A 235,697-nucleotide genomic window follows, 5' to 3' on the forward strand; every position below is an offset into this window, starting at 1 on the left:
ACGGAACATGGAAACCCTAACATCACCTGCCAGGAGATTCCACTGCTGTAGTCTGGAGCCCAACAGCTCTGCCTTACTCTTGGGTAGTTCCAATCCCTGACAAGGTAATTCAGTTCACCTTGTGTTATGAGGTGTGGTTCAGAGGAAGAGGATGGGAGAAAATGTGGGTCCTGTGACATTGATGGTTCAGGACCAGAAGTTTCATCCTCTTCCTCTTCCTCATCTGACTCAAGTGAGAGTGATTCTGGTGCATCAGGAACCGGTAGTTCTTCTCCGTGGGGTACTGGGCGTATAGCTGATGGAATGTTTGGATACTGCACAGTCCACTTTTTCTTCTTTGACACACCTTTCCCAACTGTAGGCACCATGCAAAAGTAACAATTGCTGGTATGATCTGTTGGCTCTCTCCAAATCATTGGCACTGCAAAAGGCATAGATTTCCTTTTCCTGTTCAACCACTGGCGAAGATTTGTTGCACAAGTGTTGCAGCATATGTGTGCCCCACCTCTTGTCCTGATCTCCAATTTTGCAGCCAAAATAAAGGTGATAGGCTTTCTTAACCATAGTGGTTATACTGCGCTTTTGTGATGCAAAAGTCACTTCACCACAAACATAGCAGAAGTTATCTGCACTGTTCACACAAGTACGAGGCATCTCTGCTCACTTTGGCTAAACAGAAATGTGTCCCTTTGCAAAATCAAACACTGACAAATAAGAGAGCACGACACTGTATGATTTCTAGAGCTGATATAGGGCAATTTGTTCAGCAGAGTGATGTAAGCTTTGTTATGATTGCATCATCCATGACTTCTAGGAATAACATGATGCAATTCATATCATGTATGATGCAATCCCAGCTTCAGATTGCATTATTCATTGTTTTGCCTAAAAAGCAAGTACTGTCCAAACCCAGTCATAGATTTATTCATAGATCCAGTCAAAGATGTATTTTAGTCATTTCTGGTTTAAATTGAGATCCCTTCCCTTTATAACTCACTTATCCTCCACCATTCCCAAGTCAAGGGTCGTATATACTGACCCAATAGCATATCTTGAAAACTAGAGCCAATCAACAATTTTAAGCATCATTTTCGTTCTCAGTGACCCAGAATTAGTAAAGTTTGACTACATTTATTTCAGAAGCATTTTGGCTGTAGAGCAGTGTTATCAGAGCCAGCTGAGACTGGAATTAAAAGGACACTTAATTGAGATGTATAGAATACTGAAGGTATAGTGAAAACTTTGGTTGAAAGTGAAAGGCTGTACGTTTAAAGCTGCTAAATGGCAATACTTTTTTATGTAATATACAGTAAACCTGTGAATTCATTGCCTCAGAAAATCTTTAAAACAAATAATTTAGCAAGGTATTTTAATGCATTTGACAATTGTATGATCATAAATAACATTTGTAAGCTAAGATAATGGTAGAAGAAATTAATATTCATGCTTCCAGGCATAAACTAATCATGTCTGGGGCTTGAAAAGAAGCCCATCCCTCACAGTTAGTGAGCTGGGGCATTCTACGGTTATACACTTTCCTCGGACACAGCAAGAGTTGATTACAGCTAGAGGCACAATACTGGAGTAGATAGACTAACAGTATGATCTGATTTGGCACAATAACTACTGTAACTGTGGGACCTAAACTTACTCCAGGGGCAACTAATGATGAAAATACCATGACAGTGATTTAAATGTATACATAGTACCTTTCATCCAGGAGAATCCAGAAGTGCTTTATAAATGTTACAAACTATGGGCTAGATTGTGGATTTTAAAGCCAAAGGGTGCTTAAGAGGCAATACAGGGGCAGAGAGATTGTCAGTAGGGAAGCCACTTCTATAAGTGGGATTCTCCCCCTCCCTCCCTCCAGTTTAGGTCCATCAGCTGATGTGGCGGGGCGAGCACCACCCTTTTCAAGTTGTAGGGCATCATGGACTTGCGCACAAGGAACTGGTAAAGTATTTATTATTCTCTTCCTGCGCTCTTTCACAGCCGTGAAGAATGGCCAGAATCTGTCCTTACATGTGGGAATAATTTCACCCAAAACAGAGATGCAATCGCAACAGAAATGTGGCCAAAAAAAGTGCATAACACTACACACGAGTTTAGGACAGGTGGCTAAGAATACTGTATCCAACTGAAAGGATGGGGGAATTTTAGGTTAGTAGAATGTACAGTGATCCCTGAGTTAAAATTAGACTATGACACAAGGCTAACACTCCTATTCTTGCAAAATGTGCCATAGGATTTTAATGTCTATTTTAAATGGTCAAGACTTCAGTTTTACATCCCATTTAAAAAAACACCACCTCTAGCATAGATACTCTGTTCAGATACCACTGTGATGCATTTGGATAAATGGATAGCAGAACCATGATACAGTGGTTGGGCATTGGTTCAGAACTCAGAATGAAGAGCACCATCTATTGAATCACCAACACAGCATTACTCCCTTCAGCGCTTACTTTCACCTTAGAGCTCTCTCATCCAACAGCTGACCATAGCTCATGTCATGAGTTGAGATCACAGTCTGAGGCTGTGTGGCTGCAAATAATGTCCATTCATTATAGTTCTGCTATTGTTCAATTTTTTGTTCCATAAAAAACAATTTTTGTACTTGTAATGTGGAAAACATAAAACAAATTACAGCTATAATAACATCAAACTATTATCATTCTTATCTTGAATCCAACAATCACACATAAAATTGGATTCCTTATGAACTACTGGATTTTATTTAATATTCTCACAGTTGGTTTGTCAACAATCAAGTCATCTCATCATCAGAACTGGATACTGAGTTTCCTGTGTTTGTTTCTTAGTTTTGCCTAGCCAATTCTCTGTATTTGTATTTCTTTCCTTTGTACCTTACCTAGAGTTTTGAAGAACAGAAGAATCTCTTCTGTGTTCCCATCAGTAAATGTCCTTGTTTATGCAGAGCAGTTTTCTGCATTTGGCTTACCCTATAGATCTTAAGTTTGGAAGCTTGTTTCGCCATGTGTTATATAGCTCTCTTATTTCAAGCTACCAACACGATTTTTCCTTTTTCCTTCGAAGTAATTCTTTTAATATGGCATTGTGGAATTTCATGTTATTATTTTTCAATGAGTAGCCATTATCTTCAAATTAGGCTTTCAATTTGAAACAGGTGTAAATGATAGGCCATGGAATTAAAATTTAGTAAACAATTCTGTTGGCGATGTACAAGAGGGTATAGAATGCAGCTTGCTGTCTCTTCTGCAGGGCTAACCAAGTTTGTGGAGTTTTTTCCAAACCTGAAAAACATACTCTTTTTTTCTGGAACAACATGAAAATCTGTGAAGGTTTCATGAAATGAAGTACAAAACACATGCTATATATGAGTCACTTCATGAGCACATTTACTTCTCAAGCACACATTGCAAATCTGTAAGCAACACAATCATCAAATCCTCAGGCTACTGACTAGTTAGGCCTTCCATACTTTTGTAGCTGTCCTTAGATACTGAGATGCTTTTACCACTTCTTTGTTGCTTAGGACATTTAAGTGAATGAAAGTCAGACACTGAAATGGTTTTTAAGGGGGCAAGCTGCAACTTTATTGACTTAACACCAGGGCCGGCTCTAACTTTTTTGCCGCCCCAAGGAAAAGAAAAAAAAAGCGTTGGCCTGCCGTAACAACCCCCCCAGCGCCGCGCTGCCCAGCCCCACTGAACCCCCCCAGCGCTGCGCCACTGAAACACCTCCCCGAGCGCTGCACCGCAGAAACACACACTCCCAGCGCCGCCGAAACACCCCCCCCCCGAGTGCTGCACTGCCCCTCCGAAACACCACCCCCAGCGCTGCACCGCCAAAACACTCCCCCCCCCCCAACGCCGCGCCACGCCGCCAAAACAAAACAACCCCCCCACCCCACCCCGAACGCCACCCGGCCGAAATAAAAACAACAACAAAAAAAACCCTCAAGCGCCGTCCCGCCAAACCAAAAAAAAAACCCCGAGCGCCCCCAGCCACCCCAAGATTGGCTGCCCTTTACAAGGTGCAGCCCCAAGCACTTGCTTGGTCGGCTGGTGCCTGGAGCCGGCTCTGCTTAACATTACGGCCACCCATCTCACATACAGGCATTTAACTGGGTCTGGTGCAGGGTTACATGGCTGCCATCATATAACTAATAACTCAGGGTAGACCCTTAATCCCTACGGCACAGCTCACTTCTGAATCCTTTAGCCTTCCCTTGCTGGGAGGAGTTGAGAGTACCAAAGGGGACCTCGGTATTTGAAGACTTCAGGCCCCCATACAGGCACAACATCCACCAGCTAAAATCTTAGGTCCCATTTATCTCTAGGAGGAACTGGCCCTTTTAGCCTTTGTCCACACTGGACACCAGCTGCAAGTTTTGACAACTGCACATTCCTATATTTTCTTTTAAAATTATGTTTCTAAATCCTAGTATTGGTTACCCCAGCTTAGTTCTGATTTTTGGAAGGCGTTTTGAAGAACTCCAGGGAGATTCTTTGCTCGGTGATCCGAAATCAAAGAGTTTGAAAGTCATTCGTTATTTTTTTTAGCATTTAAACTGTTTTTTTCCTCCCACATCCAGGTTAGACTCTAGGAAGCTCCACCCTTTTAAAATGTATTTATCAGTTCTTGGAAGTAAAGGATGAGGAGCTAATTTTCTCTCTCATTTATTATATTCTTCTCTATTAACATTACAGATGGAATATTTAAGAATCTGGATTTAATCTTATTTTTTTTCTTTTGAAAGCAAATTGTTTCTGCCTCTCAACAGAAAGTATGATTTGAGATGAAAAATTGCAGCTAGAAAGTGGTAATAGCATTGAATCAAATTGTACTAGAGTAAAATCAGCAATTTCAGTAGAATTTTATATATGTCTAATTAGTTTTTTAAATGTTCTTTTCTAGATTGTGTTCTTAACTGGTTTTGGATATGTTTATGTGGACATTGCTCATTGCTGTGGTACAATAATAATAACTTTGGCACCAGAAGGAAGACCAGGACCTGTCCAGATCAACCTGAACAGGTATATAAAGCACATGGAAGATCATAAAAAACGTTGGTAAATTTAAAAACTTATCCAGGAAAGTCATTAAGCCCTCTAAGTGTGAAGTGACTTATGAAATCTGGCATAACTGTTTGTTTTGTCTAATCCCACTGCATACTCAGTGGCATAAGTTTAGACCACATATTATGTTTTGTATATCACAGTAAAACATGACAATCTAACATCTGAGGTCATGTCACTCTAGGGTAAACACTCAATGTCTGGTATAATAAACAGTGCTGAGCTGTTCATTTTAAAGAATTAAAAATAGTTTCCATTGTAATTTTGAGTGTATTCACAAGTTTAAAGTTTATGTGGCCAGTTTCTGCGGTCCTTACTCGTGCAAAATTCCCACTGAAATTGGTGGGAGTTTTCTTCAGTAAGGGCTGCAGGAATGGCCCTATACACAGTAGTTAACTATGCACTCCATCATCTTTATAACACTCTTCCTTAGAAGACTCTCTCCCACTGTTAGAGCATTGCTAAAACTTGGCTCTCAAATCCATTCAACTCTAATTTATAACATCACCTATTTATAACACTCAGAATTCTCGGCTTCCAGAGATGATGTTACAACGAGAGAGGAATGTGTGTTTGCAGAGGTTTTTATTTGAGCTATAATTAAGGATTAATCCCTGAGAAATTGATCATCCAGCAGCACTAGTTTTTTTGGAAAAACAAGATGCCAGGTCAAATCAAGTAAAATTACAAACTCATGTTTTCCTTTCCTCCTATCTAGAACTCAGGAGCAGACCGTTATATTTAAAATGTTCATCAGCCAGGCAAGCCTTGCAGTGTTTGATGAAATCACAAATCATAAAATGTCATCTGAACTTCTGCGGCTTACAGTGGACAACATTTTCCTTAACATGGCACCAGTAGCCAGCTACTTGAGATCCCTATCTCATGAATTCCAGGGAGAGACCTCTGAAGGTCTTCTTCAGTTTTATAGTCTCCAAATATATTGTGGAGACTTGCAACTGGACAACCAGCTGTATAATAAATCCAGTTTCCATTTTGCAGTCCTGCTGTGCCAGGGAGAGAAAAATGAAACCATGCAGTGGTCCAAAGTGAACAACCTCATTTTATCCAACAAAGATTTGGAAGAATATAAGGAAAACTGTTTCATAAAACTCTGCATCACTTTATCAGAGGAACAGAATTTCTTGTTTTGCGTTAATGACCTCAACTTCGAACTGAAACCAGCGAGGCTGTATGTGGAAGACACATTTGTTTATTACATTAAGACCTTATTTGATACATATCTTCCAGACAGCAAAGTGATTGGTCATTGCATGAAAACCTCAACTATTACCCAGATACTGCCTGAACAAGTGAGACAGCATGCTAAAGCTTTAGTTGACCCAGTGAAGTTGAGGAAGTTAGCAATACAACCAGTTAACCTCTTGGTCAGTATCCATGCTTCACTAAAGCTGTATATAGCTTCAGATCACACCCCTCTCTCCTTCTCTGTGTTTGAAAGAGGACCCATCTACACCACTGCCAGACAGCTGATCCATGCCTTGGCCATGCATTATGCTGCAGGGGCACTGTTCAGAGCAGGTCAGTGTTTTTTCCTTACGCTTAGAATTGTAACATTTTCATTATGTACCAGTATCCAGTAATTCTCTCACAAGCTACTTACTACAGTCAGATCTGTTGTTTTGTGCTTTAGATGGTCTTGCAAAATGACTATAATAATCTAAGAAACATTTGATATTCTGCAATATGATGGGGGGGTCAAATAAAATGGTGGGGCTGAAATTGATGTACGTTTAAAGCTGTGGTGAATGTTAGTTGGCTACCTGAAGACTTTTCCAAAGCCCTGTAAAAACTATTGTAATGTATTCTATCCGTTTTGGTTTTTGTCATCTCATATTATAAATACAATCAGAATCAAAACACGAATTCCTAACATGAACTCACAAAAAATAATTTATTTAATCAAATTATTCAATAAGTTGCTATGCATTCAAAGCAAATTATACCACTGTATGTTGTTTTCTTGTTAAACCTTTTGGCTGCACTTTATGATTAGGAATCTGTCTTTCTTCATAGAGCCTTCATGCTAAATTGGCACACAGATGTTTATTGTCCTTTGATCCATGAAGTATGTAGTTTGCTGTACTGTCTTTTTCCCATACAGAATCAATAGTGAGCAATTAGCCTCTTAGATTAATGGATGCATTCTTAAAATTCTGTCGCCCATAAATTCATAATAGTGTCTCAGTCTCTTCTACGCCTTAATAGGCATGGGAATTTGTATATGATCACACACAGTTAATGTAGAACTTATTGCAACATGTATTTATTTTCCTAAAAAAAGAACAGGAGTACTTGTGGCACCTTAGAGACTAACAAATTTATTAGAGCATAAGCTTTCGTGGACTACAGCCCACATCTGAAGAAGTGGGCTGTAGTCCACGAAAGCTTATGCTCTAATAAATTTGTTAGTCTCTAAGGTGCCACAAGTACTCCTGTTCTTTTTGCGGATACAGACTAACACGGCTGCTACTCTGAAACCTGTCATTTATTTTCCTAAGTATCTTAGAGTCAGATTTTCTAAAATCTTATTTTTTCCACTTTTGCTACATGCACAAAATGTGTACACAATTATGTACCACATTTTCATGCACAATTACCATGATTGTGCATGTGTATCAGGTATTTATAGATGAATATAGTCAATGAGATGCCTAACTGGCCTTTCCCATGTGCAAATATCTGATTTGCAGAGCTGATCATGCCATAATGGTGCACTTGCGTGCAAACATTTTTTAAAATCAGGCCCCTATAGTACTAAAGGAGAGATTTAACTTCCTGCTAATTAAGAGCCAAATTGCAGTCCAACTAATGCAGTGGAACAAGATGCCCATTACCTCCATGCACCAGCTATCCATATCACAGGTAGCAGTGTGGTAGGGGAAGCTTATGGATTGGAATGGTCACCTTTTGGATTTGGAGTTAGCCATCTCACATCCTCCAAATAATTAACAGGAAATGACAACTTTTGTGGCTTGGGCAGTGTTTGAAGGGGAACGCTGTTTAAAAATGTTGTTTAACACTGTCACATTACATTAGCAAAAGTCATGTGGAAATTTTGAATTTTATTAGGCAAAATTAATCCCAATAGGTTGCCTATTAAGAGAACATGGTGGATCTTTGCTAAGACATTGTAGTAATAGTTATTTCTTGTTAGTAGATATAAATTCTAAGTGCCTTCTGACGTGTAGTGGAATAAGGCTTATGAAACATTGTGCAATTTTAATATAGAATTTGTGAATTTGGTGGATCCTGCTCAGTTCCTCGTTTCTCTCCATATACACACACTGCCTCCCACACTTGAGTTCCATTGAGAGCCCATCAGCTTCACTCCAGTGTATGGGCCAGAAAGGGTCGCTCATGATGCAAAATACCTCTATTTCCCTCTCTCCCTCTCTCACTCCAAGGTGAGCTTGCTGCCTTCCAGCCTTGCCAGAACCAACAGCTCATTATTCAAAGCCAAACTGTAGTGCACAGTCACTGGAATGCCAGGTTGTCCCAGAACTTTGTATTTAAACAGTTTCAGCCCTGCCTATCCGTAATAGTTGAAAAAGCTGATTGGCAGTGTGTGAGCAGAGTTCAGGCAAGTTCAGTACCCCACACCTCGGACTGGCAGGGTCTGTCAATTTGGTGGAGAGGCTACAGGTTCTACCCTCTGTGGGATGGACCATCTTAGGTCATTCACAAGCAATCTGTGGTCAGTGATCAGATCAGCACTGATCATTTCTCGGGGATCTGCATCCATTCTTCCTCACCAGGAGAACCATTGTTTTGATGATGGGGTCTTTGAGGGAGAAGCAGCTCCTGGAAGGACTCCATTTCCTAAAACATCTGCAAAAACCTGAAATGTACAAATATGGTAGATGTAAATGGTCAATGCAACATTATTGATCAGAAAGGATCCTGAGCAGATGGAGCATTCATTCCATCTGTACACCACTGCCAGCCTCATCCTGTTTTCCATCACTTTATACAGCGGCAAATACTTTTTAATAGAAAGATTACATTGAAGCGAGATAGCAAGCCCATGCTGGAGCACAGGGTTCCCCTGGGCTCCCAACAAGAGAGGGCTGCCAATGGGACACACCTCTGTAGGGCAGCAATTGCAGGACTTTTGCCAACGTCCGAAGGTTTTCATTGCAGATCTTCTCCTGGAGTTGCCAGTTGACAGTACTTGGGGTTTTTTTTTGGTTTTTCTATCCATCCCAGCCTCTCCCTCAGGTCCACTATGATCCCTGCTTTTTGTCTTTAGTGTACTGTACCTCTCAACTGACAAAGCTGAAGTGGGGGACAGATTCTACAAGAATAATAGATTTTCCAGGAGCTTAAAATGATAGCACGAGATTAATTTCTTTCACATGAGTAACATTTTCTCTCTGCTCAGTTTCATGATTCAGCTTTACTTAGGAGTGGCTGTGAGAAGTAACAAAGAAAGAATCTGGAAAACAGAAACCCACAATGATGGGTTGGGAATAAGGAGAGCAAAGCAGTTTCACGGCCCTTAGTAGGAAGACAAGAGGCAGTTCAGTCCCTCTTTTACTATTCTGTTACTATTATGTATCATGTAACTCTGGCAGCCCTAACTGAAATCTGTGATTGTAAGACTGGGAGAGCAGGCAAGTTCCAATGACTCTTTAGTGTTGTTTCTGAAATAGTCTCGATAGGCTGCTGAAATCAACAGTTATGGCAGCACCATCTCTTTAATAACCTCCTGCCAATCCACCAACCTGAAAAAGAAAAGACCTGCAAACCAGATTTACAGTAAGACTCACAACAGAGCACTATACAGTGGCCATCAGGCTGGCCTCTGACAACCCTGTATTTATATAGGAAACCAGATCTCCAGATACCTCTCCTGGGATATTCATAAGGAATACTCCCTTATGAGTAATCTAATCAGCATGTATATGTCATTGCTGTTTACACAACTGTACTGAGAAAAAGACATTTATCTGGCTAGAACTAGGCTCAAAGAAGAAAGTGATCAGCTCAGAAGAGTTGGGGTGGATGAAAAATAACTTCTCATGCACTTGTCAAAAATCTGCATCCCCTTTTCCAACACCCCATCAAGCAATTGACCTCCATGCTCCCATAAGTCTGTACATTGAATCGCTGTAAACTGGCTGTCATGATTCTCTCACATAAGGATGAGAAATCACTATGTTGCCTACAAAACAAGCTAAGCCTCCAGTACTGTTGCTTCTAGTTGTTAGAATCTAGCCTCCATCTCTCCACGCACACATTTAGCAGAAATACGGGAGGCTCGTGGAAGGAAGTCATTCCAAAGCTATTTGTGAGTTTGCCAAACGGATTTCTTTGATTTACAAAGTATGAAAGATTGCCATTTCTGAATTCATAGTGGATGAGTTATTTCCCGTGTTTTGCTCAGAGGAAGTTCATAATGTGGTGAATTCTAGTGTAAAAAAAAAGGGGGGGGGAGAATTAAGGAATAACTTTTTTCACAACTGCTGCTTCCACAATTTTAGTGAATGTAACATTTGTCTTGTTTCTCCACATAGGCTGGGTTGTCGGATCCTTGGAAATTCTCGGAAGCCCAGCTAGCTTGGTGCGAAGTATAGGGAATGGCATAGCTGACTTCTTTAGGCTCCCATATGAGGGGCTGACCAGAGGCCCAGGAGCATTTGTCAGTGGAGTTTCCAGAGGAACAACATCGTTTGTTAAGCACATTTCCAAAGGTAGATCTTTCACTTCATTGGTCCTATTTCTGCCGTGTTGTCATGCATTGTTAAAGAATGTGTTAAAGTTTAAAATGAAATTGCCTGCAGCTTTGTTTGCCTTGTTAGATTGCAAAGAAATGCAGGGAGGATAACAAAGCTCATATATAATGTCTTATGTATTAAACAGATCACTTCTTGACTACAGTATGCTAGAATGTTTCAGAAACTTCAGAATTTTAAACCTCCCATTGGGGAAACCAAGATTGGCTTGGCCATTATTCCGTGTGATAACTACAGAAATATTAAAGGTGTTCAGTACTTCTGCTAAACATAAGAAATTCTACACTATGTTGCCTCATCATATTTATTATTTCTAAAAAAAATGTAGATGCAGTTGTCATAACTTTTGTAAGTACATTTTGATGTGAAGGCAGATCTGAATTTAAAACACAGCCAGCTTTTCTTTTACAAGGATACATAAACAGTGCCATCTTGTGGCTTAACAAGGTCAGCAACAGAAAATGGAGCATTAGCTGTTTGCTAGCAATTCAGATTCATACAAGAGAAGCTCTTGTAGGATCATTTTATGAATCTTGGTTTACCTTTCCATCCATCCCCACTATGCTCATGTCAGACTTGTAATAGTTTGGGAACCAGGGAAGGATATGTGGATGAGCTGTGCTTGTCACTAGTAAGGCAGGCCTGGTGAAGGGCAATGTAAAAGGCATGATGTGCACTAATGAAGCACATTGATGTTGCTTAACAAATAATAATAAATGTATGTTACACATGGGCAACTTATTCAGTTGAATTGCTGTTCTGTTGGTAAGCATATTTCAGTGAGACTTAGAATAAAACAGTCTGATCCAGATTAAAACATATAACTACATGTTTTTAGGTACGCTGACATCAATTACCAATCTTGCAACAAGTCTTGCTCGGAATATGGATCGTCTGTCACTGGATGAGGAGCATTATAACAGACAAGAAGAATGGAGAAGGCAGCTTCCAGAGAATTTGGGAGAAGGACTGAGGCAGGGGCTTTCCCGCTTAGGCATCAGCCTTTTAGGTAATGTATTGTTACCAATTTACTATAGTTATACTGGATATTTATGAACTACTCATCAGTCTTTTGTACAGTTGTATGCAGGTTAAAAAGGCCAAAACTTTCTTAAATGGCCATAGAGTTACTTATACGAGATATTGTTTCTGTTCATCCAGGATTAGGGTGAGTTTAAATATTGTTTTTCCTGTTAATAATAATTGCAGATATAGAATAACTTCATATTCTCATGCTGTTCTTGGGAAACGCTTTTATTGGTACATGATGTATAGCTCAAAATGAAAGAATAATTCTGTGTTGGGCATGCTGGTTTGTAGGGAAGTCAGCACAAAGACGTCATCATTCTGATGATTACTTTCCAGTGAGTTATAGGAAAACTTTCTAAAACTGATTGTGTTTTCTAATGCACAATAGATATCAGAGATGCTTGTTTTTGTTTGAAAACCACTTGAGCGTAGTGCAAATGTCAAGTAAACTTTGATGAAGAATTCTACTTTTGCAAAGAAAGCCAGATTGGCCTGGCTCAGTATAATTATATTAGTCAAGCAGCCAAATGGTTTGGTCAGAGGTGAAGATCACTATGGATATTTCAAAATATTACATAAAAGTTTGAAAACTAAACCACTCTGGAAAATCTCTAAAAGGAAGTTTTCTAGTTAAAGCATTCAGGAACTGGATTTTCTAGGGTACTTCTATTTGTCACACTAGCAAAGGAATGCCAAATTGTATTCTTTGGCAAGGTGCCTTAGTGCATATGAAGGAGTATGAATCCCTTAGAGATCAAAGTGACCAAAAAACAGTCCAGAGCTAAAGGTTAGAAGAGACGAGCTTGACAGGATTTGTCCTCGTTCCTAATCTTCAGTACTATACACAACTCCTAAATTTACAACCGCAACCCTGAAAGCCCCAAAGAGGAAGTGGTAAAATGTTACAAGTTCAGGTTAAGTTACTGAAAATTATTTTAAGCGAAAACATTAGATGATATGAAGCCCTGTCATTTGATAATGCCTGTAACCTGGCAAGCTAGTGTCCTGAGAGAAAATGTGCATGAAGCAGCAATTTCATATATTAGTAGCCACTAACCCAATAGTAAACTGGTACAGATATTGCAAATCATAGGCAGTTTAGAGAAGGTTTTTTTATTGGGCTGGGGGCAGTCAAGTTGAGTAGCTGGATGAAAGATTTCAGTTTGGGAAGCATTGCGTCAGTCCAGTATTGGATGCTGGTGAGAAATAGTTTGGTGATCTTAGCTCAGTCACAAATAAGACCATAGGCCAATGTGATGGCCACCCTTTTGGCCAACACAGAGGCGATTGAACTGGGGAACTGCAGAGCTAAAAGCATGAGCTGCTACAACTTGAGCTAAAGAGACAACACTCTGTCCTGGGGGGCTGTAACAACTAATATCCTCTGTGGATTGGCTCATACAGGCCACCTGTAACACACACATACCAGTGGATTACACCACACTTGTCACATACATCCAGGCACAGTGCACTAAGTAGTCTAATATCTTTTTGAAAGGCTACCGTGGTTATGTGGATACTTCTGGGTTTATGAAAATAGCAGGAATTAGAATGCTGGAGCCTCCTTGATTACCCAAGAACTCAAACATTATGTTGGAAATATGAGGTTATTAATTTGGCACTTAAACAGTACTCCTCTAAATACCAAATAACGTCTTGCTTTTAATTGCTGCTGTTCCTCAAAATACGGAAGAAGAGCAGCAGTTTACATTTTGGCTTAGGCTGCAGTTGCAGCACTGTTTTATTTTAAAATTTCAACAGTCCCAGGAATAAGGAACTTGTACTCTCTGTCTCCATGGTTCTGTTTACAAATTCTTCACTGCTAAAGTAATACCTACTATTCTTAGCAATAGAAATAATTAACCTCCCAAATAAATACCTGTGGTTACTCTAGGGGAATTGACAAGTATAGAGCCTGTCAGTATCAGTGAGGAATCAGCAGACATCACAATTGTATCAGACACAAATCTTGATTTCTTCTTGATAACATCAAAAAGACTGATTCTCTTATTAAGTATACAAACAATAGGCATCTAAGTTATGTACATAATACACATAAATCCCAGCTGTTACAGATACATCATAATGACATTTCTCCCCTGACCATTCAGTTTTAGGGATTTTAGAAATCCATCCAAAACAGATTTGGTTGGAGTAAAGTGCTGCAGTACTGGTTTGCTTTACCAGCACATTTATAGAACGCTTAAAATAAATACCTCCAGTGTCTTTTTTGTACAGTGAAGTGAAATGAAGTGGTGCTGCTGTGTTCTTTTCTCTCACAAACAGGAAGCATTCAGAATGAATCTAAAGATAGGGATTGCTAGGTCCTTCGTAGAAATAATTTCTATGATTGCATAGATTAATAGAAACATGGAAAAGACCTATAGGATCAGATGATCAAAGCAGCATAATGTGTGTTCCAGTCAACCCAAATGTGCAGACAGTTTGGGTAATTGCATATGCAAATGGCCAGTTTTAGTCATATGTGTGCACAATTATCTGATTTACATATGTATTTGTGGTAATTGCACAGAAAAAAATGAGTGCACATTTGCACACCTAACTTGCTTGACAATCTAGCCCATTATGGCCCCAATTCAGCAAAGCACTTAAGCACGTGCTTAAGTGCTTTGCTGAATCAGGGCCAAAGTCATGTACTCTGTCTCCTTCCCAGTGCAAGTTGTTCCCCACAGTGCATTCTTAAGTGCTTCGTTCTGTCTAGTTTTAAATGACTCAAGCACTGTCAGGGTGTTGTTTGATTTGATTGTTATCTCTGGCTCGCTATTTTCTTATTTTCTAGTTACAAGGAGACTGCTGGATGTTTTCTGTCATATTTTTGATATCAAAAGAGTCTAGGCATTTTTTCTGTTACAGATCTCAATATAGAAGTATATAAAATATAAAAGTGTAGATTGTGGTATTTAGATTATAAACTCCTCAGTGCAGGGGGCCATGTCATCTTTTGCATTTTGTATAGCATTAATCACACTATCATGTCTTAAATAAAAACTAATAATTATGTGAGAGAGAATATTGATGCTATGGGATCAGTTTCAAAAATGTTGGCTCTGGTGAAAGACACCACATTGAATCAGCTCCTTTTTATGAAATGGAACATTTTTGAGTAATTGAACAGCTGTCTAACCCTAGCGAAACAGACGTTTCAGAAAAACTGAAGGAGGACTGTACACTCCACTCACACTATACTTCATGCTAGCGAGCAATCTTATTTAGTAGTATTAGTAGAATGTAGCATGAACAAACTAATAATTCTGTAGTTAGACAATGTAAAGCCTGGCTTTTGGAAGCTGTGATTTCCATTACAGGCAACCCAGATCTGAAGAAGAGCTCTGTGTAAGCTCGAAAGCTCGTTTCTTTCACAAAAAGTAGTTCATCCAATAAAGGATATTACCTCACCCATCTTGTCTCTCTAAACTTTATTATTCACTATAATAGTGGTAGTATTACAGTTGCATCCATTGGGATCAGGGCTCCATTATGCTTGGCTTTGTACATACAAGAAAGTAAGAGACCGTCCCTGTCCCGAAGATCCTGCAGTCTAAAATCCTAATCCAGCAAATATTTATGCACATGCTTAACTGTATTCACAAGTGGGCCTGTTCATTTCAGTAGTACTACCCAGTGCTTAAGAGTGAAAAGCACGTGTTGTTTGCAGCAAGGCAACCACTTTCTGATCATATTTTCAGAAACTAGAACACTTGTGTCACACAACTGACAAAAGTACTCTCTGTGCTTATGACTCTACTGCCAGCTTTTGACTCAACAGCGACACATGCATTGTTTTCATAGTGGAGGATTTTCTTCCTGTAACATATTGATCTAAATGAATGAAACACAGAACAAGTGGCATTAACATTCACTGTGAGCAAAAGAACAGCTTACATAGATTCTATGCCGTTTGACTTTTCTCTTCACTCCAAACACTGTTCATCACTCTGAGCATTCGTTCCATTGGAGTGTTCTATTTGTTCCTGGCAAGGAACTTCGACTTGCCCTGAACACACATTTTGTAGTTATAAAAAGACCACTTTTTTTTTTTCAGTCAGCAGGGATACAGTATAAAATCAGAGTAATCAGGTTGATGGTTGGCAGATGTCATAGCGGTTGTACAATTTTTTTGGTGTGGTAAAGAAGGGAAATGGGTTTTGCTTTTATTGTATTGGGAGGACAGGAGAGTGAGCCTGGCAATGAAGGGCCTGTGAAAGAGAAGAATAGGAGGCAGTTGGAATGAACAGACAATAAATGGGGGGCAGGGATGTCCAAGGTACAAACTACAGAGGTCATAGTTCTGGTGACCTCACCATTGTCCAGGAGCTGTAAAGGTGACCCTAACTGAGCCTCTGCTTCCCCCATGCTCCTGCTGGTAAAAAATCTGTGCTCCTGGGCTGGTTCCACCCTGGGAGCTGCTTCTTCTGCCAACCACATATGAGTGGGGAGGGATAGAGCCACATAGGGCCAGCTGCCCTCAAAGGATAGTCTTCTCTGCACAGTTCCAGGTACTAGGAGATTTGGAGAGACCTAGACAGGCTTCAGGGGTGCATCTCTAGCCGTGTTGCTGATTCTGGCTTCAGCTTGGGGCAAGTCTCTGCTCCTGGGCTTGCTCTGCCCTGGGAACTTCTTCCTCTCCTGAGCCCACATGATTGAGGGAGGATGGGAGCTGCATGGGTCCAGCTGCCCCATGGAAGTGGGAGTACCCTCAAAAGGAAGTCTCCCCTGCATTTCTCTGGGGAAGCTTGATGAGACCCAACCACAGGTACCAAAAGGTTAGTTAGATGCGAGTACTGTTGTTTATTATATGGATTGTGGTAGTATTGTCTTGGGCACGATATAAATAATAATTTTATGTATCATAGTCACAGCAGTTTCCATTCTGCTGTCTTGTCCTCTGGGCCTGATTCCATCAGAGAAGTGTGTGCAGCACACCACAAGTTCTTTGGAGTAAGCTCTTATTCATTATTACCTTATAACATTGCTCAAGTAAGTAATTTACTAGTGCGAGGATTTAGGTGGATTACATTTAATAAGGCAATAACTTCTGTTCTGAGAGTGCAGTTGCAGTGCATGACCTCTGTAGGTTGGGTGAAAGAGGTCAAGAAGTCACATAATATTGGAACTTAGTACTACACAAAGAATTATTTTGTTTCTTCAGATGTGTTAACAGTTGTACAAGAGCAAAGAATGGATGAACAGCTCCCGTTTATGCAATGGGGTGTTGGTGTATTTTGAAATCAACAAGCATGAGCAGCTGTTAACAATTAATGAAATGGAACTGAATTGAAAAGTACATCTCTTCCACAGCATATAGTTAAGGAAGCTTCATAGCCTGGCATTATAATACAAAGAGTTAAAAATGTGACTGAAATGAAAGATATAATGAGTATTCACAATAGCGGGCAGGTCTCTTACAAACAAGGAGGCAGCAATACAAACATGCTTTTCTGGGAAATGATATACACATAAAAAGTGGAAGAAGTGTGTGTAACTGGAGGAAGGTTTACAGTGCTTTCATATTACATGCATTTTGGGGATGCAATGTTTTAGAGAACAAGAATAGGGGGAAATGTGAACGTTCTTCTCCCCCAATCTCATTTGTTATTTGGAAAATACACCAGTTCTCATCATTCAAAATCAGCAGCTCCTTCATTAATCCAGTGCCCATTTCTTAAGATCATTTTAAAACCAGTTAGGGGCTAGCTAGCATATGTCAGTCTGGTAAACGTATTGGGTCAGATGCACCCCTGGTGTAACTCCATTGAAATCAGTGGAATTATTCCTGGGTGCATTTGCCCCCATGTGCACACTTAGTGCCAGATAGAAAGTCAGCTCTTCAGAGTTTTCCATGCTCTAGGAGAAATGCATGGCTATAAAGGTAACACTTCCAGGCAATTTCTTAGTCCTTAAGTGGCTGCTTTATCTTGATATTTGCAGCAGGAACTGCAAACTGAGAGCTATCTGAGGGGTCTGCAAACTTGCACCCGGTGAATTGCTTTGCAGTGAGCAAAGGACTTTAGCTCAGGCAGCCCATTCTCTAATTGATGTTATCTAACTAGCACCCTGTCACTTTGTCCAATCATTGTACTCTTAGTGATTTCCAAATAGTTTATCTATCAAAATTACAATAACTAGAGACATGTCTGTGGTAAGTGGTTTGAGTAAACTCAAGATCAAAGAAATGTACCACCTCACATACCTGTTTACATTTAGGAAGATTTAAGTTGGAGTCCTCTGTTGATACTAAAAGCTGGAGAGGTCATTGTGTCACTTGTAAAAGTTTGAACCATACACATTAAAGTAAAATATGGTCGTTTTAACAAAAGAGTAACAAAAAGTCCAAAAGTCTAATTCTACTAATCTTAGTAGTATATCAAAAGTTGCATTAGCTTATGAACATTTCTGGCAGTGGAAGAGAATATAAACATGATCTATTGAATGCAAGCAGTTTTTATTCTCGTGAAGTCAATCTTAGGCTTACATGAAAATCTCATTTCCATAACTGCTAGAAGTCTTTCAAAACTAGTGGATATTTATTCCACTCCCAACATTTCCAGAAGCCACATATAGAGTGAACTACATTATATCAAGTCAGCAAAGGCATTTAATAAAAAGTAGTTGAAAGACAAAAACATATTATGAAGTTAAGTGATTTGAAGGTTTAAAGAGTGAGACATGTGAAAGGGAAGTGGAGGTTTAGTCTAAACGAAGCGAAAATACTGTTTAGATAACTGGTAAATGTATGCTAAATAGCTGTATAAGAGGGTGGAGTTCAATGTTCAGTCCAAACAAAGCTCTCTTCCAATGTTCAGATTTGATCTTGTTTTGGGATTTTAATCTTCATTAATTATTGGCGACTCTTGTTTTTTCAGGAGCAATTGCTGGTATTGTAGATCAGCCAATGCAGAATTTTCAGAAAATATCTGAGGCCCAAGCTTCGGCAGGGCACAAGGCCAAAGGTGTTATCTCTGGTGTAGGGAAAGGAATTATGGGAGTGTTTACTAAGCCAATTGGAGGAGCAGCCGAACTTGTCTCCCAGACCGGCTACGGTGAGTTTCAATGATTTTGAGATCTCAGTATTAACTTTAAAGAATATTCTTAAGATTTGGTCATGAAATACAGCCTGCCGTGTCTGTTTATATGAATCAGTAGCTATTTTCCTTGCAAAAAGATTAAAAATACTACAGTTAAATTACTATAAATGTTGTCTTTCTCCCTTAAAAGTCATCCCGTCGTGCTCTCTTGCATTGAGATCACAGTCGTGTGTAGCACCAGGAACATAGAATGTACTATGAAGTAATTTTTGGAAGCCAGGGGAATTAGTTACAGAAACATATGTGCTGCAAGAGAGTTTTCAACAGTAAATGTAATGCAGCAATAATATATCGAATTAGAGCATTATTTTGTGGGTGCTTGATCTGTTACAGAAAAGAAAGAGTTGTGTTTTCTTTAAATAAAGAATCTGAGAGGAAAAAAAAAGAATTATGTGGTGGGAATATCCCATTTAAATTGTAGTGCTTCCGGGTAGGGAATTGAATTCTGGTTTTGGATATACTGGTAACCCCAACTTTATGATAGAGGAATGGGCATGCCAAGTAGATTAAGCACTAACAGTAGTTATGGAAAATCCTTTCAGATCTAGGTAAATGCACTTTGGGCCAGTAAAATATGTGAAAGAGTACCATGAAAATGATCTAAACTTGCTAATAGCATTTGCTTCTGGTGTCATGAATCCTCAGCTCCAAAACTAAAGGGTTAAAAAAGGGAACAAGATACACATTGACGACAAATCAGTCATTAAGTTAACGTCAACCAATTTTTAAATGATTTTTTTGACTTTTGGAGTGGTGCTTTTAATCTGAGAGCGTTCTCCTCTTTTTCTTGATATACTGATTCATTAAGCCAGCAGTTCTCAAACTGTGGGTTGAGACCCCAAAGTGTGTCACGAATCCTTTTTAATGCGGTCACCAGGGCTGGCGTTAGACTTGCTGGGTCTGGGGCGGAAGCTGAAGTCTGAACCTCACCACCCAGGGCCCAAGCCCAAACCCAAGTCCCACCACTCAGGGCCAAAGCCTAAGGACTTGAGCCCTGGGTGGCGGGGCTCAGGTTACAGGCATCCTGTCTGGGGCTGAAGTCCTTGGGCTTCGGTCTCCCCACCAGGGGTGGTGGGATGTGGGCTTTGGCTTTGCCGTCACACCCCTTCCTCCCCCTCCCCGCACATACCCCAGCCAGGGCAGTGGGGCTCAGGCTAAGGTCCCCCCTCCTGGGGTCGTGTAGTAATTTTTGCTGTCAGAAGAGGGTCGCGGTGCAATGAAGTCTGAGAACCCCTGCATTAAGCCAAAGTTATTTGTGAGTGGAATATGAGGAGCTGCCTTAGAGTCGAAATTTTGAAAAATTATCTCCACACTTCTCTTTACACACAGAACACGTCCCTAACCTAATCTGGGAGATAGTAAATAATTAAATAACAAGCAAACATGCTTGGTAATCTTTTTTATATCCTGTTGGTAAAAAGGCTTGTGTACAGCTCAGTCTCTTCTTCAATGGTTTTACAATATTGTGAGCCTGATTTTATCTCTTACACTAGTTTGGCTCTGGAGTAATTCCTCTGAAATCTGCATTCCACAAGTGTAAAGCTGATGTCAGTGAAATCAGAATCTGGCCCTAAGTTGTGGGAACAATGTTCTTTTTGTTAACTGAAGAATCATTGTTTCTAGGTTTAAGCCCAGAGTACAATCATTATCAAACTACAAGAAATCCATAACCACAGAGGGACAGTTTTCACTGCAGATATTGTATACAACACATCATGTTTTCCATGAACATATGACAGAAAGAGTTAGCCAGGGAAAGACATAAAAACTATATCAATAATAAATGGCAGTGCGTGAGAGAGAAACACACAACAGTTAGAATAACTCTCAGCCACAACTGGATTGGAAGTTGGGTCTGTGCCTCTTGGGAGGGACCCTGGGGTGGGGGACCACACAGAAATAAACACATGTTCTCTCTCCATCTGTAAATGACATTTTCACTTGCATAATGCTGAGAACTTGGGTAAGCCAATTGTTACAAGTGGGAAGCTTCTTTTAAGTATTAGCATCAACATGTGTGTTAAAAATTAAAGTATTTTTTCAAATACTGATGTTTTGTTTAAATTATTATCCATTTTATGTTTAAATTATTATCCATTTTATGTTTAAATTATTATCCATTTTAGAAAAAGGAATATAAATTACTGACACCCCTATGTAAAGATGCCTATTGCTTCATTGGAGTGCTTAATTTAACAAAATCATTTTCCTCTGTTGTTTACTTATGAAGGGCTCAGCACTATACCTTGTTACACTGCTCCGCAACTCTTAACCTAGTTTCTGTCACTCTTGTTAAAGAATTTATTATATCAATGAAGTTTTTACAAACAAGTAATTCTTGGTCTAATGACCATACCTCATTTATAAAAATTTACAAGCCACCAGAAAGCACACATGCTGTATCATCTTCTACTCTGGATATTCTACTTAGAGACCTGTTTAACTGCTTCTTGTAGTCTTCGTTCTGTGCTGGCACTAAGAAGAACTTATAATAAACCAGATGCCCCAGGAGATCTCATAAATGTATATAGATCCATGTTTAACAGCTGGATTAAGTAACTTAACATTTAAATGCTGTACCTAGGCAAACTTTTCTTCTAATTTTTACCAATCACGGCACATATGTGGAAGTATTTTAATTCTGAACAAGGAAGTTAACGGTGGTCTTGGCTTTTTATACATAAATTGTAAATGATGTGTCTTATCCCATTTTGGAATGATGGCTCTCAAGGGCATTATGTTTCTCCTATTTGCTAGTGTGTGACTGACTTTTAGTACATTCTTTTTTGTTGTTGTTTGTTTCTTGCTAAGGGTTAAATGCACAGCTATTGCATTGTAATGTTCAATGAATTATCTTTATTACAGCTTCCAAAGATGTGACATCAGTTTGTATCTGCACTGTTTTATGAACCGCTCTAAACAGATGACATCACTGCAACATGTAACTGTTTTCCAGAAAACAACTAGTAAAAATCTTAAATTCTCTTACCACAGGTATTTTGCATGGAGCTGGACTTTCTCAGCTTCCCAAACAGCGCTATCATCCAAGTGATCAAAATGTTGAGCAGGCTCCAAACAGCCACGTCAAATATGTCTGGTAAAATTATTTAGACACTTGCTCATTTTTACATCCACATTGTTTATTAATAGGTTCTGGCTCTTGGTCAAGTTAATCGGCTTCTTCCCTAGGAAAGGCTGAGTTATAGCAGTTTATTTAGGAATGTTAAACACAAAGGTACTGCGTAGAAACCCAATCTGCAAATGATGGACTGCTGATCTGCTTCCAGCTTTTGAACTGCAGAGCTAATCTTTATTTAATGACATTCAGTAAGTTTTTACTTATTTATCATTGCACTGAGCCCAAGAAAAATACTGCACATCTCCAGAAATAGCTGTCACTGAAGATAGGTTTACTTTCTGCACTGGATTTGGATCCAGCTTCTCAGGGTGATTTCTCTATTGGGATGAGAAATTGGTTGACCTAGGTGAACGTAATTATGAATAGCCATGAAGTTATTACGTCAGTTTTGCAGCAAATCGTTAAGGAGTTATGATAAACTTTACAGAATAAATGTGAAACCTTGTTATTTAAATCTTACACATGAGTATTGCAGGAAATGTGGTATTAGTTATTTTAACAAAAACAAACTCCAGCTTATCTTGTATTTTTAGGTGGCAGGCAGCTACAATCTTAAGTGAAAACCTGGAAGAAAAAAAGTGAGTTACTACTTTACACATCCAAATTTCTAATACTGACTTATTTTTAAACAGGAAAATGCTTCAGTCTCTAGGAAGGCCAGAGGTCCATATGGCACTGGACGTGGTTATTGTGAGTGGATCAGGCCAGGAGCATGAAGGATGCTTGCTGCTTACGTCAGAGGTGCTATTTGTGGTCAGTGTCAGTGAAGACACACAGCAGCAGGCATTCCCTGTGACTGAAATTGAGTGTGTAGAAGACCATCAACAAAAAAATCTGCTGAAGGTGCAACTCAAACAACAAAGAGTGCCTTGTGATTTGGAGGTAAAGACATATAGTAGTATCCTCATTTAAAGATAAAGTTGCATTGGTGAGTTTGTCAAGAGTATCAGTAGGAATCAGTTGGTGGCATGCTCATCTCTGGGTCAGGAGGTCAAAGATTAAGGTCCCACACCAGCCACTGGTATTTTTAATCTTCTTAGTAGTAAAGGTGCTGTCATTCCCTTCTGCCTTTTTCAGTCATTGTCCAGATTAAACTTCAACATCCACCACAGTGCTTTTCTGGAATAAACTTGGTAACGTAGCCAACATTCAGAGGGGTAGCCGTGTTAGTCTGAATCTGTAAAAAGCAACAGAGGGTCCTGTGGCACCTTTAAGACTAACAGAAGTATTGGGAGCATAAGCTTTCGTGGGTAAAAACCTCACTTCTTCAGATGTCTTGCATCTGAAGAAGTGAGGTTCTTACCCACGAAAGCTTATGCTCCCAATACTTCTGTTAGTCTTAAAGGTGCCACAGGACCCTCTGTTGCTTTTAGCCATCATTAGCTCTCTGAATAAGAGGTTCTGAAGCTGTGTATGTGTATTTATTGCTCAGAACATTAGGGATGCTCCATTTGCCTGCAAATTTACACTGAAAAAAATTAAACCAAATTCTATTAGATGCTTAACCTAGCAGTTCAGCAATTAAATGCACATTGTTAGGCATGATTCATCTATTAACCCTAACAAGCCACTTTCACTTAAGAATATTTGAGCAGCGTGGTTTTATTAGGTTGCTTTTATCCTCTAGTACTCAATTTTGCAACTCCCTTCTCTTTTTCCTGCAAATCATCACTTAAACTGAGCAAGTTCTGCCTGACCATCAAGTCTCATCATCCAATTCTTGAATGAGAGGCATTGTCAGAATCAAACATGGATATCAGTATTGTTATTTATATTGCGCCAACAAGTAACCCATAGACCCATATAAAGACAAGCGCCCTGCCCCAAAGAGCTCACAATCCCAACAGAGAGTGTATATACAAAGGAAGGGGAAACTGAATACACTGAAAAAGCAGAGAATAGTGAAGTTAAGCACCATGGGTGACAACCTGACCCAAATGAAGTCAATGGGAGTCTGGGGAGTGATTCCAGTTGCGCTGGGATTTCATTCTTGTTAGTTCCATGGTTTTTGTAAAATACTTTTTTTACCTGATGAAGTGACAGTGGACTTGGTGAAAGTCTTGGGTAAGAGAGGCATAAAATGGATGAGCAGAGTGATTAAAGCTGTATGGCAGGCAAGAGACTCCCCAAAGATTGATGCAAGTCTATCTTGGTCCCAATACATAAGAAGGGCAGCATCCATGACTGTGGAAACTATCAAGGGATAAAGTTACTGTTGCATGGAGTGAAAATACTGGAACACATCTTGGACGCTAGGATTAGACGAATGGTGGAATAACTCCTCAAACAAGAACAGTTTTGCTTTAAGAAAGGATGAGGAACCACAGATGCTGTGTTCGTAATTCGGCAAACAACAGAGAAGCAGCTAGAGTACCAATAGGATAGCTTCTTGGGTTTTATAGACACAAAAAAGGTGTATGATAATGTGGACAGAAGGATGCTTACAACCGTGCTGAGGAAATATGGAGTGTCTGAGGATATAAAAACTATGGTGAATGCACTACGTAGAGTGTACTATGTACTCCACTTGAAACAGAGATCTGAACATATTTTGGAACAAGCCCCTCTGAACAGGGCCGGCTCCAGCTTTTTTGCCACCCCAAGCGGCAAAAAAACAAAACAAAACGGTTGAGCTCCTGCCGAAGTGCCGCCGAAGAAGAAGAGACGGAGTGAAGGACCCACGGCGGAAGTGCCACCGAAGACCCAGACGTGCCGCCCCAATACCGGACGGAGTGCCACCCCTTTCTATTGGCCACCCCAGGCATCTGCTTCCTTCGCCTGGAGCCGGTCCTGCCTCTGAAATGAAAGTTGGACTGCATCAGGGATTGGCCCTCAGTCTGCTGCTGTTTAGTACTGATTGACTACATCTGCTGGAAGAAGATCCCAATGGGAAAAGGTGAGAAGCTGCTATATGCAGATGATATAGCAATAAGAACAACGAGGAGTCCGGTGGCACCTTAAAGACTAACAGATTTCTTTGGGCCTAAGCTTTCCTGGGTAAAAAACCCCACTTCTTCAGGTGCATCTGAAGAAGTGGGGTTTTTTACCCACGAAAGCTTAGGCCCAAAGAAATCTGTTAGTCTTTAAGGTGCCACCAGACTCCTCGTTGTTTTTGTGGCTACAGACTAACACAGCTATCACTCCGATACTTGGTACCATAGCAATAAGGGCATCCTCAAAAGAAGACCTAAAGGAAATAGTGAAATCAGTAGTATGATCAGCTGAACAGGCATGAGCTGTAAATCACTATGACTGAACTCATATGGGTCAGTAGAGGTGCCGCAGGGAAACTGGATATAGAAATTAATGGAGTAGAATTCAACCAGATTGACCAGTTCAAGTACCCGGGCAGGTGGGTTACAGAAGACGGCAAGCTTGAATGTGAGGTACAGTCCAGACTGGGGAGTGCTGGAAGAGTGTGGAATAATGTCTCAGGCATTGTGTATGACAAACGTATGCCACTGGGACTGACAGCGCAACTGTATAGAACAGTGGTACAACCTGCAGTGCTATATGGGGCAGAAGTATCCAGTATTGTCTCAAATGTGCCAGCTGAGTTTTTGGTCATATGAAAAGAGGGTGTTTTGAAGATTGTGACATTAGAATTAAAACCAGACTTCTGGTTTATAAAGTTGTGATCCCCACCTTATTCTATGGGGCTGAAATGTGGACTACATATAGGAGATATCTTATGGCACTGGAGAAGTATCATCAGTGGCGTATGCGTAAGATTCTTCAAATTAAATGAGCTGATAGACGCACTAACATCAATGTCCTCTCGTAAGCGAATATCACAAGCATCGAGGTGATGATTATCATCAACTTTGCTGGGCAGGTCATGTAGTTCGGATGCCCAATTCTAGACTGCCAAAACAAGTTTTCTCTTCTCAAGGCAAACATGCTAGAGGAGGGCAGAAAACACACTATAGAGCTGTCTTGAAGACTAATATGAGAAAATGCAACATTGACATTAACTTGTAGGAATGTATAGCCCAGGTCCAACAACAATGGAGGAATTGCTTGAAGCAGGGAACTCGGCACTTTGAGAACCAGATTCGACTACATGTAACAGAAAAACGGGAGCAACAGAAAGAGCGCACTATGCTTCGAACCAATATCTCAGATTCACCCACCCTTCTCGGAAACACATGTCTGCAATGTGGCAGAGGCTGTGGCCCATCTGTGGACCCATAGATAACTTTAAATGGATAATCCATGAAAGATATCATCCTTGACTTTGAGGGATCGCCTATGATGAGATCTTTAGTGTTCTATGTATATCCTCACTATGTCAGAGCTTTTCAGTAGGCTGCTGTGGCTTTGAACAGAATGGGGGGAGGATCACTTCCTGTGAAGCATGCAAAGAGGAATTCACCTTTGGTAAGAAAGATTCCAGAGTCCTTAGAACCACGTTGTCATCATGGCACACACAATGTGATTTCTGTATGGATGGAGCTGCTAACTATGAGACTCATCTAGCATGTATCATAGCAAATAAGAAGCAGGTGTAGACAGATAGGTAGGTAGAAAGAAAGGCATGACCATTGTAAATGGTTCAAAGGGGTGAGTGGTTAGGGGTCCTAGTACAAGTAGTTAGATCCCCCTTAGGAACATTGGTCTACTGCAGGTTTAGACAATTTGCTCTGAGAACTCTTGAGACTTGAAGATTTTTGGCTAAAGAGCCCAAGGATCTTGCATGTAAGACATTACTTATGGGTTATGACGTATGTGCTATGTTGCTGTGCTATAGTCCCTTTCCATAATGTCCTGAAGAAAATCTAGAATAGCTGGAATTCCAGGGTGCTTGGGGTATATGTTTTTTTCTTGACACCATGAGGTAAACCATGACTAGCTGGAGAAGTAGGCCATTAGTGTTGAAGTCCATCTGGAGGCCAGTGTAGTCGTAATCACTTTGAACGATAATCCAAGTGCAATTAATGCTTCCCCTTCTGAGCTGCCAACTGTGTATCTGTGGAGCCAATCTGCCTTCTGGTTTAGTTCTCCCTTTGCGTATTGCTCTTATGGAAGCCAGATTTTTCCCAAGTTCATTCCATTATTTCCATCCCTTCTTAGTGTAGGATCAAGTTTGTTGTCCAATTGGACTGGGATGTGATCAGGGCTCTGGAACATTCATCGGGCTAGCTTCACTGCTCTGACCTCCAAGAGGTTGATGCTCTCATTCCTATCTATGGAGCGCCACATTCCCTGCACTGTTCTTTGTCCGATGTGTGCTCCCCACCCCAATATGCTGGCATCTGTCTTGAGTACTTGAGGCTCTGCAGAGCAGCTAGGAAGACCCATGTGGACATTTCTTGGAACTGTCCACCATCTGAAGGACTCAGTACCTACTTTAGGACCAGCACTTGAGCTTGCATGTGTTCCAGTGACTATGAGACTCAGCTAGCAGCTATCATAGCCACCCCTGAGTACTCTGCACTCAAACTCTCACCCTACTGAGCCCCCCCCTTGAATCTGGACCATCCCCATGAGCCTCCCGGACCTGGACCCCCCACCCCACTGAGCCCCAACCACCTACACCCAGATCCCCATCCCACCAAGCCTCACGCACTCAGACTCCCCTGCTGAGCCCCCCACACCCAGACCCCCCAGCCACCTCCACCCTCCCACACCCAGACCCCCCTCGCAGAGTCCCATTCCCCCTGCACCTGGAAACCCCCAACGAGCCCCTGTGCATCCAGATTCCCCCCTATCTGGACCCCCGCACCAAGCTGCCCACACCAAACCCTCTCACTCCACACTAAGTCCCTCAGGGGCCAGGGCTGGGTGTGCATGTGAGACTGTACCTCTTGCTCACTATCTTGGTGCACCTGGCATGGAGGGGCAGGGCCCTGGGGTGTTTCTGGGGCAGGCCCGGCCCTTGCGCTATGTCAGGGTCAGGTGCAGCCTCACCGCTGAGTGCATGTCCTAGGGAGGGGCTGCGGGATGATCTCCCACATCTGTGCAGCCAGTGGTCTGTGCTCCCCTTTGCCATGCTGGAGCTTCCACATTTATTTATTTACAAATAAAATACACAGAATTGTGCAGAATTTTAAAATATTATGTGCAGAATTTTTATTTTTTTGGTGCAGAATTTTTTGCCACTGAGTTCCCTCAGGAGTATTGCTTGTATTGCTCCCATATCCTGGGGTGAGAGCCCGTTCAGTATCAACTCGTGTTTGATGGGACTGCTTGAGATGGGTGGTTGGATGAAGAAGGTATGAGGTGATGCCCTTAATATGAGGGGGCAACTGAAACTCACTACTACTTTCACCAACTAGTCCACTTTCATCCATTTCACCTTCTCTTGCTGATGTTTCACCCATTCTGCAGCTCAGTGTCTCCCACAATTCTGTGATGTATAGGCTGTGCCCCTCCTCTGCAGTTCAGGGTCCATCCTCTCCAGCTTCCTACCAGAACTTCTGAGAAGGGGGATAGTTTGCTTCCTGCATTCAAATCAAGTTGGAGGCACAGTCTTTGTGGTCATAGTGAGTTTGTAGAGGTATTGCTGCCACCTCTGATTTTGCTACCGGATCTGCAGTTCTAAGGTTTTGCCTGAAATATGTGCCATCTTACTTCTGTGGTGAAGATGGGCAAAAGGAGCATTTTGCCTGTTGTTGGGCTTGTAGTCCCTTCTCAATGCACTCTGTGGAGAAGGAAGGGATTGCTTTGGCATGGCTGTGCTCTCTACTACTATTTTACCCAGTTTTCTCCAAACAGGAGACAGTCTATGAATTTAGATGAGCACAAGATTTGTTTAGAATGGGCATCTGCATTGCAGGGATGCAATCAGATGGGATCATGGGACGTATCTGTTTTGATGAAAATTTCATCAAAAAGGTTTCTTACGTCCAGGATGGAATTTCTTGTCATGACCAGAGACCGAGGGAGACACTCCAGTGGTTGGGGGCGCTCTCTTAGGATGTAGAAGACCCAGATTCAAGTCCCTGCTTCAGAACCAGGCAGACTTGAACCTGGGTCTTCTGCATCCCAGGCAAGTGCCCAAACCACAGTGCTACAGAGTAAATCAATACATAAATGAGTTATATGAAGAGGAGATGCTCCAACTGGGTGGGGGGAGTCAGCGAGAGAGGTGGTTAGGGCATTCACCCGGGATGCTCTGAATCAGGCAAAGTAGGGACTTGAACCATCCCGTACACCCCAGGTACATACATAACCACTGCGTTATTCACTGTCTGTCTCTCTCATTTTTCAAAAGTTCTCATTTTCATTCTGCATTGGAACAAAAACCAATTTTGAAACCTTGAAATTTTTTGCAAAACGGAATTGTTTACTGGCCAGCATGGGAGCTGAGAACCCAGTTCAGTATTTTTATGTAGGGGATGAATTTGGATCTTTTAATGGGTTTTTCCTTCTGGCTGTGGGACTTTACCCCTTGAGCTGGCCAGATAGCTTCCTCTGCATCCTTCCCCCTTGAAATGCTCAGAAGCTCCTGATTGGAGTCACAGCTCTTTGGAGAGGGCATGTCCTGAGTCCCATGCCCTGCCTGTGTGATGGTCGGCAGGCTGGGAATAGGCAAGACATAATTCACCCTCTGAAAAGTCTGTGAATGCTGCCTCATATATAGAACCCCACTTGGATTTAGTCTGGTGTTTACTGGACAGCTCTGCCGCAGCCTGAGGGGGACATGGGAGTCCCACAGTAGGTACACTACAACAACTGATCTGGGTGGCTAAGACTACCGTGCTGCTAGATACCTGATCCGTGTGGGGCAGCAGAGGAGGAAAGATTATAAATTGTTCATTACTGCCCAGAAAATGAATTAAAAGTCAAATTGGCAACGGAAATAGTTGGGAGCAAACCTAACTGCTGCCACAGAGGCAGAAGTTCTGGTGGGAAGCTGGAGAAAGGGGACATTGAACTGCCAGCAGAACTGTAGAAGAGGGAAGCAGCTCACGCATCACAGAAGTGTGGGAGACACTGAGCTGCAGAAAGGATGAAACGTCACCAACATTACAGATCTATGATAGGAAGCCTTTGCTTGATAACAAACTAATGCAGAAGTATGTTTGCTGGGTATGACCAGTAAGTGAAGATACTTTACATTCCAATAATAAAGCTGATTTATCTGATTTTAGGTGGACGGAGTTAGAGAGAGACTCTCTGAACAGCAATACAACCGGCTCGTGGATTTCGTCACAAAAACATCCTACCACCTTGCTCCAAGCCACTCTTCTGTACAAACAGCATCACAAGTTGTAGCTGCAGAGCCCCTTCCAAGCACAATTAAGACATATCAGTACCTAGTTGATCCAAATTTTGCTCAGGTATTCATTAGTAAATTCACTATGGTAAAAAATAAAGCCTTGCGGAAGGGATTTAATTAAGAACAAATTATGGCAAGCATGATTATGCATTACCATTTTTAAAGTCACGCTTTCTATGCAGTCACCTAATGTGAACTTTTCTAATGTCAGTTTTGTGGGGTGGTGGGTGATAGAAAAATTAAAAGCTAGCTTTTCTGACCTGACTACAAGGACAGCTTTGGGATTCCTGGTCTCTACGCAAGATGTTAGCACTAGAAGGAAAGCAAAGTTGGTGCGTAAAATAATCATCCTAATAAACAAATATTCAACCAAAGGGAAAGGTGGTAATTGAATGAAAATCCTTTGTTCTTTCTCTTAGCAGAAATAAGAGGAAAGGAGACAAGGAAAATCTTATTCATTGAGACATTTTTTGCACACACCAAAAATAGATATCCATGCCCACTATATCATATTTTAGGGTCTGCCAGTCTCTGGTATAAGCAAGGCTTATAAACTCAGCTGTAAAAACTTCCTCAAGGCTGAAACTTTTTCCACCCCAATGTCTACATACTGAAGCAAAACATATTCCCCTACTAAATCTGATAGACCTGGTGTGGCCGTTTTAAGTTACTAGCGACAGCTGGGTTTTAGCACCACTCTAACCTTAAAATAGCTTCCTTTATTTGACTGAAATTTTGCAGGACATTAGTCCTTAATGTAAACTAGTGCCTTTGTGTGGTTTGAAGAACAAAATGGAAACGATAACATTAATTTACTTTTGAAACTGTCTGTATACAGAAACCTTATTTTATCCACCAGTCAAAATGTCATAAGAATTTTTGATATATATACCATTGTGGATTAGTTGGTAATATGCAATTATGTCAGGGAGACAGGAGCAGTTATAATTTTGGGGCCAGTAATGTGCATTTTAACAAGCTTTGTTTATTCTCATTAATATGTACCAAAAATTCATAAACACTTTGCTCCTTTTAAACCCAAGTGCTAAACTTCATCCTTAGCTCACCTTGTTAGGCTCTACTATTTCTGGACTCTCCAAACCGTACACACAGCGTTTCCTTACTTAGGCCAGCTGTAATTCATTTCATGCTTATCACCCTATAAATGTCTGAAACCAGGAAAGGGGTTCAGAATCAGGACCGAGAAGTCATGTATTACATCAGACCATACAGAAATACGTGTACCTAGAAATTATAACCTATTTTGCACAGCAGAGCACTTGGAAAATTCTTGGAGTTAGACTCATTTCTCACTACATATAACAATTGTGAAATATGTCGGAAGACAGAGTTGTATGAAAACTGCAATATTGGAGCCCAGTGAAAACCACTATCTGGCAGCAAGATGGCTACTACCAGCAGTAGGCTTACAAATGGCAATTGCAATAACAATTACATCAATGTTAGATGGCACTTGTAACAATATTAGGTAAAAAGCTTTTAGACAGAGATGTGCTTTTCAAGTTGTTCTTTACCCTTTATTTTCAAATCTGTGTTATAGTTTGTACTGCTGTCATCACAAGAGCAGTTGGATTGCTTTGCAGAGCAAACACACATACAGCGATTTTCATTTTAAATGGTAAAAGCTGACTTGACTCAGTTTCTTGGTTTTTGTGAGCTTCTACTTTAAACTCTGCCCATGACTTTTCTCCTTCTGACCATGAATTTCAGCACATGAACTAACTTCTTGTGTGGGATTCCTGATGTACCTGAATACAACCAGCAACTAAGTTAGGAATAGGAGTCAAGTCAGATCATTGCCCTTAGTGTTCAGTAAATGCCATTTACTTATGTTAGCATCTCTCCTATACATAGCTGATATGACCAAATGGACATACAATAAGAATGTATTAATTGCTACGTGTTTCTCATGAGTTCTGCTTTGTTGAAGCTACTCCTGGAATTCATGTCTCTTGTGTACTAATAAGGAAGAAGCACGGGATTTGAATAGCCCTTTGCTGAATGTGAAATGAACCCATCCATTATTAACATTTCATACGGTTGTCTAGCTACTTGGTCATTGTTTGCCTTTAAGTGACACTATTTAAAAATGTAAATATATAGATTGTTCATTCCTAAGTCTTTTATGGTAAATAGTTTACTATTGCTAATTTTACATACTGATGCATAAATTGTAATATAACAAGATTGTTTACAGTTAATAAAGCTATTCCTAAAATACTTGGTTTCTATGTGCTACACAAGGCATGTGGTTACAATCTAATGAACAGAACATTGACTATAATAGTGACTGAATCTTTGAGAGATCAACCCCCAGCAAGGTAATGGGCTTTGCTGTACCCCAGAAAATGCAGCCAACCATGAAACATAGTTTGAAATTCACATTAATATTTTTTTGAAGTAAAGACTGATGACTAGAGCTGGCAAAAACAGGTGCTAAAGAGTTTTACGACTCTATGTACTGAGTCAAAACTGCGTCATAGTCACAACCCAAACTAGAATAAGCTGTTCACCTACTAGACTATTGGCTGAATGTCAAAAACATGCAAAACACACCTGTAAAACATATGGGAGGAGACAGTGGTTTTTCTGAAGTGTCAAACTAATATTGGTGGGATTATGCTGACATTTTCTTCCTGAATTATGCTCCTCCTCTGGCAAAAATATTTATATTGCACACTCATCTACAATAAAACACGCTAGTGTATGTATTGCATTTGGCAGAAGGTTGTTTCTCCCCCTTCTGTGAAGGCAGGTACGGAAACACATGTGGTAACTTCACATAAATCAGCCTCTCCTACATATGATGTATGAATGGTGAAAACAAAACTGTCCACGGAGCAGATGCCTAACAACTGTGCTTGGCTGGCTGAAGCTCTCCAACTTGTGCTTTTAAAAATATACCTGGTCTCATTCTTTGAGGCTGGAGGGCCCAAAATCTCAAATCCATCTCTTTTTTAGTTTGTGCCTTGTTCAAGATTTTGGCTTGCTATCTTTATTCTGCAGTGTTTAAGGAACGCTTGTTTGCTCTGGGAGCACATTGTGGTGGAATCTTCTCAGGAAAGAACTTGTATGGTTCCCTTCTACATCTTATTTCACCTGGCCATCACAGACAAGCATGATCAACCACTGGGGACAGTCTCATAAAATCACCTTAACCGGAACACCCGGTTGAAAAAGGACCCTCATGGCTCCGGTCAGCACTGCTAACCAGGCTGTTACGAGTCCGGTCGGCAGCACAGCGGGGCTAAGGCAGGCTCCCTGCCTATTCTGGCGCCACACAGCTCCCGCAAGCAACTGGCATGTCCCTGCAGCCACTAGGAGCAGGTGAGATCAGGGAAGCTCCACACACTGCCCCTATCCCCGAGTGCCGCCTTTAATTCTTTAGGAATGGGAGCTGCAGGGACAAACAGGGCCGGCTCTAGGTTTTTTGCTGCCCCAAGCAAAAAAATTTTTGGCTGCCCCCCACCCCAGCCCTGGTCTCTCTCTTCCCCCCTCCCACCTGCACCTCCTGCCACCCCAGTCCTGGGCTCTCTCTCCCCCCCCGCCGCCCCAGCCCTGGGCTCCCCCCCACCAGTGATGACTCTGCCCACTCTCACCTCCAGCCAGTCCGGCACTGGCAGGGTCGGGGTAAGCAGCGGGGCTCCCAGGCCACGCCTCAGCCCAGGGTCCCTCCATCCAGGGCTCCCGCCTCCGGGACCGGCCGGGACCCGGGAGGGCAGAGCCGGGGACCACCCCCGCAGAGGGCTGAGGAGCCGGGGCAGGGTAGCCCTGGAGAGTGGGACACAGGCCCCGCATGACAGCGCCCCGCCCTCTATGGCCCCACTGCTGCTGCTACTTCCGGCCGCCCTGCCATAGTCCCTGGGCGGCTTGGGCCTCTTCGCCCAGCCCTGGCTGCAGCGCTGGGGGGCGGCCGCCCTGCAGCACCTGCAGGCGGCTCCGTGTGCCCTGTGGGGTGTCCCCCAGCATGAGTGTCCCCCGCTCGAAGCCTGCCCGGCCCAGGGCACCCCCCCCCCCGCGCACGACGCGCTGCTGCTGCCAGGGCTGGCTCTAGGCTTTTGCCACCGGAAGCAAAAAAAAAAAAGGCCAGAATGCTGACCTTGAAAATGTGCTGCCCCAAGCAAAGACGGTTACTCACCGTTGTAACTGTTGTTCTTTGAGATGTGTTGCTCATATCCATTCCAATTAGGTGTGCGCGCGCCGCGTGCACGATCGTCGGAGAATTTTCTACCCTAGCAACACCGGCGGGTCGGCTGTGGAGCCCCCTAGAGTGGCGCCTTCATGGCGCTGGATATATACCCCAGCCGACCCGGCGCCCCCTCAGTTCCTTCTTGCCGGCTACTCCGACAGTGGGGACGGGGGGCGGGTTTGGAATGGATATGAGCAACACATCTCGAAGAACAACAGTTACAACGGTGAGTAACCGTCTTTTCTTCTTCGAGTGCTTGCTCATATCGATTCCAATTAGGTGACTCCCAAGCCAAACTTAGGTGGAGGGGTCGGAGTGAGACATTGCTGTGTGCAAAACCGCTGATCCGAATGCAGCATCGTCCCTGGACTGCTGCACTAGTGCATAGTGAGCTGTAAATGTGTGGACTGATGACCAAACTGCAGCTCTACAAATGTCCTGGATCGGAACTTGAGCCAGGAAAGCAGTCGAGGAAGCTTGGGCCCTTGTGGAGTGAGCGGTGAGGTGCGGTGTTGAGACACCTGCCAGGTCATAGCAAGTCTGGATGCAAGACGTGATCCAGGAGGATAGGCGTTGTGAGGAGACCGGTAAGCCTTTCATTCGGTCGGCCACTGCAACAAAGAGTTGCGTCGTCTTTCTAAAGTGCCTTGTGCGGTCAATATAGAAAGCCAGGGCCCTGCGTACGTCCAGAGAATGCAAACGCTGGTCATGGCGAGTAGCATGTGGTTTAGGATGGAAGACTGGGAGAAATATATCCTGATTCATGTGAAATGGAGAAACCACCTTAGGAAGAAAGGCAGGAAGTGGACGAAGCTGCACTTTATCCTTATGGAAAACTGTGTAAGGGGGCTCGGATGTAAGCGCCCTGAGTTCAGAAACGTGCCTTGCTGAGGTGATGGCTACGAGGAAGGCTGTCTTCCAGGATAGGTACAGAAGTGAACAGGTGGCCAGTGGCTCGAATGGAGGACCTGTGAGCTTGGAAAGAACCAGGTTGAGATCCCATGTCGGAACGGGTTGACGCTGTTGTGGGTACATCCGGTCCAAGCCCTTGAGGAACCTAACAACCATCGGGTTAGAGAATACCGAGGATGCGAGTTCCCCTGGGTGAAAAGCCGATATAGCGGCCAGGTGAACTCTAATTGAAGATATCGCCAAACCCTGCTGTTTTAGGGAGAGGAGATATTCCAATATGAGAGGAATAGGTGCCTGTAACGGAGACGTGGCACGTTGTTCGCACCAACAGGAGAACCGCTTCCACTTGGCCAAGTATGTGGTCCGCGTTGAAGGCTTCCTACTGCTCAGCAGAATCTGTTGGACAGAGTGTGAGCATTGTTGCTCTGCCTGGGTGAACCATGGAGCAACCACGCCGTGAGATGGAGTGATTGCAGATCGGGGTGACGCAGTCGGCCGTGGTCCTGAGAGATGAGATCTGGACACAATGGGAGCGGGATCGGTGTCTGAACCGAGAGCTCTAACAGTGTGGTGTACCAGTGTTGTCTCGGCCACGCTGGAGCGACCAGAATTACTTGTGCCTGGTCTCTGCGTAATTTGAGCAGCACCTTGTGGACCAGAGGAAATGGAGGGAAGGCATAAAACAGGTGGTCTTTCCAGGGGAGGAGAAACGCATCCGAGAGAGAGCCCGGAGCTCGCCCTTGTAGGGAGCAGAACACGTGGCACTTCCTGTTGGCTCGAGATGCAAACAGGTCTACCTGGGGAAACCCCCACCTCTGGAAAATGGAATAGATGATGTCCGGACGGATAGACCACTCGTGCGTCTGAAAGGACCTGCTGAGTCGGTCCACTAAAGTGTTCTGGACTCCAGGAAGGAACGATGCCGTGAGATGGATTGAGTGGGCGATGCAGAAGTCCCATAGGCAAATCGCCTCTTGGCATAGAGTCGACGAACGTGCTCCTCCTTGCCTGTTGATGTAAAACATGGCCGTGGGGTTGTCGATGAGAACTAACACACAGCGGTCACGTAGGAGGTTGAGAAATGCTTGGCACGCCAAACGCACCGCCATCAGTTCCCGAACATTGATGTGCAGGGATAGCTGGGGTGCAGTCCACAGGCCCTGGGTATGGTGTTCGTTGAGATGGGCACCCCAACCCAGAGATGAAGCGTCTGTGACTAGGTGCAGAGAGGGTTGTGGGGCGTGAAACGGCATCCCCTCGCAAACCACACTGTGATCTAGCCACCAGGTGAGGGAGGTCAGGACCGAGTTCGGGACCGTGACCACCATGTTCAGGCTGTCCCGATATGGGCGGTATACCGATGACACCCAGGTCTGGAGTGGGCGAAGCCGAAGTCTGGCATGCCTGGTTACATACGTGCAAGAAGCCATGTGACCCAGCAGGGTAAGGCACGACCTCACCGTGGTAGTTGGGAAGGCCCTGAACCCTTGAATGAGGCTCGTGATGGTATGAAAGCAATTGTCTGGTAGGATAGCTTGTGCATGTCCGGAGTCTAGGACTGCGCCAATAAATTCTATTCTCTGGGTAGGTTCTAGAGTGGATTTCTCCTTGTTGAGTAGGATGCCCAACTCGTTGAATGTGTGCACTATTATGTGGACGTGAGCTCGAACTTGCTCTTTGGTGCGACCGCGTACCAGCCAGTCGTCTAGGTACGGGAACACCTGTATCCCTTGCCGACGAAGGTATGCTGCCACGACAGCCATACATTTCGTGAACACTCTTGGGGCCGAGGATAGGCCGAAGGGAAGGACTGCAAATTGATAGTGCACCTTGCTTACCACGAATCGCAGGAAGCGTCTGTGAGGCGGGTAAATTGCAATATGAAAGTATGCGTCTTTCATGTCGAGGGCGGCGAACCAGTCCCCAGGATCGAGGGAAGGGATAATGGCCCCCAAAGAGAACATGCAGAACTTCAACTTTACTACGAATTTGTTGAGTCCGCGCAAGTCTAAGATGGGTCGCAGACCCCCTTTGGACTTGGGGATCAGGAAGTAACGGGAATAAAATCCCCTGCCCCTTAACTCTAATGGAACCTCCTCTATGGCCCCCATAGATAGGAGCGTAGAAACCTCCTGTATAAGAAGTTGCTCGTGAGAAGGGTCCCTGAAGAGGGACGGGGAGGGGGGGGGATGAAGAAAACTGGATAGCGTATCCCCTCTCCACCGTGCGAAGGACCCAACGGTCCGAGGTTATAAGGGACCAAGCACGGTGGAAATGGGAGAGGCGATCCCGAAAGGAGGGGGCTGGATCCTGGGGGATGACTGGGGCGCCGTCCTCGACCGCACCTTCAAAAGTTCTGCCTGGGGCCTGAAGGTGGCCTTGGTGGCCCCTGGTTCTGACCGGGTTGAGGGCCGGTCCACCTTCTCCTACCACCTCGCCCCCGCCTTCTGGCAGAGTCCTGTCTCTGACGAGGTGGAGGGGGGTAGAAACGCTGAGGCTGGGGCCTAAATGGTCTGCGCTGGGGACCCGCAACATGCATCCCCAGGGAGCGCATGATTGTTCTCGAGTCCTTGAGGCTCTGCAGACGAGAGTCCGTCTTGTCCGAGAACAATCCGTGTCCCTCAAAGGGCAAATCCTGCAGGGTTTGCTGCAGTTCCGGAGGCAAACCCGAAACCTGGAGCCAGGGTTCTCGCAGCCGAGTCTGCTATGTCCAAGGAGGCCTGTAAGGAGGTCCGAGCCACCTTCTTACCCTCCTCCACCAAGGCCCCGAACTCTTCCCTGGAGTCTTGGGGAACCAATTCCTTGAACTTCCCCATAGAGTTCCAGGAATTAAAGTTATAGCGGCTCAGGAGCGCCTGCTGGTTAGCCGCTCTGAGTTGTAACCCTCCGGCTGAGTAAACCTTACGGCCAAACAAATCGAGGCGCTTAGCTTCCTTCAATTTGGGCGCTGCGGCCTGTTGACCGTGGCGCTCCCTTGCATTCACTGATGACACCACCAATGAACACGGCTGGGGATGAGTATACAAGTACTCATAGTCCTTAGAGGGGACAAAGTACTTTCTTTCCACCCCTCTGGCTGTGGGTGGAATAGAGGCAGGAGTTTGCCATATCGTAGTGGCGTTAGCCTGGATCGTGCGGATCAGGGGCAACGCCACTCTGGATGGGGCATCCGCAGAGAGGATGTTCACAATGGGGTCCTGCACCTCCACTATCTCCTCTGCCTGAAGGTCCATATTATGTGCCACCCTTCGTAATAGGTCCTGGTGTGCCCGGAGATCTATCAGGGGTGGACCTGTGCTCGTTGTGCCCGCCACTGCCTCATCTGGGGAAGATGAGGAAGATGCCTCAGGTGGCAAGGGATCCAAGGGCGGGTCCTGGTCCAATGAGCCCTGGAGCGGAGCATCACCTGCCCCTGGGTCCAGGACGTCAGGTGGTGCGGGCACGGAAGCCTCCATGCCCCCTGGAGGAGGGCGAGAGATGGTGGACTCAGGGGCCCTTCGCTCAGAGTGTACCGAGCGAGAGGCTGATGGTGGTGGAGCCCCTTGTGCTTGGTGGTACGCCCATGGGGTCCAGAACGACCAGTGCGAAGGTCCCTGAGCGGGATCCTCCGCTACCTCCTGCCAGTGGCCCATGTCCGGTTCATCGGCCTGCCCCTGAGGGGGGTATGCCGATCTCGATGCCCCATCGGAGGAGCGAGACCCTGATCTCGATGGCCATGGCGGTGCCGACCGCGCCGAGACGAGCTCCGGAAGGTACGGTGCCGGTCTGGAGATGAACGGTTCCTATGCGGTGCCGGTGAGCGGTGCCGAGATCGGGATCAGTGCCGATGACCGCGTCGGTGCCGAGAGTCCGACCTGGACCTGGAAGGCGATCTCGAGTAGGCCCGGTGCCGGGAGCGGCCCCTCAACGTCGAGCGTCGCTCGTATCGGTGCCGGGAACTACGTCTCGAGGTCGAACGGTACCGACGATCATAACGGTGCCGGGACGTAGAACGGTGCCGCGACGATGATCTTAGCCGCGAGTACGACCGGTGCTGAGGTGATATTCGGTGCCGGGACTGCGAGCGGCGTGGGGACCTGCTTCGGGACCTGGATCGGTGCCGTGGTTCCAGCCCTTGGGATGGTGGGCGCATCAAGGCAGGTTTCCCCTGGATTGCACCTGACGAGGGCCCAACGGTGCCGGTGGTTGAGGCGGTGCCGGCTCCGTGAGAGCAATCAAGTCTCTCGCCGTCGCAAAGGTCTCTGGGGTCGACGGGAGGCACGGTACCACCGCTGGTCGTGGTGGTGATGAACCCACCTGCACCGGACTCAACGGCCTCGGAGCCGGAGTCGACGGTGCCGGAGGCACCTGCTTCTGGTGCTCCGCCGGTGGACGCGGCTCTACCCCCGGCGCCGGGGGGGCCAGCGTCTTCAGGACGACAATCTCCTGCGCCTTACGGGACTTCTTATGTCCCGGCGATAACGAACGGCGCCGAGGCACTTGCGGTGGGTGCGGTGCCGAAGGGGTCCGGTGCCGCGGAGGCTTGTCCGACGCCACTCGCGGTGCCGGAGCAGTCGGTGCCGCCGGGGCGCTGCGCACCGAGGTGCTTGGTGCTGGGGCTTGACGCGCCGACGGAGCGTCTGGGCTAAGTGCCGCCTCCATGAGGAGTTGACGAAGCCAAAAGTCCCGCTCCTTTTTGGTTCTCGGTCTGAAGGCCTTACAGATCTTGCACTTATCTGTCTGATGGGACTCTCCCAGGCACCTCAGACACGAGTCGTGCGGGTCGCTTGTGGGCATAGGCTTAGCACAGGACGCGCACTGCTTAAAGCCGGGAGCCTTGGGCATGAGCCCGGCTACGCGCCGGGGGAAAAAGGGGGAAGAACAACCCCCTTAATCCCCTTTAACTATATAACAACTATCTAACTATATACAACTACAACTATAACTACAACTATCTACGACGGAATAAGCTAGGGAGAGTGGAGAATAGCTATGCCGCGCTCCACAGTTCCAACGACCGTCAGGGGCGGTAAGAAGGAACTGAGGGGGCGCCGGGTCGGCTGGGGTATATATCCAGCGCCATGAAGGCGCCACTCTAGGGGGCTCCACAGCCAACCCGCCGGTGTTGCTAGGGTAGAAAATTCTCCGACGATCGTGCACGCGGCGCGCGCACACCTAATTGGAATCGATATGAGCAAGCACTCGAAGAAGAACATGCTTGGTTTGCTGGTGCCTAGAGCCGGCCCTGGGGACAAAGCCTGCGGGTGCGGGCAGCGCACACTGTGCAAAGCTGTCTTGCCATGGCGCCGCCTAGGGGCCCAACATGGTGATTGCTTCCAGGAGTAGCGCAAAGTCAGGGCAAGTAGGGAGCCTGCCGTACCCCCATTGTGCCGCCGACCAGGAGCCCTGAACTCCCTTCCGCACCCAAACTCCAACCTCCTGCCCCAGCCCAGAGCCCCCTCCCACACCCTGAACCCCTCATTTCTGGACTCACCCCCTTCCACATCCTAACCCCCTGTCCCAGCACAGTGAAAGTGAGTGGGGGGGGGAAGCGAGTGATGGAGGGAGTAGGGCTGGAGTGAGGGGGAAGGCAGGGCAGTTTTGTGCAATTTGAACATTGGCAACCCTACAAGTATGTGCTCTACTGCCCTCTAGAAGAGCAGCTCTGCTCCTTCTGAAAGTAGACTAAACACTTGCATGGGCCCAACTGGCCCGCCAACAAGAGCCTATGACGAGTACTCCAACTCAGCAGGATGCATTGTGGAGTGGTAATGGTCAGACTTTGCAGGAGTGAAGCCCACTTAAACTAAGATGGTTGCATTTCTTATATTTGGGTGGGTGGTGAGGAGAGTCCATGGTGCCTGCCCACTCCCTGGAAAAACCAGTAACACCACTCTTCACATCTGATTCGACTGGTGCCTCCCCATACTGGGGGGGGCACCAGCTAAAGTGGAGGACATATGACCGCCCCACCCCCAGCCCGGGGCCCTTGAGCTCTCTCCTACCCCACATTACTCATTGCGCCGATTCCCTCTGGCACGTCCAGCTGCTCTACCTAGCAGCCAGGCCACAGAGCCACTCCCAGATGCTGCCTGGGAGAGTGCCAGGCTGCCTCCCACCCAGGCTCGGCTTCCAGGACAGCAGTTGAGCAAGTCAGAGCCCCTTTCCCTCCCCCTCAAGCATACTCAGTGTCAGCTCCTGTCCCCAGAAGCTGAGCCTGGGCAGGGGCAGCCTGCTGCAGCCAGGTGCTCTCCCAGTCAGCCACTGTGTTGCACCAGGCAGCATCCCAGACAGCATGGCTGGAAGAGGCTCTGGCCCCGCCCTTTCCTCTCCCTGCCCAGGCAGGCTGCTGGAGGGGCACTTGACCCTTCTTGCCTCTCCCACGAGGCGCCGCTGCTTCACATACATAGCGCTAACACATGCACAAGGTACCAGGAAAGCATCAATTAACAACTAGCAGCCAGTTTCAAAGGAGCTTTTTTGGAAACTTTCATTACCCTAATTTTGGTTGCTCCTGGTTGCTTTGACACACTCAGTCTAGTTTGGCTTTTCTTTTGGTGTCACACTCAAGGGTTGTTAGGATGAGCTTCTTTGAGACAATACTATGCCTTGTGTTAGAAGACATTCTCCACTCATGAGGTGACAAAAGCCCATCATCAAGCATTAGAAAAGGCAACCTTAACTAAGGTTTAATCTTGAGCTTGGGCAGGGGGCTGGCTAAACTGGAAGCTTTAGTACATAAGCTAAATTATGACTTAGTTGGCATCATGAAGACTTGCTGGGATAAATGTCATGACTGGCCTAGTAGTATAGAGGGGTAATGAATATTCAGGCAAGGTAAAAAAGAAGAGAAGGTACTGCATTATACATCAAGACTATAGACATGGGTTCTGAGATCTAGAAGGCGGTGAGAGGCAGCCCAGCTGCAAGTCTCTAGGTAAAGATAAATGGGGGACAACTAGAAGTATTGGGGACTTTATAATAAACCAGCACAGCAGGAGGTGGCTGAAGCACTGCTGAAACAAACACCCCCCCTCTCTCTGGAAAGCTACTGGAACAATTTATTAAACAATCAATTTGTAAGCACTTGGAGATTAGGAATAGGGTTATAAGTAATAGCCAGCATGGCTTTGTCAAGGACAGAGCATGCCAAACCAACCTGCTTTTCCCCCTTTGACAGACTTATTAGCCTACTGGATGGTAGTAATGGGGGCATCTAGTGGCAAAGTAATATAGCAAAACAAAAAATAGGGTATAGGCATGTATTGGAGACAACTTTTTGTTTCAGAAGGTGGAGGAAATAAACAGGCAGACAGCCATTTTTTTTTAGATTTGCTTCTGCCCAAGAGCGAGGCATTGGTTGCGACGCTGAAGGGGAAAAGGAATGTGAGCGAAAGTGCTAATTTAAACTATAGCTTTCCTGACTCTAAGGCTAGAAAGGCATGAGGGTGGCAGCATATGGATGCTGGCTTTCAAAAAACAAGGCAGATTTTTAACTGGTAGGTATGGCCCAAAACTCTAAGAGAGAAAGGCATTCAGCAGAGCTGCAGGAGCTAATATTAAAGGCACAACTGCAACTGATCACAAGGCAGCATAGTAAGAGGCTACTATGGTGCCAAGTGTGTTACTGAGCTGACAAAGCAAACGGTGGCAACATCAACAAATTGCTAAGGAGCCATACAGAAGAATAGCACAAATATGTAGTCATAAAATCAAAATGGGTTACACCAAGTAAAGAACTAGGTTATGTCCCTTAACTCCATTAGGAACAAGCGAAGGAAAGGGCAGGTTGTCTACTTAGCGGGAACGCTGAACTAATAACTGGGGCTATCGAGATGGTTAATGCTTATTTGGCTTTGGGCTTAATGGTGGCCAGCTACTTGAGATGGACTGCAAGCCCCAATAAGGTGAGACCAGGCTAAAGAATATTTAGTTAAGTGAGTTGTCTTCAAGTTGCCAGGGCCGAATGAACAGCACAGGGCAGTGGCTCTCAAACTTTTTTTTTTTCAGAGGACCACTTGAAAATTGCTGAGGGTCTTAGGGGACCACTTAATGATCTTTCCAAATGTTGTTTGTACTGTTAGCTAACTATTGTAAAGCGCTTTGGATAAAAGCACTATATTAAAAAAAGACCCTAATAACTGGGGGTTTTTTTGTTCTACAAATAAAAGCACACAACTCATATTTTAATATCAGTAGTCTTACCTTGCTAATGGAATGGATGTGTCCTCTCTCCCCCATCACGGCAGTCCCTGAGCTGGGGCTGGGAAAGGGGAGGAGGGTGTCTCTCCCCCACCAAAGCAGCCACAGAGCTGAGGCTGGGAAGGAGTGGGGTCTCTCCCCGGCAGCTGCAGCCTTGGAGCTGGGGAAAGTTGCCTCTTTCTCTGGCCAGCAGCCCTGCATGTCACAAATTCCCCTCACCCACTCTTCTCACCCCCCCTGCCCCCTCCCACCCATTCTCCCCAAGGCCACCACCTCACTTTACATGTGTGTCTTCTCCAGGGTCCAGGCACCTAATTAGTGGAGCCATGCATGCTGGGTGAGAGCTGTGAGGACTAGGAAAGGGCAACCATCGTCCTTAGCTTGAAAAAAGGGAGACAAAGGGCCTAATAGACCAGTCAGCCCCTCCCTATCTAGAAAGATACTGGAACAGCTTATTAAACAATCAATTTGTAAACACCTGAAGGAGACTAGGAATAGGGTTATAAGGCTAAGATTTTTGTCATGGATATTTTTAGTAAAAGTCAGGGACAAGTCACATGCAATAATGAAAAATTCACAGATGCCCGTGACCTGTCCCTGACTTTTACTAAAAATGGGAAGCCTGGGCAGCTGGGGGTGAGGGGGGATGGATGGCAGGGGAAGCTGGGAGCTCCCACTACCCCAGGGGGCTCAGAGCTCCAGGGTCCACCTCCGCTGGCAGTTCTGTGTGGCAAGGGTCCTCCTGTGGCAGCAGGCGCTATGGGAGGGGGTCTCCCCCACCTGCTGCCTGCAGAGGTGGAAAGCTCTGGGGGGGGGGGGGTGTCCCCCTGGCCACCTTGGTGGCAGGGAGCTGTGGGGGGGCTCGCACTGCCTGGGGTGTAGTGGGGGTACCCTGCAGCTCCCAGCAACGTCAACTGGATAAAGTTACAGAGGACTTTGGAGGTCACAGATTCCATGACTTCTGAGACTAAATCGCAGCCTTAGTTATATGTGATAGCCAGCATGGCTTTGTCAAAGACAAATCATGCCAAACCAACCTGTTTTTCCTTCTTTAACAGGCTTATTGGCCTACTGGATGGTTGGGAGTTAGGGGCATAGATATGGCTGTCTGGCATGGGAGCAAGTATCAGTTTCATATGCAAACTAGGAACCTGTGGTCTAGGTGAAATTACTGTCTGGTGGATGCCCAGCTGGTCAAAAGCCCATAGAGTAGTTCTCAATGGTTTGCTGGCAAACTGGGAGGGTGTGTGTGTGTGTTCTGGGTTCAGTACAATTCACTATTAATGACTTAGATAAAGGGATAGCACCTATGCTGATCAAATTTGCAGATGACAACACACTTGGAAGGGGTAACAAGCACTTTGGAGGCTAGGCTTAGAATTCAAAATGCACTTGGCATTGGAGAATTGGTCTGAAATCAAGATGAAATTCAAATGCAAAGTACTTTGGAAGGAAAATAAAGTCAAATGCACAACTACAAAACAGGGAATAGCTGGCTAAGCAGTAATACTGCTGAAAAGGCTCTGCGGATTCTAGTGGATCACAAATTGACTATTAGTCAACATATTTCAGTTATGAAAAGGCTAATCTTCTAGGGTGCAATGACAGGAGTTTTATATGTAAGGCATGAGGGGGGAGGGGCACATGTCCCACTCTACTCAGCCTTGGTGAGGCCTCAGGTGGAGTACTGGTTCCAGTTTAGGTGCCCTTCTTTAGGAATGATGAGGACAAATTGTAGCACGCCCAGAAGAGAGCAACAAAAATGGTAAAAGGTTTAGAAAACCAGACATAGGGGCATGCTTAGTCTTATAAAAAGATGACCAAGGCAGAGAAACTGATAACATTTGAAGCTTAAGGGCTGACGAGGTCGATCTATTGTTCTCCACGTCCACTGGAGGTTGAACAAGAAGTAATCTGCTTCATCTGCAGCAAGGCTAGGTATTAGGAAAAATTTCCCAACTTTAAAGATGGAAACCTATTTGAGAATTTAACTAAGGAAGGTTGTGGAATCCTCCCTGGAGGTTAGTAAGTACAGGTTGGACAAATACCTGTCACACATGCTTTAGATTTACTTAATCTTGCCTCAGCACCGAGGGCTGGACAAGTTGATGTCTCCAGCTCCCTCCCAGCCCAATATTTCTTTAAGAAAGGCACATTTCTTCTCCAGCTGCTGCAAGAGGAGACAGGATAGACAGGTTTTTTTTTTTTTTGTCGCTGTGTATAGTCTGCCTTGTGGAAGCACTCTTCACTGCAACAATGGAACTTGGTAAAACAAAAGTCAGACTTCAAAGGCAAAATGATTTAAAAAGCTAAATTTGCAGAAAGGAATGACAAAAATATAAGTTTGTGTATATAGTAGCCTGCACAAGAAATTGACTCCACTAGCCTGCATCTGCCATTAAAGTACAGTGCCACCAAAGTTCTGTGGATAAAAAACTTGCACTATTAGAACCTATAGATGTGCTTGAGACAGCACTAGTCAGAAGAAATGGTTGCTGCACATGCTTAACAGGCTGGGATAGTTACAGCTTTGAGAGATTAAGTATCATCTTTTTCTATCATGCTATAATATTCAGTTTACATTTGTAGGAGAAAGCGTTTCCCTAACACCACTAATACTATCTATATGAAGTGCAAATAGAAGTGTATTCCCTACTTCACAGCAAAACCTATATGGATGGGATTTTCTTCAAACCTTCTGTGTTACTGCATATTAGTGTTTTGAATCAACTAAAAGTTACACAAGGAGTTTCATTAATGTTTCTGCATGGTCTATACTGAATGTTGAAAAGTTAATGGTCTATTTGAAATAATAAAAGCTATGCCAACTGGATTTGAACTTAAGACCTTTCCAAATATAATACGGATGGTTTAATTTGCTGTGCTTCTTCATGGGAAGACTACTGTCTGCTTATGGGAGAGATGGAGTCTATGTTCTCTGAACAGTAGGTATTACAAGGAAAATTATTTTAAAGACACTATTATTGACCAACTCTAGAATCTTATGTGTCAAGCCAAAAAACACACTGAAGCAGTTTCCTACATTCTAGCTATAAATGTGACACTGATTCACATTATTTGAAGCTATTGTGTTCTGTTTAATGTAAGAACAAGAGTGTTTTAATTACTTGTTGTAACAGGCCATCTTGTCCAAGTTTGAGACTGTACAGGATAGCTTGACCTAAATTCAGTATGGAGGGTAGGTTGAAACACCAGGGTGACTGAAGCTAATTCTATATTCCTAGACCTTATCTATGAGAAAATGGAATTACAGTTAAGGGCATGCATCATTACCCCACATTGCACAGCTGCGTTAGTTATCCCAGAACCAAACAAACCCAGGAAATTCAAAGCTAGGACTACACTTTAAAAAGAATCCAAACATGTTAAGGTAAGAAATGCAAGTAAGGTATCCAACTCACCTTTAATGGCTCTGTATTGATGTCATGCAGTAACCATTAATCACAATGGACATTTTAGTGTTTGCAGTCCCAGAGCAAATTAAACTGACTCTTACAGAACATTTTCCTCTCATGTCATCACCACAGCACAAATGAAAGTTTGTTTAGGTACCTTAATCATGCATTTTTTTACTTCAATATGTTTGCATCTAAGTGCCTTTGCCACTAGATGCACTTGCCCTCATCTTCTCTAGCCCCCCTCCTTGCCCCCAGTGTCTGAGATACAGGCATATACCTAGGATTTGGGGCCTTAAGTAGTTAAACAATCTTCCAATTGTTATGCACTGCTGCCTATACCCGAAGGTAGGGGGCTGGTGTCAGCCCCAGAAGTCACATTCCAGCACTATTGGGGAAGAGAGTTAAGGGGGGCACACAGGAAGAAAAAAAGTAAGAAGGGCGGCCCCGCGAGCAGGGAGATGTCGTACTGTTTTCTCACATTTCCCCTTCCCTGTGTCTGTTTCTTCCCCTTTACCCCCAATGAATAGGAATGTGATAGGGAAGGAAGTGCTAGTGACTAAAAACTCTCCCATGCACACCTCCCTGTCAACCCACAACCCCTTAAAGGTCATTTTATTTAAGAGTTCTAACAGTCAAAAGTTTGGAACTGCCAGATTAAGGTTGCATGGGCAATATTAATTTGCAACCCCTTTTGTGTATGCATTAGGATGCTGTCTTTAATTACATAATCACATTTTCAGGAGGATCGTTGCTTCATTCAGTAGTACAGGTTTAATTTCGAGGGGGGGAAATTATGTGGCCCTGGAAACCTTAACTCTAGTACATTTTAACTTTGTAACCTAAGCCAAAAAAGCTTTCAATTTTTTGTAAATACTATATATATAGGAATCCTCTGCAAGTGCTGTCCAAGCAGCTGTTGCCTATTGAACACTTTAGGCCAGGAAGCAAACAATACTGTCCTTATTTTAGTAACCACAAGGGTTCAGGATCTCTATTTTATCTCTCAACTTGTCTTTAGCATTATATGAAGAGTACCACCTGAATTTCCACCCCTTCCCTCAGCATCTAAACAGTCAAGGTCATCAGTTAAGATAAATAAAGCTTCATTAAGTATTTAGTTTATTGAATTACACTACAGCATGCCCACCACTGAAGTGTATTACACATTTTACAGTTGACTGAAGAAACAAGTTTAAGCTGTCAAGTCTCCTTGAAGATGATCTGCAAAATAAGAAAAACATGAGTTAATATATTTGGAGAATACTAGCTCTCAGAAGTAAATACATTAGTATGTATGAATTCAAACAGAGAAGGAAAGTGTTTATGCCAGTAGTTTAGTCTAGAGGAATTTCCCACTACTATTTCCTCATGGCTTATTAAGACACTGTATGTGGTAAATAAAATTGAAACATGGAACAAATCAAGAGCTACACAATAAGATCACAATAAGATCTGGAACAGCCTGAAAAAGAAAGGAATGCAACAGAGGAAATAAATGAACGCAGGTGGATTACCTGGAAAGGAAGAAATCCAAGTTTGTTAAATTACTTCTCTGTATTAAACTGAACACCCTCAATCTCATTCCTTCACAGCTGTGCTCCATGACAAGAGTCATGAAAGACCGTAGCACCAGAACATCTATACTTTATGTCCCCATTACCACAGTATCTAAGCACCTCACAGCCTGTGTGTTTATCCTCAACACACCTGTGAGGAAGGGCTATTATCCCCATTTTACAGATGGAGAACTAAAGGGCTAAGGGCTAGATCCACAAGAGAACCTGGTGGTGCCTAAATGTTGGACTGAGGCGTTTAAATTCCTCAATATCCCCCCTCAGTTGCCACCTCTCTCTGTAGGTCCCCATAGCACCTAAAAATCTGCCAGTGAGCATTCACACAGCTGCCTAAGTCTAGATGCCTAGCTTATGCCTAAACCCCAGCAGAATCCTCCAACTAGCTCTCTCATGTGCAGGGCCTTATCCAATAGGCACTCAGAGCACAACTAAACCCACCCAAAATAGTGGAGGAGCCACCGTTCCCCCTTATAACTTTTAGTCCTTTGATTAGGGCTCTCACACAAGCTGTAGGACACCCAGGCTCATTTGCCACCCCAGCCCTGGGGGGAGAAGGGATTTGAACTCTGGTGTCCCCAGGAGAGTGCCCTACCCACTGGGGTATTCGGCGGCAGGCCTCAATCTCTCTTGTAGAAACTGTTCCACTGAGTATAAATACTTAAATATGAACTGAGCAGAAGCAGAGATTCAGAGAACAGCCCCAGAATACCCCACTGCACAGTGGGTAGGGCACTCTCCAGAGAGAACAAAGACCAGTACTCAAACCTCGCTTCTCCAAATCAGGCAGACAGGGGAATTGAACCCAGAGCTGCAACAGCCTGGGTAAGAGTGGCTCCACTGCTGACACTGACACTTTTTTTTTTTTTTGAGGGGGGGGGGAGGGGAGAAGGACACACGGGAGGAGGCAAGAAAGATAACACGTAACTTCTGGGGAGGGTTCATTCGTGGCTGTCAATGCAAGTGGAGAGAAGAGCCTCTCTCCAAACCAGACTTAGTCACCTGTCTTTGAGGAATGGGTCTCCTCAGCATTTCCTTTTGGATACCTTTGGCAGCTCCCTACACAGCATGCTGGTTTTTCTAGGTCTCATTCTTTGGCATCTAACTCTTCTCGTGCATTATAAAAGACCCTGGGTGCCTACCTTGGGGCTGTGGATTCCACCTGGTAGCAACACACCCAAAAGTCAAGCATTGCAAGACTCAGCACTGCAGTGCCTAAAGCCCTTTGAAATGCTAGTTCTACCTACTTGCCCTATGTCACACACAAGTTTATAGCGGAGCAGGGAATTGAATCTCAATCTCTCAAGTCCCATGCTAATCACTGACCTACCTCCTCTTCCGTAACTGCAAGAAACATTCCAAAACAGCAAGTTAAAAGAAGTAGTGTTAACCCTAAATTTAGGGAGAAGGGATGGATGGGGGGGGGGGGTGTGGAAGGATTTTCAGAGCCTATTTTTGAGTAAGTTAGTCCAAACCACTGACTTGCTGCAGTATTAGATATAGTCTAACAGATCTTCAGCATGCATCAGGAAAGCCTATGACAAATTTTCTATTTACTTATCCAGGCCTTCAACAGGTTGGTATAAGTTCAGTTTCTACAAGACAGGTGTCCATAGCAAAAATAGCATCAAAACTGAACCTCCTTCCAGTTTCATATATATTTGGAGGGGACAGGAGATCTCCCCATTCACTTTATAGGCAGAAAGTACAGGTGCAATCTTCCACAGATGGCAGAAGCAGCAATGATAAATTGCATCTCCTCTTTTCCCCCTCCTTCTGATTTACCTAGACCAGTAGTTCTCAAACTTTTGTACTGGTGACCCCTTTCAAATAGCAAGCCTCTGAATTTGACACACACACCCCCCCCGGCAAACTTTGTGGTGGAGGCTGACAGTTTGTAACCCCCCCATGTAATAACCTCGTGACCCCCTGAGGGGTTCCAACCACCATTTTGAGAACCGCTGACCTAGGCAGTCATATTAGGGTGACCAGATCGCAAGAGTGAAATAACAGGACACATTGGGCGGGGGGGTGGGGGGGGAGAGAGATGACGATAGACAGGTGCACAGAGCCATGAGAGGGGGCCCTAGGAAGCTGCAAGAGGGGTTGTACAGCCCCTGCTGCAGCCCGCACCACAAGCCACAGGGCAAGGACTCATGGCCCCAGCTCCAGCCCCCAGTAGAAGCCACAGGGCTCCGGCTGAAGCTGCAGGACAGGGGCACAGGATTCTGGTTGCAAAGTCAGATCCAGTTGCAGGGCAGGGAAGTAAAGGGTCCCAGTTCTAGCTCTGGCTCCAGCCGCAGAGGGGAGGCTCCCAGTCCGGCCTTCAGCCCCCGCTTCAGCCACTGACAGCTGAAGCAAACTACATCACAGAGGTCTGGAATCAGAGAGTCCTGCTGCAGCACCATAGGGCTCGTTCACCTGCACATCCGCTGATGTGATATATGCCATCATGTGCCAGCAATGCCCCTCTGCCATGTACATTGGCCAAACTGGACAGTCTCTACGCAAAAGAATAAATGGACACAAATCTGACATCAGGAATCATAACATTCAAAAACTAGTGGGAGAACACTTCAACCTCTCTAATCACTCAGTGACAGACTTGATTGTATCAGTTTTGCAACAAAAAAAACTTCAAAAACAGACTCCAAAGAGAGACTGCTGAACTCGAATATGCAAATTAGACACAATTAACTTAGGCCTAAACAGAGACTGGGAATGGTTGGGTCATTACACTAACTGCATTTTTTTTCCCCCATGTTAATTTCTCCTCACACCTTCTATGGGTCATCTCGATTATCACTTCAAAGTTTTTTCTTCTGCTGCTACTGATAGCTCATTGCAATTGATTGGCCTCTTACAATTGGTATGCGTACTTCCACCTTTTCATGTTCTCTGTATGTATAAATATCTTCTGTGTGTGTGTTCCACTCTATGCATCTGAAGAAGTGAGTTGTAGCCCACGAAAGCTTATGCTGAAATAAATTTGTTAGTCTCTAAGGTGCCACAAGTGACTCCTGTGCTTTTTGCGGCTACAGACTAACACGGCTACTTTGTAACCCAAATTTTAAATGTAGACCAGGGCTATGCCAGAGAAAAGAATATAAGAATGACCATACAGGGTCAGACCAAAGGTCCATCTAGCCCAGTATCCTGTCTTCCAACAGTGGCCAATGCCAGGTGCTTCAGAGGGAATGAACAGAATAGGTAATCAAGTGATCCATCCCCTGTTGCCCATTCCCAGCTTCTGGCAAACAGAGTCTAGAGACACCATCCCTGCCCATCCTGGCTTATAGCTATTGATGGACCTATTCTCCATGAATTTATCTAGTTCTTTTTTGAACCCTGTTATAGTCTTGGCCTTCACAACATCCTCTGGCAAAGAGTTCTACAGATTGATTGTGTGAAGAAATACTTCCTTTTGTTTGTTTTAAACCTGCTGCCTATTAATTTAATTTGGTGACTTCTAGTTCTAAAAACAGACAGAATAGCTAGTCCTTTCGCCACTAAAGCCTAGAGTGATTTTCTGGAAGGCTCAGGCTTATGGCCCACTTAGGACATTATAGTGACTAAAGCCTAGGGGCAGAGTGCTTAGTACCGTGAGTGGGTCCACTGACTTTCAGTGGGACTACTCACAGGAGTAAAGTTACTCACATGTGCATTTGCAGGATCAGGCCTTCAACTATTACCAGTAACTGAACACAAGTTTGTCCAATTAACAGCTTTGCTTAAGACCAGATTGCAACTTGCCCTTGTGCTGGTGGAGGCACAAACCCTTTCCTCAATGAAGCCCTGCCAAATGGCCAGCCATAGTCACTGCATTTGAGGGACCACAGAGATTGATCCCTCTGTGCACACCCCAGGAAGATAAATCTCCTCAAAGGAAGAGAAGAAGGACTAGAGCAGGATAAGCACAGGACTAGGGGTAGCAGGCTTATCTGGAAGTTCATGGATGGATTGTGTCTTCCCATGGTGAAATCCCTTGCTGAGCTCCCATAGGGGTGTTTCAGCTCTATGTATCTACTCAGGACTGAAGTATAAAAGCACAATCTAGCCCTTCATAGCCAAGTATTGTAAATTAATAGATTACATATCTGTTGCCCTTTTATCAATCTGAGCAACATTTCATTCGATGAGAAGAATGACATGGCGCCTGTAGAAATCATTAGCAGAGAGTGTGTTGTTAAAAAAGAGGTGACAGTTACTTCAGTGCACTGCGCTACTACAATCTTGTTTAGAAGAATATTACATTAATGACAGACAATGAAAGTATGGAGAGTCACAGATTAGGATGAAACATAAAAGAGAGACGAGGGTGCAGTGGTTAAGGTGCTAGCATAGGACTTGGGAGACCCAGCTTCCCTGCTCCATCACAGACCTTGGGTAAGCCACTTAAGGCTCAGATCCTCAAAAGTAAATAAGCACCTAACTACCATTGATTTTAATGGGAGTTAAGTGCCTAAATACCTTTGAGGATCTGGGCCTTAGGGAACTGATGCACAGAGAGGCTATCTGTAAAATGGGGATATTAGCACTTCCCTGCCTCAGAGGGGAGTTGTGAGGATAAATATGTTAAAGATTGTGGAGGAAGTCCAGAGAAGAGCAAAAAAATTATTAAAGGTCTAGAAAACATGACCTATGAGGGAAGATTGAAAAAAAATGGGTTTGTTTAGTCTGGAGAAGAGAAGACTGAGAGGGGACATGGTAACAGTTTTCAAGTACATAAAACGTTGTTACAAGGAGGAGGGAGAAGAATTGTTCTTCTTAACCTCTGAGGAGAGGACAAGAAGCAATGGGCTTAAATTGCAGCCAGGGCGGTTTAGGTTGGACATTAGGAAAAACTTCCTAACTGTCAGAGCGGTTAAGCACTGGAATAAATTGCCTACGGCTGTTGTGGAATCTCCATCATTGGATTTTTAAGAGCAGGTTGGACAAACACCTGTCAGGGATGGTCTAGATAATACTTAGCCCTGCCTTGAATTCAGGCGACTGGACTAGATGACCTCTCGAGGTCCCTTCCAGTTCTATGATTGTGAGGTGCACAGATACCACAGTAATGAAGGTCATAAAAATACCCATGACAGTTTACCAAAGTCCAACGGAGAGCATTAATAAGGCTGTAAATCAAATTTACAATTTTTTTCCATGTGTGAGCACAATAAAGTGTTATAGTTGAAATAAACTGAAAGAAAAAGGAGCAGAGATTACAACTTATCTAGATTGTCATCTATTGCAACAGACATGGGCACACATTCAAGTGTCTGAGATATGCACAAATATTAGATAAACTTTCTTCTTCAGCAGTGTAATAAAGTCCCATGTCTGCCTCTGTCAGTGTATAAATTACAGGCCATCTCCAGGCGTCGTTATATGCATGGAACATCTATTGAATTCAATGAGAATTTTGCATGTGAATTTTCCCCTTAATATAAAGATAAACCCAAATCTGTTGCAGACGGGGAAAAAGGCAAGTGGCTTGGTGCTGGTCTCCTCGCCGCCTCTGTGTGCCTGAGGCTGTGGAGCAGGCCTGCACTCTGTCTGCAAGCTTGTTCCGGCCAGCAGGCTGGTGCCACCACGCCGGGAGCTGAGTCATGGGTCGGGACGGGTTGTAGGGGGGCTCTCTCTGCCCAGTGCCCGCTGCCCAGTTCTACAAGCCCCACCCCGCTGCAGCAGACCTCCTCGCCGCCTCTGTGTGCCTGGGGCAGGGCTGAACTCTGCAGGCTCCTGCCAGCCGGCGGGCTGGTGCTGCCGCGCCGGGAGCTTAGCTGCGCTGCCCCAGGAGGAAGAGGTAAGTGGCGCCAGCTTGCCACGGTCCCCCCGTTATCGGGACAAAGTGCGTCCCGACCAATATAAGGTCGGGATGCGGGACTGTCCCGATAAAATCGGGATGTCTGGCCACCCTAAGTCATATGCACCCTACAATCACTGTAGGTCCCAACCAGCTTCTCTCCTACTGCAGAAGTTGAGGATATTTTTGCACTGCACCTCCACATCTGTTGATAATTCTTCTAATGCACTACCTAAGCAGAGTTACAGATTAAGATTATGCTATCTGTGCCACTTTCTCTCAACTAATGCCACTGGGTAAATGATGAAGAAAGAATAATCCCAAAATCCCTTTAAAGCCTTGAGCTAGTTAATGTTTCACAGTTCTAACAAACAGGTGCACTCAACCTGGTCAGAGAAAGACTTTTGTACATTGGTTGCAAACTGGAAAGCTTACAACGTCTTGGTGTAATCAAGTGTTTCTTTTAGCTCTGTTTGCACAGCAAAGCTAGATTCTTAGTTTCAATTCAAGAGTTTTAAACTTCCATCTTTGTTGGCAGTATTGCTTCAAATGATTTTCCTCCCATACTTAGATCTGATATTCTTGCCAAACACCCTGAAGAAGGCCACCTGACCAAAGCATTGGTGATGTAAGTGCCTGAGAAAGTTAGTTTACATAAACATACATTAGCAGTATTCTTTTATCATGATCTTAAACTGGGTAGAAGTATGATGGTAGAAAGGTAAAGTGATCCCTTTGTTATTTACCATGCTCTTACATGTTGCTAAAAAAAAAAAAAAAAAAAGTAGAATTTCTAATGGGGGGGGGGGAAGAATAAAAGGATAGTCGATAATCCCATTATTAGTTTATGCTACTTTGTTTTTCATTTTTACTTTACAACTATATGAGCATCCATCATCCATATTATTTTGTTATACTGGAACCAGCTGTTATCTGATGTTATGTTTGTGTGTGGAAGCAAGACAAACATTAACATCATTAAGTCCAGTACTGAAGCATTCACTTAACAAGTAACAAAACTGAATGAGACTGAAAGTCAAACCCTAGTTGGCCAGGATAATTAGGCAAAACAAATCATCATGCGATGATCACAGTAAAGTGACCACATTTACTGTGCACTGGAAGAATGGAGAAGCCATTGCCCTTGATCAGTCTTTGAATTAGTAGTTTGAAGAGAAGTGGAAGAAAGTGATCAATGAAGAAATCAATCTCAGTTTCATATGTAGTTTCCCCCCCACTATCAGGACTAGGTTTGGAGAAGCTTTTTTAAAAAAAAAGCTCTTATGCCAAGTTACAGCTTACTTTAACACTGATGTTTCTAATCACAGCATCTGGAAGAGAGGAGGCAGAGTTCTGGGGACATTTAAGAGCAAAGTTATTAGCTGTTTGGTATTTTCGTTTGGAAAACCCTTTGTAGTTATATCGAGGAAACAGTTAAGTCCATTAAGGGGAAAAATCAAATGCTACTATTTACAAAGTATGTGAGAAGGCATGTTCCCTTGTACCACTTTTTTTTTTAAATAGGGAAATTCAGCTTGTGGCCAATTATCTTCCCTTTCCCTCAAGCTCTGGAGAAAGCAGGATGTGTTGGAAGCTGCTTCCATGACCCATGAACATGCACTGCTTCTCTCCATCCCCAAAAGAAGTGATCTTTTGGTTTTCTCCCTCTCCTTTATGAAGACAGGAAACACAGGAATTGCCATAATCAATCAGACCCATGGCCCATCTAGTCCACATTTTTTCCCCATCCGCCAGAACCAAACGTTGCAGAGTAAGGTGCAAGAAACTCTGCAGCAGGTATAAGTGAAACAACCTGCCCCCAGCTTGATTAAGCCAATCTTTACTTAAACCATGGAACATGAGGGTTTATATATCCCTACCACGTCTTAATTTTTTCGACTAACTCTCACGACTGGATATACTTGTAGTATGTGCCCCATCCTTCTTTCAAACTTGAGAAGGTTTTGGCCTCAATATCCTATGGCAAAGAGTTCCACAGACTAAACAGTTGTATGAAGAAGCATTTCCTTTTCAGTTCTGAATTTGCCATTTTCACTGGATGTCTCCTTGTTCTTGTATTACAAGACAGAGAGAACAATCTCCCAGCCTACCTTCTCTATACCATTCGTTATTCCATATACTTTTATCATTTTTTAGAAAGGTAAAAATCTCCCATATCCCAATTCTTCACATGAAAGTGTCTTCCTTTTTGAGATAGGGTTATCATAACTGCACAGTATTGCAAATTAGGGTGAACCATCGATTTATATAATGGCAATATTTTCTGTATTTTCTACTCCTTATCCATCTTAACACATTGCTTTTTTGACAACTGTGCATCATGCAGAGATAAGGAAAGGATTTGGCATCATTGTTAAATTAACACTGTTAATTTATTACCCCCAAAGGGTGTATAAGTAGTTCAATTTTTTTCCTTTCAACATGCAATACTTTGCATTTATCATTGGCCCTACTGGTCTAGTAACAAAAGGAATGTTATCTGTAGCTCCCACTGAGATCCTTTTTCCTTTTCTAAACTTCAGGAACTCTCACCTCCATTTAACTGGATGTGACTTTAACGGTAGAATTTGATCAAAAACATCAAAATGGGAAATTTCCAGTGTATCAATATATAAACAGTAGTCAGTGAGATCAGCTTGATGTAAGGCATCTTGCTATTACCTATAGATGCTGTTCATGAGTTTTTGGGTTGTACACTTTCAAACACACCAGCTTCCCTCATGGCCTCAAAGTCCTTCATGGAATCATAGTCTTTATAGAAGTCTGCATACGCTCGTTTCCTGGGCTCAGCCACGCCATACTGAAATGCAAAAAAGGTAGAGAATTAAGTTTTAAGGTAGAAAAACTTGTATAACAGATGCAGAAAGCTTGTAATTCACTTGGTGGTGCCATATCACCTGATATAAGATTACTGCAGTCTCAAAAAGCTGTTTTTAGTTCAACACAGAACAGTTGGCTATTAGAGGGTTACAGCAATATTTTTACTCAGTTAGAGCCTGAACTATTTAACGGATGGGAAAACAAATGTTCTTCTTCGAGTGCTTGCTCATATCCATTCCATTAGGTGTGTGCGCGCCGCGTGCACGATCGTCGGAAGATTTTTCCCTAGCAACACCGGCGGGTCGGCTGTGGAGCCCCCTAGAGTGGCGCCTTCATGGCGCTGAATATATACCCCAGCCGACCCGGCGCCCCCTCAGTTCCTTCTTACCGCCCCTGACGGTCGTTGGAACTGTGGAGCGCTGCTTAGCTGTTCTCCACTCTCCCTAGCTTAGTTCGTTATTCGCAGTTATAGTTATAGTCCTAGTGTTTATAGTTAAATAGTTCAATAGTTTTAAAAGTTGTCTAGTTGTTATAATAGTTCAGGGGATTAAGGGGGTCGTCTCCCCCTTTCTCCCCCGGCCGCGGGGCCGGGCTCATGCCCAACGCTCCCGGCTTCAAGCTGTGCGCCTCCTGCGCTAAGCCTATGCCCACGAGCGACCCGCACGACTCCTGTCTGAAGTGCCTGGGAGAGTCCCATCAAACAGATAAGTGCAAGATCTGTAAGGCCTTCAGACCAAGGACCAAGAAGGAGCGGGACTTTCGGCTCCGGCAACTCCTGATGGAGGCGGCACTTAGTCCGGACGCTCCATCTACAAGTCAGGCCCCGGCACCTAGCGCCTCAGTGCGCAGTGCCCCGGCGGCACCGGCCATGACGACCACGCGAGTGGCGTCAGATGAGCCTTTCCGGCACCGGACCTCGTCGGCACCGCAAGCACAGCAAGTGCCTCGGCGCCGGTCATTATCCCCAGGGCATAAGAAAGCCCATAAGACGGGGACCTCCGTGCCGAAGACGCTGGCTCCCCCAGTGCCGGGGGTAGAGCCGCGTACGCCGGTGGAGCACCGGAAACAGGTGCCTCCAGCACCGTCGACTCCGGCGCCGAGGCCGTTGAGTCCGGTGCAGACGGCGTCTCCACCGAGGCCGGCGGTGATACAGTGCCTCCCGTCGACGCCAGAGACCTTCGCGGCGGCGAGAGACTTAATAGCTCTCACGGAGCCGGCACCGCCTCAACCACCGGCACCGACGGCACCGTTGCCTCGCCCGGTCCAGTCGAGGGGGAAACCTGCCTTGATGCGCCCTCCATCGCAAGGGCTGGAACCTCGGCACCGATCCAGGTCCCGAAGCAGGTCCCCACGCCGCTCGCAGTCCCGGCACCGAATATCACCTCGGCACCGGTCGTACTCGCGGCCAAGATCTTCTTCGCGGCACCGCTCTACGTCTCGGCACCGCTATGATCGTCGGCACCGATCAACGTCGAGACGTAGTTCTCGGCACCGCTACGGTCGCCGCTCGACGTCGAGAGGCCGCTCCCGGTACCGGGCATACTCCAGGTCCTCGTCGAGGTCCAGATCCGACTCCCGGCACCGACGAGGTCATCGGCACCGGTCGCGGTCCCGGCACCGATCGCCGGCACCGCGTGGAGATAGATCATCTCCAGACCGGCACCGTGCGGCACCGCAGCCCACGGGAATCGTCTCGACGCTCTCGGCACCGCCATGGCCATCGAGATCGGGGTCTCGCTCCTCGGAGGACCTCTCGAGATCGGCATTCCCCCCTCAGGGGCAAGCCGAGGAACAGGACTTGGGCCATTGGCAGAACATAACAGAGGACCATTCTCATGGCCCATCTCACTGGTCGTTTTGGACCCCGTGGGCATACCATCAGGCGCAAGGGGCTCCAGTTGCTTCGACCTCTCGCTCCGGTCACTCTGTTAGAAGGGCCCCGGAGTCCACCATCTCTCGGCCTCCGCCAGGGGGCATGGAGGCTTCCGTGTCCGCACCACCTGACGCCCTGGACTCAAGCGCAGGTGATGCTCCGGCCCAGGAGCAGGGAGACCAGGACCCTCCCTTGGATCCTGTTCCACCGGAGGCATCTTCCTCTTCCTCTCCGGATGAGGCAGTGGCGGGCACATCGTGCACAGGTCCACCTCCAATAGATCTTCGGGCTCACCAAGATCTTCTGCGTAGGATGGCCCGTAATATGGACCTGCAGGCGGAGGAGATAGTGGAGGTGCACGACCCCATCGTGAATATCCTCGGAGCGGATGCCCCATCGAGGGTGGCGTTACCCCTTATCCGCACGATACAAGCCAATGTATCTACGATATGGCAGACTCCTGCCTCTATCCCACCCACAGCGAGAGGGGTGGAAAGGAAATACTTTGTCCCGTCTAAAGACTACGGGTACTTGTATACCCACCCCCAGCCGTGTTCACTGGTGGTGGCATCAGTGAACGCAAGGGAGCGCCACGGTCAGCAGGCCGCAGCGCCCAAATCAAAGGAGGCTAAGCGCCTCGATTTATTCGGCCGTAAAGTTTACTCAGCCGGAGGGCTGCAACTTAGAGCGGCTAACCAACAGGCGCTCTTGAGCCGCTATAGCTTTAACTCCTGGAACTCTATGGGGAAGTTCAAGGAGTTGGTTCCCCAAGAGTCCAGGGAGGAGTTTGGAGTCCTGGTAGAGGAGGGTAAGAAGGTGGCTCGGACCTCCTTACAGGCCTCCTTAGACATAGCGGACTCTGCTGCGAGAACCCTGGCCTCAGGTATCGCTATGCGGAGGATCTCCTGGCTCCAGGTTTCGGGTCTGCCTCAGGAACTGCAGCAAACCCTGCAGGATCTGCCCTTTGAAGGACAAGGGTTGTTTTCAGAAAAGACGGACTCTCGCCTGCAGAGCCTCAAGGACTCCAGGACGATCATGCGTTCCTTGGGGATGCATGTTGTGGGCCCTCAGCGCAGGCCATTTAGACCGCAGCCTCAGCGCTTCTACCCCCCCCCGCCTCGTCAGAGACAGGACTCGACCCGGAGGCGAGGACGAGGTGGTAGAAGAAGGTGGACCGGCCCTCAACCTGGTCAGAACCAGGGGCCACCTAGACCACCTTCGGGCCCCAGGCAGAACTTTTGAAGGTGCGGTCGAGGACGGCGCCCCGGTCATCCCACAGGATCCAGCCCCATCCTTTCGGGATCGCCTTTCCCATTTCCACCATGCCTGGTCCCTTATAACCTCGGACCGTTGGGTCCTTCGCACGGTGGACAGGGGATATGCTATCCAGTTTTCCTCAATTCCCCCCTCCTCCCCCCCTTCCCCGTCCCTCTTCAGGGACCCTTCTCACGAGCAACTTCTTATACAGGAAGTTTCCACGCTCCTTGCTATGGGGGCCATAGAGGAGGTTCCAGTGGAGTTAAGGGGCAGGGGATTCTATTCCCGTTACTTCCTCATTCCCAAGTCCAAAGGAGGTCTGCGACCCATCTTGGACTTGCGCGGACTCAACAAATTCGTAGTAAAGTTGAAGTTCCGCATGGTCTCTTTGGGGGCCATTATCCCTTCCCTCGATCCTGGAGACTGGTTCGCCGCCCTCGACATGAAAGATGCATACTTTCACATAGCAATTTACCCGCCTCACAGACGCTTCCTGCGGTTCGTGGTAAGCAAGGTGCACTACCAATTCGCAGTCCTTCCCTTCGGCCTATCCTCGGCCCCAAGGGTGTTCACGAAATGTATGGCTGTCGTGGCAGCGTACCTTCGTCGGCAAGGGATACAGGTGTTCCCGTACCTAGACGACTGGCTGGTACGCGGTCGCACCAAAGAACAAGTTCGAGATCACGTCCACATAATAGTGCACACATTCAACAAGTTGGGCATCCTACTCAACAAGGACAAATCCACTCTAGAACCTACCCAGAGAATAGAATTCATCGGCGCAGTTCTAGACTCCAGGCGTGCACAAGCCATCCTGCCAGACAACCGCTTTTGCACCATCACGAGCCTCATTCAAGGGCTCAAGGCCTTCCCAACTACCACGGTGAGGTCGTGCCTTACCCTGCTGGGTCACATGGCTTCCTGCACGTACGTAACCAGGCATGCCAGACTTCGGCTTCGCCCACTCCAGACCTGGGTGTCATCAATATACCGCTCACATCGGGACAGCCTGAACATGGTGGTCACGGTCCCGAACTCGGTCCTGACCTCCCTCACCTGGTGGCTAGATCGCAATGTGGTTTGCGAGGGGATGCCGTTTCACGCCCCACAACCCTCTCTGCACCTGGTCACAGACGCTTCATCTCTGGGTTGGGGCGCCCATCTCAACGAGCACCATACCCAGGGCCTGTGGACTGCACCTCAGCTAGCCCTACACATCAATGTTCGGGAACTGATGGCGGTGCGCCTGGCGTGCCAGGCATTTCTCAATCTCCTACGGGGCCGCTGTGTGTTAGTTCTCACCGACAACACCACGGCCATGTTTTACATTAACAAGCAAGGAGGAGCACGTTCGTCAATGCTATGCCAAGAGGCCATTCGCCTGTGGGACTTCTGCATCGCCCACTCAATCCATCTCACGGCATCGTTCCTCCCTGGAGTCCAGAACACTCTGGCGGACCGACTCAGCAGGTCCTTTCAAACACACGAGTGGTCTATCCGTCCGGACATCATACATTCCGTTTTCCAGAAGTGGGGGTTTCCCCGGATAGACCTGTTTGCATCTCGAGACAACAGGAAGTGCCATGTGTTCTGCTCCCTGCAAGGTCGAGCCCCAGGCTCCCTCTCGGATGCGTTTCTCCTTCCTTGGAAAGACCACCTGTTTTATGCCTTCCCTCCGTTTCCTCTGGTCCACAAGGTACTGCTCAAATTGCGCAGAGACCAGGCACAGGTAATTCTGGTCGCTCCAGCGTGGCCGAGACAACATTGGTACACCACGCTGTTGGAACTCTCGGTTCAGACACCGATCCCGCTTCCGTTGTATCCGGATCTCATCACGCAGAACCACGGCCGGCTGCGTCACCCCGACCTGCAATCACTCCACCTCACGGCGTGGCTGCTCCATGGTTCACCCAGGCAGAGCAACAGTGTTCACACTCTGTCCAACAGATTCTGCTGAGCAGTAGGAAGCCCTCAACACGGACCACATACTTGGCCAAGTGGAAGCGGTTCTCCTGTTGGTGCGAACAACGAGCCACGTCCCCATTGCACGCACCTATTCCTCTTATTTTGGAATATCTCCTCTCCCTAAAACAGCAAGGGTTGGCGATATCTTCAATTAGAGTTCACCTGGCCGCTATATCGGCCTTCCATCCAGGGGAACTCGCGTCCTCGGTATTCTCTAACCCGATGGTCGTTAGATTCCTCAAGGGCTTAGACCGGATGTACCCACAACAACGTCAGCCCGTTCCGACGTGGGACCTCAACCTGGTTTTCTCCAAGCTCACAGGTCCTCCATTCGAGCCACTGGCCACCTGTTCACTTCTGTACCTATCCTGGAAGACAGCCTTCCTCGTAGCCATCACCTCAGCAAGGCGCGTTTCTGAACTCAGGGCGCTTACATCCGAGCCCCCTTACACAGTTTTCCATAAGGATAAAGTGCAGCTCCGCCCACATCCTGCCTTTCTCCCTAAGGTGGTTTCTCCATTTCATATCAACCAGGATATATTTCTCCCGGTCTTTCACCCTAAACCACATGCTTCTCGCCAGGATCAACGTTTGCATTCCCTGGACGTACGCAGGGCCCTGGCCTTCTACATTGACCGCACAAGGCCCTTTAGAAAGACGACGCAACTCTTCGTTGCAGTGGCCGACCGAATGAAAGGCTCACCGGTCTCCTCACAACGCCTATCCTCCTGGATTACGTCTTGCATCCGGACTTGCTATGACCTGGCAGGTGTCTCAGCACCGCACCTCACCGCTCACTCCACGAGGGCCCAAGCGTCCTCGACGGCTTTCCTGGCGCAAGTTCCGATCCAGGACATTTGTAGAGCTGCGGTTTGGTCGTCAGTCCACACGTTTACAGAACACTATGCACTAGTGCAGCAGTCCAGGGACGATGCTGCCTTTGGATCAGCGGTTTTGCACACAGCAATGTCTCACTCCGACCCCACCACCTAAGTTGGGCTTGGGAGTCACCTAATGGAATGGATATGAGCAAGCACTCGAAGAAGAAAAGACGGTTACTCACCGTTGTAACTGTTGTTCTTCGAGATGTGTTGCTCATATCCATTCCAAACCCGCCCCCCGTCCCCACTGTCGGAGTAGCCGGCAAGAAGGAACTGAGGGGGCGCCGGGTCGGCTGGGGTATATATTCAGCGCCATGAAGGCGCCACTCTAGGGGGCTCCACAGCCGACCCGCCGGTGTTGCTAGGGAAAAATCTTCCGACGATCGTGCACGCGGCGCGCACACACCTAATGGAATGGATATGAGCAACACATCTCGAAGAACAACAGTTACAACGGTGAGTAACCGTCTTTTTTGTGTTGTTTCATCTAAAAATTGGAACCAGATTTACAAACAGCATTACTAAATTTTCAGGACACCAATAAGTTCATTCTTCCTTGTCAGATAACGTGCACGAGTCCAAGTGATCATCTTTTGCCAAAAAACTGTCACCACCTGGTAATGGTTCTATACTTAAAGAATTTACAAATAAATGTTTAATATGCCCATGGACAATCACAGGGTTAAGTGACTTAGGGATGTCCTTTTATCTATCGTTCTTACTAAAACTGAGTTACAGTTAGAGCAATTCTGTAAGGTTACAAAAGGAGGAAAGGATGCTGCCAAAGCAAATAGCCAAAATGACGCACCCACTTTGGCCACATCTACACTAAGAAAAAGGTGGGTTCACACTCATTAATTAACACACGATTAAATCCTAGGGAAGACAAGGCAGTTTAATATTAACATGGTACTTAACCTAACACATGTGAATACTACAAACTGCTTTGTCTTCACTAAGATTTGTGCTAGTTACCATGTGTTCACACAAGGCAAGAACATCCCCCACCTTTTTCCTAGTATGAACACACCGTTGGGCTCCATGCTGTGGTTCATTTGTTTCGATAGAATCTTTTAGTCAACTGAATAGCCATATAAATCTGGAAGCCCTTCAGGAATCATCTGATTGGGCACTGCAGTGGCAAAGAGCAAGATACCACGTATGAACTTCTTTACTCATCCCCACCTTTCTCAAATTTCAGACCAGCTGCAGCGTAGCTGGCTAGGAAAGAAGAGAAGACAATTGACAATATTCCCAGACCAGGGGCATATTCTGAATGTATTTTAAACGGATGTAAATCTAGACGAATGCCAGAGGTCAATGGAGTGATACACCTGTACATTTGCAGGATCTGGCCATGTGTGCGCATAATTAAGGGAATAGTGGATGAAGACCAGTCTTCCCACACATACCCCTTCAGTTCAACAAAGTGTGCCCAAGCAAGGTACAACAGTGTAGAAAACTAACTGCTCTTATGTGAGGAGCTTGGCTCTTCACACAGAAGCTCCAGGTGGAAAAAGCACATAACTGAGATTTATGCCACATCTGCATTCCCAGTTTTTGTGGTGTGTTCTTTGTACATACCCAAGAATCTGACCCTATATTTTTTAAAGAGTTGCCCCACCACAGATGCTCCAGGTTTGTTTAAAAAAAAAAAAAAAATAGAAGCATTGCAGTGATTAAAGATATATCATCACGTGTCAGTTTAGCTATGTCCTGGTAAGTTGCTCCTTTACTTTAATGGACTCTCTTTCAAATCTCCAAGAGGAGATTAAGCCTCTGACGGTGCTGGTAACAGAGCTAGGCTTTACTGATGAATAATAGTAATTAAACCTTAATATTTATAGCTGTCTTCAGCTAGAGCTTTCTGAAAATTTAAATGTTGCAAGTGACAAGAATGAAGTTTAGTAAGGGACTGGAGGTTCAGTTTTTCCATGTACTTAGAAATGAGTTGCTGAATGCATGTGTTTTGATCGCCTAGGATATCAATTTTGAGTGAAACTTTTTGGCAAGATATCACCCCTCAGAAATCTAGCAAACATTTAGTAATAAAGGCAATCTAGCCATCCTAAGACATAGGAAGAGATGGTTGTGTATTCAGTGTATTAAAGGTATTTAAGTGTTTAACTACTGCTATTCTGTCTGCACATCTCTTTAGGGTCTCAGAAAGCAAAGCTTCACTCATGTGGCGTTGCCCCAATCCTTAAAGAAAAAGGTCTTCAACCTCACACTTAAGCCACAGTTCTATTTTTTCACCATGTTGTCCTTACTCCTCCAGAGATATCTTGTGTCCACCTTGCCCACTGTAATTTATCAGATAGATTGCCAACAATAATGATAGACGCTCCACTGAGCACATAGGTAGTCTTCTGACCAAAGCCTGCTATCAAGGCTGATTAACAATTCTCTAGCTTTCAATGGTGACTAAAGATAGTTGAAAAGGTGGCTCTCAGCCTTTATGAACATCTAGCAGATAGTATTTTTATTGTATTCATTACTACATCTATTGCAGCAGCATCCAAAGTGCGTTAAGCACTTTGCAAACACAGAGGAAGACCTCATCTTAAAGAGACCAGTCGCTAGATATTTATTTTACACTCTACAACATACTCAGATGCCAATGCACATGCCAAGAAGGGTTAACCCACTCTAAGAAACCAGAAATGGCTGAGAGATGTTTGACTCTCCTAAATCAAATTAAGTTACACAGGGCAGAGAGTTTGCCCATCTTGCTTAGCTAAGAGTTTCAAAGACCATCATTCTGTGGATAACTTCATAAGTGGGACCCCCCCTCTTCCCCCTCAATAAATATCCTATATTAAACATACGCAAGTCCATGGAACACTTTGAGCACCACCAATTTTAATTTTTTTAGGTTAAGCCAGCATGAGCTGTACACAGCACTAGGGCTATGTCTGAACTGCACAAGTAACCTGGGTGACTGGCATCCATGTTAGCCTACCCTGGGTGTGGGCATCCCCACAGCAAACCCCTACCTGTATTACTGTGTCCTCATTCACTCATGTGTGTCTGCAGGCATATCTCATTGTTCTTAGTGGTGAGATGCCCTAGGATTCTTTCCCACTCAACTGCAGGAAAACTTGACTGTCCTTCAGGAAAAACTGTGGGAAGGCATTGGAGGACTATCTGAATTAAAGTGGAGCCTGTATTCTAACCCCCACCTCCATCAGATAATATAACCCAGGCTTAAAGCACTTACACACCTGGGTCAGATTTTTTCCCCCTGTATGAACAAGGTGGGCTAAAAGCTGGGTAAGAGTTCATGTTAACTGGGCAGCGTAGACATGAACTGTGCAACGCTTGGCTCCTAGGGTTAGTCCAAGGCTTGCCAACAACTACGTGGCCTCAGTCAGATCACTCAGAAACTATTGGTGATTATCTGTAAAATAGGAACAACTCCTCTCAAAGAAGCACCAAAAGGTTTTATACAGCACTCTGGAGACATGCTCATGAGAAATCCACCACAGCAATTTTCTGATAAACAGATAAACCAAGTCCAAGTCCTGAACCAGAAGGCTATATAGATTGGTCGAGATCAACTGGGCTCACAAATATTATAAGACCTCACCTTGTACAAAACTGCACATCCCAGGGATGTAATCATTGCCCCTACAATATGGAATCTCAGACGTTTGGCCAGGAGGCCCCTCATCTGTGGTTTGGGCAACAGAGACATGGTGATGATTTCTCCTAGGAAAGTAATACATTAGAAATTTATTAAGAGATGTACACAGGAAGTTCCTGTCGTAATTAATGCATTTTGTTTTCTATGTATATAACAGACTTGTTAGACTAAACATTTCACAAGAGGATACTAGAGTAGCTTCAGAACATATGCAAAATCATTCCCTCCATTAAGATACCTCCTTACAACATCTGAGATACCTTTTGAAGGAAATCTATTTGTGAGGGTAAAACTATCAAAACACAGACTTTAAATACTTTACATATAATAGACTAGTTCAAGGAGCGTTTCTTTTCTACTGTTTAGTGTGTCTTAGCCACACAATACCCTTCCCTCTCCTATGATGTCTATTGTCTTTTTATATTCCTGAAACAAGTCATACTCAGATTTTTTAGGCCAGGAACCATATTTTATTAACCTAGAAGGCATCATGTATAACTAATACGCTATATTAAAAAAATTAAGATGGCAGATAACCTTACAGTAAAATAATACATCTCTTCAATGGGGTTTTATTGTGCCATGTACACAGTCGTGCAGCAGACTGTGCAGACAGTTGTATGAGAGACACAGGACTGAATGTCAGGCATTGTCTATACAAGAGTTTTGCCAGAGTAGCTGTGCCAGCAAAGCCCTGCAAGTGCCGATGCTCAGGTAAAAGTGCTTCTGCTGAAAACGCTCAGTTGTACCTCGCGGTCTGTCGGCTCCTGGCAGGGAATGCCAGGCAGTGGCAGGCTGTGGTCTGTGGGCCAGACCCCTCTGGTCACAGAGACCCAACCCTGCTCTCCAACTTTATACACATCCTCGGGGACCGGATGCAGAGAACTAGGCCGGGTCCCGCCCTGGCCTGCGGCAGGTGCCTAGTCGACAAACACCAACCGAGTGACAAAATGGAGACGAGTCACACGGCCCAGGCACGCCCGGGTCAGCACCGGACCCAGAGCGACCGCGCCTCCGAGACACTGTTCCGCACGCGCCCCCCTCCCAGCCTCGCCCTGCTGCCCAGCTCCGCCGCCGGCAGCGGGCACTCGGCCCCAACCCCCCGACGCCGCCGCGCCGCGCCCGGCCCCTCACTCGCACGATGCGCGGCGGCGGGTAACGGCCGCAGCCGGGCCCCTCCCGCTGCGCGGCGCCGCAGGCCTCAGGGACACGGAGGTCAGAGGCGGCCGCGGGGCCCCCGCAGCGCCGGGGCGGGGGCGTGGAAGGAGGGGACGCCGGGCTAGCGCACTAGCTCCAGGAGAGTGGGGCGGGGGGAGGCCTCCACTCACCTCCGCAAAGTACCAAGGTCCTTCCGCACTGACTAGAGCCGGTCACCGACTGCGGAGCTGCAGCCGCGCATGCGCAACACATTGACTAGGCTACGGCAAGCCGCCCGGCTCAAACCGCGAGCCACAAAACTCAGATTCGTATGGGGGTGAGGCTAAGCAACACAGCAGGGGACCACCATGGCAGAGGGGGAGGAAGGAGGGAGTGAGGGCAAAGGAGAAACAGAGGACAAGCGCCTCTGCTGTGGCTCTGGCTACCCCACCATCATCGCTCTCTAGGCAGGTTTCAGAGTAGCAGCCGTGTTAGTCTGTATCTGCAAAAAGAACAGGAGTACTTGTGGCACCTTAGAGGCTAACAAATTTATTAGAGTATAAGCTTTCGTGGGCTACAGCCCACTGCATCCGAAGAAGTGGGCAGTAGCCCACAAAAGCTTATGCTCTAATAAATTTGTTAGTCTCTAAGGTGCCACAAGTACTCCTGTTCTCTCTAGGCAAGGACCTGACAGGAGCACCCCACCCCCAACCCGTACTGCTCCTTCTGTAGCAGCCTTCAGTGTGACAGCCTCATCCAGGGCTGGATTAACTGTGGGCCTGGCACCAAACATATTTGTGGGCCCCCATGGGGCACGGTGCAGGGGGAGCGGGATGGTCAGTTTCCAGAGGGAAGGGCAGGTTGGGGGCAATGAGGGACAGCGCGGCGGGAGCAGCTCCGCTCTGTGCAGCCCAGCAGGCGGACTCTGTTTACAAACCTGCAGCTGCCAGACGCACACTGGCCTGCCCAGCCCTGTGCTGCCAGCACACCCCTTCCCCTTGAGGGTGGGCCCCCACCACACTGCCCCCCTGCCCAGTGCCCCACCCTTATGCCCAGTGCCTCCTCTCCCAGAGACCTTCACCACAGAGCTCTATGCCCAGCCCCCACCCCTCCCAGGGACCTCCCCTGCTGGCCTCCCACCACAGCTGCACAGCACCCTGCACACCACACCACTCACCCAGCGCCTGCCACCCATAGACCTCCCCACTGCCCACCACCTTCCTCACAGTTCCACCATCACAGCTGCACAGCACCCCATATTCCTGAGGGGATTCTGCACCAAAAAATTAAAAATTTTGCGCACAATATTTTAAAATTCTGCAAATTTTATTTGTCAATAAATAAATGTGGAGGCTCCAACATGGCAGTGGGGAGCACAGGCCACTGGTTGCATGGAGGTGGGAAATTACCCTGCAGCCTCACCCCACCCCACCCTGTGACAGGGACTTGGCAGTGAGGCTGCACCCAACTCTGACACAGTGCAAGGGCCAGGCCTGTCCCAGAAAAACGGTGCATCAGGTGTGGGTGAGCAGGCTCAACCCGGCAGCAGCATCCAAGTGCAGAGGGACTTAGTGTGGGGGGATCCAGGTGGGGGTAAGAGAGTTCTCTGTGGGGCAATCTGGGTGCGGGCGGCTCAGTGGGAGATCTGGATGCACAGAAGTTCATTGGGGGGTTCCAGGTGCAGGGGCAATAGGACTCTGCAGGGGATCCAGGTGAAGGTGTTTGGGGCTCCCAGCAGAGGGGGTCTAGGTGCAGGGGAGGTGGAGTTCATTTGGGTGGGGGTCCAGGTGCAGGTGGTTGGGGCTCAGTGGGGGGTGGTACAGATGCAGGGGAGGTGGGGCTTGTCAGGGTGAGGGTTTGATGGACCTGCTTAACAGGGGAGCCCCAGCTTCTGGCAAGGGGATGCTGCATGCTGGGCTCCAGCTTCCCCCCTGCCCCCACTTCCCCCATCCCATGCCCATTCCCCACCACTCCATCTCCTCCTCATCCCATCCCTTTCCTTCCTCACTGCCTCTTCCCCCACCTCGGCTTCCCCTGCCCCTTTTCTTCCCCATCCCATGTCCCTTCCCCACTGCTCCATCTCCTTCCCACCCCACCCCCTCCTTCCCCACTGCCTCTTTCCCCCTAGCCCCAGTCTGGCCCTGCCCTTCCCCACCATAGGCACTCGCTAAAACAGGAGGCTCCCAGCACACAGATGGGGAGCTCAACCAGCACTAGGACCCAGAATGTGGCATCTTCTGAGCAGCATCCACTTGCAGAAAGTGGGGGAGGCAGTGGCATGTGACTCTGTGTGCCCCCACACCTCGCCTCTGTTTGGGGGCACTGCCCTCCAAACTAAGCCCATGGGTGTTCTCACCTGCCACCCCCCTCCCTTTGCTTCTCGGTCACTTTTGAAAGGGAAGCAAAGAAACCTTCAGGGGATCTGTTTTCATTCCCCCAGGAATTCTCCACATAGAACCCCCACTGCCCAGTGCCCCCCCACAGACCCTCCAGAGACCCACTCCCCCACACTCTTCCTGCCCCCAGCCACACTCACCGGTCTGCTGGAAATGACTATGTCCATGCATGGGCTGAGCCTGCAGCACTGCTGGGGCTGGTCAGGGATCCCTCTGACCCCTCGGAAGCGGCACAACCAGCCAAACAGAGCGGGAGCCACTGGCGCCATGGTAAACCCGGTACTGGCCTCATTGCTGCATGCCCACTGCAGTGAGCAACAGTGTCCTGTCCCACCCGGAATCATAGAATCATAGAATATCAGGGTTGGAAGGGACCTCAGGAGGTCATCTAGTCCAACCCTCTGCTCAAAGCAGGACCAATCCCCAACTAAATCATCCCAGTCACGGCTTTGTCAAGCCTGACTTTAAAAACCTCTGAAGAAGGAGATTCCACCACCTCCCTAAGTAACCAGTGGTGAGCTGGAGCCGGTTCGCACTGGTTCGCGGGAACCGGTTGTTAAATTTAGAAGCCCCTTTAGAACTGTGTGGGACAACTGGTTCTAAAAGGGCTTTTAAATTTAACAACCGGTAAAGCTCTGGCAGCTCTCCGCCCCGCCCCCGGCCCCAGCTCACCTCCGCCTCCTCCCCTGAATGCTCCATCCCTCTTCTCTCCCCCTCCGACGCTTCCCACGTATCAGCTGTTCACGTCGGAAGCCTGGGAGGGCTGAGAAGCAAGTGGCGGCTTCGCGCAGATGAGCTGGGGCGCATAGGGGGGGCACGAGGAGGGTTCCAGGGAGGCGCTGCGTGGCGGCGCGGCCCAGCTGACCTGCTCCACCCTGGCCCTGGCCGACCTGCTCCGGCCCGGCCCTGGGCCCGGCCCCGCGGCGCAGCTGTTGCGCCGCAAGCCACCTCCAGGCAGCGCGGTAAGGGAGCAGGGAGGGGGTGTTGGATAGGGGGCAGGGGAGTTCGGTGTGGTCAGAGGGCAGGGAACAGGGGGATTGAATGGGGGCAAGGGTCCCGGGGGGCAGTCAGGAAGGAGCAGGGGTTGGATGGGGCGGTGGGAGGCAGTCAGGGGTGGGAGTTCCAGGGGCAGTCAGGGGACAGAGAAAAGGGGTGGTTGGATGGGGAAGGGGTTCCGGGGGGGCATCAGGAATGAGAGGAGGGCAGGCATCAGGAATGGGGCAGGGGTCCCGGGGGGGCATCAGGAATGAGAGGAGGGGTTGGGTGGGGCGGTGGGGGACAGTCAGGGGACAGGGAAGGGGGGTGGATGGGGCAGGTGTCCAGGGTGTGTGTGTCAAGGAATGCGGGGGGTTGGATGGGGCAGGAGTCCCGGGGGGCGGGGGCGGACCACGACCACCTCGTTGGGTGAGGAGGAGGGAACTGGTTGTTAAGATTTTGGCAGCTCATCACTGTAAGTAACCCATTCCAGTGCTTCACCACCCTCCTAGTGAAAAAGTGAAAAATCCAACCTAAACCTTCCCCACTGCAACTTGAGACCATTACTCCTTGTTCTGTCATCTGGTACCACTGAGAACAGTCTAGATCCATCCTCTTTGGAACCCCCTTTCAGGTAGTTGAAAGCACCTATCAAATCCCCACTCATTCTTCTCTTCTGCAGACTAAACAATCCCAATTCCTCCAGCCTCTCCTCATAAGTCATGTGCTCCAGCCCCCAATCATTTTTGTTGCCCTCCACATCCTTCTTCTAGTGTGGGGCCCCAAACTGGACACAGTACTCCAGATGAGGCCACACCAATGCCGAATAGAGGGGAATGATCACGTCCCTAGATCTGCTGGTAATGCCCCTACTTATACAGCCCAAAATGCCGTTAGCCTTCTTGGCAACAAGGGCACACTGTTGACTCATATCCAGCTTCTCGTCCACTGTAATCCCTAGGTCCTTTTCTGCAGAACTGCTGCCTAGCCACTCAGTCCCTACGCTGTAGTAGTGCATGGGATTCTTCCATCCTAAGTGCAGGACTCTGCACTTGTCCTTGTTGAATCTCATCAGATTTCTTTTGGCCCAATCCTCTAATTTGTCTAGGTCCTGCTTTATCCTATCCCTACCCTCCAGCGTATCTACCACTCCTCCCAGTTTAGTGTCATCTGCAAACTTGCTGAGGGTGCAGTCCACGCCATCCTCCAGATCATTAATGAAGATATTGAACAAAACTAGCCCCAGGTCCGACCCTTGGGGCACTCCGCTTGATACTGGCTGCCAACTAGACATGGAGCCATTGATCACTACCCGTTGAGCCCGACGATCTAGCCAGCTTTCTATCCACCTTATAGTCCATTCATCCAGCCCATACTTCTTTAACTTGCTGGCAAGAATATTGTGGGAGACGGTATCAAAAGCTTTGCTAAAGTCAAGGAATAACACGTCCACTGCTTTCCCCTCATCCACAGACCCAGTTATCTCGTCATAGAAGGCAATTAGGTTAGTCAGGCATGACTTCTCCTTGGTGAATCCATGCTGACTGTTTCTGATCACTTTCCTCTCCTCTAAGTGCTTCAGAATTGATTCCTTGAGGACCTGCTCCATGATTTTTCCAGGGACTGAGGTCAGGCTGACTGTCCTGTAGTTTCCCGGATCCTCCTTCTTCCCTTTTTAAAAGATGGGCACTACATTAGCCTTTTTCCAGTCATCCGGGACCTCCCCCGATCGCCATGAGTTTTCAAAGATAATGGCCAATGGCTCTGTAATCACATCCGCCAACTCCTTTAGCACCCTCTGATGCAGCGCATCCGGCCCCATGGACTTGTGCTCATCCAGCTTTTCTAAATAGTCCTGAACCACTTCTTTCTCCACAGAGGGCTGGTCACCTCCTCCCCATGCTGTGCTGCCCAGTGCAGCAGTCTGGGAGCTGACCTTGTTCGTGAAGACAGAGGCAAAAAAAGCATTGAGTACATTAGCTTTTTCCACATCCTCTGTCACTATGTTGCCTCCCTCATTCAGTAAGAGGCCCACACTTTCCTTGATTTTCTTCTTGTTGCTAACATACCTGAAGAAACTCTTCTTGTTACTCTTAACATCTCTTGCTAGCTGCAACTCCAAGTATGATTTGGCCTTCCTGATTTCATTCCTGCATGACTGAGCAATATTTTTATACCCCTCCCTGGTCATTTGTCCAATCTTCCACTTCTTGTAAGCTTCTTTTTTGTGTTTAAGATCAGCAAGGATTTCACTGTTAAGCCAAACTGGTCGCCTGCCGTATTTACTATTCTTTCTACACATCGGGATGATTTGTTCCTGCAACCTCAATAAGGATTCTTTAAAATACAGCCAGCTCTCCTGGACCCCTTTCCCCCTCATGTTATTCTCCCAGGGGATCCTGCCCATCAGTTCCCTGAGGGAGTCAAAGTCTGCTTTTCTGAAGTCCAGGGTCTGTATTCTGCTGCTCTCCTTTCTTCCTTGTGTCAGGATCCTGAACTCGACCATCTCATGGTCACTGCCTCCCAGGTTCCCATCCACTTTTGCTTCCCCTACTAATTCTTCCCTGTTTGTGAGCAGCAGGTCAAGAAGAGCTCTGCCCCTAGTTGGTTCCTCCAGCACTTGCACCAGGAATTTGTCTCCTACACTTTCCAAAAACTTCCTGGATTGTCTGTGCACCGCTGTATTGCTCTCCCAGCAGATATCGGGGTGATTGAAGTCCCCCATGAGAACCAGGGCCTGTGATCTAGTAACTTCTGTTAGTTGCCAGAAGAAAGCTTTGTCCACCTCATCCCCCTGGTCTGGTGGTCTATAGCAGACTCCCACCATGACATCACCCTTGTTGCTCACACTTCTAAACTTAATCCAGAGACTCTCAGGTTTTTCTGCAGTTTCATACTGGAGCTCTGAGCAGTCATACTGCTCTCTTACATACAATGCAACTCCCCGACCTTTTCTGCCCTGCCTGTCTTTCCTGAACAGTTTATATCCATCCATGACAGTACTCCAGTCTTGTGAGTTATCCCACCAAATCTCTGTTATTCCAATCACATCATAATTCCTTGACTGTGCCAGGACTTCCAGTTATCCCTGGTTGTTTCCCAGGCTTCTTGCATTTGTGTATAGGCACTTAAGATAACTCGCTGATTGTCCTGCTTTCTCAGTAGGAGGCAGGAGTCCTCCCATCTTGTGCTGCTCGTGCTTCCTCCTGGTATCCCATTTCCCCACTTACCTCAGGGCTTTGGTCTCCTTCCCCCAGTGAACCTAGTTTAAAGCCGTCCTCACTAGGTTAGCCAGCCTGCTTGAGAAGATGCTCTTCCCTCTCTTTGTTAGGTGGAGCCCGTCTCTGCCTAGCACTCCTTCTTGGAACACCGTCCCATGGTCAAAGAATCCAAAGCCTTGTCTCTGACACCACCTGCGTAGCCATTCATTGACTTCCACAATTCGGCCGACAACAGCCCTGCCCTGACTGACCAAGGGCTCCCCCACCCCAACCTGCTCAGACCCACCAACAACAGCGTCACCCTGACCAAGCAAGGACAGCGTCACCCTGACCAGTTCCGACTGACTGACAACAGGCCCGCCCTACTCCAACTAACCGACAACAGCCCTGCCCCAAGTTGCTCCATCAACCGACAACAGCCCTGCCACAACCAACCAAGGACAGCCCTTCCCCAACCTGCTCCAACTGAAAGACGACAGGCCAGCTCCAATCAACTGATGACAGCCCCACCCCGACCAACAACAGCCCCACCCCTTCCAACTGATGGCATCCCCGCCCGGACTGACAACAGCCCCATCCCTTCTGACTGATGACATCCCCTCCCTGACTGAAACAGCCCCGTTCAGACCGACAACAATCCCATTGAAAATGATCCATGATAGCCTCACCCCACCCTGACCAACAATAGCCTTTCTCCGACCCACGACACCCCATCCCAACTGACTGACGACAGCCCCATCCCGAGTGACCGATGACAGCCCTGTCCCAACCCACGACAGCCCCACCCCAACCAACCGAACAATAACAGCCCTGCTCCAACTGACTGATGACAGCCCCTGTTGCTACCAACCAATGATGGCCTTGCCTTGTCCCAACCGATGACAGCCCTGTCCCATCTGACTGACGACAGCCCTGGCCTCCCCCCTTAGGCTGAGGGAGGGGCCTTCGGGTGTGGGTGGGCTTGCACCCATTTTAGGGCCTTAATAATTGTTTGTGCTGTCCCTTCACCTATTGTTGGTGGCGGCTGCTGCTGCAGAGTCTAACGTATCAGATGTTAGGCATATTCAGATCATGCATAAGGACTGGGCCCCTCTAGCGAGATACAAGTTTCCCTACTTAGTTTAAAAATCCCACTTCAGGGCCTTGGCTTGAGCTAAAGCTCCGAGCAGCTTGTTATCTGTGGGGCAGCGTCAGAGCTAAGGCAGCTTTGACAATGTTGAATGGTGGAAACTTAGGTGCCCAGGGGACTTAGGCACCTAGAAGGGTTAAGTAGTGCCTGAGTTGTGGCTGTGAAAATGGCAGTGGCACCTCCTGATGGTCTTAGGTGCCTATCTGCCTGTTTAGGTGTCTAAATCCCTTTAAAATCTGGCCTTAAATATCTAGTTTGTTTGCTTGAGTTTTTAATTTTTTATTTGTAAAGAAAAGTTGCCAGATTTACAACCCTGGAGACAAGTCTCTGTTTAACCCCAGGATGGTGTAGAACTGTCAGGAACTGAAGCACTCTAATGCCCTTTGGCATAAAGAGATCACTTCTACAGGCAGGAAGGAGGTAGTTAAGGCTCATTTATTGCCTGCTCCTGCTCCTACAGAAGTTTTCCACCGACTTCCATGGGAACAGAATAGGGCCCTGAATCCTTGGCTTTGCTACTGAGACTGCCAGAAAAGGTACCCATTATCATAGTGGTTTTTGTGATGTGGACGATGGTCCACTAGGAACAACACTGTAATAAGCTATTATTTTCACACAGGCTATGAAACAGTCATTTGATGGCAATGATTGTCAGCCAACCTGGTTCAAATTAGAATGAATACTCTAGTGGAAAAAGGCTGTGTGTCACAAGAGCAATCCTCCAAGCCTGCCACATTCCTAATTTGTTAGTTATAAAATCTACTACTCTATCACCAAGAAAGCTTTTTTTTTAAATAAAAACAACACTAGCTGCTAGCTTTGTGCCACAAACAAAAACACTTGTGCTCCTCATGCTGTCTCTGAGCCACAAATTAACTAATGAAAGACTTATTTTCTCAGAAATGTGTTGGCATCAATCAGAGGTGCTGGGGCACAAACACAGATGCTATGGTCTGATAAGGCATTTTATAAAATTGAAGTGGCAGTTAAACAAAACAGCTGTATTAATCTCAGCTGTATTCAGAGCATCAGGGATGGGGCAAATCAATGATTCCTAAATGGAAAGAATACAAAATTGGTAGGGGAAAATAATCATTTTCAAACGTCTAAAAGGGTATCCCAAACAATGGAGGGGAAAAAAGCAAACATTAAAATCCAAATAAACTCAGTGGATGGGGATTTCATGAGCCTTTTGTTGATTTCATAAACTGTTTTTATCATTTTAAAATCTCACATTACAATTTTTTTAACTTTGTTGAACTTTTTAAAGGGCCAGATTCTGATACCTGTGCTCATGTGGAACAGTATCTTATTCCATGAATGACCCCCACTGATTGTCCAGCACATGGTGCCATGATGAATCATATTATCAAACAGAAGACTCAACTATGTCTCAAAATAGATATGTCATAACTACAGGGTTAACTGCACCTGGGGCCCCTTTCTGGTACCTCTGAGGGCACATCTTCAGGTGTTAGGCCTTATGCCTTTACTTGTCTAAGGCTGGAATTTTGCAATTCTCCCACTCCTCGACTGAGCCCTGTATATCAATCGTTCTCACCCTGCTAGTCCAACTGAGTTCAGGCTCCTCCAGTTCTTCCCTTCGAGAGTCTGTGACCATGGAATACAGTGATCAGACTGCCTTCTTAAAACAAAAGTATCGTTTACTTTAGCCATAAGAACAAAGCTTTTAGATAAATAGGATTTTAAATCAACATCATACATACATCTATCTTACCTAAAGATTTACCATCCCCTGATGCTAACTTAGGCAGGGCTAGCTTCTTCAGACACCCCCATTGGGGTCCTGTTTCTCAGACTATCTCCCCTGAATGATCACTGCCTCTCTCTTGAGAGAAGGTCTTTTTAACCCTGTCAAAGTTCTTTTGTCCTTCTGTGTTAGGTGCCTTTTCCTGTTATGGTCCAAACCAGTTTTGTAGGTTTGCTGGAGAATAGGCAAAATCATAAAAGCTAATAGTTCTGGCCTCAACTCTTAAATGTTTGCTTATCTAGAGCTATTTTTTCCTTGCTACCTGTTTTTCTAGACAGACTCCTGTTGAGTTAAATCAATATAGTCATACAGGAAACACCCCAATAACTAGGCCAACATAAAGTATTCATAAATCCTAATTTCACCTGAAAATCAGGACATGTCTAACTGCCAACATTTCTTCAAGGAATTAATTCTGCCTGCAAAATTGCATCTGCAATTAATTGCAGGCACAAAATTCTGAGTGCAAATTTGGAAGCTGGCTTTAAATATCAGCTTCCTGGTGTCAGGTAACACCTATTTTCCACGCAGGAAAGCCTCACTTTTTCCTTCGGTGGTGTATATTTGACATGGACAGTAAGACAGTTGCCGGCTTACAGTATATTCTTGAGGCTCCCCTGCACTTCTTTTTAATAAAGAAGTCTTAGTATGCATAGCTTGTTCAAGTATGAAAACTTTGCATATGCGTAAGCTGCCAGGCATCAAAATTATTCTGAAGTTACTTGCAACTGCAACCTTTTACACAAAACTTTCTTAGCCCTCCTGTTTTAGTGGATTTTAATTCCTGTTGAGATGCTGATATGACAAGTCTTATACGATCATTGCAAGTAACTTCAGAATAATTTTGATGCCTGGCAGCTTACACATATGCAAAGTTTATTTTTAATGGAGAAGGTGCAGTTTTGATGGAGCTAAATGTCCCACATTACTTTATTGTAGTGACATGTCAGATAAATGATGTCCACCATTTGTGAAATAAGAGTTCCTGAACAGTCATGACTACTGCTTTCCAGTACAATGTAGAACGACACCCAGAATGGATATAACACACTGGGTCTCCAAGAGCAAATTGACCGGCAGCAGGTGAGTCATTTTCTTTTTTGATGGCTATCCAGCAACAGCCAACTTTGGAAGAGGAGGTGAACAGGACCACCGCAGACTTGACAAACAAGTCCACTGGAACAAATTCTCCCTCAGCTAGCACCATGTTTGAGCCAGAACCACTCCTCCCTGATTTCGAGATACTGTCAAAATATGTATCATCCTCTGTAATTTTTTGGATGGGTTATGACAGGCATTGGTCATAATGTATCCACCTCTACAATCTCAGCTCTGACACTGACTCCCTCATGGCTATGGGAAAGATGCTTAATCTCTCTGTGTCTGTTTCTCTATCGATAAAACGGGGATAATAACAAATTAACTACCTCATAGCTCTGTGGTGAGGCTTAATTAGCTAATGTCAGTAAAGCTGTTTGAAGATGAAAAATGATAGGTGTTTATTATGATCTATGTATGTATTAGGCAGGCCAGACAGATGATATGAAAGAGACACATTTAGGAAAACATGTTGCCATTCAGCAAACAAATTACCTGCATTCTAAACCAATCATTCTCTCACGATCAGACAGCACTGTGGATACCCCCATGTTTTAAGCAGTCTGATTTTGCTGTTAGTATCGTCTCATGCATCTGAAAGAACACTGGGAAAACTTTATAGTTTAAGACTTTGTTTTTTCTCCTGCAACAGGCATGTTCTCTCATCAAACCAAACAAATAATAATAATAATTTAAAAAACCTTAGGCAAAAACAAAACACTACAGATTACTAACTGTAAAAATAATATCAAATAATACTTAACATTTCCATCGCCTTTTCCCAGTGAGGCTCTCAAAGGGAAGGATAAGTATTATCCCCATTTTAAAGGTGGGGAAACTGAGGCACCAGAAATGGAATTGATTTATCCAAAGTCTGTCACACACACACAGCAAGATTGTGAACCTCTTTGTCAATAGATATGTCTTCACTGCAGAGTTAATGCAGATGATCAGCATCCAGGTCTGAGCACCCAGGTTAACCTAGGTATGAGCAACCACACTGCAAAGCCACACTCGAGTTACTCTGTCCTCACTGGTGCTGTGCTCATCCGTGTGTATGTGTCACTAGGATTTCTGGAGGCCTATTCCATGGTTCTTTGTGAAGCATTAAGCTGAACTGCAAATTGTGGGCAAACTTGTCTCTCCTTCTGGGCACACAGGCAGAAGAAGTGTAGGAAGGCACTGGAGGGCTATCAGCATGCAGGTGGTTCAGCCTGCCTCTTTACTACAAAATAGGCAGGTTACCAGCCTAAGAGGTTTTTCTGTGTGGACAGGAGGGGGCTTAGGGGAAACACCCAAGTAAAAGCCTGGGTTAACTCAGCAGTGCAGACATACCCAGTGGGACTACTCCTGGGAGAAGCTGCTCACAACGGGAATAAGGAGGTCACAATCTGGCCATAGACAGCCAGTGGCAGTCTGAAACAGAATCCAACTTTCCTGTCTCACAGCCTCTGCTCTCTCCATTAGAGTACACCACACAGCACATTTCAGACTAATTAAAATATTCTGTCTGGGATATTGTTTGTAGTATAAGAATGACAGCACAGTTAAAGTATTATTATCTCATTTGAACCACTTTGCATTTCTTCATGGGTCTGTAACCCTTGCCGCTTGCATAGAATCATAGAATCATAGAATATCAGGGTTGGAAGGGCCCTCGGGAGGTCATCTAGTCCAACCCCCCGCTCAAAGCAGGACCAATTCCCAACTAAATCATCCCAGCCAGGGCTTTGTCAAGCCGGGCCTTAAAAACCTCCAAGGAAGGAGATTCCACCACCTCCCTAGGTAACGCATTCCAGTGTTTCACCACCCTCCTAGTGAAATAGTTTTCCCTAATATCCAACCTGGACCTCCCCCACTGCAACTTGAGACCATTGCTCCTTGTTCTGTCATCTGCCACCACAGAGAACAGCCGAGCTCCATCCTCTTTGGAGCCCCCCCTCAGGTAGTTGAAAGCAGCTATCAAATCCCCCCTCATTCTTGTCTTCTGGAGACTAAACAATCCCAGTTCCCTCAGCCTCTCCTCATACGTCATGTGCTCCAGACCCCTAATCATTTTTGTTGCCCTCCGCTGGACTCTTTCCAATTTTTCCACATCCTTCTTGTAGTGTGGGGCCCAAAACTGGACACAGTACTCCAGATGAGGCCTCACCAATGTCGAATAAAGGGGAACAATCACATTCCTCGATCTGCTGGCAATGCCCCTACTTATACAGCCCAAAATGCCGTTAGCCTTCTTGGCAACAAGAGCACACTGTTGACTCATATCCAGCTTCTCGTCCACTGTGACCCCTAGGTCCTTTTCTGCAGAACTGCTACCTAGCCATTCGGTCCCTAGTCTGTAGCAGTGCATGGGATTTTTCCGTCCTAAGTGCAGGACTCTGCACTTGTCCTTGTTGAATCTCATCAGGTTTTTTTTGGCCCAATCCTCTAATTTGTCTAGGTCCCTCTGTATCCGATCCCTACTCTCCAGTGTATCTACCACGCCTCCCAGTTTAGTGTCATCTGCAAACTTGCTGAGAGTGCAGTCCACACCATCCTCCAGATCATTAATAGAGATATTAAGCAAAACCGGCCCCAGGACCGACCGTTGGGGCACTCCGCTTGAAACCGGCTGCCAACTAGACATGGAGTCATTGATCACTACCCATTGAGCCCGACGATCTAGCCAGCTTTCTATCCACCTTACAGTCCATTCATCCAGCCCATACTTCTTTAACTTGGCGGCAAGGGCAACTCTTTTCTAACGAAAGCATTCTTCCATGGTCCTGGTCTCAAACTGAGCTGGAAGGCCATTTCTCTCGCCCCAAGACCTGCTTTTTCCATGATACCTACAAAAAGGTATAGGTTGAGGAACAGATGGGTATAGCTGAGGTGTTCATGTTCATTATTTAAAAAATGTTAAAGTACATAATTTGCATATAAATGTTGCATAATTTGATTGTATTCCTCTTCCTTACACTGTGTACACTGCTTGTCATCTTAGAATGTCAGTTCTTTGAGACAGGGACCATTTCTGCCTCTTCCTGCTACAGCACCTCACAATCAGGTGCCCAATGCAGGGACCTCTGGCACTACTGCAGTACAAATAATAACAAAAATAAGGACTCTTTTATTCATTTGGATTCATTTATAATGTGTGAGAGACCATCAACTTAAAAGAGCACCGTGCTCGACTGCTAAGCTGTATACCTATGCCAGTAATGTCATTTGATGTTCAGGATTTTATAAATAAAACTGATTTTATTTATGATCATGACATTAACAAGGTTTGTCATCCTACTAGTTAGTGAGTCAAGTTATTTGCTGCCATCATTCTGCACACAAGATTCTTAATGAAGCTAAAATCAATGTCAGGATATGGTCCCAAGTTTGAAAGATTAGACAAGATAATAAGATGGGGCTTTCAGAAAATCACAGAATTATCAATTTTTATTTTTTAGCTATACTATTGATGGCATTCAACCTTTTTTTTAAAATCATAAAATGGCCTGGTTTTACTTTATTGTTGTGTTTGAAAAGAATCTAATTAGGAAATTGTAGATCTCATGTTTCGACCGCATTGAAATGTTTGAGCTTTGTGATTAACAGAACTGGCAATAGATAACAGTGTAAACAATCCTGGCTAAATGTATTTTGATTAAATAAGTTTAAAGTACATTTTCTTAAGACACATTTGGCCATGTTCTGTCTGGTACTAGATGTATATGGGTGGAAAAATTGCAGCATTTTTCCAAGCAGGAGGCATGAGATTGCTACAAGCCATAGCCTCCACCATGGTATTAATTAGCGTGTCTCACCAACCAGAGCTGTAATATTTGTAAATGAAATTCTAGAAAGGCATCAGCAAAGAACAGGGTGATGAAGCCAAATGGAAAACATAAACCAGTAAAAGGCTTAGCTAGCTAGAAGTGCAAGCTCAGCCTTTGAAGTCAGTTCAAGTACTGCATGCTTTAATTTTGGTGTAATCTTGTGATGAAGGGTACAAACAAGAACTCAGAAACAGCTTTTGTAACTTTTGGCCCACTTGTAGATGAATCAGTTTGTTGATGGTTACCAGTGATTGCGCAGCCAACAAAGCTGTGGTCTTCATTAAGTTAGATTTGAATAATTGGCTTCAGTGGAAGTTTTGGGCGCAGAGGGAGTGCAGTGTCATGCCCCAAATCATACTTTAATAGAGGATGAGCATTTGAATTCAGAGGAAGCTGTATATCTCAGTAACGTGGAAACCCAGATACTTCTTTATATCTCTGTATTGGTGGTTTTCCTTTGCTTTTTTTCTGTTGGCCTCAGCTGTAGAGCTGAGGTGGCACAGGATCTAGTGCTGTCTTGGCATTTCAATACCTGGATGGTGGGTAAAGAATGGAAGGACCAGCTGGGTTATATTGCTCTGGCCCTATGGATAGCTTTCTTAGGGCCTACTACTGCCAGATGCTGAGCATCAACAAAGATATCAATGAAGTCAGTGGGAACTGAGGTTGCTCAGAACTTGCCAGATCAGGCAGCCAGACATTAAGAGGGCCCAGGAATGGCCTAAACACAAATACCATTACTGGGAGATACACACACACACTTATTTTTTATGTCAAACATTAGTTATTATTTCTCCAGCTCGAAACAGTAACTCATTAGTCTGAAAGTCTGTGGCCAGCAGTTAGCCATCTGCTGTTAATTGCTACTCAGTAAAACCTATGTACCTATTTTGGGAGGAAAGAATAAAGAGAGAGTTACTCTTCTCTTGTAGCTGTTTCACTTAAAGCAGGGGTGCATTTTCTTTCCCCAGATGGTGATACATGAGTACAGAGCAGTTAAGGAGGAATAACTCCGGACCAAGGTAGTATTATATCTGCATCCTCTGAGATGCAAATGGGTCAAGAACCAAACACTTTAACCCAGTGGTCTCCAAACTTTTCACGGTCATGCCCCCCCTTATGCCTGTCCATGCCCACCCGCTGGGAGCTGGGGCCAGGAGTGGGGCCCCGGCTGGGAGGGAAGCGTGGACAGGAGTAAGAGGGCCAAGGCTGAGGCTGCAGTATGGGGTGGGTCTGGGGCCAGGTCGGGGAATAGAACTGCGGCTGGGAGCCGTGGCTGGGGGCGGGAGTGGAGCTGCAGCTGGGGGCCGAGGCTGGGGGTGGGGCTGTGGCTGGGAGTGAGCAAGGTTGGGAGCCATGGCCCTGGCTGAGGGCGGGGCCGGAACAGGGCTGGGTGGCACTCCCTCCCTGCCCTCTATAGGGGCTGGCCCAGATCCCACCATGCCCCCCTCAACGTTCCTCCACGCCCCCCCGAAGAGGGGCACATTCCACAGTTTGGGGACCTCTGCTTTAACCAGATACCATAGTTTAAACAATGATATGGAAGAAAATGGCTGGAAATTATTAGGGAAGGTGATGTATACTGAACTTAAACCCCTATTGACTGCAACACTGAAATAGTTCACAGAACAAGACAATTTAATGTTTCATAGATTTTTACATTTTAATATATTCCCAAGCAGCAAAGTTCTAAATTCTCATAGAAATGTGCCAGGTTTGTTTCACAATCTACTTGGTTCATGCATGAATGGTATTCAAGCCCACCAGGATCTTTTGTTTACAAGACTGATGCCTTAATACTTGACCACCATATCGGGAGGGGTGGGGGGAATGCATACGGGTAAAGAGTACTAATGAAGACTGAACAATGGTTAGAAAGCTAATTGTTTAATAGATTCATTTACTTAGCGTTGTGTATTTCAGACTAGATTTGTTTGTATAGCTAAAATTAAATCTCTTTATTTGCTTGCCTTGACAGCTACTGTGTTATGTATAAGCCATTGTATGCTGGTGCATTCCTGATGACTGACAAAGGTGGTTTTTTTTTTAACTTGTTTGTGCTATTGTTTGTTTCATTGAACTTCCTTGCTGAGGACAAGAAGCACTTTTCTTTGTTCAAGAATCCTTTTCTGAGAAGTGATAATTCCTTTAAAAAAATCTTGTTAACAAAAGATCTTCAAACAGATATTGCACAAAATAGTTTTAAGAGAGAAAGAAAAATCCCAAATTTAAAAAGTGACACTGTTAGGGCATTCCTGTTTTATTTTGACGTTTCAGAAATGAAAAGTTAAAATGAGTACATACAGTTCAGCAGAATACTAGATAACTACATGTTCTAAACAAATATTTAATTAACACGCGGAACAAGCAACAGCATCAACATTTTTAGTTTCTTTAAAAAAATAAACATTTTTTATTCAATAGTAGAAAAATAGTAGCAAATCCAACATAAAAGCGTGTGCATTAGAGAGGTTAAAAACCTTGGCTAACTGATTATTTAAAATAGAAACAAGACCTCATATTTATACCTAGAATATCCATATCATGTTTTGGCAAGTCCAATAAACCTCTGCATATCCCTATCCTTCTCTAGTATCTGGGCAGTGTGGAAAATTATTATTTGGCACTAAAGCAATTCAGTGTATTGTGTATTCATTTTCTAGTTACATTATTATATTGCTAGTGCAAATTGCAGAGTATGAGTACATTTGTTTGAAGGTGGAAAATTTATATTTTTATGTTTCATATCAGTCCAATTCAGTGATGGAATTTTGTTGCAAAATTTGTTTTCATATTAAAGGAAATATCAATTCTGTCTGGTTTCTAGTTTGGGGACTACAAACTTAAAATATTAGATATGGGTCTGTTCCAATACTGCACATTCAGACAACCTTGTAAATAGGGGTTCAAAATACAGATCTGAATAGTGAATTTCCCTGATCCTGGGAGTGTTCTGAATCAGGTCATTAGAGATAGGTGTGGATGGTGAGCTCAGATCCAAACCCAGACACAGATCTGGAATTTTGGTGCAGACCCATCTCTAAATATATTTACAGAACCTACCAGAACCACTAATAGTCAGCAGACACTTTGATCACAAAGTTTAAAAGTTCTAACTAACCTTTCTTAGCTGTAGTCTGAAATGATTTAGAGTTGTTAACTGAGCGCACTGTAATCAAAAGGTGAAAAAAAATTGACCAATGAACTATATAACAGAGCAATTTTAAACCCCTTGGTCAAGTTCATCTTCGTGTAACTCCACTGGCTTCCATATATTTACAGCAGGGCTGAATTATGTCACATTATTTAAAATTGGATACAAAAATTATTTCAGGAGTTTTATTAATTATGGGGTGAAATCTTGAAGCACTGACTCTGGTTTCAAACAATTTTTACCCAAGCAAAACATCCATTGCAATCAATAGTTTGAATAAAAACAAAGGGCTCGATTGTGTCTGTCCTTCTAAAGGTTGCAAGTGAGGAGGGCACCAAGAGCCTTTCTCTTGCCTTGCACCCCTGTGTGCGCTAGCTGTTATGGTTGTATAAGGATGAGGGTTTGTAGCTGATATCCTCCATTTTGGCAGGCAGGGTTCTGGACTGCAGGAAGCTGAGGGCTGCAGTCAACACTAGCTTCTGGTTTCAAAATTTGATAGTTAAATACAAGTTCTCCATGCCTTAATAAGAACAACACAACCCCCAGCACAGGGACTATAAGACTACTCCCAGCTAGTAGCCTCTCAAGCATGGCTACTAGAGGTGATGCGAGGGGAGGGGGCATGTGGGGTCACATGCCCCCCCCCAGATTGCTTGGTCCCATGGTGCAGATGGGCCCCCCTCCCTGTGGAGCTGCTGAGCTGGCAGGGCAGGGAGAGGAATAGCTGGGAGCTGCTCAGAGGTGCTGCTGCTTTAACTATGCTGGGCGAGACAGAGGAACAGCTGGGAGCCGCACAAAGGGGTAGCTGCTTTCCTGGCCCGGGGAGGGGGGGGGGAAGGGCTGCTGGGAGGGTGGGGTATATGACTCTAGTTCAGGGGTGGGCAAACCTTTTGGCCTGAGGGCCACATCTGGGTATGGAAATTGTATGGCGAACCATGAATGCTCACAAAATTGGGGGTTGGGGTGCAGGAGGGGGTGAGGACTATGGCTGGGGGTGCAGGCTCTGAGTTGGGGCCAGAAATGAGGATTTCAGGGTGTGGGAGGGGGCTCTGGGCTGGGGCAGGAGAGTAGGGTGTGGGGGGGAGGGGAGAAGGCTCTGGGGCTGGGGCTGGGGCTGGGGTTGGGGGTGCAGGAGGGTGCTCCGGGCTGGGACAGAGGGGTTTGGAGGGCGGGAGGTGGATCAGGGCTGGGGAAAGGGGTTGGGGTGCAGGAGGGGGCCGGGGTACAGGCTCCGGGCGGTGCTTACCTCAAGCAGCTCCCAGAAGCAGCGGCATGTCTCTTCTCCAGCTCCTATGCAGAGCCGCAGCCAGGCGACTGCGCTCTGCCCTGTCCGCAGGCGCTGCCCCTGCAGCTCCCATTGGCCGCAGTTCCCTGCCAATGGGAGCTGCGGGGGCAGCGCTTGGGGCGGGGGCAGTGTGTGGAGCCCCCTGGCTGCCCCTACATGTAGGAGCCGGAAGGGGGACATGCCGCTGCTTCCGGGAGCTGCACAGAGTGGGGCAAGCCCCCAACCCCGCTCCCTGGCTGGAGTGCCGGAGTGGGGCATGCCCTGGATCCCGCTGCCCGGCGGGAGCTCGAGGGCCGGATTAAAATGACTGGAGGGTCGGATGCGGCCCCCGGGCCATACTTTGCCCACCCCTGGGGTTGTGCCCCCCCATTGTCAGTAGGCATGTATCATCTATGAATGACAGCCACCCCCAAAGGGATCAGAATGTAGAAAAGGCAATGGCCAGCAGCATTGGCTGGATACACTAGGAAGATCATTCTGCTCCCCTTTAAAGGGTAGTGCAGCGGCCAATCCTGCCTGCATATCAGGGAGCTAATATGGATCTATGCCTTACCATCACAATCGAGGCCTATGTATTTCAGCTGTAGCAACTTGCATGTAACTTGTTGTGAGGAGCATGGGTTGCAGGAGGGAAGAGTTTAGGTGAAGCAACAGGAAGTCAGTCTGGGTGCACATGGCTGGAATGCTAGCTGCAGTTATGACATCTCTGTAAATTCTGTAAATAATCCTTTTAATAAAGAGTCAGTTTAGCTTTAGAAACACAGAGTTGTCTCCTGTTATTAATCAGCATATGGTATATGAAACATCAGCCATTCATCACACAGTTTTATAGCTTGTGTCATACATTGGCAGGTTTGCAGGCTGAGAGATATGTATAGGGCCTGATCCTGAAGCAGGGGCAGCGGATTCTTCCTAAAAGTGTGGGGGAGGATGAGGCCCCACCCCCTCTGTGGCCCTGCCCCCATGTCCTCTTCCCCCCGACCCTCCGCCCCCTGGCCAAGCCAGAAGTCGGAGTTAGGCCTGGGACCCTGGGCAGGTGAAGAGTCTGCAGCTACCCATAGCTGCCTGCGCGGCTGTTACTCTGACCCAGCTCCAGCTCCAGCTTCCTGCCTGGCCTGTTGGTGGGGCCTCGGGGGCCAAAGAGACACAGCCAGGCCATGTTAAGAGCCGCCCGGGCAGCTGTGGGCCCTCTATCTGCACTGGGTGGGAGGCCCAGGAAACGTGGATGCGGGCCAGGGGCTGCTCTTGGGCTCACCCCACCCCGGACAGGTGGAGGGTCCACAGCTCCCCACAACAGCCCAGGTTCCCCAGGCTGGGCTTCAGCTTCTGGCCTGGCCAGGAAGCAGGGTTTCAAGGGGAAGAAGAGGGTCTCAAGGGGAGAAGGAGGGGCTGGCGAAAAGTGGACAGGCCAGGCACATCCACTTTCAAAAGTGGGAGGGCCTTGCCCCCACTCCATTCTGATGCCGCTCTCCTGAAGTCCTTGTTCAGTCAAAACTTCTTTTGAACTCAAGGGGAGTTTTGAATGAATAATTTCATGGCTGGGCTTTTAAAAATAAACTGTCCACTCTAGGCAAAGAATACAAATGATTTTCATAAAAAATGCCAGATTTGATGAGAGAAATGTGAAGTAATATGGTAAAGGTACTTAGTATAAATACCTATATATTCAAAACGTCAATTAAGAAAATTCCAAACAGTTTCAATATATTTAGGCTTGGAAGGATTAATTTTTTATTGGTAAATGTCAGTGAACATCGATTACACCCACAAATGTATGAAAACATATTTCCATCAATAATAATTGAAATTTACAGAGAGACACAGAAAAATGCTGCTTGAGAACTTATTAGAGTTTGATTTAAGGATATTTACTTTGAATATTTTGACATGTGATGTTTCCAATTTGTGTTTTAACAGCTCTGAAGCTTAAAGTTTTTGACTCTGTGTCTACTGACATTAAATAATAATTGCCTGACCCACCCACCCCAAAATTTCCCACAGCTGTGAAAATTTCAGTTGATAAACATTGGAAAAAATGCTTATTGATATTGTCCTTCAAAATGATAAAAAAATAAAAATCAAATTCTGCTAAGCCTAAATATATTGTATCCCATGGCACTAAACAAGAAAAGTATATGTTCAAATAAGTGTAATTAGACTCTGTGTTTTGACCACCGCTAGAGCAGAATAATCACCAATCAGGTTGGAATGGTTTCTGATATTGCGTCTTGCCAAATAACAGGAGTTTTCCCCTCAAGCTGTAGCAACAAACTCCATACAAAACTCTTGTTCTGATAGAACCCTACGGTTTTCTAAGGGCTGGTCTACACTAGGAGGGGGATCAATCTAAGATATGCAACTTCAGCTACGCGAATAGCGTAGCTGAAGTCGAAGTATCTTAGATCGAATTACCTGGGGTCCACACGGCGCGGGATCGACGGCCGCGGCTCCCCCGTCGACTGCGCTACTGCCGCTCGCTCTGGTGGAGTTCCGGAGTCGACGGTGAGCGTGTTCGGGGATTGATATATCGTGTCTTAACGAGACGCGATATATCAATCCCAGATAAATCGATTGCGGGTAGTGAAGACGTACCCTAAAAGGCACATTTGATCAAAGCCAAGGTACCTATGGTTGAAGCTAATGGAAATGAAGTGTGTTTTGACAAAAAGGAGAGCTCTTAGACATACATAATGCAACTTTTTTACTTCTTTTAAAAAATATTGACTGCATTTAGTGCGGAAGAAAAGTGCTGGATCGGCAGCCCTAGCCCTGATTTATGCATAGAACAGGGAAAGCCAAAGGCAGTGCTGACATTCCTATTTGTAGAGTGACCTAGAGCAGTGGTTCTCAAACTAGGGCCGCCTCTTGTTCAGGGAAAGCCCCTGGCGGGCCGGGCCGGTTTGTTTACCTGCTGCGTCCACAGGTTCGGCCGATCGCGGCTCCCACTGGCCGCAGTTTGCCGCTCCAGGCCAATGGGGGCTGCAGGAAGGGCGGCCAGCACGTCCCTCAGCCCGCACTGCTTCCTGCGGGCGTGGCAGGTAAACAAACCAGACCGGCCGCCAGGGGCTTTCCCTGAACAAGCAGCGGCCCTAATTTGAGAACCACTGATCTAGAGTAATCCCATCTCTTGGGTAAGAAGATAATTTAATCTCCATACCTATTTAATCCTCAGGCTCTCTGCTGAGACTGGTAATTGCCATTACCTGACACCGAATGATGGACTAAAGCTACCAATGCTTTTCAGATACATCACCAAACAGCCATTAGGTGGTAAATTTCAGTCACTATTGGATAAGATTAGTGCCAGTAACCTGGAGCTGAAAGGAGCTCTATCCCCTCAGGCACCCATTCCCCCAAATTTACACCCAACCCAGCCTCCTTCTGTCTAAAACAAATGTATAAAAATGATGATATATTCCTTATATTTGGTGGTTTTAATAACACATGAGCCTCATCAGATGTGTACTCAACAGGAAACTGGCTACATGTGATTTTTTTTATATAACATAGAAATTCAAATGTGAAATGGACTGAGGAACATCAGAGAGACAAGGTGGGTGAGGTAACACCTTTTATAGGACCAACTTCTGTTGGTGAGAGAGACATGCTTTTGAGCCACACAGAACTCTTCTTCAGGTCTGGGAAAGGTACTCCAAGGGCAGGTCTTCACTACAGGGGGGTGGGGGTCGATTTAAGATACTCAAATTCAGCTACGCGAATAGCGTAGCTGAATTCGACCTATCGGCGCCGACTTACCCCGCTGTGATGACAGCGGCAAAATCGACCTCCGCGGCTCCCCGTCGACGGCGCTTACTCCCAGCTCCGCTGGTGGAGTAAGAGCATCGATTTGGGGATCGATTGTCGCGTCCCGACAAGACGCGATAATTCGATCCCCGAGAGATCAATTTCTACCCGCCCATTCAGGCGGGTAGTGTAGACCTAGCCTAAGTGTCCCAGCTAAATGCAAGGTGGAATAGATTGTTTAGCATAAGTATTTAGTACATATTGTAAGTGAGCATTCAAGGTAGAGTGACCCATTAACTCCTCTGAGTCATAGGACAAAAAGGGGGGGTTAGTGGTTACAGTTTGTTGTAATAAGCCATAAATTCAGTGTCTCTGTTCTGGCAATGATTTTAGTGTCTAGCAGAATTATGAATTTAAGCTCCCAGGCTCATCATTTGAAAGTGTCATGCATGTTTCTTTTGAGGATGACTGATAGGTCAGATATAGAGTGATTGCTGTGTGACGCTCTCTGGGGGAACTTTGAGTTCATAAAGCAATGAATGGATTGTACCAGCCTTGCAAAATTCTAATCACTCATTGAGAGAAGTATTTTTTTTTTAAATAGCAAGTAAAGTAATTTTTTCATCATCATCATTGTCATGGTAATGGGTGGGAGGGTAGTTTTTGTGCTTGGGCTGGTAAATGTTCGTGACAATATTGCAAGGCTGGAAAACATTCATGTGGAGTTTTATCATCTGTGACATATGTCTGGATAATAGGCTTCATTTAATAAGTAATCCAAGTATGACTCAAGTAAAAAGCTACTAATGAAAGATAAACATTGTCTTCATGCTATTTAACTGTTTCAAAATACCATGTAGGCGAGAATACAACAAATGAGAAACAGACCATCAGTCTGCAACATTTCATAGCATGCCACACACTTCCCAGAATACAGGTAGCGTCACTCACTGACTTTTAGACTAAGACATGCCACTGCCTTGGCGGCATGGCACAACTCTCCTTTACCTTTCACTTTAATGAGAGGTAGGCCACATGGCCCTGCATGTGCTCTGCTAGCTGCAAACTGTTGCAAGGTGTGCTGCTCAGGCATACAAATGCAGAAATAATAGAACCAAAAGTCTATCTGAACTTTAGGAAGTGTATATGTGATGGCTGGGCCTGAACCCACGAAAGTGAAGTTATTCTCTCTTTGCCCTCAACCCTGCAGAAGCCCTTCCATAGGAGCTCCATATGGTTCCAGCTCTCTGAGCTTAAGAAAGAAAAAGGGGCTCCAGATTCCCCCCCGCAGCCCACATGCTGCATTAATTTCCCAGATCCTATCACTCTGTGCTGTGGAATGAATCCTTTATAGGGAGGGGCTCTAGGAACAGCAGAGGGCAAGGATGTTCTTGGTAGGCTAGTACATGGGAGAACAGTGGATAGTCCGGGCTCTGGCAGATCCCTGAGATTCACATGGATCCTTGCCTTCTTCCACTGGGCGTGGGGAGAGAAAAACCCCATCCTATAATTGGAATAATTCCTAGGAATCGCCACAAATTGGAGCTCAGTGAATTTCTTTTCCCAGACCTGGGTTATGCCCATGTACAGCAGAAGCCACTAACTTTGTGGCTTGGAATCATATTGACTGAACAACAGGGCTAGGGTTTGGTTTTGACAGCTCTGAAATCTCATGAATCATTGTCAGTCACTGGAAGTTGCATGCTAGTATATAAAGGCAGAATCGGGGTCATAGTACACAAAGCCACGCTGCTTGACAATTATCGAATCAAAGAAAGGGGGATCCTTTAGCACAGGGGTGGGCAAACTTTTTGGCCCGAGGGCCACATTGGGGTTGCAAAACTGTATGGAGGGCCAGGCCAGGCCAGGCCGTGCCTCCCCAAACAGTCTGGCCCCCGTCCCCTTATCCACCCCCTCCCACTTTCCGCCCCCTGACTGCCCCCCTCAGAACCCCCGACCCATCCAAACCCCCCTGCTCCTTGTCCCCTAACCGCCCCCTCCTGGGACCCCCTCCTCTAACCGCCCCTCGGACCTCACCCCCTATCCAACCTCCCCTGCTCCCAGTCCCCTGATTGCTCTGACCCCTATCCACACCCCCGCCCCTTGACAGGCCCCCCGGGACCCCACGCCTATCCAACCCCCCTCTGTTCCCCATCCCCTGACCCCTATCCACACCCACACCCCGACAGGCCCCCCGGGACTCCCATGTTTATCCAACCACCCATCTCCTGACCGCCCCCCAGAACCTCTGCCCCATCCAATCCCCTGGCCCAGGCCCCCTTACCATGCCGCTCAGAGCAGCATGTTTGGCAGCCGCGCTGCCCAGCTGGAGCCAGACACGCTGCCGCGCTGCTCGGCAGGAGCGTGCAGCCCCACCGCCCAGAGCGCTTCCCGTGTGGCGGTGTGGCTGCGGGGGAGCTCAAGGGCTGGGCAGGACAGTCCCGTGGGCTGGATGTGGCCCGCGGGCCATAGTTTGCCCATCTCTGCTTTAGCAAATGCATTGTGCTGTATTTAAGATGGTGTAGCACTTATGCACTAGCTCAGGCACTGAAGAAGCTGAATCCAATTGTAAGATCTTTGGGGCAGAAACCACATCTACCTGTGTGTTTATATGTGTGATTGTACCTAATCCTGATAGCAGCCTCTAGGCACCACCCAGCGTAAATAAGAACAACATTATATTGCCATTGAGTATGATTCTAGCATCTGTTGGCTCTTAAATATCCCAACTGATTATCTGTGCTCTGAAAACATGAGTGGAAAACAAACCACACATTATTTATTTTGACTGCTAGCTCGTCCCAAGGCCGCCATAATTCATTATCTCTGCGTTCTGTTCTTCATTTAGGTTTTAAATCCTCCTGCAAAGGATAACAGAATACCATTAGCAAGGCAGCAGCCATGGGGAAGGGATGGAACTTGCAATCACCAAGTTATCAAGAGGCTTTAGTTCATATCTAGGCAGTAATGAGGTGTGCTGCTCTTTGGTAATACAAGAAGGAGAGGAGCAGTGCTAAGCGTGAGCTGCGTTCCTGTGTCACGGGCAGAGTCACAAGAGCAGGCAATCACATCACAATCAGAGTCTCACGGCCATCCTAAGGCAGCCAAAACCCTGGGTTGCTTGTGGGGAAAAGGAAGGGACGGAAAAGGAGATGGAGTACTAAGGAAGTTGGTGGGGCAACGGAAGTTAGCAAGGAAATGGGATGGGATGAGAGGAAGACAGGAAAGGGGACTGATAATGAGGGACCGAAGGTGGTGGGAGTCATTTAGAGAGCATAAAGGAGGACAGAGTCGTGAAAGGAGGGGTTGAACAGGCCGAAAAACCATGGGAAAGAAAGAAAGAATTTGAAACAGAGATGAAGAAAATCTAGCCTGTTGCATATTGCTCCTTCTGCTGGTCACAGACAAAAGGTATTGCCTCAAGAAGGGCCCATCCAGGCACTGCGAAGTGCAGTAGCAATAGGGAAGGGTTGAGTCCACCTTGCCTAAAGTAGGAAAATTAAAATAAAGCAATAAAAGATTAAGGGAAAACTGAGGGCTTGTTTACACTTACCGGGGGATTGACGCATGGTGATCGATGCATTGGCAGTCGATTTAGCAGGTCTAGTGAAGACCCGCTAAATCGACTGCAGCTCACTCTCCTGTCAACTCCTGTACTTCACCTAAATGGGAAGCGCAAGGGGAGTCAACGGGAGAGCGTTTCCCGTCAACATAGCGTAGTGTGGACCCTGCGATAAGTAGATCTAAGTACGTCGACTTCAGCTACATTAATCATGTAGCTGAAGTTGCGTAACTTAGATCAATCTCCCCCTGTAGTGTAGACAAGGCTGAGAGGGAATGGAGGCATGTTTCCATAGACATTATAGTAATTCTCAACTGCATCAATTTAAAAAAAATTCAAGAGAGGCACTGTAGATTCAGCCTAGCATGAAGGAACCCAGGGGACTCTTTACCTGGGGATTCAAATTGTAGCAAAATCTGTTTTTTTCCTTTGACATCTCTTTCATTCTCTCTCCTCTACCCTTTTTTATTCTGTTTCAGCTGCTGTGGCAGAGGCATGGTCTACACTGGGGGCGAGAGAGGGTCGATCTAAGTTATGCAACTTCAGCTACGTGAATAACGTAGCTGAAGTCGACGTACTTAGATTGACTTACGGTGGTGTCTTCACTGCTGCCGCTCCCCTGCGCCTCTTGCGGCGGAGTACAGGAGTTGACGGGAGAGCACTCGGGGATCGCGATAAATCGACCCCCACTAGCTCGACTGCTGCCTGCCGATCCGGCAGGTAGTGCAGACATACCCAGAGTTAGTCTCTAGCTAGCTCTGAGTCATAATCTCAGAATTTCAGAATCCAAGGATGTAATTCAACTATGAATACCAAACAGAAGCAAATTATTAACTCTTTGGGACTCACTTCCCACATCTTTGGGAAGATTGGACTGTTTATCCCAAATCAGACTAGTATTTGATGAAGTGATGGATTTCTCTGGATTTGCAGTGAAGTCAGGCTTCAAACAGGTCGTGGATGAGACACCTGTATAAAGAAAGCAATTTGAAATTAAGGGAAACTGTGCTTTTGCTTAGGATAAGTGCCTATTTTATGGTCAGATACAATCTCCAAAAAATTAATGGAACACCACAGTTGATTGTATAGTTTTGGGGCATGGACTATGAGGACATTAAATTAAATGCAGACATGAGCTGCTGCAACTCCCAGTACCTTCATGGAGAGAACACTGATAGTGTAATAGAATGTTTATACTTATTTTGTCCACATAAAGTTCAAGTGGCTGTAGTGCAAGGAACTGGGGAGGTAAAATGCAGCCTATAGCACAGAGCTGAAATGCACGGCTGCAGAGTACTCCCCCTTGTCTGCTGTGTCAGTGTACGGGCTGAATCAGTGTGCATTCTCCTCTGTGCTACATGTGCATAGGGTGACCAGATGTCCTGATTTTATAGGGACAGTCCTGATATTTGGGGCTTTTTTTTTTTAATATGGCTCCACCCAGCCCATCATGATTTTTCACATTTGCTATCTGGTCACACTACATGTGCGCTGCAGTGGTAACACTGGATCCCATGGCCGCTCCCAACACCACCCTCGTCACTGAGCTATATGGGTGTGAACAGCCACTCCACAGCAGACAGGGTGATGGAGGCGAGGACCACCCACACAGCCCTAAAGCAGAGCAAATGAGGAGGGCCTCATGCTGTGTGACTTTCACCACATAACGTCTAGTAGTCAGAACACTGTCCTTCTAAGCCATGATTAATAACCTGTAGAAAATAATGATGTCCTTTTCTCCAGATCTTCTTGTATTTTAAGGAGTACTCTCTCCTGCTCGAGGGCTTCTATGTACTTGGAGTAAGACCAGGAAACCTGCAAGAACCATTTTCAAACATCAGCCTCTGTACCATGTGACTGGTAGTTGATGATCTATTTCAGCAGCAGGACAGCTTGTTTATGTTAATACAATACCAGCTTTCTCGAAGCTGAAGAAGTTAGCGAAAGGGGAGTTGTGCCATTAAATACTGAAAATGTGAAACAATTCACTAGCAAGAAGTGAATCACAAAGCATTGGGAGGTGCAATACAGAAAAGTCTGACAGATTGGATGCTTATCCTAATTTATTCAGCTCTCCATTTTCTTTTACTCTTCTCTTCTCCATGTCACATTTTTCTTTCTTTCCTCTTCCTAAAACATTACAGAATCTTACCCCTGCCAAAATTTCATTCTTTTTGTTCTTTTGAGCACCCAAAAGTGCCCACTCCCTCTGACCCACCGTGAGCCTCTCTACCTGCTAGCTACCCGACCCAGATCCCAGCAGGTCATATGAAATCTCCCAATTCTTTCTGCCCACACTTGGCAGCACCTTTCTACGACATGGAACCTTCTCTCCTGCAATAAGGAAAAAATGCTGCTCTTTAAATTTTAATGTACCCAGTCAGGTTCAAAGTAAGATTTAGGCTGCTCACCCAAACATTATGAGACTGTACCTCTGTTTGGTTTAAGGCATAGCCCTAGTCAGGAATGTTCTGTATCAGCCTTTTTTCCTGAAATGTTGAAAGTCTGAGGTCAATTTTAGATTTGGTGGTTCAGTCTGAGGAACTTTAATTTACTTCCTACAGTAGCACAGGATTTGAAGTCAGAAGCTGGTTCAGCAGAGATTACCAGACTCCTACAAATTCTGAAGCCGCTCCACCCTGGCCTGTCTGTGTAGGATAGCATCCTGGCTTCAGAATCAGCCAATCGAGCCTTTTCCAGAAGTAAAGCAAAAGTAAAAGGCCTGTTTGAATGAGAGGACTGTGGGGGGGAGAGTGTGCTTATCCAAACTTCACTGAACCTAAAAAGATGGTTTGGATTTTGGTTGGTTTGAGATTTTGGATGACATTCAAGCTGGTCTATATTCCGGTCTATATTCCAAACTATATTCCACCCATCCATTTTACACTATAAACCATCGCTTAGTGTTCAGAAGTTGCTGTGCTCATTCCTTCTGTTATTTTAAAGAAAAAAAATTACTATTCCCCTGGCATTATAGACTGCCAATCTTCAGGAAAGTTCTGATATGAATCTGAAACTTCATTGCCTTGGGCTTATCTCAAGTGTAAATCAGTGCTACCCTCACTTATAAATTCAAAAGGCCTCAAGTTATTAGAAATACTCCCCAGCATCTAAAAATGAAAGAACCTCAGAAGAGGCAGAGCAGGCTTTTAACCTGAAAAGTTACTGTGTCAAGAATGAGCAGTTCTTTAAGAACCCTGCAACAGCAGCATTAGTAGCCAATCCTCCACCTTCACTTTACATCAGCACCTTGCCTTATTTCTCTTCATTGATGTAGGTGGGGGTGTGGATATCTGTAGCAAGATATTTTATTACTCACCTGTCGTCCATATCCAGTTACAGATGAAGGTGTTCCTCTACCCATACTGGTCTCATCTACAGAAATACTGTCTGATAAGCTGACAACTTTTTTCACTTGCTGTTACCAATAGAAACAATTCTTTGATTAGTTGCAAATAATTGAGCTGGGGTGAAGAATAAGGTCAGAGAAGATGGTATTGTTGCATTTCAGCTGACCCACATGCAATATCACATAGCACTCCAAGCATATTTTGTACTGAGCTTTCTAATGCCCAGTTTTGTAGTTTATCATTCTTGCATACTAATAAGATTTGGGGTTTTATAGGTGTTTCTTTGCCCAACTCAACGTTTCCACCGCTCTAAATTTCTGCCAACCATTTTCATTGTGAACAGTTCCCATCCACTCTCTTGGACCTAAATGGCACAATGAACCAGCAATGGAACACATTTCCATCAGGCTTGTCTACACAATCATTTAATTTGCAGCCCGCTGGGATGTGAAACTACCCTGCTGTGGACTAACTGTCTGTGTGGACCCTGCTAATGCACATTAACAGTTTGTTAATGCACTTTGATCTAGTCCTCTTTGAAATAGGAGTAGATCAAAGCTCATTAACAAATGGCTAATGTATGTCAGCAGAGTTCAGTGGACAGTTAGTTCACAGCAGGATAGAGCAGAGTAGATTTTCACCCCAACTTGCCACAAACTAAATGTTTGTGTAGACAAACTCATATAATCTAGATTTTTAAGGCCAGACGGGACTGTTGTGATGATCTAGTCTGACCATGCACATAAACAGGTCACAGGACTTCCCTGAATAATTCCTGCTTTAAGTCCAATAGCTCTGGGTGAACTAGAGCAGATTCTTTAGAAAAACATCCAATCTCAATTTAAACATTTTCAGTGATGGAGAATCTACCACAATCCTTGGTAAATTCTTCTAGTGGTTAATTGCTCTCACTGTGAATGTTATTTAGATGTCATAATAATCCTTTGTGTTTGAACCTTCCATCTGAGGAACTCAAAGTCCTTTACAAACATTGATTAATTAACTCTCACAACAACCCTGTGAGGCAGGTGTTACCCCCATTTTGCAGATGGCACAACTGAGCAAGAGAGGTTAAATGGCTTGCCCATGGTCACACAACGGAGATGATAGAGCTGGCAAAAGAACCAAGATCTTCCAATTCCCTGCCACAGAAAAGCATCTTTCTTCTATACTTCCCTCATTCTCCTTACCCTCCGACTGACCAGAACTCCTGAAACACTGTCCAACAGGGTCCTGAGCTGCTCCTCCAGCTTGAATTTAATCTTCCATCCCAAAGCAGGCCCTCTGACCCCTCAAACTCTCCATTGATTGGACAGAGACACAGTACAATCTTGAGTACAAATTTTATACTTGCTATTCTTTAAACTGGGAATGGGGGATTTGTGTGAGTTTTTGGATGATGTCATCTTATGCTATACTAGATCATGACACAATATCATGTATTATAGCATCACATCGCCCCCAACAAATATGCTTGGTTATGTCAACTGAATAAAAGCTTGAAGAAAATTTGAAAAGTACTTTTGCTTTCATAGTTTATCTTTAATGCAGGAAAATGTAAGTCAATAGAGAAGCCTGATCAGGCAGGAGAGACAAGAGCTTGGGAGAAAAATCATAAGCCTCGCAGCTGAAGCAGGAGTTTGGCAAATACACACATTACTTAGCCAGCAGAGGACACTGGTTCAATAGCAGAAGCCCCTCAAGGCCCTACTAATTGTTGGCAGTGTTGGAGGAAATTCAGGACTCATTTTCAGACTCTGCACCATGCTAGTCTAACCCACTAATGACTGTATGTTGCCCTGGGACAAAGCAGTACCACTTCGTCAACAAGTCAACCCACTGTAGGATTTTAAAGCAGAAATTGGTTAAACATCAGCAATTCATTCATGTAATAGATCTTCTCTGCCTCTAACCTTGGAGTTTCTGTTTCCTAAATTTCTTGGAATTTTCATATTTTATTTATCTTCCTCCCCTAATTGTCCTAATATACCGTAAAATCCTGGAAATTAAAGTTAAGTAATTTTCCTACCCACCAAAGAACTGCAAGGTTTTATAAAATGGTGGCTGACTAACATACATCTTCTAAGAAACTGCTTTTAAAAAATAGTTAAAGCTTTATGGTCTAAAATTTAAAGATCCTGTTTCTGCTAGACACTGAGCACCCTCAACTTCCATGGATAAGAGAAGCTTAGCACTTAGCAGGATCTAGCCCAAATTGTTTAGTAACCTACATTTGTGCCATGAGGCTAAAGAGAAGAAGGAAAAGTCAAACCCAGGCATGGGGGATTGTCCTCTCTTGGTGGAGGGGGAGGGAAGGATGAGCACAGATTTAAAACTAAAACTAATTGCAACTTTTCAATCAGGCTTTGGGTGTTTTTCCAGTTAAGATTTCAAAAACTCTTTTTGTAAGTGAAGTGCAATTGCTTATGCAGAAATATTGGCATAAGAGCAATTTATAGAGTGACTAATGCAAATAGGAATAAGAAATGTAGCATGTACAGCCTAATGCCTTTCCCAGGAGCAAATGCATAGCTCAAAGCCCAGGATGAATTGCTGGCTTTGGCCATGGGCAGATGTGCAGAAAGGGAGGAGGTAAAGCATACTCCCTCAAGCTTGCAACCTTCACAACAACTACTTCAGTCCAATAGCTGAAATATTGGCATGTGAGTGACCCTGCTATGGCCTGCCTTCACCCCACGCCCACACAACCCTGCACATCGGCACCCAGGGACTGTGCATAGAGCTGGACTCTGCACTGGACACAGATAATGCAGCCCAAGTATAGCTCCCCTGTGTCCAGCCCCTCTCCACTGGATTCACTGCCACAGGGCCATCAACAGCCACAGATGAAAGAGCTGGATTTGGCCCTAATGCTGAGTGGCACATACACAGAATATTAAAATATTCAAATAATGTAAAGAAAAGATTTTGCACAGGCATCAACTTTTCCTTGCTCCATAACAATCTCCTCTTCTACATGGGACTTTCTTTGTGCTATATAAGGGCTAGGGAAAAAGGAAGAAACTAGAGAGAAGGAAAAGTCTGTTTTTACGGAGGTGAAGACACAAACATGCACTACCCATAAATGTTGCACTCTTTATCCATGCCCATGCTCAGGCATTTCAGTAGGGAGGCAATGTTCTCTGGAGGAATGAGCCTGAGTTGGGGGTTTCAGTCTTGGCTTGACACTGATAGCTGTGTGGCCTTGGGAAAGTCACAGCATCTTTCTTTGTCTCTGTTTCCCCCTCTATAAAGGGGATAATAATAGTTACATGATCTCCCAGGTTGTTGTGAGGATTTATTAGTTAATGTCTCTACCTATCTAGATACCCATAGTTCACATCACTACAGTATCTGAGCATCTGTTGGTACAGTACTTTGAATATGTACAGTGCTATAGAAATGCTAATTAGAAGGCTTGCAGGTGTAATAGCTTATTTGCTCTTAAAGGGACACACACACATCACATTTGGCCCAACAGTTAGATTTTGTAAATGCAACCTTTCATCAAACAAAATATCAACAGAAACTTTTCCATATTTTAAAAACAAAATTTCAAGAGAAACAGCTTCACAAACATTCCGCTGTAGTAGCTGCATCCCAAACACAGCCTACTTCCACTAGTGCATTAGAAACTAACAACTCACACAGATTAGAAATTGCTCACTAACAAAAGTGAAAGTGAGTAGTCTAATAAGTTCATTGTCAGTGCTGAGGGAAATGCAAAAAATAAACAAAGAGGATAAAGAGTGAATCCTGCACCGGCATTTCAAAATCTTTGTTTGAATAATCTAAAGTGCTTTTTATTACATATGCAAGGAAACATGTTGATTTTAAATATAATTTGTGGCCTGATAGTAAACAGCTAAGCATGGTCTACTGACAATGACAGAGTGTTCTAGTGCAATTCCATGTGCAATTGTCAGTTTTACACATGCAGATCTGTTTGAAAATTTAAGCCCTTCATGTTTTACTTTCTCCCTCACCACAAGAGATGAACAGAAATATATTTCCACCCTATTTAAAATGAGAGGGAGGACAAATGCCCCAATCCTGCAAACACTTACCCATGGGGCTTATCTTTAAGTTACCCATGGGCTTATCTTTAAGCACACAATTTAAGCATATGCGTGAGTGTTTGCAGGATTGGAGCCTAATTCTCCAAGGACGGAATTGTACCTGAAGCCTGTATTCTAACAAAAGACATTTAGGGCCTGATCCAAAGCCAACTGAAGTCAATGGGAGTCTTCTCATGGCCCATAGGGGGAATATGTGAATGTTTTACTCTTGTTTGCTGAAAAATGTGTTTATGGTATTTCAGCTTCTCACCTTTACGAGTGTGAGTCTTTCCTCTGTTGTTTTTCTTTTAACTTTTTGTCTCTTCTTTTCCTTTTTTCTCTCCAAAGTAGGCAAAATTTTCTCATCTGCCAAATTGCTTCGAAATTCACAAAATTTTGGCCAAAATTTAAACAGAAGAGCAAAAATAGTCATCTGAGCAGAAAGAAAAGGAAGTGTAACATGACTATGTTAAGAAAACAGACTGTACTGTAAAAAGTAAATGTAGTTTACCATAACAATGCAATAACTATTCCTTTTTAGTACACAGCACGTTTCCTCCCACGTATTGTCTCCTGACATTTCAGTCCAGCTTTGCTCTGCACATGCTTCTCATCAGTATGTTTGTTACTGGTGAGAAATATTCCTAAAACACAGTTAAAAGGCACTCTTTTTTATATTTCCCTAAACAATTGTTTGCATTAATGAAAACATCCATCATTTTTTACAAGTATTCTTTATAAAGTATTCACCACTTGGATTGCTTTTTATACCACTCTTCTGCTTAAGTATTCCAAATATTCTGTTCATCAGGGAGACAGCTTTGTTTTTTTCCCCTCCTTAAGAGAAAGGACTTTTTTTTCTTTCTTTCTTTCTTTTTTTTTTTTTTTTTTTTGCCTCTGGAAAAGCTCTTAAACCACATTAGAGATCTATGAGCAAATCTTGGATAATTTTTAAATGATATAATCTCTCATGGGGTCTTTTTTGAACTGGAATAAGAAAAACAATAAAAAAAAGCAATCAGAAAGCAATGCATTCTACTAACACATTGTACTAAGGCATGATATTGTTGAAAGTCCTGTATTGTCACTTGACTTCAGTGGGAGTTGAGGGCGCTTACCGCTTCACAAAATTGGGGCCAATGTGCTTAATAGTGATATTTGATAAGAATGTCAGCCTTAACATTGTGCCAAATTCTTCCATTAGTCCCATGCTGTATTTCTGGAGTATTTAAAGTTGGGCCTTTAAATCAGCATCTTCCCTTATCTTATGATCTGTATGAATCCTCCTGTCTTCCAAATCATTCACCTCATGATCTGAATGTTTTGTGGATTTGCATTAATAGATCTTCAAAAAAGGGGTGGGACAATTTGGTGGGAAAAGGGGGAAGACACAGCTACATGTTTCTGAGGAACAGAAGTATAAAAGGTAATGACCGTAGAAGGTAAAAAGTGTGGGTTTACAAATGACCTTATTTGGTCTGTGCAGCAGAACGAGCAGAGAGAGAAAAAACCTGTTCACAGCCTGATCCTATTACACAGACCTTCTGAAGAAAAGGAAAAAGAAAAGGCAGCATTTTCAGTAAGTTATAAGTTGCTTTTGTGTTTTGCTAATGTCTACAATATTTTTATATCTACTTAAGTGGTTCCTCAACCCACAAAATTTGGTCACTACAGTTTAACTATTTACATCAAAAACAACAAGGAGTCTGGTGGCACCTTAAAGACTAACAGATTTATGTGGGCATAATCTTTCGTGGGTAAAAACCTCACTTCTTCAGATGCATAGAGTGCAGTGAGGTTTTTATCCGCGAAAGCTTATGCCCAAATAAATCAGTTAGTCTTTAAGGTGCCACCAGACTCCTTGTTGTTTTTGTAGATACAGACTAACACGACTACCCCCTGATATTTACATCAAGCAATTCAGGAAAATGGAGTAGTAGGTTTAAACCAAGAACTCCTAATGCTGGGCTGATCACCCCTACACATGGTAAAACCAGCTGAAAAAGATCATACAATGTATTGGTGATTAACAATATTCAGCGGTCTCTCCCACATCTTGACCCCTTAATTTTCAGGATAATAATTAGTATAATAGGTGCAACTTTGTGCCCACAATGATTTATGGGACCAAAATTGTGCCCATAATAACAGAGACCATCTCTAAAAATCAGGCACAATACCTTTAACCAAATCTGATACTTTTCTCCCCACCCATCCCCATCATCTTACCTGTGCCTCTCTAAATACATATGGCCCTAGTTCTCTCCTGTGCTCTATAATCTTCTGAGCTTGCTCTGGTGGGATGTCAATTTGCAGAGCTGGTGGGATGGTGGAATTAATAAAGCAGTTGATGATAGCTGTGATCTTATTCTGGACAGTAGCATCATCACAGTGAGAATGGCACAAATCCTGAACAATGGAAAATGCAGCATACAGTGAATATATTACTCATCAATAACTAGCCATTCAGTCCTTTACAAAGGCTAAGCAATCTGAATAACATCCGTTATATGCAAATAATTATGACACACAGTGCTGCAAGTAGATTTTAACTCTTACCAGTATGGCGACTCATGGGAGGGACACAAAGTGGGGCACCAGCTAAAGGGGGGCACGCAACCTCCCCACGTGACCCCCCCCCACGACCCTCCATGTGACCCCTCCCCGCCCTGCTCCCAGCCCCCGCACTGTCCCCATCCCCTCCCCATCCCACATTACCTGGGAGGAGGGCTCTGTCCTCCCACTGCACCAGCTCCCCCTGCCATTTGGCTGCTCTTCCTGGCAGCCAGGCCCCGGAGCCACTCCCGGATGCTATGCCTGGCTCTCCCAGGCAGCTGTTGCGCTGCACTGGGCAGTGTCCCAGGCAGCGTGGCTGGAAGAGGAGAGGCGCTGGCCTTCTGGCTCTGGCCCTGCCCCTTCCTCTCTCCCTCCCCGGGCCAGCGGGGGTACTTGAGCCTGGGGAGGGTCACTTGACCCTTTGTGCCCCTCCCACCAGTCACCTTCACCTCACAAAAAAATGTTCTATGACTAGAGCCCTGCATGGATACAAATTCATACTCGTGGATGTGGATATCTGTGGATAGAAATCGGTATCTGCTGAACTGCGCGACTCTCCCGGGAACCGCAGTGGCAAAAGGAGCAGAACGTGGGGCCACCGGGTGGCCGCATGCCGGCAGCTCCTACAGCGCAGCTGTATCGCCCCCGTCCCTGTCCTCCAGCAGCGCTGTACAGACCCCAGAAAGGAGATGCAGCTGTGTGCAAGACCTGGGAGTGGGGCTGGGGACGGTTCTGCTCCTTTCGCCACTGTGGTTCCTGGGAGAGCCCTGCAGTGTTCAGCAGATACCAAATGTGTCTTTCCGGTATGGTGTATCGGCAATAAATGCCTTAATGGTACAGTGTACCTGACCATACCGGCTTACTTGCACCACTGATCTCACACACACACACACACACAACTTCTTAACTAAGATGCAACAGAATTCTTGCATTGACTTTCTTAACAACAAATGGCACCAAAAAAGGCCAATGACATACTGGGTTGCATTCATAGTCATGGAGCAGACGTGATAGTCCCTGTATGTGCTTCTGGTGAGGCTGTGCACTTGATATTCTAGGTTCACTGTGAGCATGTTATTGACAAAAGTAAGGTCGTTCCAAACTCAAATGAAGGACTGATTTCCAAAAAAGACTGAGCTAACTATGGATAGCATGGTGAGTCATAACTAAAGGGGACAAGGAGACTCCCTACAAACAGTGAGATAAGAATGATTCAGGATGGTATAAGGAGCTATAACCAGGAGTAATGGCATGAAATTAAGAAAGGGAACAATTTAGGCTACCAGTGAAACCTTCCTGATATTGAGATCTACTGGATTGTGTTATAGTTTCCCAAAGCTCTATGGCTTGGGATTATTAAAAGTAGAGTGGACACAGCACTAAAACATGGACAACAGGAATTCACTTGCAAGGGTCTCATTCCTATGATCCTATAATTCTGATAAAACCCGTGACTGAAAGCAAGTGCTGTGTAGTCAAGCTCTGATGAAGTGCAGTGGCAGCATTAACTTATGAGAAAATGTTGTGAAGAACTGTCTTCAAATCCTTTGATATGCAGTTTCCTTCTAGGCAGAAATCCTAACTTTCCATCATATTATAAGTTTATCACAATTCCTTAAATATCTCTATTAAGATACAGTGAGAACTCTAGAGAACCTGTGGGAGCAGATCTGATGGGGCTCAAGAATTTGGGTTAACTTGTGATACAAGAAATTGTGTTGCAACTTGATCTTTAATCTGAAAGGAAATTAAATCTCATGGATTTTAAAAGATATTTCATAATTTAGAGAACTGTTTTGTTTTTATTATTAATACTTTTTTAATGGTGTGAAGGGGAAAAAATGATAAAAATTACAATGAGAAAAGATAAACACTTGTTTGAAAGGACAATAGAAAACCATATTCAGCATATCATAAAATAATATTATGCCTTTTCTTATTAATTTAGGATGTAAAATTCAAATAAATCATAGAGGAAAGAGGAACAAGCCATAGGATATAAGAGGAAAGATGAGAGGCAGAACATAGTATAGCAGACAGAAAAAAAATCCTACAATCTAATATTTATCCATATTTGTTTTAAAAGTAATTTCTTCTTATTTATTATCTTTCAGTTGCCCAAAAATGTCCTACCAATCTGCCAGGTGGTAAGGAGCACTGCAGACGTCAACTCCCACAGGGAGGTCTGTTTGAAAACCAATGGCACAATATGATTCAGACACAGCAGGCAGGCACTATGCAAAGTTCTGCACACAGCTTTTTGGCAATGGTCCTATGGTACATCCTGACCTGCAACACGCCTGCTCGTCTAGTCCTTGGCATCTATGAAGAGCAGCAGCTGCCAACCCTGCCAAATTGTGTGCATGTATAATTATGGTCAGATTGTACTTTTCTTTGTTAGATAGGAAAACAAATAAAATTAACATAAATGGAGGGTAAAACAATGGCTTTCGTCATAGAATATGTCCACAAAGAAAACACTTCAAATTGGAGCCCACTTTTCTCCATAATGTAGCTTGGGAGAACCACAAACCAACAGAAACCTCAGACATTTGTGTGTGGGTTTTGGCCTCCCAGCTACTCCCAATTCTGGAGTAACAAGTGAATCACCATCTCATAGCCTTAGCTAACGTCCCAGGTCTGCTGTGCCTTCTGAACCGGCTGGCCTTGGGAAGCATTTAGGGTTCAGTAATTTCAAAGCCTGATGAGCCAGCTCTGCTTTTCTGTGGTGGCAGCATTATTCATGTGCTAACTTCTATTTATGATGGCTAAGCAGGTGGCCAGCAGTGATTACTGGTATCATTAATATTTCATTTATTTATAGCTATTATTTATTTTTTAAATAAAAACTTGAAACATGCAAATTAAGCCCATAGCTTTCCCAAGCAACCACATATTCTTATACTATTATCCTCATCCTCCCTCCTGCCAGCCCTTCTGTTTGTTACTCCTACTTGGGACTGTCTTTAGTGTGTGTGTTCATACAGTGCCTGGCACAATTGGGCCCCAATCCTGACTGAGGTCTCCAGTGGTTACTGCAATATGGTATGAATGATAAATAATAATAATCATTGATCATATTAACTGATCACAGCAGCCTTCCCCCCTCTGCAGTCTGTACGTAGGGGCCAGGCATTGTCATTATCATAAGAACGGCCATATTGGGTCAGACCAAAGGTCCATCTAGCCCAGCATCCTGTCTTCTGACCAGTGGCTAATGCCAGATGCCCCAGAGGGAATGAACAGAACAGTAATCACCAAGTGATCCATCCCCTGTTGCCCATTCCCAGCTTCTGGCAAACAGAGGCTAGGGACACCATCCCTGCCATCCTGGCTAATAGCCATTCATGGACCTATCCTCCATGAATTTATCTAGTTCTTTTTTGAACCCTGTTATAGTCTTGGCCTTCACAACATCCTCTAGCAAACAGTTCCACAGATTGACTGTACTTTGTGTGAAGAAATACTTTCTTTTGTTTGTTTTAAACCTGCTGCCTATTAATTTTATTTGGTGACCTCTAGTTCTTGTGTTATGAGGAGTAAATAACACTTCCCTATTTTCTCTTTCCACACCGTTCATGATTTTCATAGATTCATAGATTCTAGGACTGGAAGGGACCTTGAGAGGTCATCGAGTCCAGTCCCCTGCCCTCATGGCAGGACCAAATACTATCTAGACCATCCCTGATAGACATTTATCTAACCTACTCTTAAATATCTCCAGAGATGGAGATTTCACAACCTCCCTAGGCAATTTATTCCAGTGTTTAACCACCCTGACAGTTAGGAACTTTTTCCTAATGTCCAACCTAGACCTCCCTTGCTGCAGTTTAAACCCATTGCTTCTTGTTCTATCCTTAGAGGCTAAGGTGAACAAGTTTTCTCCCTCCTCCTTATGACACCCTTTTAAATACCTGAAAACTGCTATCATGTCCCCTCTCAGTCTTCTTTTTTCCAAACTAAACAAACCCAATTCTTTCAGCCTTCCTTCATAGGTCATGTTCTCAAGACCTTTAATCATTCTTGTTGCTCTTCTCTGGACCCTTTCCAATTTCTCCACATCTTTTTTAAAATGCGGTGCCCAGAACTGGACACAATACTCCAGCTGAGGCCTAACCAGAGCAGAGTAGAGCGGAAGAATGACTTCTTGTGTCTTGCTCACAACACACCTGTTAATACATCCCAGAATCGTGTTTGCTTTTTTTGCAACAGCATCACACTGTTGACTCATATTTAGCTTGTGCTCCACTATAACCCCTAGATCCCTTTTTGCCGTACTCCTTCCTAGACAGTCTCTTCCCATTCTGTATGTGTGAAACTGATTTTTTCTTCCTAAGTGGAGCACTTTGCATTTGTCTTTGTTAAACTTCATCCTGTTTACCTCAGCCCATTTCTCCAATTTGTCCAGATCATTTTGAATTATGACCCTGTCCTCCAAAGCAGTTGCAATCCCTCCCAGTTTGGTATCATCCACAAACTTAATAAGCGTACTTTCTATGCCAATATCTAAGTCATTGATGAAGATATTGAACAGAGCCAGTCCCAAAACAGACCCCTGCGGTACCCCACTCGTTACGCCTTTCCAGCAGGATTGGGAACCATTAATAACAACTCTCTGAGTACGGTTATCCAGCCAGTTATGCACCCACCTTATAGTAGCCCCATCTAAATTGTATTTGCCTAGTTTATCGATAAGAATATCATGCGAGACCGTATCAAATGCCTTACTAAAGTCTAGGTATACCACATCCACAGCTTCACCCTTATCCACAAGGCTCGTTATCCTATCAAAGAAAGCTATCAGATTGGTTTGACATGATTTGTTCTTCACAAATCCATGCTGGCTGTTCACTATCACCTTACCACCTTCCAAGTGTTTGCAGATGATTTCCTTAATTACTTGCTCCATTATCTTCCCTGGCACAGAAGTTAAACTAACTGGTCTGTAGTTTCCTGGGTTGTTTGCCCTCTATATTTGCCCTCTATTTTATAGACCTCTATCATATCCCCCCTTAGTCGTCTCTTTTCCAAGCTGAAAAGTCCTGGTCTTATTAATCTTTCCTCATACAGAAGTTGTTCTATACCCCTAATCATTTTTGTTGCCCTTTTCTGAACCTTTTCCAATTCCAATATATCTTTTTTGAGATGAGGTGACCACATCTGCATGCAAGATGTGAGTGAACCATGGATTTATATAGAGGCAACATGATATTTTCTGCCTTATTATCTATCCCTTTCTTTATGATTCCCAATATTCTGTTCATTTTTTTGACTGCAGTTGCACACTGAGTGGATGTTTTCAGAGAACTATCCACAATGACTCCAAGATCTCTTTCTTGAGTGGGAACAGCTAATTTAGCCCCCATCATTTTATATGTATAGTTGGAATTATGTTTTCCAGTGTGCATTACTTTGCATTTATCAACATTGAATTTCATCTGCCATTTTGTTGCCCAGTCACCCAGTTTTGTGAGATCCCTTTGTAGCTCTCCACAGTCTGCTTTGGACTTCACTATCTTGAGTAGTTTTGTACCATCTGCAAATTTTGCTGCCTCACTGTTTACCCCTTTTTCCAGATCACTTCTGAATATGTTGAATACGACTGGTCCCGTTACAGACCTCTGGGGGACACCACTATTTACCTCTCTCCATTCTGAAAACTGACCATTTATTCCTACCCTTTGTTTCCTATGTTTTAACCAGTTACCAGTCCATGAGAGGACCTTCCCTCTTATCCCATGACAACTCACTTTACCTAAGAGCCTTTGGTGAGGGTCAAAGGCTTGTCAAAGGCTTTCTGAAAATCTAAGTACACTATATCCACTGTGTCCCCCTTGTCCACATGCTTGTTGACCCCCTCAAAGAATTCTAGTAGATTGGTGAGGCATGATTTTCCTTTACAAAAACCATGTTGACTCTTTCCTAACAAATTAGTCCTTGTGCTCTCCTGAACGCAGGCATGACTTACTTACTTCTAGTACTTTGGTGTAGCTCCATTAAAGTCAATAGAGCTATGCTGATCTACTGCAGCAGAGGATCTGGCCTAAAGGAGACATGACTAGTTTGGGAGAACCAGAGGATGATGACAACTCAGATTGCATCTTTTCTGAACACTTACCCTTTGTAAAATTGTGTACATATTGTATATAAAATAGTATTTTCTTTATTTACAATGGGTAATACTACTGGAATGCCTCTATAACCTGAATAAACATTTTAAGAATGCCCACTGTGTTTTGTAAAGCACAGTGCACATCAGTGCTCAACATAATAAATAAAATTTTGGACATGAGTTAATTGACAATATCCCTGTAAAGGTCAATATCATTCTATAGAGTATATAAGCACAAAGGAATGTGGGTATGAAATTCTCAATTAATTTAAAATATTTTCTCTAAGGAATGGAGGAGGATCTGCATGGAGGAAAGAACAATAAAGCAGTGAAGCGGGTGGCATTGATCTTGACAGTAAATTGCATCAAGGCACTATAGCTAAAAGTCTCATGAAGTATGTTAATTGATATACACTTTTAAATCTGCATGATACTCCCCTGCTCACATTATAGCACCATACCTTATATTTCTGAACCTCTTGCCAGAAGAGCACTCCGTTCTCCAGTAAATCTCCTTTCAAAGACACAAAGCGCTGAAACTGTAATGCTGTTACTGGATTCAGCAGCCCTTTACGGAACATGATTATTTCTCTAGATGAAGAAACCCACTTATTGTCCACATGCTGTCAAAAGAAAAAAAATGCACTGAATAAACTGTTTCAAAAAGCAATAACAAAAGCATTAGTTAGGGTAAACTGTCTGATTCTTATCTTTGCACTGACCCTAACTTTCAGTAGTTTATGACAGGGATACAATAGAACTTGGCAATCTTTCTTTCTTTCTTTGTGAGGTTGGTTGGTACAACATTTTTTGGAAAGGATGGAAGAGAGGAAATGGAAACAACCATTGCTATTAATTATGGCAACAAGCTATGTTTTAGGAAACAGTTTGAGTTTTGTACAAACAAACAACAGCAACAAAGAGAAAGGAACAGACAAACCACATTGCTAAAAACTCCAAAATGCTTTTGACATGGACTTCACTAACAAAACCGGTTTTGAAAAGTGTTGCCATGATCACCAACAGAAGCTGGAGAGTTTGCTGTTTCTGGAATGAATTCTACAAATAGTAAAATGTGATTTAAAGTCATCAAGACATTTTGGGAATCTTCATGCTTCAAAATAGACAGTGAAACAGAACGCATGAAAGAGTGAGTGAAAAGTAAAGCCAGAGGGAATAGAGAAAGAAAGACAATTTATACAGAAGTTCATTTGACATGAAGTTTAGAATGAAAATCAACCCTCAGTCCTTCTTTACTGAGCTCACAATCCTCATGCTTTGCTATTATTCCTTGAACAGTAAGCCAAGCAATTCCTCGCTGTTATCAGATGAATGACTGAAAACTACCCTATAACATCAGTATACAATCCATGAGGACCTAAAGAGAGGGAGTCATGTCCAATGGCTAGCAAGCAAGGGGTAGAGAAATATTTGTTGTTGCAGATAGCCTTGGAAATGTAACATGAGAGCTAGAGCTGAAAGTCTGTCAATGGTTTCTCCTAACAGTAAAATAAAATCACAGGTTATACATAGTCCCATGCTACAGTCACCCAGCCTAACTTTTGGGCACTGTGGGAACTATGACAAGCCCCTCAATGTTTCGGAAAGTCACAGACAGAATCAGGGCTGGGAATGCTGCCTAGGCTGCTACTGGTGATGTTAGTGCAATTGCAAGCTCCCTCCTGGCTGCCAGCCATCTGGGTGTCGTTGAGTTGGTTCCTCTGCTGAGCAGCCAGCGTGTCTTCTGGCCACCAAGAGGGCAGTTCAATAGAATCAGAGGCAGCACAGTTTAGTGAACTAAGGACAGCACTGAGAGCAAGGGACTTTCACTTGCTAATATTGTATCTGATACAGACTCTGCCTAAGTTTTCCCATCTGTAGACTGTTGATGTTACTATTATGGGCTGTGCTTGATTTTCTAGTTAAATAACTGTATAAAAACCCCAGAGCAAACAGGAGAAAAAAAAATAACCCCAACTCATCAGGATGATGAGTAGCTTCAACTCTTTTGACACCTCTGCTCATGAGGTTTTGTTAGCTTAACTGCAGCCATAACAAGGATGGTTGGGGCTGCTCCTGGGACTGGCTTCATTGTAACACTGATGAGCACTCAGAGTTGGTGGGGCAATTGCTCCTTCACCCTGAAGTTCTGCAAGATTCCAGCTTGTCACCCCTCTTGTTTAACCTGTGTATGAGGTTCTAGGAGGGTTAGTAAGGAAGCAAGGACTGTGGTGCTTTACGTGCACTGATGATACCCCGCTGTATTTCTCCATGCCTTCTGACCTGTCCAAAACTGCTACATGCATTACTTAGAGTTTGTCTACACTACCAGGGTAAGTCGACCTAAGTTACGTTACTCCAGCTACATCAATAATGTAGCTGGAGTCAACGTAACTTAGGTCAACTTACTGCAGTGTCTTCACTGTGCTGAGTCGATGGGAGACGCTTTCCGGTCGATTTATCTTACTCTTCTCGGGGAGCTGGAGTACCGGAGTCAACTGGAGAGTGCTCTGCTGTCTATTTATCAGGTTTTCACCAGACCTGCTAAATCAACACCCACTGTGAAAACAAGCCCTCAGTGTCTGGGGAGACAGGCCATGGCTGAGGGCAATCTGGGTGAGTCTTAATCCAGATAAGACTGAGAGGATTCATAGATTTTAAGGCCAGAGAGGACTATTATGATCATTTAGCCTGATCTCCTATATAACACAGACCAAATGATGTTGGTTGGGGGAAGGAACTGGAAAATATGGTAGGAGTAATATCAACCCTTCAGACTGAGATGATGTGCTCATCTCTGGCTGACTGGATTCACAGTCTGGACTTCTGGTTTGCCCCTCAACTGCTACTAGAATATTTAGGACAGCAGCAGCTAAACTGGCTTTTTCTCATCCTCAGCTCAGAAGGAGGTTGCAACCATCTCTTCTGGATGCCGACTTTGTGACCACCCTCCATGCTGTTGTCACCTAAGGGCTGAGATACCATATTGCATTCCTCATGCAGTAGCTATACACAATCCACAGCACAAGCAGCTGGGCTATACTTCTCTTGCAGTGGAGATGGGTAGTGGCAACCCAAAAATCAACTTGCTTCAAGAGAAAATGAGTTAAATTTGACTCAAAAGAATCATCTTACTATAGTCCTCCCTCAAATGCTAAAGCTGCTTCCATTCAGAGTGGTGTGATCACTGTGATCAGGAATTGGTTAAGTGTCGGGAGATGGGAGTGAAAAAATAATCAAATGCATCCTGCTTATATGATGAAATGTGACAAAAGCACAGCCCTAAGCGAGATGCTGCAAATAATTATTTCCCTAAACACAGGTACCAGTGAAAACCCAGTTAACAGAACCCACCTGCACTTTGGATTTCTTTCTATCTAATGGTTTGCAGCAGTAATGGTGACCTGGTCTCTAGTTTGAATTCAACAGACAATAAAATTTAGACTGAATAAATGTATACAACTTGCATGTTGGCAACCACAAAGAGTTCACTGCTCTTCAAGGGGGAAAAAACTGGCAAATGTCTCCTGAAATGTCATATGACTGAGGTTTAAGATGTTTAAAATCGATATTATCTTAGCGCTGTAAGGTTAAAATACAATTCTAAATGAAACAGATACTGTGTGATATGATTAAACTTGCCCATTCTGCTGCATATTTCACATTCTCTTTTGTGTCTGCATGTAATCCACTCTCAATAATAAATAAACTACCAGATGCTGGAATGAACAGCTTGTCCCAATAAGTCCACTGCATGGGAAATACAGATGAATGTGCATTAAAGATCCAGTACCAATTATGAGTCTCAGAGGAGTTCAGACTGCTGCACAATCCCTGGGGAGAGACTTGAATTGCTCCAGAGTGACCCCTCTGGCCAGTGCAAGTATTGTTGGAAGTCCCATCCAGTTGGCGGCCAAATTAACCACTAATGTCAGCAAGTACAACTCCATTGAAGTCAATGTAATTACACCCACTGATGCCAGCAGTGAACTTGGGCCTAGATATGTAAAGCAAGGAAACAATGAAGAAATCTCCAGGCTTCAATGGGGAAAAGAGATATAACATACTTTACTTGCCTTCCAGGACCCAATCTTCTTCTCATTTCTCTGGATTAGGAGATCTTCAGCTATGTCCCTTATCTGTGGCTGAACACAAGATTATCAGTATGTTCATATGTCAAGTACTAAACTCTTCTTGTTTAATGTGCAGGCTATAATGGGTTTGGATATAAAATGCTCCCAGTTTTTAAGTCATCTGCTTCGGAAAAGGTAGACTTGATCAGGCAGCCCCTTTGCAGCCAAAACACACACCTAAATCAAGGGAAGATTGTCTGAATAAGAGCTGCATGGTCAAACCCAGCATGCTTGGTCACCCTGAATTATGAAGATGGATGGAGAATGTCATCTGGTTTCACTTCCACTAAATAAACTCTAAAGCAGCTGTTCTCAACCAGATTCTAAAGCCCCGAGCCCAGCATCTCTTGTGGGGCCGAAGCTGGGAGTGGAGCCTAGGGCTAAAGCCCTAACCCTGGCGCCCTCCATGGGGCTGAAGTCAGGAACAGAATTGCGGGACTGAAAGCAAGCCCTGGCGCCCCCACAGGGCTGAAACCAGGAGTGGAGCCACAGGTAATCCTGAGCCCCAGCACCCCCTGTGGGTCTGAAGCCAGGAGCAGAGCCACGGGGCTGAAGCCCAGAGCCTCAGCACCTGAAACCGGGTGCAGAGCCACGAGGCAAAAGCCGCAAGCTGTCCCCCCCTCCCACGGCTGAAACCCCAGCCCCCCCCCAACCCGAGGCTGAAGTCCCAAGACCAGAGCCCGCTCCCCGCCATGGCTGAAGCCCTGAGCCTCTCAGGGCTAAAGCTCTGAGGCTCCCCACACCTGGTGGCTGAAGCCAGGAGACCTGAAACCCCCGCTCCCCATTGGGCCCTGGAGTTCTTATAGTATGTTGGGGGCAGGGGGCTCAGAAAGAAAAAGGTTGAGAATCCCTGCTTTAAAGGGCCTTTTCATCCCCTCACTTTGTGGTAAGATAGGGAACATAGTAAGGAAACATAAATGGAGATAAAAAAAAGACCAAAAGCCCCTATGATTGTTACAAATCATAGTCTTGCAAATAAAATAATTTGGCTTACTTAAAAACCTACAAAATACAGATTCGTGAAAAGTGTCCAGTGCTCTAAATCAACAAATAGAGAGATGGACGATCCAATCTGCCCACATTTTTGTAAGCCCTTTGAACCCTCTTTATGTTAAAAAATAATTAAAACTAAGTTACATGTCTGATTTGAATGAATTCAGTGCCTGGTTGGAAATGGCAGGTTTTTCCTCAATCAGTACAATACAAACTCTCCGTTCAGTCTGTGTGTGTGTTTGCTAAAAACAGGATTTTTTGCTAGTCTCAGCAGCAGTGTAATTCCTCCTACCCCCACATAGATCCCATCCTAGCTACACTGCCATAAAAGTCAGTGAGGTGGAAGCTATGCCCATAGCAAAAAAGCTAATGTATGATGTGCCAGCAGAAGCAAAGCTCTCCCTACTCTGAACACTCATGTGTAATTTAACTGATCATTCTTTAATGTAACCAGTCAGAAGCCAGGCCTGTAGCCAGCCAGTCTTCCCACTTGGCAGCTCTGCAGGAGGCCTGGAGTAACTCCTGTAGGCGATACAGCTTCAGGTGGGAGGACATGGGCAGTGTGAGAAACAGGAGTATCAGAGTGTGGGAAGCCAGCTCATTTGCTTGTGCTCTTGTCTCCCTGAACATCTCTGCAACTCTTTTCTGTGGAGCTGGATTTCTTCTGGGTGTGATTATGTGGGGGGTATAGAGGGTGAACTCTGCTGCAAAGATCCAACTTTTCCCCACATTGACTGTCTGTGAAGGCAGCATCAACTGCCTTCTTCAGCTTCAGTGGCTAACGAGGCCATCAGCAGGATTGGGCTATTAGAGGAAAAAACCTCATCCACAGGCATCAGCTTAACACTGCAAGCTGTATGCACAAGTCACTTCCCTTCTGTTTAAATTCAATATGAGCTATGATTGACTGTCATTTTTCTGCATCATCTTACTCTAACAGTAAGCTACATCTCAGCATGAAAACAGTACTGGGATGGGCCATATTTGAAACATTACCTTTGTTTTTCTACGTGCCCCAGATTGTTCTTTTGCCAGGAACAATGGCAGCCACTTTTTTTCTAGCCTCATCTGGACGTATTTTTGAATTTCTAGCAGAACTGCTGAGGAAAGTCGATCATGAAGTATGTGTCCCCAGCCTCCACCTGACTGCATTAGCTAAACAATCCAAATACAACAACAGGTTAGAGAAGCTCTTTTGTGTATGGACAAAAGTCACTTATTCCTTGTGACAGATGCAATGCTATGGAACCATGGAATATTCAAAGACTATTGTGTTAGCTTCATAAATATTAAGTGTATCTTTATGGGCTGGCGTGTGACTGCATTCCTGGCTAAATGGGTCAGATAAGGAATGGTTCCTGCAGGAACTAATGTTAATGGGAGAAATTAATGCAAATTCCCAATAATGAAACAATGCAGGTAGCAAGTCTTTTTCAAGTTTCAACCCCTGAGGAATAGCCTAGACTGGCCTGACCTGGTTCAAAGGCCTTGGCACACAAATGATTTGAAACTGTATAAAATACCTTCCCTGAGTTGAGGAGGGTCTCACACACATCCCCCAAAAACTGACAGGCAGGATGCCGTGTCCAGCAGAATCAGGCCCTGCAAGAATGTGTTAGACCTATCTGAGTCTGCAAGTGGGAGATGGAAGACTCACCTGGTAAGGTAGGCATACGTATAAGCTGTTTAATATTTTTTAAGATGTGTTTTCTCTGAAATTCTTTTGTCACTGAATAACACTGTCATTGCCCCAGAGAAAACATAAACTGCAGGTGCTGATGTGAAGTCAGATCTGCTGAGGCAATCAGAGTGAATTGCGGGAGCAATGCACTTAAACACAAGCATATCTTTAACCAAAGCATGTTTAACCAAGGATCACATGTAATTTTCATAAAATGGAGCAGATTGCAGTTGGTCCTATCACAGAGAGGTATGGTCCACAGAGACTACAGGTTGCAGCATAAAGTCCTCCATCCTGATCTAAGCAAATGTCACAAGCATCAAGCTAGAACACAACACTACATGCTTTAGACATGCTGTTACCTAGAGTTGGCTTTACCTCCATACTAAAGATGAGAGCCGGAACAGACCACTTTCGCTTAAAGCCACTTTTTGAATGCTTCTTTCTGAGCTATACTGTGCATTACTGGGCTGAAGCCTAGTGAGATCTGAGCCAAGCGGTGTAAATTAATTAAGCACTGGGGAACTTTTGAGGATGAGAGAGCCTATACCAAAGGGAGGGAGTACACCTTATCCAAAATGGAACCAGACTGCTGGAGTGGGAATTGACAAGGTTTTAGGAGGTTTGTTTAAATGCAGAACTGAGGAAAAGCTGATGAGTGCTGAGGAGCACTTAGGTTAGACACAGGTATCCGCTAGGGATACCAAAAATGCAAAAGTAAATTGAAATTAAATAATCTGTTAGAAAAATAAACTGGGTATGTATCAAGTGGGAACTAATTAAAATGGACGCCTCTCAGTCAACACAAAGTTCTGCTGAAATACATACATGTATTTGCATAATTGTTATTGTGGCGATTTTGGGAATCTGCCAACAGCTGATGAATTCTATTTGAAGCAGGAGTCTCTATGTGTATCTGGGTCAGACTGCAAACTCCATTTTGAATGTGGGACTTATTTGCCTTATCTTCTGTCTTTTGCCTCATATTGAATTAACACCCACAAGAGGTGGCAGGAGACATTCTTGCACCTGGCACTGGGCTAGCAATAGAGGGTTGTTGAACTCTGGTGATCATCCATTTAAATGGCATACCTGTGGACAAAGATGGCTACTGTCCAGGGCAAACCAGTTTTTCCACGTCTGAGCTCCTGGTGGGGGGAGGGAGTAAACAGTCAACAGCTCACCTGGTGAGGGACTTTGATTACCTGACAAAGAGGACTGAAATTATAAGATAAAGGGTCTTTCAACCGCCACTGTAGAGAGCAAAAGGGCTTTGTCTGAAGGGGTCAGAGAGAGACTCAGTTTTCAGAGGAGAAGCCATATGCAGAAGAAGAATCCTGGATACCCAAGATGACTCTGACCTAAGCCCAAAGAACATTCAAGATTGGTGAGTAAACTGAGGCAGGGAAATGTGTAAAGGCATTTTATTGATTTGTCTAGAACTGTATAATTCTTTAGCTATCTACAGTAAAGAGTGATTACTTTTGGAACCTTTCAAGGTCTGTTTCAGAGTGGTAGCCGTGTTAGTCTGTAAAAACAACAAGGAGTCCTTGTGTCACCTTAGAGACTAACAAATTTATTTGGGCATAAGCTTTCATGGGCTAGAACCCACTTCATCAGATGCATGGAGTGGAAAATACATGCATCTGATGAAGTGGGTTCTAGCCCATGAAAGCTTATGCCCAAATAAATGTGTTAATCTCTAAGGTGTCACAAGGACACCTCGTTGTTTTTTCAAGGTCTGTGTGTCTGTCTGCTTCCGCCATCACGAGTCCCTAAGGAGGTGAACTGTAAACTTGAGGGCCTACAAAGTGGATCTCTGGGCAAGGTTGTGTGTAAGCAACTGGGGTGTCTATGGGGGCTCAGCACTGGTCCTGGGGACCTCAGGCAGCTGGACCCTGAAGTCCTATTTATGCAAAGGGGTAACAGACAGAGAGCTTGCCCAGAAAATGTGCCAGAGAGGCTCAAAGAGATGGTGGAGGAGCCTATTCAGACTCAGGAAGCTTAAAGCCTTTATGTCCAGTATGTGGGACCCAACCACAGCAGCCTGGAGCATGTCCAGCAGGGGAGCTCTGCCAGAACTGTGACAGCTATGTTTAAACATTGTTTTATATACTGATACCTGGTCTTGTTGTTCTTTCGTAGCTGGACTATTGGGTCCAAAGAAGTATTTTTTATTTAGGTACTTGTTTTTAATATCTTTAGATTTTTCCTCTCTTTTTTCTTTTTCCTTGTGGAGCATCCTTCTGAATTGTTCAATGTCTATCCAGCACATGAGATCCATGCTACAAACAAATAAACGAGAATATTCTTCATTATTCCATGTTGATGTCATTTTCCTCAGAATTCTAACAAGTTATTATTTTAATTACAATTAACAGAAGTGGAATCAAGTCTCCAGAACTTGCATGCTATATCAGGGGATATACTTTTTGCCTCAGTTGTTCCCTATTAGATGAGAAATAAGCTAACATGAGAATGAGTATGCCACTTGTTCAACACTCAGATGTAGAAGGGGAATGCCTTTAAATCTCAGTCTACAGTAGACCAGACCAAATAATTTATTTGATGAATTTGTCTCTTGTGCTCTTTTTGAATCATCTGTTAATAAATTCCTATTTCCTCAAATATTTTATTATCCACATTAAAAGATGAATAATTTCTACATAAAATTCCTGGTCTGTAAATTGCTCATAATCAGTTCAATATGAGTATTTGATATTAAAAATTCCAGCTTTTTAATGGGATAATCTTGATTGGACACACAGGTTACGATGATACTGGTTTTGTTCCTTAATTGGAGAAGAGAAATATTTAGAATACTCACATTTCCAAGTTCACTTTCTATGATTATTCTCTATTAAAATTTGGTGTTTCTGTGAACATTCCTGACAGTAACTTGTTTGCTAGAATATTTGCGGAAAGTGAAACATGCAGAGGCAGATCCAGCCAAACCACTTCAATTTCTTGTTCTAATAAATATTTGCAGACTTTTATTTCATTTTTTGAGGTATTAGCTCATGGGTAAAATTTACAAAAGTATCTAATTGATTTAAAAACTGAAGTCCCATTTTCAAAAGTCTCTTGGGTACTTTGGATTTTAAGTCCTACTAGGACTTACTCTCCTAAGTAGAGCTAGTTGGAAAAATTCTCACAACGTTTCATTGGAATTTACCGATTTATCCAAATTGGAATGTATAACGGAGACAGTTCAGTTTCCAAAAAGTTCAGCTGGAACACTGCCTCGTTTTCTAGCAGTTCACCCACCCAGTTCCTTGGCAGCCCACTATACAGACTGCCTCAGAGTTGGGGACCACAGAGCTTCCAGGGTCTGCGGCTATGGGGCAGCTTGCTAGGTAGACTTCCTCAGAGCCAGGGACCCTAAAGCTTCCAAATCAGAACAAAACCATAATTTAAAATCTCAAAATCCTCCATGAAACGGAATGTCTTTTCTCCACAAAGCTCTACTCCTGTCACTTAGGCACTTTTGACTCTTTTGCTCCATGCTAGTCTATAATTATATTACTGTTTACCCTGGACCAGTAGACCACACCATCAGCATTAGTTTAGGGCTGGGGTGGGCAAACTGCGGCCCGGGGGCCATATCCAGCCCTTCAGATGTTTTAATCTGGCCCTCGAGCTCCCGCTGGGGAGTGGGGTCCGGAGCTTGCCCTGCTCTGCGTGGCTCCTGGAAGCAGCGGCATGTCCCCGCTCTGGCTCCTACCTGTAGCGGCAGCCAGGGGGCTCTGCACACTGTCCCCACCCCAAGCACCACCCCCGCAGCTCCCATTGGACAGGAACTGCGGCCAATGGGAGCTGCCGGGGCAGTGCCTGCAGACAGGGCAGCGCGCAGAGCGGCCTGGCTGCGCCTCCATGTAGGAGTCGGAGGGGGGACATGCGGCTGCTTGAGGTAAGCGCTGCCTGGAGCCTACACCCCTGACCCCCTCCTGCACCCCAACCCCCGCCCTAGCCCTGATCCCCCTCCTGCCCTCTGAGCCTCTCAGTCCCAGCCCAGAGCACCCTCCTACACCCCCAACCCCTCATCCCCAGCCCCACCCCAGAGCCCGCACCACCAGCTGGAGCCCTCACCCCCCCACACGCCCCTGCCCAGTCCAGAGCCCCCTCCCACACCTTGAACTCATTTATGGCCCCACCCCAAAGCCCTCAACCCCTCCTGCACCCCAACCCCCAATTTTGTGAGCATTCATGGCCTGCCATACAATTTCCATACCCAGATGTGTTCCTTGGTCCAAAAAATTTGCCCACCCCTGGTTTAGGGGAACCTAATTTAAAGAAACAGATGGGTGTAAAAAGGTATTGGAAGGCCGGAAAAGGAAATATTTTTAACCATTTTGAGCAGTTACTTAAGAACTGAGTACTTCTGCAATTTTCTGGAATGTTAAAAATATGGGGACTAATGTGGGAAGATATAGGGAAGTTAGGGACAAAACTCACATTTACTTCTGTTGAAACTTCTGCTTAAATCTTTATTTTACATATGTAGGCTCAAATTTTGAAAATTGTGTGTGTGCATAAATTACACATGCAGTTACTGTGATGATGTACTTAACTGTGTTAACTACATGAACCAAAACTGCAGTTGCTTACACACTTGTGATAGCTGTGTGCCCAAATTCTGTGTGCACATATTTGTAATTCTGAGCCTTCAATTTGAAAAAAAAAAAAAAGGTTCAAATTGTGCTACCAAAAGCAAGTTTTATTCATTATAGATCAAATTCTGTGTTGGGTGCATGCCTTTAAATGGCCATGGGACACATGCAGGCAGAATTTGACCACAAATGATTTCATAACAGGAGATTTATTCCTAACAAACAGCTGAGACTGCCATTCTGATGTCTGAACAAAATTCTCATTTTAGTGCATACATATAATTCTCAAAAAAATGGACAGATTGCAATCCTGTAACCCTTACATAGCCAAAACTCCCTTAAAGACAATGGGCATTTTGAGTGCAGAAATGACTGAAGAAGAACAAACATACACTGCAGAATGCTCTTCAAGAAAGAGTCGGAACTGTTCTAACTCCAGTCCATTGCGGATCAGGTCGTGAAGGCTACAACCTCTGTATTCCTCAGGGACTTCAGTTAAGAGCTGTGCTTCTCTGAAAACATCAGGCTGAGGTAGGGGACTGACTTCAGGAGCAACACTCTAACAGAAGAAACAATTTCAATTATATAAAGAAATCTTCTGCCTCTATAACCTGGACAATCTAGTAATCCTCCATTAATTCATTAATCCCTCTTTTTAATTCCTTCTCTTCTGTTGTTGCTAATTGCTGCCATGCAGTCACTTTTTCTCCTGTTACAGGAAACAATGCTCTGTCATGACCAAGCAGACAAGGAATGATGCTGCTACACAGAAATTATTACCATTGCTGAAGAGGAGCAGAATCTGTCTTGATATAAAAACTTTCCTGATTCCTAAGGAAATAAGCTGCATAGATCACTAAGGTATGTTATCGGCTTTACTTTAAACATATTGGGCCAGATTCTATCCTTAAATAAACCAGTCACTTAACTGAAATCAAGGGATTTCCTCAATATTTAGGGTCCAATCCACCTCCCACTGAAGTCAGTCAAAGTCAGATCATTGACTTCAATGGAGGTTGGATCAGGCCCAAATACTAATGTAACTGAGAGCAGAATTGGAACCATAATTAAAACAATGATGGCTGTCAAGCATTCATTTGAAAATTAATACTAGTCAACAGCACTGTTAGTCCATCAAACCTGCTCACAGTCTCCTTTCATTGCTGATACATAAAGTGTTAAGCCTCTCAGATAGAAATCAAGTTTGTTTTTGTTAGTAGGTGCTTGTCTTACCTCATCCTTCTTGGAAACACTCTCTTGATGCAAAGCCTGTAGCTTTCTAAAGTACACCGAGTCCAGCTGTCGACTTTCTTCCACCAGCTCCACCTAATAAAAATAATATCTTATGTCATCCCCACAGTACATATTATAGAAAGATGGAGAGCTGGGCAGGCAACTTGCCAATGACAGTGGGTAGAAAAGAAACACCCTTGCCAATAACGAGACAGATGTTTAGAAGAAGAAAAAATCACTGCAAGTTGCATCCCTATGAGAGCCACTGAGAAGCAGCAATCCAGTTCTTAGAACTATAGCACTCACTAGGAAATGATGCTCACCACCAATTTTGAAACATGAGCACCTCAATAGAGAATCCAACTAATAAATATGAAAGCTATAAGACAACTATTCTGTGCTCTTTCTGTTTTGTTCCATATTGTGTCAGTTGGTGGCTTTAGACTGTAAATTGTTCAAGGCAAGGACTTGAGTGGTATTTTTTAATCTGTGTAACATCATGCATATATATGGTGCTTAACAATAACAGTAATCTTGCATTTGTATGCTCAGATCAGCAATTAGGTGCATAAGTAACTGTTTTGTGCACCTATGTATTAGTTGAAATATTCAAATGTGGCAATTGGACATTTATCAAACTTGGACCTACATGTTGTAGTGGTGCAGTAATCCATCACAGACAGACTTCCCTCACCATGGTCTTAATTATGCAAGAGCTTATATGAAAGAGAAAAGACAATATTTCCAAATTAACATCTATCTAGACACTAATATAATATTCAGCATCGTATATCTGAATGTCCACAGGCCACAATCTAACTCTGTTCTACTGCTGTACAACCCTTTTTTGTTTCTTCGTTGTTGTTGGGGTTTTTTGAGAAATAATATATATTTGTAAAACAATCAGGAAAATAATTTCAGACCATTTTGTACAAAGATTAAATCAAAGAATTGATAGAAGTGGGATGAGATGCCACAATGAAAAAGGTTTGATTTGGTGTTTGGGTTTTTATAAAAGATATTTTGACCATGCCTCAAATGTATGATTTAAGCCTCTCCTTTATTGCTGGTTGAAATATCTTGTTTTCTATGAAATAAATGTACCTGTTCTGTGTTGCCAAGCAAGTGGGGAAAGAGGACACAGGGAATCTCCTCTCCCTAAACAAGTAGCAAAGCTGGATCTTTCCTAGAAGGAGAACTAAGTTACTGAACAGTGCATTGCATTAAGAGGGCATAGTCCGAGAGGAGCAGCACAGGGCTTTTCAGAGCATGTGCTGTTCTGTCCACCCTAAGGAATATGTCTTCTCATTTTTGCTGGACCCAACAGGCTCAGGCCCTATATTTTTTTACGCATCTGCCCAGGTCTCTTCTGTTATTAGAGTATTGTCATTTGAAAAGTTTATGCACAACCATACAACAGCAAAGCAAAGTACCACCTGTGCTGAAAGGGTGATAAAAGTTTCTCATTATATCACTAACAGAGACAGTGTAGGCTACATGCATGAAATTAATATAAAGCAATCATAGAAGGTTTTAGATTTGTCACTAGACAAGATTAAAACGATACGTTAAAAGAATGTTCAGAAAATGTCATCCCTCTTTTAATAAAAAATATTAAGAATTATGCTTTACAGTGAAACCACTTGGTCAGAGAAGCTGCTATTCTCAGTATATGTGAAGTGTTACTAATGTTTGCAAAAGGTGTAATGCTTCGTATAACATTAGTCTGGCAAAGTCTAAATGGAATTTCATACTAATGAATGGGTTGGCCATTACAGCGTTGTTTTTGTGGATACAGACTAACACGGCTACCCTTCTGGTACACCTCTACCCCGATATATCGCGACCCGATATAACACGAATTCGGATATAACACAGTAAAGAAGTGCTCCGGGTGGGGCGGGGCTGCGCACTCCGGCGGATCAAAGCAAGTTTAATATAACGCGGTTTCACCTATAACGCGGTAAGATTTTTTGGCTCCTGAGGACAGCATTATATCGGGGTAAAGGTGTACTTGACAGCATATTCTGTAGATCACTAAGAATGTAGTTGAAATATCTTTCTCGTGACAAAGCTTGGAAAGAGAAGAGATTATGGCATAAAATGTACGTCACGGCAAAATTCTGTTCTCAGGCCTGTCAGTCCTCAACCTTGATATCCTGGTCTCCCAATATGTGTGGCATGCTCATAGCTGTTCATGCATGTAGAGCAGAGGTGGGCAAACTACCATGTGGCCCGCGGGACCGTCCTGCCCAGTCCTTGAGCTCCTGGCTGGGGAGGCTAGCCCCTGGCCCCTCCCCTGCTGACCCCACTCCCCCGCAGCCTCAGCTTGCCGGGCCACCAGTGCTCTGGGCGGCGGGGCTGCGAGCTCCTTCTGGGCAGCGCAGCTGTGGGGCTGGCTCCGGCTGGGTGGTGCGGCTGTCAGTCCTGGTGCTCTGAGAGGTATGGTAAGGAGGTGGGGAGCGGGGGGGGGGTGTTGGATAAGGGGCAGGGAGTTCCGGGGGGCAGTTAGGGGACAGGGAGCAGGGGGCAGTTGGATAGCCTTGGGAGTCCCGGGGGGCCTGTCAGGGAGCGGGGGTCTGGATAGGGATCGGGGCAGTCAGGGAACAGGGAGCAGGCGAGGTTGGATGGGGGTGGGGGTTCTGAGGGGGTGCAGTCAGGGGGCGCATAGGGGGCGGGGGCCAGGCTGTTTGGGGAGGCACAGCCTTCCCTACCTGGCCCTCCATACAGTTTCGGAACCCTGATGTGGCCCTCAGGCCAAAAAGTTTGCCCACCCCGATGTAGAGAGAATATAATAATAATTAATAATACTTTGCACTGCTATAGTGATTTCCAATAAAAGATCTCAAAGTGCTTTACAAATATTAACAAATATACCCTCATCTATGGAGGTGTTATTATGTAATTCTCTTTTCTTTACATATAAGAAAAGAAAGCCATTTAACCCAAGGTCATAGTGAAATACTAAGATCAGAACCCAGGTTTCCAGATTCCCATTCCCGTTAAACGTATCTCTGTCCCACCTCACCTAATCCACAGATATACTTTATGAATCTGAGAGCAGAACTTTGTCCTAATTTTTGTAACCACTTGTGAGCAGTTGCATTTCCCAACATACTATTAAACAAAGTCCACATACAGAATACAGTCAGAACACACAGCCTTGCCTAATTACTTCTTGTTCTGATTTTTTTGTAAGAAGCAAAATTGGAATTTCCAACTTTCTCTTCTGGCTTTGCTGCTCTTATAGTTTATCCCTCAGGATTGCTCAGCCCTTACTTTAGATCCTCTGTCTAGAGAGCCACTCCCACCTCATATCTGGATGGGACACTGGGCAACCTGCCTCAGTAAGCCTGCAGAATACACTTAATTCTTTCACAGCAGGCTCACCACCTGCTTACATGGTAGAGTGTTTCAGGCAAACACTGCTTGTCTGTTGTACAATATTTCCTCTTATTCTAAGCATTAGCCACAACTTAATTCTAAGCACTAAGACATGTTTGATGCAGTTAGTCTTGACTTAGGGTCATTATAATGACACTCTGACAACACTGCTTATTATCTCTTTATGGTAAAAAAATGACTCCTTGGCCACTCATGCTAAGTAAAATCATAGGTGTGGCTTTTAGTCAATGATGTGATTATGAGGTAGCACAGAGCACACCATCCCATAGCGAAAGCCTGTCCCTCAGGAAATTACATTCCCTCCCAGAACAGAGTGATCCAGTTCATTAGAGAACAGTGCAGGTTGCATCTTCAGAATGGTGTAGCCTGCTCTCCACAATGTGTCCTACTCATTCCATTGGTCAGTGCAGAGGGGAACTGCGGCTATGGCCCCATTTTTTCCCTTATGAGGAACACTGAGGGAGCAATACCTGCACTCACTCAAGCCCAGTGACTTGAATGGGGATGATCAAGGGACAGAATAAGGGCCCCTCACTAGCTGGCCCTATATAAGTTACCTTTCCATAAATGGATTTGTCTACTTCCACCATTTTCATCCATGGTACCAGCAGAAGGGTGAGGATATATTCTTCTGCTGGGTCAAAAAGATCCTCATAAGGTGGCTCAATTTTCTGATAAATCTCATTTTTCTTATCCTGTTGCAGTCCAATATCCGTGCTGGCAGAAGGAGCAATGTAAGTGGCATAAAGGAACTACAATAAAAGAGAAGACAACAGTTTTTTAAGCACCATCCATTCTAATGGCTACAGTAAATAAGTTAGTTAAAGATGAGTGTGGTAGCAAACTGTTTTTTATTATCCTAGTTACTCTCTCGGTCACATCATCTTCCCCCGCTTCCTCTATTCCCTTGATGCTACTAAGTTTTCCAAAATACAGTTTCTGCCACAGCTCCCTGACTTCCTTACTCCTACATTTTCTGCTTATTAAAAGCTTCTTTGATGCCAAAATCATGCATAATGGTGATGGTAATGCTTACATAGAGACATTTTGCTGATCCTTAGTTGCAATCACAATAACAAATGCGAATCTTCATCTTTGAGTTACACACTGTTATTACTCTAAACATTTAACTGTAACAGGATGCACTGTTCTATAACACAATAAACCATTTTGTGAAAGATGGTTACTTCTTGCTTTTTAGAAACCAAACCAAGCAAGATTTTGGAATTTTAACCTAAAATTGAAAATTCTAAATACCAAGAAGACTGCAATCCTGCTTCGGGATCCACTAGCATGGACTTCTGTGCTTATGCAGACCCTCATTGATTTCACTGGGACTCTGCCACAGCACAGGAGCCCACTTCAGCATATCCCAATGGAGAGCTTGGGCCTAAAACCTCACCGAAGCTTCTTAGATTCTAAGCTGGGGTAAATCAGCATGGCTCACTGACTTGAATGGAGCTACACTAATATAGACCAGCTGAGAAAATAGCTTTCCTTGTTTTGTCTCACTCAGCTTAGACAGTGAAGTGAGGCTGGTCAGTTTTACTTTCTGGTTCTCATGCACTAATAAAATACTATTGTGTTTCAGTGTCTAGCAGAGCAGAGGAATGTTTGAATAGTTAAAAATAATTTCTCTTTTCTTTATTTAGCATATCAAGTTATGTCAAACTTCAACCATTAAAAAAAAAATCCAAAATGGTTACCAACCTTTCTATAACTGTTGTTCTTCGAGATGTGTTGCACATGTCCATTCCGATGTAGGTGTGTGTGCACCCCAAGCACAGTTGCATGAATTTTTTCCCCTCGTGGTATCCCTTGGGTCAGTCCCAGTGCCCTCTGATGCCTGCCAGCCCCGCTTCCCTCAGTTTATTTTTACTGAGTAACTCCAATAAGAGATGGAGGGTGGGTTTTGGAATGGACATGTGCAAGAGATTTTGAAGAACCAACATTTACAGAAAGATTAGTACCCGTTTTTTCTTCTTCAAGTGCTTGCACATGTCCATTCCAATGTAGGTGATTCACAAGCAGTCGTGCAGGAGGTGGGCTCGGAGTTCAAGGACAGGCTGACTGCAAGACTGCATGGCCGAAGTTGGCATGGTCTCTAGTCTGCTGGGTGATGGAATAGTGTGTTGAAAATGTGTGCACTGATGACCAGGTTGTTGCTCTGCAGATGTCCTGAATAGGGACTTGCACTAGGAAGGTGGCTGAGGAGGTGTGGAATGAGCAGTCAGATTAGCTGGAGGTAAAATGCCCACGAGTTCGTGGCACGTCCGGATGCATAAAGTAATCCAGGATGAAATTCTCTGGGCAGAGATGGGAAGGCACTTTCTTCTCTGCTATTGCGATGAACAGCTGAGTTGATCTGCAGAACGGTTTGGTCCTTTGTATATGGAGAGCCAGATCCTGTCTAAGATCTAAAGAGTGCAAGTGCTGCTCCTCTCTGTTCGCATAGGGTTTAGGGTAGAATACCAGCAGGAAGATTGCTTGATTGAGTGGAATTGTGACACCACCTTTGGGAGGAATGACAGGTGTGGATGCAGCTGAACCTTATGCTGAAGAAGTTTGTATATGGGGTGTAGCAGGATGGACACCTGCTCCTGCCTGGAAGGGCTTGAGATAGCCCAGGGAGCAGGCAGTGTGAAGGCTGAGCTGACTGGGGGAAGTGGCTGCAGCTGGGGCCATGCCCCAAACAGCCTCAGCAGGCCCTATAAAGGCTGGGAGCCAGGAGCTCAGGGCGGAGTCTCTCTCTGTGTTCAGCGAGAGAAGGGCCTGGCTGCAGGGAGCTAGACAGAGTACCTGTAGTGCAGCAGGGCTGGGGAAAGACTGAGGAGCTGGGGAGCTCCAGCCTGGATAGCCCCAGGCTGCGGCCTGGTAATAGGCCAAGGGGTACTGGGGGTTGCAGAGAGCAGCCAAGGCAGCAGGTCCAAACCCTCCTTGCCTGTGATGAGTGGCCTATACTGCAGTCTGCCCCAGGGAGTGGGGGCTAGTTGGTGACTGGCAGTGGCCTAGTGCTGAGACAAGGTGGGGATAGTGGGTGGGGGTTCCCCGGGGGGGGGGACCCAGATCTGTGGGGTGCTGCCCCCTGGCAGAGCAAGGGGCACTGGGGTCCTGGGAGGGACACAGGGGCCAGAAGTAGGGACAAGACGAATCACTGGCCTGCAGAGGGTGCTCCAGACACTGGACGAGCCGATTCCCCGGAGTAACCAGTAGGGGGCGCCGCAGGGGTGAGTCCGTACCCTTACAGGGGGCTCCGATGTAAGGGCCTGGATCTCTGATACCCTTCTGGCTGAAGTCATGGCCATTAAGGAGGCCACTTTCCAGGAAAGGTATAACAATGAGCATGTTGCTAGCCGCTCAAATGGTGGGCCCATGACCTTTGACAAGACAAGGCTTAGATCCCAAGGAGGAATGGGTTCTCTAACCTGGGGGTATACCCTCTCCAAGTCTTGGAAAAAAAGGATCATGATCTTGTGTGAATAAACAGATTGGTTGTCAACCTTGGGATAGAAGGCTGAGATGGCCACTAGGTGGATCTTGACTGAAGAGAGGGCCAGATCTTGTTGTTTCAGCAGTAGAAGGTACTCCAAAATGAGCTGCAGAATGGACTGCATAGGTGGAATTCCCCATTGGGAGGACTAGATGGAGAACCACTTCCATTTTGCAAGGTAGGTGGCCTTCTGTTGCCCAGTAGGACTCTACTGACCTGCTCCGAGCAAGCCTGCTCCTCAGGAGTCAGCCATGGAGCTTCCAGGCTGTTAGATGAAGGGAACTGAGGTTTGTGTGGAGCAGCCAACTGTGGTCTCAAGAGATCAGGTCTGGGTGTAGCAGAAGCAGTAATGGAATCTCCACTGAAAGGCCTAAGAGGGTGGTGAACCAATGTTGCCTGGGCCACGCTGGGGCTATGAGAATGACCCATGCTCAGTCCTGCTTGATCTTCGTCAGAACCCTGTGACTCAGTGGGGTAGGCGGAAATGTATAATACAGATGTTTTGTCCATGACAACAGGAATGTGTCTGTGAGAGACCCTGGGCAGTGGTCTCACAGGGAATAGAATTGATGGCATTTCCTGTTGTTGCAGGTAGCAAACAGGTCTATAAGGGGAGTCCCCCACCGTTGGAAGATGTCCCTCATGATGTCCGGTCAGAGAGATCATTCATGGTTAGAGGAGAAAGACCTGCTGAGGTGATCGGCCGGCTGGTTCTGTGTTCCCAGAAGATAGGACACTTCTAGACTGATTGAGTGAGCAATGCAGAGCTCCTACAGCTGGATTGCTTCCTGACACAGGGGGGAAGATTGCGCCCTTCCCTGTCTGTTTATGTAGAACATGGCCATTGTGTTGTCTGTGAGAACCGAAATAGTTTTGTTTGTAATGTGGGGTAGGAACACTTGGTGGGCTAGGCACCCCCTGCCCTCCCCCCCCCCAAAGCTTCCTGACATTGATATGAAGGGAAAGCTCTTCTTGACAGGGTTACCAGGCGTCCAGTTTTCCACCAGAACACCTGGTCGAAAAGGGACCCTGGCGGCTCCCGTCGGCATCACTGACTGGGCCATTAAAAGTCTGACTGGTGGCACAGCAGGAGCCCAGGGCTAAGGCAAGCTTCCTACCTGCCCTGGCTCTGGGCGGCTCCCGGAAGCAGCTGCCAGGTCCCTGTGGCTCCTAGGCACATGGGTAGCCAGGGAGGCTCAGCGCACTGACCCCGTCCCAAGTGGCGGCTCCATAGCTCCCATTGGCCAGGAACCATGGCCAGTGGGAGCTGCGGAGAGCAATGCCTGCGGGCACGAAGACAGCACACACCGCGCAGAGCCGCCTGGCCACTCATGCACCTAGAGGTCACAGGGACCTGGTGGCTACTTCCTTGGAGCCGTAGTAAGTGCTGCTGGGACCGCACACATCCTCCTGTACCCCAACCCTCTGGCCCAGCCCGGAGCCCCCTCCCACACCCCAAACCCCTCATCCCTGGCCCCACCCCAGAGCCCACATCCCCAGCCGGAACCCTCACCCCCCTGCATCCCAGCCCTCTGCCCCAGCCTAGAACCCCCTCCTGCACCCCAAAGCCCTCATCCCCAGTCCCACCCCAGAACCTGCACCCCCAGCCCAGAGCCCTCACCCCCTCCTGTACCCCAACCCCCTGCCCCAGACCTGTGAAAGTGAGTGAGGGTGGGGAAGAGTGAGCAACAGAGGAAGGGAGGATCAAGCGAGCAGGGCCGGGGCCAGGGGGTGGGCCTCGGAGAAGGAGCCAAGCAGGGGGTGGGGCAGGAGTGTTTGGTTCTGTGTGTGATTAGAAAGTTGGCAACTCTACTTCTTCAGACCAGAGGCCCTGAGTTCTGAGAGATCCTAGGTGGGCTCCCCAGCTGAGGGCTGATGCATCAGATACTAGAGACACAGACAGTTGAGGATACCCCTGCACGTTCCACATGGTGGTTCAACCACCATGTCAGTGAATCGAGGACCTGAGCGGGAACAGTGACCACTGAGTCCAGATGATGATGTAAAGGAGAGTATACCATGGCCAACAAGGCTTGGAGAGGTCTGAGATGTAGCCTTGTGTGTTGCACTACATACGTGCATGAAGCCATGTGGCCCAGAAGGCTTAGACACTTTCATGCAGTCTTGGTCAGATGAGACTGGAGGGACCTTATTAGGGTTGTAACTGAATGAAAACAATTGTCCGGAAGTAGGTCTATCGCTTGCACGGAGTTGAGAACCGCACCGACGAACAGGGATAAGAGTGGATTTCTGGATGTTTATCAGTAGACCTAGCACCCTGAAGGTCGATTGGATAAGATGGATGTCAGATTCCTCTTGAGCTCTGGAGCAGTCTCTTACCAGCCAGTCGTCGAGGGACGGGAATACATGAACTCCCTTTTTTCTAAGAAAGGCTGCCACCGCTGCCATGCATTTGGTGAAGATCTATTGAGCAGCCGACAGGCCAAATGGAAGGACCACAAACTGGTAATGAACTTGTTCATAACAAATCTTAGGAATCGTCTGTGGCCTCTTCCGAAGGAGGGATTGGACTTCTTCTTCCAACAGTTGCTCATGAGAAGGGTCCCTGAAGAGGGATAGGTTGGGGGGGGGGGATAGGAAGGTGGGGTAGACAAAAATTGGATGGTGTAATACACTTCTACTGTGCTTAGAACCCAGAGATCTGAGGTAATGTGGACCCAGGCACTGAGGGAGTGGAGGAGCTGGTTGGAAAAAGAAGGGGTAGCTGGATCTGGTGTTGAGGGGATTGTAATGTTGACCTCGAGCATCTCATCAAAACGAGTGCTTCGAGATCCCCGAGTGTCTGGGCCCAGTCTGCGCAGGGCCTGCTAAGGAGGATTGCAAAGGGGCTTATGTCTGAACCCCCTGCTCTTCCTCCTCTGTTGATCTTGCCTGACTGATTGGGCAAAGTAGTGGCCAGTCTGTTGGAACCTGTAGTGCCCTCTGGATACTGCCAGGATATACAGACCCAGAGATTTCAAGGTCTCTTTAGAGTCCTTGAGGCCATGTAGTCTAGTGTCCGTTTGCTCCGAAAAGAGCGATGACCCTTCAAAAGGAGAGTTTGGTGCACCTCATGTGGAAACTCTGAGGACTGCAGCCACGAGCTCCTGCGCATGGTTACAGCTGCGGCCATTGATCTGGCCATGGAATCAGCAGCATCCAGAGCCACTTAAAGGGAGGCCCTTGCCACTATCTTCCCTTCCTCAACTAAGGATGAGATCTCTTGTCTAGAGTCCTGGGGGAGCAATTCCTTAAATTTTAGCATGAACTCCCACATTAAAATCATAGCAGACTAGCAAGGCTTGCTGGTTCACTATGCAGAGCGGTAGGGCCCTCATGGAGTAGGCTTTTCAGCCAAACAGGTCCAATTTCTTTAAATCTTTCCCCTTGGATATAGATCCCACTTGACCTTGATGATCCCTTTCATTGGCAGCCGCCACAACCAGGGACCCCTGGGGGAGAGTGCAAGAATAGGAACTCATATCCTTTAGCTGATACAAAGTATTTGCATTCTGTGCACTTCACTGTAGGAGGGAAGGAGGCAGGAGTTTGCCACAGTGCCTTGATGGGGTCCATAATGGCTTCATTGAGTGGTAGAGCCACTCTAAAAGGGCTCACTGCTGACAAAATGGCTAAGAGACTACGTATTGTCTCCTTAACCACCTCTCCTGTAAGTTTGAGGTTACCCTCTTTAACAAGTCCTGGTATTCCTTGTGGTCATCTTGCAGTGGAGACACTCCTGCTGCCACCCCTGCCTCATCTGGAGAGAAGGATGAGGAGGCTATAACCAGCCGAGGAGCCTCCTCACTTCCTCAATCTCCACAGAGGCCTGCAGGACTTCCTCCTGAGGCTCGGTGTTGGGTTCTGTACCGGAGTCTGAGTGAGAGGTCTCTCGGTCCAGTACCAGGGGTGTCATACTTTCCGAGGCCACTGAGTATGATTGCCTTGAGAAGCTGCCCTGAGGGGGCACGTCCCATCGGTTCCTAAGCAGTCATTGCATAGCTGCCAGGTCCATGGGAACTGGCGCCTAAGTGTTCGGTGGCACCCCTGTACTTGGGGCAACAATAAAAAAGGAATGGCCTGGAGAGCAGTGCGGGTGGCTGTGTCAATGGAGGGAGTTAGGACCCCACTTCTGACTCTGATGATGAACTGCAGCGCGGAGAGCAAGGCAATGCCATTCCCTTCAGTGCCAATGATCAGTGTCACAGCAAAGATCACGTGGAGGCTGCCAAAGGAAGTTTTCCCTTTAAAGGGCGGACACGGTACTGGGCGAAGTCCGAGCAACAGCTCTCTGCTGCTCAGTAGCGCTGAGTCTTGAACCTCCAGGTTCAAGGGAACTGGGCTTGTTTAGTCTGCAGAAGAGAAGAGTGAGGGGGGCAGGGCCGGCTCCAGGCACCAGCTTAACAAGCAGGTGCTTGGGGTGGCTAAGGGAGAGGGGTGGCACCTGTGGCAATTCTGGGGCGGCAGGTCCCTCACTCCTTCTAGGAGCGAAGGACCTGCCGCGGCTTTTTTTTTTTTTTGGCTTGGGGCAGCAGAAATGCTGGAGCCGGCCCTGGAGGGGGGCATTTGATAGCAGCCTTCAACTACCTGAAGGGGGGTTCCAAAGAGGATGGAGCTCAGCTGTTCTCAATGGTGGCAGATGACAGAACAAGGAACAATGGTCTCAGGTTGCAGTGGGGGAAGTCTAGGTTGGATATTAGGAAACACTATTTCACTAGGAGGGTGGTGAAGCACTGGAATGGGTTACCTAGGGAGGTGGTGGAATCTCCATCCTTAGAGGTTTTTAAGGCCCCGCTTGACAAAGCCCGGGCTGAGATGATTTAGTAGGTGTTGGTCCTGCTTTGAGCAGGGGGTTGGACTAGATGACTTCCTGAGGTCTCTTCCAACCCTAATCTTCTATGATTCTATGACCCCTCCCCCCCATGTAATAACCTTGAGACCTCCTGAGGGGGGTCACAACCCCGGCAGTAGGGGGAAGAACTCCTGCAGTAGATGAGAACCCCTGCACTAGGGGGAAAAATTCCAGCAACTTTGCTCAGGGCACACACATCCTTACACTGGAATAGACATGTGTAAGCACTCCAAGAAGAACCAATACTTTGGGCCTAAACACTTGACAGTGGCTCTTTAAACTCTGCAAAAGCCAAGTCACCAAAGCACATGGATCCTTTGCAACTGTCATCCTTAGAATTTTTAATGACTAGCATCTTTAACAACCATGCAGGATTCCACCCATTTTCTACATATATGTAGGCACCTAAAAAGCAAGACGGGTTTGTTTTTAGCACGGTCTATACATTGTTAACCCAGATAAAGATTCCCATGTGTAGGGGTGAGACTAAGAAACTAACAAATCCATAGGTAAAGCTAAGCTGAAAAACTCAACCAAATTTATCAGATCAATGTACACCCCTGGCTAATTATAAAATAAACTGAAATTTTGCAGATAGAGCACTAATTAGATTCACAGTGATGTCAAACCTTGGAAGTTACTTAAAACTAATAAAGTTACAATTACATCATATTTTAATCTGATCCAACTCATTTCACATGTAAAAAAGCCAAGTTATAAAAAGAACAGTCCAGCCATATAAAGATGTGATATCTATAAAAATAACCATCTCATAAAGGGGTTAGACATTTTATTCAAGTCAAATTAGACAGCAATAGGACTAAGTTGGTCCACTCATAAAACCACACATGGGAGCTCTGAATTAGCGAAGACCCCAGTGTATTAGATTTAACCTGGTCATTTAAATGGCTAACCCTACTGTAATGTGGCTTTTTAAAACACAAATCACATCTTTCTTTGATGGAACTGTTCTCTCTCTAAATAGAATTTTTTATATACAAAATGTTTTCATTCAATGGCTTTCTGTTTGTTTTGGTTAGAAATTGGAAAAGTTGGAAAAACTAATCTATAATTACCTTGATAGACAATGTCATAAATTATTAACTGGCTTTGAACTCACTACCTTTGCAACATCAGGGCCTGATACTGCAGCTGCTCCACATGTGGAACTGCTAGTGACACCACTTCCATTTCACATGTGGAGATGCTACAGAATAAGCTCCTACATAAAGGCAGACCTTATATCCATTAGGCTATATATAGTTACTTCCATCTGCACACGGATCAGTCTGAGTCAGGTCAGCAAGCACTCGGGACCTGGATCCTGGGATCCTGCTACAGGGTATGTCAGAGCCTGAATACCACTGTGACTTGGGTCCAAGCTCTGTCATTTTGCAATGTGGATGCGCTTCAACTCGCAGAACTGAGTCAGAAGGTCTGCGTAGTGCAGTATGGATGCGTTAGCATGGCTGTGAGACCAAGGTCCAGCAATTGTAAACCCAGATTTACAATTCAGTGTGGACACTCAAGTTTACAGTGCAGCATAGACATATACCCTAAGGGCCAGATCCTCAGCTGCTCTAAACTGACGTAATTCTGTTGACTTCAAGGGAGATGCACAGATTTATGACATCTGAGGAGCTGGTCCACAACCTACCTTTCTATCAAGATTTTTATACTATGCCCATCATTGTAATATCTGAGCCCCCAAGTAGAAATATAGGGCCAGATTGTGACTAAGTGCTTGTGCTGATGCATGATGGGAGAGGTGACAAGGAACCTTCCACCACCTTGTGTTCCCGGCACAGGGGTCAGTCACAACTGCACAGCTTGCCCTGGCCTGAATGTAAGGAGTGAATGGGATATTACTGCAAATTTTGCTGGTCATCACAAACAAGTGGAGAAGTGGTGCCTATGGCTTTCTCCTTCTGAATTGTCGAATGGAGCCAGTCAGTTTCAGAGGGAAGAACACATTACATGCTCTTAAAGCAGGGGTGGGCAAACTACGGCCTGCGGGCTGGATCCGGCCCTCAGGGCTTTGGATCCGGCCTGTGGGATTGCCCCCTGTGGCGCCATGGGCCCCACGCCACTCTCAGAAGCGGCCGGCACCACTTCCCTGCGGCCCCCGGGCGGGTGGGCAGAGGGCGTCATGTGTTGCCCTTGCCTCCAAGCACCGCCCCCTGCAGCTCCCATTGGCCGGGAACGGGGAACGGGCTCCAATGGGAGCTTTGGGGGAGGTACCTGGAGGCGCGGCAAGGACAAGGCACGTGGTGCCCTCCGCCCCCCCTCCCCCAGGGGCTGCAGAGTTTCCTGGAGCAGCATGGGGCCAGGGCAGGCATGCAGGGAGCCTGCCCTGGCACCGGTGCACACCGCTGCCACCCCAGAGCCACTTTAGGTAAGCGGCGCCAGGCCGGAGCCCGAACCCCACCTGCACTCGCCCTCCAACTCCCTGCCCTAAGCCCCCTGCCTGCACCCCGCACCCCTCCTGGACCCCAACCCCCTGCCCAGAGCCCCCTCCTGCAGTCTGCACCCCTCCTGCACCCCTGTCCTGAGCTCCCTCCTGCACTCCCCACCCCTTCTGCACCCCAACCCCTTCCCCGAGCCTCCTCATACACCCCGCACCCCTCCTCCACCCCAATCCCTTGCCCTGAGCCCCTTTCTGCACACCCAGGGCCGGCTCCAGGCACCAGCGCAGCGAGCAGGTGCTTGGGATGGCCAATGGACAGGGGCGGCACGTCCGGCTCTTTGGCGGCGGATCCCTAGGTCCCTCTCGGAAGGAAGCACCTGCTGCCGAATTGCCACCGAAGAATGAAGCGGCAGGGCAGAGCTGCCGCCGAAGTGCCGTCGATCACAGCTTGTATTTTTTCTCGCCACTTCGGGCGGCAAAAACGCTGGAGCCGGCCCTGTGCACACCGCACCCCCTCCCACACCCTGCACTCCTTCCCGCACCTCAACCCCCTGCCCCAGCCCTGCATACAATTTCCCCACCCAGATGTGGCCCTCGGTCCAAAAAGTTTGCCCACCCCTGTCTTAAAGGGTGTATCCAGGAGCGCTCCCAGGGTGGAAAACATTTTCGGCGCTCATCTCCATTCTTTGAGCAGCTGAGACCAAAAAAATGAGCTGCTCAGCAGTTTGGCTCCTCCTGGAAGCTGGTGTCCAGGGTGACTGTCCTGCTCAACTACCCCGGTGTATCAGTGGCCTTGCTTCCGCTCCATGCCAGAGAACTATAAGAAGTACTGTGCTTTCAGATTTTCACTGGGGCTGTGAAACTACTGAATGGCCCCTATGCGAGCCTGTGCACTAAGGAATTCATAGAGCATTATATTGTGTATTACAAGAAACTCAGTTTAAATTAAATGAATATAAGGCTGTAAAATTCAAATAAAGACCTTTGCACATGTAAAATCTCAGGCTCATCAGACTTAATTTATTCAATGTTTTGCAACTTCAGTAAAACATACAAAGAATTTTCCTACCTTCCAGCTATATATTTTTCTATAAAAGTACTAAAGTTAGTGATGGGTCCAAACCAAAACTGTGATCTGGAGTCTGATCAGAGTTTGCATCTTGAAATTATTTATAATGGACCAAATGCAAATATACCAAACATCTGGGAAAATCAGATTATGATTCAGGTCTGGATTATGAACTCCCAAATTCGGGAATGTTCAGATCTGAGGTTTTGGTTAAGCTCATCCCTAAATGTAAAGATTTTCAGTATGTAATCTCAGAATGCTTAGGTTTATGCAAAAATAAAAAAAATGCTTAGTATTGTTCCCCAACAAGTCCATGATAATAATAACTCTTCATCTAAATTGGCTCTAGTATTAAAATATTATATTTCCAATAATTGTATTATATTTGTCTAACCCTAAATACTATTTTTCATAGCAGATTGCAACTTGTGTTTCTTTATTATTTTTCTTTTCCAATTCGTTTTACACTCCAGCATGTGTGTTCATAGTGAAATAACCCATACATTCCTGGATTATTACTGTCACTCATCTTTTTTCTAGTGCATCACATTTCATCCTCACTTGAGTTTCTTTTACTATACACACTGATATATTAAGGAAACACATGCCAGGATATATCATAAAGCTTAGATAAAACACTGACCAGAAAAATACAATGATCAAAGAAAGTTTCTTCTTACTTCTGTGTTATGTACAGAAAATTGTATGAAACACTCGATCTCTCTGAATCGTAAATAGTAAAATATATGACAATGTGCTATTAGAAATCTGATTGACATTAGGAGTAGCGGAATAACTATCTCATTGTATCAAAGGTGAGTGCAGAATTCGGGAAGGCATCTTTTCCAGAAGCAGGCCCTTTTGATTGGATACAGCTTGACTCTCATCTGTGTTCCAATGAAAACAAGAATAATTTGTGTGCAGCCTTAAAAGGCAAACTTGAGAATGATACCAAATGTTTCAGCACATGTGTTGATTTGTTATGTTTCATTTCAGCTGTGATGCTAATGGAACAGTTTCACATATTTCGTTCTGATGTATTTACTTTAATGGTCATGTGTATGTAGCTTTCTGTGATTGCCTAGTAACTCTGATTGTATGATGTTTTGCTGTCACCACCAGGCCGGGGCTGGAAATAAGATAAGACAAGACTAAAGGCTAGCTTTTCAGTCATGTAGCCTTTTACTCCAGGGCAAAGTAAGTATAAAACATGACCAAATCATAATGGCAATATTTCATATCCACTTTGCATCGGTGCAAATTACTGCACCAGGTGCAACACAATGGAGACTTGGGCCCAAAGGCTAAAAATTTCAAACGTAAATTTGGCTCCTAAATCCATATTAAGACACCTAAATAAAAATTGCCTGATTTTTCAAAGATCCTATGTACCTGCAGCTCCCTCTAATATATGTGTGTTCTGCGGGCACTCAAGTCAGGCCACTTACATATTTAGGTGCCTAAATATGAATTTAGATGTCAAACTTTAGGCACCCAGGTTGGACATTTTTGTTTTAAGGCTGAGACTGACACATACAACTTATAATGTGTCCTCCTGAATTTTAGGAAAAAGAGAAAAACTCAACATTGTGACTGCTTCAAGTGTTTGTTATCTCTGAGTTATTGTGGTGTTTCCCTTATTGCCCAGGAGCAAGAACGTTTAGATCAGGACACACAGAAGAATGAAGACACAGAACTGGAGGTGGAATTAAAGAAGCAGGCTGCAACTTTATTAACTTTTAACATGCTGCCTACACCCCATTCTCACCCCTTCAGACTACCGGGCATTAATTGGCTCTAGTATGAGATTAACCAGCCTTAAGCATTAACATCCCAATAAGTGAGGGTTGTCTCCTTTAGTCTAGCCCTCCCTAACTGAAGACAGGATTCAGTCTTGCTACTCTCCCACTCTGAAGGAGAGGGAGGGTACAGACAAAGGGCGTCTTATTCTTCATGCACCTTAAAACATCCCTATGCCCAACAGGCTATTGTGGCCCAGGACGAAGTCCCTCAGGCCTCTGTGGACATTGAGGGAGTGACTCAGCAAGTTATAGCTTCCGCATCCTCCTCCCCAGACAAGGCCGTGATGGCAGCAGGGGGACTCCACCACAGGCACTCCTGGTCCCAGGCTTTGGTTTAGCCCAGAAGCTGGCCTCTAAAGCCTCTCATGTGTACTGGACACAAGTATTGACAATAATTACTCTGTTTTATTACCCCTTACTAATTTCTATTGTTTGTTTTAATTGTGATCTCTTTTCCTTAATTTCCTATATTACCAGGCCTCAAGGATTCTGCAAGTACAGGAAAAAATTCTCCATAGCCCCCCAAAGCAAGCCCAGAAACCCAGCTGTGACAACTGCAAACAAAGGGTAGGAGTAGCCAACGCAGCACCTGTGGGTCTAAGATGGCTCCAAGAGGGCCATAAGCGATGGTGGAGGAGAGGGTCCCTGTCTCCAGTGAACCCGCCAATGGGAGACCGATGTAGGTTGAGACTCCCCAGCTCCCCATGCCCACACATGGACTCCATGTGTTTCTGGGCAGGTGTGAGAGCATGGAGTAGTAGGTGCCTCCTCATCCTCCTCCCCCTGACAAGGATCCCAAGAAGTAGCCATCCCGCTGCCAGTTCAATCAATGCCCACAACCAGCCACTGACCCATGCACACTCAGTGCTATGGAAAAGCCATGGAGGGAGAGTTACAACTGCTCAGTACAGCAATAACTTAAAATGCAAATTATATTGAAATTTAAATTATCCTGGTTGTGTAAAATGCCATTCCTCTCTCTACAGACATATGCTTTATGGACATGGGAAGTGGTGCTCCCTAAGCGATACTTGGGTCTGCTCTCTTTGGAGAAACAGACACATATTTAAAGGCACAGGATAATTTAGAAAGGAAAAGGAAACCCAAGTTTCTCAAAATGGCAGTAAAAACTGCATGGCATACTTAAGATGGCTGTACCTTTCTCCCCCATCAGCATCCAACAGTCTTATAGGACATGGGTCTGAGTTATCGATACTACTGGTCAGTTGGAAAATGATTAACTTTTTCACTGCACCTGAATTTACAGTGTAAAGCCAGTGAAGAACTCTCACAGGTAAGCAATCTCATTAGCACTCTAAAAATCTATGAAGTAGCTTAACACCAAGAAGGGAGAGTAATTGTATAATCAGGAGTGATAATGGACTGAAATTAAGAAAAGAAAAAGCTATAAGACTGACAACTGGAAGATCCACTTCTATGACTAAAGTCAATATCCTAAGCTTAGGCTTCAGGATTTGAAATTCTAACCCTCATGAGAGAGAGTAACAACTGATTACACATACACACACAAAAAGAATGATCAGCATTAACAGTAGCTATTTCCAAATAAGAGGTAACACTGGCAGTGAGTAGCAAAGGGGAGACTATGCAAACTGAATATTAATAGATAAAACTGGGAATGGAATTGATCCTAGGAAACAAACTATGCATGGCTAACATTTAAGTCAAGCAATTCCATGGTAACAATTTAAAGCTGGATTTATTGACCACAACCTCAAATTTCCTTTGCTTGGGGTTGGGGAGACTTGGAAACCCTTTCAGTTCTTTTGTCTTTTTTAAACAGTCTTACAACAAAGATATTACTGAAGGGAAAACACATTTATAACTTACTTGAGCTTGCTTGCATAGTTTAAAAGGCTGAAGGGTTTCTTGGTAGAAAAGTTGATGATAAGCCTGTAGGTCAAACCAAAAGTACGCACTGTTCTTCCACAGCTACAGATGGAAAAAGAATATAAGTTATTACTACCCAATTATCAGGGCTTTATAAAAGCTTGGGTTTCCAATCCAAGTAATTGTTTAGCTCCTTGGGGTCATCATAAATCAAGCTCAATTTAAGATGGTTTTAATCTTCTGTTGCATACTGGCAACAGGACAATATGTTTAATGGCATTGTCACTGCGATATTATATCTTTTATTGTATCCTTTGCATATAATTGGCCATTAAAATTGTTAATGTTACAGTTAACATTTGAAGAGTAACCACATTTTGATGGCGTGAAGCCAGCACTTAAGAAATGTTGATAATGTACGTGCAGAACTTGTGCCATGGTGGGATAGCATTTTGCAGCAATAACCCAGACAATTAAATGTTTTATACTGGGCATATGTTATTGTGACTATATTACATTGTTATTATATTTGTTTCTAAGGTACCATATCTTGGCCTCCGTTTCATTGAGTCAAACAAAAATATCAAACATCTTTCAGAAGAAGGAGCTAGCTCTTCCCCTCTCCCCCGACCTCTCTGTTCTAGCTCTTCACTTATGGGGGTTGGGTCTTGGTGAGTATCCCAAAAGCACATCTGGGGTTAGCTGCTTTATGAGATTGACAGTTAAAAGAATACCTTCCAAAGAGGGGAGTTTTGCTCCATAACTTGTTGGTTACAAGACTTGTTTCAGTCAGAGGTCAGGCTGAACATAAGTTCCACAGCGGAAGACACTTGATACAAATGGCTTGATTTTTGGAAGGGAGTGATCACCACAGATCCCATTTACTTCTGTGGGATTTATGGATGCTCATCCTCTTTGAAAAATCATGCCAATTTTGTGTAGGTGGCTAAATGTAAATTTAGGATTCTAACTTAAGGCACCCAGGTTTGAAAAATTGTGGTTGTTTTCTCCTGGAGAGCCAAAGGCAGAAGAAAGCATTTCTGGCCACTGCTGCTGCATTCTAGACATCTGTGAGAAATCTATAACCCTGCCAATGGATGGAATGACCATCTTTTTCAAATCCTTCCTAAAGATTCACTGCTTCTACAAAGCCCACAGGCTGACTAGCTCCAACCCATTCTCCCTCTGCATGCTGCAGCAAGTAGTGGCTTTGCAGACAGCAGAGAAGAAATATAATTATGTTTCCCAGAAGTTCATGGAGCTTCAGTGAACACTAAAGAACTTTATGCAAATGCTGGGGGATACTTGTGGACATTACTGACACCACAGGGAAGGAGGCGGAAGACTCGCATGTGAAAGAGATTGTATTCTAGTAGATATTCTTCTTTTTCCCCGTTTTAAAATTTTTCTGCAGGCCAGGATCTCATACTGTTTTTCTGCCAGATGGAAAAGGCAGTTATTCACAATGAATAGTCCCTTTCATCCCTGATGGAACACTCAGACTTCAAATGGGTTTGGGATAGTCAGGTTAAGGCCCATCTTTAGTTTCAAAATATGCATGAACACCACCCCTTTCTTTCTCCAGTTATTTTTTCAGCCTGGCTGCCCTTTGTAGCTTTGTGTTCAGTCAGTTGTGGAATAAATTGTCACAGGGTAAGAAAATACCTCATACCTCATTCCCTGACTTCTCACAGAAGCGTGTGAAGAAGTAGCCTGCTCTGTTCTCCACATAAAGAGACTGCAGCATGCATTCCATTTTAGAACCCCCTAGGACAACACTTTCTGTAGGACTTTTACCCTAGGTTAACAGAACAGCAAGAAATAAAGGCGATTAATTTTTCTTAGATGTCAGTGAGTTGAAATGGGGTGTCACGCAGATTGTTCAGCTGACATCTTCACTCCAGTCAACCAGATTTTACATTATACATACAATTGGTGCATAGAGGTCATCTAGTCCATCCCCCTGTGTTGAGGCAGGACCCACAAAACCTAGGCCATCGCTGATTGGTGTTTGTCTAACAAGTTCTTAAAATCCTCCAATGAGGGGGGTCCACAACCTTCCTTGGTACTTAAATATCCTTAAAATTAAAACGTATTTCCTAATATCTGAACTAATTCTCCCTTGCTGCAGATTAAGCTGATTACTTCTTGTTCTTCCTTCAAGGATGTGGAGAACAATTGATCATCCTCTTTATAACAGCCCTTAACAGATTTGAAGTCTTATCGGATCCCCCTCCATGTTCTTTTCTCAAGACTAAACATGCCCAGTTTTTAAAATTTTTCCTCATAGGTCAGGTTTTCTAAATCTTTTATCATTTTTATTGCTCTCCTCTGAACTCTCTTCCCAATTTGTCTCATCTTTCTTAAAGCATAGTACCTGAAACTGAACACAATACTCCAGTTGAGGCCTCAGTGCCAAGTAGAGTGGGACAATTACCTCCTCTGTCTTACATACAACACTCCTGTTAATACATCCCAGAATGATATTAGCTTTTTTTTTTTTTTTTTGCAACTGCGTCACAGTTTTGACTCATTCAGTTTGTGAGCTACTACAACCCCCATCTCGTTTTTCGGCAGTACTATCATCTAGCTAGTTATTCCTCATTTTGTAGTTGTGCATTTGATTTTTCTTTCCTAAATGTAGCACTGTGCACTTGTCTTTATTGAATTTCATTGTGTTGATTTCAGACCAATTCATCAAGGTTGTTTTAAATTCTAATCCTATCCTCCAAACTGCTTGCAACCCCTCCCAATTTAGTGTCATCCACAAATTTTATAAGCATATTCTCCACTCCATTATCCAAGTAATTAATGAAAATGTTGAAGCATTCCAGACTGAGGACAGACCTCCCGTGGGTCCCATTTGCTCCATTTGACAGCAAACCATTGATAACAACTTTCAGTATAGTCTTTCAACAAGTTGTGCATCCACCTTATAGTAATTTCATCTAGACAGCATTTCCCTAGTTTCTTTATGAAAATGTCATGTGGGATTGTGTCAAAAGCCTTACTAAAAATTAAGGAAAATCACTTGCTTCCCCCTTTCCACTAGGCAGGCCAGTAACCCTGTTAAAGAAGGAAATTAGGTTGGTTTGGCATTCCAGGTGCTTACAAATTGATTCTTTATTAACTTGTTCCAGTAACTTTCCAGGTATCAAAGTATCCAGGAGTATTGAGTAGGACAGGGGAGATTTAAGGGGGTCTATTTTGACACCTCCCGCCCCACTCTCCTGCAAAGAATCCCAAGGAAAATGCAGGTCAGTGAGCTGACCCCTGAAGAGCTGAGGAGATATGTGGCAGACTGGTCACATCCTGTGAGGACACTGGGAGTGGATGAAGGAGTGGGGATGGGAGGACAATAGGTTTCTCTCCAAAGGTTGCTCAAGAGCAGGAAAGAAAGAGCGGGGCCTTTTGAGAGAGGGTCTTGTGAGAAAGCAGTCACAATGAGAAGCCTGAGGGTATGGGATAGTTAGAATCCTTGATACTCAGCATATGCGCAGTGTGCCAGCCATTTGATGGCATCATCATCAGCTGGGTGAAGAGCCGGGTGGTGGCAGCAGTGATCCCTTGAGGTCGAGGATGATCTCTTCCACAGATTTTAATTTTTATGGGTCCTTTGGTGACTGAATCCTTGAGCCACAAACTTGTTGGCAGACATTGCAGGTGATGCTGGAAGGCAGGGTTGGGCCATGATTTCTGTATGACAGTTGTCTGTCCTTTCTTTTCAGGCATTTTTCTGCAACCAGGGCAAGGCAATTTTCCTCAAAAGTGATCATTCCTTCTCTGACAAGTCTTCACCAGTTAGCCCTGTCCTGGGCCACTGTCTACCAGTGTGTTATTGATGCCACATCTCTTAATCTTTGTCTTGAGGGTGTCTTTGAAGTGTTTCTTTTGGCCTCCCCATTTCCTTTCTCTTTTGGTGAGTTGGGCATACAGCAGTTGTTTTGGTAGGCGTGCGTCAGGCATGCGCGCACAGTGCACGCTCCACCTCTGCTGGTGCTGGATAATCACGGCCTCAGTACTGAAGGTGTTGACCTTCGTGAGGACACTGAGGTTAGTGTGGTGATCCTTCCACTTTTTTGAGGATCTTCTGGATAAAGTGCTAGTGCTAGTGCTGGCTTTCTAGGTGTTTTCTGTAGGTCACCCAAGTCTCACCGAAATAGAGGAGAGTTGGGATTATTACCGCTTTATAAACCAAAAGTCTAGTGTGTGTTCTGATGTTGTGGTTGTTGAATACCCATTGAGACAGTCTGCCAAAGACAAGGCTGGCACAGCGGATTCTGTGCTGAATCTTAACATCTCTGTCTGCCCTCTGTGAGAGATGGTGGCCAAGGTAGGCAAGGTGTTCTAAATTTTCCAGTTCTTCTCTGTCAATCTAGAACTTCCTTGCTGGGTTTGATGATTGATCAGGAGCTGGCTGGTGGAGAACTTTGTTTTGCCAATGTTCAGGGTTAGTCTTAGTCTTTTGTAAGCTTCAGAGAAGCAGGTAAGGGCTGTTTATAGATCCTCCTTTTAGTGTACAACTACAGCACAATCATCTGCATACTGGAGTTCACCCATCATTGAAGTAAGTCATTGGGCACTTGTCAAGAATATGCAACGTAGTCTGAAGTTGACTATATCTACATCATGGGTCATTAGAGAAATCCCATTTGAAGAGTGACTGGCCACACAATTGCCCTGTCCTGTTCAAAACTGGTTCAGGGATGGCCACAGGTGCCTTGGCAGGTCAAAATCTGGTGGGGTTGGTGATGAGAGAGTGATTAATGACTGTTATCACAGACCACTCGTTATGCCAAGCAGATTCCACCGTCATGTCCTGTGGTGGCATAAGTGACCATAAGGGCCCTTGATAGCCTCCATGGATATCCAAGTGGAGAATAAATGGCTGGGCCTCTCTTCCCCTCAGCCAGAGATAGACTCCTCCAGACAAAAGACAGGGATGTACAAATAGAGATATTCAAGGGGTGTGAATATTTCCTGAATATTTGGTTCCACAATATAAATTTCACTTGACCACAAACATCAGCCTGTTCCCCCATCCCTTCTGTTAACTAAACAAGAATACCTTCAGCAAAGGAATAAACAATTGTACTATCCTAATGAAAAAAAAAAAAGCAATCTATTAACAGATTAAGGAACTCAATGCACATTACAGTTTATTTCCTGAACTGGGCCAGCAGTGCCAACAATCTCTATGAAAGAGCAGGACACCTTTGGAATGTTCAATGAACATGACGAGTTTGGGATTTATAGTTGTACCTGTGGCATTATTCTTAATTCTTGGACTTAAAAAAGCAGGAAGCCCCCAAAGCCTCCATCATTTCAGCAAAAATTAAGGAAACATTCTTCTGTGCATTGGATTCAGGGAGTTGCTTTTGGAGGCAGTAATTTTACAAGCCATACAATAAAGTGTAGGAGTAATGAAAAAAATTAGAACTGGAACATGTTCCTGCTGTATATTTTACTGTTTTCATCACTACATATTTTAGGGCCATATTCAAGCTCTCACTTCCACTGGTCACTAAAATATTGCCCAAAACTGTACTAAGGTGTGGGAATGTCTCTATTGAAGCATTTATCCATTAACTCACAAATAATAATCCTTTTTACTGTCACACAAAGAACATTATTATGATTAAAACAATAATTTATTAGTAGTTACCATACCACAGTATGAGAATTACCACCATTATTTCCTATTCTAAGAATAAAGAAATAGAATGGACCAATGGATGCCATAGTGTGGTAATTATGGGTGAATGTTGGCTTTCTATTAGGGCTGTCAAGCAATTAAAAAAATAATCAAGATTAATCGCAAGATTAAAAAAATTAATCAAGATTAATTGTGTGATTAATCACACTGTTAAACAATAGAATACCATTTATTTAAATATTTTTGGATGTTTTCTATATTTTCAAATATATTGATTTCAATTACAACACAGAATACAAAGTGTACAGTGCCCACTTTATATTTATTTTTGATTACAAGTGTTTGCACTATAAAAAGACAAAATCAATAGTATTTTTCAATTCACCTAATACAAGTACTGTAGTGCAATCTCTTTACCATGAAAATTGAACTTGCAAATATAGAATTATGTGCAAAAAACTGCATTCAAAAATAGAACAATGTAAAATGTTAGAGCTTGCAAGTCTGCTCAGTCCTACTTCTTGTTCAGCCAATCACTCAGACAAACAAGTTTGGTTACATTTGCAGAAGATAATGCTGCCCGCTTCTTGTTTACAATGTCACCTGAAAGTGAGAACAGGCATTCTCATGGCATTGTTGTAGCCGGTGTCGCAACATATTTACGTGCCAGATGCGCTAAAGATTCATATGTCCCTTCATGCTTCAACCATCATTCCAGGGGACATGCGTCCATGCTGATGACGGGTTCTGCTTGAAAACCATCCAAAGCAGTGCGGACCAACACATGTTCATTTTCATCATCTGAGTCAGATGCCACCAGCAGAAGGTTGATTTTCTTTTTTGGTGGTTCGGGTTCTGTAGTTTCCACATTGGAATGTTGCTCTTTTAAGACTTCTGAAAGCATGCTCCCTACCTCGTCCCTCTCAGATTTTGGAAGGCACTTCAGATTCTTAAGTCTTGGGTCAAGTGCTGTAGCTATCTTTACAAATCTCATATTGGTACCTTCTTTGCGTTTTTTTAAATCTGCAGTGAAAGTGTTCTTAAAATGAACAACAACATATGCTGGGTAATCATCCGAGACTGCCATAACATGAAATATATGGCAGAATGCGAGTAAAACAGAGCAGGGGGATGTACAATTCTCCCCCCAAGGAGATCAGTCACAAATGTAATTAACGCATTCTTTTTTTAACAAGCATCATCAGCATGGGAGCATGTCCTCTGGAATGGTGGCTAAAGCATGAAGGGACATACGAATGTTTAGCACAGGGGTTGGCAACCTTTCAGAAGTGGTGTGCCAAGTCTTCATTTATTCACTCTAATTTAAGGTTTCGCATGCCAGTAATACATTTTAATGTTTTTAGAAGGTCTCTTTCTACAAGTCTATAATATATAACTAAACTATTGTTGTAAATAAAGTAAATAAGGTTTTTAAAATGTTTAAGAAGCTTCATTTAAAATTAAATTAAAATGCAGAGCCCCCCGGACCGGTGGCCAGGACCTGGGCACTGTGAGTGCCACTGAAAACCAGCTCGCGTGCCGCCTTCGACACCCATGCCATAGGTTGCCTACCCCTGGTTTAGCATATCGGGCACGTAAATACTTTGCCACACCAGCTACAAAAGTTCCATGCGAATGCCTGTTCTCACTTTCTGGTGACATTGTAAATAAGAAGAGGACAGCATTATTGCCTGTAAATGTAAACAAACTTGTTTGTCGAAGCAATTGGCTGAACAAGAAGTAGGACTGAATGGACTTGTAGGCTCTGAAATTTTACATGGTTTTGTTTTTGAGAGCAGTTATGTAACAAAAAAATGTATCTACATATGTAAGTTGCACTTTCAGGACAAAGAGATTGCACTACAGTACTTGTATGAGGTGAATTGAAAAATACTATATCTTCTGTTTATCGTTTTTACAATGCAAATATTTGTAATCAAAATATACACTTTGATTTCAATTACAACACAGTATACAAGATATATATGAAAATGTAGAAAAACATCCAAAGTATTTAATAACAACTTCAATTGGTATTGTCTTGTTTAACAGTGCGATTAAAACTGCGATTAATTGCGATTTTTTAAATCACGATTAACTTTTTTGAGTTAATCGTGTGAGTTAACTGGATTAATGGACAGCCCTACTTTTTAATTAAAATACTGCACAAGGCAAAGATATCATCTGTATAATCAGACACATTTTCCAAAATCACAGGATATATCCCCTTTGATTGGTTTTACTGTAGATTAAAGTGTCTTCAACCATAGATTCAGGGAAGCCAGGTTCTTCCAGCGTTACTTACTGGGAGCAGCTCAGCATAGGTGTATTTTCTATCTGTCCGGGACTTCAGGCATTTTGTATCATCAGTAACAGCTGAGAGATGAGACATGTTGCTTCCCACTGATTTTGGCCTGGACTCACAAACAAACAAAAATGTTTGAGAACTGCTTAAGAAAAGATTAGGAATGTTTAGTTTAGAGAAGAAACAAATAAGAGGGGACATGATGTAGGTGTAACAAAATAGTGAATGGTATGGAGAAGGTAAATTGAGCATTACTATTTAGTTTGTCTTCTTATAGAAGGAACAAATAGACATTCAATGAAACTGAAAGGCAACAGATTTAAAAGTAAGTTAGAGGAAATATTTTTTTACATATCACATAATTAATCTGTGGAACTCCTTCCCACAGGTTATCATGGAGGCGAAGTGCTTAGAAGTTTTAAAAAAAGATATGTATGTGCCCAGTCAGAACATTGAAAGTTACATCAGAAAGGATAATAAATGTTGCTCATCTAAATAAACCTGCTCATCTAGGCTTCTATCAGCCCCTGCATACTTCCCTGGACAAAGCCCTCATGCTCCTGGGCATAAGCAAACCACTAACAGCTAGAGGTTAGGAAGAAATTTCCACCACAGGCAGATTAAATCAAAACTCTGCTCTTGTGAGCGGATTATTGTATTAAATTAGTGGGCAATAAAAAAGTTGCATTCCATGAAAACAATGTTAAATAGTTGAGAAGTATGGGATTTATAAATGATACACAAGAGATTTTTGCACTTACCTTTTTTTACTAACTTCAGGTTTACTGGTTATGCTGTAGAAATCATCCTTTGTGATGGTTCCACTTGGTGGCAGGGTAGCTGACAATAATCTGGTAGCTCTCTTAGAAGATAAATTCATCACATTTGTTTTTAATAAGGTTGTGGGTGAGCTGGTTTCATTTCTCTAAAGGAATAGAAAAATAGAACAACTCAGAAATAAATTTTCCCACCTTTGTTCTTTCTGATGCTCTCCAATTAAAGGTTTCTATTGACATCAGGGACTTTCTTTCCAATCACAATATGTAAAGTAGATCCAAGCTTTTTCCATCATCCTTTAATAACTACAAAGCATTAAAAGTTGCTAGCAGAGGGCAATATTTCACCCTCCGTCTTTACATAAAATTCCAGTTAACATCAGTGGGATATCTGTAAATGGAATGAAGGTACAGGAGAATATGGCATATCTTGTTTAACATGACCCATATTAAACAAATCACCTAAACAATCAAGATCCTTCAATTTTAATGTAACCTTTTTTGTCTTTGTAGCTCCTGATTCCAGATTTGATCCAGAAGACACGGAAACTCCAAAACATAGCAGATGGACTTTGCACAGGGAAGCGTACAACTTGTGTAGGGGGAAGCTGCACATTATTATACTATTCACCATAAGGGGAAAATGTGTGCACACCCGGGGCATGGCCAGTGGATTCATACACACAGTGCAGATGCAATCTACTAGTCCTTTCTTTTCCCAGTGGTGGCACCTTCTCATCTAAACGTCCATCAGCCCCTGCATACTTTCCTGGACAAAAACCTTTTGCTCAAACTTTGCTCACAGGACCAGGATTTGTTCCTTAATGAACTCTAAGGATACTGATGAAGATGAATGGCAGCAGATGAATGTCCTCTGGTTTACAAATCAGTTGAGATGTTCAGAGGATAACTTAGAATTATGAACGTTTTGCACAACTCTGACAAAACCTGAGACCGCACAAAGCTCACCTAGTTTCAGGCTTTCCTATAAACTCAGTTTTCTGAAGCCAGGTTCACAGAAAGTTTTGCTAAAATGCAAAACTCCCCCAAGCAAATCTGGGCCAGTATAGGGCTATGCAATGAAACTTCACTATATACGAGTTTGAAATGAAAATTTGTTCGTTTCCATTAAGATTATGAGTTCATTCAAAATCCAGACTCAGCGAGTATCTCAAAAGATACAAGCCCATGTCATTAAACACAACAACCAGAAAAATGTTTGCATAAATCCCTATAAAGTGAAATCCAGAAGTTTCATGAAATTTTAATTAAACAGTTGAAGCCGTTTGCAGTAACATCAGGCCACTAAGATTAATTTAGACCATAATGAACCACCCATTGCCATTAATTACTTAATCTTTTAATACACACAGATATTAAAACTGCATTCTAAAAATTATTTCAATAAAAATATTAGAGATGAGTTTGAACTCAACCCCTGAATCAGAACATCCCTTATCCTTGGGAGTATTTGAAATCTGAACTGTTATCTGGATCCACAATTTGTAAATAGCTCCTATCTTGAGACCTGATCCTGAATGTTGCTGAGTACGTGCAAATTTCATTGAAGTGACCTCTCATCTTCAGGCCCTTTGTGATGAGCTGAGTCAAGAACCCTGATCTCACAATGTACAAATTCTAGTATATTAAAAATCCATATCTAGATCTGAGTTTTGTAGCTTGAGACCATCTCTAGAAAAAATATCACAGCTGGCTGTTCTGACTAAACAATTATGATTTGAGAGACAGTGGGCCAGATTCTGCTCTCCGTTACACTAATAAGCATGTATCCAAAGTAACTTAATTGAAACCAATGGAATTACTCCAGATTTATACCAGGATACTAGAGGGCAGAATCTTGCCTTCTAGCTATTATGTAACTCAATGAAATTTGAAATTTTCAGCTAAAATCTGCTCTCAGGTATATCCATGTGGCCCACTGACATCGATGGAGTTGTCAGGGTGTAACTGTGAACAGAAATTGGCCTGCAGTTTGTATTGGAGCTACTGTACAAAACACAGTAGCATTCTACTGCATTTTACACATAGATTTTGGATGAAACAAGCTTAGATTAACTAGATCTGGCTCTATAAACTGACTCAAGGAATGAGGACCAAATCCATGTCCCTTTTAATTCAATAAAACTTTTGCCGTTAACTTCTGAGGGTCCTTGTCATGCCTACCTGAGGATGGGAAGGTGCTATCCTTGGAATGCAAGATTTAGCTCTCAGTGGTAACAATGTCACCATTTGTGGGTAAGGATCAATATCCGTCCTTGGTCTCTCGTGAGAGGTGTGCCATTGTTTCAACTTTGCACTGGCAGTTTGTACTGCAGCTGTATGAGTGACACAAAATCTGGGACCCCTGCAGGGGGGGAAATACATACAAGTAGAATTTATTCAAAACACAAACTATTGGACTAATGTGACATTTACTACATCAATGTATGGTTCTATTAATAACCAGAGCTAAAGACCAGTCAACAGAAAAGATAAATTTACCTCTTACACTACTCTAAATATAAAAGTGACTTATTGCCTAAATATGTTAGGGTTCTAAACGGCATACTATAATACAGCTGCTTTTGTTTATGAGACTGAAATTTACATTCAATCTAACATGCTATGCCTAGTCTAGAAAAGAGAATGGAGCCATGAGACACCCAAACTACAACTCCCATTAGGCACTGTGGTAGCATGAAGTAATTTGGTAGCCTTAGCTCATGAGTGCAGAGATTCACTTTTGGGGGGGGGGGGATGGAGGGAGGGGGAAATGAAAAAGAATATGGCTGATTACAGTGATGAGCTCCCAAAATCCTAAGAACCGGTTCCCTACCGGGTCCTCAGTGGCACTTCGGCGGCGGGAGGAGGGGGGTGTGTTTTCACTCGCTCTGGGTTTTCGGCGGCATTTCGGGGGCAGTTCCTTCACCCGGAGCGAATGAAGGTTCCGACGCCGAAGTGCCGCCGAAGACCCGGTAGGGAACTGCACGGTGAGTACAGTAGAAGCCCCACGTGCCTGTTTCCCCCACCCACCCACCCAACCCCAACCCAACCCCACCCCAACCCCGACTGCCCCCTCAGAACCCGCAAGTTTCTCCTCCTCCCCTCCCCCACCGGGATAGCAGCAGCAGCCCCGGCTCCGGGAGCTATTTAAAGAGCCAGGGCTCCCCTGCTTCTACCGCCCCTGAATAATAGTATTCAGCTCTATATAACACTTTTCATTCTCAAATCTCAAAGTGCTTTACAATAGAGGCAAATATAATTATCCACATTTAAATTTTTAGCAGCAGTGCAGTAAGCAGGCTTTCAAAGTTACAGCAAGACAGCTATTAATATTCTGTATAACAGAGGTCCAACAGTAAATTGTCAGGGTCACACTCTGCATAGATTTATATCGTGCAACACCAACGACTTTAGATGGGCTGTACAGGATGTAGTTTAATATGGAGTTTGACCTTGAGTCTCAGATCTCTCAAACAAAAATTTGCAGGGCCAAGATCTGCTATCACTTATGCTAACACCAGCTCCATGGGGTTGTACTAGAGTAAATGAGGTCAGAATTTCCCTCATAACTTTAGCAGTAGTAAAGGGAGTAAACATTACAAAAATAATGACTTCAGAGTTCATCTTCAGTTATCCCTACCAGTAAAGAAGTAAAGGTTTCACTACTTCAGGCTGAATCCATTTTAAGTGTCTTGTATTCCACTGGTCTCCAAGTAGCAGGTCCAGTTTGAATAAGACTTCTGAGTTGAGAAAATAATCTCCACTGCTTACTAGATAGAGTTTTTTCATTTTATCAAGCTGTCTTGAGTCAAAGAAAATAGATATATATATTACATCCTGCACATATATTAATAGATTCCAAAGCCAGAAGGGACCATTGTGATAATCTAGTCTGATCTCCTGTATAGGACAGGCCATAAAACTTCCCCAAAATGATTCCCTGAGGACATCTGTTAGAAAAACATCGAATCTTGATTTAAAAATTGTCAGTATTAGAGAATTTACCACAATCCTTGTTAAATTTTTCCAATGGTTAATTACCATCACTGTTAAAAATTTAAACCTTATTTCCAATCTGAATTTGTCTAGCTTCAACTTCCACCCATTGGATCATGTTATACTTTTCTCTGCTAGACTGAAGAGCCCATTATCAAAAATTTGTTTCCCCATGTACTTATAAGGTACATCTACACTTACAGTAGCATGTAAGTACAGACATTGCACATCCACATAGCATAGGTACATAGGTGCTGGAACAATTTTTATAGTGGGGTGCTGGGAGCCATTGAACCAAACTGTAAACCCTGTATATGACGGAAACCCCCATCACCCCTAGTTCCAGCACCTCTACATGGGTATAAATAGCAGTGTAGACAGTGAGCCATAGCTTAGGCAAGCAGAGTAGAGAAGAGTGCCCTACATGTCTGAACTCCTAGAGTATATACCCTACTCGTCTCTCCACATGCCCAAGCAGAGCCTCCCATGTCTATTCTGCTATTTTTACCAGTGTAGTGTCCTGCTGCCTACTCGCTGCTGGAGCCTTTCCTCACCACCATGAAAGGCTCCAGCACCGGCGAAAGGCTCTGGCATCAGGGAGCTGCCAGAACCTTTCTCCAGGATGTGTAGCTACACACCACAGTGACAAGTATGGATGCAGCTTGCCTTTCACTGTGGCATGTAGCCACACTTGTAGTACCTGTTTTCTGCATGCTGCCATAATCAAGTCACCCCCTTAACCTTCTCTTTGTTAAACTAAATAGATTGATCTCCTCAAGTGTAACAATGAAAGGCATGTTTTCTAATCCGTTAATCATTTTCCTGGCTCTCCTCTGAATCCTTTCCAATTTATCAACATCCTTCTTGAATTATTGACACCAGAACTGGACACTATTCCAGGGGTGGTCACACCACAGCCAAATACAGAGGTAAAATAACCTCTCTGTTCTGTGACAATCTATACTATTATAGTCATCACTTTTACAAGACTGTGATAAATTTTGTACAACTATGCCTTGTGAGGTATCATTTGAAAACTCATAACCTGCTGAACATAACTGACACTGTAAAATATAATTATAGTCAATGTTGCTATACATAAGTTTCTACTATATAACATTGCTGTAACATATTCCAAGTTTAGGAAAAGTAGGCCCAAACCAGTACCAACACCCCAGCCAGGTGCTAAAGAGCTATCACCTGCTTAAGCAGCCATCCTCCGGCAGGGGGAAGGTGTGAATAAGAAATGTATATTTCATCACAGGGACGGTTCAAACCTCAAGTCCACAAGAGACTGTTTGTCATCTGCACCCCAGCTGGGGGTAATCCTCAAAGAGGGGAGAGTGGTATAAGAATGAGAGACAGTGGCCTCCACGTCACCTGTCTCTCTTCCCATCTCTACTCCCAGCAGCTACAATGCTTGAAAGACAAAGGAAACATCTTTGAATTGGGAGAGGGGCCCCGGCTGGAAGACTTTTCAGCCAGTACAGACTGCTGTATATGGTGAGACAAAACCCATTTGCTTTTAAATTCACTTAGCTTGTTAAATTAAGTATTAGCTTGCCTTTTATTCTTTTATTTTCTTTTTATAACCAATCCTGATTTAATGCATCACCACTTGTAATCCCTTAAAATCCATCTTCCTGTAGTTAATAAATTAATCTTATTGTTTTATCTTAACCAGTGTTTTTGGATTAAAGTGTGTGGGAAACTCCATTTGGGATAACAAGGATGGTGCATTATGATTTTCCTTTGATGAAATGGCAGACTTCCTATGAGCCTGTACTGTTCAGAAGGTACTGAGCAGCACAGGCGCTGACTTTTGTTTTTGCCGGTGAGTGCTTGCTCCTCTCCACCTTTTTCCCTTCGTGTGAGCGGTGGGCGGAACCTCATGGGGGAAGAGGCCAAGTGGAAAGATTAATCCAGTCCTGCAAGTGCAGAGCACCCCCTACTTTTTTCTGTGGGTGCTTGAGCCCTGGAGCACCCACAGAGTCGGCACCTATGCTGAGCAGTATAAGACACACATTTGGGGGGGGACAGGGCTGGGACTAGAAATTTGCGGATATTGCCCTGTATGTAATTCATGAGTGACAGGTCTGAATGCTCATGTATTTAGCTGGGGGTGAATTTGCATGCTGAAGGCTGTGTGAACAGCCCAGGAGTGGATGTTCTGACACCAAAGCAGTGTAAAAGGGATGCCAAGCTGGAGACGCAACTGTTCAACAGCCCAAGGTAATGTCACATACACTTACTCAAGATTCTCCTGTTTACCCCACCAAGAAGTACATTAGCCATATTGGCCACAGCATCGTACTGGGAGCTCATGTTCAGCTGATTATCCATCACAACCCCCAAATCATTGTTTACTTGCAGCCTGCTTACCAAGCCATCCAGATTGCTCTGTATTAGTGACCTGTCCCCTTCATTATTTACCACTCCCCCAATTTTTGGGTCATCTGCAAACTTTATCAGTGATGATTTTATGTTTTCTTCCAGGTCATTGATAAAAATGTTAAATAGCATAGGACCAAGAACCAATCCCTATAGGATGCCACTAGAAACACACCAGCTTGTATGATGATTTTCCATTAACAGTTAAATTTTGACTCAGTTGCCCAGTTTAAATCCATTTAATGTGTATCATACTAATTTTATATCTTTCTATTTTTTTAATCAAAATATCATGTGGCACCAAGTCCAATGCCACACAGAAGTCTATATTACATCAACATTATTACCTTTATCAACCAAACTCATAATCTCATCAAAAAAATCAAGTTAGTTTGCCAGAATCTATTTTCCATAAGCCTATGTTGATTGGCATTAATTAATAACCCTCCTTTAATTCTTTATTAATTGAGACCCAAAGCAGCCACGCCATTATCTTGCCTGGGATTGATGTCAGATTGACAGCCCTATAATTACCCAGGTCATCCCATTTACTCTTTGTAAATACTGGCACAATACTAGCTTTCTTTCAGTCTTCTGAAACTCCCCCAATGTTACAAGACATATTGAAAGACAACACTAACGGTCCAGTGAACATCTTAGCCAGCTCTTTTAAAACCCTTGGATGCAAGTTGTCTAGACCTCCTGATTTTTAAATCTCTAACTTTAAAAACTTCTGTTTAACATCCTCCTGAGATACTAGTGCAATGGAAAGAATGTTATCATCATTATATGATGAGACTACATCATCTGGTTTTCCCCAAATACAGAAATATTTATTGCACACTTCTGCCTTTTCCACATTATTATTATTGATAATTCCACCATTTCCATCTAGTAATGGACCAAGATCATTATCAGGATTCTTTTTGTTCCTACAAAATTGTAAAATGTCATTCTTATTGACCTTAACTCTGCAGGCCATGATTTCTCCTATTGTCATTTTGCTTATCAGTTTTCTACAATTCCTGTATTCTGATTTATATTCATTACTATCATCTTCCCCTTTATTATATATTATTTTTTAAAGTTTTCTTCATGTGCCTTCTAAACCAGATCAGTTTTTAACTGTACAGTGTCAGGACCACAGTATGGGTGGCCTGATGTAAGGGTTCACCTAAGATGCAGGCCGAGGGTCCAGTTACTAGAAATCAGACCTGTTTGGAACGTCAAGAGATCAGAATCAAGAGACAAACCAGAGGGCAGAGACCAAGAATCAGTTACTAAGAGTCAGGCCACCAGGAGATCAGGTTCAGTGAATGGAACCAGAGGGCAAACCAGTTACCAAGAGTCAGACTAAGTCAGGATACCAAGATCTTGTGCACGACACAGTCTTTTTGGCTTTGTATGCGCACTGGTTGGGGATGCTATTGGGTCCTGTGTGGAAAAGAATTCTTGGTACAGGGTTTCGGGAGGGATATGTGAAATACGAGGTGGACCTTGAGAGACTGGGGTAGGTGTAGTTCAATGGTGACCAGGTTAAGTTGGCGATGGATTCAGTCAAGGCCAAGGAACTGAAAGTCCAATTTACATAAGAGTCTATTTGTGCAGAGGTGCTTCCTTGAGATCCACACTATTTGTCCCACTGAATAAGTGGGGCCTGATTGATTATGTTTGTCTGCATATCGCTTCTAGTCGGCTTTCACTTTTCCAGGTGACCCCTTACTTCTTCCTGCACCAAGTCCAATGTGATTGGGTTAGGAAAAGTCATAGGTAACTGTAGGTGGACTCAGAAGTGGTACTCATAGATGGCAAAAAAGGGACTTTTTACTGTGGAAGTGTGTTATTGTATGCAAACTCCACATAAGGTAATAGTGAGGACCAGTAATCTTGATGGCGGTTAATATAACATCATAGCTATTGCTCTAAAATCTGATTGACTCTTTCTGTCTGGTCAGTGGATTGAGGGTGGTGGGGGAAGAAAGGTGTGGCTGGATCTCCAGAAGACATAGGCTTCACACCAGAATTGGGCTGTAAATTGTTATCCTCAGTCAGAGGTGATGTGATCCAGTAGGCCACATGTAGTCACCAGCAAGGAAAGGGGCTGTACTGCAGCTGATTAGGTGCAGTGCTAATGACCCTTCCTAGGAAACAGGGTAATACGGCCTAGTGGCCGGCGTCAATAAAGTTGCCCTTCTACACAGGGCTGCATGGCCCAATGGCTCGAGTCATTAAAGTGGCCCTTCCACTCAGGGCAGCGTGGCCTAATGGCCAGCATCAATAAAATGGCCCTTCCACTCAGGGCAGCGTGGCCTAATGGCCAGCATCAATAAAATGGCCCTTCTGCTCAGGGCAATGCAGCCTAATGGCCAGAGTCAATAACAGGGTCCTTCCACTCAGGGCAGTGCAGCCTAATGGCCGGCGTCAATAATTCAGCCCTTCTGTTCAGGGCAGCGTGGCCTGATGGCTGGAGCCCATAAAGCAACTCTTCTAGCCAGGGCAGTGTGGCTTAATGGTCAGAGTCAATAAAGTCGCACCCCTCCATGGGGTTGTGTGGCGTATTGGCCCACTGGGGATGTGGGTCACCACTCGGGGATGTGTGGCACCCTGGGTAGGGGGACTTGGGCCCTCCCTGCTGCTCTGAGCCCCAGCCCAGGGCCCTGGTTACTCATCACCGAGTCAGCAGGGATCCTCCTGAAACACGCTGACTGGGTTCCTGGTTCACCCAGCAGACGCGAAGGGGCATGGCTTCCTCAGCCTGCAATGCACAATTAACCTTTGCTGGGCCATGGTGGGGTAGGTACACCCTGTCACAGTGTCTTTGGGAGAGTACGGCCCTGATTGCCATACTAGTGGCATCGGCTTCTACTAGAAAGCTCATGTTGTATCCAGGTGGGCCAGTATGGATGCAGTGGTAAAGGCAAGTTTCAGCTGATCGAATGCATGCTGGGTTTCAGGGGAACCACTGGAACTGGGCATTCTTTCAGAGCAGAGCAATGAGGGGCCCAATTTATTCTGAGAAATGTGAGATAAACAGCTGACAAAAATTCACAAACCCTAAAGCATTGCAAGTCACAGGTCAGGTGGGGGTGATCCAGTCATGAACAGCCTGGACCTTGTGTGGGTCCATATTGATTCCTGTGGAGGATCAGGATATTCTGTGATATCCCAGAAATTCTTTGGAAATCTGGTCAAACGCATACTTCTGAAGCTTAGGCTTGGTCTACACTACCCCCCCTAATTCGAACTAAGGTACGCAACTTCAGCTACGTGAATAACGTAGCTGAAGTTCGAAGTACCTTAGTTCGAATTAGTTCAAACTTACCTTGGTCCACACTCGGCAGGCAGGCTCCCCCGTCGACTCCGCGGTACTCCTCTCGGCGAGCTGGAGTACCGCAGTCGACGGCGAGCACTTCCGGGTTCGACTTATCGCGTCCAGACTAGACGCGATAAGTCGAACCCAGAAGTTCGATTTCCAGCCGTCGGACTTGCGGGTAAGTGTAGCCAAGGCCTTAGTCTAGAGTCTGTACTACTGTAAATGCTCCAGGACCACACAAATGTGACTAGTGTGCTGCTCAGGGCTGTCTGAGAAAACCAAGATATTGCCTAGATAAACCACTACATATTGGTCCAGCACATTCCTGATAAAGTGCTGGAAGGTAGCCAGGGTATTAGGCTGAACTGCATCACCAGATATTCAAACTGATCATAGCAGATTTGGAAGGCAGTCTTCCATTTATCACCTTCTTTAACATGTATGAGGTTATAGGCTCCCCGGAGGCCCAACTTAGTAAATATAGGGGCAGCCCACATGCGATCCAGTAACTCAAGAATCAGGAGCAGAGGGTACTGGTTCCTTGTCGTTATTTGATTCATGATGTGACAGTCAACACAGAGTTGGAGACTGCTGTCTTCTTTTCTGTCTCAGAGGACTGGGGCACCAGCTGGCGATGTTGATTTGTCAATAAACCCTTGGGCCAGACTCTTCTGAAGGTATTCCTGGAGTGTGGCCAATTCAGGTTTGGGCGTGGTGTAAATCCGCCTGAATGGCAATTTTGCCCCCAGCTGTAATTCTATGGGGCAGTTGTAGGCCTGATGTGGGGGAAAGTTTTTCACATTCCTCTTTTCAAACATATTTTTCATAATTCTAGTATTTATGAGGAAGTTCCGATGTAGCTCAAGGGGGTGCCCCTGCCTGGGCCATCACCTTTGCCTCCATTCCCCTGGCAGGTCCAAATGTTGGGACTGAATTTACCTGCCGCTGACAGTGCTGTTAACAAAATGCAGAAGGGAAGCTGATTTCTTGTTTTTGCCAGTGAATTAGGGGATTATGATGGGTCAGACAGGGAATTCCAAGGATCAGGGGGAAGTGTGGAGAATTAATTGCATTGTGTTATGGTACCCCTTAATGCCTGTTTTCAGAAGAACTGTTTCCTCAGTCAGAGAGATTGAAGAAAGAGGCAACCCATCAGTAGTTTCTATGAGGTTTGCAACTAACTTGTATTGCAAAGCGATTTGCAGAAACCAGGCAGTTGTGGCATCTATGAAGTTGTCAGCAGCCCCTGAATTGACAAGAGCCCATTGGACTGGAATCCATTGTTCCACCTTGGGAATGTGCAGCTGAACAGGTACCTGAAAGCGAGGGACATCCTGACATGGTGCACGATGTGTCCTAGTCAGGACTGAGGTGTGGGGGAACTTCTTTCCTTTAGTGCCCAGGCCCACCCCCTTAGCAGGCCTGGGCCACCTCATTTCCCAGACCCTTCAGTGCTTGTGTGAGACAGTTAAAAATAGAGTGGCCCGATTCTCCACAATAGAAGCATACGTGGTGCCAACAACGACATATTCTGTCCTCGGGGGTGAGCCACCGATGGGCAATATCCACCTGCATCTGTTTGGTGCAAAGTGCAGACATCAAGGGAACAACACGCAGAGAGGGATGTTGCAGGGAGCCCCTTTTTTCTTCCCTTCTTTCACACAGCTGGTTATCTATATGAATGGTGAGATCCATGAAGGCATTTAAACTCATGGGATCTCTACACGGGCAATCTCATCGTTTATTTCTTTCCACAGACCCCACCAAAACTGATAGAGTTGCACTGCCTCATTCTATTCAGTATCTGCCGTGGAAGTGCAGTGTGTAGGTAGCCGCTGTATCCTTCCCCTGCCAGAATGGCCTCAGAGCAGTCTTGGCTGTTCAAGCGTGGTGCAGATCATCCAATATTACTGACATGGACGGGAGGAAAGCATTTCTATTCAAAAGAACCAGGCTATCATTCTCCAGCAGTGGGGAGGCCCAGTCTAGTGCTTCTCTCATTAGCAGGCTGATAGGCAGGCTCACATTGGACAAATCAGAGTTGTAGGTCTGGGGACATGTCAAAAACAAGTGGCGACATTGGTTAATGAAGCTCCAGAACTGCTGGCAGGACCCATCAAAACATTTTGGAAGGGGAATCTTAGGACCCTGTTAAGGGCGGGGATCTTCAAGGAGTGCAGAAGTGTGGCATTTTCTGCACACAACTGGTCTACTTGTACCTGGTATAGCTGGTTCACCATGTCATTTCTGTGACCTGATCCTGCAGGGCTTGATTAGCCACCTGAAGGTGCGTGGCTCACTCAGGTGAGTCCAGTGCTTCCAGAGGCAGGGACTAGGCTGCTGGATCCATTCCTCTCACACTGGGCCCACTCCTGTGGGTTATAGTGGTCTGTAAAAGCAGTCAGGGCTGCAGCATGGGCATTCTGGCCTAGGGGTTAGAGCTGAGTGCGGGCCAAGGGCCAGGAGCCAGTTACCAGGAATCAGGCCAGGTTGGAATGCCAGGAGATCAGAATTGTGAGAGAAACCAGAAAGCGGGGATTAAGAGTCAGTTACCAAGAGTCAGGCTGAGTCAGGATACCAGGAGGTCAGGTTAGGGTGACAGAACCAGAAGGCAGGAAACAGGAAGCAGTACCGAGAGTCAAGCCAAGTCAGGATACAGGAGATCAGGATCAGACGATGAACCGGAAGGCAGGAACCAGGAGGCAGTTACTAAGAGTCAGGCTAAGTCAGAATTTCAGGAGGTCATTATCAGAGGGCTGGAGCAGCTAAACACCAGACCAGCAGCCCACAGACAACTTCCTGTTTCCTTCTCTGTCTTAAATAGGCCTATAAAAGCAACCAAGCAGTCAGCCAGTGGCACAGGAGCTGTGGCACAAGTGCAGCAAACAGAGCTGTAAACGGGAGTTTGGGAATGGGGGTGCAGTGTTCTGTTTTGTTTTGGTGGTGTTGGTTTTTTGTTTTTCCCCTTGACAGGAATTTAGGGGGGAAAGGTACAGAGGCAGCAGTGGTAATGACCAAAGCCATGGAAGAATCATAGAATCATAGAATATCAGGGTTGGAAGGGAACTCAGGAGGTCATCTAGTCCAACCCCCTGCTCAAAGCAGGACCTAATCCCCAACTAAATCATCCCAGCCAGGGCTTTATCAAGCCTGACCTTAAAAACCTCACAGGAAGGAGATCCTACCACCTCCCTAGGTAACCCATTCCAGTGCTTCACCACCCGCCTAGTGAAAAAGTTTTTCCTAATATCCAACCTAAGCCTCTCCCACTGCAACTTGAGACCATTACTCCTTGTCCTGTCATCTGGTACCACTGACAACAGTCTAGATCCATTGATCACTACTCGTTGAGCCCAATGATTTAGCCAGCTTTCTATCCACCTTATAGTCCAATGAAGATGACCAGATGTGGAAGCTGCAGGATGTACATGATGCTAGAGCGGGTACCTGAAAAGAACTTCATTTGTATGAAATGCCATCTGATAGAGCTGATGGAAGAGAAGAGCCGAGGCTTGGAGATGCAGGTGGAAACTATGGTTGAGTTTTGAAGGGGATTCAACCAGATGATGGAGCAAAGGCAAGAGGAGGCTGAAGGGAAAAGTCAAGACTTGAAAATGCAACCTGGACTGAAGAACTGTGAGGGGAGACTGCTGGGTGAGGAAAGTGGCCAGAGGACGCATGTGACTATGAGAGGAAAAGACCAGCTAGTGAAGGAGAAATAGAGTTCAGGAACAGGTTTGCTGAGTTGGAAAATGAAGAAGGGCATGGCAGGCAGTAACTGAAGGTGGGAGGGCAAGGAAGAATAGAAGTGTGACTAGTCCTATAAGAAGAGGGGAAGAGTCAATAGAGATACCCAGAGTTCAGAGCCCCAGGAGGATACAGGATGACTTGCAGAAGATTGCAAGGGAGAATAAAAGACAAAAGGACTTGCAGCCAGAAAGAACAGGAGGAAGGCTGGAGAATCACACCATCACCAGGAAAAGGCAGGTTTACATGACTGGTGACTCTTACTAAGAATAGACAGGCCTGTCATCAGAGCTGATTCGGAGAACAGAAGGGTGTGCTGTCTGCCAGGAGCTAAGATACGGGACGTGGACCTGAGACTGAAGAGGGTCCTATTGTGAGCAGGAAAGAATCCACTGATTATCCTTCATGTGGGAACAAATGACACAGCTAGATTCTTGCTGGAACATATCCATGGAGACTATGCCAGGCTGGGGAACACACTTCAGGAAATGAAGGCTCGGGTGATCTTCGGTGGGATTTTGCCTGTCCCTAGAGGAGGAGAATGAAGGTGAGACAAGATGATGATGATAAACAGATGGCTCAAGCAGTGGTGCTACAAGGAGGGCTTTGGGATGTTTGACCACTGGGAGGCATTCATGGACAGGGGACTGTTCTCGTGGGATGGTCTCATCCTGAATAGGGAGGGAAACAGACTTCATGGATGGAGGTTGGCACAACTCATTACAAGAGCTTTAAACTAGAAATTCAGGGGAGACCATTGGGAGATGCTCATGTAATCTCCATGCCTGATTTTAAGATTCAGAGAGAGGAAAATCAAGTAAGAAAGGATATAGCAATGGAGAAAGGCACAGCAGTGGGTAGGAGCATGGGCATTAAGAGGAAGGACAGTGCTGATACCAGTCAGGTAGGTGATATTGGCAGTAAAATGACTGTACCCAATTGGGTGAGGAATGTGGGCGAAGCCAAGCTGCAATAGTTAAGATGTTTGTACACCAATGCAAGGAGCCTGGGTAACAAAATGGAGGAACTAGAACTACTGGTGCAGGAAGTGAAACCAGATATTATAGGGATAACAGAAACATGGTGGAATAGTAGTTATGACTGGAGTACTGGTATTGAAGGGTCTTTTCTGTTCAGGAAAGACAGAAATAAAGGCAAAGGTGTTGGAGTAGCATTGTATATTAATGATAAGGTAGACTGTAAAGAAATTAGAAGTGATGGAAAGGATAAGACAGTCTGTTTGAGCCAAAATCACTTTGAGGAAGAAAGCTACTAGAGGTTCCCCTAATATAGTAATTGAGATGTGCTACAGACCACCAGGATCCAATATGGATATGGACCTATTTAATGTTTTTAACTAAATAAACACTACTGGGAATTGTCTGATTCTGGGAGACTTTAACTTCCCACGTGTAGATTGGAGGACAAGTGCTACTAATAAGAGTAGGGCCCAGATTTTCCTGGGTGTAATAGCTGACAGATTTCTTCATCAAATAATTGCTGAAACAACACCCCTCCTGCACCCCAACCCCCTGCTGAGCCCCTCCTGCACCCCAACCCCCTGCCCTGAGCCCCCCCCACACTCTACACCCCTTCCTGCACCCCAACCTCCTGCCCTGAGTCCCCTGCCACACCCCTCCTGCACACCAACCCCCTGCCCTGAGCCCCCTCCTGCACCCCACACCCCTCCTGCACCCCAACTGCCTGCCCTGAGCAGGACTGGCTCCAGGGTTTTTGCCGCCCCAAGCTGTGGGGGAAAAAAAGCAAAAAAAAAAAAGCCATGATCGCAATTGCGATCGGCGGCACTCCGGCAGCAGCTCCACTGCGCCGCTTTCTTCTTCGGTGGGAACTAGGGGCAGGTGCTTCCCTCCGAGAGGGACCCGCCGCTAAATTGCCGCCGAACAGCCCAATGTGCCGCCCCTTCCCCTTGGCCACCCCAAGCACCTGCTTGCTGGGCTGGTGCCTGGAGTCAGCCCTGGCCCTGAGCCCCCTAACCTCCTGCCTTGAGCCCCCTGCCACACCCCTCCTGCACCCCAACTCCCTGCCCTGAGCCCCCTGCCGCACCCCTCCCGCACTCCAGCCCCCTGCTCCAGCCCTACATTCATGGCCCTGCATACAATTTCCGCATCCAGATGTGGCCCTCGGGTCAAAAAGTTTGCCCACCCCTGGACTAGATGATCACAATGGTCCCTTCTGACCTTAAAGTTTATGAGCTGATTATCCCATTCCCTAGTAAGATTTGGAGATACCAACTAATACCATATCTTGTGCTTTATCAGTTAGGACACTGATCTATAAGCATTCAAGATCATGTTCTTTCAAGTTATCAGTGACTCGGAAATACGTACTATTTTTTACATAAAGTGCCACTCCCCTTTCCCTTTTGCCCACTCAGTCGTTCCTAAATAAGCTATAACCATTGATATTAACATTCAATCATAATAGGCATGATTCATCCCATTGAGCAAATAGCTGTCATTTTGGAAATACGTTTCCAAACATTTCTAAATAGCAGAAGCCAAAACATTTCTATTACCAAATTAAACCCAAGTTTTATACAGAATAAATGTCCCTACTAGCTTAGGACAGGGTGACCTAAATTTAATAAAGCATATTGTTAGGGAAGTGTGTCATACTGTATGCCCTGCTTGTGACTTTAAAATCTTACATTTATAGAGCATCTTTCATTCTGTTTTCATTAAGACATTTATTCATATTCAGTTTTATTTAAAAAACCTTTTGTATAAAGCCTTAATTTTCACCCTGATTCTGACCTCAGACTAGTTTTGCAAACATATAACTCAGCCAACTTTAGTGGTTATTCCTGAATTACCCTTGTATTAGTGAAATAATCAGAATTAGAACCATTGTGTCTGCATTATTCACTCATATCCATTATGCATGGGTAATTCTAAATGCTTATAAACAACATTTATCTTGCCTTCTTTATAAGCATTAAAAACAATGGGAAATACCTTTGCTGCCTTCTAGTGTCCTTAAGGACCTTTAGTCTTTCAATGTCCATCCAGAGCCACCAGTACCTTTCACCCAAAGTTCCTTTTATGAACTTCTTGAATCTTTCAAACTCATTTCTGTTGCCAATATCATAAGTTCTGTGACTGGTACACCAGGCAGCCCGACTGTCAGTGACATCACTTTCAGACCTTGAACTTGAACTCATTTCTTCAGTTTCCTGTTTTATGCAATGTCCTTTGGAGTCTAACTTGTTGGATGGAGAGATACTTTGAGAAGTAAGTGGCTCTGCAGCAGTAGCAAAAAGTTGATTATTTGATAGCTCATGTATAAATACTTTGGACAGTTTACTGAAGTTCATATCAGTCTTGCTCTTAACGGCCGGTTGTCCTGTCAGTTTTGAGACTGATTCATTCACTATATACTGAATATAAACTGATGTAAACTCTTCTAATGTTTGAAAAGCTGACATTTCCTGTCTACCATCGTATTCCAGATTTTCTTTCTCCTCAGCACCATTCTCCCATTTCTGGTCTAGGTATACTCTTAACATAGTGTGGGAAGGAGTGTCAGCAATGGATACAGAAGCGTCAACCTCTGTACTTTTGGATCTCCCACTAACATTGCTAGTTTTTGCAGTTCCTGTCCTCTGGGGGAGGGGGAGACTCCTTTGACTGTATTCCATAGCCAGGGAATCCACTCCTGCATTAAATCAAAAGAGATCATTGAAAACGCTCTCAGATTCAAAACTGTTCTCCTGGCGAACAGAAAAAGTTTTCAAGTTACAAAAATTGGAACATATTTGCATTTTATTGTTGACAGCAATGGAAAGTGCCATACTGCCACAGTTGGGATCAGCAAATGTGCTTGAGCTGCAGCTATTTTGCTATAAACAGGAGGGGTCTTCTGCCATAACATTCTCTGCGAGATCCCCTTGACTCTGTGAAACTCACTCCCCACCCTGGTCCACCAGATCTCTGCATTCTCAACCATCCGACCCCAACACATTCCAAGGCAACCTACCTTGCCAGCAGGCAGCACCCCACCAACTGGCATCCAAACCCATAGGCACCTCTGCCCCCAGACCACCTATTAAATGTCTGGTCATGCTGCTAGGTCCATCTTTTCTCCCATGCCTGTGGCAAGGTGGTGGTTTGAGGTGGGAGGCGTTTTTTATTTAGGATCAATAGGGAATAATAAATGGTAGCTGTTTATCTACCTATGACGGATGGAAAGTGTATTACTTGTCATATTGGAAAATGGCATGAGCTTATTGATTTTAATTGTTGTCAGGGTGCTCAGAGCATTGGACAGGCGCCTGTTAATGGAATAACATCTTTTTATACATGGAAAGAGTAAATATACAAGAATAGGTCTGGGACCTTGGATCCTAGGACCCTGTGATCATAAGAACGGCCATACTGGGTCAGACCAAAGGTCCATCCAGCCCTGTATCCTGTCCTCTGACAGTGGCCAATGTCATGTGCCCCAGAGGGAATGAACAGAACAGGTATTCATCAAGTGATCCGTCCCTCGTCGCCCATTCCCAGCTTCTGGCAAACAGAGGATAGGGACACTATCCCTACCTATCCTGGCTAATAGCCATCGACGAACCTATCCTCCATGAATTTATCTAATTCTTTTTTGAACCCTGTTATAGTCTTGTGCTTTGTGGGAAGAAATACTTCCTTTTGTTTGTTTTAAATCTGCTGCCTATTAATTTAATTTGGTGATCCCCAGTTCTTGTGTTACGAGAAGGAGTAAGTAACATTTAACTATTTACTTTCTCCACCACAGTCATGATTTTATAGACCTCTATCATATCCCCTCTTAGTCATCTCTTTTCCAAGTTGAAAAGTTCCAGTCTTATTAATCTCTCCTCGTACGGAAGCTGTTCCATACTCTTAATATTTTTTGTTGCCCTTTTCTGAACCTTTTCCAATTCCAATATATCTTTTTTGAGATGGGGTGACCACATCTGCATGCACTATTCAAGACGTGGGTGAACCATGGATTTATATAGAGGCAACATTAAATTTTCTGTCTTATTATCTATCCCTTTCTTAATGATTCCCAATATTCTGTTTGCTTTTTTGACTGCTGCTGCATGTTGAGTGGATGTTTTCAGAGAACTATCTACAAATACTCCAAGATCTCTTTCTTGATTGGGAACAGCTAATTTAGCTCCCATCATTTTATATGTACAGTTGGGATTATGTTTTCCAATGTGCATTAGTTTGCATTTATCAACATTGAATTTCATCTGCTATTTTGTTGCCCAGTCACCCAGTTTTGTGAGATCCCTTTGTAGTCTGCTTTGAACTTCACTATCTTGAGTAGTTTTGTATCATCTGCAAATTTTGCTACCTCACTCTTTACCCCTTTTTCCAGATCATTTATGAATATGTTGAATAGGACTGGTCCCAGTACAGACCCCTGGGGAACACTACTGTTTACCTCTCTCCATTCTGAAAATGGACCATTTATTTCTACCCTTTGTTTCCTATCTTTTAACCAGTTACTGATCCATAAGAGGACCTTCCCTCTTATCCCATGACAGCTCACTTTGCCTAAGAGCCTTTGGTGAGGGACCTTGTCAAAGGCTTTCTGAAAATCTAAGTACTCTATATCCACTGGATCCCCCTTGTCCACATGCTTGTTGACCCCCCTCAAAGAATTACTGTAGATTGGTGAGGCATGATTTCCCTTTACAAAAAACATATTGACTCTTCCCCCAATAAATTATATTCATCTATATGTGTGACAATTCTGTTTCCTATAGTTTCAACCAGTTTGCCCGGTACTGAAGTCAGGCTTATCAGCCTGTAATTGCCAGGATCACCACTGGAACCCTTTTTAAAAATTGGTGTCATATTAACTATCCTCCAGTCATCTGGTACAGAAGCTTATTTAAATGATAGGTTACAAACCACAGTTAGTAGTTCTGCAATTTCACATTTGAGTTCCTACAGATCAAATCTTTAACCCAAAAAGGAATCAGTTCTGTTCACAAGAGTTTCATTAATAATGTGTTTAGATAAATAACCAGCTCCCCTCTCTCTCCCCGTACCATTGAGGCATTTCTTTTTGCTCCACTCCCACTCATCCCCTTTAGCCATCCTCCCTTTGATTGGCAGCTCAGTGCAGATGTTCTCATGTTATTAAAATGGCCTCCAGCCTCCCCTGTTGTTCTTAGCTGCTGAGCAGGAAACCTGACGCTTTTACTTGCCCAGATTCCTTCTGCATATCCCAGGCTTCTGGGCAATAGGATTTTTCCAGTCCAGATGGTAGTTGGCACAAGTGATCATTTATCTATAAATATTGCTTACCTAGATTACTGCTGCTACTGCTGTATAAATCAGCTGTGTAAGACTGAGCAGAAAAACTACATGTGCCTTGAGAAGGAACGGAATCTAAACGAAAAGCAAGAAAAAACAAAGTCATAATTCTACCATTGCTATACAGCATCTTGGTTTCAATTTGTTTTTTTTAAATTTGAGGGTTAACCGAATCCCATCCATATTCCTGTAACCATTCAGCACAACAAGAGATATAAGCGTCCATGTTTCAGTGCATAAGACATCCATTACTAATCAGAGTTTAGGATGGGCAGATTATTCCATAATTTTCCATTATAGTATTTCTTGTAACTCCCTGTGAATTATGTAGTGGTGGCCAATGTCACAGGCAGAATACTGAACGGAATGGATCACTGGTCAGATCTGGTATAGAAATTCCTATGTTCCATACTCACACTATTCCATATTTTACAAATATTTTAAAATTTTTAAAATCCACCAATTTTCATAATACTGAATCTAATCTACTTTACTCTAATTCTTAATCTACATTGATGAAGGAATAATTCAAATATTATTTTATTACATAACAAATTAAAAATATCACAAGTGGCAAAAAACGTCAGGCTAACCCCTGGCCCTGATCCCCCAGTGGCGTAAATTCCAACTAGAGGTGTGTGTCATGAATCCCGGCCTGCAGCAGAGCTAGTCTCTAGGCAGCCTCATCAGTACAGTTGGTCTGCAGCAGGTTGTCTGATTAGCCAAGCAACTGATTGCCCGCAGATACCAGCAGATTGGCTCTTAAGCCAGCAGCAGCTCACTGGCTTTTCAATGCTCATGCTCATCACTGTGCCTGCTCCTGCTTTGAACCCATCCTTGTCTGCCACCCTGCTTGCAGGTCCTGCCCTCTGGTTTGACCCTCAGCTCTGGCTCCTGACTATGGACTCCAGCTTGATCCTTGGCTCTGGTACCAAGTTTTTTGCCTTCCAGTTTTACCCTTGGCTTTGGCTCCCAATGACTGACTACAGCTCTGACTCTGGCCACTAGGCTAGATTGCCCTCATCCTGGTTGGCTGACACTGCTATCTGACCATGTCCTGCACCTCATATTCCAGGGATGTTCCCATGAGATAACTATGCTGCAACCAAACCTCACCCCATGCCCATACTTTGACTCTGACCCAAGTGCATGGAGGTTAAGGAAGGGAAGTACTGTGCATGCATAATGCCTTTTAGATTGAAGGAGCAGCAGATTTTGCATGACAGAGTAATATCCAGACGCAGATGAAAAACAGAGCTCCACACTAGAAGACAAAGCTCTCAGGCAGGAGAGCTAATAGATCCATAAGGTGAAAACTCACTGATTATTGGACAACTGAGGGGAGGAGCAAGAAGGAAGACTATCCACATGGCTACTAGCAACCCTCACTAAGGAGAAAGTGAATGTGTTGGAATACGGGGGTGCATTGCTAAGGGGCTCACTGAAGTGTTGTGGTTAAAAGTTCTTGCAAATTTAGTTTATGCTAAAACACTTTGTGGCTCCCCCAACATTTGAAGCCACTATAGTCTGAGCAGCAAAAAGTAACAGCAACGTGGACCTCCCACTGGTTCCCATTCCTATCCCAGTCCCAGCCCAATGCAATACAGATCCTGCAAGTGCTGTACAATCTTGACCTGGCTGCTTGCAGCTCTGCCTAAAGTAATGATTAAGTCATGACTTACATATTAGTGCAACCTGTGTACATTAATGATTAATGAATGAGTCAGCATATTTTATAAAAGTAGGGTTCCATAGCAATAATGTGCTGAGGAGTTATCATATACCACCCCATCCATGCTTTGGATCCACACGGCCCTGATGAGGCAATTCTCAAATATAACAGCTTCTGTGTTCTCACAGGACTGGGGAGAGACGTAGTTCCTACACTTCCCCATGTGTTTGGGCTTTTCTGATCTATTTTGCTTCCCTCCGCTCTGCATAGCAGAGGAGAGATTATGGGCCACTTATAGTAAGCAGCATTTAACATTGTGGGAGTAGAGAGAAAATACACCTATTCTCTTCCCCCATCCAAGTTCCTAGGTATTGTACTGTAGGCCACAGAACAATGACAAGCAGATATAGCAGCATTATCCAAACTCTAGAATAGCTTTGATTTCAATCTTGTCATATTTGTTATCTAAATAACATGGCTGCACCATTACTACTTACCTGGGCTGACATTGTGGTTGTATGCAACAGTTCTCTGAGGGCCTGTAGACCAATACTGTGTGCCTTGAATTTGAGTGGAAACTAAAGGATGAGTAACTGTATCTGTAGTTGTTGTTTGCTGACTTTTTTTGGCTAGTGTAAACCAATCCTTTGTCTGAGTAACTGTAGCCTATGAAAAGCAACATTAAACAAGTTCAGCGTAGCTTATGCAATAATTCAATTTTATCTATTTGTTGCAGGGCTTCGCAGAAAGAGATCTTATTGTCTGTGGTTATTCTGTGCTCTCTCACCACGTAGGTTTTGTTATCATGATGGTTCACAATGGATGTAGAAATATTGAGGGAAACCTGCCAGGATTAAAGTATGGCCCCTGAACTAAGGGGAGGAGTTTGAGACCAGGGCCAGGAAGAGACGTGGGGAGAGGTCTCTCCAGAGAGGCCACAGTGGCGTGAATCTGGAAGCTGGGAAGGCAGCCAGGAGTGAAACACAGCTTTATGGAAGGAGGGCTGCTTGTGGGTATTCTATCCCAAGGGAGAATAAGTTGGAGCCCAAAATTCAGGGCTAGGCAGAAATCTGAAGGAAAAGACTCTCCAGAGAGGCCAGGGGCTGGAGTGGGAACAGCAGAGCTCCCCCTGCACTTAGAGGAAACTGGAAGTGTTGTGATAAATAGGCCTACAAATTTACCCTGAATGTGAACTTAACTGAAAAGTGAGTGAAAGTTTGTAAAATGTCATAATAACATATAACACCAAATTTTAATGGGAAAAGATGCAAGAGGAAGACAGACAGACTAAATTAGTACAAAGGGTCTTAGCCCATTGTTCTCAGTCCAGCACAAAATTGCTGCCATTGCCTATACGTTTTGCTGATTTTACCTGGCCAAGTGAAACATAGAACTTTCTCATAATTAATTCCTCATCATCCTCTTCAGGAAAAGGAGGTGTCAGCTCTCTTTTCATAATCCAGGGATAATACGTTGTATCTATAATGAAGTTAATACCAGTTCTGCTCCATTCTACCTGCGAAAGCAGTTTAGCTAACCTACAGTTAAATATATTAGGAGACAAATGAGTAGTTCAGTTTAAGCATTCATCAAGACATTCATTTGATTTATCTTTACAACTGACAGTAAGAAATGTTAGCATTCTCAAAATAAATTCTGAACGGGAACTTCCTGTTCTAATTATCTTCTATTTTACCCCCTTGACCATATTTACCTACGTGAAGAATGACAGCCATTCTACCGCTCATAGAGACAGAGAAGAATTCCCCCCAAAGCTAGGCATGGTATACATTAGGTTTGAGCCTGGAGTTTATATGTGAATCCAGATCCAAATCCAAACTTCACCAGAGTTACGGGGGGGGAGGAGGGGTGGAATGGAGTGTTCTGATCTGGTGTTCTGGGTCAGATTCAGTCTCTTTTTCCCTCCCATCTGTGCTCACTTTGGCCCTGATTCAGGAAGGTACTTAAGCATGTGTTTAGTTTTAAATACTAACTTCAGTGGGAATTAAGCACATGATTAGAGTTCATTTTATATAATTTTATTTTGTTTAATGAAGAAAATGGTTTGACACAACAGAAAAGGCTTGGGCATGACCATTTATTGCCTAAAGGGAAAATACAGCATTTCTCTAGGATTTGTTATCATTTGTACAATTTTCTCTCCAATGTAAGCATAGTCTTCAGTATATTGAATATTGTTACAATTACTGCAAACATTTTAAAATATTTTTATGCAACACTCAGTGCCCAAAGAACTGGTCAATTTCTACAATAAAAAAGGAACTTGATAAGCCAGGCTACCAGGCAGCCACTCAGGGACTCACTAGCACAGCTGTGATCATCCTGCATACTACAATCAACAGAACCCAGACATGAACTTTAGGGATCTGGAGGAAGGGCCTTCCCCAGTAGGTCCAAGGCTCTGGGACATCCTCTCAAAGGAGGTCAGGAAGAGTTCAACAAGTACATCAGGTCATGCTGCAAGACTCACCATTTTGCTATAGCATTCCTCAAAGAACCTGGTCAGAGGAAAATCTAGCTACCTTCGTAAAGGTGGAAACCAGTGATTAAAACAAAGAGGATAATGGAGAATTGGCTGTCCCTTCCACACAGATTCCACTACTTTTTATAATTCATTTACAGTACCTAGATATGGCTAGATAGATCCATAGAGTCGAAGGCCAGAACGAACCATTGTGATTATCTAGTCTGACCTCATGCATAACACAAGCAGACGTAGCAGCTTTATCCTAATTCTAGAATAGCTTTTATTTCAATCTTGTCATTTTATGGGCAAGGGAAATTAGAGTCAAGAGGAAGTGGAGAAAAAGCATCAGCCTCATTTTAATTTATCCACATCACTGAAATTATGTGGGTTACATGGGGCAAAAGATCTGAGAAAATGTTGTAAGAGTTATGTCAAGACAAACTAAATAGAGGAGATAAATTAACAAATTTAAAACTTGATATGACATTAGAGTGGGCAATACCTGTATTCAAAGTAACAATCACTTTTTAGAAAGGCTGGGAGTCTTTCTTTCTTAATCCACTGAATTCCCTGTTCTCGCTCAAGACGCTATTAAAACAAAAAAAATCAAATATCTATTAATGCTTCACTTCATCAAGTTTTATTTGCCACATGGTTAATTGATAGGTTACCTTGTAGTTATTCTAGCAAAGTAAACAACTTTCCCTCTCAAACATAGTCTAACCAGACAAGTGAATTAATTTACCTTCCTATAACAACTGAGAGTCTGATTCTGATCTTTCTTAAAACTGCATACATGGAAACTTAAGCCATTGGAATTTCCCTGTTCAAAACTAGTGCAAGTGACAGAGGAATGCAAATCAGAGTACCAGCTGCCCACAAATCAACTGCAATATGAAACAGGTAACTTTGCTGACTATACTTATTTTAAAAATAACCACAATTAGGGTTTTCATCAATATTTTGAGGGCTGAGGAAACTTTCAAATGGTCTTAACAAGAGCCCCAAAGCAGGAGAACTGTGGATATTTAAAAAAAAAACATAGTTTTCACCCACACCGATATGATGTATTGAGGACAGTGTTAGAATTGCAACGTATCACTTTAAGTGTGTGTGAGGGGTAGAGGCTGTTTCCTGGTCCAGGCTAGGGAGTGCTGTAGCAAAGCATGCAATCCACATCTGTCTGGAAAGAGCCATCTTAAAGCAAAGTGGGATGAATTGTGCCTCTCTGCCTTAGGGAGCAGCCTGTAGGTTCTTGGGTGTTATAGTTTTGAATTCTAAGAAATAAAGTACTGGTACATTGCAACCTTCCAGCAAGAGTATTTATGTTTTTATCTAATTTTTCTGTGTGTATGCCATGAACATAATAAGCAGTTATATACTGGGTTAATTCTGACATCAGTGGAATTATTACTGATTTATACCAGCATACATGAGAGGAGAAGCAGTCTCATAGTATCTCTCTATTGGCTAATAAGAAATAAACCTAAAATCTGGCACCTTTGACAACTTTATAAATCCTGAAGCGTTTAGTTTTTTCACTTCTCTCAGGTGTATTTCTCTGTTCCTAGATTTTATTTTAGTGACTTGATTGCTGGTGAAATTGATGGCCTGGAAGAATGAAATCCTCAACTTGTCCACAGGTGTAGTATAGGCAGGGACAAAATGATGGATATTTAGCAGTTTGCTACCTCAATTAATTAGTACTGGGCTAGGTCCTGAATTATCTTTCTGTGAGCTAATATTTCATAAGGGATAAGGGTTATTTCTGCTCCATAAATATCCCCAGGGGAGTTAAACTATCTAAATTACTTTGAAAAGTAGGTGGTTTCTTTTAAATAAAAGAAAATATATCAAAACGTGGAAGGCTTATGTTGGCTGTGGGTCATATCCTTTGTGGAAATGAAGAATAATTATTTTCATCCTTATAGTGTATGCCTCTTTTTGGTAACTGATAAGGTTTTTGGAAATACAGAAGGTTGTCTCTTTATTTTGGTCAGTCTCCCTCGATGTAAGAAAAATATTTGTAACATTTATGTACCAGTTGAATCAAATCCTGGTGTTTTATTTGAGTTATTTATAACATGTTTAATTCTCCTGTGAATGGATGATATGTAAAATTATATTTATCATCTGAAGGAAAGCCTTCTCAGAAAAAGAGTTCTCAATTGAATACAGTAGATTTGTAACTAGGGCCAGCTTTAGGTATTGTGGGACCCAATCCAGCATAGTTTTGAAGCATGTGTTTAACTTTAGGCATGTGGATGGTCTCATAGACTCCTCAGGTCTTATTTAAGTGCTTTGCTGGAACCTATGTAAAGTAAGATATGCAGAACCTCTACCAGTTTCCTTCTCTACTTGTTAATAGTTCTTCCCATAACTGCATATGCCTTTCCTTCATATATTTCACCCCCGATTGATTCTTGACTGACCTCAGATCAATGCATACATACCCCACATCTGTAATAAACCAACACGTGTACCCTTTTCCTGTTCATAAGTCTAAACAGGCTGAGAGGGAGACGAGGACTGAGAAAGAGAACACAAGATGTATTATCGCTGTTGGCAGGATACAACAGCTGTGGCTGCTTTCTTCTACTTTGTGTAGCTGCTGTACTGATTTTTGGCATGCTGGTATGCCCCAGCAGCTTCTGAATTCATGCCTGTTAATCATAGGTACCACACAAAAGCTGAGGGGGCATACAAATCACCCATCCAGGATGCCAGAAGGAAGAACAGAGGTGCAACATGCCCCCGCCAAAAAAAGTGTCAGGAATGTCCTGAAGAATATTTTTCTTTATAAAGGTCACAATATTTCTCTTATGTGAAAAATCCCATGGAGGGTCAATTATTCTTAGAAACAATGCAGCACTGTCCCCATCTCCCAACCTATGTGAGAGGCATTAGTGGTGGTGAAGAAGAGGCAGGATATTCAGAGAAACCCAGCAAAAACCCTGCTGATCTTAGGAAGAAACATATGCCCTCTCTGCAACACCACTGAAATCAATGTACTTGATTATTTCAAGGCTGAATTTGACCTAGAGCAGAGGTTCATAACCATTTTTGGTACCTTATCTGGACCTTGGATGTTGAACCTGCTTATACTGTGGTCTCTATTACTTAGTGACTCCAATACCATCACTTCTTGAATTTGCTCCTGTGGGTTACTTAAGACTAAGTCAGGAACAGCTTCAGTTCTCGTATGCGCTATAACTTGTTGTTCCAAGAAGCAGTCACTTACGATGTCAAGAAATTGTTTCTCAAACTTTGTCCCATTGTGCCATTGGACTTGTTTTGTGTATATGTGAGCAGATATAGGCGGTCAGTACTATACTTTTGTTAGATTTTGCTGCCTCTTTGACCTCTCTTAACATTGTGCATTCAATTTTGTTTTCTTATCTGGAGGCCGATATAGTGCTACTGCCCCATCTCTTCAGCCTCGTCTGTCTTTCCTGTTTAGTTTGCCACCAAATATTGCAGTACTGCAGATATTTTTCTCATTCTGTTGTGAGCCAGAATCTCTGCTTCACCAAGTTTATGCTCAGCAAAGCAGAGAGGCAGCCGGTTAGAGCTCTCTGATTCTCTAACTGGCCGCCAGCCCTGGCATAAGATAGAGCAGCCTCATTCCTAATTTTGACAGGGCATTAGAACTAGGGCTGTCAAAATTAATCGCAATTAAAAAAATGGATCGCTATTAATCGTGCTGTTAAACAATAATAGAATACCATTTATTTAAATATTTTGAATGTTTTCTACATTTTAAAATATATTGATTTCAATTACAACACAGAATACAAAGTATACAGTGTTCACTTTATATTTATTTTTATTACAAATATTTGCACTGTAAAAATTAAAAAAATAGTATTTTTTCAATTCACCTGATACAAGTACTGTAGTGCAATCTCTTTATAATGAAAGTTGAACTTACAAATGTAAAATTATGTACAAAAAATAACTGCATTCAAAAAGAAAACAATGTAAAACTTTAGAGCCTACAAGTCCACTCAGTCCTACTTCAGCTAATCACTCAGACAAATAAGTTTAGTTATAATTTGCAGGACATAATGCTGCCCATGTCTTGTTTACAATGTAATCTGAAAGTGAGAATAGGCATTCGCATGGCACTGTTGTAACCGGCATCAAAAGATATTTATTCATATGTGCCTTCATGCTTCAACCACCATTCCAGAAGACATGTGTCAATGCTTATGATGGGTTCTGCTCGATAACGATCCAAAGCAGAGCGGACCGATGCATGTTCATTTTCATCATCTGAGTCAGATGCCACCAGCAGAAGGTTGATTTTCTTTTTTGGTGGTTTGGGTTCCGTAGTTTCCGCATCCGAGTGTTGCTCTTTTAAGACATCTGGAAGCATGCTCCACACCTCATCCCTCTTTTGGAAGGCACTTCAGATTCCTAAACCTTGGGTCGAGTGCTGTAGCTATCCTTAGAAATCTCACATTGGTACCTTCTTTGCGTTTTGTCAAATGTGCTGTGAAAGTGTTCTTAAAACCAACATGTGCTGGGTCATCATCCGAGACTGCTATAATATGAAATATATGGCAGAATTCGGGTAAAACAGAACAGGAGACACACAAGTCTCCCACAAGGAGTTCAGTCACAAATTTAATTAACGCATTATTTTTTTAAAGAGCCTCATCAGCATGGAAGCATGTCCTCTGGAATGCTGGCTGAAGCATGAAGAGGCATATGAATGTTTAGCATATCTGGCATGTAAATACTTTGCAACGTGGGCTACAAAAATGCCATGTGAATGCCTGTTCTCACTTTCAGGTGGCATTGTAAATAAGAAGCAGTGAGCGGTATCTCCCGTAAATCTAAACAAACTTGCTTGTCCTAGCAATTGGCTGAACAAGAAGTAGGACTGAGTGGACTTGTAGGCTCTAAAGTTTTATATTGTTTTGTTTCTGAGTGCAGTTATGTAACAAAAAAAAATCTACATTTGTAAGTTACACTTTCATGATAAAGAGATTGCACTACAGTACTTGTATGAGGTGAATTGAAAAATACTATTTCTTATTCATTTTTACAGTGCAAATATTTGTAATAAAAAATAAGTGAGCACTGTACACTTTGTATTCTGTGTTGTAATAGAAATCAATATATTTGAAAATGTAGAAAAACATCCACAAATATTTAATAAATTTAAATTGGTATTCCATTGTTTAATGGTGCGATTAATCATGATTAAATTTTTTAATCCCAGTTAATTTTTTTTAATTAATCGCGTGAGTTAACTGCAATTAATCAACAGCCCTAATTAGAATAGCCATGAATGAAAGAAACTAGAGTCACATAATTTACTCCAATGCAATATAAGCAACAATGGGAATAAACCAAGTTTCTCAGTATACTGAATATTATTTTCTTTCTATGCTGCTTTGGCAGTATAGCTGCGTCTATACTAGGAATGCCTTGTTAGTAGAGTACTGTGGTATTCTTATACGGGTAAAGTGCTCCAACTGTAGACATGGCCTAACTTTTGTCTTAATATTAGTGAGCATTCAGACCACCAAAACAAATTCTACTTTACAGGATGGATGTGTGTAGTTCAGTTCACTTGAACGGAAGATCTATGTGCATCTCAAGACATAATTTGGCCCATCATACTGTTTTCCTAACACACAAACTAACATTTTTCCCAAGATAACAAGCCAAACACAACAGTAACTGCTGTCAGTATCAATATAATTGGATTTAAATATAAAGTCACTGGACATAACGTGCTTACCATAATACTGTAATTTGGGTCAACACTGAAGTCTGGAAAAATGCTGCTCTTTTTGGAAAGCTGCCCATCATTCTTTGCCTTCCTTGTAACATCATAAATGGGACTGGGAGGTTTCTGATTATGTAGAATTTTTTTCAGCTGGTTTTCCAGACATTGTGGGGTATCATTAACTACTTCAAAAACGCCAAAATCAGGATTAAACTTAACTGGCTCTGCAAAGGTCTGCAAAAGAAGTTGTAATAAGAGAAACCTTTCATATAAAAATTCCTGTTTCTGCAGTAGGGAAGCACCTTACAGAATGCAAGATAGTATCATTAAACATTTTCCTTCTTCGTTCCATGGCTTTTGCTATGGACTGCAATAGTGAATCTGCATGCTTGCCACTTTTCCTGCTCATTGTAAGGTTTTCCAATAAATTATTACCACAGCTCTCAACTATATCGAATTACAAACTATGTCACTCATTTCAACCCTAATTCACCTTCTTCCCATGCAAATATAGGCCCCAGTACAGCAAGTGCTTGCTCACGCACTTAACTCCCATTGTCTTTATTAACAGTTCTGCAAGAAGCTCACTTACAGGATCAGGTCCCCACTTCTCTGTTTATACCATAAATTATTGAATCCCATATCCAGTGAAGCTTCTTGCTCTACTTTTTTGGTGGGTGGATCATTCTGAGTGTTTGGCATATATAGTAAAGGCTTATGCCTCGTATTTAGATATAGTAGGTCAACAGCCTACCAAAAGTCAAATCCAAGAAACTTACCATATACTGCCAATTCAGTCAGGTACTGTGTAGTATATAGGATGGGCCAAATCCCACCTTTAGCTATGCATATGCAACTTTTGCCAACTCCAGGGGCTGTCTGAGAAATACCCAAAAGCAGGGTATGGTCATCATTAGTTTGTTGAGTGTTATGGATACTAGATTTTCCACTGCCATTTTTCCTATAAACCCAAACTAATCCTACCTTTCAATTTTTACATTTAGCAGAAATGTTGGGGGAAATTACAGATAGATCTAATCAAAAATCTTGGATGATGCCCAAAAACATTGTGAAATTGAGGTTCTGTAAAAGCAGAACATACAAATAGCCCACAATCAAATTGTAGGACAACAAACATTTTACATTAAGAAGAATTTCATAAAAATTAGAAGGTGAAATCCTGGTCATCCACTCATTGGCAAAACTCCCTTTGGCTTCATACAGTAGGGACAGGATTTCACACAGAGTTTGTAAAATTGGTGTTTTACCTATATTGGAGAATAAGATTATTTTCTTTCAGTTGGCATATTTTTCATTTCATTTAGCTTCTTGTTTTTTTATAAGAATGCATACCATAGGCCAGATTCTGTTCTCTGTTGCACCAGTTTAACTCCAAAGAAATCACGTTGAACTCCTTCCAATTTGTCAATATCTTTCTGGTAATGAGGTGCCCAGATCTGAACACAATATCTTAGGCTAAGCAGAACCATAGAAATGGTCTGTTTCGTTCCTTTCACATCATGTAATTCCTCTACCTATAGGCCCTGATTCAGCAAAGCATTTAAACACATGCCTAACTTCAAGCATGTGAGTAGTTTACATAATGTCAGTAGGACCATTCACATGCTTAAAGTTAAGCATATGCTTAAAGGCTTTATTGGGTCAGGACCATACTGTCCACAACTGTAGTGGTACGTTTCACAGCCATATCACTCTACAAAGGCACATCTAATGTTCTGTTCACCCATGAATCTCTTTTGACATTGTTATTTTCCAGGTTTCTTTGTGGCTTTGATTCTTTTTCTCCAGATATATTAGCCTGCATTTTAAAGAGGTTCTGTTGTTGTTTTGTATTGTCTCTGTTTGTTTGTGTCCAGAACTCCCCCCAACCTAATATCTGCAAATTTCTTATATATTTAACCTTAATTTGGGCATTTTTTGATTTTTGAGTGATTGTGCAACCTTAATACTGACTGAACATATTTTTTATTATTTCATTTCCTATTATTTTTAAAAAGAGGGTCGGGGGGAGAAAAAAAAACAAATTTCCCAAGCTTTGATGTGTTCTCCCTTGCAGAAAAATGCAAACAAGGCATAGAAATTCCATAATCTGGAACTATTTGAGTAGACATCACCGGATTATTTTAGTTCTATGGTATTTAAATTGAAAACTAACCAAGGACAACATTAATTTATCACTCATATCTACTTTTACTCAATCTCTAGTACTTGATTCGTAGGCTGGATTTTTCATTGTGCATTCTAATTAACTGAACAGAAAACATCTGGCAACGTTAATGTAGTGAAACAGATGCCAATGACAACTTTTTAAATATAAATTGTGTTGTCATTTTGGATGTTTGACAACAAATCATTTATAAGACATATACACTAATGGAATGAAAAAAGTAAGACTTCAAATAATGTGTATGAGACCAAATCAGCATCAAAGATGTAGTTTTCTTTCACTAGGCTTAGTATGTGCACACATACACACAAGCTAAAACTCTACCAGATAGAGAATATTATCAGCGCCTCAAATAGAAACATCCTTAGAACTGTTAAAACCTTTATGGGGAAGGAAGCATTTACGTCACTGCTTAAGAAAAAAACAATAAACATTTATTGTTATTATTATGATGATAATTTTATACCTGTGATAAAATATGCAGTAAATCCAGGACCCTCAAAAATGTTATGATAAAATTTGAAAGGCAAAAATCAACTTAGTTTGGCCTGGTGGCAAAACACCCCCTCCTGCTTTTGAAAGCCATAAGTGACAGCCGTATCCTAAACATCCAGTATGTGGGACATCAACTCAGTTTCACAAAAGTCACTAAGCCAAAAAAAACAAAAACAGCTGTTTTCATATTGCTGTTTAGGAAAAAATTTAATAAACAAACAATCATACACAAACAGTTGAAAGCAAATAAACCTCTCAGATATCAAATGCAAACACAATAGCTGAATATGTTCTTGGCTGAAGAACAAACTGAATGCACAGTTCTAAGTTGTAAAGCCTTATAATTAATTGTACTGATGGCAACTGTCCTTTATTCCTCCCAAAACAGCAACCATCACTGTACGCCCAGGACATCAGATGTATCCATCTCTATGGCCTCAGCTTTTACAGCTGTCAAAAATATTTAACTTCAGATGAGGTTCCTAATGTGTAACTATGCTCACCAAACCCCACCCAGTCTCATAGCCTAAACCCAAGAGAAAATGAATGACAACCGCTCAGCATCTCTTAGGATCAGAATCTGAACAGGGAGAAAATGAACAGAGTAAGTCTTAATAAATCATACAATATCTTTTAGACTTTGCCAAAACTCCCTTAAGATGTGTACTCTACATAAATGTCAATGAAAGTCCAAACCATTACAAGTGATTAAGCAGCTTTAGGAGTCCAGGGTGAAATCCTAGGTGAAGATAAGTTAATAGCAAAACTCCCACTAACTTCAGTGGGGCCAGGATTTCACTCCCAATGCTGAATAAGGAGCAAATCATGAGCAATTGATAAAGATTTAATTAATGGAGAAGAGATTAGCTTTTTGTCAATCAGTCAATCTAGTATCAGTAAGGAGAGAAATAAGGACAACTTCTTCTGATGATCTAGATCAGTTGTTCTCAAACTTTAGCAACCCAAGGACCTCCATTTTGATTTAAAAAAAATTCGCAGCCCCCCCCAAGCCTTCCCACTCAGCCCCAGGCTCCACCCCCACTCCACCCCTTCCTCCAAGGCCCCACCACTTCTTCCTGCCCCGGCTCCACCCCTCCCTTTCCTCTTCCCCAGGTCTTTCTGCCCCCTGTCCCAAGCGTGCTCTGTCCCCACTCCTCCTCCTCCCTCCCAGCGCCTCCTACATGCCAGGGAACAGCTGTTCCCTGGCATGTAGGAGGCGCTGGGAGGTAAGGGGAGGAGTTGATCAGTGGGGCCCGTGGACCCCCCTGGAGTACCCTCATGGACCCCCCAGGGGTCTGTGGAACCCAGTTTGAGAAACAGTGGTCTAGATTACTTCTTGAAGGCTTTCATTTAGATTTAGTCCTAGGTTAGGACAGTTTCTGGCAACATAACCTAGGGTGCAGGGACTCAGTGGTGAAAAATCCACTTGGAGACAGGTTGTAGTGGTGCCAAGGCACATGCAAATTTCCTCTGTGCAGCCTGGAAATTATGGGGATCTACTGACCATGATATGGTGCTTCCAAAGAGGTTTAGAGTCTAAAAATGGGGAATACTCTAACTTTTGTCAGCCATCTGACTTGCTCTCTCCCACCCATCCACACTCTGATTTTGCTCCAGTAACATCAGTTTCAAATCACTGTACTCCTGATTTAAACTGGTATAAGTAAGAGGGCAATCAGACTCTGTACCTATTGGGTTCCGGGAAGTGCAATCAGACTCTGTACCTATTGGGTTCCAGGAAGTGCAATCAGACTCTGTACCTATTGGGTTCCGGGAAGTGCAATCAGACTCTGTAGCAGGGTGGTTACCCCACTCCTGCCTGGAAGGGTTTAAAACAGCCCTGGCAGAGGGCTGGGGCAAAGGGAAAAGCTACTGGGCTGATTGGGGAAGTAGCCACAGCTGGGCCACGCCCCAATCAGGCCCCCGCTGGCCTGTATAAGAAGGCTGGGAGCCAAGAGTTCAGCAGTCTCTCTTTGTATTCAGAGAAAGAAGAGTCTGGCTGCAGGGAGCAGAGACAGGGTACCTGCAGTGCAGTGCAGCTGAGGAGCTCCAGCCTGGATAGCCCCAGGCTGCTGCCTAGTGGAAGGCCAAGTGGTACTGGGGGTTGCAGAGGGCTGCCTAGGCCAAGGCTAAGGCAGCAGGTCCAAATCCTCCTTGCCAGTGATGAGTGGCCTATACTGCAGTCTGCCCCAAGGTATTGTCAGGGGGCTAGTTGGTGACTGGCAGTAGCCTGATACTGAAGTGAGGTGGGGTTAGTGGGTGGGGGTTCCCCTGGGAGGGGAGACCTAGTGTGTGTGTGTGTGTGTGTGTGGGTATTGCCAGGGGGCAGCACCCAGAGCAAAGGGCACCGGGGTCCTGGGAGGGACACGGGAGCTGAGAATGAGTTGGATCACTGGCCTGCAGAGGGCGCTCCAGAGGCTGGTGAGCTAATTCCCTGGATGACCCGTAGGAGGTGCCACAGGGGTGAGTCCGTTTCTCTTACAGACCCATAGTGTCTATTTTCTGAAAGTGCAATTAGCCTAAACATTATTTTATTTCTTTTGTTTAATTTATTTTCAGGATAATTTCAATGGGCCAAATCCTAGAGTCCTTCTTTACTCAGGCAAAACTCCCATGGAAGTTTTGCCTGCATAAAGATTCCAGATCCCTACCTAGACTGTGTCTAGGTATTTCTTCTGCAGCCATCACCATTGTACCTGGGTGCCAATAAAAACATGTAACAAAGTAATAATCAATCTGCAGGACTATATTTGTCTTCCTCTCCACATTACACCATTAATATCTCTGTGCGTTTGTGTGCACTGAAGAGAGAGGAAAATATATCTATTTTTAATACCATAGAAGTGTTGAAATATTTTTATCTCCAGAGAAGTAACATTGTCCATTCTTTAGGGCACTTATAGTGGAAAGGCTTTTGAAAAGAAGCAGGTCTTAAAATCTGAAGTTGGTAAAATTCATGATCATCCTGATTTCTGCTGTAAGGGAATTCCACAGCCAAGGGCATGCCACCAAGAATGCCCACCTCCTTGTGAGGTTTCAAGCTGGGTATTGTCAGCTCCAGCATCCCTGATTAATGCAAATATTGTGGTAAGTCACAAAGAAAAGGACAGTCCCTTAGATAACCAGAACCCAGCCCACTGAATGCTTTGAAAAGGACTTTAAAAGGGATCTGGAATGCAATGGGAAGCCAGTGTGGCTTGCGGCGTGCAGGAGAAATGTGTTTCCATTCAGCTGTATTACTGTGTAGATGGGCCTGTATACACTGAAGCAGATGTATCTATCTTGTGTCCTTAACTGTCATGCTTTGGTAAACTATATTCCTGGAGGTGACGAATGTATAGTTCACAGTGCCCAGATCCATATCCAACAAAGAAGGTGTAGCTACCTGGCCAACTGGAGATGGAAATATGCTTATTACAATATTTATGTTTTAAGTATTTTATAAAGGACCATTGCTCTTAAATTAGTCACTTTCTCAAATCACTGCACCTCAGACCAAAAGAAAAGTGTCCTTTTGGCTATTCTGTATAATTTTAGCTTTCAAAGTTTGTTTGTTTTTTTTTCCTGACAATTTCATTAAAGTATACATCATTTGGTGTCGGAATGTACTGAATAATATAATCAAATTGTTTAAAGAATGTACTGTGAACTACAAGAGTATTGCTCTGCGCTATACAGAGTCACTAGTGCTATATTTTTACCATACACTGATGGTATACTCTAAATCAAAAGAGAGAGTGTCTCAAAGTAAATATATGCTGCCTCTGATTTGTTGCATCAAGTCACATGATATTTCTTCGGTTTAACTAGTTGCCTAAATACTAACAGACCTGGGTAATTATGTTTCTAGGCAACAGCTATATCAGCATAACAAAGTCAAAAAGACAGAATTTTCAGTGGAGTGCTTTGAACAGGAATGTTGCACTATCTGAGAGTCCATCTTCTGGAAGAGGAGGGAAGTTGGGAATATAAAATATTCAGGCTACAGTCAGTATTCCAGATAATAAAGGAACTTAATCCTGAAGAGAACCCCCTCTGCAGAAATCAAAGAGAAAATAAAGGTGATGAGACCATTATTAATAAAAAGGTCTAATAAATATTAGTTTCCATTAAAATACTTCGGATAAATGTAGAAGAGAGACTTTGTGGCATTGTTCCTCCAGAAACCCTCAGGGGTTACCTATGTAAAACAATACTTGCTCAGTCAGCATTGCTAATGTGAGTTGTCTTCTGTAGATTTCAGGGACTACTGCAAGTGCTCAGACCATGGAAGCATGGCTCAGGGTCTGTGCTGCCATGGAGGCAAGATGGTGGACTAAGCACTGTGGAAACATAGGGACTTCTGACAGACAGCCCGGCCCTGAACTAGGTGTCTTGAAATTTGTGCAGGGTAGGTCCAAGGACATCCATGGGTTTAGGGAAGCAGACTCCATCCCCACCATCCTTTGTGATGGAATGATCTGGAGGAAATTCAAATGGAAACTCAGTTTCCAAACAAACATGGGGTGGAGGGGGCATTCTTGTGATGAGGAAAATCTGACCCATTTAAGATGTAAAATTGCTACATCACAGAACAGTCCAGCTTTCTCAATAGATGGCCTAGGCTTAAAGAACATCAGGTTTAGGTTTGGATTCACACATACTAAAGCAGCTGGAGAGAGAACTCCCATGTTCTTCTTACAGTGCCTTTATTGTTTAGTTGAGAGAGCTTCCCAGGAAACTTGCAGTGAGAGGTACTATACAGTATAAAGGGAGAGCTTCTGTGAGAAGACAGTATCATCACTGTGGGCCATACCCACACTCTGGTATATTCCTTTACATGTTCACAAATTTTATTTAAAAATCAAAAACTGGTTTTTAGAATCCAATTCTACCATCTTCACCCAGGCAAAATTCCCACGGAAATCAAGGAAATTTACTTTTCAGACAGAATCAATAATGGTGTGGGGGGGGGGGAGGTGCATCTCTAAATTAAATCAGTGGAGATGCACCACTGCTGAATTGTTCCTTAGTCTCAATGACCCAAGAGATGAACTAGGACTAATATTTGCAAATGTGAATGCCTTAAATTAGACACCTAAATAAAAGTGGCCTGATTTTCAAAGATATCTTAACATAAGAACTAAATATGTCTTCTTCACTTCTAATCTATAATATTTTGATGAACTGCAAGTTACATATATAGATTGACCTGAAGCAAGAGAAATTATATCCCAAGAAGTCCAGATACTATGTTGTATTTTATAGATATTGGCAAAGCTTTACTGATGATAACATCTTAAGACATTAGATGCTACCATTAAAATATAGAAGCCCTTCAAAAGAATTGGAAAGCCAACAGAACACTTTAATTTAAAAAACACAATACACGTTTCCAACCCAGTTTGCTTTAGTACTAATAACAAAGTTTTTTCTTGGGTTTAGGAAGAAATTAATATAACATACTTACTGGAAGATTCAAGAATTCATTAAAGTAGTTCACAAGCATATCATCTGTCGCTAAATAATCTTCCTATGGGAACATGAAAACACAAGACAATGTTTAAAGTAATCTATGTTGATGTGTATGTGTATATATTATAGTCTGTTATACTATGATTTGCCTTAAAGCAGATCAGAATTTTTGCACAAAAGTAGACTTTTCACTGTGTCATTGTATTGTTATTTAATATTGATTGTACATGTAAGCAGAGTCAGACTGAGCTCTACTCTGACATCTGGTGGTAAATTGTGAAAAAGGATTTCAGGGGCTGATCTTATTTGCATGGGCACACCCACCCCACTAGCATGAAGGGACTGCTTGCCCAAATGGTCACTTTGGCTGCTGTGAGACCCCCAGTCTCTTTGTTATCGTGGCAGGAGTAATAAAGTATTGTTATCCTGGTTATGTGAATCAAGGACAGTAGAACTGTACTTGGCATTTTATGATAGAGGGACTTGCCCTCAACTAAGTAGCACTTGCTAGGCAAGGGACATGGGTTCCAAAGCCCAGTGAACTAAGAGAGGCTGGGAACAGATGTGTACCTGGTAATGTGGGCCCCCTCTTCTGAGGGCCCTAAACACCATTTTGACCCCACCTCTCTCTGCTGTGTAATAACAGAGCTAATTTTGACTCCATTAGTAGTCTTATTACATGCTGATTCTTAGATCTAAGCATTAGACTTACTTTGGGTGAGTGGTTCTGAGTGTGCCAGCACTGGGGCCCCCCTAGTAACAGCTGAAATCACTGAGAGCTGTGCTAAGTGTGTGGGGGGGGGGACTGAAGACATATTGTTGAGTGGCTAGCAGGATGGCTAGTGGAGAGGAGGGGAGAGGCACGGCTAGCAGGATAGCTAGTGGAGAGGAGCGGCTAGCAGGACAGCTGGCGGTGAAGACTGCAGCAAAACCCTGTGGAAAGGCATGGCAATCGGCCGTCGATCCAAGCAGCGGAGCATGTAAGATGCCACCATACCTCCCCCCACTTCCACCCAGGCTGGGAGGTAAACTCTGCAGATGAACTTCTGAACTCTGGGGGCTGCACTAAGGACAGAAACTGTGGGAGGGGTGACTTTAGGGTTTCTGGACTTAAGACCCTGAGGGGAAAAGGACACTGCCAAACTTACTTGGTGGTGAGTCTTGTGCTCATGGTTTGTGTTATGAATCCTGTTTGTGGTGTTTCCCCAACATAATGCTGCATTGTTTCCTTCCTTTACTAAAAGGCTTTTGCTACACTCAGACTCTGTACTTGCAAAAGAGGAAGTATTGCCTATTAGAGGCGCCTGGGGGGTGGTATGTAATTGTCCCAGGTCACTGGGAGGGGGCTTGAGCCGGTTTTGCATTGCATTATTGAAATGGAACCCCTAGATACTGAACCCGGCCCTTGTTGCTGTCAAACAGTGATGTGCTCAATCCTATACAAAACATACAAAGACAGTTCATGTGCCAAAGAATGTATAGATAAAACACTTGTAAACCTAAAAGCTAGTAAAAGTGGGAAATTTGCAAATTTACTTCTGAAAAAAATTGATCTGCAAGTAGCCTATATATTCCTGACTTATTCCACATCTTCCCACCCATCTGCACCAGGGAAAGAGGAATGTAGCTGCTTCCATCCCCCAACTGATACCCACAATGGGGTAGCCACCAAAGGTGAATAAGAGGGTGCTAACCAGATCTGAATTTGGCCCGCTATATCAAGCAGTAGTATGCCATAGTTGGGGCCATCCCAAACTGGGAATTTCCCCCGTCTTAACTGCTGAAATCAATGGCAAAACTCCCACTCATGTCAATGGGTGAAGGAACAAACCAGCATAGAATATATTCTCTGTTGGCTTTTTAAAAATATGTCAGCTTCATGATAGAGAATCCTGTCTAGTTTTTAATAATGTCAATTATTAATGGGTCAAATACCTTGAGACAACCTGCGACAATACAGAAATAAGCCCCCTCCAACCACACACCTCTACTTGTCAACTATACCACATACTGGAACTCATACGGGGTATATCCTTGAACAACTACAACCCATAGTCAATAGGTACCCCATCCTGAAAGAAATTGTTCCTGAACCCCCTCTTCTGGCCCAAGCAACCCCCCAACCTCTCCAGGCTCATCATCAGAAGCAAGCTCCCCACAGACCAGGACACCAACTCAAAGCGGCACCAAACCCTACCAGAAAAACAGATGCAAAACTTGCAGACAAAACTCCACTGCTACAATGATCAACACGCCTCCAACACACCTCTCAAGATTCCTGGGTCCTACCCATGCCTATTACAACACGTGTTGTACCTCATCCAGTGCACTAAATACCCCAATAGCAACTATGTGGATGAAACCAGACACTCACTGTGCTCACGAATGAACTCACACAGGAAAATGAAAAAGAACATATCACCTGTGGGTGAACACTTCTGACAAAGTGATGGCTCTATAGCTGATCTATTAGTCCTCATCCTCAAAGGAAACCTGCACAACACTTTCAAAAGACAAGCCTGGGAGCTTAAATTCATAACTTTGTTAGACCAAAAATCATGATCTTAATGAAGATGCTAGATTTATGGTTTATTACAACAATCTGTAACTCACTTTTTGTTTTAGGACTGCAGGGGTATTAATGGGCCACTTCACCTTGAATGGTCCCTTAGAATATGTGCTATTAATGTTAAACTATCCATTCAATCTTGTATTCAGCTGTGATACTCTGAGTACCTTTCCCAGACCTGAAGAAGAGCTCTGTGTAGCTCAAAAGCTTTGTCTCTCTCACCAAAAGAAGTCAGTCCAATAAAAGATATTACCTCACGCACCTTGTCTCTCTAATATCCTGGGGTTGACACAGCTTCAACAACACTGCATACAATTTCTCAAACACTTTATTATTTCTGAGCATAAAAACTGTCTGTAGTCTAAATCTATCTATTGGCACTGTTAAAGTTCTTAAGGAGGCAAATCCTGACGCTTCCTCCATGGTGATTAAGTGCAACTATGCACATGGGGGACAGTATTTGATGGGGCATATAGGGCTTCCTGTGTACCAGCACTTAGGACCTGGGAGAGGCATGGAAGGGGAAGGGCAAAGATACAGTGAAACCTTGCAATAACGCGCCCAGCAATAATGCAAAATTGCATATAACATGATCATAAGTTGGCACCCCTTTAAGGCCGTAATACTGTACTGTTGCGTTTTGCTGGAATACTGTACTTTTTTAACTACATTTATAAATAAACCGTGTTCTTCCAGTCTTATAGGGTAAAGTGACTTGTGGCCATTGCAGGCCCATTGCACTTAGTTCTCGGGTTGTACACATATATGGTGTTTGCCAATGAACTTGTTATTAATTTCCTATATTTTTAAAAATATTTTACCGTTATGGATACGCCAGTTCGCAAATGCAAGTCGTTTTCTGCCCAAGAGAAGTTGTACGCCCTGGATCAACTAAAGAAGGGCAAACAAACAACTCAGCTTGCTAGAGATCTAGGAATTAGCGAGTTCACTATGCAAGGGTGGAAAAAAGAAGAAGAAAAGCTCCGTAGCCTACCCTGCGTTCTTGAAGAGGAAACTGATTTACAGTGTAAAAAGGTCAAGTTTGCTAATGACGAAAGCCTAGATTCAGCCTTGTATCAATGGTTTGTCCAGGCTCGCTCAGAAGGGGTTCCCATTTCTGGCCCTATTCTGAAAGCTCAGGCAGAGAAATTTGATCACCTTATCAATAGAAATGAATCCAAATTTAAGGCGAGTAACGACTGGCTGGACAGATTCAAGAAAAGGCAGCCTATACGCCAAGTTCTTGTGTCTGGGGAAATCAGCTCAGCTGATAAAGAGGCTGTCGATTCCTACCCAATTGAGCTTAAAAAGTTGCTGGAGGAAGGTTGCTACACAGCCGATCAAGTTTACAACTGCGACGAGACTGGTTTATGCTTTAAAATATTACCAGATCACACCCTCGCAACCAAGACTGATAGTCACAAACGAGAAGGCTTTAAGCAGAGGAAGGACCGAGTCACTCTCTTGTTTTGCGTCAACAAGTCTGGCAGCCACAAAGTCAGACCTCTGATGATCGGAAAAGCAAGGTCTCCCAGATGTTTTCATCATGTTAATATGAAGGCCCTTCCCTTTGAATACACCAACAGCAAGAATGCATGGATGAATAGCTCCATATTTAAAGACTGGTTCCATAAAACTTTCGTGCCAGCCGTTCGGGCTCGTTTGCAAAAACTCAAGCAGGAGGAAAAAGCTCTCCTCCTGCTGGATAATTGCCTTGCCCACCCCCCAGCGGAAAATCTTGTCAGTCGTGATGGCAAGATTAAAGTCTCTTATTTCCCGAAGAACACTACGTCAGAAATCCAGCCACCGGACCAAGGCATCATATCGGTATTTAAGCAAAACTATCGTCGCAAAATGATCAAGTGGATGGTAGCGGATAACAACTCCTCCGTCGACACATCACTGACATCACTCAACTTGAAAGAAGTCTGTCACCTCGGCGGGAAAGCCTGGGATGCTATCTCTGCATGTTGCATTGAACGATGCTGGATAAAGGGTCTTGGTCCAGCTTTTCCATCATCTACACACGATGATGGTAATGATGACGAGCCTGAATTTACAAGATTCATTGAAGATGACGTATGTTTAGCCAAAGAAGCTAACAGTCATCATGATATCCGCAACTGGTTTTCAGCAGATGACATCTGCCCCATATATGAACACATATCAGATGATGAAATTGTTGCAAATGTCAGTGGGAAGAATGAAGCTGCACCACCAGAGCCCGAAACCAGTGGCGATAATGATGACGACGACGATGATGATGATGATGGCACCTCAACTCCCCCACCAAAAGTGTCTGAGGCAGTAAAGCACCTAGAAGCCAGTTTGAGGTGGCTGGAAACTCAAGACGTGGACAGTGTCAAAATCCTCCAACTCAGAAGCATACTTGACTTTGCTAGGTTTCAGAGTAGCAGCCGTGTTAGTCTGTATCCGCAAAAAGAAGAACAGGAGTACTTGTGGCACCTTATAGACTAACAAATTTATTAGAGCATAAGCTTTCGTGGACTACAGCCCACTTCTTCGAAGGATGCATCCTTCGAAGAAGTGGGCTGTAGTCCACGAAAGCTTATGCTCTAATAAATTTGTTAGTCTATAAGGTGCCACAAGTACTCCTGTTCTTCTTTTGACTTTGCTAGAAGCCAACAGTTTGCGGCAAATAAACAGACAACACTAGATAGCTTTCTTAAGAAGTGATGAAATTTAAAATTATGGAGTCATGCAACCAGATTGACTTTGCACTCTGCACAATGATTAGTATAGTCGATTTAACATGTTTCTTTCATGTACATGTAATTAAATTACTACTTTTGTGTTTAAAACATGCTGGGATAACCGTTGTTTTTTTTTTTTTTACAAGACTTAAACTGACCGGCTTGAAATGGTAAACTTTCGTAACCCAGCTATAAAGTGACCCCGCATTTACCACGATCGAATTTTTTGGACCCCAATTATCGCGTTATAGCGGGGTTTCACTGTATTTGAACTAAGCATTAAACAGGAGAATTTGGATCAAAGGGTTTGATCCAAAGCACAGTGAAGTCAGTGGAAAGACTCCCATTGACTTCAATAAGCTTTGAACCAGGTTCTTAGGCCCCAGTTTGGCAAAGCACTTAAGCATGTGCTTAACTTGAAGACAATGAAAAGCACATGCTTTAAATAAACATATGCTTAAGATCTCTCCTGAATCAAGGCATAAGGGCCTGATCTAGTGCCCAATGAAATTAGTGAAAGACGCCCATTTACTTCAATGGACATTGGATTGAGCCCTACGTGCATAAGGACTTCCTTATTTATGTGAAAAGTTTTGTTAGAAACAGGTTGTGCATGTATAAAAAGTATCTATATTTCACATTTGCTGGGCATAAGTAATACATCATTAGATTTGAAATGGATAAAGACTAGTTTGATGATTAGATACAATAATATATAGTGTAAATTCTTCTCATCTAAGTGAATTATTTGAAACAAAGTATTACTCACTGATTTAGAAGTCCTATGAAAATATACAGGTACATGTGTTTTTATTTGCCAGGAATATGTTCTTTAAAGTCTTATATAGCAGCAAGAAATATAAACAAAGTGGGTCATTAATCCATACTACACTGTTAACGCAAGCTTTGCTACTTATTGCACTTATCTGCAAGTTTTTTAAAGAATATGAAAAAACAATAAAACTTTCCTATGGGCCTTTTATTTCAGTAACCAGTCTTATTCTCATTTCAAAATAATGTTTACACACTTCCTATTTGCCTATTAGAATCCATATAATTTTATATACAAAAAAACATTTTAGATGTTTGTGGCAATAGGCATTTTCTTTTAATTCGTTCCCTGATGTGTTCTATGGTGTACAATCCAAGTTATAATTATTAAAAGCATCTCATGATTCCAATAGGCAGTCTGGATGAACTACAAATGGCTTGAATTTCCAGTGCTTATGGAGGCAAAACTTACTGAAGTAATTGGGAATTTTGCCTGCATACAGTATACAGGTATCAAGGGTCCTATTACTGTCAGTCTTAAAGCAGTGAAGGGATGATCATTTTGTCAGTAGTATCCTGTAAAAATGCTGTTTACATTTTCTCAGGAAACATATCCCATGACACTGTATCTATTCTATATACTAGCTTTCTCCATATCACTGCCGTGAGTGTTCTAACACAGATACAGAATGATGTTATAAGATACCCAAGGAGGATCTGAACACAGATAGACTTGGTAAGACAATAGAACAGTACATTTAATGCAGCTTCTACTGAAATAAAAAGTGCTCATGGATAAAAATCCAGTGCTCACTTTAAATGTCAAAGCCTTAAAGTGATTATAGAAACCCTGATCCTGCACTGAATTCTATATAGTGGATCCATGCACCTACTTGAGTTCCACTGAAGTCAAGGGGTCTGCCCACATGGAGTAGATTGTAGAATCAGAGCCTAACCCAATGTAAACTTTTGGTTCAGCTAGGTTATTAATATGTTATTATACATATTTTTGTTTATTCCTAAATGAAATTAACCTGGATTTCAATATATATTATTTATATTAGAGTAGCACCTAAGGGGTCTCTATCAGAGATAGAACTAAATATGTTTTTAAAACATGCATACTGCATAGGCATTCAAACAGGGAAAGGGATGTCATTTGGTATGAAACAATAAGCAGAGAACAGATGAATCAGCTCTCAAAATGGTAAGAAAAATATATCTGTAGAACATATCAATTGGACCTTCCATCTATTTTCTTCCTTCCTTCCTCTACCATTGTGCTTTTCTTTATCTTTGCAATCTTATTCCCTTTAAATTTCTGTTTCACTTTTTCTAACACTGCAGCATTTTTTTTCTTAATCAAATGAAACACTGAGAAACTTTTTTTTTTTTTTAAAGAAACATTGTCAGAAGTAGCAGTATTCCTGCTGGGAAAAACCTGTCAATGCTCAGCTACTACAATGGAAGAAATAAGAAACCATATAGTAGTAGACCTGCTATTTTCTCTGTAGTCCCAAAACAGAAAAATAATTATTGGTCCTTTTAAAGTTTACTTACAAATGCATCTTCTGTTATATCTGGAGGCTCTGAAACACAGATATAAAATACTACTTGTTATTCATCCAACACATTTCCATTTATGTTTGTTGAGGTCAATTTGACTGCACACATAATTTAGAGATTACTCTGAAAAATTAAATAAGTGATGGGACTCTACTAATTCCCTTGGTTTTCTGAAATAAAATAACCTGATCTGAGGAAATACAGCATTTCCTTAGAGTTTGTTTTATTGCCAACCCCAAGCATTTAAAAATCATGAATCAGATCTCAAAAAAATTTTGGGATTATCTTAAATATCATGAGATCTTTTTTGAAAAATCATATATTGGGGGTATTTGTCTTCTGCTTTTGAGCCTTTATGGTGCACTTGGGTCACATTTTCCAGCTTTACTCTGAAATCATGAAGACTAAAAACTTGCTCTTTTGATAAAGAAAGCTGAGATTCCCATGTAATTCCGTGACTCAAGAAGCTGGGGCTAAACACACTAGATATTGTGAAACTCATGATAAAATCATGAGAACAGGCAACACAGGAAATGTTCCCAGGTGAAACAGATATGCTCCAAGTCTCAGCCACTTGAGAAACAGCTTCCCTTCTTTGGGATGCATATGAGGGAAGTGTTTATGATCTTTCATTCTTAGGACTGAAGAATTTTGCTGTATGAATTTCAAGGATATAATTTAAATCTCCCTCCTGGGAGTTGTCATCCCCATAGCCTGAGACATAGCCCTAAGTGGTTACTGCCCCTTTGTCCTGTTGGGAAAGCTTTACATACCAGTGGTCAGCCTCTTCTCCCTCATGTTGGAACTTTTTGTGCAGAGACTGAGTCCCCCGTTGTGTTAATGCTGCATTGTCCCTGGGACAGCCAGGAAATCCGTGCTCGGGGACCTGGAAAGAGGCTCAGCAGAACCTTGGCTCAGGGCACACAGGCTGCAGCAACCTGGCCTGGCTTTCTTGTGTGGTTCACAGCAAGTCTGGGTTGCTATGGAATTACAGACAATGCATGGAAAGAACACGAGCCATTAGCAAATACTTTTCCTCCTCTCTGAGCGTGACTCATCGAAACAAACTCACCAATTGGACAGGCTGGTGAGATTATCACTGTTCATCTCCAGGGGAGATATTATTTACTGATATGAGGTGGGCACAGGCAGGAAAAAAGATTAGACCAAACAAACTTCCCTAAACCAAACCTAAACAGCTCTCTTCCCAAGAGGATTCTGTTTTTCCCTGGAGGTACCACGCTCTCTCTTGCTTGTCTTGATTCAAGGGGCTGAGTATTATATGCACAGAGCCACTGGAAATCCCAGGCACTGTCTGCAACCCCCAATACACACAAGCAGAAAGGGGAAGCGGGGAGGGGTTGTGTCACTGAGTTTGAGGTGACATCCAGGGTGTTTCTTTAACAAGTACAGCAAACTCCATTGTGATGTTTTAGCTGCTGCCCTTGTGACAGCCTTCCCCCGTGAGCTTTGTAGCTGCTGATGCTCGCAGGGCCCTGACTCAGCAGGAACATAAAGATAGCTGCATTTTCCCATATGAAGGGAGGCACTATAAATAACCTAGGTGGGCAGGGAAGAGACTGAGGGAGGCAGAAGAGGGGGTGATCCTGGTCTAAGGATGTTAGTTTTTTCCTTCCCTGAGGAGAGCACTCTGGGAAAAGAAAGGAAACAGCCTTCCTTTTGAAATAGATACCAGAAATCTTTTCTTATACCTACAACAAAACAAGTAGCCAATCCCTATAGACTATATCATTAACGTGAATAATTGGTTATCTTTTTCTTGTGCCTGAAATTATTGACATGGTGGTGACTTGAAGCCTGGTAGAAAGAGAGAACTGTTATAATCCAACTGATCAAAAAAGCTTTACATGTACAAAACAGCCAACTTAGCCTAAGATGTGTTGTTAGTAAAGAAATATCCAGCTAGGCTGAGATTTTCAAAGGGGCCTAAGGGAGTTAGGCACCCAGTTTCCAGTGAAATCAGTGGAATTTGGGCCACCCAACTCCCTTTGGCTCCTTTTAAAATCTCAGCCTGGAAATTTTAAATCAAACAAAACACATTTAAGGCTATTTGGTGTTCTCTCCTCAGTTCAAACATCCTTTGTGTAGGTACATTTACCTTAGGTGGGGTACCAAGTCAGCCTTAGCTTTTTTTATAAGGTGGAAGGGATAGCTCAGTGGTTAGAGCATTGGCCTGCTAAAACCAGGGTTAGGAGTTCAATCCTTGAGGGAGCCACTTAGGGATCTGGGGCAAAATCAGTACTTAGTCCTGCTAGTAAAGGCAAGGAGTTGGACTTGATGATCAACGTCCCTTCCAGTTCTAGGAGATAGGATATCTCCATTTATTTATTTTATAACACAGTTGTTTTCAAAGACATTATTTCTCAAGCTGAACTGGGTGTTTTTTTCCAAATATAAAATACATTTATTGGATATTATTACTCTCCAACTGGAAGTTCCTTCCCAGAGTAAGTAATGTTCTGAAAACTAGCCAGAGAAATCCTGCTGGTATGACTGCTGTTGAGTGAGAATGCTGCTGAAATCTGAACTGTGATAATAAAGCATTATAAATGAGATTGGTTTAGTGCTGGAAGGAAAATGTTAGAAATTCTCCAAATTAAGTGGAAATTACAGCCAGCCAGGTAATTAAAATACTAATACATCCAACTGTCTAGATGAGAAACTGTTAGCTGTAACTGGTGTTCATTTAAAGTACTACCCTCTATTTAAGCAATAAGGCATAGACTGTACAGCAGTGCTGAATAATATAGCTGAGGTGTGCAGTGAAAACAAAGGTAAAGCCAAGTGCTTCTCATACATGGAGAACTGTATTATTTAAAACAAGTGTAACGCAAAATGTAAATAATTTCAATCCTCTCAAATTAAGTGGTTTATAGATAATTACAGTATTGGTATAATCAGTATTCTAGCAACTGATTAAAAAGTGTTTAATTACTTGCAAGTGGAGTTCCATGTAGGTAGTTTATAAGGAATGCAGACCAAAGGTTAATGCTGAAAAATGCACATCTGAATGCATCATTCACACCTGCTACACAATTTGGCATTTTTATTGTAATTATAAAATAACTTAAAAAAAAACATTTTAAATATTTAAAGTATTTTTTTTAATTCTCCCACACAGTTCTTTGGAAGAGAGAAAATAGCAGCAATAATTTAACATAATATAATTTAAATACTTTTATATTTTAAATAATATAATTTTAATTCTTTCTAACTGACCGCATTACACTGCATTGAATAAGCATTGTAATGACAACTAATAAAATAATTTTAAATATGTTAAATCAATTATTAAAATAGTATACCAGTCTCTCTTCCCTGCTCTCTAGGTTTCTCTAGGCTTCTGATAGCCCCTTATCTGCAGCCAGTTGCTTATTTTTAATTAAATAATAATAATAATTAATAAATGGAAACTGGTTAATGTACCCTTTTTGAAAATAAAAAGTGAAAGCTACAAATCAACTCCATTGTGAGTGAAGTACCTTAAAAATGCAGCCATGTGATTCCATTCTGATCACTTGGATCCTCTAATAAGCTCACTCAACAGAAAATAACTTATTTCTCATACATATTTCTCATATTCTCATTGGATGAAATTCATTCTGGCATAAGACACCTCAAAGCCCTCCAGAATATTGAAGTCCCACAATGGGACTAGGAAGTAGAGTTGCAGGGGACTTTCCATTTTCTGCATATCATGGAAGGGGACTCAAGACCAACTCTGAATAAGCTTGTGTGTATTATTAGGAATAATAATAATTATGACTATTTGGGATTTTAGTAATGTTTGAAAGCCCTAATCAAGATCAGGACTTCATTGTATTCATCACTAAAAAAAAAAAAACACATAAGAAGACACAGGCCCTGCCCTAAAGATCATCCATTCTGGAACTCAATTTCAGCTGCTTGTCTGGTTTGTTCCTTCACGATCTCATCTCACTGCTAAATAGTTCTATTTGCAAAAGCTCAGTCTTGACTATCATATGTGGCCTAATTTCCAACTGCTCCTCCTGTTTCTTAATTTGCAAGGCCTAAATAAGTTGCTTTTTCTTCAGAAACTGGTATCATATCTCTCAATCACATCCCACAGATGGTCAATTTCTCCACTGGGATTGGAGTCAACTTTTACACACAAAATAAAAGTTGCAAGAAAAAAAACAACCTTTCCTGTGCACCTTGAGTTTAGACTGTCAGGATTTTGAACTCTTTTAGTAATGTGTGTGTCCTACCACTCACTATCAGTTTGTCATGGGCTCCTCTGAATTTGTTGCCACCACCATTCTCCCTAACCTGGGTCTAGACATCCACACTTATATGAAATGCAAAAGCCCACAAAGGACCCCAGTTAACTTAGTGTTTATAGCATCTGAAGTCACTTATCCTACTGTATACAGTCTTTATTTACAGAACAAAAATGTATGTAGGTTAAATATGCCAAAGGTCAGAACCAAATCCCAATAAAAAAACAACTAGATCAATCAATGAAAACCAAAACAAAAGAATCCTTCCTGTCCAATAGAACTGTAATTCTGATGCCACCAATTCCATGCATTCTGAAGTCATCACATACTACTGTCTTCCCATCACTATAGCATCCAATGCTTTCTTTGTTGCTAAGTGCCTAGATTGTCACTGTTATATTTATATCTATTTTGATTTGGAAAAAATATATACAATTTTGGTGACTTTTGCCATTTGTGGCATCTGGATTATTCCATTAAATACAGTGTTTGCTTGATTTCCTTTTTCTGCCATAAATCTATAGGTAATATACTTTAAAATACTGTCTAGATGCCTATCCCAGCACAAACATAATCAATATTCCCTCTTCTCTTCCCTTTTTTCTTCCACTTTCTCTCTCCTCCTTTCCCCTTTGTTCTGTGGTATATTTTGCTATATAAGCCGTAAGTCTATAAGTTTATAAGCCTTTCCCTTGTACTGCACCTTTAAAGCTCTAAGGACTCTTTTGTCTCATATTTCGGTTGCAGTTGAATACAGGTCATCAGAAGACACACACTGTGCTCTCTCTCATGGAGAATTTGCTTTTATTTCCTCTTGCTCTCTTAATCTAGGAAGGTACTAAAGATCATTCTGATGGAATGTATCTTTTTGGGGTTTGTGTATGGAGAAACTTAACACTTCCTCCCCATCTCCTTTCTCACGCCTTCTCCTTTTCTATTGCCTGTGGAAAGACCATCGGAGGGTGGAACTATGACATAAGAAGTAGCTCCTACTCTTTTTCCCACTTCTTTTCTCCTTCCCTATCTCTCTCCTTCCCCCAGTATTAATTGTCATTTTGAGTGTTATGATGATTAAATATTTAGAGCGTAAATCTAAAGAGTGTTTGATAAGCATAGGTTAGATATGGTCTGACACCTGTTAAACAAGATAAGCACAATAAGAGATATAGAACAGGAAGGGAAGGTAGTGGAGAGGTTATTGGGGAGAAGGTGATAGGAGGAATAACTGGAGGAAGTAGGTCTTAAGAAGGGATTTGAAGGGGGAAAGACAGGATGCCCAGCAGAAAAGTGATAGGAGGCTGCTCCAGCCAGAGGGGCAGCATGATATAAGGCACAAATCCAAGAGACAAAAGGAGGAGTAAAGCAGGAGGACTTGGGAGGAACGTAGAACTTGAGTCGGGGGAGTAGGAGGATGTGTAATAAAAATATAGGTGGAGGTGTGATTAAACTGCTTCAAAGGTGAGTAGGTTGAGGTAACACCTCCTCTCCCCATCATCATCCCTTCCGACATCCCCCTCCATCACTGTTGCCCTAGGAAGAGCTATTCTTGAGTGGTGGATTAGTAATAACCTCCCACCCCCTTGTCTTTCTTTTCTATCCTTCCTCTTATCTTCTTCTTCTTCCAGAAGTTTAAAAAAAATTGGTATCTGGACAGCTACAGGAAAAGGTGATTCAAAATACCCCACTCTTATCCAGATCAGATTAGAACTGTAAAAGTAGTTTATTGCACATAGAAACAGGTCTACACAATACACTGACTTGATGTGTGAGCATGTCTCCCTCTAGTGGCTAGTCTCAGTGAAGATAAGCGCTGGTTCTTGGGTTATTCTGTTAGCTCAAATGAAATCTGGTTGTACTTTTGGTGTTAAAGCAAGTTTGGTCCTGCTGGAGATCATGGTGTCCATATGTAGGCTGCCAAAATTCATAATACCTGTAGGAGAGGATTTTCAAAAGCACTAAGTGACTGAGGAACACAAGTCCCATTGAAACAAGTGAATATTTATGTATGATATTATACAGGTAAAGAACACTTACCTTACAGAAACTGTGGTTCTTTGAGCTGTATTGTCCATATGGATTCCATGTGCCCCATGTGCCAACCTATGAGGTTGGATTCTTTTGGCCAACAGTGTTCACTGGGGCTACACCTACACTCTAAATGTCATCAGATCCCCCTCCCATCCCAGGGCATAAAAGGCACAGCAGGCCCAACTGTTCCTCTGTTAAGAACATAAGAACAGCCATACTGGGTCAGATCAAAGGTCCAGTATCCTGTCTTCCGACAGTAGCCAATGCTAGGTGCCCCAGAGGGAATGAACAGAACAGGTAATCATCAAGTAATCCATCCCCTGTCGCCCATTCCCAGTTTCTGGCAAACAGAGGCTAGGGACACCATCCCTGCCCATCCTGGCTAATAGCCATTTGTGGATTTATCCTCCATGAATTTATCTAGTTCTTTTTTTAACCCTTTTATAGTCTTGGCCAGGTGATTTAGGACTCTAGTAGGAGGGAAAGAGGGAGGACAATACATCTCGAAGCATCACAGTTACTGTAAGGTAAGTAACTGTTCTTTCTTCTTTGAGTGACTGTCCACATGTATTCCACACTGGAAACTAGCAATCAGGAATTCAGAAAATGTTTGAATGTCTCTGAATTTGCATTTTTCACTGAAAAAGAATTTTAGTTGAAAAATTTCAGCTCACTCTACCCTATGTTCTTGAGGAAGTTTCTCCATAAACTGCAATACCCTGTCCCATTTAGGGTAATCGTACTTTGACAAGAGCACCTGGTAATTTGCGATGTGCATCTGCAGATTTGATAAGTAATTTTTCTTGCCAAATAAATCTATTTTTTTTTATCCTGGTCTCTTTGAGTCATTTTTGGGGGTGCATGCTGTCTGGACCTTTCATACATTGCCACCACTTCCAGAGACTCAGGAACAGGGTGTTGGTAAAAATATTCAAACCCATTTGAAGGGATTGAAACCACCAACCTTGCCTTTTTAGACATAGGTGCTACTGATGCTGGTGTCTGCCATAACGTTTTTATTGGTTTCAGCAGTCCTTCATTAATTGGCACAGCAAGATTTCCTGGCATGGAGGACTGAAGAATGTCCAGTAGCTTGTGCAATTTTTCCTGAACTACCTCCACAGGGATTTCTAATGTGTCTGCCATGTCACCCAGACATTCCTGAATTGTTTTGAACTCCTCTGGCTGAGTGGAAATGGAGGGCACTATTACCTTTTCTGGTGAGGCAGAAGAGATCATCGCTGGAACTTAGTGCTCTTTTGTCTGCAAGTATTCTTCCTCACATTCCTGTTCTTTCTGGAATATAGTGTGAGTCTATGTTTGATATCTCTCTTCAACAAAGTTTTATGGGGAGGGAGATTAACTCTGGGCAGTGGTAGAAAGATAGGTTTCTTCTTCTGTTTCATACCCCAAGAGGCTTAGTGGGGTCAAGATTGCTGAGGTAAGAGACTGGGGGCCAGTGCGGTGGATACCAAGGTGACTGTTCTACCTGAGATCCCATAGGTCTCTGCCTACAGTGACAATAGCTAGATTCCCTTTCAGACCAATAGGGGTCATACAAATGAAAATTAGGTGAGTGAGTGGGGACTCCTCCCTATTGTGCTCTGAAGGGGAGGAAGAAAATGAGTATTTCTCCTCTAATAGTGGGGTTACCTTAATATCTGGAATTCTAGGGTGAATTTGAGTGTCCTATACCAGTATAACTGAAGAGCTGACTGGTACCATAACAGTTTTGGTAGTCAGTACCAAAGTACAGGTTAAATCTTAGCTGAAGATAGTAGAGATTCAGGCTGTGCTATCATCATAAGATTGCACCTATACCAAAAGTAACGTAGGTGCTGAGAAAGTTGGTGCTGGGAGCAGCTGCACCACAGATGTTGTCACTGGAGTTGTTGTCACTGGAGTCATGAGCATATGGGTCACAGGCACCAATGTCAGTACTGACAGATTGGTACCAGGTAAAGTGTGAACTGCTGCCTGGGTGTCAGAGGGACCAATTTGCCGCCATTATCTGCCCTTTTACTGAGTAGTCTGGGACCAATGACTCCTTTTACTAGGGCTGAGGGAGGGTGACCTTGGTCTGTGCTCACTGTGGGAAAGATATTCCTTCCGACCCCTTTCAGACCACTGGGTGGAGGAGAATTTAGCTGCTCTGCCAGTCTCAGTGGATGATACTTTTGATGTCTTAGAAGAGTGCGCCTGGGAGCTCAGAACTGAGCTGCAGCTCACAGGAACATTAACTTAGAACTTACAGCATGTTCGGGGCCAGTAGACTGTTTTGCCTCCAGTTCTGAGGAACTCTCATTAAGCACACCAGGAGAAAAAGAAATTAAGCAGACCTTTCTCTCCTTCTGTGTTCTCTTGGAGAAGAAGTGACAGATTGAGCATTATGAGGGATATGTTCTTCTTCAAGACAAAAAAGACACTTCAAGTGCCTGTCATTAAGCAGACTAGCTGCAACACAAAAGGGGCAAGTTTTGAACTCCTGGGACCTTGTTTCAGCCATAGCAGCTAAATCCCAGGACTGAGGAAATCTCTCACACTAATACAAGTGATACACACACACACACACACATATATACAGACAGACAACAAGTGTAACAAGAAGGAAAAAAACCTACATTGATTATACTATACTATCCCTCCACTATACTAACTCTACTAATATTGCTAACTGTATATGTACAAAATTAGTAAAATCATACAGAGCACAGAGAAGCAGACACTGCAGGGTTCTGTCTCACAGCCACAGATGGTAAGAAGAAACTGAAGGATGGTTGGGCCCGCTCTGCCCTGTATAACCTTGGGTGGGGGAGGCACACAAGGGCATCCATGGCACAGGCACTACCTCTACAGATACTGCTATGTACCAGAAGTGGAATACATGTGGACAGTCATTCAAATAACTGAACTACAAGAATATCAAGGGGTTTTGGTGACCTTAAAATGAGAAGAGTGAAGTTTGTGTAGTTTGCAATTGCATAACAAATGTGTGTACAGCCATAATCACATATTTCTTGTGTTGTTTTACAAATCTGAAAGAAATTACAAGTTTGTGTGACAAGTCATAAAGACAAATGCACAAAAGGCCCAGACCTGCAATCATTCTGTGCATGGAACTCTCATCAAAGTCAGTGAGAGTTTTGACTATGGACAGAAGGGATCTGGTTTTAAAAAGCTGTACTATTAGTAAAGGAGGTACAAGGGAACATGAAAAAGAGCTTTAATGAGTTAATAAAAAGCAAAAGGATAGCAAAGAAAGTGCAAGTTACCTACTTAACAGAGAAAGAGAACCAATATCCAAAAATAAAGGCAAGGCTAAGATACATAACTATTTTGCTTTAGTCTTGATTTAAAAGGATAATGTAGCTTTAACAAAATATCTAATCCAGTAAAAACTAATAAAGAAAGAGGGGGGTCACAAGACAGATTCAGGATGAAATAATTTCAATAACAGTTCAAGAATTCTTAGCTAACTGGAATAGCAGAATGAGTATCAGAAGCACAGGCCATTATGGTTAAGAACTCCTGGATGAGGTCTGTTATGATAAGTGGGCCTATAAATTTACTCTAACTGTGAGCCCAACTATAACTAGTAAGTAAAGGTTCCAAAAATGTTACAATAAACTGTAATAACAAATGTTGATTGGAAAGGGTATGGAAATTAGACAGACTGAATTAGCTTAATCAAAAAGAGCTGCCAGCACGGTTCAAGGACTATGTTAAAATCATGCTTGGTAAAAATAGGATGTGGAATCAGAAATTAATGAATCAAAATTGGTATGTTGGATAGTAGGCCTAAATGATGGACAAAATAAGGAGGGAATGGGCTATTCCACCTATCACTCCTTTTTTGGATCCTTAAAGAAAGAGACTTGTAGGGAAAATAGAAAAGAACAGATGGACACTACAGAAGTAAGCTTCACCTTTATGGCTACCACCTCCACAATCTCCTGGGACCCCAGGCCTTTGTCATCCTAATCCTGAGAGATGTTCTGATCAGACCAGACCAGAGGGAGAGACCCAGAAAACATCGCCACCTCTACTGACCTGAATCCCTAGCGCCACCTGGGATAAAATGGGATTTAACAACAGCTCCAGCCATAGGCGCCAACTTCCACGGGGGGAAATTGGTGGGTGCTCTGCACCCACCGGCAGCTCCCTGCCTCGCCCCCCCCCCCCGCTCCAGCCCATCTCAACTCACTTCTTTTTTCCTCAGAAAAACTCTCTCCAGCTAAAGGGAAAAAAGAATGAAAGAACAGATGGAGGCTGCTGGTGTGAGCTTCACCATCATGGCTGCCATCCCCATCATTTCCTCAGACTGTGGGGCTTTGTCATCCTAACCCTGGGAGATGCATTGACAGGGCCAGTTCTAGGTTTTTTGCCGCCCCAAGCAAAAAAATTTTTGGCTGCCCCCCCCCCAGTCCTGGGCTCTCTCTCCCCCCCCCCCCCGCACCACCTGCCGCCCCAGCCCTGGGCTCCCCCCACCAGTGATAACTCTGCCCGCTCCCCCCTCACCTCCAGCCGGTCCGACACTGGCAGGGTCGGGGTAAGCAGCGGGGCTCCCAGGCCACGCCTCAGCCCAGGGTCCCTCCATCCCGGGCTCCCGCCTCCAGGACCGGCCGGGACCCGGGAGGGCAAAGCCGTGGGACCACCCCGGCAGAGGGCTGAGGAGCTGGGGCAGGGTAGCCCCAGAGGCAGTGGAGCCCTGGAGAGCGGGACGGTGGGGGTGGGGGGTTGGGAAGGAGGTTCCTTCTAAAACTCTCTCCAGTTAACAGGAAAGGGAACAAGAGTTGTTGTTAAAATGAAAACCTTACTTAATACTTTACATTTCAAATGCTTTAACTGTTGTTTCTTCTCTGTATCTTTAATAAAAGGTTAAAAGGATTTTTAATGGTGTGTTTGTCATGGTACTAAGAAGGCTGAGGGCTCTTTATACCAAACCCCAGACCTTGTTTAACACTGTTTAATGTTGGACAGTGACTGGGCTATGTTAACACCTTTAGCTCATATATTACATCTAAATCAATACAACAGGGTCCCAAATGAATGAAAAGGGCAAACACAGTGCTTATTTTTAGATGGGGGGGGGGAAAGGTTAATTCATGGAATTATAAAAGTATAAATTACGTTTTAATATCTGGAAAATTGGTAGAAATAATAAGGAAGTTAATTTGTAACCACCTAGAGGGAGATAAAGTCATACACATAGTGGTAGGCAATAATGATTTATCAAAAACAAATCATAAGTATAAATGTATCTCTTTGATATAACAACAAGCTTACAGGGAAAAGGAAACAGTTATTTCTCAATAGGATATATGTCAGCTATAAATAAGTCTTGTGATATCATTTCATAGAAAATTCTTACGGGGAAACTGGAAAAATGTGTATTAGAGGAAACTCTAATCATGCTGATACACAAATTATTTTAAAAAATCAAACTCATTGAACACTGAAAGCTTGATTATGTTCCCAGTTATACTTACTGGTTTTACACCAGTGTAAATCCACTGACTTTAATGGATTTAATCCTGACTTATCCCAGTATAAGAACAGAATTGGGCCTAAAGAATATACAATAAGATACAGTACGGGTAAGTTCTGGGTCCAATTATATTAAATATTGTATTGGTATCTTAAGAGAGTTGAATAGTATTGTAATCAACTTCACAGATGAATTTTGAAAGGAATCATTAATACTTTAGTGTAAAGGATAAAACCTCAGTGAGATCTTGGTGGTTTGGAGAAATGAGTTAAAAATAATAAAATGAAATTCTGTGGAGACAAATATGAAGTATAGAAAGGAGTTACCAAATTTACAAATGTAAATCAGTACAACACAAAAAGATCATGAGTCAGCAATGAAATAATTACAGCAAGATGTGTGTCGATCGATCGATAGATTCTTTTAACAGAAATATTGACTTTCTTGTCAGTGGTCAAGCTGCAGTTGGAGTATCATTGATTTCAATGGGAACTGAAGTCGCTCAGCACGTTACAGGATTGGGTGCACAACAGATAGACAATGAACTATGATGTAGACTTACTTTCTGCACTCTTGCTGTCAGAGTTGAGATATGTTGGTGGGACAGTGTACAGAAGCTTGCACTGTTACTGCCTGTGCTGTTACTGTGCTGAACCTATCTTGTGGGTTGACAGAGGACTTTAATCCCTAGGACTGGCTAGCACCTTTCACAATCACTAAGTGGGCATAGGCCCAGACACACTTACTTTTTTTAATTTTTGTTGTTGCTGTTAACATGTTTAATACCAACCCCCAGCCCTGGAATTCCTCAATCTCTGATGAAGATGAGGTGGGGTGGGGTGGGGTAGAGTGTTGATACATAGGTGTTTCACTGAATAGAGCCCTGCTGGAGTTCATAAACATCTAGTTAAGATTTTGTTTTAGAGTAAGGAGAAGTGGGAGATGAACACATTAGTTTCCCAAATTCTAACCCAATTTTAACCCCATCTAATAAGATAACATTAAAGGGCTACAACATCTTAATATCTAAAAAACTAATAAGTTTTTTAAAAATGAACTAAGAAGATAGTTTCAGGTACTACACATTCCCCTAGGTCCCCCTCCTACTTTTTTTTCTTTACAACTACATTTTCCTATCTTAAAAAAATATTTTTCTCTCCCCTGTTGCTATGTGGAAGACCTACATAAACAATAGGGGAAATTACTGTATGCAAAATACTGAAATGTATACACTGAAAAAAACATTTCCCCCTAATCTCCTTCAGTTATGGTAACTTTGTGCATTGCTTATAAATTAACAGTAGTAGGTAAATATAGAGATTTTTAATATTAATAAGCCATTTTTTCCAAATTTAGTGACTATCAGAGCATTAAGCTGCTATAGTATAAAATGTTTTTAATATTAAATTAATTTGCCAGTCTTAATGCAAGTAAGGAAAATAATTATAAGTACTAAACAGTTTTCTTTCTTTCACAAATCTTTGGTGTCCCCTAGTGGTAAAACCTTTCAAACACACTCTCTGCTGCTCAATAGGCAACATTTAATTAATTTCAAATTAAGGGCAAAGTTCGGGAAGAAAACACCTTCTGAAACATCACAATATGAGCATATCTAAATGATTAACTGAGCAATCTTCTGTGACCTGTGTGCTTCCTCTCCTCCTTTCCCTGTTGTATAGTATAGCCTCACTTATCTGTTACATCCATCAGACTGTAAACTCTTCAGCATAGGGACTGTCTTCTGTGTGAAATTCCTAGCACACTTGTGAATGCTATCTAATAACTAAAGTAATTAATATAGTCCTTATTCATACAAACTTCATAATTTAAGCAATACACCTATATTCGAATCCAGTCCATCCAGAAAAAAATGAGATAAAGAGGATGGGTAAATATTTTCAAAAGTGCCTACATGATTTAGGAGACTAAGTCTCATTGAAAGTCAGACTTAAGGACTTATTTTTAAAGGTATTTAGCCACCTAAACATGCAAAATTTGGCCATTAGGCTCCTAATTCACTTTTGAGAATGGAATTTACACTCCTAGCTACTTAGGCACTTTTGAAAAAAATACCCATAATTTTAAGTTGGAAGAACTATCAAATTAAATAGAAGTTTTTCAGTGAAATACAACCTCAAAAAGGAGAGGGCTTGAACTGACAGGTATAATAGATTAAAAGATTCTTCTTCTTCTTCTGTATTGCATTTTTAGAAAATATTCTTCCAGTTCATGTAGAGACTGATCCAATTCCCACTAAAATTAGGGGAAAGATTCTACTTGATTACAATGGGTATTGGATTCACTCTCAAAACAAATTGCTTATTTTGGGGGACTAGTGACAAATATAAGTGTGGTCTTGTAGTTAAGACACTGAACTGTGGCTCAGAAGATCCAATTTCAATTCCCTTTTCTGCCATAGACTCCATGTGACCTTTAGCCCTAGTTTCTCATCTGTAAAATGAGGATATTGCTACTTTCCCACCCTTTGTCTTTCTCAATAAGTTAGACTGTAAACTAGTTGGGAAGGGATGTTCTCTCTCTTTACTATGGGGACATCCAACATGTAGAACAATGTGGCCCTGATCCCAGCTGAGGCCTCTAGGATCTACCCCAACATAAATAATAATAAGAGATGGCGTTGCAGGCCTCTAAGGAGAGTTAATACAATGAGATTTAAGGAAATGCACTAAAGTGCTATAATCTGCATTTTATAAATGAAAATTGAGTTCAGCGCATATTTCTATGGTGAATGTTCCGACTAACCAGGCTGTGAAATACAGTCAGTACTTTCTCATTCACTGAAGATAGAATGTGAATGTGACACACTGCTTTTTTTCTTTTTAAATACATTGTATTCTATATAGATATTATTATATCACAGTCATGACCATCCTATCTGAATGCCTTCCAATAGTGCATTAAGCAACATACCCACACATCTGTCACTTGTTGTTTGTTCTCTCATCCTCTTCCCAGGAGAGACTAACATCAGAGACCTGGAAAACTCATTGCAATTCATAGTATTTGCAATGTTAAAGGAAAATACATTGTGTGATAGCTTCATTGAACCAGGAATTACTAAGAGGGATTCATGATAGGGGGAAAGAGGACCCAGTGTGTGAACTTTTAAAACTTTAGATAAACTTATTTCTGTGATCACTGTCTGTACAATCTGGTTAATGACTGAGACATTCAGCACAAACAACTAAATATCAGAGGGGTAGCCATGTTAGTCTGGATCTGTAAAAAGCAACAGAGAGTCCTGTGGCACCTTTAAGACTAACAGATGTATTGGAGCATAAGCTTTCGTGGGTGAATACCCACTTCGTCAGACACATGCGAAAGCTTATGCTCCAATACATCTGTTAGTCTTAAAGGTGCCACAAAACAACTAAATGTTTTTTCTACTGATTGAGTTAATTGCACTAGCTCAGGCCCAGCTGAGAACATGAGTATTAATACTGTACAGCAATAACCTGCAGTATGTCTTTATATCCACTTGCTCAGTATATTAGAAAGTTATTTGAAGCAAATAATGTTATTAGTTTTTATAATAGGCTTAATTTCCCATTACTAACATTGCCTGATATTGTTACCCTTTGTTGACCCAGTTAGCCACAATTTGGGGTCTGACTGATTGTTTTGGTTAGGAACAGAAATTGATGAAATCAGGTATTTATTTGATGCGAGGTTGTTTATTTACAAAGAACGCACACATTAACTGTTTCCCTGAAAAATAGTAGGAATCAAACAAGAGGAGACAGTTTCTTTGCTCATAGTTCCTAGCCTCTTTCCAGTCAGCACTTAACCCAAAAGCACTTTCTCACTGGGCTTTTCTCAGGGCAAGATTGCCAGTACTTGTTCTGGCTGTATCCTTGGCTTTCTGCTGATTCCAATACTGCTTTTCTGGTGTTGCTTCTGCTTCTGTCACACATACCTCCACTAAACATTACCCAGTGTGAAATACCAGGACACAATCCAGGCTAGTGGGGAGCTGTCTCTCCCCTGCCCTGCAACCATGGGTGCCTTACAATGCCTTGGTGATGTAGCTCCCATCTGGGCCATTCACAAACAACCTTCCAGCATGCAAGCGCCACCCTGAGTGTCTGTGTGTAACTGCAGTCTGCCATCTATATCCTGGCTCTCACCAACCTTGGTTATGTTTAAGGTTAAGATTTTGTCATGGGCAATAAAGTACTTTTAGTAAAAGTCAGGGACAGGTCACGGGCAATAAACAAAAATTCACAGAAGCCCGTGACCTGTCCCTGACTTTTACTAAAAATAAGTGAGACAAAATAAGAAGGGGGGGGGGGTCCAGCACCCACTGCTGCTGCAGCTCCAGATTCCCCTACCACCTGTAGTGCCTGGGAGCTGCAGGGGGCCCCATGTTGCAGCTTGGAGCTCCAGGGCCAGTGGCTGGGAGCTCCTGGGTGTCCCCCCATTCCCTGCTGCTACAGGGCTGAAGCAGAAAATGTCACTGAGATCTCTGGAAGTCACAGATTCCATTATTACTTCAAGATAATAAGTCCATTATTCCTTTAAGGGAATAATATGCCATTTTATTATCTTAAATAGAGTTATCCAGACACTTCAGTTTAAACAGACTGAGTTAGTTAAAACAGTAAAACAAGTTTATTAACTAGAAAGAGGTAGATTTTAAGTGAGTCCAAGTAATGAGGCATAAAAGTCAGAAATGGTTACAAGAGTAATAAAGATAAAATGCTTGCTAATATCTACCTAAGAAACTTTCTCATCACATGCTCCAGCAGATTACCTACCAAGTAAACTTCAGGTGAGGGCCCTTCCCCCAAAATCCAACAGCTGTTTTCTTTTGTCCTCGCAGATGTAGAGAATACAATGGGCGGGGTGAGAAAGAGGGATGTGTGCTTCTTCTTTTTATAGTTCTTTCCCTCCTTTGAGAAGCATTTCCAGCTGGAAGCAAAGCGATAGGCAGTCTGGTGAAGAAAGGAAACTCCATGCTGTTTCTTTGTTAAAAATGTAGATTTTTGTCTCTGCCCCCTTCCTTGCCAAAGAATGGCCACTTAGCAGGCAATGGTCCATCAACTTCGTTGACACCTGGCTGAGGCATCAACTTGTCCTTTGTCTCTGAGGAACTGGTTTAGCCACTCCCCAGATTTATCTGGGAAACATATTTCTGTCATAATTTCAGTTTATGTTCATAACTTTATATAATGTTACTATGTATTTTGCCAAGATATTATAGATCAGCAAATTATGAGTTTTTAAATGATACCTCACAAGGCGTATCTTGTACAAACATTATTACAATAGTGTGTAGGGTATGATCACAGGTATATTCTGTCACATCCAGCAAAACCCCTCTTCCCCCGATTCCATTTCTGAGATATTACATGTACTTTTGTTTTGGCAGAGACACACACGTGTTTGGGTAGATGATCCTATTTTAAATGAAGTGCAGTAGTTACAGCTACTTTCTTCAATGAGGTTTCACCGAATCCATAACAATATTTATATATTTTCAGTAGATTTTAACTGTAGTTTAAGACCTTGTGCACATGCTATCAGAGCCCTTTGTTAAGTTTGTACAGTAAATTACAAAGGATAAAAAGAGGTGGAATGGTTAGATAATTGCACTAATGAGTTCAGAGCCTACTTTTGGTCCTCCACTATTATATATGCAAACATATGAAGAAGTTACTCACCTTGCACAGTAACAAGGGCTCTTCGAGATGTGCGTCCCTGGGGGTGCTCCACTTTAGGTGTTGGTGTGTCCCTGTGCTGCAGATCAGAAATTTTTGGCAGCAGTGCTTGGTCAGGGTGTGCATTCACAGTAGTCATCACATTGCCATTGGTGCCTCATATAGCGTGTGTGCGACCCCATCCTTCAGTTCCTTCTCTACCGCAGAGCTGGATGAACAAACTCTGAAGCAGAGGGGAAGAGGGTGGGTAGTGGAGCACCCACATGGGGACACATCTCAAAGAACCCACATTACTATACAAGGTGAGTAACTTCTTCTTCTTCAAGTAGTGTACCTGTGGATGCTCCACATTAGGTGTCTGTAGAGCAATGCCCTACTGTGGACGGTAGGGGCTTTGGAGTCATATGTGTTGTGGCAGAGAGCATGGTAAAGCCTAGTATAGCATCTGACATAGAGCATTGAGTGATGGCATAGTATTTTGCAAAGGTGTGCTCTGATGCCCATGTGAAAGCCCTGCATATATCTATTAGAGGGACATTGTTCAGGAAGGCTATAGATGTAGCCATGGCCCAGGTAGAATGAGATTGGATGCCCAGTGGGGGTTCCTTGTTGTGCAGCCGGTAGCAAAGTTGGATACAAGTAGAGATCCATTTAGATAGTCTCGGGGTTGATATTGCACAGCCTTTGGAGCATTCTGTGGTGGATATAAGAAGCCTTGGGGATTTCTGGAAGAGTTTGGTTCTGTCTAAATAGAATGCTATGGCTCATCTGATATCGAGTGTATGTAGGATGGCCTCTTGTGAATTCCCATATGGCTTTGGGTAAAATATGAGTAGGTGTATGGATTGGTTTACATGGAAAGATGTCACTATTTTGGGTAAAAATTTGGGGTGTGGCCACAACATGATCTTGTCTTTAGTAAACACGGTGTAAGGGGGTTCAGCCATAAGTGCCCCGATTTCACTGACTCGTCGAGCTGAGGTGATCGCTACCAAAAACACGACTTTCATAGACAACGAAGGAGTGAACAAGTCACCAGTGGTGCTTTGGTGGGCATTCAAATCCTATGGGGGTGTAGGTTGTCGGACTTCCGGGAACATGTTCTGTATACTAATAAAGCAGCATCTAATGGTTGGATGAGCAAAGCCTGACGTTCCCCCCACCTTGTGGTGAAAGACTGTAATAGCCGCTAGGTGTAGTTTGAGCTTATGGATACGCCTGATTCTTTGGGTATGTCTACACTACGAAATTAGGTCGATTTTATAGAAGTCAATTTTTAGAAATCGATTTTATACAGTCGATTGCGTATGTCCCCGCTAAACACATTAAGTCAGCGGAGTGCATCCTCACTACCGTGGCTAGCATCGACTTACAGAGTGGTGCACTGTGGGTAGCTATCCCACAGTTCCCGCAGTCTCTGCTGCCCATTGGAATTCTGGGTTAAGCTCCTAATGCCTGATGGGGCAAAAACATTGTCGTGGGTGGTTTTAGGTACATGTCATCAGGCGCCCCTCCCTCTGTGAAAGCAACAGCAGACAATCGTTTCGTGCCTTTTTTCCTGGGTTATCCATGCAGATGCCTTACCACAGCAAGCTTGGAGCCTGCTCAGCTCACTGTCACCACTGTTGTTGTGAGCATTGTAAACACCTCACACATTATCCTGGAGTATATGTAGAACCGGACTAAGAACCAGCACGAGGAGGATTTTTATGAGGACATGGACACAGACGTTCCTGAAAGCACAGGCTGGGGCAATTGGGACATCATGGTGGCAGTAGGGCTAGTTGATACAGTGGAACACCGATTCTGGCAAACAAGGCAAACAAGCACAGACTGGTGGGATCACATAGTGTTGCAGGTATGGGATGATTCACAGTGGCTGCGAAACTTTTGCATGCGTAAGGCCACTTTCCTCGAACTCTGTGAGTTGCTTTCCCCCACCCTGAAGCACAGGAATACCAAGATGAGAGCTGTCCTGACAGTTGAGAAGCGAGTGGCGATAGCCCCATGGAAGCTTGCAACGTCTGATTGCTACTGGTCAGTCAGGAATCAATTTGGAGTGGGCAAGTCTACTTGGGGGCTGCTGTGATCCAAGTAGCCAATGCCGTGAAAGGTGCATGACGCTCGCATATTTAGGAACTCCGGGCTGTTCGAGCAGCTGCAAGAAGGGACTTACTTCCCAGACCAGAAAATTACCATTGGGAATGTTGAAATGCCAATAGTTATCCTTGGGGACCCAGCCTACCCCTTGCTCCCATGGCTCATGAAGGCACAGGCAGCCTGGACAGTAATAAGGAGCAGTTCAACTATAGGCTGAGCAAGTGCAGAATGGTGGTAGAATGTGCCTTTGGACATTTAAAAGTTCGCTGGCGCTATTTGCTGAGTAGGTCAGATCTCAGTGCAACCAACATTCCCATTGTTATTGCTGCTTGCTGTGTGCTCCATAATATCTGTGAAAGTAAGGGGGAGACGTTTATGGCGGGGTGGGAGGTTAAGGCAAATTGCCTGGTGTCCGATTTTGAGCAGCCAGACATCAGGGTGATTAGAAGAGCACAGCACAGCGTGCTGCGCATCAGAGAGGCTTTGAAAACCAGTTTCATGACTGGCCAGGTTTTGGTGTGACAGTTGTGTATGTTTCTCCTTGATGCAAACCTGCCCCCTTTGTTGATTTTAATTTCCTGTATGCCAACCACCCGCCCCCCTTCAAAATAAAGTAACTATTGTTTTGAAACCATGCATTCTTTATTAATTTTTAAAAAATGAGATAACAGACAAGGTAGCCTGGGTGGGGTGGGGGGAGGAGGGAAGGACAAGGCCACATTGTTTATTGTAGCCACACTAAAAATCAAACTGTTTGAATGACAGCCTTCTGTTGCTTGGGCCATCCTCTGGAGTGGAGTGGCTGAGTGCCCGGAGCCTTCCCCACTGCGTTCTTGGGCGTCTGGGTGAGGCAGATATGGAACTTGGGGAGGAGGGCATGCAGTTATACTGTGGATGCAGCGGGGGTCTGTGCTCTTGTTGGCTTTCCTGCAGCTCCAACAGATGCTTCATCATGTCCGTTTGCTTCCCCAACAGACACTTCATCATATCCAAGTATCAGAGGGGTAGCCGTGTTAGTCTGAATCTGTAAAAAGCAACAGAGGGTCCTGAGGCACCTTTAAGACTAACAGAAGTATTGGGAGCATAAGCTTTCGTGGGTAAGAACGCCTTCATAACATGTGGGAATGTTTTCAAATTGCAGCGCCCTCCTTTCCCAGAGCAAGCAATGGGTTGGGTTTCATATTTAAAAGGAGGGGCTGCAGTTTTCGGGTGGATGTACAGCACACACCTACCCCCACCCTACCGCAAGGCTATTCTCTGGGATGATCCCTTCACCCCTCCCCTCCGCCGCGTGGCTATTCTCTGGGATGATCCCTTTCAGCCAAACGCAAACAGCCCAGCATGAACGGGGTCCTTTTACTGTTCCCTTACAAAAATTCCCCTATTTTAACCAGGTGACCATAAATGATATCACTCTACTGAGGCTAACACAGAAAGATATAGACCGAATGTTGCTTGAATGCGACCAAAACCCAGGACCATTCGCTGCCATGCTTTGTGCTGCAATAATTCCAGAATACTTGCTACTGGCTTGGCGTGGTAAAGTGGAGGACGAAATAAGGCACCCTCCCCAGAAACCTTCTGCAAAGGCTTTCAAAGTATGTCCAGGAGAGCTTCATGGAGATGTCCCTGGAGGATTCCCGCTCCATCCCCAGACATGTGAACAGACTTTTCCAGTAGCTGTGCTGGCTGTGAATGCATCCCTATTCTTCAGGGCAAATCAAACATTAAACACTATTCTTTTAAACCCTGTACTGTAGTTACAAATGTGCACTCACCAGAGGTGCCTTCTCTGGCTTCAGGGTTAGGGATCCCGCCTTGGGAGGGTATTGGCTCCAGGGTGATGAAAAGGTCCTGACTGCTGGGGAGAACGGATTCACCACTTGCCTGCTGCGCATTCTCCTCCTCCTCCTCCTCTTCCTCATCCACAAAATCCTCCTCTTTGTTGCGTGATACTCCCCCCTTGCAGGTGTCCATGGACAGTGGTGGGATAGTGGTATGGTCCCCCCCTAGAATGCCATGCAGCTGATCATAGAAGCGGCATGTATGGGGCTCTGACCGGGAGTGACCGTTTGCCTCCTTTGTCTTTCGGTAGGCTTGCCTGAGCTCCTTAACTTTCACGCGGCACTGCTGTGTGTCTTGGTTGTAGCCTCTGTCCACCATGCTCTGTGCAATTTTGGCATATATATTTGCATTTCTTCTTTTTGATCGGAGTTCGGCCTACACAGATGCTTCTCCCCTTACAGCAATCAGATCCAGTGTCTCCCTTTCGGTCCATGCAGGAGCTCATTTGTGATTCTGGGGGAACTGCATGGTCACCTGTGCTGCTGAGTTCACCATGCTGACCAAACAGGAAATGAAATTCAAAAGTTCCTGGGGCTTTTCCTGTGTACCTGGCTAGTGGATCGGAGTTGAAAGTGCTGTCCAGAGCGGTCACAATGGAGCACTCTGGGATAGCTCCCAGAGGCCAATACCATTGATTTTTGTCCGAACTACCCCAAATTGGACCCAGCAAGGTTGATTTTACTCCCTCGTCGAGGAGGAGTACAGAAGTCGATTTTAAGAGCCCTTTAGGTCGACGGAACGGGATTGGTTGTGTGGACGCAGTCATTTTTAAATCGACCTAATGCGGCTAAATTTGACCTAACCCCGTAGCGTAGACCAGGCCTTTGAGTTCCAGTATGTAGTGAAGTATGACCAGTAGAGGATCCATGACTGAAGTTAAATGTTTTTATTGGCACCACAGTGAGAATCTCTTCCATTTTTGGAGGTAGGTACGGTGAGTGGTGGATCTCCTGCTATTTAATTACATCTGTTTCATCTGAACAGGCTAATTTGTCATGTTGGAACCATGTAGGAGCCGTGCTTTGAGGGGAAGTTTCTCCGGATTTGGGTGGAGAGTCCAGCCTTTGTTCTGTGAGAGGAGATCCACCCGCAAGGGGAGTGCTCATGGAGCACACACTGCTAAGCACATCAGGGAACTAAGTCTGTCTGCGTGGACTCCTCCGGATGGTCGAAACAACAGACTGGACTTCTACATAGATTGCTTCCGTCAACGTGCAAAGGTTGAAATTGTGGAAAAGCAACATCACTTGCCCCATAATCTCAGCCATGCTGAACACAACGCCAGCTGCAGTCTCAAGAACAACTCTGACATCATAATCAAAAAGGCTGACAAAGGAGGTTCTGTCGTCATCATGAATAAATTGGACTATGAGCAAGAGGCTGCTAGACAGCTCTCTAACACCACATTCTACAGGCCATTATCCTCTGATCCCACTGAGGATTACCTAAAGAAACTACACCATCTGCTAAAAAAAACAAAAAACTCCATGACAAAGCACAGGAACAAATCGGTACAGACACATACGTAGAACTCCGACCAGGGATATTCTATTTGCTACCCAAGATCCATAAACCTGGAAATCCTGGACGCCCCATCATCTCAGGCATTGGCACCCTAACATCAGGATTGTCTGGCTATGTGGACTCTCTCCTCAGGCCCTACGCTACCAGCACTCCCAGGTATCTTCGGGACACCACTGACTTCCTGAGGTAACTACAATCCATCGGTGATCTTCCAGAAAACACCATCCTGGCCACTATGGATGTAGAAGCCCTCTACACCAATATTCCACACAGAGATGAACTACAAGCTATCAGGAACAGTATCCCCGATAATGTCACAGCTAACCTGGTGGCTGAACTTTGTGACTTTGTCCTCACCCACAACTATTTCACATTTGGGGACAATATATACCTTCAAGTCAGCGGCACTGCTATGGGTACCCGCATGGCCCCACAGTATGCCAACATTTTTATGGCTGACTTAGAACAACACTTCCTTAGCTCTCGTCCCCTAACGCCCCTACTCTACTTGCGCTACATTGATGACATCATCATCTGGACCGATGGAAAAGAAGCCCTTGAGGAATTCCACCATGATTTCAATCATTTCCATCCCACCATCAGCCTCAGCCTAGATCAATCCACACAAGCGGTCCATTTCCTGGACACTACTGTGCTGATGAGCGATGGTCACATAAATACCACCCTATACCGGAAATCTACTGACCGCTATACTTACCTACATGCCTCCAGCTTCCATTCAGGACACACCACACGATCAATTGTCTACAGCCAAGCTCTAAGATACAACCGCATTTGCTCCAATCCCTCAGACAGAGACAAGCACCTACAAGATCTCTATCAAGCATTCTTAAAACTACAATACCCATCTGCTGAAGTGAAAAAACAGATTGACAGAGCTAGACGAGTACCCAGAAGTCACCTCCTACAAGACAGGCCCAACAAAGAAAATAACAGAACACCACTAGCTGTCACCTTCAGCCCCCAACTAAAACCTCTCCAGCACATCATCAAAGATCTACAACCTATCCTGAAAGACGATCCCTCACTTTCACAGATCTTGGGAGACAGACCTGTCCTCGCTTACAGACAACCCCCCAACCTGAAGCAAATACTCACCAACAACCCCACACCATTGAACAAAAACACTGACCCAGGAACCTATCCTTGCAACAAAGCCCGATGCCAACTCTGTCCATATATCTATTCAAGTGACATCATCATAGGACCTAATCACATCAGCCATGCCATCAGGGGTTCGTTCACCTGCACATCTACCAATGTGATATATGCCATTATGTGCCAGCAATGCCCCTCTGCCATGTACATTGGCCAAACCGGACAGTCTCTACGCAAAAGAATAAATGGACACAAATCTGACATCAGGAATCATAACATTCAAAAACCAGTAGGAGAACACTTTAACCTGTCTGGTCAATCAGTAACAGACCTGAGGGTGGGAATTTTGCAACAGAAAAGCTTCAAAAACAGACTCCAACGAGAAATTGCTGAACTTCAATTGATATGCAAACTAGATACCATCAACTTAGGCTTGAATAGAGACTGGGAATAGCTGAGCCATTACAAACATTGAATCTATCTTCCCATGTAAGTATTCTCACACTTCTTATCAAACTGTCTGTACTGGGCTATCTTGATTATCACTTCAAAAGTTTTTTCTCTTACTTAATTGGCCTCTCAGAGTTGGTAAGACAACTCCCACCTTTTCATGCTCTCTGTATGTATATATATATATATATATCTCCTCAATATATGTTCCATTCTATGCATCCGAAGAAGTGGGCTGTAGCCCACGAAAGCTTATGCTCAAATAAATTTGTTAGTCTCTAAGGTGCCACAAGTACTCCTATTCTTTTTGCGGATACAGACTAACACTGCTACTACTCTGAAACAAGTCTGTCTGGGCCACGTTGGGACAATCAGTATGATATGGGCCCTGTCGGTCTGTATCTTGTGAATGACTCATGGAATTAAAGGTATCGGTGGGAATGCATACATGAGTGCTGTGTCCCACGTGATGAGAAAGGCATCCCCGAGGGACTGGGGTGCTAGTCCTGCCCTGGAGCAAAAAAGTGGGCACTTGTGGTTCGTTGCTGATGCAAACAGGTCTACAGATGGAAAGCCCCATTTCTGGAATATCGATTGGAGGACACTGTCGTGTATTTCCCATTCGTGTTCCTGGGAGAAATTTCTGCTTAGTATGTCAGTCGTCATATTCTGGCACCCCAGGAGGTAAAATGCTGAGATGGTTATGTTGTGGTGAATGCGCCAGTTCCACAATTTCATGGCCTCAGTGCAGAGTGAATGGGAGCAAGCTCCTCCTTGATGATTGAAATAGAACATGCATGCTATATTGTCAATCAGTATGCATATTAATTCGTTCCACATGATTGGGAGGAAGTGCCTGCATGCATTGTATTCCGCTCAGAGCTCCAGGAGATTGACATAGAACTGAGTTTCTGTCGCTGACCACTTGTCTTGTATGGTGTGCTGGTCCAAGTGAGTGCCCCAGCCTATCAACGACACTATGGTCATGATTATTAATGATGGTGGATCCTGTTGGAAAGGGATCCCTATGCAGATGTTTTCTGGTTTCGTCTACCACTGTGGTGATGCAATGACCTTTGGAGGTAATGTCACTCTTTTGTTTAAACTGTGTTTGCTGGGAGTGTACACTGTGCTCAGCCAGCCCTGTAGGCAACACATATACAGGCTCACGTGTCTCATGACGAATGTCATAGCCGCCATATGATTTAATAATTGTAGGCAGGTTCTGGCGGACGTTTGAGGGCTGCTGGTGACCGTCGAGGTGAGGTTGATTATTGTTTTGAACCTGCTCTGGTGTGTGTGGAATCAAGGTAGGCCCCAATGAATTCCAGTGTTGCATTGGGGTCAGTGCAGATTTCTGTATGTATACGCCTCTACCCCGATAGAACGTGACCCGATATAACATGAATTCGGATATAACGCGGTAAAGCAGCGGGGACCCCCGGGCCCTTTAAAGCGCCACCTGAGCCCTGCTGCTTTACCACGTTATATCTGAATTTGTGTGGAGCCCCGGGCAGTGATTTAAAGGGCCAGAGGCTCTAGCTGCTGCAGGGAGCTCCAGGCCCTTTAAATCCCCACTCGAGCCTCGCTGCCAGAGCTCCGGCGGTGATTTAAAGGGCTCGGGGCTCCCCACAGCGGCTGGAGCATCGGGCCCTTTAAATCCCTGCCGGGGCTCCGGCAGCCGGGCTCAGGCAGTGATTTAAAGGGCCAGAGGCTCCAGCCGCTGCGGGGAGCCCCAGGCCCTTTAAATCCCCACCCAAGCCCAGCGCCAGAGCTCCGGCGGTGGTGTAAAAGTACTGGGGCTCCCCGCAGCGGCTGGAGCATTGGGTCCTTTAAATCACCACCGGGAAAGCCGGTACAGTCCAGCACGGTGTACCGGATCTTGCCGGTACACTGTACCAGACCGAACCCAATATAACGCGGTCTCACCTAAAAGGCAGTGAGATTTTTTGGCTCCCAAGGACCTCGTTATATTGGGGTAGAGGTGTATTTGCAATCCCAGAGACTGGAACAGCGTGATGGTGGTCTGCACCATGTTTGTTGCTTCTTCCTGTGTTGTACTTTCAGCAGACAGTCATCTGGGTACAGGAAGATCATCACTCCCTTTCTTCGTAAGTGGGCCGCCTTTACTGTGAGGGTTTAGGAAAAAATTCAATGGGCAGTGGAAAGACCAAAAGGTAGTACTCTGTACTGATAATGATTGAGGCCCACTGTGAATCTTAGAAATCATCTTGGAGTCGGGTTTATGGTCATATGAAAATAAGCATCTTGGAGGTCGAGGGCTGAAAACCAGTCCCCCTTGTCTAGTGCTGGAAAAATTGTGGCCAGTATGACCATTTTGAATCTGTGATTCCGCACAACTTTGTTGAGCTTCCGAAGAGTCTCCATCCACTGTTTTTCTTTTTGGTGAGAAAATAATAGGAATAAAAACCCTTCCCCTTGTATTGAGTTGGAACTTGCTCCACGGCACCCAATTGTAGAAGATGATTCACTTCCGGTTGTAAAAGGTGCTCATAAGAAGGGTCCCTAAAGGGGGACAGGAAAGGGGGTAGAGTAGGGGGAAGGAAGAAGAAAGGGATGGCGTAACCCAATCTTATAATCTCCAGGACCCATTGGTCCATTGTTATTGCCACCCAGGCATGATAGAATGGGCACAGGTGGTGACCAAAAGATTGGGTAGGAGTATCTGACAGTGCTCTGTTGTGGGGGAAGTCATTCAGACCCTCGACCAAGACTTCAAAACTGTGGCTTGGTGGTAGATGCTTGTGAAGACGAGGACTGAGTTTGAGGAGCCCTACATCTCCGTGAGCGCTGCTTATTTCTCTTCTGGTCAAAGTGCCACTGTTGAGGGCAGTGGAAAGAGGTGTCTCTGCCTTTTTGGTATGGTTGGTATCGACGTTGTTTGGTGGCGTATGTATGTCTAAAGCGCACAGAGTGGCCCGAGAGTCCTTCATCAAGTGAAGAATGTCATCCGTTTTTGTGGAGAAAAGTTTCTCCCAATCAAAAGGTAAATCCTCCACCTTAAGTTGGAGCTCCTTTGGGATACCGGATGACTGCAACCACGAGGCCCTGCGCATTACAACAGCTGTGGCCGTCACTCTCGCAGCAGTGTCCGCTAAGTCCATTGAGGCCTGTAGGGTTGTATGGGCAATTAATTGTCCCTCTGTCATGATGGCATTTAATTGGGGACATTTTTGCTCAGGTAAGACCTCAAAGAATTCTTGCAGCTTATCGTAGTTATCGAAATTGTACTTGGCTAGAAGGGCCGAGCAATTGGCTACCCGGAATTGGAGTGTAACCAATGAGTATACCTTTCTACCGAAAAAGTCTAATCATTTGTGTTCTTTGTCTTGTGGAGTGGACTGGAATTGAGGTTGTTTGCTGAGATGATTGGCAGCTTCCACAACTAGGGAATTGGGTTGTGGATGAGAGAAGAGAAAGTCCATCCCCTTAGCTGGGATGAAATACTTTTTGTCAGCTCATTTGCTGGTAGGTAGTATCATGGCGGGAGTCTGCCAAATATTCTACGCTGGTTCCATTATGGCATCGTTTGTGGGTAATGCAATCTTGGATGAAGTGGTTGTGCTGGTTTTCTTGCACCTCTTCTAGGGGAATGTCTTGGCTGGAGAATACTCTTTTAAAAAGTTCCTGAAATTGTTTCAGGTCATCCACTGTGGTTGGAAGAGGTGGTATGACTGCCTTGTCAGGGGAGGAAGATGAGTTGTGGGCTGGTGAAATGGCTTCATGGTCCGTGCCATCTTCCTCCTCATCTGCTATGCCCTCGGGTGCCTTTGAGGTATCCCTGCTTGGGGATGGAGGAGGAGAGAAAATTTCTCCTCAGGCTGGAGTTGAGGGACTAATGTAGTGGGCCCTATATGCCGCACAGGGATCCCAAGGGGGCCATTGCATAGGAAAGGGCATCACTAGACAAATCCAGGGTTGTCCGTACCATTGTTGCATCTCGCAAGATTGGTGAGACTTGGGCTTAACAGCATCCCGTGGTGGTCTACACTCCGTAGGTGAGGAGTATTAGGAGGAGAAATGACTCCCCGTACATCCTCTTCTTCATCACTGGATATAGCTCTCTGTATGTGTGTATATATATATATATATATCTCCTCAATATTTATTCCACTCTGTATGCATCCGAAGAAGTGGGCTGTAGTCCACGAAAGCTTATGCTCTAATAAATTTGTTAGTCTCTAAGGTGCCACAAGTACTCCTGTTCTTTTTGCGGATACAGACTAACACGGCTGCTACTCTGAAACCGGATATGGGTTGGGGAGCAGGTGAAGAGGGTAGCTGCTCTGCTATTTGGCCCGGAGGTCCCTCGGTGCTGAGCAGAGGTGACTGTGGCACAGAATAGATCGCTATGTCCTTATGCTGAAGAAACTGTTGCGGAACTGTCTGTTTCTGTGCCAGCAGTGCAGCTGTTGAAGATAAGGACATTGCAGAGACCGTTTTGCGGGTAGCCTTGGTTGAAATGGTCAGTGCCGTTCTTGGTCTGTCCATCGGTGGCGACAACTGAGTTGGTCCAGGTGTTGGCGGCATTGCCAGTGGTATCAGTCTCGGTGACGACTCCCACACTGGGGTGGTGGTGCCGTGGAGGAGGAGTGCCTCGACTCCGTGTTGGTGTGGTGGAGCTTGGCAGAGGTCCACAGAGGGATGGTACCGGAGGTGCCTGGAGCCTCAAAGGTGCTCATTCTAGTCGAGCTTGGCACCTTGCCGGGGACCTCTTCTTTTTCTGAGTGCCCCTATAAGGCAGGGGTTCTCAAACGGGGGGTTAGGACCCCTCAGGGGGTCGTGACGTTATTACCTGGGGGGTCATGAGCTGTCATCCTCTACCCCGCTTTGCCTCCAGCATTTATAATGGCGTTTAATATATAAAAAGTGTTTTTAATTTATAAGGGGGGGTCACACTCAGAGGTATGCTATGTGAAAGGGGTCACCAGCATAAAAGTTTGAGAACCACTGCTATAAGGAGAGGTCGTGGCTCATTCCTGGAAGTTTTGGAAGACCGAGCACTCCCATTAGCAGCCGTTTTGCTTGGGGAACCAGCTGCTGGTGTTGGTTTTGGTCCCTGAGGGGTAGGCTGAAGGGACTTCTCCACTAAAATCATCTTGAGGTGGAGATCTCTGTCACACCATTTTCAGGTTACTACAGTAAGCACATTTTTGAGGGATATGAGTCTCCCCTAAGCAACGAACACATGACGAGTGGCCAGAGACTGGCATTGCCTCACGGCAAGAGTCACAGCGTTTAAACCCGGGCAAGCCGGGCATCACAGGTGATAAAAGTTTCCCAAATAAAGGGGGAAAAAATTGGGGGGGAGGGGAAACTAGGTCTAACTAACTAACTAAGTAACTGAGACTTACTAAACTATAACTAATCTAATAATTTCTCTACAGAAAAAACAGAGGCAGCAATGCCACTGAGCTCCATCTGCAGCCAAGGATGGTTGAGAAGGAACTGAAGGGTTGGGTCGCATGTGCGCTACATGAGGCGCCAACGGCACCGTGAGATGACTACTGTGCACATGCGCCCCAACCGAGCACTGCTACCAGAAATCTCTGATCTGCAGCGCAGGGATGCACCGACACCGAAAGTGGAGCACCCAAAGGGACACTACTCAAATAAAAGCTAAAAAGTTTTGAGCTCCAAAAGAAATCTTGGGCAAGTGATCTTGGAGAAGGCAGATGTATTTGAGAGTGGCAGCCATTAACTCCCAGGATTTGTAAGATACCCTATAAAGTCATGATGGACTCAGCCCAAATCCAATCAGCATGCTTGCTAGAGGCAGGAAGACAAAAGCACATTTCTATTTAGGTACTTTCCAACACAGTACTTTGAGAGCTGAAATTTGTCATCAATATCTTAATCGAGGATGGTTCAGAAAGGGAAAGCACGAAACAAATAAATTTCCTATTGCTCGGTATTCAGAGCAAGTGCAGTTTCATACAGAGAAGAGTTGAACTGCAATTGCTGATTTTTTACAGTTTTGCCTTCTTCATTATACATGTTGTTTCTATGAAAACAGAAATGAAAAGGAAGGGAGTTAGGCTGCTGAAACAATCACCGTGGTTTTTCAGGTAGAAAAAAAATCTGTGTGAATGACTAATAAATGGAATATGACAAAAGATTGATCTAGATACTTACAAGTCCCTCCTGACGGATGCTGGTGAGGTGTTTAAGTAAATCAAACTTAAAGACAGAATAAATTGTGATGCTATTACTGTTTTTAGATATTTTGAGTTACAGTATAAAACATTAATGAAAAGTCTATATGCTAGAGAAAATTCAGAAAATTTATTACACAGATTTTGGTGATCTCTTCTGGTCCTGTCAGTGAAAAAACAATAATCAGAGACACTGAAGCCATTTCATTTTCCCTTATCTAAGGCCTGGTCTACACTACGAGTTTAGGTCGAATTTAGCAGCGTTAAATCGAATTAAGCCTGGACACGTCCACACGACGAAGCCCTTTTTTTCGACTTAAAGAGCTCTTTAAACCAGTTTCTTTACTCCACCTCTGACGAGGGGATTAGTGCTAAAATCGGCCTTTGCAGGTCGGATTTGGGGTAGTGTGTACGGAATTCGACGTTATTGGCCTCTGGGAGCTATCCCACAGTGCTTCATTGTGACCGCTCTGGACAGCACTCTCAACTCAGATGCACTGACCAGGTAGACAGGAAAAGCCCCGCGAACTTTTGAATTTCATTTCCTGTTTGCCCAGCGTGGAGAGCACAGGTGACCACACAGAGCTCATCAGCACAGGTAACCATAATGGAGTCCCAGGATTGCGAAAGAGCTCCAGCATGGACAGAACAGGAGGTACGGGATCTGCTCGCCATATGGGGAGATGAATCAGTGCTAGCTGAACTCCGCAGCAGTAAATGAAATGGCAAAATATTAGAAAAAGTCTCAAAGGCCATGAAGGACAGAGGCCATAACAGGGACGCACAGCAGTGCCGCATGAAAATTAAGGAGCTAAGGCAAGCCTACCACAAAGCCAGAGAGGCAAACGGAAGGTCCGGGGCAGAGCCACAAACACGCCGCGTCTACGCGGAGCTGCATGCCATGCTAGGGGGTGCAGCCACCAATACCTCAACTGTGTGCTTTGACTCCATCAATGGAGAATCACGCAACAGGGAAGTGGGTTCGGGGTACGAGGAAGATGATGATGATGAAGACAATGAAGATAGCTCAGAGCAAGGAAGCAGAGAAACAGGTTTCCCCAACAGCCAGGATATGTTTATCACCCTGGACCTGGAACCAGTAACCCCCGAACTCACCCAAGGCATGCTCCCAGACTCTGAGGGCACACAAGGGACCTCTGGTGAGTGTACCTTTGTAAATATTACACATGGTTTAAAAGCAAGCGTGTTTAATGATTAATGATTAATTTGCCCTGGCAATCACGGCCAGTACAGCTACTGGAAAAGTTTGTTAACGTGTATGGGGATGGAGCGGAAATCCTCCAGGGACATCTCCAGAAAGCTCTCCTTCATGTACTCCCAAAGCCTTTGCAAAAGGTTTCTGGGGAGGGCTGCCTTATCCAGTCTGCCATGGTAGGACACTTTACCACGCCAGGCCAGTAGCACGTAGTCTGGAATCATTGCATAACAAAGCATGGCAGCGTATGGTCCCGGTGTTTGCTGGCATGCAGACAACATCCATTCCTTATCTCCCTTTGTTATCCTCAGGAGAGTGATATCATCCATGGTCACCTGGTTGAAACGGGGTGATTTTATTAAGGGGACATTCAGAGGTGCCTATTCCTGCTCGGCTGAACAGAAATGTTCCCCGCTGTTAGCCACGCGGTAGGGGGGAGGGGTGAAGTGATCATCCCAGAGAATTGGCTGTGTGTGTGGGGGGGGGGTAGTTGGGTTTGTGCTGCATGTTAACCTGGAAACCGCAGCCCTTCCTTTTACATTGCAAACCCATTTTAAATGGCCAACCCAACGGGTGCTTGGTATGGGAAATGAGGGCGCTACTGTTTGAAACCATTCCCACATGTTAAGAAGGTTAAAAAAGCCAAAAGACTGTGGCTTACCATGGCTGCCTGCAAGCCGAAATCTGTTGCCTGGCACTGCGTGAGTGATCTCTCGCACCAAACCGGCAGGTCCTCAATATAAGAGGAAAAATGCGACCTTGTAACAAAAGCACATGTGCTGTGTAATGTGAACAGCAAAATTTAACGTGAAAGAGTGTACCCATTGTTCTCTAAAATGTGTCTTTTTTAACCACCTCTCCCTTCTCCTCCACCAGCTGCAAATGTTTCTCCTTCCCAAAGGCTAATGAAGATTACAAGGAGAAAACGGCAGACTCGGAATGATATGTTCTTGGAGCTCCAGAAGTCCTCCCACGCTGACAGAGCACAGCAGAATGCGTGGAGGCAGTCAATGTCAGAGTGCAAAAAAGCACAATATGAACGAGAGGAGAGGTGGCGGGCTGAATCGCGGGCTGAAGAGAGTAAGTGGTGGGCTGAAGAGGATAGGTGGCATCAGCTTGCTGACAGAAGGCAAGAGTCGATGCTCCGGCTGCTGGAGCATCAAACTGATATGCTCCAGCGTATGGTTGAGCTGCAGGAAAGGCAGCAGGAGCAGAGACTGCCGCTACAGCCCCTGTGTAACCAACAGCCCTCCTCCCCAAGTTCCATAGCCTCCTCACCCAGACACCCAAGAACGCGGTGGGGGGCCTCCGGCCACCCAGCCACTCCACCCCATATGATTGCCCAAGCATCAGAAGGCTGGCCTTCAATAAGAGTTAAAGTTTTAAAATTTTAAACTGCAGTGTGTCCTTGTCCTTCCCTCCTCCCCCACCCCTCCCGGGCTACCTTGGCAGTTATCCCCCTAGTTGTGTGATGAATTAATAAAGAATGCATGAATGTGAAGTAACAATGACTTTATTGCCTCTGCAAGCGGTGCTCGAAGGGGGGAGGGGAGGGTGGTTAGCTTACAGGGAAGTAGAGTGAACCGGGGGTGGGTGGGTGGGAGGGTTCATCAAGGAGAAACAAACAGAAGTTTCACACCGTAGCCTGGCCAGTCACAAAACTTGTTTTCAAAGCTTCTCTGATGCACACCGCACCCTGCTGTACTCTTCTAACTGCCCTGGTGTCTGGCTGCGCATAATCAGCGGCCAGGCAATTTGCCTCAACCTCCCACCCTGCCATAAATGTCTCACCCTTACTCTCACAGATATTGTGGAGCGCACAGCAAGCAGCAATAACAATTGGAATATTGGCTTCGCTGAGGTCTATCCGAGTCAGTAAACTGCGCCAGCGCGCTTTTAAACATCCAAATGCACATTCCACCACCATTCAACACTTGCTCAGCCTATAGTTGAACAGGTCCTGACTCCTGTCCAGGCTGCCTGTGTACGGCTTCATGAGTCATGGCATTAAGGGGTAGGCTGGGTCCCCAAGGATAACGATAGGCATTTCAACATCCCCAACGGTTATTTTCTGGTCCGGGAAGAAAGTCCCTTCCTCCAGCTTTTGAAACAGACGAGAGTTCCTGAAGACGCGAGCATCATTGGTGAGGCCTCATCTGGAATACTGTGTCCAGTTTTGGGCCCCACACTACAAGAAGGATGTGGAAAAATTGGAAAGAGTCCAGCGGAGGGCAACAAAAATGATTAGGGGTCTGGAGCACATGACTTATGAGGAGAGGCTGAGAGAACTGGGATTGTTTAGTCTCCAGAAGAGAAGAATGAGGGGGGATTTGATAGCAGCCTTCAACTACCTGAAGGGGGGTTCCAAAGAGGATGGAGCTCGGCTGTTCTCAGTGGTGGCAGATGACAGAACAAGGAGCAATGGTCTCAAGTTGCGGTGGGGGAGGTCCAGGTTGGATATCAGGAAAAACTATTTCACTAGGAGGGTGGTGAAACACTGGAATGCGTTACCTAGGGAGGTGGTGGAGTCTCCTTCCTTGGAGGTTTTTAAGGCCCGGCTTGACAAAGCCCTGGCTGGGATGATTTAGCTGGGAATTGGTCCTGCTTTGAGCAGGGGGTTGGACTAGATGACCTCTTGAGGTCCCTTCCAACTCTGATATTCTATGATTCTATGATCATGTACCTTTCCCAGCCATCCCACGTTGATGTTAGTGAAATGTCCCTTGTGATCCACCAGGGCTTGCAGCAGCATTGAAAAGTACCCTTGCGGTTTATGTACTCGGTGGCTTGGTGCTCCGGTGACAAGATAGGGATATCGGTTCCGTCTATCGCCCTACCACAGTTTGGGAATCCCATTGCAGCAAAGCCATCCACTATAACCTGCACGTTTCCCAGAGTCACTACCCTTGATATCAGCAGGTCTTTGATTGCGTTGGCTACTTGGATCATAGCAGCCCCCACAGTAGATTTGCCCACTCGAAATTGATTCCCGACTGACCGGTAGCTGTCTGGCGTTGCAAGCTTCCACAGGGCTATCGCCACTCGCTTCTCAACTGTGAGGGCTGCTCTCATCCTGGTATTCTGGCGCTTCAGGGCAGGGGAAAGCAAGTCACAAAGTTCCATGAAAGTGCCCTTACGCACGCGAAAGTTTCGCAGCCACTGGGAATCGTCCCACACCTGCAACACGATGCGGTCTCACCAGTCTGTGCTTGTTTCCCGGGCCCAGAATCGGCATTCCACGCCATGAACCTGCCCCAGTAACGCCATGATTTGCACATTGCTGGGGCCTGTACTTTGTGAGAGGTCTATGTCCATGTCAATTTCCTCATCACTCTTGTCGCCGTGCTGCAATCGCCTCCTCGCCTGCTTTTGCTTTGGCATGTTCTGGCTCTGCATATACTCCAGGACAATGCGCGTTGTGTTCATAGTGCTCATAATTGCCGCGGTGATCTGAGCGGGCTCCACGATCCCAGTGCTATGGTGTCTGGGCTGAAAAAAGGCGCAAAACTATTGTCTGACAGAGGGAGGAAGGGGCGAGTGACGACATGGCTTACAGGGAATTAAAATCAACAAAAGTGGCTGTACATCAGGGAGAAACACAAACAACTGTCACACAGAATGGCCCCCCCAAAGATTGAACTCAAAACCCTGGGTTTAGCAGGCCGTTGATTTCACGGAGGGAGGGGGAAGCAAATGAATACAGAACAAATCTGGTCCATCTATTTTTTACATCTTATGCTGGCACCAGACGGTGCAGCATGACTGATAGCCATCGGCATCTTCTGGGTGCTTGGCAGAAAATGATGTACTACGACTGCTAGCCATCATCGTCAAGACGGTTCAATAGGCCAGGAGACAAAACATGTCTGCCCAGGTGCCTCTGATTGAACTCACTGAGGAATATGACGATGATGGACACCAGTCGTAATACACCATCCACTGCCAAAAGGCAAGGAGCTGCTGCTGTGTAGCAATGCAGCCCCACGTCTGCCAGCACCCAGATGACATATGGTGACGGTGAGCTGAGCGGGCTCCATGCTTGCCGTGGTATGTTGTCTGCCAAGTAACCCAGGTAAAAAGGCGCGAATCGATTGTCTGCTGTTGCTCTGACGGAGGGGGAGGGGCCTGACGACATGTACCCAGAACCCCCCGCGACACTGTTTTTGCATCATCAGGCATTGGGATCTCAACCCAGAATTCCAATGGGCGACGGAGACTGCGGGAACTGTGGGATAACTACCCACAGTGCAACGCTCCGGAAGTCGACGCTAGCCTCGGTACTGTGGACGCGGTCCGCCGACTTAATGCACTTAGAGCATTTTATGTGGGGACACACACAATTGACTGTATAAAACAGATTTCTATAAAACCAGCTTCTATAAATTTGACCTAATTTCATAGTGTAGACATACCCTAAATCACTTGAGGCTTACAACTGGGCTTCACAAGAAGAATGTCAAAGCATTGGAGAAAAAATTATAAAGTATGCTTGATATAATCACACAAGTGGTACATGACTCAAAAGTAGAAATACATGGAGAATGCTTAGTTTTGGAGAAAGAGTAAGAGAAAAATCATTAAATAGACAAAATAAATAACATAGAAAATGTGAAGCATTTTAATGATTTTTCCTTCTTTTTCAAGCTGTAGTTTTCCTTATGAAAGGGATAGACTTCATACAGCCTTTTCATGGTTCATCTATTCTTAAGTGTTCTTCTGTATTCAAGTGGTCTCCTTTAGCTAAATGAGTCCATCTTCATCTCTCCCCCTATATTAAGTGCTATTAGGTATTTTCCTTAAGCAGGGAGCTGAAAGATTATTTAGTAGCAACCATGGCTCTTAAGAGTAAATTGTCTACGTAGCTTGCTACTTCAAGGGGCATCCACATTCCAGAAGTATCCTATCTATACCGAGAACTACTGTTTAAATTGTCAATACATAAACTATTCACTGAATCAGCAAGGGCTGGGGCTGTAACACGGTGCATCAAGGTCCTGATCTAACTTCCATTAAAGTCAATGGAAAGACTCCCATTGATTATAAGGGAATTGTATTGAGCCCCAAATGCACACTTTTCAGGAGACTTTACAAGACACACTTTTAAAAAAAGTTGAAATGCAATGTAGGACCCAGTATGTTACCCTGAAAATTAGATTTTGGGACACTGCTATAACCACCTGCCTATCTCCCCCTTAGTCCGTTCTTCACGAGGTATAAATTCCTGGGGTTAAGGAAACACTAAAGGACATGGATAAAGTAATTGATGCAGGCAGTATTCTTTCCAAAACAAAGTATTTTTTATTAATGTAAGTAATAATCCCTACTACAATATGATCTAAAAATCCTAAAAAAAGGCACAAAATCCCTGACACCAATCCCTTATTCCAAGTTAAAGAATATTCAAATTACAATAGCATATAATTCAAATGATTCTAAGTGAAGTGATTTGTTACAAGTGTCCAGTTTGCAACAAATTGCTGACAGCAATTCTTAAATATACTGTAAGTTTTTCATAAATAAAATACAATTAACACACACATTCAAGCATACACATATTAAATACTATGCTAACTATACTATACTAAAAATTATTTCAAAACCTGGCAAGCTGACTTTATAAATCCATTAGTATCCCTTTAAAATCACTGTTGCTGCTTTTAAAATCCTTAATTTATCATAGAATATCAGGGTTGGAAGGGACCTCAGGAGGTCATCTAGTCCAACCCCCTGTTCAAAGCAGGACCAATTCCCAACTAAATCATCCCAGCCAGGGCTTTGTCAAGCCTGACCTTAAAAACCTCTAAGGAAGGAGATTCCACCACCTCCCTCTGTAACCCATTCCAGTGCTTCACCACCCTCCTAGTGAAATAGTAGAACAGGAGGACTTGTGGCACCTTAGAGACTAACAAATTTATTAGAGCATAAGCTTTCGTGGACTACAGCCCACTTCTTCGGATGCATATAGAATGGAACATATATTGAGGAGATATATATACACACATACAGAGAGCATAAACAGGTGGGAGTTGTCTTACCACCTCTGAGAGGCCAATTAATTAAGAGAAAAAAAACTTTTGAAGTGATAATCAAGCTAGCCCAGTACAGACAGTTAGATAACAAGTGTGAGAATACTTACAAGGGGAGATAGATTCAATGTTTGTAATGGCTCAGCCATTCCCAGTCCTTATTCAAACCGGAGTTGATTGTGTCTAGTTTGCATATCAATTCTAGCTCAGCAGTTTCTTGTTGGAGTCTGTTTTTGAAGTTTTTCTGTTGTAATATAGCCACCCGCAGGTCTGTCACTGAATGACCAGACAGGTTAAAGTGTTCTCCCACTGGTTTTTGAGTATTTTGATTCCTGATGTCAGATTTGTGTCCATTAATTCTTTTGCGTAGAGACTGTCTGGTTTGGCCAATGTACATGGCAGAGGGGCATTGCTGGCACATGATGGCATATATCACATTGGTAGATGTGCAGGTGAACGAGCCCCTGATGGTATGGCTGATGTGATTAGGTCCTATGATGATGTCACTGGAATAGATATGTGGACAGAGTTGACATCGGGGTTTGTTACAAGGATAGGTTCCTGGGTTAGTGGTTTTGTTCAGTGATGTGTGGTTGCTGGTGAGTATTTGCTTTAGGTTGGGGGGTTGTCTGTAAGCGAGGACAGGTCTGTCTCCCAAGATCTGTGAGAGTGAAGGATCATCTTTCAGGATAGGTTGTAGATCTCTGATGATGCGCTGGAGAGGTTTTAGTTGGGGGCTGAAGGTGACAGCTAGTGGTGTTCTGTTATTTTCTTTGTTGGGCCTGTCTTGTAGGAGGTGACTTCTGGGTACTCGTCTGGCTCTGTCAATCTGTTTTTTCACTTCAGCAGGTGGGTATTGTAGTTTTAAGAATGCTTGATAGAGATCTTGTAGGTGCTTGTCTCTATCCGAGGGAGACTATGCTCTCTGTATGTGTGTATATATATCTCCTCAATATATGTTCCATTCTATATGCATCCGAAGAAGTGGGCTGTAGTCCACGAAAGCTTATGCTCTAATAAATTTGTTAGTCTCTAAGGTGCCACAAGTCCTCCTGTTCTTCTTTTTGCGGATACAGACTAACACGGCTGCTACTCTGAAACCTAGTGAAATAGTGTTTCCTAATATCCAACCTAAACCTCCCCCACTGCAACTTGAGACCATTACTCCTTGTTCTGTCATCTGCTACCACTGAGAACAGTCTAGATCCATCCTCTTTGGAACCCCCTTTCAGATAGTTGAAAGCAGCTATCAAATCCCCCCTCATTCTTCTCTGCTGCAGACTAAACAATCCCAGTTCCCTAATCATGGTCTTTGTTCAGCTCCTGGTCAGTCAGCTTTGCTCTGCCCCAGTTTTCTTCTCTCTTTCTCTGCAGCAGCTTTTCTGACTTCTTTACAGCAGCTCTCTCTTTTCTGGCTTCCAGTTCCCCGTCATCTTCTGATCAAATTCTCTTTTTCCAGTCCAAATCTTCTTCTCTCCCCATCAACTGACTGCTCTGCTTTGTGTCTGGCCTTTTACACTCTCCTAGGACTTCCTTAAATACCCTTAAGCAATTATCCCATTCGCACATGCTCAGTACCAACCATTACCTCAGAATTATGATTGACAGCTCTGACCTTTAAAACAAGTTGTGACCAGTATGAGTGGGCTATGACCAGCTAGCTGATAAATTAACTGACCTCTCTGTCACTCCTTACTCAATAGCCATGCTTAATAGCCACCCATACTCAGTAGCCACCAATCTTGCACATGGCTCACTGTTGTCATTTACCTCAGAGCTGTGATTCTGCCCATCCACATACACACAGACCTGATTCTTTGCTTGGGCACCATTTTAGAAATCCTAGGTTTTCACTAAGCAGGCCAGGG

At 44.2% G+C, this 235,697-nt stretch overlaps 3 protein-coding genes across 18 annotated transcripts in view; 1 reads left to right on the forward strand and 2 right to left on the reverse strand.

The window, feature by feature from the left end:
* VPS13B (vacuolar protein sorting 13 homolog B) overlaps window positions 1-32,562 on the forward strand; it is a 943,390-nt gene extending 910,828 nt beyond the window's left edge. For all 12 annotated transcript variants that reach the window (XR_010598024.1, XM_065582180.1, XM_065582178.1 and 9 more), the window contains 8 exons: window positions 4,906-5,024; window positions 5,785-6,608; window positions 10,607-10,783; window positions 11,664-11,834; window positions 18,739-18,915; window positions 21,955-22,057; window positions 22,732-22,981; window positions 30,196-32,562. Coding sequence is in view for 11 of the 12 variants with exons in the window: in XM_065582180.1 (XP_065438252.1) it covers window positions 4,906-5,024; window positions 5,785-6,608; window positions 10,607-10,783; window positions 11,664-11,834; window positions 18,739-18,915; window positions 21,955-22,057; window positions 22,732-22,981; window positions 30,196-30,444 (2,070 nt within the window). In the remaining variant the exon portion in view is untranslated. The remainder of the gene's footprint in view (window positions 1-4,905; window positions 5,025-5,784; window positions 6,609-10,606; window positions 10,784-11,663; window positions 11,835-18,738; window positions 18,916-21,954; window positions 22,058-22,731; window positions 22,982-30,195) is intronic.
* A 15,585-nt stretch (window positions 32,563-48,147) lies between these two features.
* Window positions 48,148-68,355, reverse strand: LOC101939637 (cytochrome c oxidase subunit 6C-2). The gene is made up of 4 exons (XM_005291671.5): window positions 68,199-68,355; window positions 66,814-66,935; window positions 57,090-57,228; window positions 48,148-48,266 (listed from the first exon to the last, which is right to left on the reverse strand). The coding sequence occupies exons 1-3, from the start codon at window positions 68,278-68,280 to the stop codon at window positions 57,103-57,105; spliced, it is 330 nt and encodes a 109-aa protein (XP_005291728.3). The 5' UTR covers window positions 68,281-68,355; the 3' UTR covers window positions 48,148-48,266; window positions 57,090-57,102.
* Window positions 68,356-93,349: 24,994 nt separating this feature from the next.
* RGS22 (regulator of G protein signaling 22) lies at window positions 93,350-196,888 on the reverse strand. Of its 5 annotated transcripts, none has more exons than XM_024105301.3 (28): window positions 196,688-196,888; window positions 195,909-195,937; window positions 188,290-188,352; window positions 180,170-180,391; window positions 174,917-175,002; window positions 173,299-173,464; window positions 172,424-172,592; window positions 170,246-170,329; window positions 166,919-167,618; window positions 154,137-154,298; window positions 152,678-152,858; window positions 150,479-150,642; window positions 149,718-149,826; window positions 143,429-143,554; window positions 141,757-141,858; window positions 126,843-127,037; window positions 122,881-122,973; window positions 122,040-122,206; window positions 119,160-119,322; window positions 116,353-116,511; window positions 114,307-114,369; window positions 110,692-110,853; window positions 103,792-103,971; window positions 101,834-101,995; window positions 97,474-97,572; window positions 95,867-95,969; window positions 95,004-95,123; window positions 93,350-93,453 (listed from the first exon to the last, which is right to left on the reverse strand). In XM_024105301.3, exons 1-28 carry the CDS (start codon window positions 196,710-196,712, stop codon window positions 93,437-93,439), a joined length of 4,071 nt encoding a protein of 1,356 aa, XP_023961069.2. In that variant the 5' UTR covers window positions 196,713-196,888; the 3' UTR covers window positions 93,350-93,436. The 5 variants fall into 5 exon arrangements, with proteins under 5 accessions (XP_023961069.2, XP_023961067.2, XP_023961068.2 ...); XM_024105299.3 differs by having other exon boundaries at window positions 114,298-114,369; XM_024105300.3 differs by having other exon boundaries at window positions 114,307-114,375.
* Between the last annotated feature and the right edge of the window lie 38,809 nt (window positions 196,889-235,697).

The sequence above is a fragment of the Chrysemys picta genome, chromosome 2 (genome assembly GCF_011386835.1).
Source record: "Chrysemys picta bellii isolate R12L10 chromosome 2, ASM1138683v2, whole genome shotgun sequence".
In the NCBI taxonomy this organism is placed as follows: Eukaryota; Metazoa; Chordata; order Testudines; family Emydidae; genus Chrysemys; species Chrysemys picta.

Excerpts from the sequence above, each read along its gene's own strand:
- RGS22 (XM_024105298.3), bottom strand. The coding sequence starts at position 196,712 with ATGAGGGAGAAGAGGCTGACCACTG. Across the intron at positions 170,330-172,423 it reads CAACCACAATGTCAGCCCAG|ATTCCGTTCCTTCTCAAGGC; the intron begins GTAAGTAGTAAT and ends CTTTTCGTTTAG. Across the intron at positions 141,859-143,428 it reads GTGAGAAGTCAGGGAATGAG|CTGTGGAAGAACAGTGCGTA; the intron begins GTATGAGGTATT and ends TTCCATCTGTAG.
- LOC101939637 (XM_005291671.5), bottom strand. The coding sequence starts at position 68,280 with ATGTGTTGCGCATGCGCGGCTGCAGCTCCGCAGTCGGTGACCGGCTCT. Across the intron at positions 66,936-68,198 it reads GACCTTGGTACTTTGCGGAG|GAGAAATCATCACCATGTCT; the intron begins GTGAGTGGAGGC and ends TTACTTTCCTAG. Across the intron at positions 57,229-66,813 it reads GATGTGCAGTTTTGTACAAG|TATGGCGTGGCTGAGCCCAG; the intron begins GTGAGGTCTTAT and ends TTTGCATTTCAG.